The sequence below is a fragment of the Sarcophilus harrisii genome, chromosome 3, assembly GCF_902635505.1.
Source record: "Sarcophilus harrisii chromosome 3, mSarHar1.11, whole genome shotgun sequence".
Lineage (NCBI taxonomy): Eukaryota > Metazoa > Chordata > Mammalia > Dasyuromorphia > Dasyuridae > Sarcophilus > Sarcophilus harrisii.
Window position 1 is genome coordinate 320,368,881 of NC_045428.1, and position 288,358 is coordinate 320,657,238.

The 288,358-nt window shown below is 38.1% G+C and overlaps 1 protein-coding gene across 11 annotated transcripts; it reads left to right on the plus strand.

The window, feature by feature from the left end:
• Nucleotides 1-37,962: 37,962 nt before the first annotated feature.
• On the plus strand, nucleotides 37,963-166,959 carry BIN1 (bridging integrator 1). Of its 11 annotated transcripts, none has more exons than XM_031959875.1 (19): nucleotides 37,963-38,085; nucleotides 106,673-106,753; nucleotides 120,111-120,165; nucleotides 120,656-120,750; nucleotides 124,778-124,873; nucleotides 128,751-128,858; nucleotides 130,082-130,174; nucleotides 138,702-138,787; nucleotides 139,300-139,375; nucleotides 140,760-140,842; nucleotides 146,394-146,541; nucleotides 149,101-149,229; nucleotides 154,018-154,125; nucleotides 154,941-154,964; nucleotides 157,628-157,750; nucleotides 158,631-158,717; nucleotides 159,033-159,143; nucleotides 161,578-161,679; nucleotides 163,823-166,959. In XM_031959875.1, the coding sequence occupies exons 4-19, from the start codon at nucleotides 120,658-120,660 to the stop codon at nucleotides 163,928-163,930; spliced, it is 1,575 nt and encodes a 524-aa protein (XP_031815735.1). In that variant the 5' UTR covers nucleotides 37,963-38,085; nucleotides 106,673-106,753; nucleotides 120,111-120,165; nucleotides 120,656-120,657; the 3' UTR covers nucleotides 163,931-166,959. The 11 variants fall into 11 exon arrangements, with proteins under 11 accessions (XP_031815735.1, XP_031815729.1, XP_031815733.1 ...); XM_031959869.1 differs by lacking the exon at nucleotides 37,963-38,085 and adding an exon at nucleotides 39,308-39,849; XM_031959874.1 differs by lacking the exon at nucleotides 37,963-38,085 and adding an exon at nucleotides 95,493-95,560.
• Nucleotides 166,960-288,358: the final 121,399 nt, after the last annotated feature.

The window sequence follows — 288,358 nt, forward strand, 5'->3', positions numbered from 1 at the left end:
TGTATGGCTTGCCTTCCTTTCCATGCTCCTACACTGCCTCCAGGGAAGAACCCTCATGGTTTGAGACCCAATGAAATCTGGCAAATGGATGTGACCTATTATAAATCTTTTGGTCATCTATCTTTTATCCACATTGTGGTAGACACCTTTTCAGGATTCACTTTTGCAATACCAGCAGCAAAAGAGGCAGCCCGAGTGGTCACTGAATTCCTCACACAAGCATTTGCAATTATGGGTGTGCCACAAGCAATAAAAACAGATAATAGTCCTGCATATACTTAGAGAACAAAATATGGCTGGCCTGGATACCCTTCTTAAATGAAAGTTAGGAGATGAGCCATTTAGTCAGAGAGAGAGAGAGAGGTAGGAAAAGAATGCTTTTCAGATTGTGGATTGTAATCACTTAGTTTCAAACCTAGGAGCTGACTTTTTGTCCTTCACTGCACATATACAGTCAGATGTTAAGTCTTATCAATTCTATTTTAACTATAATTAATTATATCTATCCTCCTTTCTCCCCTCATTCAGCCGCCACCCTAATTCAGATCCTTATTGCAAATATCTCCTACCTGGTTTCTCTGATCCCAATATCTATCCTTTCTAATCCATCCTGCAGACAGCTAACAAAGTGTCATTCCTAAAGTCCAAGTCTGATTATGTCCCTCTCCTATCCAATTATTTTTAGTGGTTTTCTGTTGTCCAGGATCAATCTGTTTAGCATTTAAATTTTTCCCCAAATAAACAGAATGGAGAATAACAATATTCATGAGTGACTAGAAGGAACAGATATAGCAGAAGCTAAATGGTGCAGTGAATAGAGTACTGGTTCTGGAGTCAGGAAGACCAGAGTTCAAATTTGACTTCAGATACTTGACACTTACTAGCTTTGTGACCATGGGCAAGTCACTTAATTCTGATTGCCTCACTAACATACACACACAGAGATATGTACATACATGTAAATCAAAATGAATATTGCCAAATTAAGAAACAAAAAACCCCAATACAACCCTAAGTATGGCTGGAAAGAAGAGATATGAGAAACATTCTAAACTGAGCACTTTATAGAGATAGAAGGTCTACAAGTATTACATATTGCATTTATTTTCAACTTTTTTCAGTGTATTCATCATTTATTCTAATTTTTTTCTTTCTAATTTTTTTTTTTTGTTTTAAAAAATATCATTTGCTACATGGAATAGCTCTCTGGGAGTGGGAGGGAGAATATTATGGAAAATGAAGGGATTTTTTTTTCCCCTAAAGATATCAATAAAAATTTATTTTTTTAAAGTTCCTCACAATCTGTCTTTAACTTCTTCACACACTGTGATCTAGTCAAACTGTTTTTTGGGAATGTGTTTTGCATTGCTTTATATGTATAATGAGCATTATATTTCTTGCCTTCTCAATGGGTAAAAGAAACAGTGCAGAGACAGAAAGAATTTGGAACCAAAAATAAAAATTAAATTAGAAAACAAAACAAAAATCAAAATTGCCTGCTTGCTTTGCCTTATTTTTGGCATTCCACTTTCTATTTCCACGCCTGAAATGTGCTCCCTTTTCCCTTCCATTTCTTCATTCAAAATTTGGCTTTGAGGCTATTTCAAAGGGAGGACTTTTCTGATCTCCCCAGCTGCCAGTGCTTCCTTACAAAAATTACTTTGTGTTTATTTTGTATACATTTTAAAATATATTTTTAGGAATGGAAAAGCACTTGTTATACTATTATTATTATATTATTACTAACAAATACTATTTATTCTGTACCAAGCATTCAGGATAGAAATAGAAAAGCAATGTCATTCTTGCTCTCAAGGACTTTATATTTTAACTAAAGGAAATAGCACACGAATGTTTATGGCAGCCCTCTTTGTAGTGGCCAGAAACTGGAAACTGAGTGGATGCCCATCAATTGGAGAATGGCTGAATAAATTGTGGTATATGAATATTAGGGAATATTATTGTTTGGTAAGAAAGGATCAACAGGATGATTTCAGAAAGGCTTGGAGAGACTTACATGAACTGATGCTGAGTGAAATGAGCAGAGCCAGGAGATCATGATATACTTCAACAACAATACTATATGATGACCAATTCTGATGGACCTGGCCATCCTCAGCAATGAGATCAACCAAATCAGTTCCAATGGAGCAGTAATGAACTGAACCAGCTATGCCCAGTGAAAGAACTCTGGGAGATGACTAAGAACCATTACATTGAATTCCCAATCCCTATATTTTTGCCCACCTGCATCTTTTGATTTCCTTCACAGGCTAATTGTACAATATTTCAGAGTCCAATTCTTTTTGTACAGCAAAATAACGGTTTGGTCATGTATACTTATTGTGTACCTAATTTATATTTTAATATATTTAACATCTACTGGTCATCCTGCCATCTGGGGGAGGGGATGGGGAGAAGGAGGGGAAAAATTGGAACAAGAGGTTTGGCAATTGTCAATGATGTAAAGTTACCCATACATGTAACCTGTAAATAAAAGGCTATTAAAATTAAAAAAAAAAAAAAAAAAAAAAAAAGGAAATAGACCATATAGAAAGGATCATCTTCAGGGCAGAAAGAAATGCCCAGTAGTGATTAGAGTATAGCAATAGAGTGTAGCAATAGTGTTCAGTCATTTTTCAGTCCTGTCCTACTCTTCATCACCCTATTTGAAGTTTTCTTGGTACAGGTATTGGAGTAGTTTGCCATTTCCTTCTTCAGCTCACTTGACAGAAGAGGAAACTGAGGTAAACAGGGTTAAATGACTTGCTTAGTGTCATGCAACTAATGTCTAGGCTATATTTAGACTCAGGAAAACGAGTCTTCCTGAATTCAGGTATGGCATTCTATCTACTATGCCACCTAGAAGTATTACCAAGTCAAATAGCACTGCACAAGGGTCTGGAAGGCAGAGATGTGGGGCAGAGAACATGATTGCAGGGCAGATTAATTAGAAAGATTGCAGCTGATGACTTCCTGATCATCTGAGGGGTATGAATAGTCAAGGTTCTAATGAATGACAATTAGAAAAGATCAGAGAGAGAGAAAAGTCTGGTTAAGTCCTTATAAAATGTATTTGTTTCTCCCTGGCAAAAGGTAAGATCCTTGAGGGCAGAAGAAATTAATTTTTGTTTTTGTATCTCTAGCACTTAGCCAAATGTAACATAATTTTGAATTAATAAATAATTTTTGATTGATTAGTTATCCAAACTCTACTTGAAGATCTCCCTTGAGAGATGAACCTCTCTGCCTTTTGAGGCATCCCATTGGCTTTTGAACAGTTTTGATGCTAGAGCTAGGTAGTGCAGTGGATAGAATGCTGAGTTGAAGGAAGGCCTATCTTCCTGTGTTCAAATCCAGCCTCATATACTTACTAGCTGTGTGACCCTAGGCAAGTCACTTAACCTTGATTGCCTTAGTTTCCTCATCTGTCAAATGAACTGGAGAAGGTAATGGCAAACCACTCCAATATTTCTGCCAAGAATACGCCAAACAAGGGCGCGAGGAGATGGACACAACTGAGCAATACCTACAATGCTATGATAATTGTGAAAATATGTATAGAAGAATTAATTGCACATGTTTAACATATATTGGATTACTTGCAGTCTGGAAGAAGGCATGGCGTGAAGGGAAGGAAAAAAAAATTTGGAACACAAGATTTTGCAAGGGTGAATGTCAAAAACTATCTCTGCATATGTTTTGAAAATAAAAAGCTTTTGCTTTGTACAAACGAAACTAATGCAAACAAGATTAGAAGGGAAGCAACAAATTGGGAAAACATTTTCACAGTTAAAGGTTCTGATAAAGGCCTCATTTCCAAAATATAGAGAGAATTGACTCTCATTTATAAGAAACCAAACTATTCTCCAATTGATAAATGGTCAAAGGATATGAACAGACAATTTTCAGATGATAAAATTCAAACTATTTCTACCCATATGAAAAGGTGTTCCAAATCACTATTGATCAGAGAAATGCAAATTAAGACAACTCTGAGATACCACTACATACCTGTCAGATTGGCTAAGATGACAAGAAAAAATAATGATGAATATTGGAGGGGATGCAGGAAAACTGGGACACTGATACATTGTTGGTGGAGTTGTGAACAAATCCAACCATTCTGGAGAGCAATCTGGAATTATGCCCAAAAAGTTATCAAACTGTGCATACCTTTGACCCAGCAGTGCTACTACTGGGCTTATACCCCAAGGAGATACTAAAGAAGGGAAAGGGACCTGTATGTGCACGAATGTTTGTGGCAGCCCTGTTTGTAGTGGCCAGAAACTGGAAAATGAATGGATGCCCATCAATTGGAGAATGGTTGGGTAAATTGTGGTATATGAATGTTATGGAATATTATTGTTGTGTAAGAAATGACCAGCAGGATGAATACAGAGGGGCTTGGAGAGACTTACATAAACTGATGCTGAGTGAAATGAGCAGAACAAGGAGATCATTATACACTTCAACAATGATATTGTATGACGATGTATTCTGATGGAAATGGATTTCTTTGACAAAGAGAAGATCTAACTCAGTTCCAATTGATCAATGATGGACAGAAGCAGCTATACCCAGAGAAAGAACACTGGGAAATGAATGTGGACTACTTGCATTTTTGTTTTTCTTCCCAGGTTATTTTTACCTTCTAAATCCAATTCTTCTTGTGCAATAAGAGAACTGTTCGGTTCTGCGCACATATATTGTATCTAGGATATACTGTGACATATTTAACATATATAAGACTGCTTGCCATCTGGGGAAGGGGGTGGAGGGAGGGAAGAGAAAAGTCAGAACAGAAGTGAGTGCAAGGGATAATGTAAAAAAAAAATTACCCATGCATATGTTCTGTCAATAAAAAGTTATAATAATAAAGAAAATAAAAAGCTTTTTAAAAAGGAATAATAATATATATAAACATATTTTACATAAAAACCCCACCAATAATGCTAGAGTTAAATTGACCTTTTTATACCTTTGACTCATTACTACTGATTATGCATTCTGGAGTAAAACAGAAAAGTTTTAATTCCTCTCCCTAATAAATCTACTTCAGAAGCTTGAGTCTGATTGTTAGGGATCATCAGTCAGTTAGACTGTCCCTACTAAATCTCTTTTCCTGGCTTAACACTTTCAGTTCCTTTAATAGATCCTCCTTTTACTCTCTAAACATAATGAAAGTAGGTGTTTTTGTGAGAGTTGTTGTCAATATTAGCCTCATGGTGGTGGTGGGGGGAACTTGAGGATAAGTGGGATGTATGCAGCTTTTTGATTTGAGAATAAATGGTTCCAGTCTAACCACTCTAGGGTAAAAACAAGTATCCCCATCTCACTTGCTTCCACGAACCTTATCTTCAGTAAGTTATTGTCTTTATAACTGGTTCAGAAAAATCAGGGTTATCTATAGCTACCTGCTTTGGAAAGTAGCTAGAAGGAGCTTCTGAGTGAGGACTGACAGTTAATAACATTTCTGGTGTCAGTTGGCATATAAGGCAGCAACTCTTCCCAGTTAATTTCTCCAAAAGCCTTATAAAGAAAAGGGCAGCTGTCACCCAAGTCTTGAGATGATTCAGCTGAACAAAGAGGAAATAGATATCACCTCTCCTCCTCCCTGCCCTTCCCCTATCTCCCCCTACTCTCCAGGCCCAGGCATTTCCCAATGACAGCAAATGTGGAGATGGAATTCCGTAGGCGCTATCGGGGTGAACAGTCAGGGTTGGCAATACCAAGAGCCCAGGAGTAATTAGATAGGAAATAAATTGTCACTTGCTACTCAGAGTCTATTTGGGCTGTTTTTCCTGAATTTTTGTACCTCAATTCTTCCAGCCTCTGGCCGATACTCTCCTCCACCTCTTTACTCATCTTCCCACAATGAGAAGAGTGCTTTCCTCTTTCTTTTCTGTCCTTAGTTTCCTGTTTCTCTTTGCTTTACTTTCTCTGGAGACATTTTTTCCCACACTAAAGATGAAAGAGAAACCAGAGGGGAAAAAAAGAGCAAAATAGAAATGTTTTCTCTTTAAACGAGAAGTATTTCTTATCCATTAATATCTTAAATTTTTTTTCCCCTGAGGCAATTGGAGTTAAGTGACTTACCCTGGGTCACACAGCAAGGCCTGTTTGAGACCAGATTTGAACTTGGGTCCTCCTGACTTCAGGGCTGGTGCTCTATCCACTGTGCCACCTAGTTGCCCCCTAAAGTCATATTTCTTAGCTCCAATTGCTTTCTGTATGTTGTATACAACCTTTATTACACTAAGAAACGCTTAATATGTGCAACAGAAACATAAAGAAATCAATTTGAGGACTAGAAAGAGCTTCTTAAACAAGATCCTATTTCTGAGGCAAGGTGTGATTTCCAATGCTTTTTCCAATTTCCAGCACAGTGCCTATTAAGAAGGCATTTAATAAATGTTGATTGGACGATTTCCTATGATTAGCTTGACATGCAGCTTGAAATTGCAGCACTAGGGTTCATTCTTATGCCTTGAAAAGTTTTTCAAGTATTTCAGAATCCTTCCGAAAACCTCTCATGAACTCCTTAAACTAACTTGGCAGCTGGAACTATATAAAAGCTGAATAATGCTTGCTGTCTTGGGAAGGAGAGAGAGGGGGGGAGAAGGGGAAGGGGATGGAGGAGAAAAATTTGGAACACAAGGTTTTGCAAAGGTGAATGTTGAAAATTATCTTTGCATGTACTTGGAAAAATAAAACACTGCTAAAATAAAATTTTAGGTGGTGCAATTGGATAGAGCACCAACCCTGAAGCCAGGAGGACCTGAGTTCAAATTTGATCTCAGACATTTACCACTTCCTAGCTGTGTGACCCTGGACAAGTCACTTAACCCCAATTGCCTCAGCAAAAATAAATCAATAAAATAAAATTTTTTTAAAGTATTGGCATCTCTACTACTATGGGTGTTTCCTTTATATAAATATAATAATTTTAGCAATTAATGTAAATAATAGAATATGTTTTTTACTTGACTAATTTTATTTTCCCTAAAAAAAAAAAAAAGCTGAATAAAACTAAAGCCTTATCTAGAAGCTGAAATGGTTAGAACTACCTTTGATACCCCCTTTCAGTTCTAAAATTGTGGAATGGGGACAAAATTAGCCAATCTATCTCACCTGGTTTTTAATTAGATCAAAGAGACAAAGAATTTGAAAGTCTTGAAAAGTACTTAACATCTGTAAGCAATTGTTATTATTCCTGAAGGTGGAATTCTATCAGGATTTTGAATGGGAGGAATTGGGTAATTACTTTGAGGTAGGAGATTGGAGAGGTTAGAATTAAAGAAAAATAGTTTAATTTGGTAATGAAGTTGTGGTAGGTGGGAGTGAGCTGAGTTAGGAGAGAAGTAGAAAACTGTTGAGAAAGACTGAGAATAGTGCTGAGAGGTAAAGAATCCTGTTTTTGGAGTTACATGCTGGAAATCAACCACAGATCAGGAATAATGTATTATATATACTGGTAGGTGACACGATGGCTAGAAGGCCTTGGGCCTGGAGTTAGGAAGACCTGAATTTAAATCCAGCCTCAAACACTAGCTGTGTGACCCCGGCAAGTCATTTAACCATGTTTGCTTCAGTCTGTCAAGTGAGCTGGAGAAGGCAAACCACTCCACTATCTTTGCCAAGAAAACCCAAAATGGGATCATGAAGAGTAAGACGCGATTGAAACAACTGAACGACAATAAAAACCATATCCCTCTTGAGGTATGAGAGCTGGGAGTACCAAAGTGGTGAAGAAACTATAACACAATAATTTAATTCCTTTGGATTAAGCCTGGACTTCACCAGAGTCCCATTTTGCTTATCTTAGTATACAAATTAGAAGTGAAGCAAGAAGGTCCCAAATATCCTAAGGAGCACAGTTTATTCACAGTTTTCCTTTAAAAGAGGAAAGACAAAGGTTTCTGCTTAGGGATACTCCTACCACTTACATCATTTAGGTTAATTGCTCCTTGGCTGCAGGATGGATATGAAGACCTTCCAGGAAACAATTCCCTTGAAACAAAGACTGAAGGAGTAAGAGAGCTTTGTTTAAGAGGGGAGATGAAAAAACTAAGATGTGCATCTACAAACAGTAAATAATTATCACCTGTGTAGCACTACACAGTACCTTTTGTCTTTAGAACACAGATGATGGCATTAATGATTTTATGAAATGGTTTTCAAAATGCACATTCCTAGAATAGGCCTTCTCTTCAAGCTCTGGAACCCATTTCTATCCTCCTTCCCCCACTCCCCCCTTCTCTCTCTCTCTCTTCTCTCTCTCTTTCTCTCTCTTCCCTCTTTTCTCTTTCTCTCTTTTTTCTCTCTCCCCTTTTTTCTTTCTTTCTTGACTTTCTTTTTTTCTTTTTGTTCTTTTCTTCGTTTTTCTACATTTATTCTCAGTTCAAATTCTTTTACACAGAAGAGCTAAGCAATGACTGAGAAGGTGAAGCTCAAAGGAAACTAATCTGAGAATGTGATAACATTATTAATGAGAAGCTGTAAAGTGGCAGTCATTTGCATGAGTATGATCTAAAGAACAAATAACCAGCTGTGAGCAACCAGTCTTATCCATTGAGGTCAGGATGTTGGTTATCAGACTGGGCTTACATTCCAGGTATTTACATCCAGGAATGGCATTTAGAATTTCCTGATTAAAAGTACTGTGGGGCAATGTCATACAAAGGTGGAAAAGGTAAAGGCAGTTTCCTTTGGGAATTGAAAAAATTATAAATATTATATATGTATTCATGCAGACATGAAAAACAAATTTCTGCATTAGCCATATTATTTTGGAAAAAAAAGAAGAGGAGAAAGAGGAAAAAATATACTCTAGTGTATATACTGAGCCCATCAATTCTCTTTCTGAAAGTAGATAGCATGTTTCAATTGATTCCTTTGGAACTAAGATCTTTCCTCTCCTCTCCCTTTCCCTTCCCTTCCCTTCCCTCCCATCCCCTTCTCTCTCTCTCTCTCTCTCTGTCTCTCTCTCTGTCTCTCTCTCTGTCTCTCTGTCTCTCTAAGTTTCTGTCTCTCTGTTTCTCTCTGTCTCTCGAATTTCAAAAGATAATTTAATCAGATAGGTATTTCTATACTAAGCATCAAGAATACATTTTATTTTTTCCTGTTTACTTTGCAAGATATTTTAATTAAACTTATTTAATTTTAGTTAAACACATTTTATTTGATTTTATGTATTATCTAGTCTGGTCTGACCCAGATTCATTGGATGTTGACTTAAAATAGCATATCCACATAGAATCTTCTAAGTAGTGAGGCATCATAGGATTAGAGCTTGCTAAAGCTCTACTTGTGTTTGTGAAACATCTTCGTATATCCTTTGGGATTTTTCTCCAATAATCATTTTCCCTATCTCTCATTTTCAACCTCACCTTTATTAACTACTTTCTCATTGTTTATTAGTGTGGTCAGGTACCAGGATGGCTCCACAAAAAGCTGTGGTCTTAGCTTCTTAAAAAGAATAATTTATAAGAAGAATTAAAAAGAATAATCTATTTTTGTTTCTTCCAAATCCTTAGGACTGACCACCATCACCTCTCTCTCAATTGCTTCAATCTTTCTCAATTTTGCTTCTTTCTCAAATTTGCTACTATGAAACTGCTTTTTATAAGATCACCCATACTTCCTACTTGCAAAATCAAATTACTTTTTAGCTTTTCTTTCTCTTTTTATAATATGACACTGTTGACCACCACATCTTTTTTGGTACTCTTTCCTCCCTCGACTTTTGTGATACTGATTTTTTTTCTGGTTCTCTTCCTATCTTTCTGTTTGCTCCTTCTTGAACTCCCTGGCTAATTTTTGTCATGTTCATTAAATTTGGGGATCCTTAAAGATCCTTCTCCCTTTGTAGTTTCTCCTTTGGTAAGTCCATCTATTTTCTTTTCTTTTCTTTTGTTCATCCATTGACTTACTCATTTATTTGTTCATATAGATCCTTCCTATCTTTGCTCTTTCCCTTTAATCTTTTTTTTTTTTTAGTTATTTAAAGAACATTTTTGGTCTTAATATATATTTTTATAAGGTTTTAATTTCCATTTTTTTCTCCTTCCAACCCTTCTATCCTTCTTTCTCAAGATGGCAATCTGATATGTTATACATGTATAATCATATTAAACATTTCTGCATTACTTATGTTAAAGAAGGATCAGAACCAAGAGAACATTGGATACAACAAGAAGATTATGGACATGGACTTGGCTCTTTTCAACAATGAGGAGATTCAAGGCAATTCCAATAGACTTGTGATAGAAAGAATCATCTGTATCCAAAGAGAGTACTATGGAGACTGAATGTGGATCACAGCATAGTATTTTTATTGTTGTTCTTTGCTTGGTTTTTTTATTAAAACTTATTTTCAAAAACATATGCATGAACAACAAAATTATACAATGATCAATTCTGATGGATGTGGCTCTCTTCAACAATGAGATGATTCAAACTAGTTCCAGTTGTTTAATAATGAAGAGAGTCAGCTGCACCCAGAGAGAGAACTATGGGAAATGAGTGTGGACTACAACATAGCATTTCCACTCTTTCTGTTATTGTTTGCATTTTTGTTTTCCTTCTTGGGTTTTTTTCTTTCTTTCTAGATCCGATTTTTCTTGTGTAGGAAGACAACTGTATAAATACGTATACATATATTGGATTTAACATATACTTTAACATATTTAACATGTATTGGACTACCTGCCACCTAGGAAAGGAAGTGGGGGAAAGGAGGGGAAAAGTTGGAACAGAAGGTTTTGCAAGGGTCAATGTTGAAAAATTACCCATGCATATGTTTTGTACATAAAAAGCTATAATAAAAATATACATGGATAATTTTCAGCATTGACTCTTGCAAAACCTTGTGTTTCAAAATTTCCCCCTCTCTTTCTCCTCATCCCTATCACCTCCCCTAGATGGCAAGTAATCCAATATATGTTAAACATGTGCAATTCTTCTGTACATATTTCCACAATTGTTGTGCTGCACAAGAAATATTAGACCAAAAAAAAAGGAAAAAACTGAGAAAGAAAACAAAATGCAAGCAAACAACAAAAAAAAGTGAAAATACTATGTTGTGGTTCACAGTTCCCACAGTCTTTTCTCTCTGAGTGCAGATGGCTCTCTTCATTATATCATTGGAATTGGCCTGACTCATCTCATTGTTGAAAAGAGCTCTGTCCATCAGAATTGATCATTGTATAATCTTGTTGTTGCTATGTACAATGATATTCTAGTTCTGCTCACTTCACTTCTGCTTGGTTTTTTTTTTCCTAATTTTTCCCCTTTTGATTTGTTCCCCTCCCCCCACAGGATGATAAATGTGGAAATACAAATTTTTTAAAAAGACAATCAGAACAAAAGAGAAAAAACATGTAAAAGAAAAAAACCAAAAAAGTGAAAATAGTATGCTTCGATTTGCATTAAGACTCCATAATTCTTTTTTTGGGTATGAATAGTATTGTCTATGGTAAGAGTTTTTGGAATTGTGTTGGATCATTACATTACTGAAAAGAACAAAGTCTATCAAAGTTGATCATCAAACAACATTGCAATTACTGTGGACAATATTTTCATAGTTCTGCTCACTTTATTCAGCATTAATTCATGTTAAGTCCAGGGTTTTCTGAAATCTGCCTGTTCTCCATTTCTTATGGAACAATAGTATTCCATTACATTCATATACTACAATTAATTCAACCATTCCCAATTGATAAGTATACTTTTGATTTACAATTCTTTGCCCTACAAAGACAACTGCTAGAAACATTTTGTACATGTGGATCCTTTTCCCTTCTTAATGATCTCTTTGGGTACCAACCAGTACAACTACTTTCCATAGCTAATCCTCAAATCTCTTTTCTAGTCCTAGTCTTTTCTAGTTCTTCTCCAGCTTCTGTAACTGTTTGTTGGACAACTTCACTTGCATAAGACAGTCCCTGTTCTCAAGTCTCCTTTTTCACAGTGGGGAAGAGAGCACATAGAGAAGATTTCATCTCCAAATCAGATGGAAAGATCTCATGGTTCTTAAGATGCAGAAGCAAATTAGACAGTAAATAATTATCTTAAACATTATTTCCACTGATAATATCACATCAGTTTCTAATATTGAATATGTGATAGGGGTAGGGACTTTGGTGGTGAGAACTTTCGTTTCTGGGTCTTCAGCAGCTGTGATTGAAGTCCCTTGCAAGAAGCAGTTGGCAGGCTATTTATAGCAGTTGCTATTACTGAGATGGTAGCTCCAGCAGCTGGTCTAGAAGTAAGGGCCATGATCTGACAGGTGTTGCTATTCCTGTTGCTCTTGGACTCAGGGTTCTGAGCTGTCTTCCTCTGGGTTCAAGAGGAGATGGTGGTGGTATTTTAATTTGTCTAGCAGGTGCTGCCACGCCTGTCTCTCCTTCAGGGTGCCCAGCTGCTTCAGTGAGGCTGGCTTGCCTGAGAATAGTGACTTGGTTCATAGCTGGTGATGGGCTCTCTCCCTACAAGGACTGTTCCGCAAGATGATGGCTTTGAGGCTAACATAAAAGGAGAATTGGTAGTCTGGGAGTGTTGCCACTCCTGGGGCTCTTGGGTTTAATAATTACTTCAATATACCTATAAGAAAAGATGACTAAGATGAATACAATGAAGAATAGGAAGACATATATAAACTCATACAAAAGGAAGTAAGCAAATAGAAAAATAATGTGTACAACTACAACAATGTAAATGGAAACAGTCATCAAACAATAGAAACTAAAAGGGGTAAAATTATAATAACCAAACCCAAAACATTGTATTTATGTTAGTAAGGTTCTCAAGTCCAAAGACTGTTTCATATTGTTTTTATTCCCCAAGGTCTGGATTAATGTTTGACACATGGTGCTTTATAAATCTTTGCTAAAACGAATTGAATACATATCTTTTTTATTTAGATTTTTGCAAAGCTCTTGAAAATGTCTTTCCTGTTTTGGTAACAAGATAGAGAGAAGGGGAAACATTTAAGTATGACATGGAGGATTGGTCAAGATTCCAGTTTTTACAGCATCACCAACTACGAACCAATCACCATTCTCTGGACATATTTGCCCTTCTTGGGGGGTTATACAAAGCACAGTTTGTGCGCTTTCAATCTAACAGTAGAACTTTTGGTAAACAATTCTCTGCCATGAGAATTTCCTGCTCTGAGGAACATGATAATGAAAAGTCTTCTGTTTGGCTGAAGAGCAAGAAAGACTAATAATAACAATTCTAATAGTAACAAAGACAGTTAATGTTTACATAGACCTTACCAAGCAATGTGCACTTTAACAATATTATCTCATTTATCACTTCTTGGGAGGTAAATACTACCATTATTATCTCCATTTCATACATGATGAAACTGAGGCAAACAGGATTTAGCGACTGACACATAGTCACATAGAGTGTCACATAGCTAATAAATGTCTGAAACCAGATTTGAACTCAGGAGGATGAGGCTTTCTAACCTAAAACCTTGTGCTCTATCCCATTGTGCCACCTAACTGCTTACCTGATTTGTAAATAGCCTTTTGTGAAAGCTAATTAAATAAGGCTCAGTGATACAAAATGAAAATAATATTTATAAAGCACTTAGGACAGTGCCCAGCACATAATAGGCATTTAATAAATGCTTATCCCATATTAACTCATTAATGAATTGGATGCTGTTTGACTAGGGTTGACCTCATAGGGTTAGTCCTAATGCCCTGAGAGGAAAAATACTCAGCCCCTTTCAGCAAAGAGGTTAATCGAGTATGCCTAAAGGGAGTACCATAGGTAAATTCAGAGCTAGTTAAATACCTGGACCCCAAAACCAATCAATAATGTTTGGTTTCAAATTGGAATTACTGTAGTTTCCTGGGGAAGATTTTTAGAGATCTCTGTATGCTTCTGTGCTACTTAACATATTTATTGATGACTTTGAAATTAAGATGATCTATTTCATGATCCCCAAGATCTGAATAGGGTAAAATGTTGATCTCAATTAAGTAAAATGAGATTTAAATAAATTTCCTATTCGATTGTAATCTCTTTGAAGGGAGGTACTGTCTTTGCCTCTTTTTGTATCCCCACTTTTTTAGCCAGTTCTGGCACTAAAAAGTGTTTAATACATGTTTATTGATTAATTAATAAATACATTTATTATATGCCAGAAAGTGTGCCAAGTTCCAAGAATTCAAAGAATGGCCAAAAAAAAAAAAATAGCCTTTACACTCATGGAAGGTATATTTTTATGGAAAAGACAACTTGTTGTTTGTTTGCTTGTTGGGTTGTTTGTTTTGCTTTGTCATTTTTTCCCCTTTTGATCTGATTTTTTCTTGTGTAGCATGATAAATGTGGAAGTATGTTTAGAAGAATTGCACATTTAACCTATTTTGGATAACTCGCTGTCTAGGGAAGGGAGGAGGTAGGGAAGGAGGGAGAAAAATTTTCAACACAAGATTGTGCAAGGGTGAGTATTGAAAAGTATCTTTGCATGAATTTTGAAAAATAAAAATGAAAAGAAAAGAAAATTCTCCTTGATAGCTGAGAGAAGAATGTATTGCAGTGGGATGTCCAAGTGTATTAATGAAGATCTGTACTGCAGTTGTCAGTAAATGAGCAGGTAAAAGGAGATGTATAGGAGATATATAGGGAACATAGAAAAGTTCAAGAGTCGGCAATAGTTTGATATATAGAGTGAGTAAAAGTAAAGGGTCAAGCATAGTACTGAGATTGTAAATCTGGGTGAGTGGGAAGATGGTAGTGCCCTTGACAATAATAAGAGGTTTGAAAAAGGGGAAGGTTCAGGGTGAAAAATATTGAGTTCTTTTTTTTTCAAATTATATAAGGATCATATTGAAGGAATCAGAAATATTTAGCTTCAAGAGGGGAAGGATGAGGAGTTTTCAAGTATTTGAAGGATCTTCATAAGAAAGAGAACTTATGTTTTTTCTGCTCACTCTCAGAGGATAAAATTAGGAATAAGTAGATGCTTGAAAAAAATTAAATTTGGGAGTGGAAGAAATGGAAAATTTGCTAACAATTAGATCCACTAAAAGTAGAAAGAAATATTTGGGAATAATGAGTTTTTCTTCACTGGAGATTGATATGCTAGATGACGACTGGAAAAGGGATTCTTGTTTAAGGTCAAATTTGATGAGATGGTCTTTTGATGTTTCAAATATTTGGAAGCTACAATCAGCTTAACACATAATTTAGCAGCCATCAGTATAAAGGAGCAGAAGGCTGAGAATATGATATTCAAGAAGGCAAAGCATTTATAACCCAGAATAATTTACCTAGCAAAACTGGACATAATTCTACAGGAGGAAAATAAAAGGATTTTAATGAAATGGAGAACTTCCAAACATTCCTAATGAAAAAATTAGAGCTCACTAGAAATCTGACAAATACAGGAGTTGAGAGGCATAAAATGTAAACATGAATGAGAAATTGTACGGGATTAAATAAAGTTAAATTATTTATAATCTTATATGGGGAGATGATATATATAACTCCTCCAAACTTTATCATCACCATCCTAGAAGGAATCTAATTAAATAGAAGGTTTGTTATAATTCTACTGCATGTGCATAATCATAGAAGAAAAATAGAGGAGAGAAAAGAATGCACTGTAAGTGGGGGGAAAGAGAGAAAAGAATGGGAAAAAAATCTCTCATAAGTGCAGTGTACAAAAAGAAGTTTATACAACAAGATGTGGGCAGTAGGGAGGAAAGGACAACACTTGAACTTCACTCTCATCTGAACTGATTAAAGAAAGGGACAGACACACACACACACTTATATGCCAGACACAGTGCTAAGTACATTACAGTGGAAAGAGCACTGAATTTGGAATCAGAAAACCTGGATTCAAATCCCAGTTATATATTTTTAAAATATCCTTATGTATGTCCTTAGACAATTCATACAAAGATCTTATTGTCACCTGTAAAATTAACTACAAGAATAATAGACCATAGGATTCAATCTTATTATTAGGTGATTTTAGAGCAAATAAAAAATCAGCAATCTTATCTCAGAATAGGACTCAAACTCATGGAACTCCTCTCTGATTAAACTGCTTCAATTTGTAAATAAATTTAAAAAAAATTCACAGTGAATTTGTTGATTTATCTTATTAAATTGAGATGAATTCATGAAAGGAAGATCATAAAAGATGAGTGAGGAAAGTTAGGGGGTTTTGAGGTTGTTTCTCACCTTTAATGTAAAAGATTCCTGAGGAAGGATTATCAAAGCCCCACCCAAAGTATCCCTCTGTGTCCCTATCTGAGAGAGAATTTTATTGGGAGGAACCATGGAATTTAACCAAGCGGCATTTCTAATGTTCTTCAGTGGAAAACTTTACCTTTTTATCCAGCTTGTCTCTTAGAAATAAAGCCATATTAATCCTCTTAGTGTGTTATCTAATCAGCATATAGAACTAAGGTTTATGTCTGTGGAGTTCAGAAGGAAGAGAACTTTTAATTGACATGCCTGACTAATTCAATCAAAACTTGGTTTAAGCCTAAATTATCTAGGTAAAATACATTTTTCTTCATTTAAAAATGAAATAATAGTAAACGGGTAATTCTTAAACTCATGGAGAAAATTCTTAGAATGATAGAGAAGTCATTTAGGTTGAAAAAACTAGTAAAATAACAGAGGAATGAAATTGAAGAAGTCATTGCCCCACTCTCAGTCTCAGATTTCTCATTTGTCAAATCAGGAATCATATTAAATGATCTCTAAATTATTTTTTTCAGCTCTAACCTTCCATGAGCTGGAAAAAATAGGAGAAAAACAAAGAGAAGCATTCAGAACAAAAATATTTCAAAATCAAAAGGATTTGAAATATTGTATTAAAGCAATCTCCCCCCCCCCCCCCCACTAGTAAACTAGTTGGGGAAGAAGAAAAAGACATAGAATTAATAATAATAATAGTAAAAGTAATAGGCAGCCTGTTTTCCTGGACAGAGAACCAGTTTCTCAGGAATATCTGGGTTTAATCCTGCCCCTGAGATGTGCTAGCTGTGTGACTCTTGGCAAATCATTTCATCTCTCTGTGTCCTCAGATATCCCACTAAAGATAAAAAAAAATTGGAGAATGGTTGACTGTCTGCATTGTTAGGAATTTTCTCAACAGGAGTTCATTATACCAATGAAAGCACAGGTTTGAGACAAGAGCGCAGCAAGATTAATAACATTAGTCATGATAATAATGAGGCAACCAGAATGATATATGTACAAATGATGGATGTATTATAATGGAGAACTGGACTGAATGAGGTCTCCAGCTGTTATCAAGCCTGGGCAAGGGAATGAAATAGGAATAATAGCAACAACTATCTATATTATTGTTATAGGGAGCCATGACTCTAGCTTTGTTGATTTCTCTCTCCTACTTACTCTCCCTTTTTCAGAGAAGCACAAGTTTGCAGGGTGTCCTCAGAACCTATCTGAATCACTTAGAAACAGTAGAAAGCAGAACTGGTTTGTAGATAAAATGACCTGAGTAAAAATTCTGCCTTTTATAATTTATGTAACTTTAGGGTTCCGTTTCTTTCTTTGTAAAAAAAAGGAGGTTGGGTTTCTGAGATCCTTTGCAGCTCTACGCCTATGTTACCATGCCCATGTGTCTACTTAGCTGATGGGAAAGTCAGACATAACAAACAGATTATTTATTTATTTAGAAGTTGTGGAACCTAGAGAGAATATAGTTATTTGAAGTAAATTGTTGATGTCTTTGGTTTTTACATCACATTCATTTCTGTATGTATCCTTCCCTCTTCTATTACCTAGGAAACTATCTTTGTGACAAAGAATAAAAAAATAAAGCAATTTTAAAAAGCAATTCAGAAAAACTAACCAACATTTTAACTGAGTTTGACAGTGTATGAAAATTAAACACTGAGAGTTCCCATCTTGGTAAAGAAGAAAGGGAAGTGAATTTTCCTACTTCTTATGTGGGGACAAACTTGGTTATTAAAAAGATACAATTTTTGGTTTCATTTTCCTAACAAAGGAAAGTGATTTGCCCAGAGCAACAACACCTACCTTCAAGGTCTTCCAGTTGAAATATACTTCAAAGTTCCAGGTTTTGCCAGAAGGGAAATTGTCACCTAATCAGTGAATTCCCTTTCAGAAAGAGGAAGTACAATATTGCCCTTTCTGAACTCTGAATTGTAGAGTCTAAAGTTTGCTGTCACAATGCTTCTAGCCCACACTTATTGGTATCTCAAAAACCAAGTAATCTGAAAATCCATGTATCTTGATTTTTGATCCAGAAAACTCTCTCTAACATAATTCCATGAGCTGGGGGAGGTTACAGGGAAGGATGGGAGGATTATAGGGAAGAGTTTTTTTTTTTAAAGGGATAATATCTTTGCCCTGGAAGAGTTTAAAATCAGGTGTGAGGCCCTTCCCAATGTAGTTCTAATCTACCTTTTCAACTATATCTCTCACTCTTCCCTTGCTCTGCAGAGTGGTCTATTCATTTCTCCCTTCCCTCTCTTTCTCTCTTTTTAAAAAAATGCCATTTCTTTCACCAGGAATGTCCTCATCCATCCAATCTAGCTATTCAAATCTATCCTGCTACCTCATCCATCATTCAAGACTCAGTTAAATTGAATCTCTTTCATGAAGCCTTATTTGATTGCAAAAGACCATTAGTTCTTTCTCTGAACTTCTCTTTCTGCAGAAAATAAAGCTTCTACATGAAGCCTTTCTTCCCTTTTCAAATTCCATTATATTTATTTTGCCTAAGTTTATATATGTACACATTTCCTGATGTAATGTAACTCTTGTACTCTTGTACTCAATGTAAACTCTTCTAGGACAGGGATTGATTCATTTTTGCCTTATAAACTCCAGTCCTGGCAACTAGTGCCTTAAAAAGTCTAGCTGATTGACTTGTTGGGTATATTACATTATGTATAGTCTTCAATGATCAGTTTTATATATATATATATATAGATAGATAGATAGATAGATAGTATAGGTCCTGCTCTAGTTCTTTCAACTAAATACTAAATAAATTTTTTGAAGTCTGGCACTATGCTTTATATTTCTTTTGTATCCCTCTAACACCTCAATCCCCAACTAATGGGCACCTAGTACCAGTGTTTTGCAGATAGGAGATGCTAAATAAGGACCTGTTGAAAATATTACAAACTTCTTGGAAAAAGAATGCCTGTGACCAAAAAAAAAAAAAAAAAAAAAATCAACAGATACAGATTAATATGTATTTTTTATATGTATCACTCTCTCTACAAAGAGATTATCATCAAACCTCTTTAATTAAAAAGGGAATTTTTAGGGAATTATGGAGAACAATTTTAATCAGTGAAAAATATTAATAAAATTTTTTTTAACTTCTCTTTATTACTTTAGGTACAATACAAAATAGAACAAAATGTAAGTTCTGCTTCAGTGAATAGTTCCCTGAGATTTTAACAAGCCTTTCACAGCACCAGCCAAAGAAGTATATTGTTTATTCTATAAATGGTGCTTTGAAATTATTTGAAAACAATTGTTTTTAATGTATCCAAACTTTCAAAATATTAGTCTCAATATTTGCTAAATAAAATATTTTTTCATAGCTAGTCATTTTATCTGCAAATAGCCAATTAATAAAGTCCCAATTAATGAGTTTTATTGAAGTACTATTTAAGCAGAAGAGAAGAGGCACTGCCCAAAAGGCATTCCCGGTTTCTCTCAAGATAAAGGCCTATAAAAACTATTTACTTCTTTGTACTTGTTTGCACCTTTGAAAAATGTCTAATGAGCAGTCCATTCTCACTAACTGTATACCGGATTGGGTGCTGGGAAAAAATAGTGCTATTAGGCACAAGTCTGATTTAAGTAAAAGTCACAATTCTTGCCTATCAGAAACTTTAATTTAGTTAGAAATAACACACAGGTCACTCAGATGTATTGATTTCAAGATATAGAAAAAAGAAAAAAGATTGTCATCTTTAAAAGATGACTTTGATAGCTCTAGGTCTGTTACAAAGTTAAAAATTTCTTTTGGAGAGAATTAGTTTCCTTTAAGTATAATAAATTAACTGGGGATAATTGGTGGCTTCTGTAAGTAAGCTACTCTTTGATATTTTCCTTTTTGCTTCCTGGAAAGAGTTTGCAGTTGAGGTTACTATTAAACTCTGGTCAAATCTGGGGCACCCCAAGTTAAAAATCTGAGTCATTAAATAGGATCAAAGGAATTTTGTAATATATTGGATTACTTGCTGTCTAGGAGAGGGAGGAGATAGGGATGAAGAGAGAAAAATTTGGAACACAAAGTTTTGCAAGGGTGAATGTTGAAAATTATTTTTGCATGTATTTTGAAAAATAAATATGCTAGTATTATATTTTTTAAAAATCAGGTAAGATGCTTGTATGCTGTCCCATTGATGAATGTTATAATCAATTGACAAGCATTTAATATTGTTACTAAATATTACTGGTAATAATAGTAGTAAAATTACTAATAAAAATACTAAACATGTTTTTAACTTAATTTTATTTGCAGGTCTGAAAATTCTCCCTCCCTCTTTTCCCCAGACTGAGAAAGCTAGAAAAACAAGATCCATTTCAAATACATATAATCAAACAAAACAATTTTCTCTGTTGGCAAGAATCAAAAAATATGCTTTAATCTGACCTTTGAGACCATTATATCTCTCTTTGGAGATGGATAGCATGTTTCATCTTAAGTCCTATGGAATTGTGGCTAGTCATTGTGTTGTTAATTTTTACAATATTTTTATTATATAAATTTTTCTCCTAGTTCAATGGTTCTCAAAGTATGCTCTAGAGAATCCTGGGGATCTCTGAAACCCTTTTAGAGGGTCTACAAATTCAAAAATAGCTTTTATTTCCAATATGGTAAATGTCTATAAATATAACCCAGATAAACAAAAAAGGCTTTGGAGAGATCCTCAATAATTTTTAATAGGATAAAGATACTGAAAACAAAAGTTTGAGAACCACTGGCCTAGTTCTTCATTCTGCATTAATTCATACAAGTCTTCCCAGTATATACAAAGTATTGAAGACACAAATATAAAATCAAAATAGCTCCTGTCAAGAGTCATATTAATTTCATTGTTTCAGTTATCACATATTTATTTTCCTTCTTACCCCCACTCCCCATCAAAACCAAAATCTTAATAATAATGAACAATGTCAAGCAAAACGCTACAAAATTGTGACACATTCTACATACTGATCCATCTCTCTTCTTTCAGGAAGTGAGTTTATCAGTGCTTCCTTATCAATCATCTGGAATCAAGATTAATCACTGCATTACAAGATAACTGTATAAAGATATGTATGTGTGTATATATCTATATCTATATCTAGGAGAGAGGGTGGGGGGAAGGAGGGGAAAAGTTGGAACAAAAGTTTTTGCAAGGGTCAATGTTGAAAAATTACCCATGCATATGTTTTGTATATAAAAAGCTATAATAAAAATAAAATAAGTTTTAAAAAAAGATTAATCATTGCATTGATTAGTATGAAGTCTACTGGGTGCATGGGTCATGTTTTCAAATAAGCAAAAATAAGATATATAAAAATGAGAGAAGACTGAAAGATATTTGAGTAGTAGAATTGAAAAAAATGTTCAGTTTTAGATTTGACCCTGGATAAAATTGTGAAGTCTTCTTTATCTTTAGTACCAATTTTATTATTTGGTAGGTACTTAATAAATGTGTTTTGAATCAGAAAAATGAATAGCCACTAAAAGTGGCTAAAACGTTCACACCCTTTGATTTGGTCAAAGACAAAGTTCTCATATATACCAAACATTCAAAGCAACAGTTTTTTGTAGTAGTAATAAATTGGAAACAAAATAAATGTTTAACAATCAGAGATTAAGTAAACAATTTAAATGAATGTAATGGAATATTACTGTCATGTAAGAAAAAATCTGCACAAGTCATTTAGGGTGCATCAGAAGCCTTATGTTGAACTGATGAAAAGTGAAGTAAACACAACCAGGAAAAAATATATAACCAACAAATAAAAAGAGTAACAAGCAAAATTAACTAAATGCTGATTAATTATATAATAAAACTTGGTCTCTGAGGAAGAAATGGGAAAATGTACTTCTCCACACAGCAGGGTACTGTGGGTGTAGAACATTATATATTAAAATAATAGCTAACATTTACATGATACTTTAAGGTATACAAATTGCTTTAGCTATATTGTTCTATTTAAGTTCCCAGGATAATCTTTTGAGGAAGGTGATATTATCTCTCTTTTTTGGATGAGGAAAGTGAGTATCAAAAATATTAAATAATTTTTCTAAGAGTCACCAAAATATTAAGAGTCAAAAGCAGTATTCTAACTGAAATCCTTTTTATTCTAAGTCCAGTATACTCATTATATAGTCTTACTATTATATTGACTTAATCTTTTCCCCCCAATAATGTTTTATTTTTCCAAATACTTGCAAAGATAGTTTTCAGAATTCACCTTTGTAAAACTTTGTATTACAAATTTTTCTCCCTAGCTAGCCCTACTTCCTCCCCTAGATAGCAAGCAATCAACATAGGTTAAATATATGCAATTCTTCTAAAGATATTTCCATATTCATCATGCTGTGCAGGAAAAATCAGATCAAAAGGGAAAACCACAAGAAACAAAAAACACAAACAAACAACAACAAAAGGTAAAAATACTATGCTTTGATCCACATTTAGTCTCCATAACTCCCTGACTCCCAGCCCCTTCCCCCCTCATGTGGATGGCACTTTCCATCACAAGTCAATTGGAATTTTAGCTTACTTTTTTTGAACTGCTTTCCCTACCCTCTTCTTTTAAAAAATTCTTTGTTGCAAGGGATGCTGGGTAACAGTGGTAAGGGAGGGAGAGAGAGGACATATTCAGAAAATGAAGATGATCTTTAAAAAAAACATATTTTATATTACATATACATTACATATTTAAGAAACATATGTAATGCTTATGAATGCAATCATAATTTCAAAAAATCAGTAATGAGGCATTCTACCCTGACAGATGATAGATACAAGGTGCAAAATGAGACATTCTTTAACATGACCAATGCAAGAATTTCTTTTGCTTGATTATGCGTATTTACCACAAGAGTTTTATTTTTTATTTTATTTTTTTTAAAGGGGGAGGTTGGAAGGGAAGAAAATAGAATCTCTTCCTCTTCCCACTTTCACATTCATATCTCTGCTCCCCTGAATTCTTTTTATATAATTCTTCCTTATTGGGATTGTGGAGAGGATTTAGGTTAGAACTAGGGGGCAGTGCACAGAGTACCTAGTCTGATGTCAGAAAAACTTCTTCCTGAGTTCAAATCCAGCCTCAGGCATTTGTTAGCTGTATGACCCTGGGCAAATTGGTTAGCTTCTGCCTGCCTCAGTTTCTTCATCGTATGGATAAATAATAGCACCCACATCTCAGGGATATTGTGAGGGTAAAACGATACAATATTTATAAAGTACTTTGCAAACTTTAAAACAGTATATAAATGCTAACTTTTGAGACATACAACATCAGTTTATTCCCTTGGATTAAGATACCAAGCAGAACTTTCAAAACTGGATACACAGAAACAAAAACAAATTAGCCAGAACAATGCAGGGCTTTACAGAAGACAGTAAAATGAGTGGAGATTGGCAGAATTGCTAAGTAATCAAGATGGAAAGAATGCAAATCCCTCTAGCTGAAAATGGTTAGAATGACATTGTCTATTGATGTGAGAAACAGTAATCAGAGAGATTTGGGGCACATAGCTTCACAAAATTTCAAGATATTTTTGATATTTTTCAGTTTTGCCCAACTCTTCATGAACCCATTTTTGACAAAGATGTATTACTGACAAAGATACTGGAGTGATTTGCCATTTCCTTCCCAGATGAGGAATCTGAGATAAATAGGGTTAAATGACTAGCCCAGGATCATTCAGTTACTAAGAGTCTGAAGTCAGGTTCAGATCCTCACTCCAGGTCCAGAGCTCCAGACACTGAGCCACTAAATGCCTAACCAGTTTAGAGGCAGAGAATGCTGTCCATTCATGTAATAATAAATAATACTGAACAAATCTCATAATCATAGTATACCACAATGAAAAATCTTTCAGTGTCTTTCACATAGTAGGTACTCAGTGCAGGTCTGTTGATTTGATTTGTGTTACTAATAGCCCTAGTGAGTAATATCCTTATTTTTTGGGGAGAAGGGTTTCTTTCAAAAATGTTTTCGTTATAAATTTAATTATACTTAAAGACAAATAATCAAATAAAGATACAAAATAAGAAATAAAATCTTACATATCATATAGCAAAATCAAAGAATTAATAGGCCAGCTATCCAAAGGACCTATGATTTCATTATTCAGTAGCAATTCCCTCTGCCTGCACTTGGCAGATTACAACTGTCCAGGACTTAGTAGGTAAATCTTAGGGACCTGACTTAGTAATTTGTTTGGGATCATACAGTCAGTGTCATTGAAGGGTTTGGAAGCATTGTGATCTTAGTCCTGGGACTTTTTTTTTTTTTTTTTTTGTGGTTATTCAATTGTTTTCAGTTGTGTCTGACACTGTGCCATTATTTGGGATTTTCTTGGCAAAGGATCTACCATTATATTCCTTTGCTTCTATCTACACACAGGCAGCAAGGAAAACAAACAAAAAAATGTGTTTTGTGTCCTGGTCCAGATTCTTCTGAAGTTATTCCACAATGGAAAGAGAAAGAGAGAGAGAGACAGAGAGAGAGAGAGACAGAAACAGAGACAAAGACAGAGAGAGAGAGAGAGAGAGAGAGAGAGAGAGAGAGAGAGAGAGAGAGAGAGAGAGAGAGAGAGAGAGAGTGTGTGTGTGTGTGTGTGTGTGTGTGAGTGGGAGTGTGTTTGTGTGTGGGAGACTTGGGTTCAATTCCTGCCAGTGATAAACTGGCCATGTGACTCTGGCAAATCACTTAACCTTTCAATTCCTCTAAACAGCTCTTTTTATTGTAGAACAACTGCCTATCTGTGGCAGTAAGAAAATTTCCTTATCAAGAATTCCCTACCTTAATGAAATCATAGGCCAATGTTTGCATAGTTCTGATTCTGTTGATTTCACAATACATCACTTATTATAAACCTCTCCAAGTTTCCTTGATTGCTCATATTTATTGCTTTAATGACTCTGTTTTAATATGTTAACATGATAATTGATTCATTCTCCAATCCAATTTTTTCTTTTAAAAATAAAGCAGGACATTAATCAACAACCATTTCTTTTTTTTTTTTTTAAATAGTATCTTATTTTTCCAATTATATGTTAAGACTTTTTTTTTTAAATAAAAATTAGTTTCTGGCCTTTTCTCATCCTCATTTCCCTCCCCATTTCCTAAGACAGTAAGCAATTTGACATAGGTCATATGTGTGCAATCCTGTAAAACGTATTTCCAAATTAGTCATGTTGTGAAAAAAGAAACAGTTCACAAAAGAAAAAAATGCAAAAAGGGTGAAAATATTACTGAATAAGCATTTCTTATTATATGCCAGGGGTTGTGCTAATAGAATTAGGGATACAAGGAAAGGGGAAAATAGTTCCTATCCTCAAGAAATTTATCTTTTAGTGGAGGACATAATATATAAATAAACAGGTATTTATACACCAGATATATACAGAAGAGATGGAAGGTAACTTTGAGAACAGAGATTCATTACCTCTGGGAATCCCAAGGGGAATGGGTACGTTTCAGAGAGTTTATGATTTTGAATTTGAAAAAAATAATAATTTTCACTAACCTCTACCTGAAATTTCAATTATTTAAAAACATTATTTTGAGGAGTCTTGGGTTCACCATTCTTCCAAAGGGATCTATGGAACACAAAAAGGGTAAGAATCCTTGCCTTAGAGGAAAGTTTCTTAAACTGTGGATTGTGATCCCATATGAATAACTGCATGTGGGAATTACAAAAAATTTGGTAATAGCATAAGATGTCTGAATGCTCTATATCTTTTAGTATCAAATATTCTGACAAGATTTAATTCCTTATGTAAAAATAAACAAGCACATCCATCTCATTAGTATGCAAATTTGCTTTTGTTTTTAATAAATGGTAAAATTATATGTATACCAAACAATTGTTTTAAAATAAATTTCTTTACGATTTATAATCACTAAATGTTTGATTTCTATACATATTTTATATACCTATATACCCAGGGTCACATAATAATTTCTTGAGCTAAAAAGGGGTCACAAATAGAAAAAAAGTTTAAAAAGGTTGAGGTTATTGATGTCTATGTACAGATAGATTTTATTTAATTAAAAAAAAAGCTTTTTATTTTCAAATTATGCACAAATATTGTTTTCAACATTCACTCTTGCAAACCTTGTGTTCCAAATTTTTTCTCCTTCCCTTCCCCCCACCTTCTCCCATAGATAGCAAATAATCCAATATATATTAAAGATATTTAATTTTTAAAGGATCAGGTTTTGACAATGGTATCACTGGATCAAAAATTATGCCCAGTTTTGTGACTCATAATGTATATTCCTGAATTACTCTCCAGAACTTTCTTCTCATTCTCAATAATTATTTATTAAGTGCCAATTTCCCTGAAGCCCCTACAAATAATGCATTTTTATTTATTTATTTGGCACCATTTTTTCCATTCTCCTGGTTGAGAGGGAGATGCCTTAAGATTGTCTTTATTTGGGGCAGCTAGGTAACTCAGTGAATAGAGCACCAGCCCTGAATTTAGGAGAACCTGAGTTCAAATTTGGCCTCAGACACTTAACACTGCTTAGCTGTGTGACCCTGGGCAAGTCACTTAACCCCATTTGCCTCAGGGGGGAAAAAGACTGTCTTGATTTGTATTTTGAGGGGGATTTAGGAACATATATGTATATTTATTAAGTTGGTATTATAAAAGTAAGTATTCATGTGTTAATTAAATTGGTGTTTTCTCCTTTGAAAATTCTTCACATAGAGGTGGAATATAGTCTATATTGTTAAATTTAATTGAAAAGCCTGAATGGCTTTCCCTCTTTTTTCCCCTAATTAAAAAAAATTAAAAAATAACTCTTTGGGTAGCAGAGAGATGAGTATTATAGGAAATGAGGGTGACATAAAAACAAAGGACATCAATGGAATTTCTTTGACTATTGATCTGGGGCGGGGAGAGGAGAGAGGAGAGTGGTAGTCTTACAGCCATGTACTAATTTTTTATATATTATTGCTGTCATAATTATTTCATTTTGCTGCCAAAAATTTTTTTTCCCATTTGCTGACTAATTTCAGGTAGTACTTTTTTATTAGTAAATTCTATTAAAACAGAATATAGACTGTTGACTATTCTGAGAAGTTGACTATTCTGGTATTCTACATATGCCCATGCCCATACTTTCTCACAAGATAATGGAAAATAATGTCCAACCCTTTCCAATAGGAAGTTTTTTTTTTTTTTTTTTTTTTTTTTAACAATTTAAAAAAAATGTTACTGACAAAGAGATCTTGAGAGGAAAATGCTATAAACACTCAGGAAAAAGGGCCCCTTTGAAACTAAGACTGCTAATATTGCTTACTATGATTTTGTTTTCATAATTTATGGACTAATGTTAGTTAACAATAATTAAAGTTCTGTCCCATTTGCATAGGACTTTTCGCTTTTTCATACCATATTTATATGTCTGACTTTATTATGGTTACCAGTATCAATCTGTCCTTCCAGATTACTTGGTGTAAGAGCATTAAGTTCTGCCTTCCTGATGATCCAGAGTTCTGGGAATTGTTACTGGACCTCAGAAGGGATTCAGGTGCATTCATGTGGGACAAGTTACACAGGCTGTTTTTCCATGCTTAGAATGCACTTCCTCCTCACTTTGGCCTCTTAGATTTCCAAATTTTTTCAAACCTCAATTTAAAGCCACTTTCTCCTTCCTCTTCTCCCTTTAACCTCCAAAACGGTTACTATCTCTTCCTCTCGTCCCTATATTTATTTTGTATATGATCAATAGTTAAAAGCAAATATTAAATACCTACTATGTGTAAACTATTTTGCTAAATGTAGGAAATACAATAAAAAATAAAAAATAGTCACTGCCCTCAAGGAATTTATATTCTAATGGCCAACTCTTAACACAATAGATAAATAATTAGATATATTTAAGATATATACAGAATAAATAGATGAGGATCTGGGATGGAAGTGATGAGCAATTAGTAGGATCAGGAAAGGCCTTCTGCCGATAAGACTTGAGCTGTCTAGAAGGAAGTCAATTCAACCAAAGAGCAGAGGTGAAAAGGCGTTCCAGTCATAAGGGCATCCATTGTAAAGATGTGGAGTCAAGAGATGAAGTATTATATTGGAGGAACTGCAAATGGTGCCCAGAGCGGTATCCTAAAATTTTTGAGGGGAATAAAATATAAGACTGGAAAGGTAGGAAAAAGCCAGATGGTGAAGAGCTTTAAATGCCCCAAAGAGGATTTTATATTTTATCCTGGAGGTAATAGGGAGCCAGGAGTGTTCCTTGAGCAAGGTGATGATATAGCTAGATTTACTCTTTAGACTAATCATTTTGGCAGCTGAGAGAAGTATGAATCAGTGCAGAGAGACTTGAGGCAGGAAGACCAATTAAAAACCTATTCTAAATTTGTTTTTATAACTTCTCAATGGGGGAGGGAGAGAAAAGGGAAGGGAGAGAATCTGGAACTCAACGTTTTAAAAGCAAACATAAAAAATTGTTTTATGTAACTGGGAAAAAAATAAAATTTAAACTAAACATAAAAAAGACTATTCCAATAGTCCAGACAAGTACGAGGGTTGTGCTTGTGTAAATGGTGAGGGGAGGATATTTTATGAAAGGTGTTTTGACAAAAGACTGGATATATGAGTGAATAGCAGAGGATTCATGGTAAGAGTGACTTGGCAACCTTGGAAGTAATAGGAAAGTTTAGAAGAGAGGAGGGAAAGATAATTGTGATGACTGGCTATTTTAAAATCAGCCAGAGTCAGGAATTCAGGTAAAGGGAAAATTTTCAATCTTTATTCTTTGTGGAAGTGAAGGGGGATCGCAACAGCAATGTGAGCAGCTGCGACAAGAAGCCAGCCAGTAGTCTCTCCCTGCCTCTCTCCACCCCTCTGCCTCCACCCACCAAAATCGTCATTTCCTATACAACACATCAGGACTTGCACAAAGAGTGGGTGGGGGCCATTCTTTCTCCAAGCATATATATTAATAGAGTATGGTCCAATTGCTATTTAGCCTCACGTGCTTGGGACCTCAGTGCATCAACTCGAGCTTCAGCCCATTACAGATAATGAATTCTGTTTTGTATTTTCCTACTGCGCATCCACTTTGGGATATCCAAAACCAGATAATGATTTGTGACTGTAGCCCAAGAGAGTGCTGGATTATGGTTATGCTGATTGTGTAGATCTGGGAATCATCTGTGTAGAGACAGAAATTGAACCTTAAGGAAGTGATATGATCAACAAGTGAGAGGACATAGAGGGAAAAGAGAAAGAGCCCAGGATAGAACCTTGAGGGACTCCTATGATTAGTGGGAGTTACGTGAATGAAGAACGCAACAAAGGAGACTGAGAAGAAGCATATGGTCAGACAGATATGTGGCAGGTGTCAACCAGACTGAACACCTCTAACCTAGGCTAGAGCCGAATAGAACAGGCAAGAGACAGGAAAGTCAGGAATCAAATAGAGATTTAATTTCAAAGTGAGGGCAACAGCTTGAAAGCATGGAGGGAATTTAGACACATGTATTGCAGTCCTGCCCCTAATGAGGAGACTTGCTTTAGGTAGGCAAATCTCAATATTTATACCTATGGACATTTCTCTCTTTTGGTCAAAAGGAGGAAGTCTAAAAGAACCCCAACCTTTCTGGCCAATGAAGGAAAGGCCATGAGAGACCAGTTGATCCAAGCTGAGATTTTGCCTGGGAGTCCTACTGATAGTCCCGTTAAGGAGACCTACAGAGCAAAGTGTATCCCAGGTATCATGGCAAAACTCCCAATAGAGCAAAGAGAGTAATAAGTCTTGCCATCCATTGTTTACTTGCAAGTAGCAAAATGTCAGAGTGGGCAAGGATGTATACAACAGGGAGAAAATGCCAACACAGGCCTGAATTGGGATCTTGACTGACACATAACAAAGAGGAAGAGGGAAAAAAAAATAACTGCAACAGTATACTCAGACCTTGTCCAGAATCTTGGACAGCTTGTCTCATGTGGTTCCCTGCTAGATGAACCTTGAGGTCCCTGAAGGGTTCTGCCATCCTTCTTCAGATGATCCAGGAATACATACCCACAAGCTTGGCAGAAGGACCTGGTAGGAGTCCTTAGAGAAGACTCCTTGCATCAGTCTTTGGCTCTGAGTTTCTAGTCGGCATAACATAGGCCATATAGAGATGGCTAGTTTCAAACAATGAAATAAGGTTTCTGATAAATTCATTATTATAATTACATTAAGCCAGGTCACATTAATGTCATGTTATAATTCAAACTATTTAGAGGGCTCACAATGAACTAGTTTTGAGAATGGAGATTTACATGTCACCAAGGAAACTAAGAAAACTTAAACACAAACATCTTAAAACAAAAGACCAAAGCAATAGTTATCACCAATATTAATTAAGATCAAGTCTTCTTGTATCCTACTAAACCATTCTCACTGTCCATTTAATTAGCAATTTTAGAGTTCCAGATATTCTATGTAGTTATCTGGTCCCCAGATATCTTTTCTTGGACAATAGGCTTTATTGACAGGAGGATCTTACCACAAAATGAACTCTTCTGTCATTTAATATTATTAGACAGAGTAATATAATTTATGTATAAAATCATTAATGTAATTTTGAGAATTTTTTACTAAAATATATTCAAAGCCTGAATCTCCATAATAGATAAATTTGGAAACCAATAATATACATCTATATATAGTGCTTAGAGAGAACAGTCTAATTCTGTTGCTTACTCAAAATATATTATTCCATTTCTTTAGAAAGCTTTTACATTACATGTTTGCCTTATTATTTTGTCTAATCACTTCCTTCTTAGAGGGATATCATCCCTATATTATATTTTGACCACAAATACTGGTTAAAATTGTAAGATGTTCATACTTGTATCCTATTATAGTAGGGATATTCCAGTATCAACCTGTCATTTAATAGAATTAGTATTGTACTTGTAATATTCCTTGAGAATAGAAAATTGCTATAAAAGAAAAGAAAGGGACATAGTTATATCACAACAGGAGGAAAAACTCCCTTAGCTCTGTCTGATTTCAGGTATGGAATCATGCCTCAATATGATAGTAAATTATGCTTCCATAATTTTTTTTTACCTTAAAGAGCAAAATTTCACTAACTGCAAGTTAGGGTTTGAATACTGTTAGGATTCTTACAAGGTGCTAAGTTACTGGAATTGATGGAGACAATAATTATCTAATTCAGCATAGTGCTTAACAGTTCTCTAGTTCACTAATGTACCTCGTACTTATTAGAGTTCCATAAGATTCACACCTTTAAGAGAGCATATATAAGGAGGAGCCTACAAAAGGACAAGCCCATTAAGAGAGAAGCCCACTCTTGGAGGCAGAGTCAGATTCATTCCATTTTCCACCATTTTTGCTGGCTGGTTGCTGAAGCTGGAGAGGCAAAGGACTAGTGGCAAGAGCTCTTGGAACCAAGGAGAGCGATAGGCCTCTAAGAAAGCTAATTAGGCCCAAGGAAGGAGACAATACTTGAAAGAGAAAATAAAGGATTTGGACTTTAACTCCTGGCTGCATTCCGGGTTATTACTTGAAACTGAAACTAAGGCTCTCCCAGAAGCCCCCAAGAAACCTGCTCCCAGAGAATATTACAATTTAGAGAAGAACATTACAGAATACATTTCTTGATGTTTCCTTAATTGTTAAAATTTCTTTCATATTTTATTTGTAAATTAAAATTACTCATATTCTTGGGCTTTATATATCTATAAACTACTTGATAATTGACTCATCAGTGATATGTTGAAAATGACATCTTTAAACCACTATATGCACTTTCATAATAGCCAAAAATTTTGAATGACTGATATTATATATATAATATGCTTTATGAAAAATATACTTTATTAAATGTTTAACTATTTTCAAATATTTATATTTTAATCATATCCTTTCAAAAGCCATGAGTAACCCCATCCAGATTAAAAAGTTGTTTTGTTTAACAGTATTTCTCTCAAAATTCAGAATAAAAGAAAATTTAGAAATACAATAATAACACAAACAACAATACATATTTAAAACATGAAACAAAACTTCAGGACACTGGTTAATTTCATTTCTAAATCATCATCATTAATCTTATTACCTTTGGCATTTTAAAAGCACATTAGAATTATCAGGTATGAAACAATCAAATTCAATTAAAGAAATATTGTAGTGTTTAGCACATGCCAGTCATTGTGTAAGCAATTTATAATCATATTATTTTGATCTCACAACAACCTTGGGAGAAGAGTACCATTATTATTTTCTTTTTACAGATTAGGATATTGGAGAAACAGAGATAAGATAACTTGCTAAAGTTTACACACTTAATAAATTTCTGCAACTGGAACACAATTCAAGTTTCCTTACATTTTTCTAGCAGTTTTTTTTTTTCCCATACACATTTATCTATCACTTGGAGGAGTCACAAATAGTCAAGGAAGGATTAACAAGAGGTTACTATAAAATGGAAACCATTTACCTATTTTTTTCCCCTTCAGTCTGAAATTACTTCCACACTTGTGACCTTCCTCATTGCTCTAGACATCTAGAACAATGAAACTATTAATCTTCAAGTGAAAACGCCATCTTCTTTAAATTTCAATAAAAATTGATTCTTATTTTTTCTTCCAAATTCTACAAAGTGATACCCCAAAACTTACAAAGTTATTTCAGAAGGAGCAGTGGATTCTTGGAATTCAGATCTCAGGAATTCTCCCTCACAATTTTAAAATGATTAATTTCCAAACCTCCAAAATCTTCAAAGATGTTTTTAGCAGTTCTATAAATTTCACCATCTGACTTTATTTCTGTAATTCCAACTTAAAACAAAGCTGAAAGGACAGGAGGGGAAAGGGTGTCCAGCAATTTTTTTTCTTCTTATAAACGAATGTCCTGGGAAAGCCTTAAACTAAGAGTTAGTTACAAATGTGCTGGGCAAAGCCTTAAAATAAGAGTTAATTACTCAGACAATTGCTTCAAGTAGGAAAATTCATTAATCTTTCCCAGTTTTCTAAACTCTTTGACTACACCCTTATAAGTTTTTCTGTCTGGCTGCATTTTAAAATTTTCAAGATAACAGAATCTACAAACAACACAAATATTACACAGACACTAAACATTTTATAAAGATGGAAACATAGACAAAATGACAAGACAGGTCATACAATGGCACACTTATAAAGATGTACAATTTCAACTTTACAGAGGTGTGCTGAAGGGTCAATTAACAGAGGTATGCAGTTTAAGAAAGGATATCTTTACCAGAGTGAGCTGAGATGAACTTGGTCATGAGAGAGGCCCTTGAGTTTTCCTCACAAAAAATGGTGAAGTCCAGCCAAGGCAGGACCTACCTAGAAGCACAGAAGAAGTCACAAGAGCAGAGGATTCACTGTTGTCCTGGCTAAGGGTGGGGGTCTGACTCTGAAGAAATAAATCTCCTATGGCACCTAGCCCATTCCTATTCTAATGGCCCAGTTTTATGTTCAATCCCACTTCTGACACCAATTAATGTCAGCTGAACCAAAACGGCCTCTAATTTGTAGATGGCTGGAGCTGAACAGAGCAGGTTAGAAACAAAAGAGTCAGGAATCAAATAGAAGTCTAATTTCTTTTTTCTTTTTTTTTAAACAGTGTTTAATTTTTCCAAATATCTGCAAAGATAGTTTTCAACATTTCCCTTTGCAAAACACAATTTCATGTTTTTTTCCCTTCTTCCCAAGGGAGCAAACATTCTGATATAGGTTAAATATGTGCAATTCTTCTAAACATATTTCCATATTTATCATAATATGTAAGAAAAATCAGATCAGAAGGGGAAAAAATGAGAAAGAGAAAAAAAGCAAACAACAACAAAGTGAAAATGCTATGCTTTGTTCAACATTCAATCTTCATAGTTCTCTCTCTGGACACCGATGTCACTTCATCACAAATCTATTGGAATTGCCTTGAATCACTTTTTTGTTGAAAAGAGCCAAGTCCATCACAGTCGAGCATCACATAATCTTGTTGTTGACAGTGTATAAAATTTTCTTGGCTGTACTCATTTCACTTAGCATCAATTCATGTAAGTCTTTCCAGGCATTTCTGAAATCAGTCTATTCATCATTTCTTATAAAACAATAATATTTCATTACCTTCATATACGACTTTTTAGCCTTTCCCCAACTGATGGACATTCACTTAATTTCCAGTTCATTGTCATTACAAAAAGGAGTGTTACAAATATTTTTGCACATGTGAGTTCTTTTCCCTCTTTTATGATCTTTTTGGAATACAGACTCAATATAGACACTGCTGGATCAAAGGGTATGCATAGTTTTATAGCCCTTTGGGCATAGTTCCAAACTGCTTTCCAGAATGGTTGGATCATTGTACAATTCCATCAATAATGCATTAGTATCCCAGTTCAGAATTTTAATTTCAAAGTGACCAAAACAACTTCTAAGCAAGGAAGGGTTCTAGACACATGTGCTGGGGCCCTGCCCTTAGTAGGGGGGGAGGACCTGCTTTAGTGTAAGTAGTTCTCAATCTGGATACAGATATATATTTCTCTTAATAAAATGTATATTCTTTGTGGGCAGGAATAATTCCATTTTTTGTTTTCATATTTCTGTAACACAGCTTATAGCATAGTTAAAACTCAATAAATATTTATTGATAGATTTGTTGATTTTTCTAAGAAAGAGCTAGGGAATATGAGGCTAAGGAATCACCTCTAAGATGCTAAAATTGTGGTGTATAAGAGGCTAGACATTACTGAAGATCTGGCTGAAAGATACATTTCACTGACGACATTCAGAGGGGAAGTCTAAGTTACTACTTGATTTCAACAACAGCAACAACAACAAACTGAAAAATGGGGCGAGATATACAAAGAGGCATAACACAAGACCTCTATTCTTATGGAACGTATATTTTAGTTAAAGAAATATGCTCTATACAGTTAGAAACATAATTTTAAAAGAATAGCAGTATGGTAGGTAAACAGACTTGGGTCTAAATTATAATTCAACTGCCAGAATTCTAGCTCTTTGAGATGATCTCTTAGATCCAATCTCTCTTAGGAATACTTTGCAAAGAGCAATGAATTTGGAGTAAGAGGCTCTGGGTTCATAAAAAAGGAGGATTTAGAACAGGAGGGGACCTGAAAGATCGTTTATTCAGTGGGCAGCCTGATTCTCTCTACTTTCCATTAGATTGGAAGGATCTAGAATAATCTTTCTTTATCTGATTCAGAGGAACAGAATAGAACAGGCTGTCAGAAATGACTTATTTTAATTCCATTATTTTATAGAATATTAAACTGAAAATAAAGTAACTTGCTTAAAATTACATAGGAAGTTAAGTAATAGACTTCTAAGATATTAAGTCACTTTACCTCTTTATACCTCAGTTTCCTCATTTGCAAAATGAGAAAGTCAAATTAGATAATTTCCCTTATACCTTTAAGTCCTACAGCTACTCTAAAACATTTTTCTTGGTTTAAATACCCCAGTGACAGGTAACTTACCTCATATAAATAAGGCAACTCATTCCAATTGCTGTTTGATAATATTTTTTAACCTTAAGGGTTCTCAGTCTACTCACTTTTCAAATGAATGGCACTTGATCTAGAGGAAAGAACTTTATTTGGAGTCAGATGATTTGGGGCTTTCCTATTTAAAAGTTTTGTGACTGGGTGATAAATGCAAGGGCAGGGGAAGATTGAATCAATCACTTAGGAATCCCACTTACAGTAATTGGCAATATGCAAAGATAATCAAGCAGAGGTATGAACTACTTAGGGACAAGTACTGGACATCTCTTTTCAATCAACAATATAGTAACTGTAGGAAAAGTACACAGCTCATAAATTTAAAAGTCCACTAAAGCCACTGAATGAATTGAAATGATTACACACAATTTACTTGGGTTGGTTTACTGTAATGTCCAGGCTAGCTCTCTTGTAATGCCGAAGAAACTGAGCAAGACAGAGATTAGAGACCAATTCAATAATTTATTAAATGGAGAGAAACACTGGGACCAATGGATCCATGTTGTTCCCAAGGCTAGATGAGACTGTCATCTTAAAGAATCTAGCCCTGAGTATTGGGGCAGCGAGCTTTTTATGGAATAACAAGAACAATGACATAATGGAGGTACCTAGGTGGGGATAACTTAAAGGACGGAGGTGACTGATATTCTTTTTTTTTTTTTTTAATTAATTTATTTATTTAATAGCCTTTTATTTACAGGATATATACATGGGTAACTTTACAGCATTAACAATTGCCAAACCTCTTGTTCCAATTTTTCTTTTTTTTTTTTTTATACTTTAACCACTTTATTTTTTTTTTATTAATTTTTATTTTTTTATTTTTTTATTTAATAGCCTTTTATTTACAGGATATATGCATGGGTAACTTTACAGCGTTAACAATTGCCAAACCTCTTGTTCCAATTTTTCACCTCTTACCCCCCCACCCCCTCCCCTAAATGGCAGGATGACCAGTAGATGTTAAATATATTAAAATATAAATTAGGTACACAATAAGTATACATGACCAAACCGTTATTTTGCTGTACAACAAGAATCGGACTCTGAAATATTGTACAATTAGCTTGTGAAGGAAATCAAAAATGCAGGTGGGCATAAATATAGGGATTGGGAATTCAATGTAATGGTTTTTAGGTGGCTGATATTCTAATGACATCTGAAATGGATAAACCTTTATCTTGTCAAACATTAAGGAATGTCTATAAAACCTTTATCTCAAACATTAAGAGGGGACGGTTATCACCTAAGGCAGAATTACGAAATAGGACAATTGGAGGAACTGGGTCACCCCATTAAAAGGGAACTTTGGCATAACACTCTGGAGGATTTCTGGATGAGTCTTGACGTGATGAAGGCAGGAAAGCCACCCTGAGGCTTGGTCAAAGATAATGGAATTTCCTCTGTGTCTGTGTCTCAGACTCCCAGTTCACAGTCCTCTCACGCCTTAAATGCCTCAGGATGCTTACATCACTACAGCAACTGAGCATGTGCCAACTGTAGAACCATGACATCACCATGCCCCTTCCTATGGGCCACCTGCCTACAAGGAGTTTTTTTTTTTTTTTTTTGCTGGGGTTTTATTCACCCTGTCAATCATAGTCTATCCTACTTATCTAAGACCTTTGAGTTAGTTTGGAATTAGTAATCTGAATGTCTATCTAGTTAAAAGTCGGAAGCTCCCGGCTTCCAAGGGAGAGGGGAATGCCTCTGACTGGGTGTCCTTTCCCCCTTACCCACTCCCTGAGGAAGAGGACCTGTGAACTTTGGAAGATCAAAGAAGGAAGGCTTTCAGTCAGCCCTGTAGCAGCTTTGATCCTTCTCCTCCCGCCTTCAGGATTCTTACCTTGCCACCTCTCAGGAATAACTCAATGTAATTCATTTTCAGTTGGGTCAGGCAAATGCTGATCGATCTTGTATGCAGCGGGTAGTGCAAGATGCTAGGGCTACAAAGACAAAGCGAGGCAAGATCCCCGCCCTCTTGGGCCTTGGGGGCAGAGGAGGAAAATGCAATTTGTACCTAAATAAATAAAAAATAAAAAAATGACTAGGTATGTTTGACTAGAAGGAATAATGACAGTTGGTTCTGAAGAGGGAGGTCGGGAAAGGCGGCACCTGAGCTGAATCCGGAAGGAAACAAGCGGTTCTGAGAAGCAGGGCTCCGAAGGCAAGGGAATATGGAAGGCGGTTGAGGGGGAACGGAAAGGAAGCCAGTTTCGCTGGGACAGAAGAAGGGGAAGTAACCCAACAACAACACGGGGCTGGGGACGCGGGGCCGGACTGTTGCCTGACGCTCTCCTGCGGTGATCGATTCTTTCCTTTTCCCACTCCCTTACCCTCTATTTAGTGGCCCATCTGCTGTGTCCTCCCCACGGGGTGTAAGCTCTTTGAGGGTAGGGGCTGTCTCTTTTTCAAACCCCAGATCCTAGCCCCGCGTCCTTCGAGGAGCGGGCTGCGAATAACTGTCTCTGCGCGCTGAGTTTACCCACGGACCTTGCGTGCAGGACTGAGCATTTGAAAAAGCCTCTTTGGCCGATGCCTCTGGCTCAGCGGGTTGCCGCGGGAGGACTGTGATTTTAGCGGTGGGAGGACTGTGATTTTAGCGGCGGGAGGACTGTGATTTTAGCGGAGGGAGGACTGTGATTTTAGCCGCGGGAGGACTGTGACTTTAGCGGCGGGAGGACTGTGATTTTAGCGGCGGGAGGACTGTGATTTTAGCGGCGGGAGGACTGTGATTTTAGCGGCGGGAGGACTGTGACTTTAGCGGCGGGAGGACTGTGACTTTAGCGGCGGGAGGACTGTGATTTTAGCGACGGGAGGACTGTGATTTTAGCGGCGGGAGGACTGTGACTTTAGCGGCGGGAGGACTGTGATTTTAGCGGTGGGAGGACTATGATTTTAGCGGTGGGAGGACTGTGATTTTAGCGGCGGGAGGATTGTGATTTTAGCGGCGGGAGGACTGTGATTTTAGCGGTGGGAGGATTGTGATTTTAGCGGTGGGAGGGAGGGCGACGTGAGAAAACGCTCCCCGCCAAGAGCTAACCCTCCGGCCCCAAGAGACAGGCGAGCATCCCTGGGGGGCGGCCCCAGGCCCCTCGCGGGCTCCGGCCGCCAACAAAGCTGCGGGATTCTCTCCGCTTGTCCGGGCAAAGGAGCGAGCGCAGGGCGGAGAGGCGCCCGTCACGCCGGGTCTTGTCTCAGACCCTGAGGGTTCTGGGGGTCTGTAACCACGTTTTCCCCATTACGCTTCGTTTAAAAGTCACCGAATTGTGGTTTTTGGTTTCTTTTCGTGCGTGTGTGTGTGGGGGGGAGGGGGACATGATGACGTGGGGAAAAAGAAGGGAAGGAGCGAGTCGCGTGGGCAGAGACGATGGCTTACAGTAGGCATTTATTTATTCTCAGCCCCCCTTCCCGCCCCCGCCCCCCACCGTCTGACCCGTGCCGCCTGAAGCCTCTAGGGGGAGTCTCTCTCTCTTTCCCCTCTCATCTCCCCGCCCCAGCTCCGCCCCCTTCCCCACCTCCCGCCCTTTCCCTCCCTCCCCAGGGCCGCGGGCAGGCGGCGGTGGCCCGGCGCCTTCCAGGTCGGCCCAGCGGGCGGCCCCCCGGGGGCGCTGTCTCTTTAAAAGGCTGTGTCTTGTCCGGCGGCTGCCGCGGGGGAGGGGGCGCCGATGACCGTAGTTTCTGGCCGCGGCGGCTCTGCCCCCTCCCCTCCTCCTCCCCGTGCGCCCCTCCCCCTCCTCCCTCCTCCCCGCCCCCCCGCTCTGTCCCTCTCCCTGCCGCGCTCTCTCCGTCCCCCTCTCGGGCTCTGAGGCTGCGAGCGAGCGAGCGAGCGAGCGCGCGGCGGCCGAGACGCGGAGCTCGCTCTATGTAGGCTCTGGCCCGCCGCATCGGTGCACCCGCCTCCCGGGCACACGCGCGCCTACCTAGACCTAATTGGCAATTAAACGAGCGGCGGGGGGAGAAAAGCAAGGCAGGAGGACAAGATGGCTGAGCTAGGCAGTAAGGGAGTGACCGCGGGGAAAATAGCCAGCAACGTGCAGAAGAAACTCACCCGTGCTCAGGAGAAGGTAAAGGATGCGCCGGGGTCCCGGAGGCTCCCTCATCCTGCTCGGCCTCTCGCCTCCTTCGCGCTCGCGGCAACCCGGCCAGGGGCTGCAGATGCAGAAGCGCGCGCGTGAGTGCGCGCGGGGGGAGGGGGCGCCCAGGGCTCTGAGGTCTCCCTGGCCGGGGGGCCGCAGCCCGGGCTGTGCCCCGGGTATCCGCCTGCACGCGGACCTGTCATTTAAGGAGACCCCCCCCGCACCCCCGCTTGCCCCTCCGCGTCTCCTCTTCCCCCGGGTCTGCCCTGTCACTGCAGTAAGGGGTCGGGGCACGCCTGCCCCCCGTCCCCCCGGCTCCGGGGGTGCTTTGGAGGGGCTAGGGCGGGACTCGGGCACCGAAGAGCCGGCTGAGCCGCCCCGCCGTCCCCGCGCTCTCCTCGCCGGGTGCTCCCCTCAGTCTTTCCCCCCTTGCCCTTCCCTGGGGATTGCAGCTCTCTCCCCTCCCCAGCTCCGCGCAGCATCCCCGAAACCTCCTCTCTGAGCATTTCCGCTTCGCGTTGTCCGTGGGGGCTCTTCCCTCGGATTGCTTTTGGGGGAATCCCCGAGGCCTCCGCCGGGAGGGGGAGGGGGGAGTGGTCGGACACCCGGGTAGCCCCCGCCGGCCTGGGGGGCTGACCCGCGCTTCCAGCCGCAGGACGGCACCCCCTCACTGTAGCTCGGGGGAGCAAGCCCGTAGCTCCCCCCTGTACCGTCCCCATTAAGGGTTTCCCTAACCCTCCCCATTTCTTCGCAATGATTTTTCTGTGCCCAGAGAGCCTTTCACTCCCTAAACCTTTCCCCCCCTTTTTTCTTCAGACCTCTTTCAAAGCGTCTCTAGCAGCGTCTGGGGCTTCCTGCTCATCCCCTAATTTTCTAAAGAGGGAGGGTCGCGCCGCACTGGGTACGGGGAAACCCGCGTATTGCTCGCCTTCTATTGTATGATGCTTTCGCTAAATAAATATCTCTGATCTAAGAAGGGCTCCTTTCTCCTCCCCACCAGCGGAGCTGCCCAGATCGCGTCGTTGGACGCCCCACACTTGGAAGGGAAAGAGAATTGGAGAGGGGCGGCGGGGGGTTTGGAAATGCCTCCTAGATGGAAGGGTTCTGGGCCGTGGGTATTCGGTGCCAGGAAGCAGCGGGAAGCGAGGGTCCGTGCTTGTGGCAAGGAAAGGGAGAGGCCTCTAAAGACTGCTGCCTCTTGGAAATCCGTGACACGCCCTGACCCCGTCCTCCTCTGAGCCCTTCTGTCCTTGCTGCTTGTGTCTGAGGGCCTTTGAAGAACCAGACACCCCTTTGGAGGGGGTAGGCTAGTTCCAGGAGGGCTGGGAGATAAGGGCTTCCCCAGTGATTTGGCTCGAACCATATTTAAATCCATCCACCATCAGGGGCCGTGCAGGAAATCCAAGGACCGGCGGGTGGGTTTTCGTGTGTCTCTGTGTGTATGTGTACGTGTGCTCCATTCTGGGCTACCTCTTGCTTGGGTTTATAGAATTTGGAGCACGGCTCCTGCTGACGCAACTTCCCATTGCCGGCTTTGACTCTGAAATCCTGGGAGCGCGGTCTGGTCCGATAATCTTTGGGGAGAGAGCAGGGTTGTCCCTCTCTCCTGCCCTCCCTTCTTGAAAGGATATTTTCTCTCCTCCCCTACTCCCATTCTCATCCCTCCCATGGTGGTGATGGTGGGGGATCAGCTAGCTTGCCTGTAAAGACTGAAGGACTAGTCTGAAATCAACTCCCTTCACCATCTGGGGCTCCTTCTCCCAGCCAATTGGGTTGGTTTGTAAACGAATGACTTTTGCAGCTGAGGCCACTGTGGCTCCCTGACTTGCCTTGAAATCTTTACTCCCTAGGGATGTTCTCTAGCCATGTGATTTAGGGGTGGGAATAGCATTATCTCTGTTTATTTTCTTCCCTTCCTCTATGATTTGCTTCTCTCTGAGCATAAGCCCTTTTTAAGAAGGGAGACCTCTGAGTGTGTTTTAGGGTGTGTGTGTGATTTTCTATGTTCTAAAGCTCATCCTGCCATCTAACGACTCCCTCCCCCAACTGATGGGGGGGATTAATGTGTTTATAGAAAGCTATTGTTAGCCTGGAAGGCCTTGACTCATCCATCTCCCTAGTGGGAATGAGAAGAATATAGGACCTGTCTGAAGGGCTGGGACAGGCTGGCTTCTCTTTTTCTCCAGCCCCCTCTCCTTGGATGGTACCTGTTAAATACCACGACAAAGCACATTACTGGGCAGTAAGCAGATGTACTAATAGCAGCTCTCCTCCTGAGCCAGATCCCTCTTCTGAGCTATGGTCAGAATTGTCAAGTTCTGTTCCTTCAGTTTGATCTCCACCTCCATGTCTTAACTCAGATTGGGTTGACTGTTCTTTGCCTTCATTAATAATTCTCTGTAATATGTATAACTTTTTTCATTGGAAATAAATAACTGTGTTATATGCATAAGCATAATACATGTTATCATTCTCTACCTACTTCCAACTCTTCTCATTCTTCTTTCTAACCTTGCTTGACTTTCAGAGACGGGACCCTCTACCAGCTGACCAGTAGTGATTAGATCAAAATATCAGGGGGGCTAGTAAATGGGTATGTACTTCCTTCAAACCTTTACCTCTGCCAAAAAAAAATCTGTTCACAACTGGGAGTTGGAACTAGAAGGTAAACTAAAATAGAATCCTGGACAACTCGCTGTGTTTGATTTGGAGTTGATCTTCATTGAAAGGCTAAGGAGATGATATTTCATCTGACATTGCTTCCTTTCCAATGGTGAAGAAATGGGAGACAAGGAATCGTTCCAAGACATCTTCTCTACTGAGCAAGGTTCCAAGTATATAGTGTTCTTACATCCTTATTTTCCCATCCTTTCTGTTTGTCCAGAATTAATTCTTCTGTGATATCTTCAGTGACTTTTCTCTCTCTTCTAAATTCCTCTAGCTGTCTCTTACTTTTATGAGAGATAGTATGATGTAGACCACATATATATATATACCTACATATACAGAGCACTGGAGCAGGGGATAGAATCTCTGTCTCTGCCTTTCTCTCTCTCTCTCTCTTCTATTTGTCTCTCTGAACACATCTAAATAACATTCTGTGAATGTCAAAGAATCAGAATCAAACCCAAGCCACCATTTATTTCAACCAGTACAAGAACAAGAATCCTACTGTTGACAAATGATCATTCAACTGTTTCTATAAAACCTCTACTTAGGGAAACACAAAACCTCAGGACTATTGTGAGGATCAAATGAAATTGATGTATATGAATCACCTTGCAAATCTTAAAGTTCCATATTAATGTCAGCTACAATTATGGTTATTATGATTCTAATCTGGAAAACAGTCCTTTTTACTTCTAGATACCTCTAATATGCTAGGAAACATGTGAATGCATAAATAGAGGCTGCTAGGTGATACAGTAAGTAGAAGTCTAATCAGGAAGACCGGAGTTCAAAGGTGACCTTTGATGCACATTAAGCCATATGATCTTGGACAAGTCACTTAACTTGTTTGCCTCAGTTATCTCAACTATAAAGTGAGTAGCACAGTGTCTAGCATATAATAAGCATTGTGTAAGTTCATTCCTTCCCCTTCCTTACTGTATATATTAACAAAGGAACCTGAGCTCTTATCCTTACCCCTTTTTAGTCTATATTATCTACAGATGATCCAGGTTGAAGCTACAGGGTTCAATTCCTTATAAGGTTCCTCACAATATCTTCTTAAATGTGGAGGACTCTGAATGCCAGGTTAAAGGACTGAATTAATCCTGAAGACATTGGGAACTATTCATGTTTTTTGAGCCAGGGAATACTTATTATGAAGTAAAAGAAAGAACAAAATATGTAACAATCAAAATATTTTCAGATTTTTCTCAAGGAGCTGAAACATGGGTGCTTGGAAATGGAATGAAAGGAAATGGAAAGACCTCTGGACTTAATGACATTGAAGTTCTGCCATTTACTAGCCAAATGAGTATGGTCAAATCACTTTATTCTTCTAAGCCTCAGTGTTTTCATTTCTAAAATGGGGAAAATCATGCCTAAATTGTTTGCTTCCCAGATTTGTCGCAAGGAAAATGCCTTAGTAATTTGTAAAGTTCAATGTATCATTACAAACCATTCTGGACAAGCAATAGTCTGCCATATATTTAAATGTTTATTGTGTTTCTTTTATATTTACTGTTTGAGACCATTTTGCAGGATAAAAGAATGTATTTTTGTAATTAAATAAAAGTACTATGATAGAAAGCATCTTCTGGACAGCTCTAATAGCAGCCAGAATGATGAGATGATATGTATTTCTTTCATCTTGTTCCTCTCATATTGTTTTGATTTCTGTCCCTAGGTCTCTGTAGTTTGGGAATCTTTCATTCAACATAGTTTAACATCTATTTAAAATGCTATTCTTTATTTTAAAAAATAAAGGAAGAACCATGGTATAGTTAATCAGTAAACTTTTATTAAGTGCCTACTATTGTCCTTCATTTTCAAAGATAGTCATTATATCAGAGAGGTGACGCCATGACAACAACTGAATTGCATTTGAATGATGGAAGCTGTGCAAAGTCACCAGCTTCACTTTCTCCTCCAGAGCCATCTGGGTCCAGTGGCCAGATATAGATGAGGACGATTGGAGATGACCCTGGATGAAATGGGAGATCTGGTGCTAAGGTCTTCAGCAGGTCTCAGTTTGAGCCCATGCAAGAGATGAGGCAGAGAATGGCCTCTTTTATCTAGTCAGAAAAAATAAAGAATTAATCTGGGAGGGGAAGGCCCTCAAGGTTTCTGGTCAAAATAGAAACGATTGCTATTTACATTCCGAGCCAATCGGGTGTTGGGATACAAATCCAATAAATGATACAGTTCCTTCATATAGAATTATGAAGAAAATGTGAATAAATAAAAAGCTGTTAAATACAAGGTTATTTGAAAAAGAGAGCAGCAGCACTTATGGAGATCATAAGAGACTTTACATAGAAGGCATTGTTTTAAACAAAGATAGGGATTCCAAGAGACAGGAATGAGGATGGAGGAGTATATTTTAGGCACAAGAGGATAGCCAATTCCAAGGCAGAAAGAAAAGGGATGAAATATATATGTAGAACAGGCCACTTAGACTAAATCAAAAAGTATTCTATTATAATCATGTATAGCACTTTGCTTAGACATTTCCCAAATGATGGACAGCCATCTTAATTTTCAGGATTTTTCTTTTTTTCTTTTCTTTCTTTCTTTCTTTCTTTCTTTTTTTTTTTTTTGTTATTACAAAAAGTATTTCTGTGAATATTTTGAAACATGTAAAATTTTTCTTTCTGTCTTTGACCTCCTTACAAATAGATGCTCAGCACTAGGTTTGCTAAGTCAAAGAATGTGAATTATTTAGTGACTTTAATTGAATAATTCAAATTATTTTCCAGAATGATTGAATCAACCGACAGTTTGTTAAGTTAGTTTAGAAAATATAATTTTAGAAATCGTCTCATTGTCTCATCTTTATATCACTTTGATTTCTGAATATATTCTTCTCTTCCCTTCTTTTTTACTATCTGGCAAGACTTTTCTTTAAAAAAAAAAAAGATTAAAAAAAAAACCTTGCTCATGGTATTCAATAGCACATGTGACATTCCACATCTTAGGTTAGTTTTTGTTAAATATTTCCAACGGCTCTCCAAATAGTTTCAGTTTGACAGTTTAATTGCACCTCAAACTCAACAAGTACAAAGCAAAATTCATCACCTTCCTCACTAAATTTTTTTTTTTTTGCTCTGAATCTTCCTTATGTCTGTGTAGTGTGCCAGCATTCTTCTATTTATCCAGGATCATAAGCCTGAAGTCACCCTTCTCTCTCATCCCACATATTTCAATTTTTGATTCTACCTTGATATCTCTCCCATTTGTCTTTTCTCCACCTATGTGACTACTCACTACTTTAATTCAGGCCCCCATTGTCTCTTGCTTGGACTATTGTCACACCCTTCTAATTAATCCTCTGTGCTTTCTCTCTCCCCCACTTTGATCCATCCTCCCAATAATTGTCAAAAATAATATTCCTAAAGCATAGTTTGGATCATAGAACTCCCTGCTCAAAAGCCTACAGAGACTTCCTGTTGTCTCCAGGGTAAAATTTGAACATCTCAGCAAAATGCAGCTACTTGGTGTAGTGAATAGAACGTTAATTTTAAAGTCAGGATGATCTGAGTTAAAATGTTAGCTCAGACATTTTCTAGCTGTGTTTCCCCGAACAAGTCCACTTACATCTCAGTTTTCCCATCTGTAAAGTAGGGATAGTAATAGTACACACATCTTAGATTTGTTGTGAGCATTAAATGAAATAATATATGGGAAAAAACCACATTTTGCAAACTTTAAAGGATTATGTGAAAAGCTAGTTATTTCTATGACTCTAAAGGTTCTTTGTAATTTGGCACCCGTTTGCCTTTCTAGTCTTATTTCACGTTTCTTCTCTTGACACATTCTGTATTTCACTCAAACTGCATTAGAGAACCTCAAATTCTTATTCCATCTGCTGAGTTGGGTGAGTAGGCCAGCTGCCATGTCTACAATGCATACCTTCCTCACCTCCTTCTTAAAAAGCTTATCTTGTTCCAGGCTCAGCTCATCTAGGGCCTCCTCTTCATCTTAAAGCTTCCCTGATTTCTCTGTCCTTCCTTCCTTCTTTGTTAGGGTTGTCTCCCTCATGTTACACTTGCTTGTGGACGTGTTTGTATGTCCCAGTGGAATGAGGACTATTTGAAGACAGGGACTGGTATGGTCTTGTATTTATATCCTTAGAACCAAGTATAGAGATTGCAAAGAGTAATGCATTTGATAACTTGAAACCACATATTGTAGAGAAGGGCATTAGAACAGATTGCTCAGTGTTGAAGTATATGGTCTTCTGGTGTGGGTGAGGTATGGGATTGAATTTCATCAAATGAGTTCTTGCAGAAGAGCTGCTGAGTACTGAGTAGAGAGATATTTATACATACTTGGAGGAGAGAGAAGAAAGAAAACAAAATGGCCCATGGGAATTTCAGTTGATTTGATCTGGTCTGATATAACTGTACCAATGGTCTGTGATGGCCTTACTTGGATTTGACTCTTTCCACCAAAATTTGTGTTTCCTTTTTTTTTATATTTATCTATTTAATTAAAAATTCTATTTTATTTTATTTTATTTTCAGTTCCAATTTTTTTCCCTTACCCTAGCATCCCTCTACCCATTGAGAGAGTAGAAAATATAAAACCCATGATAAAGATAAAATTATGCAAAATATATTCTCTTCTGAAACTTCTCCCCCTGCCTATTTGGCTTCACAGAGAAGGTAGATAAGATAAAATTTGTACCTCAGGCAGTTTCTTCTGGAAATTGGTGGTATCAAATCTAGATTTCCCCCTTCTCTAAATTTTATTTTCCTTGCCTTCTCCAATTTGTTAATCATAATCCAAGGCGCAGGATACTTAACTGGGAGTCAGGAGATCTGAATTCTAGTCCTAGCATTGTCATTTATAAAGACATAATGTTTGGTTGATTTACTGGACTATATTTATTTATTAAATGGAAAAGCTGGCCTTGGGGTTAGGAAGATCTCAATTTAAGCTGTGATGGTGATACATGTTAATTTTATTACTCAGAGCAAGTCACTTAACTTTTCAATATTTAAAGCAATTATCCAAGACTGTAAATTTCCAATAAGTTGTAAATTTTGATTGGGAAAGAGAATTTCCATGCCAGGAGTTCCTTTTAAAAACTATGAAACTGGAAGGTAGGATAATATTTGTTATTTGAAGGTAGGGGCTATTTCTTATCTCTTATTTGTCTTGTCTGTTTACTATTTGTCCATTCATACATTTATTTAACTCAGTCCATAGACTGGATTTTATTGCCCATAAAAAGTCTTAATAAATGTTTCTTGGCTGATTGGATTAAAAAAAAATGAATGCCCTGCCAGCATCACAGGATGGTTTTGAAAATCAGATAAATTTCCCAGGCTTTGGGAAGGAAAGAAGTGCCTGATATCTCTGGGATTTCATCAGCCTTAATCATCTCTACCTGATTGACACTCTTATCTTTCTATCTCCTACACTTTCCTTCCACCCAGTTATGGATCTCTGACCAACTTTGGAGCTGTTTTAATCTGGTCTTCAGATGCCATCTCAGATACTTGCTAAGCTCCTCTTGGAGTGTAGGACCTTCTTCCCCAGCCATAGGTAGCTTGGATTTTGTTCTCTTTCTATTACCTGCATGCCTAAGGAGAGAATCCTTTCATTCTTACAATAGTTTCTCTTTTATTATGAACTTAGTCTTCAGTAAGCACATTTCAGTATATGAGAAACAAAACAAAGATTATATCTAAAAGGATTTTGTTGCATTATTTTGCTTTTTTAAAGTCAAAAATTTGGCAGTAATAAACAAAATTGCCCTTTTGTCTTGTGTATACTTTAAAAAAATGTCATATTGATGCCCTTTTTTCTTTTCATTTGTATGTCTCACTACTTAGTAAGTTACTTTCCTCCCTTTTCCCTTAGAAGCTCTTTCTTTGAGCAAAACCAATTCAATACATTTCTCCTGTCAGAAAATGTCTGTCTCATTCTATACCCTCTAGTCCATCAATCACTTCTGTTGAGAAGTAGGAAACATGCTTCATCTTTGGTCTTCCAAAATTATTGCAATGATAAGAGTACCATAGTCTTTGAGATTGATTTCTTTTACATGTTGTTTTTGTTTGTCCTTTTTTTCTTGAAGATAACCATGACATCAGAGAGATGACAGGTAAATGAAATGAATTTAAGTGAGGGAGAACTGGGTAAGGTCACCTGCCTCATTTTCCCCTCCAGAGGCTTCTGGGTTCAGGGGCCAGATATAGATCAGGACGACTGGAGATGGCTCTGGTTGTAATGGGAGACTTTGGCCTTTTTAAGCTAAGGTCTTCAGTAGGTCTCAGTTTAACTGAGACTGCACCCAATCAATGATCAAGGTTAGGTAGCAATTGAGGTAAAGAATCTTCTCTTTTAAGTAGTGTCCCTGCCTCTTCCTCTTCCTCCCTCCTCCCCCCAATTCTAATAAATCAATCAATCTAGGGGTATCTTCTTCCCTCGCTCCCTCCCTCCCTTCCTTCCTCTCTTCCTTTCTTCTTTCCTTTCTTCCCTCTTTCCTTCTTTCCTTCCCTCCCTGCTTCTTTCACTTTCTTTCCTCCCAACCTCTCTTCCCTTCCCTTTCCTCCCTCTATCCATTTAAGGTATTATACCTTTACCTATAGATGCTCTTTTAAAAAATATTTTTTTTTCCCCATTACATTATTATGATCATTGTATAAATTATTCTTCTGGATTGGCTCATTTCATACAAATTTCCCCTGACTTCATCATTTCTCATGATGTAGTCATATTCTATTACATTCTATACCACAGTTTATTTTTCCATTTCTTAATTGATAAGTACCTACTTAAAAAAATAGCTTTTTATTTTCAAAATACATGCAAAGATAGTTTTCAACATTCATCCTTGCAAAACCTTGTCTTCCAAATTTTTCTCCCTCCTTTTTCTCACCTTCTCCCCTAGACAGAAAATAATTCAATATAGCTTAAACATATGTGATTCTTTTATGCATATTTTCACCATTATCATGCTGCACAAGAAAAATCAGATCAAAAAGGAAAAAAATGAGAAAAAAACAAAAAGCAAGCAAATACCCCCCAAAAAGGTGAAAATACTATATTGTGATCCATAGGTAGTCCCCATGGTTCTCTCTCTGGGTGCAGATGGCTCTCTACACCACAAGTCAATTGGAATTGGCTTGAATCGATATGTATGTACCCAGTTCTTTTCTACAACATAAAGTGCTGCTATAAACATTTTTGAACGTGTGGTTACTTTCCCTTATCTTTAAGATAAGGGAATTTGTCTTTTTTCTATATCCTTAGCCCCTCTTTATTTATAAAATGGAGGGATTAGGAGAAATACAAATTGAGCAATTGAGTAAGAATAGAAAAAAGACACAATTAGAAAAGGTCTCAAACATGATTAAAACTGGATTTCTGTCTCAACCACACCTAAGTTGCCTTAGATAGATGAGACCTTTTATTGATTTATGGAATTTTACAGTGTTCCTCAATTTTTGTGTATTGTTGCAGGATCCTTCCAAGTCAAGAGTGGTCTTCTTAGGCTCTGCTCTAAATTCTTCCTGCTTATCTTTGGGCTGCTTTCTTATTTTGGTCCCTGGAGGAGATAGAAAATCATGGATTATCCTGTCTTCTGTTTAAAAGAAGGGATTTTTTCAGTTACCAAGTATTTACTGTATTCAAAATTCATCTAGTGTTGAGATACTATGATTGAATATGCCTTTTTCTGAAAGAAGGTTTAAAAGTTTCTTCACGTATAAAGAAATGACATGAAATCATCTTCACAACACTGGGTAGAGGAGTCTTGGTTAAATTATAGTTCATCTGAAAAAAAGATTCCAAGTGAATTGCACGCTTAATGTGAATCAATGATGTATGATAGCCAAAAAACTTAATTCAATCTTAGGCGACATTAAGAAAGGTATGATGTCTACATGGGAGATAATACTACTTGATAAATTATATTCTCTTCTGGGTGCCAATTTTAGGAAGGGCATTGATAATCAACAAACATTTATTAAGTGCTAGTAATGACAAAAATGAAGTAGTCTTCTCAGAAATCTTATAATCTATCAATAATAAGGTAAAGACCTTTTGGAGGATGATGCAAATAATGGTGACAGTGATGGTGAAGGACCTCAATCATTCCTACAGAGGTTAGGATGAAGGCGTTCTGGATATTTAGCGTGAATGAAGACAAGATTTATGGGAAATGTGACTGTTTTCTTCATTGAATCCAAGAGTTCTTAGACTTCCTTCCCTTTTTTTTTTTTTGGTATCACAGACTCCTTTGGCAATGAAATCTAGGGTCCCTTTTTCAGAATAATGTTTGTTACCTATGAACGAGATGAGGTGAGATCTTTCAAGACAGCTGTGAAAATCGAGTAAGGCTTCATCTACTTCAGAGTTTGCATAGGCCTGAAGATTGAATCAAGGGCATATCTAAGTCCCCTTCCTGCTGTCCTCCCATGACATCAGTGTTTCCCTATTTCAGTCAAATATGGGCAACTATGTACTTATTAGTCAAGTTCAATTTCTTGGGTAGTTCCCTCGTTTTGAATGTAAGACCCTCAGCCAGTGAGGATGAGGGTCAGTGGTGGGACCGGTATTTGTGTTAGGGATAAAAAGTGTTGGCCCTGCCCCCTATGGCGCTTCCTCCCTTCGATTGTTTGCTCCACGGTTGGGATACCGGATTCTCACAATATCGTATAATAAACTTTGCTTTGCTTCTAGATATCTCTCCACCTTTTTTTAAATTAAATGCTATCTGAACCACACACATCCATATTCATAATTGAAGGAGATATTAAATTTCAGCTAAAGGTTAAATGAAGTATATACTTTTGTTTCCATAAAGATTCACAGATTCCTTGGGAATCCATGAACCCCAGATTAAGAAGACCTAATTTAGTTAATGAAATACTGAGTATACAAAGAAAATTAAAAGCATAATCCCAGCCCCAAGGAACTCATTTTCTAATGTGGAGACAACATGGAAATAACTATATATGAAAATTATTTTAGAGGTTAATATGTGAAAGAAAAAGAACCTAGATTTCTCCTACTTGGTCCCAAAGAGAACTACCAGAAGCAGGGGGGAAGATGGGCTGGGGTGGGGAGAGGGGAAATTGCATTAAGGTAGATTTCCGTGGAATGAAGGTGAATCTTCCTAACAAAGTGCTATCTGAAGGTGATTGAAAGCTGGTTATCTGAAAGGTTGCTGACCTGCTGGCTGGAGGTAGGGGTTTCCTCCCCCACAAGAGCCCTTCCAACTATGAGATTCTGTGATTCTCTGAGGGCTTTTTTTTTTTTTGGACCATCAACATTTGTACTTTGTGTTTGTTTTTCAAAAACATATCTCTTGTCAAACTCTTTTAGGATTAACGGTGGAAGGAAAAAGCCATTATAAAACATTAAATTAATAAAGAACCAAGCAGAAAGAGCGTAATTTAGTGAATGGAGCTGAGCTGCTAGAGAAGCAAATTCAGTTTCCTGTTCAGGTTTTACCTTTGACATGATATGTGACCTTGGGGCTGGATAATCTCACTTTTACCTCCTTCCCCCCTCATTTGCAGAGCTTTGGGGCAGTTCAATGAGATGGAAATTAGGAAAGGATCCTGGGACTCAGGTCAGTAGTGTGATGGTATTGGTAGTCATTGCCAAGGCTAAGGCTGTGAACTCCTAAGACTTCTCCAGAAGCGGTCACTGCTAACTCCATCCCTGCTGTGTTTCCAGGCTGGACCTCCCAGGGATTGCAGTGTTTATGCAGCTGGGACTCTGGAGAAACTGGAAAGCAAATTTATGGTTTTCACAGTGTCTGACCTTCTGTCATTTTTCTTTCCTTAACTCATTCCTTCCTTTTTACCCTTCCTCTTTCTCAATTCAGATCTGATTACAGTTTCTTCTTGAATGTGAGAAATGAGGGTGGGAGGCAAATATGCATTATTGTTGGTACAGATTGTGGAAACACAGATCCAGCAGGTTTGGCCACATGCGGAGGCAGGATAGGTAGAATACTTTAGGGTGGAATTAAAAAAGCACAAAAAATATCTCCTTCACTGCTACTATGCCTGAATCCCGCTATTAGTGCTTAACTCTGGGTCTTCTTGTTCTCTTTTAATATGTACATATCTTTGGAAAGGAAAATCAATTCTAATTCATGCGTAACTAACTAGTTGATAGTAGTGCTTAGAGGGAAGAGGGAAGATTATTAAATGATCATTTATTTAGAGCTGAAAGGATTTCCAGAGGTCAATTAATGCAATCCCCTTCATTTCATTGATAAGAAACTGAAGCCAAGAGAGGGTGGCCTGTTTTCCCCCAGTAGACAGGTATTCAGACTTTCTACTGTACCCAAACACGATTTAATTGTTGGTGGAGAAAAAGGAGAGAGAAACAGAGACATAGAGAAAGTATCTGGGGAGGTAGGGTGTCCAGACAATGACTTTGGTCATCTGTATGGGCTGGTCTCTACCTGTGTATTATTTTCATTCCTTACATTTCTGACATGTTAAAAAGTGACTTTGTGTCTACATCAAGGAACCTAAGAGCATTAATACAGTTTCTTTACCTGTAAAAAGAGAAGATGGGACAACATGGTCTTATGGCTTCTTGTCCTGCTTATGTTCTATATTTCTAATGAAATAATTTATAAATGAATGCCTTAAGATTCTGTGGTAAAGGCTTATATCCTTCAGCAGAAGCATAAAGAAATGATGGGCAGATATAGAGAGAGATATGCAAATGATGGACAAATCCAGGAGGGATACCTCTTTGGATACTTGGATGTAGCCCTCTGGAAAACCTCTAGAGTAGGTATTGTGTAAATCTCTAATGGTGGCAATAATTTCTGATTCAGCATCATGCATTGGAAAGTCCGTTGTTTCAAATCCTGATATTGCCATTTAGTAGCTTGTGTGACTTCAGTTTCTTCATTAGAATTGTGAAGGAGTGAACTAAATAGCTTTTGAGTTTCCTTTTAGTTCTAACTCTATGATCCTACAATCAAGGAAAATTTCAAACCAGTTTTGACATGGTCCCTTGGTATTTAGCATTTCTTTTATTACTATTTGAGTTTCTCTGTTCCCACCTTCAAATAGGAATCCCAACTTCTTTCTTAGTGAGTCAGACATTGTACATTTGTTAAGTGCTTATTATATGTGTCAGGCAATGCGCATACTAAGGTAGTGGTGCTACAAGGCAAGGCAGAGGAATAAGTTTTTTTTTTAAAAAAAATTTTTATTATAGCTTTTTATTTACAAGTTATATGCATGGGTAATTTTACAGCATTGACAATTGCTAAACCTTTTGTTCCAGTTTTTCCCCTCATTTCCCCCACCTCTCCCCCAGATGGCAGGTTGACCAATACATGTTAAATATGTTAAAATATAAATTAAATACAATATAAGTATACATGTCTAAACAGTTATTTTGCTGTACAAAAAGAATCGGACTTTGAAATAGTGTACAATTAGCCTGTGAAGGAAATCCAAAATGCAGGTGGACAAAAATAGAGGGATTGGGAATTCTATGTAATGGTTCTTAGTCATCTCCCAGAGTTCTTTTGCTGGGTGTAGCTGGTTCAATTCATTCCTAGAGCAATAAGCTTTTATTAAGATGTTTCTATTTGCCAGAAACTGTGCGAAGTTCTGGGAATATACATACCATAATAAAGAAAAGATAGTCCCTGCCCTCAAGGAACTCATGTTCTAATAGGCAAAAAATGGTAGGACCAGGGAAGATAAAATGTAAATAGCTAAGTTCCTGCATGGTGTATATAGAGAGTAGATGGAACATAATTTGGGAGAGGAAGATACTGGCAAGTTGGGGAATGTATAAAAGGCCTCTTAAAGAAGGTGAGCCATGAAAGAAGTAAGGGAAACCAAGTGAGAGAAGTGGGTGGAAAGGACACTCCAAATATGGGAAAACAGGCAGTGAGAATATATGGAAACAGGAGAGGGCATCATACTCAAGGAATTGTGAGTAAGTCAATTTAGTTGGATCATAGAGTTTTTTTTTTTCTCTCAGTAGTATTCTTTTTTCCCCGAATACATGTAAAGATAGTTTTCAGCATTCATTTTTGTAAGATTTTGTTTCATATTTTTTCTCACTCTCTTTCTTGTCTCTCCATTCTCCAAGACCACAAGCAATCTGAGATGGATTATAGCTGATACTTTTAAACATATTTCCATATTTCTCATATTATGCAAGAAAAATCAGGCCAAAGGGGAAAAACCTTGAGGAAGAAAAAGCAAGCAAACAAGCAAACAAACAAAAAGGTGAAACTATTATGCTTCAATCCATTCAGTCTCCATTAGTTCTCTCTCTGCATAGGGACAGCATTTTCTATCCCAGTTTATCAGAATTGTCTTGGATCACTATATTCCTGAGAAAAAACTAAGTCTAACATAGTTCTCATAATCTTTCTTACTGTGTACAATGTTTTCCTGATTCTGCTCACTTCACTCAGCATCAGTTCATATAAGTCTTTCCAAGCTCTTCTGAAATCAACTCATCATTTCTCATAGAATAATAATATTCCATTACCTTCATATAACATAACTTATTCAGCTATTCCCCAAATGATGGGCATCCTTTTAATTTCTAATTCCTTGCCACTGTACAAAGAGCTGCTACAAACATTTTTATACACGTGGGTCCTTTCCCTTCTTTAAGTTCATAGAGTTCTTAAAAGAAAATAAAGTTTAAGAAGATTGGAAAAGTAGGGAGGGCCAGATTATGAAGAGATTTAAAAACCAAACAGCATTGTGTATTTGATTTTACAGGTAATAGAGAGGAACTAGAGTTTATTGAGGCAGGGGAGAGGGTAACATAGGAAGAAGTATGTTTTAAAAAAGATCACTTTGGCAGCTGAGAGGAGGAGGGATGGGAATAGGAAAATAGTAGAGGCAAGGAGACAAATTAGAAGGCTAATGGAGCATCTTTTTTTTTTTTTAATAGCCTTTTATTTACAGGATATATGCATGGGTAACTTTACAGCATTAACAATTGCCAAACCTCTTGTTCCAATTTTCACCTCTTACCCCCCACCCCTCCCTAGATGGCAGGATGACCAGTAGATGTTAAATATATTAAATATAAATTAGATACACAATAATATACGACCAAACCATTATTTTGCTTAGAAAAAAGAATCAGACTCTAAAAATTTACAATTCTTGGAAAAATCAAAATGCAGGTGGCATAAATATAGGGATTAATTCAATTGGTTTTAGTCATCCCCGAGTTCTTTCCTTGGTAGTGGTTCAGTTCATTTGCTCCATTAGAAATGATTTGGTTGATCTTTCTGAGGGAGGCCCGGTCCATCGAACTGGTCATCATATAGTATTGTTGTTGAAGTATAAATGATCTCCTGGCTCTCACCTCAGCATCGTTTTGAAGTCTCTCCAGGCCTTTCAAATTATCCTGTTGGTCATTTTTACAGAACAGTAATATTTATTCAGCCATTCTCCAACTGTGGACATCCATTCGTTTCGTTTTTACCACAAAAGAGCTGCCACAAAGATTGACAACGGTCCCTTTCCCTTCTTTAGTATCTCTTTGGGATAAATCCCAGAAACCTCTGGATCAAAGGGTATCACAGTTTGATAACTTTTGAGCATCGCCCAAACTACTCTCCAAAATGGTTGGATTGTTCACAACCCACCAACAATGCATCAATTCCCAGGCATCCCCCAACAATCTATTATTTTTCCTGTCATCTTAGCCAATCTGAAGGTGTGTAGTTATCTTAGAGTTGTCTTAATTTCTTTCTCTGATTAATAATGACTTGGAGCATCTTTCATTGACTAGAAATAGTTTCAATTTCTTCATCTGAAATTGTCTTTCATATCCTTTGACCATTTTCAATTGGAGAATTTGATTTTTTATGAATTAAGTTAATTTCTATATTTTTGGAAATGAGGCCTTTATCAGAACCTTTGACTGTAAAAATATTTTCCCAGTTTATTGCTCCCTTCTAATCTTGTCTGCATTAGTTTTTTTTGTACAAAACTTTTCAGTTTTTTAATCGAAATTTTCTATTTTGTGATCAGTAATGATCTCTAGTTCTGCTTTGGTCATAAAGACCTTCCCCTTCCACAGGTCTGAGAGGTAAACTATCCTGTGTTCCTCTAATTTATTAATACTAATGGAGCATCTTAGAAAGGAGGAGAGAATGAGGGCAAGGAATTTTTCTTTTAGAATACCTAACCAGAAATGGATAGGAATGATTTTTGGTGTCATTTTTCATCCATGTTTTCCTTTTCAGTTCTGATTCTTATCTTTTGACACATTTTTTTTTTTTCCCCCAGATTATTGGGAGTGGGTCTGCAAGGGTAGAATAGTAAGGGAGACAGTTTAACTCGCCAACAGAAACAAAATGTTGGGGAGAGGTTGGTTGGCTTGCCAGGGACAGTATGACACTGGCTATGTGAATCAGTGGTGATGTCTGATAATTGTGCGTCATTGCTGAATTGGAACCAAAGACCTGCCTACACTGTCTTTCTGGATTTGACAGACGCTCTATGCAGATGACAGAATGAGAGGACAACAGTAAGCGACAGTAAGCACTAGGGCATTACAGATGGGAATAGCTTTTCCAGCCACTCAGGGGCTTTTGTTTACCCATAAGTCTCTGGAATTCAACTTAGAGAAGTATAGAATGTTGTAGTTAGCAGGGAACCAGAGAGGCACAGCAAGTTAGTTTCAGTCAGGATTAGAATTGAGGATTTTCTGACATCTTTCCTATTGCTCCATTTCTCTCTCTCTCTCTCTCTTTTTAAATTATTATAGCTTTTTATTTACAAGATATATGCATGGTTAATTTTTCAGCATTGACAATTGCAAAACCTTTTGTTCCAATTTTTCCCCTCCTTTCCCCTACACCTTCCCCCAGATGGCAGGTAGACCAATACGTGTTAAATATGTTAAGGTATATGTTAAATACAATATATGTATACATGTCCAAACAGTTATTTTGCTGTATAAAAAGAGTCAGACTTTGAAATAGTGTACAATTAGCCTGTGAAGGAAATAAAAAATGCAGGCCGACAAAAACAGAGGGATTGGGAATTCTATGTAGTGGTTCTTAGTCATCTCCCAGAGTTCTTTTGCTGGGTGTAGCTGGTTCAATTCATTACTGCTCCATTAAAAGTGATTTGGTTCATCTCATTGTTGAAGAGGGCCACATCCATCAGAATTGGTCATCATGTAATATTGTTATTGCTCCATTTTTTAATGGATTGTGTTAGTAATTCAGTTCAATAAATTTACTAAATACCTATATGTAATAATAATAATAGCCAGCATTATGTAACACTTTAAAGTTTACAAAGCAGTTTATAAAAATCATCTCATTTTATCTTCACAGTAACCCTGTGATAGATAAAGAGGTAGGTGACATTATCATTCCCAAGCTGATACAGATTAAGTGACGTGGCTAGGGTCACACGGCTAGTAATTTTCTGATGCAGAATTTAAACTCCCGGTCCTGTGCTTTTTATTCATGCTGCCACCTTAGTGATTCTCTTTGCCATATACCTTTGATTCATGAATGCCATGCTCTTGGCAGAATCACCGTGTTAGGTGGCCTACCAAAGCAGGAGAAAGGTGAGTGAAAATAGGAGATACTATTGCCAAGGATGATATATGAAGAGTAAAACATCATTAAGGACATGGATGTCCATAAAAGGAGGTGGAACAATCAATGGAATAGTATGAATGAAAGGGAACTGTTGCATTGGCATCTAGGAAATATGAACAGAACTAGAGAGAGGTCAACAGCATTTGGGGTGATTGAGGATTTATAGAAAATCATGGGCAAGAATTAGATGGGGTTAGTGGATGTTGTTAAGTTTCCCTTTGTATTGATAGATGGAGTAACCATGATCAGGAGATCAGATTTGAGGTCCCAGGGAAGGTTTTAAGCTATTAATGGTTTTAATAATTTTAAATTATTTTAATAGCTTTAATTAAAAATTTTAAATAGCTATTAATAGCTTTAAACCAGCTCTAAGACTTTTGGGACATTCTGTATATGTGTGTGTACTGTGCTGGGCACTGGGAAATATATAAAGATGAGATAAACACACAGATATTTTAGGAGAGAAATGGCCTTGGTATGTGAATGACCTGGCTTCCCATCTGGCCTCTGACACATATAGGCAGTGTGCTCTTGGGTAAGCAGCTAAACCCTTCCTCCTCATTCTGGACAAATCCCTAAGATTAAAAGTTTCAGAATACTTGCTGATTTATATTGGTAGAGAGTTTTCCTTACTTGGGAATTGCTTATGTTGATGAAATCACAAGTGCAGTCCAAAGGAGATTTAATGGGGGTAGGAATAAAGAGGATTGGGTATATGTGAGGGGTCCCGGACTTCCCCTTTTGGTTCTGTCATACATTCCCATAGTGATAGCAAGTGATCTGCTATATTTCCTTTGAACTTATTTTCTCTCTGTTCAGGGGAAAAAGACCCAGTTAGTCCCCTTGGATCTATGAATTTCTGATCTAGGTTTATATTTAGAGAGTACAGTGTATTTGGGTAGCAGAAAATTTGGGAGCTGGCTTTGAAGGGGCCATACCCAAGAGTGAAATAGAATTACTTATCATGTACAAGGCCAATTTTTTTTTTTAGCCCTTGGATATGTTCATATTTGACCATATTGCTCTTGGGGTCATCCATGTTTGAGGTTTCCCTGGTCTTTTGCTTCTGTCTCCTTTTCCCTGTCCACTCCACTGATCTAGAACCCCTGTGAATGACAGATGACAGAGGGAGAAGGAAGAAATTGAAGAGGATGTAGAGGGAAGGGATGGGGGATGGGAAAATAGAGACTGTCAACCTTTGCTATTCTCTGCCAGGTGCCTTTGCCAGAATGTTGGAAAACTAGACTCAGTAACCCCACTAAGAATTTCACAAGTATTTCCTACCTCAGTCTCTTTTCCCAGCTCCTCCTAGCCCGCCTAGGTGAGCACTTTGGTGCTGGAACCTGGGACTTGTGTTCCCCAGTTAGGTCAGCGCTCAGCTCCTTGGAAGGGAAGACACATTGCAGATATTTTTGCCTCTGCAATCTGCGTGTTAGAAGCAAAGTTTACTTCTGCCAAAAGAGGCCAGAGAGCCCCAGTCAGGCAGGCAGGGGGCCGACTGGCTGCTGCCCCAAGGACTGAAAAAGGACACGCTGACTGATGCTGGGTTTACAGGAAAGGCACACAGGGACAGAATTTATTGGAAACTTAGCTGCAACCTGGGTTTTTGAGTTGTTAAGGTTTTCTAGGTAGGTATCATGGTCTGGGCATTTTGTATACCTCCCACAGCCCAGTCAGATAGAGATGTTTCCTTAACCTTCTCTGGCTGTGCCAGCTTGAAGTAATCTTTCTCTTCTCTGAACTCTTTTAATCTGTATTATTTATATCAGTTAGGTTCCAAACTGTACAGAGTGCTGGATGTGGAGTCAGGAAGACCTAAATTGTCTCAAATCCTGATTACCTATATGGCCATGGAAAGTTACCTAATCTTTCTCAGTCTTGGTTTCCTCATTTGTAAAGAGGGGATGGGAAGTTAGGTTTGCTCAGTGGTAAGAGAGCAGGACCTCAACTCCATGAGTTCAAATCTGGTTTCAGATGCTTATTAGCTGTGGGACCCTGGACAAGTCACTAAACCTATTTACCTCAGTTTTCTCATTTGTAAAATGAGCTAGGGAAGGAAATGGAAAAATACTCCAGTCTCTCTGCCAAGATACTCAAGAGCTAGACACAATTAAAAAATGACTGAGCAAGAAGAGCAAAAAAGGAATAATAACAGCATCTATCTCAGAATTTTGAAGGTCAAATGAGATATTTGTAGAACACTTTGCACACCTTAAAGTACTATATAAATGTTAGCTATTATTGTCATATGAAACTGAATCGTTTTCTCCTTTCAGCTATGCAGTGAGCTAGGATGCATGTTTTATTATCTCTTACAACACTTAGTTTTTTTTCATAAGCCTGGGCCTTCAGGAGAAGCTGTATTTGATGTAATATAATCTGACTTTTAACTTTGACTCTTATTCTTTTCCTTAACCAATCCAATTAGTTATCATGTGCTCTCAATTCTACCTTCCTGGAATCTTAAATGTTTGCTCTTCTTCCTTTTCCAATTCTGCCATCTTAGTTCAGGATTATATTACTGCTTGCTAGAATTATTGAAGTAGCCTTGAGACTGGTTTTTCTACTTCTGCTCTCTAACTATCCTATAATACATCTTTTGTGACATTGCTGCCTTGTCATTTTTACCCTGCATCCAATAAGCTTCAGTGGTTGCTTCCTCCTCAAGGCCAGGATCAAATATAAGATCCTCTTTTTCCCCATTCAAAATCCATCATTATTTGTACCCATGGCCCTTCAAGTCTTCTTACACCTTACTCTTGTATTTTGTGATCCAGTGATACTAACTTCCTCCAGCACCATCCTCAATTGCCTTACATTTTCTCTCCCTGTCCTGAATATATGGAATTGTTTTTTCTCTTATAATCACTTCCTGACTTCCTTCAAGCCCCAACTGAAATTCCATTTTCTACAAGAAGCTTTTTCTGATCCCCTTTAATGCTAGTGCCTTCCTTCTCTTGATTATCCTTACTTTTGTGTAGATTTATTTTCTATATAGTTGTTTGCTTGACTCCCTCATGAGCTTCATGAGAGCAGGCATTATTAATTGTCTTTCTTAGCATCCCCAATGCTTAGCACAGTGTCTTGCACATAGTAGGTGCTTAATAATTGCTTATTAGCCCCACTCTTTTACTGTCTGCTGATACATTTTTCTTGCCACTACTAGACTGTAGTCTTTCTTATTGTAGACATTATCTTTCTGTGTAAAACTCTTCCATAACAATAGGCAACATATGTAGTGTTTACTATGTGCAAGACACTGTGCTAATTTTATACTTCACAATTATTACTCATTTGATCCTCTCAGCATCTTTGGAGGAAGATGCTATTATTATCCCAATTTTACAGATGAGGAAGCTGAGACACAATTTAAGTGATTTGTCCAAGGTCACAATGCTGGTAAGTATATATGAGACTAGAACTCTATCTATTGTGCTGTGTTGTTGTCTGGGTTCTCCTTTTTTACCTGTGGAGTAAAGTTAAAAATATTTAGCTTGCCATTCAATTCAAGATCTTCTACCCTCTGAAAGCAACCTCCCTTTCCAAATTTCTTTCATTCTATATAGCTTTTTGGACTATCTTATCATCCCTTCTATCCCTAATTGAGAAATCAATAAGCAAAACAAAATAAAACAAAGCCCTGTTAGAAATATGTACTGTCAAACAATGAATTCCTGCATCGCACATGTCAAAATCTTACTCTGAATCCATCACCTCTATCACAAGATAAGTAGTGTGTTCAATCTCAAGTCCTTTGAATTTTTTGTTGATTATTGATTTTCACCTATTCTTAAATGACTCTTCCAGAAACTGTCTCTGTTTCTAATGTTTCTCCCCAAGTCACATGGTTCTTTTTCATCTTTTTTTTGGTACTTATGCATTACTTTTTATTGTAAGTATTTGTGTCTATCTCTCTCCTAAATTTATTGGGATGAAGACCCCGTCTTCTCCAATCTTGTGCTTTCTCTTCTCTCCTCCCAATAAAGTACATGGTACTCTGCATACAAGTGTTTAATAAATATTTATTAGATTGAATGTAGCCAGAGGCATGTAATAATATTGCATCGATAACAACTCTTGATCTTCAAGGAAAGAGATTTCTGTTTTTGTTAGTCATTTAGGCAAACCCTTAGCTATTAAGGAGTGTTCCTCCTGTCTTTTCTGCTGCAGCTTCTCCGGCAATGTTCTCTCTTCCTCTGCCTTCTAGTGATCAGAGAACCACAGAAACATTGTATAATCTAAAAGTTGGAAGAGGTCTGATCTAGTCTAGCTCCCTCATCTCAGAGAATGGGTAACTCAAAGTCTCATAGTCAATGAGTAGCATTTCAGTTGTACCACACTAAAGTGGAGAGGGATCATTTTATGACTTTCCTTCTTCCACATTAAATAAGTTGCTTTAAAAAGCTGGTAGCTTTTAATTTTACTTCCTTCTATTTCCAAATATGTTCCTCTCCCTTCCCTTCCTAGAATACCTCTTCATAAAGAAAAAAGAAATGAAGAAGTTTATCTGAACTAATACATCAATCTAGTGTGATAGTGTATGAACTTTTCATAGCCAATCGAATCTCTCCAACTATTGCAAAGGATAGAGGGTTATTTATTCATTCATTCATTCATTTATGTTTCCTCATCTCTTTGAGACTGATTTTGCTCAAAATAATTAATTATATGCCATAAGTTTTGGTTTCTGGTTGTTTTTTCCACAACCTAGGAAGTCTTTTTTTAACCACTCCTAATTCTAGTGCTTTCTGCTCTGCTGATCATTTCTTCTTATTCTTTTTTAGCTTGCTTGTGTGTGTGTGTGTGTGTATACATACACTTACTTGTTTATCTCCTATTAGATTGTGAGCTTCTCTGAGGGTAGGGATTATCTTTTGCTTTTTTTGTGTGTCCCCAGCCCTTTGTACAATGTTGGGTAGTATTTAGTAGGACCTTAATAAGTACTTATTGATTGACTTACATTGTTGTGATTGTGTATATTGTTTTCCTGGTTCTGTTTACTTCCCTTTGTATCAGTTCACATAAGTCTTCCTAGACTTATTTAAATACTTTATATTCAACATTTCTCATGGGGCAGGTCCATCCCATTCATGTAACACAATTTGTTAGCTGTTCCTCCATCATTGGAGATTTACTTGGTTTTGTTCCTATTGCAGAGAATGAGGTAACTTTCTTTGTCAGAAGGACAGGGGGTTAAAGTGAGTTGTACTGATTGATTGTACATGTGCCTACACACATTTATCTGGCCTCATCCAGTGTAACCAGAAGCCTGGATCAGGAGGTTAACCCACAGCCACATATGGAAATAGCTTTGTGCCCAAAAAGCAATCAGAGATTATTTCTATTCTGCCTCCAGCTATGGAAGGAAATAGGATCCTACTTGGCATCTTGTCCTTAAAATAGGCTCCAGGGCAGGAAAGTGAGAGTTGAATATTTTGTCTATTTCTGAGCAAAGGACATCAGATGTACCACTAAGGGAAGGCATTTTCCAATTTGGGGTGAGCTTATTAATTGTGGAGTGGGGGAGATGAAAATGATACTCAGAGTCATAAAGCTAGTAAGGGGCTAGGGCAAAATTTGCATTCAGTGTTTTCTGACTCTAAGCTCATCACTTCACTACCTCACCTACCTGAATCAAAACTGGGAATGATACATACCTGTCTGATAATACTTAAATTTTTTCACTCTTATTAAATGGATGGCTTTTTGGCAAGTAAATGAAAGATGCTTTATCTTGAGCATAAAGTGCGGAGAGTAACATAAGTGAAAACCTTTCATATTCAAGATAATTCTGCTGTAGTTCCTTTGAATTTTAACTTAGTATTGTTAGGAAATCAGGGGAGGTTTGGAAATGTTTCTGGTTTGGAGTGAAATTCTCCTTTCTTTAACATGGCTAAACAGGCTTAGACCCATGCTAGTTTCCAGCCCTTGGACCTTGTTCATGATTGGTGGAGACTCTCCTGGGAGCTCTGGCTTCAAGTAGCAGAGCCCAAGATAAGCCATTCATCCATGGGGAAGGATGAAGGAAGGATGAAAAGAAAAGTGTGCGCGCTCGCTCTCTCTCTCTCTCTCTCTCTCTCTCTCTCTCTCTCTCTCTCCCCCTTGAGAAAGTACAAGGGAATTTGGGAAATGTGCCATGGGAAAAGGTGGTAAGTCAGGTTTTTGTCAGTCACTACTAACTGTGCTGTGTGACTGTTGACAAATTACTCCTCTGAGTTAAAGTGATGGTCACCAATGATCTTAGTGGGGGAGACAAAATTGTTTCTATTAGTTTTCTCCTCTACTAAAGGAATAGGTTGGACTAAATGTCTAAAATTCTTTTTTCTTCTAAGATCCTATCATCCTAAACATTCAAAAAATTCTTTAGTGAATTGAATCATGTCTCCATAATTTATCTGCTGGATAAATTTAATCCATTGGGATTTATTTCAAATCCTCTCTCTCCCACTCTCTCTTGTGATAGATGCCCTCTGAGTGGTGTTGGGCTTGGAATTTTTGTGTGTATTGATGGGGGATGGTAAAGAGTGGTTGCAGGTACATTGAACAACGATTTGGGGTCACAACAAAAAGGGATCTGGGAAGCAGATCCCTAGAAGAGGAAAAACAGAAATAGAATTTAAGTATATTCCCTGAATTTCTTGAATTACAATAACAGTAATAATAATTTTCATTTATTTTCTTCCTGGAGGTCTCCTCTGATTACTGCAGCCCACATCAATGACTCTTATCTTTGATTTCTTGTAACACTTTGTCAGTAATTAGCATTTGTTCTTCATTTTGTCTGAAAGCAAGAAATTTATTTTATAATTTTTTGTCCTCCTGTTTAGTTGGTACAGGGTTGGCCATACAGTTGGGCCTTAAATAAAGATTGTTGCTCTAATGGAACTCACAGTGACATATTTCCCTCCCACCAAAGTCTCCTGAAGGTGGACAAAGATGATCCCCCCCCCTTTTTTTTTTTACAGAAGGGGAAACTGAAGTTATTGAAACTAATTTGGGAATCGATCTTATGACCAGGGAGTAAGAGCCATAGCTTAAGGGAGATCTGGGGAGGTTAGTTGGTGGGGGAATTTGGCCCTGTGATGAGGGTGGGGCAGGTTTGACTATGCCCAGATTTTAGATCAGCATTTTCTTTCTCCCTTTCCACCCCCTGATATCCCTCCCTGCTGCCTGCCCGCCCTCACTCGACAGCTGCTCCTGCTTTCTTTGGGGGTTTGCTTGCTTGGCCCTCTTATCTGGGCTCTGGCCAAGATTCCTGGGCTGGGAGGGGGAGCTGGACCCTGGGGATTGAGGCCCAGGGAATCTGCTTTGGCTTGAAGACATCTATCCTGCTTGCTCCCTATAAGTTTCTCCCTGATTTTCTTGTCTGGGGAAGGACTAGCTTTATTAGAATAATGTTCTTTTCTGTCCTTTAGTAGTCTACTTTAGGGCTTAGGAGTATCTTTAGCTCTCAAGGCCCTTGGAAATGTTGACATTGCTTTGGCCTTGGAAGACCTGGACAGGCTAAAGTCCAGGCAAGAGAGAGAGAAGAGGGATTTTAGTGATATTTGTGTAATGGATTTTTCTCTTAACTTCCATACTATTAATAATGACTATATACAGTCATTTATATAATGCTTTAAAGTTTCCAAAGTACTTAACATACTTAATTAAATGAGATTTGTAATCTTTCTAACAGTTCTATGAGATAAGTACAAGTATTTATTATTCCTATTTTACAGATGAGCAAATTGAGGTTCAAAGTTTAAGTAATTTGCCCATGTTCATGATACAAATGTCAGTGATGGGATTTTAACACAGATAACTTTATGACTTTAAGTATTCTTTCTACTTTATATGCTATCTTTTATCTCAGTTCTTTCTTTCTTGGATTTCCTAAAGCACTTAGATATCACAAAGCTATATCCTTAATTATATTAAAGGAAAGAAGAAAAATACTGGTGGGAAGGGAAGAGAGAAAAAAAGACTCAGTAATTTACTGATTAATTAACTTTTCCTTTTCTGGAGAGGCATCGGCCTTAAGATAATTGTATTCTCAGAAAGTGAAAATTCCTGCTTCAGGCCAATTCCAATGGTTTTGTGATGAAGAAAGCCATTTGCATCCTGAATGAGGACAGTGGGAACTGAATGTGGACCACAGCATAGTGTTTTCACTCTTTTTTTTTTTTTTTTTTTAATAGCCTTTTATTTACAGGATATATACATGGGTAACTTTACAGCATTAACAATTGCCAAACCTCTTGTTCCAATTTTTCACCCTCTTACCCCCCCACCCCCTCCCCCAGATGTCAGGATGACCAGTAGATGTTAAGTACATTAAAATATAAATTAGATACACAATAAGTATACCTGACCAAAACGTTATTTTGCAGAATCAGACTCTGAAATATTGTACAATTAGCTTGTGAAGGAAATCAAAAATGCAGGTGTGCATAAATATAGGGATTGGGAATTCAATGTAATGGTTTTTAGTCATCTCCCAGAGTTCTTTCTCTGGGCATAGCTGGTTCAGTTCATTACTGCTCCATTGGAAATGATTTGGTTGATCTCATTGCTGAGGATGGCCAGGTCCATCAGAACTGGTCATCATCTAGTATTGTTGTTGAAGTATATAATGATCTCCTGGTCCTGCTCATTTCACTCAGCATCAGTTCATGTAAGTCTCTCCAGGCCTTTCTGAAATCATCCTGTTGGTCATTTCTTACAGAACAGTAATATTCCATAATTTTCATATACCACAATTTATTCAGCCATTCTCCAACTGATGGACATCCATTCAGTTTCCAGTTTCTAGCCACTACAAAGAGGGCTGCCACAAACATTCGTGCACATACAGGTCCCTTTCCCTTCTTTATAATCTCTTTGCGATATAATCCCAGTAGTGTGTTTTCACTCTTTATGTTGATGTTGCTTGCATTTTATTTTCTTTCTCATTTTTTTCTTTTTTGACCTAATTTTTCTTGTGTGCCATGACATTTGTGGAAATATAGAAGAATTGCATTTTAACATATATTGGATGACTTGTCCTCTAGGAGAGGTGGAAGGGGGAAGGGAGGAAAAAATACATACATTTAAATGCAAAAAAAAAAAAAAGAAAAAAAGTAATAATCTCTTAGGTGTCCAAAGTCCTAGGGACACTTTCTAAGATAGGAGTGATTGAGCAGGATGCTCTTGGTTACCATGACTTTCCTGGATTCTTAAGGGTTCAGGTGACCACTAAGTAGTGGAAGAGGTAAAAAGATGGTAGATAAGTAGATAAGTAATGGTATAGATAAGAAGAGCTTCTGTGAAATATAAAGTGAGTACCTCCTCTGGAGTGGATATTAGATAAGGTAAAATGCCTTGAGAAATTGAAAATATCAACAATACTAAGTTACTTTTCTTCCTTTGTCTAATCTCTCATTATGGAAGGTGGGGTTGCCTTGGAGCTTTTTAGGAGAGACTGTGTTTGTCTTTATCATAAAAGATAGCACCATATTGTGGGAGAAATCAAGTTTAAAAGCATTTGATAAACTGGAGTTGAGAGTGTGGAGGGACTAATTCCCACTCTGATAATTTTGATATGTATGATTTGGTCAAAAATTTGACATTTTTGAGCCTTATTTGCTACATCTGTGAATCGAAGGGTTTGAACTAGATGATAGGATTCTTGACCTTTTTTTGTATTATGGACTTTTGAATCATGACCAAGGTGTTGGTGGTCTGGCAAAACTTATGGATGCCTTCTCAGAATAATTTTTTTAAATGCATAAAGTAAAATACATAGAATTAGGAAGAAAGCCAGTTACTTTGAAATATAGTTGTCAATATATATTTTGTTTTTTTCCCAATTATACATGATAACTTTTAACATTCAATTAAAAAATTTTTGTTCCAAATTTTCTCCTTCCCTCGTGTACTTATTCCAGTCTTAAGACATTAAGCAATTTGATAAAGGTTACATATGTGCAGTCATGTAAAAGATTTCCTTATTAGTCATGTTGTAAGAGAAGAAACAGACTAAAATGAAAAAAAACTTTACATGAAAAAAATAAAGTGAAAAATAGTATGCTTTGATCTGCATTTACACTGCATTAGTTCTTTCTCTGGATGTGGATAGCATTTTTCATCATGAGTCCCTTAGGATTGTCTTGAATCATTGTATTGCTGGGAAGAGCTATCACAGTTGATCATCACACAATATTGTTGTTACTATGTACTGTGTCTTGATTCTGCTTATTTCACTTTGAATCAGTTTTTTAAGACTTTCCAGGTTTTTCTGAAATCTGCTTGCTCATCATTTGTTTTAGTACAATAGTATTCCCTTACTGTAATATACTACAACATATCAAAATATATTTTTAAAAAATCAGATCATAGACCCTAGGCTAAGAATCTCTGAGTTTCTTATGAACTAAATGAACTCTGATGGAGGTACCTTCTATCTTCCATTCTGTGATCCTATGAACCTCAGTTGATCTATGCTCAAGAAAAAGAAATAGAATAAGATAAAAGGGATCATTTAGTTAAAGTCTCTCATTCTACAAATGAGAAAACTAGGATTAGAGGGGAAAATGGCTTTCCACAGTCATATAAATAGTTATTGGTAGATCTGGGTTTTTAGACCCAGTTCTTTTGGTTTCCAGTCCATTTCCCCTCTCAATTTCATCATGGAAGTATATAGTTTAAATTATTTTGCTCTTTTCATTTGATACTACTCTTGGAATTGGATTTTTTCTTTTCAAAATGAGGATGCTTAAATGGGACGTCGTGGCGATACTTCACTCTTATATTCAAGATGAAAGAGAATTCAATTAATCTCCAGAGTTCCAAGTTCAACTCTTTGTAGGAAAAATAATTCCTTACGACAGCCCAGTAACCCAAAATAGAAACTTGAGAAGCACAATAGTGCTAGGAAATATCCAAGTGAATATTATAGTGGGAGTGGGTTGATTCTCAGATGATATAGGCTTAAGGTATGGGCTATTCTAATTCTGGCTCTGGTACTGATTGCAGTAGAACGTTACAGGGAATTGCTTAATTTCTTTGTATTCATTACAGTTCATTCTAGTAGCCAGAAACGAATGCTAGTGTGCAGACTATAGCAGCCCACACTTTTTAAAAATTACTTTTCACATAATAATATTAAATGCAAGTATACTAAATAGTGATCTTATTGACTATAAACCTCAAATGGGATCATGAAGAGTCAGAACAACTGAAAATGACTGAGTGACAATTGATGATGAAGCTTATTACTTAACTTCTTGATAGAGAAGTGGTAGACATAAGGTATTGAATGAGGTATATGTTTTCACTTGTTTTGCCTGACTATGCTTATTTTGAGAAATAAAGATTTTGTTTTTCTGCTTCTCCTCCTCTCCTAGAATAGATTTTTGTTAATTGAAAAAAAAACAAAACAAAAGGAAGGCAGAAAAGGACAAATGTGATCATCAAGAACTATACACTATGATGTGATTGTGAAGCTGACTTAATGTAAAATGCCCTTTGTGCCAACAATAAACAAAGTGCCAGGGGCTGACTGGAGGGTAAGAGAGATGAGCTGATGTGTATGTCTAATGACCCAAGCTTGAGGGTAAGGAGGCAGAACAGCTAATATTGAAGTGATGGTTTTTCCACATCCTTCATCTCAATTTGGAATCTGAATGACCTTGGGGATGGAGCTGGGAGTTTGCAGCTGAGATTGGGGGTGAATTTGCTGAGCTGATTATTAACTAAAGTGATCCTTATGCTATTAAGAAGTCTATATTCCAAATTAGGCCTAGGCTTGCAACCTTATCTATGATAAGAGAAGTTTCAGGAATGGTTACTCTCGAATTATCAAAAAGACGTAAGTTCAAATCTGGCCTTAGATGCTTATTAGCTTTGTAACTCCTAGCATAACTTGAATCTAAGTTTCTGAATTGTAAAATGGGGAAAAATAGTAGCATTTACTTCCCAGAAGTATTGATCAAATTATATATTTGTAAAGTGTTTAAAATAGTGCCTGGCACATAAATGTTAGTTATTTTCATTATTACTGTAGATGTCCTTAAAAGGAAGCATTTTCTAGTTTTAAGGCCAAGAGAACAAATAGGTATTTTGTTATTGAACCTGAGTCAGTGGGCTGAAAGGATGAATGAGACAAAGAATGGAAATTTTGAGATATACTGAAGTATGTATAATACTTATTTTTAAGATAGCTCGAATAGAATAATTGATTCCTGATTATTGGGGAATATAAAAAATAAATCCATAACCTGATTTGTCTGTAAAAATATCATGCTTGAGATATTTAAAAGTATAAAGCCCCAGGGGGGGAATCTCACAAAGTTTAGTGAGAAAAATTTCAATTTTTGTTATTTTTTTAAACATAGCCTCTCAGATCTGGAATAAAACTCAGATCTTACGTAAAATTAAAACCATGCCTGATGAAATACTCTTAGTAGCATCCTTGAGAAGTTCAGCCTTCAATGAGGAAACTTCACTGCTTCCCAAGCCAATCCATTCTGGTTTGGGACAGCTTCATTGTTAAAAAGATTCTCTTTATATTGAATTGAAACCTGCCTGGGTAGTTTCTGCCTTCTGGGATAAAGCAGAACAAATGCAGTCTTTCACATGATAATTCTTCGATATTTGAAGGCAGTCCTGACAATTATTACCCTCCATACTCACCCTCTTCAAGCCTATTTTAGGAATAATATTCCTTGTTCCTTTTATACTTCCATGGGATGGTTTGGAGGCCTTATCATCCTAGTCACTCTTCTCTGGAACCAGTCCCATATCTTTCTTTTTCTCAAATGTGTTCTGACCACAGAAGTTTAACTTGCTTCATTCTAGATTGTTCTAATAATGGATTTTTTCTCCCCCACACCCCTCCAGCTCCCTCTACCTACCTCCCACCACCCTTTTTTTTTTCAGCTAGTGTCAATGGATGGAAATTGACCCTTATCAGGTTTTAGTTCAGTGCCATGAAGGACTTCTAGATAATTAGAATTTCTAATACTTAGAGCTGTCCTAAAGTGGAATGAGCTGTTACCTTGGAAGGTAAGTAGTGAGTTAATCAAGAAAGCCTGGGAGACTATTTGTTGGGTCTGGCTTAGTTTAGAAAATGACAGAGTTAACCTATAAGGAAGGGGCCCTTTTAAAATCCATCTCTATAATGCCTGCTTTGGGTAGAACTAGACCAGAACCCTTTAATCAACAAGCATTTATTAAGCACTTACTGTGTGCCAGTTATTGTGCTGAATGCTGGGAATACAGAGAATTCCAAACCACCTCTGCCCTCCAGGAATTCACATTCTGTTGGGGGAGACAGAGCTAGCATTTTTCCAGGCTTTAAGGTCTGCAAAATATCTGCAAATATATACTCTCATTCTTTAAAGTTCTTGGCAACTCTGATCCCTTGAACATCTTAGTATTAGAAAAACTTAAATTAAAGATAAGATTTGGTAAGGTCAATAGCTAGGAAGAATAGGGCTGATTCTCTTGAGTTTTTTTTTTTTTTTTTTTAATACCCAGCATCAAAGCATTCTATCCTATCAGTAATGCTAATTGAATTGAATCAGAAGTGAGTCTTAAAAGCATTCTCTCAAACTCCTTCTTCACCCAAGATTAGTGGGAAGTGGAGATTAGTGACCTAGGACAGTTCCTAGGGAGGATATGGCAATATCTAAGGCTACCTGGCCTTCATCCTAAGACCATCTGGCCTTGGACATGCTGTAGTTCCACAAACAATGTTAACTGTCAGATAACTATCTGTTGGTCAGTAATAACAAAGTTTCTGAGACTGTAATGAGATGCATACCAGACTACTTCTCAACTCCACCTCTAAGACCATTCCTCATTTCTACCTCCAAGCTAGGAAATTAGAATATTAGTGACTTGAATAACCTAATCTCTCTCTCTTTTTTTTTTTTGCTATAAATTTATTTTCTTGCTTTTGGTCCTTTGCTAAATTCTTTTGGAACTTAGTTCATTTTAATTGGTGTAACAATTATAATAAACTGCAAATTCTTTTGCGATACCTCACAACACTGATCTGGAACCCCAATCTTTTTGGAGTCTCCCTTGACCCCAATATTAGAAAGAAGTGTATTTGGCAGTATAACCAAGGGGATATAAACAAGAAGGGAATTCAATACACTTTTCTAAATAGCTGTTTCTCATGGGGCTTTGCATGACTGGTCAGTTTCTCAGATCTGAGAGGGAGGCTTCCCCTGGGGAACTAGGTGGAGCAGGATGGGGGATGCCTACATAATACTTTCTTTAGAAGCTTGTTGGTTTATGGCTGTGGCTAAATGTTTTCTGTCGTTTTTTTCATGTTCCCTTCTATCTTGCTCTCAAGAAAAAAGAAATTGTAATGCACTCTCCACTTAAAATGTAAACATGAAATCTTTAAAATATTTAATGGAATGTGTTGGGGATTTCCTTTAAATGGCAATATGTATTGAGAATTCTTAAAAGCGGAAATTGTGTAAGAGAGGATGGGAGTGGGAACAGGAGTCAAAAACCCTTTGTTACCTAGGATGCTGACATCCCCAGAGAATGGAATGGAGAAAAGGCAGGAACTAGTTGGGAAATAGTAGGTTGGAAAGTGCAGGTTTGAGAGGATCTTCCTCTACCCATTTCCCCAGGATCAGCGGATTCTGTTACTAGAGGAAATGCATTTGCATTGACTGTAGCCTGAAGAACAAGGTTAGATTCAAGGACAGAGTTTTGAGCCAAAGCTATAAGCCAAAAACTCCAGTAAGTGACATGAATGTGATGAACAAGCAATAAAACTCAAGTTGGGTAGAAAGCTTTTGGGTTTTAGCGTTCCACCTCTATTACTTGCAATATTACTATGTGACATTTTAACCTCCCCAAGGCTCAGTTTTCCTATTGGTAAAATGAAGGAATTAGATAACTAAGGCCCTTTTCAGGGTTAATATTCTATGACTTTGAACTTTTTTGGGACTCCAAAAATCAAAGTGTTCTGTGTACCAAATCAGTACTTGCTGGTTACGAGACAGTAGAATTTGGTAGTTTGGAGAATCTGTGAGAATGATGTTTAGGAACAGAATTGTTCTTCCTTGGTTTAAGCTGACTGGAGGATGAGGCAACTTTTGGGGAAGATCTCTCTCCTCTCACTCCTGATCCTCTGTGTGGCAAGAACTCCCAAGATATTGCCTGAAGGAGAAGATAGAGGATGACTGAGGGGTTGCTTTGTTTAGCTCCTAGGATTTTGTTATTGCTACATCAGCTGTATTGTATTTTTCTCTTTTGGCAAAACATAGCCCATCATCCTGCCTCAGAAGCTGGTTTTGAAACTGATTCTTCTGTAGCCTGACTTTGCCCTTTCATTCCTTATTGGGCCATTCATTGTGATGCTATGAATTGTTTTGCAGTCTCCTTTAGGAAGGACAGTTGGATAGAGCATTGGGCCTGGAGTCAGGAAGAGTCTTTCTAGAGTTCAAATCTATCCTCAGGCACTTATTATCTGTGTGATCCTGAGCAAGTCTTCTAATCCCATATGCCTCAGTTTCCTCAACTGTAAAATGAGCCAGAGGAGAAAATGGCAAATCACTCCAGCAGCTTTGACGAGAAAACCCCAGATGGAGTCACAAAGAATTGGACAAGATGGAAACAATAACAAAAGGAGTTGAAAGAAAAGAAGTGAAAAGTAAAAAGAGGCATGTGTGGAGAAAAATCTCTCCATGGGACCATAAATCTAGGGTTGGAAGGAACCTCTGGGGTCATCCAATCCAACCATTCTTCCTTTGTGGGTGAGGACCTTAAGGCCTAAGATGGTTAAATGATGTTCAGGGTCACATAAATTGTAATTATCAGAGAAAGGATTTGAATCTAGGTCCTCTGATTCTCTCCACTGTTCTGGTCTCTAGTCAGTTTGGTTTTTCATTCCAAGGATTTTTAGCAGAATAAAATTATTTTTTTGTTTTTAGCATTCTTAAAAAATTTTTTGTACGTATTTTTATTTTATTAAATACAAAATAAGAAAAAAAAATTGCCATATACACAGCAAACCATATAAAGGGGATTCAATATAAAACAGTAAATTTCAAATGTGGGATAAATTAATAGGTTCTCCAACCTTGGACAAAATGATGAAAATTTTCTAAAGATACCTGGCTGTTTGACCATGGACAGATCACTCCTGGGCTTCAGTTTCATCATCTATATGTTGGAAGAAATAATAATGTCCATATCCTGCCTGCTTTACAGGGTTATTGTGAGGTTCAAAGAAGACCCTAGAAATAATTTCATTTAATTTCCTCATTTTAAAAGTGAGAAAACAGACTTAAGAAAGTTGACTGATTTGTCTAAGGATACATATGTAGAAAGTGGGAAAGCTGGTTTGGAACTTCTTGTCTGAGAAGTAGTCAGGTTTTAGTGGAAAGTACTCCAAACCTCAGTTTTACCATCTATAAAATGTGGGAAATTATTATTATTTTTTAATTAATTAGGAGGAGAAGAGAGCAGTATAAAATTTAGATTAGATATAATCTAGTCTAGGAAAGTCACCACTATTAATAATTATTGTACAAAACATGACATGGATAAGTGTATTACAGAGTTAAAAGCAAAATATTCTGGAAGGTCAGAGAAGGAAGGATTTTATTAAGGGAAGGTCAGGGAAGACTTTATGAAGAAGATGGCATTTATATGGGCTTTAAAGATCATAATGTGAAGGATTGGGGAAGGAATAAACATTGGGCACAAAGTAAGAAATAATAAGGGGTTAGGAAAAATGCAGTTCATGTTACAGAAAGGCAGAGAATAGCCCAGGTTTGCCTGAGTAGAGAGTTGTTGTCAGGATCCATGGGAATAATTATAAAGTTCTATATAAATATTATAAATAATAACTGATGAAAATGTATTAGAAACATGCAAATATAAAAGGGTAGTTTTCTTATTGATCCTAGTGGGCTTAGGATAGGGTAGGTGAGATACTAACCATTTTATAGATGGGGAACCTGAACAAAGCCTTCTGAGGTGGGAAAAATTGAAAATTGACTTCAAAGACTCCCCTTTAGGTTAGTGCCTTTTCAAAACTGGACCCACACAGAAGTGGGCTTATTTGGACCACTATGTAAAATCAATACAGTAAACTTTTACTGAGTGGTAGGAATTGTGGAGAATACACATGAAGTAGATACCTGCCTTTGAGGAGTTGTCAAGTTTAATTAGCAGGTTAAGACCAATAAACACAAAACAGCTGGAGAATAAGACTTCAATGTGATCTCATTGGTGGGAACTTCCTTCACTAAAATAGATTTTAATATGCCAGTGCTTTCTGATTCTGTTTTGTGTCTTTTCATAAATGCTCCATATAGGATTCACCTAGTGGATTGGAACTTCCTCAGTTTTCAGTCTCACCATCTGTAAAATAGGAATAATGATAATAGCTACTTTCTAGGGTAGTAATAAAGATAAAATGAGATCATATTTATAAAGCTCTTTGCAAAGCTCAAAGTACTAGATAAATATTTATAAATGATTATTTCGTGGATATCAACTCTTGGACTATCCCATTCTTTGCCCAGCTTTCTCATTTCCTTTAAGTCCTATCTAAAATCCCATCTTTTACCAGAAGCCTTTCCTGTCTGTTCCCTCTCAATTCTAGTACTTTCCCTTTGTTAATTAATTCCTATTTATCTCATTGTAGCTTGCTTGAGTATGTTTGTCTCCATGTTGTCAATGCCTATTAAATTATTGGCTCCTTGAGGTTAATTAAGGTCTTTTTTTGTATCTCTAGTGCTTATCAAGATAACTGGCACAGAGTAGGTGCTTAATATATGCTTATTGATTGATTCTTGCTATGTGACTGGCCTATCCTTTTCCAATCATACAAATCCTTGATAGTGTGATTTTTTTTTCATACTTCTTCCTTGGCAATATACTGGTAGTACCCATCATAAATCTTTTTTATTCCCCTTTGGTTAATAATTTGGTAATAATTGTGTTAAACTGTGATTTAGGCAAAAAGCAGAATGAGACATCAGAAAAAGAGAGATTGTGTGAACTAGAGTAGAAATGGAAGGCATCCTGAAAGCAATGGCCCTTGAAATATGAATAGGATTTGGGAAGTAGAGAATAACTTTTATTAAACACCTACTATATACGAGGCACTAAACACTGGGAAAGTACAGGGAAAGGCAAAAGACAATCCCTGCCCTTAAATAGCTTACAATTTGATGGGGGAAGAGGTGTTTTAAAAAAAAAAAGTTGGAAAGGAGAGAAGAGAAGTTGGTTCCCCTCCAATCATTCTTTCATAGGCTGATTTAGCCATCCTACCTTTTATATGACTGGTAGTCTATTGATAACAAGAGCTCTTTCTCTTTCTGCAAGAGGCTGGTCATCCACAACTCGATCTACTCTCTCATCACTTTAGCCCGACATGCCCCTAGTTTTGACCTTGTGACTTGAGTTCTCAGTGACCCCTTCCCCCTCCTCCCCTGACCATCATCAGTGAAAGGTAAATAAATCTGCCTTGGGGACCTCAGCTGCTCCTTAGTCTATCTGACCTTTTTCTTCCTTTTCCTGCATTTCTTCTACACTTCCAAATTTCACTCTTATTAAAAGAAAAGAAAACTTAAAGAAAAGACTTCTGGTGTTTCTCATTTTTTTTTTCTCCTAAGCACAAGGTGAATGAAATGAAAAGACCCGAGAGGTCATGTACATTTTCTTTTTGACCATAACAGGGGGAATGATGCTACAAGAAGGTCCCTAAGTAGAGCTGGGTTTCAATTTTACATCTAAGACTGATTAAGTTATGTGATTTTGGGCAATCACTTAATCTTTTACAGCCTCGGTTTTCTCATCTGTAAAATGGGGCTAGTAAAACTATCTCAATTCTATTATGAGGATAGGTGAGGAGGTAAAGTATGTGTTATTTCTCAGAGTGATATGTAAATGTCAACCCTTATTGTTGGTCTGAGACCACAGATTATATGTATTAATCCTTGTGATCTTAAAAGTCATATGTCCCATCACTTTAATTCTAAAATTTACCATTTGTTTCATTCTACTTTCTGCCTAAATTTGTCATCAGACCCTTCTTCCTCCTTTTTCAGTGATTGACTCCTCCTTAGTGGAGGATTTCAGCCAGTTCAACACTTTTGCTGTTTTTAGACTTCTATATCATCATGGAATAGAAGTAACGGTGATCTCTTAGAGAGTATTCAAAAAAGCCCTTACAACTTTTAAGAACCTGGATCATCCTTAAGTATGGATCCAATGAGGCTGCTTTGTTGTTATCTGGTGCATTGGCAGAAAGCTGGCCATAGGGTGATATTTCTCAGTGAGACATATCAAGGCAATCTTATGTTGTTGCTGGGCCTAAAATCTACAGTGATAGGAAAAGTAATTGAAATAGTGATATTGAAGTAAATTGAAGTGTATGTTAAGCCCTCAAGGAAAGACAAAGTTAAATAAATGTCTGTGTCCCTGCCCTCCAAAAGCTTATAGTCTGAAGTCCTAAGTATATAGAAAGGGGGTTTTGTTAGATTCTCCAGACAGTATAGTATGATGGAAAAGATACTGGCTTATAGTCACAAGATTGCTAGCTGACTTTGGTCAAGGTACTTCAACTACTTGGATCCCAGTTCCTCATGTAAAACTGAGATGCATTAACTTAGAAAAGCAGGAATTAATATTATTTATGTTTTACACTGTTTTTATTCATTTTGTTATATATTTCTCAATTATATTTTAATATAATTCTGGCCACATTCAGAATTTTGCAGGTGCATGGGTCATGGGTTGATTATCTCTAGATTAGATGATTGCTTGAGGTCCTTCCAGTTCTTACATTGTAAGAGTTTTGATTCTCCTATCAGCTTTCTCCTAGGCTTTAGAGGGGTTAAATGTAACAATGGTAAAAGGCTTTGAGTGAGAAGTGCCAAAGTTGGCCCTCATGCAAAATAAATAACAAAACAATGGAGATAGCTTAGGTTGGGAAAGAGCAGACTGCATTCCTTTGATGGTGACCTGTTTTTTTTTTCCCCCTCAATTTCCCCCCAAAAGAGACCAGGCTTGAGCTATGAAATAGGAGGAATTAGGGTCAGACTGCTTTTCTCTTGCAGAGGGTTAGGTGAGCAATGTCAGTGACTATTTGAGAGAGGCTGAGGAATGTTTTGTCCATCCTTGACCTCTGAGATAATATGGTATATCTAGTGGAAGGAGCAATGGGTTAGTTTGGAATTCCAGACTAACCTTTGCTACCTAATTGTTGAGTGACTCCGAGGAAGTCACTTCATTTACCTTTCTGAAACTTTCCTCTTCTGTAAAGTGGAGATAATAATTATTCTACCTCACCAGCTTGTTGTTCTGAAGTTCTCTATCATCATTCTAATTTGGATGAAGAGAGGGCTTTTCTAGGGAAGACCAGGGGTTGGACAAGATCACTTTCCATTTCCTAAGGCAGGGGAATTCTTAACCTTTTTTTGATGTGTCATAAGGAGCTTTGGCAGTCTGGTGAGGTCTCCTTTTCAGAAGAATGTTTTTAAACACAATAAAATAATACAAAAATACGGAAACCAATTCAGTTACAGAAATACTTAAATCAACCAAATTTATGGATCTCAAAGTAAGACTTGCCTGCATTCTAGGTGTCTCAAGTTCTGAGATTCTGTGGCTGATCATATAGTAATCACCATAATCCTTCCATTTCTGTTGGACTTTCTAGTTCTGTTTCCCAAGGTATTTTAAGGTAGGGGGGGCAAAGGTTATTCTCCCCATTTTATAGCAGAGGAAGTAAGTACAGAGAAATGAAGTGATTTGGCCAGAGCTCCTAGCAAATCAGTGATGGAGTAAGGAATTCCCCCCTTTCCCCCTTATCTCTCTTAAAGCTCATGCTAAACCTTCCCCATCTCCCTTCTTGTACAAGGTTTCTCTCCCCCTACTTTCCCTAGTTCCTCCTTCCCCAAGATGGTCTTTGCAGTGCCAGCCAGTAACTAGAGTATGGTCTCTCCCTCCTCCCTCATGCTTCTTTAATGCAGAGCCACCACTCAATCGGGAGGAGGGCAGTGTTGGATTACCGAGAGGAAATAACACACCAGCTCAGCTCTGCTCCTCTCTAGCCTGAGAGTTTAATTAGAGATTAGGATGGGGGAGGGAGGAGGGCTACAGTCCTGTTTTTTTCCAAAGTGGACAGGATTTCAAAGTAGTGGGAATGGGCTGCTGCGGGCATCTGCCCAAAATCTAGTTGATTGATTCCCTGGGAATGTTACCACTGCCAGAGTGAGGAGGACAGATGGCCCTGTTCCCCTCTCTAGTCACCCACTTTACCCCAGCCCTCCAAGCAGGGTTATCTGGTGGGACTATGCCCAGAAAACCTTTATCATTTCCACTGCCCAGATTAGGGAGGCCCTATAAGTCTGAAGTTTGAAATCAGATTGGTCTGGGAAATGAGCAGGTGCTTCAAATTGACTGAAAGTGACAGGGATAGGGATAGGGGTAAAGAACTTGGAAAAATAACAATCCAGGGGTAGCATAGTGTAGTGGAAAGAGTATCAGATGTTCTCTTGTAGCATTGACATTGGTGACTCAGTTTAAAGAACCTTTTAATTATTAGAGCTGTCTAAAAGTGGAACAGAATACTTTAATAGTTAACAAGTTTCATATCCCAGGAGGCCTTCAAGCAGAGAATGTATGATCACTTGTAAGGGCTGCCATAGCACCTGAGGGTGCTGGGCTTGATGTTTACAGTGGTCACAATTATTCTCCCTCTCTCTTTCTTCAGCCCTTCGAAGTCTAACTTTATTCTACAGCTCTGTTTTCTTCCATATGGTTTCCACAAGATGGTGATTAGGATGGTCCAGAGGCTTGAATTCAAATCCCATTTAACTTTATTGCTTATTTAGAGGCATCATGGGGTAGTGGGTAGAGGGCTGGATTTGATGTCCAGAAGACCCATGAGTGAAGTCCTGCCATTTATTTCCTAATTCTCTGAGCAAGAGCCAGTCACCTTATTTCTCTGATCTTTTAATGTTCCTTCTTTATAAAGTAGAGGTAATTTCTCTGGTTTTCACCTCTCAAGATTACAGTGAAGTTCAAATAATATAATGTATGTCAAGTGGTTTGTAAATCTTAAGGCACCCTAATGAATGCCATTCCTAGTAGAATGTAAGCTTGAGACAGCTTTGTTTTAGTTTTGTTTTCCCCAGTGTTTAATGCTATGAATTTCATGTTGTAGAGGCTTGATTAATGCTTAGTGACTTGATCTGAAGGTAGTAGGTACAATTCAATTCAATAAAAGTTTATCTCTCAGGTTTATTATGAAATTCAAACCCCAGCATATTGATCCTGGGGACCAATAAGAAAAAAGTAAGATGGTCCCAGTGCCCCTCGGGGTGTTTGTAGTCTAATGGGGGAAGTCAGTACATGAAAGGAAGCTGGAAAGGGGTGTGTTTGGGCCACCTCTCTGCATCTGTCCCTTGAGGTTCAAACCAAGCAGAACTGTAAAAGGGAAGTATAGAGAGTGAGCTGGAGAGTCCAGATCCTGCTTTCTCTAAAAGAAAGCTTTGGGGAGAGTTTAGTGCTCCACCGAACAGCCCTTAGGGAGGAAAATTGGGAAGCTGGAAAGGTTTTGAGTATACAAGTCTCAATTAAACAGCTCTCAGGTTATCTGGCTGAACTAGAAGCCTCTGAGTTCTCTTAAATCTCAGAGTTAGGTCCTGCTATGATCTTGGACATGTCACTTCATTACAAAGGGCCTCTTTTCTCTCATCTATAAAATAGAGATAAGAACACCTTTATCTCTCAGGTTTATTATGAAATTCAAATAATTTATTTAAAGTGATATAGAATTGTTAACTGTTATTGGTGGTAACCAAGTGTTACATACACTGGAGTTAGAAAATCTAAATTCGAATCCCGGAATCTGCCCAGAGTTGGCTAAGTGTCACAAAAGCTGGGACACTAGGCTTAAAACGAGGAGTTCAAATCCCGTCTCAGACTTTTTTTTTTCCCTCAATAGTATTTTGTTTTTTCAATTATGTGTAAAGATAGTTTTCAGCATTCATTTTTGTAAGATTTTGAGTTCCAAATTTTTTCTCCCTCCCTCCTTTACCTTTCCCCTTCCCAAGATATCAAGCAATCTGATATAAGTTATACATGTACAATAATTTTAAACATATTTCCATATTTATCATGTTGTGAAAAGAAATCAGAACAAAAGGGAAAAAAACATTAGAAAGAAAAAGCAAAAAACAAAAAAAGACAAAGTGAAAATAGTATGCTTTAATTTACATTTAGTCTCCGTAGTTCTCCTTCTGGATGTGGATGGCATTTTCCATCCCAACTTTATTGGAATTGTCAGGAATTTACCATCTCTCTGATCCTGAGCAAGTTATTTCACCAGTGCCTGCTTCATTTTTCTTTATTTGTAAAATGAATATAATAATGACATCTATCTCCCAGGGATGTTAGGAGGATAAAACAAGATATGATATTTATAAAGTGCTTTGCAAACTTTAAAAAGCTATATAAATGTGAACCATTATTTTTGTTATCATTTTTTGACAGGGTACCGTGGGCAAATAATATGACTTCTTTGTGTGTTCTCGCTCTCTTTTTTCTTTAAAAATGAATAAGTCCTGTTCTCCTTAACTTATAAGATTATTGTGAAGATCAAAGGAGATCAAAAATTTAGAAGTAGTTTGAAAAATGTCAAATTCAGTATAGGCTGGGGAGCTGATGATGTATATGGTTTGTTTGTGACCAGTTATTTGCAATCCCTTGTTTTGCTATACTAGGATTTTCTTAGTATTTCCTTATATTTGATCTTTTTTTTTTTCTGAAGAAATTTATTAATGAGGTAATATTGTGTTCCTGGGTAGCAGGTAGTCAGGGCAATAACTGGTGCTATTTAAAGTTCTGAATACAGGAATTGGCTGCAAGAGATAACTAGCCTTTTGGGTCTTAGAAACTTCCTGACTATCATCACAGAAATGGATAGCTAATAATTAGAGAGGGAAGCAGATGAGCTTTAAAGGGGACTGACTTCTCTTAGTGGGACTTATCCTAGCTGCCCTATCCCCATTTTACAGATGAGGAAATTGAGGCAAACAAGATTTAGGTGACTTGCTCAGGGTCATATTAATAAGTATCTGGAGTTGGATTTGAATTTAGGTCTTTCCAACTCTAGGTCTTGGACTCTAGCCACAGTACCACTTAGCTGCCTTATCTGAAGACAGGCATTATGTGAGCAATTAGGGTATTAAAAGTCATGGTCCTAAGGAGAAAATGACTGAGAAGATAATAAGTTAATAAGCTTGACCCTTTCCAGTACTCATTCTCTGTGGGACAGGAAAGGTGACATTTATGAGAGGCAGGAAGGAAAACTTCCTCAACCCCCCTGAGGACACAGCTGGACCCTAGCACTATCAGTGGCTTCCTCTTCCCCATCCAGCATAGTCATCCCCACATCTGTAGCATTCTGCCTGCACAAAGCATCTCCAATTTGGTGATTGCTCAAAGCTTTCTGACTTCTAGCCTGCAGACAAGTCTTTAGGGTTTCTCCTTACAACCTCCCTCCAGGGATTTCTCCCTTCCAAACTACCATCCCTTACTCCAGCTCTGCATTGTGTGATTCTTGGTACATTCTTCCCCAGTGAGGTTTGTTTAGATCAATCAATAAACATGTATTTATGTATATTGATCTATGTATATACACATACATCTCTTGTACATATACACATACGACATATATATGTATGTATGCATATAAATGTATGTGTTTAATTTCTGAACCTGTTAAGAATGGTGATTAAAAGATTAAATCCCTGTTCTGTACCAGCTGAGTTATAAAATGGGAACGAGTTGGAGTTGCAATCATTGGTCTGCCATTATTTAGATAATTTGAAGAAAGATAGAAGGGTTGGTGATGGATTGGATGGGAAGAATAGTGGGGAGAGTATAGGGTGAAAGAAAGAACAAAATGTGTTCTTTGTACTGTATATAGATCCTAGGAGTCTTGGTGGAAAACAATAAAAATTGGGTTAAATTAGGTGGGCTCTAGCTGTGGGTAAAATGGTGAAGGAAGTATGAAGAGAAGAGCCCTAAGATCTAGCCCTTGATTTGAAAAATTTCATTTTGTGCAAGGTAACATTTCATTTTGAGATGGCAATGTGACTTAAGTGGGTCACTTAAGTGACTTTTACAACCTGAGGGTCTCACCTGGAATCTTAGAATCCTAATTAGCGGAATCTTGTAATTTTAAGCTTAACTTTAATCCTATCCCTGTACCTTTTCCCCTTCTTAATTATCTAGGTTTAAAGTTTTGGAAGTAGAGTTAGTCTTTAGTTAGTGGTTAGTGTTAGATAATGGTTGGTTAGCAGTTAGAGATTAGATAGTGGTTAGTGATTAGATAATGGTTAGTGATTTGGGCTTAACTTAACTTCTCAAGAACTTAGTATCCTTAGATGTAAAAAAGGAAGGATGTTGAATTAGATGGCCTCCCAGATTTATGAGCCTTTGAAGTTACTTATTTATTTTGGATCTTAGTTTTCTCATGTAAAGTGAAAGAATTGGATGATTTCTTAAACCCCTTTTAACTCTGAAACTTAGAACCCTTTGTCTTTCACAATATTCTTTATCAACTTGGAACCTCAGCATCCTCATTGAAAAAATGGAAATAAAGAGAGATGCTTTTTTCTCTCCCAACATGATTCACAAAGCAATGTGTATTAAAAATAAATAAACTTACTACAATAACAAAAAAAGAGTTTATTTATCACTTCTCAGGGTTGGAAGGATCAAATAAAATTATGGAAAGGAAATCTTTTAGATTGTAAAGCAGTATAAAATATAAGATATTGGGTTATATTTCTATTATATGCTTCTAAATTTATAAGAAAGCACCATATACTTTGGAGGAGAGCATTATAAAAATATAAGGTTTTCAAGTGTAGTCAGTCTAGTTTGGAGAGGTGGTCCAGTTTGAATATGTAAAGTGCCAGATGGGCAGCTAGATGGTGAAATGGATTAAAATGCCTAAACCTGGAGTCAGGAAGCTTCATCTTCCTGAGTTCAAATCTGGCCTCAGACACTTACTAGCTGTACCATTCTAGGTAAGTCACTTAAGTTGTTTGTCTCATCCCTTTAGTATCTTTGCTTAGAAAGCTCTAAATGGGACACAAAGAGTCAGACATGACTGAACAACAATAACAGATGCGAGAGACTAGGCTAAACATATGAAACAACATAAGAATAACTGATATTTGTTTTGTGCTTATGGTTTTCATTTTACCAAGAAATTTTCCTTTGAGAGGGAGTAGTCCAAGTTGACGAGAAACAGAAATGGAAGCTTAGGGAAGTGATTTGCTCATGGTTACACAATTTGTATTCTATCTGGGGTTTGCATTCCCAGTTTCTGAATTTGGGCAAATTAGGAGATTGGATCTTTACCTCAAAACAAGTAAATGCTAAGTCCCTTGATATAAACCAGAGCTATGGTTCTCAACCTTTTTGATCTCAGGACCCCATTGCATTCTTAAAACTTATTGAGGATTCCCCCCAAAAGCTTTTATATTGATTATATCTAATCTGGATTTATTATAAGTGGAATTAACATCTTAAAATTATTGTGAAAATAGTTTTGACCTATAGAATCCTTTAAAAGGGTGGGTCTGGTTTCTAGACTTAGGAATGTGTTGAAGCCAGTTTCTCTGAAAATATTACAATTTGGAATTTGATTTATTGTTTCATTGATTGTCCAATTTGAGAAAGTAATGGAGAAAATGTTAATAATAATGCAGATTAAACTGCACTGAGTGTGTTGTGGACATATTTCTCCTTCTTTCTCCCTACCCCCAACAAACAAGTTGGCTATCTATTGTCTGGACCACATTTTAAGAACATCTGGACTAGAGGCACTATGGGAGGTTTAGAGAAGTGGGGGGAGATGTTTCAAAGGGTCCACTCCTCTCCTCCCTGTGAGGGCAGAGGGGCCTGAGGAGACAAGGATTTTGATCTGACAGACTCTCTCCTAGGGATAAGGGATCAATAGTGACTAAAAGCACTTGGAGAATATTGCTTATTATGCTTTTGTGGAGGAGCTTGAGCTAATGGGGTAGGAGGAGAGGGTCAGTCTCTCCACCCCTAATCACTTCTCTTTTCAGCTAGTCTAAGGCTATCCTTGGGAAAAGGCCCCTGTAGCCCATTTTTGTTTCAAAGGCTTTTTGTGGGATTCGTTTTAGTAATTATATTAACGAATTAATATATATGAATCTTTTACATCTTCATGCCTGGAAATCTCTTTTCTAAAACTGACCTCCCTGGGTTTCTTTAAGTCCCAGCTAAAATTCTACTTTCTAGAAGACACCTTTCCTAAACCCTCTTAATTCTAGTGCCTTCCCTTGGTTAATTATTTCCTTTTTATTTTGTATATATCTTTGTACATACTTGTTTTGTTGTCTCTCCCCTTAGATTGTGAGTTCCTTGAAGACAATGAATGTTTTTGATCCCTTTTTGTATCCTTAGCCATTAAAACAAAGCCTGGCACATAATAGGTGTTTAATAGTGTTTATTGATTGATCTGTATGATACTTGATACTATTCATTCATTTGTTTCCTGAACAGCTGCTAAATACAGTGGACTGTGCTATGCATAGAGAAGATACAAAAATAGTTTGAAACCTGTCTTTGCCTTCCTATATCTTACAATATGTTTCTCCTTCACATTCATTATATCCTGTGATTCTCATAACAATGCACGAAGATTGTAGGGATAAGGATGATATTGCTGTCATTTGAGGAATAAGTAAACTGAAGCCCAGAAAACTTAAGTGGCTCCTCTAGAAGCACACAGCCAGTCAGTGGCAGAGGTGAGATTAGAATTTAGGTCCTTTAATCCCTGGTTCAATGGGTTTATAATTTACAAGGACCACTAAACTGACTTTGTCTTAGGTTTAGACGTTCTGCCAATGATGATTCAGTAATCGAACCACATCAGCTGGAAGTTGCAATGAAAGCCAGAGGGCTTTGCCTCTGATCTGTGTGTCTGAAGGGCAAATAGTAGGGGAGAGAGCCAAACAAGTTTAACTGATTTCATTTTCACCTCTTAGTGGTTTTTTTTTTTTTTCCAACTACCTTTATCTATTTATTTATTTACATTTATTTGTTTGTTTTTTGCTGAGGCAATTGGGGTTAAGTGACTTGCCCAGGGTCCCACAGCTAGGAAGTGTTGTGCCTGAGGTCAAATTTGAACTCAGGTCCTCCTGACTTCAGGGCTGGTGCTCTATCCACTGCATCACCTAGCTGCCCCCACCTATATTTATTTCTATGTAGAATTTAACAGTGATCAAAATACTTTAGTTCTTGACCATTCTTTCTTCTTTCCTTTCCTTCCTTCCTTCCTTCCTTCCTTCCTTCCTTCCTTCCTTCCTTCCTTCCTTCCTTCCTTCCTTCCTTCCTTCCTTCCTTCCTTCCTTCCTTCCTTCCTTCCTCCCTCCCTCCCTCCCTCCCTTCCTTCCATCTATCCATCTGGGACTAATTTATTCCTAGCCCTATTGAACTAGGAAGGATTAAATAGATTTTATTTATTTGAATTTATATGGAGTTTGAGGCCATTCAATTAAACAGTTCTTAAACAGTTAATATGCTCAACCTAAGGCTAAGAGTTAAGAAGAATCCTTTTAGTTTGGTTGGGGAGACAGATTCAGTACACATAAAATAATTAGGAAACAATTCAAGATAGTATACAATCAAGGGCTAGGCTGTGTGGTTCATATTGTAAATGTTTCAGGAATTCAGAGAAGAGAAAGAGGAAATTGGAGTAGTTAGGGAAGACTTCTAGTGATAGCCTTTTGGACAATTGAAATCTCTTTGCCCCTTTCAGCTCTTCGGCAAAACATATCATTATTCTTTCACTTTGCCTCTCCTCCTCCCTCTTCCCCTCTTTTCAACAACTCCTCCCTCTCTCCTCAAGCCTGTTTTCTTTTTGTTAAAATGAAGGGGTTTTGACCAAATTATCAAGACGCTTAAGTCCCTTCCGGTTTTGGCAGTCTGTAATTCCTTTCCAATTGTAACCATTAGCTAAATATCTTCTAAAAACAGATTTTCGACTGCTGCAGGTAGTATTGGTTTGCTTTTTTTCTCTATTCACACCCCATAGAAGAATTGTGACTCAAGCTGAGTCTTGAAGGCTGGATTTGATTACTTGGAAAGGGATAAATGGGATTAAGTGGATTTGATTAGGTGGAAGGATTTCAGTAAATTCCATCCAAAAATCATTTCTTAAGTGTTACATGTAAGGCTGGAAACTGAAAACAATTTCCTGTCCCCAGGAAACTTACATTCTCCTAAAGATAATCAATCATTCACCAATCAATAGGAATTTGCTAAGTGCCTGCTATGTGCCACACAGTGCAAGGAAATGTGCTTTGATTTCCTCTGGAAATTATTTCTCATTTCATTTCAGGAGTATGGTAGGAGCTTGGATGCAGCAGACTGCAGTTGTTTACCATGGGACTTTACCTTATTTATCCTATTTCCAGATCTTCCAAAAATTTTAGAGAGCATGAGAGAAATCAGTGGGATGGGGGCTAGTCCCTACCCCTGGGTAAAACCCCATAATATATGATCCTGGATGTGGCTTGGTGCTGTAGCTCCTGTCTCTAATGATCCCTTTATTTGATCTGCATATTGAAAAATAATGTCAGGTAGAACTTACAAAGGGTCAGTCATATAAGGAAGAAATGGAACCCTGTCAAAGTCGAGCTTGAACTGTCATCCTTTTGCCAGGAATGGGAGGTTAGAAGTGTGTTTTGCTCACTTGGGTTAAAGGAAGGTACTTGACGGAGTCTAGAAATTTAAGTCCTGATTCTGAGTGTCCTTCCAAAAGTTACTCTACCTCCGGACCTCAGTTTCTCTATGTATAAAATGCCTTCTTCAGGTTTTATCTGATCTCTCACAGACCACTGCTCCAGCCCAAGCGCTGGTCCCCACGTGTGTGGGCCCCCAGGGCAGTACGTGGGAGGCAGAGATTTTCTGCTGTACTTTCTTGCACAAGCTGTTCTAGAAGCCAGACTTGTCCTCCAGGGGCTGGGGAGAGGGGAAGGGTGGGTGGGTAAGTGGAATCAGACCAAGCTCTAGGCCCTGGGTTAAATTTCAGGCCTTGTGTTTTTATGATTCAGGCCCAGAGTACTGTGTCTGAGAATAGATCTCACACTTGCTCCTGACAGGTGGCTAGCTTCATCATTCCTGGCTTTTCTCAGTCTTTGAGGGACAGTGATACCCGCAGACCCACTGGCCTTTGGGCAGCCTCTCCTGACGTTTCTGGACAGGTGCTTCAGCACAGAGTGGCCCAAGAGTGGGTGTGCCTTTTAAAAACAGACTGTGTAGGAGACATTGCTGTGCATGCAGACACACGCTAAAGCCCACCCTGGGGAGAGTTAGAACTTGGGAAAAGTGGGACAGCCTGATGATCTGGAGCCTGATTCTCAGTGAAGGTCACAGGATTATGGATTTAAAGCTGAACTCATCATCTGAACCCACCCTTGTTCTGAATGGCTCTATTACTGTCAAGGGTACCTCCCCCAGGCTCTGGAACCTTGGGGCTACCCCTGACTCCCTCACTGGCATAAAACCACATATTAGAGCTGTTGTCAAATCTTAGCACTGCCAGCTTTATATTCTCTCTCCTCTGTTTTCTCTATTCTTAGAATTTATGCTCTTCTCATTTTTTTTTCCTGTTCTCTTGTCATTGGAACTTCTTTTTTATTTTTATTTTTACTTTTTTTGGGGGAGGCAATTGGGCCTAAGTGATTTGACTAGGGCCACACAGTGTTAGGTGTCTGAGGCTGGATTTGAGCTCACATTCTCCTGTAATTGTAACTTCTAATTGTTCTTTACCTCAAGTCTCTCTTCAATTCGATCAATCCTCCACGTAAGTTCCAAAGTCATAGTTCTGCCTGTGTCATTCCCTCTACTCAGTAAATTTTAATAACTCCCTATTACTTACAGGATGAAATATAAATTAGAGATATTAAAAATAATACTTGTAAAGAACTTAGTACTTTAGCCAGGACCTGGCACGTAGGAGGTGCTTGATAAATACTCCCCCCCCCTCCTCCCCAGTCCAAAGTTCTTTGCAACATGGTTCTTGCTTACCTTTCTAGCCTTCTTATGCTTTGGTTCCTTCAGTGTTCTGGGATATTTTGGCTGAGCTAGCCTGTTTGCTGTTCTTCACTCATTCTCTCATTTAATCATCTCAAAAATTAAGAAGTTCATCCTGAAATCCAACTTAAAACATTCCATCTATAATACCAGCTTCTTTTCCAGGCAGCTTGGGTGCATGACTCATATAGAACAGTAGATGCCAAGTGCCAGGTGAGCAGTGGAGACAGTAAGTTCTACAGGAGGAAGAGGAAGCTTCATTAAGGCTATGAGAGGCTAAGAGAAGATGAATAGAGCTGCCAGTCATGGGTGAGGGTGATGAGGCAGGGCTGACTTATGGGAGCCAGGAAGCTAAAACATTTTGAAATTTTAAGGGCTGGCCTTAATCCTTGTCTTGTTGTGTCAGTCTCTTAACAAAGTGAGTCAGGTCACTTTTAAAAATTTCCTCCAAGATGTTCTGGGCTGAGATTGGGAAGAGTTATTGATGGGAAGGACCAAGGCATTATTATGGACAATGGAATTGACACATTCGCCTTCCCAGGACTCGGTAATCTTCTCAACCTGAGTCAGGTCACTTTTGAAAATTTCCTCCAAGACTTTCTGGGCTGTGATTGGGAAGAGTTATTGATGGGAAGGACCAAGGCATTATTATGGACAACTACCTTCTAGTTCTAGATTTTTTGTTAATGATCTGTGATTTCTGCAAATCATTTCACCTTTTTGGAGTTCAGTTTCCTGATTTTTTAAATGAAGAGGTTACTTATCTAGAGACTTCTCCAGATATACTAATAATTTCCCTGCATACCCCATTCCCTGATCAATTCCTCCTTTGTTTCATTCAGACACGTCACTTTTCCCTTTAGAATAGAAGATATTTGAGGGCAAGAACTTTTTGCTTCTATTCATATACTTAGCTCTTAGCTCAGTACCTGAGACAGACTAAGTGCATAATAAATGCTTACTGACTCAAGTTTAATTTCTTGGCCCCTCCAATGCAGCCTACAAGCTGTTTGCAAAATTAATGAAGTGTTTTGTGTCTGTTCTCTTCTGGCTTCCATATCTTTTCTCTTATTCTATTAGTTTTTCTACTAGACAGCTGGAAAGGTTAGAAATGATATTATGTTTATAAAGCACCGAGCTAGGAGAGAGAAAGTTTGGATAAGACACTTTCCAGTCAGGGGGTATAACAAATTCACAAATAAATGCATGACTTATTGTAATTGCATTATATAATAAAATGCACTTGTGAGGCTGGAGTAACAGGAAACAACTGAGGTTGTTTCTTAAAGAAGATAGCATTTTAATAAGGTTTTAAAGAATGGTGAGGGAAGCCATTCAGGGCATGGGGAACAATGTAAGCAAAGCCCATGAGGCTAGTCTTCCTTGGCTGGAGTATAGAATAGCTGGAAGATATCCTATGAGTTAAGGCAGGTAAGGTTGGATGGTATCCTATTATAGAGGACTTTGAATGCCAGGCAATTCAGTTGGTAAACACTAGGAACCTTCTGAAGATTTTTGCTCAAAGAAGTGACATCAGATCTTTGCCAAAGGGAATAAATTTAATAAATACAGCCTGTTCAAGATCTTAATCTCTCTTCAACATACTTATGCCTCCGTCTCTTACCTTTCTTCCTACTACTTCAATTCTCCATCTAATCCTATTTCTGTTTCTTTCTTTCTTTCTTTCTTTCTTTCTTTCTTTCTTTCTTTCTTTCTTTCTTTCTTTCTTTCTTTCTTTCTTTCTTTCTTTCTTTCTTTCTTTCTTTCTTTCTTTCTTTCTTTTAAAATTAAAGCTTTTTATTTTCAAAATACATGCATGGATCATTTTCTGCATTCACCCTTACAAAACCCGATGCTCCAAATTTTCCCCTCCCTTTCCTCCCATCCCCTTTCCTTGATGCAAGTAATCCAATATATGTTAAACATTCTGCATCTTTCTTAACATTTTTTTCCTGTCTTGAGATTCTTTCCCCCATCTTTTTTCTCTCTAAGGAAAGTCTCTGTTTGTCTCTTTTATGAAACCTTCTTAGTCTGAAGTAGTCACCCGAGTTCCTTTGGCCCTATAGCCCTTGGTCCAGCCATTTAGACTCTGTTTACTGATTCCTAACTCCTTTATATTAGAAGTCATGTATACCATCTCCCTAATTAGAGTGTAAACTTAAGACAGAGACCTGGTTTCTATTGTATAAGCATATACTTTGTGTAATTCTTTGTATAAGCTTATCTTACATATTTTAGTGCCTCAGCATGTCATATTGCAGTGATGTTGGTGATAAATTATAACCAGATCCCATTTATTCTGATGAAATACCATCCCATTGTCCTTAGGGAACTAACTGATCCTTGGTTATATTATTTTACCCATCTTCCCTTTTCCTCAGAAAATATTTATGGAATTAAGGAAAATTGTTTCAAGAGGGCAATTGCATATTGATGAAGGACTTTTTTTGAAAACTGAAAAGCTGATAAGACACAAGAAGAATTATCTAATGAAGGAATAATGATTGCCTTGAAGAAAGCAAAAAGAGTCTATTTCTGATTGTGGGAAAGGGTTCAGAAAAAAAGGGTTGCAGAGTATTACTTCACAGTTTTGCCAATGGTCCCCTGGACATAAGGGCATTATTCTTCAGACCCAAATATTTTTCTTCTCTTATCTGGGGAGTTTGGGATTCATTTGAAACTTGTGAGGTTTCTTGTCTCTTCCCTTAAGTCATTTGTCCTCCTTCAGACACAAAATCTGAAGAGAGTAGGGGGAATGCTGCCATTTCTTATGTTGAACTTGAGAAGAGGTGAGGGAGATTTCAGAGGGATTCAGGGGAAATGTTTAAGTCAACCCAGCTGGTTTATGGAGAAAAGGATGATCAGACTTTGATTTATTGTTTAAGATATGGGAATGAGATTAGCAGAAACAATTTGGGATGGTGTCTTTGTCCATTGCTTGAAGGAAAAGAGGGGTGCAGTCAGATTTATATGTTCTATGGGGAAGCAGGCAGCCAGAGAGAGGCAGCCCCCCAGAGCTCAGTCCTGTGGCTGACTCAGCCCTTAGAGGCCTCTGAGAACAATAGACTTCTGTGCTCAGCTGGGGGCTGATGACTTTATTCATATCAGCAAATTTGTTCCTCCAACCCCCCCACCCCTACCCAAGGGGACACTCTGGCAGACCTTGATAATAAAATTCTTTGGCTTCCAAGGCTGATCAGACAAGGGAACTAGGGATGGAAACTCAAGTCTCTTGCTTAGATATCTTGCCCTTCCCTCATGATTTGAGAATCTCTCTTCTTTAACTTTCACAAATATCATAAACTTTGAGTGGGAAGTTGAGGTGGTATCTGTAGCTACAATGTGAGAATTGTGAGGGGAAAACTAAGAGAGGCAACCCCTTGACCAGGAATTATACAAATAAGGAAAAGAGTCTCCTTTCATATAATGTCTAGGGAATATAATAATATAATATAATAATATGAATGAAGAAATGAAAAGACACTATCAGAGACAGATAACAAGCAAAAAGCAGAACCTGGAAAAAGATGGGAAAATCAAAGGGAAAAGGAACTGAGAGAGATGGGGGTGTGGAGGGAAAGACACAAATCCAATGCAACCACTTAGGATGATGGGAAGTAGTTTCAGTCTTTCTTTTTCTTTCTGTGTTTGCCTGTGAAAGTATGCATTTGAGTTTATCAGAGAATCTTTAGGACATTAAGAGTTGGAAGGAATCTTTTGGGTTCCTCATAACATTTCTAAGTGCATAAAATCAAATTAGAAAATTTCAAAGGAAACCAGTTATATTACTAAAAAAACAAAATAAAACAAATTTATGCTCTGTAGGATAAGAATCCTAGTTTAATCTAAGCCTTTCTTTTTCAGATGAGGGACCCTAACATTTGCCAGAGATAGAATGGCCAGATATGGGTTTCTGACTGCCCAGTCTGCTATACTTTTTATTACAGTTGTGTTCTTTAATATACATGTAAAGGAAAGCATTGATAGATCTGTGAAATGGCATTGGGATTAGAATTTTTATGTGTGAAGTGTAGGACTTGTTTTGATACAGTATGGGATCTGGATTCCTGGATCAAGGTCAGGGAGATCTGTGATCTAGCATCAGTCCTGCCCCTTGTGGGACCTTCAGCAAGACATTCTGTTTCCTTCAGTTTCCTCATCTGTAAAATGAGGATATAATGCCATCCCTGCTTATCTGCCTCTTGGGGCCTCTGTGAGAAGCCAGTGAAATACAGTGCAAGCAAAAAATGATTTAAAATGTTGTACAAGTCCCCGGCTGTTCATGTGGGAGACTCTGTGTGTTTATGTGCACTATTGTGCCTTTGTGAAGGGAATGTGTGTTTTTTCTCATCCTCTTATGGGTGAAATGTTGTCTTTGGCCCTCTCCTGAGCTTGCTGCTTCAAAATTTATTTTTTTTCAAAGAGTCATCTTGCTGCTTCTGACTCTTTTTAGAAGTTTCAAGGCAAAACATGATGCTCATCAAATTGTGTTACCCCTGAAGAGGGGTGATTTATTGGTTTCCTGGTGGGGAGCTCCTCTGCTGTGTTTTTGTTTTTTTTCTCTCCCATTTAAGTTCACTGGGCCAGATCTTGAGCACTTTCCCAGCAAGAAACTTCATTTTTCCTCTTTCCTTTATCCTACCCTTGAGGTTAAGACTGTTATAGGCTCTGAGAAGCAGGAGGAGACATAGTTTATTAGGGAAGGCTGAATCTATCTCCTCAATTTCCCAGCCTCCAATTCCTTTTCTCCATTTCTCTTCTGAATTTTAGCCATTGACTTTCTTTTTTATTTATTTATTTTTAATTGATTGTGTGTCTTTTTTTTTTTTTTAATTTAATAGCCTTTTATTTACAGGTTATATGTATGGGTAACTTTACAGCATTGACAATTGCCAAACCTCTTGTTCCAATTTTTCCCCTCTTACCCCCCACCCCCTCCCCCAGATGGCAGGATGACCAGTAGATGTTAAATATATTAAAATATAAATTAGATACACAATAAATATTCATGACCAAACCGTTATTTTGCTGTACAAATAGAATCAGACTCTGAAATATTGTACAATTAGCTTGTGAAGGAAATCAAAAATGCAGGTGTAGCCATTGACTTTCAGTGTTACATGCAGGGCTTTGAAAATCCCTAGCCCAAGGATTCCTAATCTATGGTTCATGTATCCCCAAGGATTATGGATAGATTCCAGGGGGTCTATGAACTTGGATGAGAAAAAAATTTCTTATGCTATTTATTTTACTTTATGCATTTACATACATTATTCTGAGATGTGGTTTACAGGATTTACCAGACTGTCAAGGGGGTCCATGACACAAAAAAGTTGGGCTCCTGATTTAGAGGAATAGCCAGCTCCTATAGCTGTAAATTGAGGGATTCAGGAAGGCAGCAGCTTTCTCTTGTATCCCAAAGCATCATTTCTGCCTGATTATATTTGATCACACCGTTAGAGATTATTACTTTGGATTAAAAGGTGTCTCAACTAAAAGACATCAACAGTTGCCTCTGCAAAAGGATAACACGTTAAGTCCTTGATGCTTTAGTGTAAATGTGTTTATCAAATACCTTGGAACTCTTGAGTTTTGACCATAAAAAGAAAACTTGTAAAAAAAGAAAAGCAGATGAAAACCCTTCTCAAATTCTTCAATATGTTAGAATGGATATAGCTAATCTTGATGAGAGGAGGAAGATGGATAGCCAGAGTTAATGAGCATTAGGGCTAACTGGAAACCTTCCTAGAACCATTATCCCAAAGAAGTTCCCCAATCTACTTCAACCTGGGTTGATTTCTCCCTACAATGGGACCTAGGAGGCCATTGAAATTGAGGGCATTTAGGGGATAGACATAGGTCTCCCTTTCTCAAATCTAGATGACCAGGACTAGGTATGGAAGGAGATTAATCCAGCTACCCTTGTGTAGATTTTTTTTCCTCGCCCCATTCCTTATATTAATGCATCACTAAGGCCTTCTCTCTAACTATCTTTCATTTATTTCTTCTTTTCTCTTTCTATTGCCAATCCCAAGGCAAGCCGTTATTACCTCATTGCAAGAATCTCCTAATTGGATTCCCCAACTTTAGTCTCTCCTCCCTTCCATCATACCTTCTGCCAGAATCTTTCTACAATACAGTCCTCCTTCCCCGATCACAAACTTTCCTAGAATATCAGTAAATCTACAAGTATTTGTTAATTAAAATAAAATAAAATAAAATAAAATAAAAAATGTGTGTCTTATTTTGCATACTTAGGCCATCATCTCTGTCAGCAGGAGGAGCAGCATTCACCACCCACCCTCATTTCAATGATCAAAGCTTGTAAGTTTTTTACGAGACCTAAATTAGAATCTGATTCCAGACCTTTCCTTATTAGCTGTGTGATTCTCTTGGCTTCATTTTTTTTTTTTTAAATCAGCAAAGTGGGATAATAAATATGCCCACTTCACAGGAGTGCTGTGAGGATCAAATTCAATAATTCATGTTAAGTGCTTTTTAAAAAATAATAATAGGTTTTTATTTTTCATAATACATACAAAAATAGTTTTCAACACTCAACACTGCAAAACCTTGTGTTCCATATTTTTCTCTCTCCCTTTCCAATTTCTCTAAACAGCAAATAATCCAAATATAGGTTAAACATGTGGAATTCTAGAATATATCTTGTAGATGAAAAAGACAGATACAATGGGGGGATAGCTTTCTGTGAATTTGAGAAAGCTATAAATATTGACCCAACAAATGAAACTCCCTCTCTCCCCTTCCTTATTATCAATTTATCCTTCTCTGACCTATGGGGGATGCAGATTCACTTCATCCACCATGAATAGGTTTTTTGCTCTTGCTTTGGTGAATTTGAGGGGAGGAGAAGAGAAGGGGTAGTCAGATGGGAGTTGGCAAGGAACAGACACTCATTCTGGGCTGGTATAAGGGTGCCAAGGTTTTTAAGCAGGAATTGAGCAACATACTGGCAATTAGACTGCTGAACTGGAGCTTGGGTCTAGGTCAGGGTTGGGGACTGAGGTTCTGGGAAAGGTGAGAACCCTCAGTTGCTTTGATTCTCTTGTGGCTGTGGGGCAGTAACAGCTGCAGGTGTGTAACAGGAAGTGAGTGGTCTTCTGTCTCTGAGTCAAACACTCAAAGTCTTTAGAGTAGAGGAATTGACTAGACAAAGCTCACCAGCCATCTGTCTTGGACTAGCCTGACTATCAATTGGGAGATTTTCTATTTACTTCATAACATTATAGCGAGACTCGTCTCCTCGCTGTTTCACTCTCTCCTACAATGGGTCAGTCTTATTTTGGACTCTTCTCATTTGCTCCCTGTTTTCTCTGCCTCCTCTGACCCCCCTCTGACCCCCCTCAAATCCTTCTACCTTTCAAAAATCAACTTAAGGCTTGCTTCTTTCAGGGGGCCTTCTGTGAGTGATGACATGTATTTTTTATTTTTCCCTCTTAAGAAAGACAGCTTAAACAAGAGAACTGTTTGGTTCTGCACACATATATTGTATCTAGGATATACTGTGGCATATTTAACATGTATAGGACTGCTTGCCATCTGGGGGAGGGGGTGGAGGGAGAGGGGAAAAATCGGAATAGAAGTGAGTGCAAGGCCTAATGTTGTAAAAAATTACCCTGGCATGGGTTCTGTCAATAAAAAGTTATTAAAAAAAAAAAAAAGAAAGACAGCTTATTGATATGTTTTTCTTTTTTAACATCATAGTCACTTCTGGACAAACATCCTTGTGTTATTTTAATTATTAATTAAAAATTAATTCCCAGATAATTTTTTAAAAAAAATTATTAATACTATTTGTTTTTATATCAATTTAGCTTTCTAATATGCACTTTCCCTCTCTCCATCCAAAGCTATCCTTCATATCTTTCTATCATACCAACCCCCCAAAAAACACCCCACCAAAAAACCAAAACAGCTTAGTAAAACCAATACGACAAACAAGTATAACAGCTTATGCAGTACCATTGAAAGAACAAAAGCAAAAGCAAAACCCTTGTAACCAAAACAAATTCCCATCTTGTTGTTCATAAATGAAAATGTACACTTCATTCTGCACCAGGAATCTTTCCTATGTCTGCCAGGAGGTTGGGTAGCATGCATGCTTCCATTACCAGCCCTCTGATATTCTAGTTGGTCATTGAATTGATCAGTCCTTAAAACTTTCAAAGTTGTTTGTCTTTATAATTTGTTGTTATCATATGAATTGTTTACTTGCTTCTAAGTCACTACACTTCATCAGTTCATACAAGTCTTATTTGGTATAATCATATTCAATTATATTCACATACCATTATTTATAGGAAGGTGACATAACCTACCTCTTATTTTCAAGATTAAGTTTGATCATTATAATTACATAGGGTTTACCATTTTTTAAAACATTCTTTCCATTCCCAGGTAATAATTTTGTATATTTAGTCTGTTTTATTTTATATCAGTTTATAAAAGTCTTCCCCTGGCTCTCTGTAATCTTCATATTTATTGTTTCTCATGATAATAAGAATAATATTTTTGTTGTTGTTGTATTTTCCTTGGACCTTTCCTACCTCTGAATTCCTATAGCATTCAATTTCTGAACCATGGTTTCATATTGCTGTGTTTCATACATCTTTGTCTTTTTTCCCTTTGATTAGATTGTAAACCATTTTCTCTTTGGGACACATAGTAGGTGCTCAAGAAAGGGAGTAACCATGACACTTAGATATACCATTCAGCGTTAGGAGAAAAATACGTGAGGGTGGCTTATATACCTAAAAATATTTGTCTGTCTGAGAGGGATGACATCATAGTCTTCAGAGTGGATCCAACCACATTTTAGCTTATAGCTAAATCACAGAATCCTTACATGTACCCTGATAAAATATAAGCTCCTTGAGGGTGAGGACTATTATATTTTTGCCTTTGTATCTCTATTACTCAGCACAGTTCTTGGAATATAGTATGCATTTGCTAAATACTTTAAAATTTTGATTGTCAGAGTTCTTGTGAGGGCATATTTATCTTTCAAGACAGACAACTCCTAGCTCATTCCCATAGCTAAAGCACAGAGGAGCTGATTAAAAAAAAAAATTTTATCTGGGAATCAAGAGAATGCATTCTCTCTTTTCCAAAGTCTGATAGAAATTACTTGTGTGACTAAGTCTCTTCATCTTTCTAGGCCTTGTTTTATCATTTGTCAAAAGATGGGGTTAAATTAGTGTGCTAACTCACATCATACTGCAAATATTTAAATTTTCTACTAGGGGCCACCAACTTCTAGAGTTTATGTGGTTCTCCAGGGCTTAGGGCGGGTAAAACAAGACTTTGGATAAAGAGATTCAGGAGTGGGAGATTCAGGTCTCGGTCAGAAGGGGCAGGAAGGATAATGATTAAGTGAGAAGGACTGTGATTGAAAGAAGCAGAATTTAGACAGAAGAGATAGTTTAAAAGTAATAAAATTAATAGTACATGGCAAAAAGATTTATTTCTGCCCCGATTCCTTCTGCTAATCTCCTTTGAGTTTTTCCATAAAGACCTCTCTCCTATCAATATTCTCTTGGCTAGATTCAAGATTTGTCATAAAGCACCTTCATTGATCAGGTGTGAAGGGTTCAAGGAGAACCTGAATAATTGAAAGACATTCTCTTCCTCTGATTCTCAACCATTCACTATAACTGCCAAGGGATAATAAGTCTTCTTATCATCTCTTTCCTTTTCTTCTGAGTACTAAATAGATTTTTAAAAAAACTCCAAAACTGAGAGGATGGTATGGGGAGGGATCAAGTTTTGGGGCTTAGTTTCTTAGGCCATGTGTTCAGTCTCTGATTCTGTGAGGGCAAACAAGGGCCACCTCAGTGTCTGTAAAATTATGGGAATTGGACTCAATGATTTCTAAAGCCCCTTCCAATTTTGAGAATTCAGTGGTGTTTTTAAAACTATATAACTGTCCACAACCTTAGAAAACCAGACTTTTGTCACAGAGAATTAGAGGTTTTATGAATATCATAGAAATTTCATAGTTGGAATGGACAAGTCATCGAATACAACTCTCATAATTATACAGATGAAAAAACTTAATTCCATTTGTCTGGCACTTTAAAGTGCTTCCATATACATTATTTCACTGGCTCCTCATGACAGTTCCATGAAGTAGGGTTATTGCTATACTCATTTTCTAGCTGGGAGAATAGAGATTTGAAATGTTTCTTGCACAGGGTTGTCTGCATTCCAGTGGCAGATGGAAGACTAGAACTCAGGTTTCCCAACTCCTAGTCTAGACTTTTACATAGTCTCCTGTGTAATATAAGTCCTGCCTTCTGCAAAAATTCAACCTTTGATATGAGTTCAGAGACAAAAGTGAGGGGTTTAGGCTAAATGATCTCCTAAGATTACTTTCATCTAAGTCTGTCTCCCTAATTAGTGACAGAGATAAGACTAGAAGCCAGATCTTGTCTCTTATAATCATAGTGCATAGTAGTATGTCTTTTGAGTGAATTCTGCCAGATCTCCATATATGTTTTGGGTGGATAGAGCGTAGGTAATTTAATTGTTCTCTGGTTATGTACCACTGTTTCTGTGGTCCTCTCAGACCACAAACTATGTTGAGCTGACATCCTTTCTTTGGGGAGGAGGAAGTGATAATTATTTAACAGTAGATGATAGTGAGAGCCCACAATTCAGTTATCTTCATTTTACTTTTTGCCTCATCCAAGATCTCCAGAAACAAGTCTACTTGGAAAGGGGATGAAAAAGATGCTAAAGGTTGGTGGCTCCCTCTGAGGACTTCAGAAATTGTCAGATTTTCTGAGTGTTTAGATTTATAAAATGGGATGGACAGGAGAGGAATCTTTATGAACTTTTTTTAAAAACTGGATATGTTATCATTTGTATATAGTAGATATTTGAGTATCTACTAAGCAATCCACTTGCTGGATTGCCATTCTCTAGAGCTGGGCCCTTGAAGTGTTTTTTTCTCATTAGCAGCTGATGAGTTGTGTCAATGATAGTGGGGGTAGGGATAGTTGGAGAATTGGAGGATTTTTAGTAATTACTTACTTTGAAAGTATGTTTTTTCAAGGAAGGGATTGTTTAATTTTTGTATCTGTATTCCTATCGGTTAGACCAATGCTTTGCCCTTTGGAGGTATTTCATAAATGTTTATGCCATTGAATTGAATTCAATAAAAAGTACAGCAGAAGGAACACTTGCTTTGGAGTCAGAGGATTTCGGTTAGATCTCAATCTCTTGATTCCTGAGCCATGCTGAGCAAGTAACTTAATTGAAATACATAAGGCACTGTTTGAAATTGGGATCAAGTAGATTAGATATCAGTAAGGCATTTATTAAAAAGATTCCTATGTGCCAGGTACTGTATGAAATCCTGGAGATTACACAAACTTTGGGGTCAATTTATATAAATTAGCAAGCCAGTCTCTGCCCTCGTGGAGCTTATATTCAGAGAGGAAAGTTAAAACATCTACAGGTTGGTGGGAGGGAGGAAGGGAGAAAGAGGGATACCTCTAGGGCCACAGTGAGAAAACTTCTGGGAAGTAGAATTGGAAGTCTAGGAGCCTGCATGATAAGGCAAAAACTTATATATCAGAGTTCTGAGCTCTGAGAGGGCTTTCCCAGGTGCAGATGATCAGAGAGTAAGGCTATGGTGAACAGCTATTCAGGAAGTGGCTTAGATTGAATAGAGAATTTAGAATTAAGATCTTGTTAAGATTATGTCTGATTCTTTATGACCCCATTTGGGCTTTTCTTGGTAAACTTTACTGGAGTACTTTGTCATTTCCTTTTGTAGTTCATTTTATAGACGAAGGAGAAACTGAGGCAAATGGGGTTTAATGACTTGTCCAGAATCACACAGCTAGTAAGTATCTGAGGCTAGATTTGAATTCAGGAAGAAGTCTTCCTGACTACAGCCCTAGCATTCTATCCACTGCCCAAGAATTAAGATGTCTTAATTTCAAATTCTATCTTAGACACATAATAGGTGTGTGTGACCTCTGCCAGTATTTGACCTCTCTGGGACTCAGTTTCCTCCTAAGTAAATGAGAGGGTTGAACTCATAGGCCTTTAAGGTCCCTTCAGACTCCAAACCTGTGGTCTTATTATGATCTACCTGTTTCATCACCTGTAAAATGAGGGGTTTTGATTGGTAGTCTGTGACATCCCTTCCAGCCTAGATCTATGATTCTGTGAATTGACTTAGCCAGCATATCCGAGTACTTTCTGAATTCAGAGCATTGTGTTATGGACCACAGGGGGAAACTGGAGGAACAGAAAGTCCCGGCATCCTCTTGTGAGAGAGATAAGGCAATAAAGTCATTTATCAAAATGAAATGTGTGGGTGGGGAGGAGTCTCAGCATTCCAGTCTCTGTCCAAATGCATTGCAATCTGTCCAAATGCATTGCAATCTGTTCCTCCTCTATCAGTAAATCAGCAGGTTTTTACTGTGTCTCCTAGCTAAGGACTGTGTGGAACCAAAAAGAAGTCATGGTCCCTACTTTTAAGGAGTTTACCATATGGTTGGGAAAGTGCACAAACTTATAACTAATGTGTTGGGGGAGCCCCAAGAGATCAGTTAGTCTTTTACAGATGAAGAAACTGAAGACCAGAGAGAGAGCAATCACTTGGGCACCTAATGAGTAGCAGAGGTAATTAGCTACTCATGGGTAGAGCACGGACTGGAACACAAGCCCCAGACTTATAGCTAAAGGCATTTCCAATGCACCTGCAAAGAGAATTAACAACAAAAGGCCTTTTGGTGTTTGGGGCCTGTGTGTGCTTATATGTGGTATGTGATTACATACTTGTACATAGGTGTCCGTTTGGGCCTGTGAGCTTGCTGGGCTGTATTCCTTCAGCTGCTGTAGTATCTGCCATCCTGATCTCTCCTGACAGGCCCATATAGGGGGATGGTAGAGAGGAGCTACAGGCTGGTGAGGAGGAAATGTGGCTTGGGCAGCAACCTAGATAGTTTAGCCTTCCCCAGCTGACTCACTGAGGGAGTGGGTAGGCTCAGAGATATGGCTTAGAAGACTGCTTTTCATTTAGCAGCCAGAAAGAAGAAGGATTAAAGACCACAGGGGCCTAATGAAGGTCATAGACTGTCTTCTGTGTTTGGGACATTGTGTTAGGGGCCTGTGGAACATAAAGTACAAAATGATGTCCTTACCTTCAAGGGACTAACAGTTAAACTGGGGAGTTTGGGTTTGAAAGGATGATTAAGAATACAAAGTAATATGTATTAAGTATGGGCAATGAGTATGGACTAATACAGTCTGGCCTGAGGAAAGAGAGCCTTCATACCTTAGTAAGGCAGCCTCCCACAGATCTGGTGGTCTCCTCTGTCAGTCAGTGAGCATTTATTAAGTGCCTACTATGTCCCAAACACATCCTCTCCGTCTCTTGTCTCCTCTCTCTCCCTCTTGTCTGTCTGTCTGTCTGTCTGTCTCTCTCTCTCTCTCCTCTTCCTAGAGAGAGAGAGAAAAGAGACAGTCAGACAAAGAAACAGAAAGACACACACACACACAGAAGACAGAGGCAGGCAAAGAGACAGAGAAAGACAGAGAGAGGATAAATTCCATTTTGGGAGTTAAGCAGACCCGAGTTCTGGTCCCATGGTGACCTCTGGAATTCAATTCAGCAAGCATTTTACAAATGCTTGCTGAATTCAGAAGCCTAGGTTTAGATCTGTGGTAGATACAGAGTTTAGTTAAGATAAGTTTCACTTTGACTTCCTGGCCTCCAATGTTCATATCTATAACATAAAGGTGATAAATATCTGTTGCTTCTGCAATCCTCCCTCAAGTAACAGAACACCAGAAGAAAGAAGCCCATGTAAAACTCCTCTTCCTTCAAAAAACAATCTGTGCTGATAAAATGAGATAGTACTTAAAACATTTGGATCATATAGATGCATGGTAATATTTGGAAAACTGAAAATCTGAACAGCAGGCTTCTCAAAATGTAGATAGGAAGTCTGAGTTAATATGTTTGGAAAAAAGTAATGAACTAGGAATGCTGGTCATTACTCTATTCCAAAAGGACTTTGATGACCTAAGGCAAACTACTTAATTAATCTTTCTAGTCCTCTATTTCCTTATATCATCAAAAACCTCTATTGATCCCTGATAAGGATTGGGTGCTGGAAATACTAAGAGATAAGAAGGGATGTGAGAGTGTGTATCTATCTATCTATTTATCTATCTGTATATAAATATATACATATATATGTGTATAGATATGTGTGTGTGTGTGTGTGTATGTGTGTGTGTGTACACACACATATATACTCCAATTAGGTAGAGACAGAATATGCACATGGATGAGTATTTAGGCTAAGTGCCAAATAAATGGTTCAGACCCAGAAGACGGAGACATCACTGTGGGTAATATTGTGGGTTGGAATATTGTGGAATCAGGTTTTGCCTGATGTGTTGGAACACTGTAGGTTTGAATAAATAGTCAAAGGAGACTTCATGGAGGAGGTAGAGCTTGAATTGAGCTATTAAGAGTAGGCACACCATAGAGAGAAGAAGGAATGATATTGTGGAGGGGAGGATCGAGGAAAACAAAGGCACAGAGGTGTAATGATATATGATATAGATTCTGCTTATTGCACTCTTAGGTAAATTTCTATAGAGCTTCCAGTGCTTCTCTGAATTGTTTATATTTGTCATTTCTTACAACACAGTACTATTCATTATATTTATCAGATTAAGTTACTTTCAAGATTTAATTTTTTGGGGGGAGCAGGAGCACGTGTGGTAGCAGCCTGGTGGTGAAAGCAAAGAAGCATGTTGCGTTAGTGAAATCAGGGACAAAGAGGGGCTAATGAGAAGGACTTCCTCATTTTGAGGGGAGTTCAAGTGGTTGATTAGGGGTGGCTGATTCCTATGTATGAGAGTCAGAATGAGGCTGTGGGCTGAAGCCCAGCAGGCCCTTTTGGACAGACAGCTTGGCAGGAAATTTATCACCATCTTTCTTTATCTGGAGTTCCACTCAACACATACTCAGTCCTGCTTTGAAAGTTATGTGTGGTTGGAGGGATCCTGAATATGGAGGCAAGAAGGGTCTGAAGAACCCCCCCCCCAAAAAAAAAAAAAAAAGGTTTAAAGGTAAACATTCCTGCAGGTTTGGCAAGAGACACTTCCCCTGCTCCAGACACAAATCTGGCAGTTCTGGAAGTATCATCTGGAGAGACTGGATTCATGTAGAGTAGGGGGATGGAATACTGTTGGAACACTGTGGGTTGGAATAGCTAGTCAAGGGAGACTTCATGGAAGAGGTAGAACTTGAATTGAGTTAAGGGTAGGCATGCCATAGACAGAAAAAGGGATGACATTGTGGAGGGTAGAAGCGAGAAAAACAACAGCACAGAGGTGGAATTGCTAACCTCTGTTCTAACCTCTTTAAAAGAGTTTAATATTAATAATCCTCTGCATTTGTAGAACCATTTTATATGTTTTAAGGTGCTTTCCTGTCTGGCATCTCATTTGAGTCTCATAATCTGAGGTTGTTATTATCTTCCTTTGTCATTGACTTCCTTCTCTAATTAAGCTCAAATTATTCCTCTGCTCAGACTCCTCTGTATTCTGGCCATTGTTCTTCCTCACTTGCCTGGAGATGATGGACCTGAGATGCTAGGACAGTGGGGAGGGTCTCATTATGGTTTTCTAATCTGGAGAGCATGATGGGGGGGAAGAAAACTACAGTATTCAGATGCATTTGTGGTTTTGCCTGATGTATATAGATCCATACCTGCCATTCTGTGGACAAAAGTGTCTATGTTGTTCCCAGAGTTTGCCACACATCAAGAAAATCTTCATGGTCATTTCTAGAAGTATTTTGTAATTTTATACCCCTTCTTTAAAAAAAACAAACACAAAACATCATTTTCATTTCCCAGTTATACCTCTTCCCTTTTCCTTCTCAGAGAGTCATCCCTTATAATAAAAATGGCAAAGAGAGAGAGAGAGAGAAAGAGAGAGAGAACGCACGCGCGCGTGGGGAGTGGGGAAACCCAGTTCAACAAAAGTAGCCAACACTTTAACCATGCCTGACATTACATGCAGTCTTCCACATCCATAGTCATCTACCTCTCAGGGCTATTTTTAATCACTTCCTTTGCTATGCCCTGCTTTGAAAATGTCTTTGTTGCTTTTTCAGTTTCCCCTGAGAGAAGCTTGCTGCATTGCAGAAGCCAATTGTCCATCTGCCTCTACCTCCCCTTGTCTCACACAGAACCTTGTTTCTTCTGTCACTGTCTCTTTGTTTTATTTTTCTTCTGTCTCTTACATCTTTCACTCTTCTTTGGTCAAGAAACAGCTGAGGGCCAGACAGCTGAGACTTAGAAGAGAGAGAGACAGAGAGTATGTGTTTACTCATGCTTGTTGAAGGGTGGGGAGGAGGACTTGAGGAGGTTGCCAGTTGAGCCTTAAAAAATCAAGTTCTGAAGTTTGGGAACTGTCCTCATGGTCACAGAGATGAAGGAATAGACTATATGAGCCAGTTTTATCCTATCCTTATCCTCTTCAGCACTCTCACTATTACCTCAAATATCCAGACTTATTTTCTCCCTAGATCTCCTTTCTTTATTATTATTATTATTATTATTATTATTATTACTATAACTTTTTTATTTACAAAACATATGCATGGGTAATTTTTCAGCATTGACCTTTGCAAAACCTTCTGTTCCAACTTTTCCCCTACTTCTCCCACTCCCTCCCCCAGAAGGCAGGGAGTCCAATATATGTTAAATATGTTAAAGTATATGTTAAATCCAATATATGTACACTGCTACACAAGAAAAATCTCATCTAGAAAGAAAGTAAAAAACCTGAGAAAGGAAACAAAATGCAAGTAAACAATAACAGAAAGAGTGGAAATGCTATGTTGTGGTCCACACTCATTTCCCATAGTTCTGTCTCTGGGTGTAGCTGCTTCTCTCCATTATTGAACAATTGGAACTAATTTGAACCTAGCTCTCTTTTCTTAGGTTCCACACAAGAATGCTGACAGTTTATGAAGAGAGATGGGGCTTCTCACCCAGTTCCTCTCAATCCTTCTTGCCTAGCACTTAACATAGGCTGGATGGAGCTTTGAGAGGGTCATATGGACCTTCCTGAAGTCCTGGTGCAGTCCCATGGATTGGGGTGCCTTTGGGTCTTCTCTCTGCCAGGAGAGCTAGTTAGCCAAGGCGTGAGCCAGCAGGCTTCCATGGAGGGGGGACTGCCTTGGGCCAGTATTGGAATCACAAGGCACACAGGAAGGGCTGCACTTTGGGCTGAGGAGGAGTATGTTTCTTGTGGTTGGATTTAGGAGAGGGGGATGAGGAGAAAATAAATGTAATGGTTTTAAAGGACAGGATCTGGACCTCAGGGTTTTTTTGCTGTTATAACATCTTTCCCTCTTTTCTTTTCTAGGTCCTACAGAAATTAGGGAAGGCAGATGAGACTAAGGATGAGCAGTTCGAGCAGTGCGTCCAGAACTTTAATAAACAGCTGGTAAGTTCATTTAACCACGCTACAGGATATCAGTGAGCACCCACTCTGGGTCCAACCCTATGCTAAGTGCTGTGAGGGATGCAAGAGAAGAAGGTGCCGTCTGTTCATTGCCTTCAAAGGGTTTATGGTAGTAGCAGAGGCAAGCCATATGCACCTGAAAATATAACTAACAATACCAGGCAATGTTGGAAAACAGTGTGGATTCATGGATAGAGTCATTCCCCAAGGTAACATGACCTGGATTCAAGAAAATTCATCTACTGGTTGTGAGACCCTGCCAAGTCACTTAGTACCATTACTAATTCTCTAAGAAGTGCAGTTGCAGAGAAAGTGTGGACTTGAATGGGTAGGAGGAATTTCCTCATTGAGGAATTCCCAATAGTAATGAAATCTCCAGGTCCAGTCCCTCTCAATGAGATGAGACATTAGGTATTATTACGAGTATTGAATAAATTATATAGAGAATAGGTTCTGTGGTAGTTCAGAGTAAGGAGAGATCTCCTTAGGCTGGGGACATCTCTGTGAAAGGACTAGGGACATAAATTTAGATACTTTCTCAAACTCATTACCTTCAAAACAGAATAGGGATAAAAGTTGGGTCTGTGATTTCATTGTGTTGGGAACTCCCAGGTGAAGAAATTCCTCTCCTACCAATCTTAAAGACTTGGCTTAGAGAGTTTTCAGGGAGGGCCCAGACTTTCACTCTCCAGGATTTTCCACCATGTTTCAGCTTCTTCTTCCCTCCACCCCATGACTGCTTTCTCCCATTGGTGATTTCCTCCTGGAGCTTCCATTTCGAGGAAGGGCCCAGAGAGTCACTATGCCCTTACTGTTTTTTTTTTTTTTTTACTGATGATTTACTCTTGAAGCTTCCCTTTTGAGGAAGGGCCCAGAATAGCTCTTCCTCATTTTCTGGATTTCATCACCATGGATGCTTACTTTTTTCTCTCCCCTTTTCCCCCTTAATACTCCAAGCTTTCCTGCTGTTGGATGCAGGTTTCTTGGATGCAGGAGCTGTCCCTTTGCTTATAATTGTACCCTCACCACCATTGTCCAGTCTAGCACATAGTAAGAGCTTAACAAATTCTTGTTAATTCAATTTGACTTGCTTTGCCTAGAGTACTAAGGGATAAAAGGGCTTGCAAATGGTCCCATAACCAAAAATATGTCAGAAGATGGATTTGGATCCATGTCTTCCTGACTCTGAGACCAGTTTTCTATGCTGCCTCTTGGACTTACACTTTCCCCCTAAAAATTGAACTTCCTTTCAGCTTCCCTATTTCTGTCTATCACATCATCATATTCCCAGCCTTCTGGGTTTGAAACCCCAGAGTCATTTCTGACTTCATCACTCCCCTTATCCAACCAGTTGCCAAGTTCCATGGATTCTATCTCTAGATCATCTCTCTCATCTGGCTCCTTTTCTACACTCACATGGCTTTCATATTCATAAGCATTCATACAGGGACCATTGTAATAGATTCTTAACTGGATTCCCTGTCCCTTTTAATTCATCCTTCAGACAGGTGCAATTTTTTTTCCCCTGAAGCATAGGTCTGACTGTCTGATCCTGATTTTAAAAACCTATCTATTAGATTTTATTATAATCTGGTACACCTTTATGTCCAGGCTTATTTTATACTATTCTCTTTCACCCACTCGATATTCCAGCCAAAGTGGACTAATGTTTGTTCCCTGATCTTGTTTTATGTGCTCTCTCACTTTTGTATTTATACACACCTTGCATCTGGAATAAACTCTGTCCATATTTCTGCCTAACGAACTCCTTTTTCTTCCAGCTCATGTGCCACCTCCTCCAGGAAGCTTTCCCTTATTGTATCTCAATACCAGTTGAAAGTGATTTCTCCCTCCTCAGATTGTTTTGTCTTTTGCTCTCTTTGCAGTCCACTTTGTATCATATATCTAAAATAGATCTTTCTCCTCTATTACCTTATAAACTCCTTGAGGAGATGGATTTTGTCTTTGTATTTCCAATGCCAAGTACAGTGACTTACAAGTAGTAAAAAGAAGCAAGAAGAGAAAGAAATAAACATTTATTACTTGCTCACTATTTGCTAGGTACTGTACTAATAAGCACTGAGGAGATGTAGACACACACATCTATATATACATATATGCAAATAAATATACATACTTGTACACACATATACATATATAAAAGTAAAAAGAAACTACCCTCACTTTCAAGGAGCCTACATTCTAATGGTAGAAAACAAGCCATAAAAGGGAACCAAGAAGGTGGGAAGGGAGATGAAGGATTTTATTTTTAATTGGCCTCAAACCAGTTAAGATTTTTTGGAAATATACTGAGAATTCTGGGGGAAGATACTGAGAATAATAAAGGAGGAGAAGGGGCACCCTCCATCGAGGCTCCTACTGAGGAGTCCTGTGTGTTTCTATGAGAGGATGTTGAGAGTCCTAGAGCAGATAGGTGAGAGGAGATGATCTCCCTCTTGATTCTCCCAAGGAAATGATATAGGAGAAGGAGGCTATTTGTTTTACTAGACCAGCAGTTCTGAAATCATGATCAGGGAGCCTGTGAGGATCCTCAAGACCCTTATGGGGCCTGCAAGATCAAAACTATTTCATAATCATACAAAGATTTCCTGCTTAAGGTGATAGAGAATTTTTAGCATAAACCCTTAAATAGGGATGATTGCTGTAGACAATGAAAGTTTGGGAGCAAGAGTGTCATGATGAAAGTGGCTTATTTCAGCATGTAAGGCAGATTGGACAGAGGAGAGATTTGAGATGGGAGGGAGGCCAGTCGGGAGGCCAGTGTGGAGTGGGGAAGGCCTGAAATCCAGTGATAGTAGTGAGATAGGGAAGTGAGAGAACTTAAAATTTGGTTACCAGTTGAATTTGTGAGCTTAGGGACAGAGTGGTGGGAAAGATGAGGTTTTGATGGGGAAATAATGATACTATTAATGGAAACAGGGACATTGACAGTGGAACATGTTTGGAGGATTGCCTAGAGAAAGAAGAGATCTGAAGACCAAATGTTGGAGATCATGCTCAGCTGTGCCCCATTAGACATGAGGATGATGACTCAGAAAAAGAAACATAGAAGGGTCAATCTGAGGTAGAAAGAGAATTTGGAGAGCATAGTGTCATGAAAGCCAAATGAACAATTTCTGTGAGGGGTTGGATAAAAATGTCACATGTGAAATCATGGACTAGATGGAGGTCTTCTAATTTTTAGCCTGAGATCCTTTCCATGGACCTTATAACTATGGAATTTTGGTGAGGTAACCCTGCTTCTAAGACTATTCTTAGAAAAACTGCAAGAATCCATGTTAAATGTAATATATACTTAAAATAAATCAAACTATATATTATAGGGATTACATTGTTATAAACTATTTTTATTTTCTCTTTTTTCTATGAGGAAATATTTGCATTTGTTGTTATTTGCCAGTTTAAGACTAATTTAAAAAACAAAATTCAATAAAAATTTGGAGGAAAAAGAACAGCTATGTAACTAAAAATCCTGTTTTTGAATTGTTCTAAGGAAAAAAAAAAACCCTTTTGTTTTTAGGACACTCTTAAAAATTATGAAGGTTAAACCTCTTCCATAAAGAGCTTTTATGTGGATTATTCCTATAGGTCTTTACAATACTAGAAATTAAAATATCTTTGTATGATTATGAAATAGTTTTGATTTTGCAGGTCCTCATAAGGGTCATGGGGATCCTCACAGGCTCCCTGATCATGATTTCAGAACAGCTGGTCTAGTAAAACAAATAGCTTCCTTCTCCTATATCATTTCCTTGGGAGAACCAAGAGGGAGATCATCTCTTCTCTCACCTATCTACTCCAGAACTCTCGACATTCTCTCACAGAAATACACAGGACTCCTCAGTAGGAGCCTCAATGGAGGGTGCCCCCTCTCCTCCTTTATTCTCAGTATCTTTCCATAAAACTCTGGTGGAGGTTCCCTTCTCCTAATAGCATATAGGCCAGTCTCTCTCTTAAGACATTTACACTTGGTAAGTGATGCTATTATACTTTTAAAAAGGCAACAATATTCAAAATTTAACCAGGAGAAAAATGGAAAGGGATGGGGAAGAGGAGTACCCCTGGGAAAAGGCCAGTTTTCTTTTGTAGTGTTTGGAGGGTTTTCTTGTCACTCTTAAGGAGTTGAGGGGCTGACTGACTGAGATGAGAGATTTGATTAGGGCTCATACATCTAACTAAATCAGAGGTGAAATTCCAATAGACTTGTGATGGACAGAGCCATCTGTATCTAGAGAGAGGACTATGGGAACTGAATGTGAATCACAACATAGTATTTTCACCTTTGTTGTTTGCTTGCTTGTTTTTTTCTTTCCTTCTCTTTTTTTTCTCCCTCTTTTGATCTGGTTTTTCTTGCAGTATGATAAATGTGGAAAGATGTTTAGAAGAATTGCATATGTTGAACCTATTTTGGATTACTTGCTGTCTAAGGGAAGGGGAGAGGGAGGAAGAAAGAAAAATATGGAACACAAGGTTTTGCAAGGGTGAATGTTGAAAACCATTGTATTTTGAAAAATAAAAAGCTATTATTTAAAAAAAGTAAATTGGAGGCGAATGGAAGGGAAGAAGTGAGTACATGGGAGTACTCTATTGCCAAGGTCCTAGGAAGAGAGATTTCCTTAATCTTAGCACCTTTATTTAGGCCGAACTACATATATTGATTTACTTTCTAGTTTTTCCTAGAGTCCATATATATTGCCATATATCTTAAGGTCGTTTAACTGCCCAGACATAATCATTTTATGGTGGATAAAGAAGAAACTGTTAGATTACTGAAAAGTCCTTATTTGAAGGCTTAGAATTGGGATGGTTTAGATTTAAGGTGGGAAAATTTGGGAATGACTTGATATCTTTTTGGGCATAAGCAATCAGGTTTTTATAGTCAGTTATTATTTTTTTTTAAATAGTGGAGTTACAAAGAAAGTAAAAAAAAAAATACAGTGTTCTTGCCTTCAAGGAGACAAGATATAAACATGAATGAGGAGACACGTTAAAAAATTTAGGTACTGTTAAAAAAAATTAGGTACACTAATTTAGGTACCTACAAGATACAAAATAGATGGATGGTCATCACAGAGGAAAGACTTCCTGAAGAACAAAAGAGAAAAGATGGGATGAAATGAGGTACAAAGATCTTTTAGAGCCCAAGGGGTGTTGATATTCTTCAAAGTCACTGCTATTGAGCTGCCTTTCCCAGAGATCTTGTAGCAAAGAATAGATATCCTCCTATTTCTTTTGATGAGCAGGACATGGCCTTAGGCCTCATACATCCTTTTAACTATCTCTGAAAAACATAATTCTGCAAAGAGAAAGTCATTAGTCGTGGGGATCATTTGCAGCCCCTCTCTACCTACCAAGAGAGGCCAGGTCCAGTGATGGAAGGATGGATGGGACCTTGAGTAAATAACAACATCTCTGTAGCTTCAGGATTCTCTGTTGTGCTTAGATTCTGGGAGTATTTGGGGGTCTAAAATTTGGGGTTCAAATATGGATATAAAATTACTTAAGAAATTTATACTTGATAAGTGATGCTATTATACTTTTAAAAAGGCAACAATATTCAAAATTTAAACAGGAGAAAAATGAAAGGGCATGGGGAAGAGGAGTACCCCTGGGAAGAGGCTAGTTTAATTTTGTGGTATTTGGAGGGTTTTCTTGTCACTCTTAAGGAGTGTCGAGCAGCTTCTCAGACTTTTGAACCTGAATCTGTTATTCCTCAACTTGTCAGTCCCCTTGTCTGGCAGTATCTTGGTCTCTTGTACCTTGTTACATGCAAGTCAAATTATCGACTTTAAGTAATGACCACTTATTTAAGTAAATCTCTGTAAAGGTAAAAAAGGGTTTTTTTTTTTTAGCATGAAATCTTAGATATATATATTTCTGAGATGAGTCCTTGAACTTTGCCTTTATTTTCACTAACTTTTGGCTTTTTTTGTTTGCAATCTTGTAATTTTTTTAACCTATTAAAAAACATTTTTCCCCTCAAAGAAGGGATATATTGATTTCTCCAGACTACCAAAGGTTCTGTCACAAAAATGGTTAAGAACCCTTGATTTAGACATTTTAGCTGCACTGGATATTGTATAAAGAGGCAGCAAGTCATGAGGTTTTTGATTCCATTCAATAAATCTTTCTTTAGTACTAAATATATGCAAAGCACTAATAATGTTACTTGTGTAAGGAAGACCCTGTTAAAGGTATTCCATAACTCAGGGTGGGCCATTCAAAGCTCTCAAGTCCTTTCAGAGATTGCTACTCCTCTGCTTTTTGTTGATGTGGTAAAAAATTGGCTATTCAGGAAAAGGGATTCTTGGGACGAAGTGCTGATTTCTTTGCTAGTTAAGTGATTTAAGCACAGGAGGGGAGGAAGCTGGCGAAGTCTTCCTGGAGTTCTTATTTGAGAGTCAGGTATAACCAACCTTGTATATAGGTGGAGCAGGTGGTTGTCCAGATGGTAGGATTTGAAGGTGCCCTCACCACCTGTTACAGGGCCTGAAATGCCACTATTAGCGATTCCTTCCTTCCAATGAAACATTGTCTTATCCAGGCTCCTGTTTAAAATGCCAGGACTCCTAGGGAGTGAGTAATAAGGGACAGCCTTGACATCTCAGGTTGGATAAGTTTCTAAAATTCCTTTCCTTCCAAAAAGAGGACCCTGGCCAAAAAAAAAAAAAAAAATAAAATAAAAACACTGGGTTTTTATAGGGGAGAGGGATGGAGGAATAAAACGGGGCTATCAGGGAGGCAAGGTTCCCCAAAGACAACTTTTTGGGGGATAGAGACTATACTCCCAGACCAGTAATAATAACAATAACAACAACAATAATAATGATTTATATATATATATAGAGAGAGAGAGAGAGTGCTGGACCTGGAGTCAAGACGACCTGAATTAAATCTAAACTCATTGTAAGGACAAATTGAAAAAGTAATTGTAAAGTACTTAGCACAGTTCCTGTGTGAATGTTAGCTTTTAGTTATGATTATTTACTATGTCATTTTATCCTTACAGCAACCCTGGGAGGTAGGTGCTATTGTCCCCATTTTACAGATGAGGATACTGAGGTAATCAGAAATTGTGTAACTTGCTTAGAGTCACAGAGCTAGTAAGTTTCTATTACAGGACTCAAGTGTAGGTTTTCCCCACTAATTCTAGTATTTTACTTTTGTACCCCATACCCTTTCTTCCCCCCAGGACAACAGGGAAACAAAATAATATCTCTTTTTGCTTGGCTGCCGAGCCTGAGTCAGAGTTATACTCGCTTCTGGGGTTTTAGATGAGGTCTTTGGAATTTGCTTTTGATCCCCCCCCAATATGCCCACCCCCTTTCTTTCATAACCTCATGGCTTCCTGTGTACAGCAGTGTTTATTCTCCCTTTGTAGGGAGTCCGAGTATTAGGGCTTTTAATAAAACTAGAGCACATTCCCCTTTCCATTGGGCTGCCTCAGTGCTTTGAATGCTGAGCCATATCATCCATGCCCCTGAAAGGAGACAGAAACATTTGATCCTCAGTGGCAGGGGAGGGGTGAGGTTCATGCAGAGCAGTCCTGGGCTTGGGTGGGGCAGTGAGACAAGGGCTAAAGTTAGCTGAATGACTGCTTCTCATGTGTGCCAGGCTGTAGCTCTCCACCACCTGGTGTCTGTGTGTGTGGGGGGACAGGGGTGTGGGACTGGTTATCTGAGCTGTTCAGCCATTATAGTTATGTATAGGTTCAAGGGGCATAGAACATTTTGGGAATGATGGACTAGATGGAGATAGAACTATGTCCAGCAGGGTCTATGGGCAGATAATCTGGAGGAAGATGTGGGGATTGGACACAGAACTCTGTGACCCTTCCTTTGGCATGAGGACGTACATCATTCACAGTTTTCCCCCTCACTTGTAAGGGATCTTGTGGGTCTGACTCTGTGAGGGACTGGGTGGAGAGAGATGGAATGGGTTCCTCTGGAAGGGAAGAAATGATGGAGAAAAGGAGACATCCTACTTATTTTCTAGGGTTGCTAACAAACTTGTCAGGAGGTAAGGGGAGATTCTTTTTAGGTAGTGTATCCAGCAATGTGAATAGTATCTCATTAGTTCCCCTAGAACTTGGTAGGCTCTTGAAAGGAGAGACACTTCCCTTTTCCTTAACCCAAGAATAAGGCCATTTCAAGGCTTTCTTGTAAAGCTTGACGTGTGTTGGGGAAGTCAGAATTAAATTCTTATTAATGTTACTGTGGTTTGGTGAAAGATCATTAGAGTAGAAAATAGGAGATGTTGATCCTACTGACAAAATTTGATCCTTAGTGACAAATTTGAAAAGTCACTTAATCTGTCTTGGGAACCATTTGTAAAAATCCATTCATTCAGCAAATGTTTATTAAATAAGCACTGCTGTCTGTAGAACACTGTTAAGAATTCAAAAGAAAAAGAGGGTTCTCACACCAAAATATAGTTTATTGATGTTCTTTGTCCTTTTTTAAAATGTTGAAAGTTTTTTTGTGGAAACCTCCTTATATTTGATAATTACATTATCAAAGAGTTATATTTCCTTTTCCCAGTTAGGTTAGAGTCTTTGGGTGCCATAACATTCTTCTTGACTGTGGGCAGATCAGCAGCCTCCAAAAAGTTGGGCTTCTAATCAAATGCCACACTTTGGTTTCCTTAAATGTCAACTTTTTGTGACTATGATGAACTAGAGAAAATATTTACTTAGTAAGATAAAGGGCCTAGCTCTTGAGGGTTACTAAAAGACAATCTGACTTTTTTTTTTTCTTAACTTGTAAAAACAAGATAAAACTTATTCCACATTTACTATCCCCATTCAGATTGAACCCTCCCTTAAGACAAAAAAAGAATTAAGCAAAAAAAAAAATCCTACAGAAACATGGTTTTCAATGATGTGTATAGTATTCTGATTCAGTAGGCTTCTACCTTTCTGTTTATTAGGTCATCTTTTTTTTCTGAATCTTTATTGCTCAGAGTTCTTCCTTTTAGTAATCTTTTCATTTAAATTGTTCAAACATGCTGTATATTGTTCTTAATTTTGCTTATAGCATCACAGATTTTGAGACATCCAATCCAACCTGCTTCTTTTATAGCCAAGGGACCAGAAACTCACAAAAGTTGTCTAAGATCATATAGCTTTTGAGCGGCAGAGCTGGGATTTGAACCCAGGTCCCATGACTCCAAATTCAGCATGCCTTCCATGACACTTGCCTTATTTCACTCTGCATTGGTTCATACAAGCCTTTCCAGAGAATACAAACTTGGCTAAGGCATATTGTCTATCATCATGGAGTTTGTGGCATAGTTGGAAAATAAGATATAACTGTAGACATAAGATGCAAGTACAAAATTGTGAGAGTGTAAAAGAACCTCAGAGTCCATCTTAGTCCAAGCCATCATCCTGACTCCATGCTGATGCTCTATCGACTTCTCTCCTTAGCTGTCCCTTAATGTTCTTTATTCCCTGCCACACACATCAGTGCTTCTTCAACATCCTTGTTGCAGTTTGGAGGACAGTTCAGAAAGCCCCCTTCCTTTATTTGTTAAAACAAGGGTTACTTCCTATATATTCGCAGATACCTTCAGGGATTTTTCCTGAATTCCACTAAGCCATAAAAATTCTTAACATGGGGCCTATAGAGATATTAAAAGTTTTATTTTTTATAACTATATTTCAATCTAATTGAATCCTACGTGACTAGATAAGTCACTTAATTCCTGTTTGCCTCAGTTACCTCATTTGTAAAATGGAGATAATATAATAATACCCGCTATCTCCCAGGATTATTGTGGGGATTAGATAAAATAACCATTATAAAGTCTTAGCACAATGCCTGGCACATAATAAGAACTATATGAATGGTAGAATTAATTTTTAAAAATATATTTCTATTTTTATACATTTTAAACATTATTCTGAGAAAAAATCCAGAGATTTTTCAAGACTGCCAGAAGGGTCCATGACACAAAAACTTTAGCTATGAGCCTGAGAGAACCGCTCATTAGCTCGAGATCAGTGATGCAGCTTATTAAGGGTTCATTCTTCATAGGGCTCTGGTCTATGTAGGAAAATTGCCCATGTTATTAGGGTTAGAAGGTGATGAATCGGGCTTTTCTTTGTGCTTTGGGAAATCTTCCTTCTTGTGTGAAGGAACCATTACTGGGTAGTACATTAGTTGGAGGTGGGTTCATTCAGCAAGAAGGAAAGGGTTTTTTGGATTTTCATGGGGCCTTGGAGACGAACTGGTCGCTATCTTTTGAAGAGCTGATCTGAGATTGCTGGCTAAGTTTGGAGGCTCACCGCCAGGTGTTTGGCCTTGACCCTAGAGATAATTGGGAGCCGGGGGGCTTTGGAATTGCCTCCTTGTCTCTGTACCTCATCCAGATTGTTTCAGAAGCTGATCACAGAATTCTGGCCTTCTTGGTCCTGAGTTTGAACAGCTACTCAATAGAAACTGGTCCATCTAGACTTGACTCCAGGGCAATTTAGGGAGCAGCGGGGTGTGTTGTGAAGGACAGTGTGCTCTATTTAGATACAGTTGGCCGGATTGTTTGCTGCCCTGCTTGAAGTTGGGGGTTGGATGTGATCAACTCATGGTGAGAGCTGGATGGGTTGACTTGGGGGAGAGCGTTGCAGCTGGCCCTGACTTTCAGGGGAATCCTCAGACCGGGTCTCCTTGCACATCTGTTTCCTGCTGACAGAAGATCTTTGTTCATGAGCACAAGGGGAACGTGACGGGCCCTGGTACAGGCCCACAAGGCTCCCCGCTCCTTGTGAGCTCAGTGTGAGGCAGCAGTGTGCCCCTTCAGTGTGTCCGGGAGCGCGCCTGCCACGGGCTTGGAGGCCATTGTGTTGGGGGCTTCTCTTGTGGGGGGCAATCATTACAGTTGGCATTCTGTATGTTTTTGAGTTTACGAAACCTTTACATGCATTATATCTGAGCTTACAACAGCCCAGTCAGATACAACAGGTATTATTGTTTCCATTTTATGGATGAGAAAGAAAGGGACCATCTGGACTCTGTTCAGTAAGGCAGGAGTTGGAGTATCAGGAGGGGAGCCTTGCTCATGGTTTTTTCAACTTGGGCCATCTTTAATCTGACACACAGAAAAGCAAGACTTGAGGATATAGAAGGTTAGAGAAGGAAAAAAGGACAGAGGCTGTGTATGGGATAATGGGGAGAGGATGTGGGGAAATGAGAGAGGAAAAATGATTTGTAAGAATTTCTGTGCATTTGAAATCAGATTATCTACATTTAGGCATTGGACAAAACACAGGCAAATCAATAACTCCTGTTTTTGGATCGGTTTGGCAGCGGGAATCAATCAGTCTCTAAACTCTGGGGAGCCCAGCCAGTGCCCCTCAGAGGTCTGAGCCAGCGTAGTGTATAACTAGGATATTGTAGAAGGTTTAATTCTTCAAGTAGAGGATAGTTCACACTTGTGTAACACTTTGCAAAATACTTGTCTAAAGTAGTAAAGTAGTAGTATTTTATAGTTGCAGGCACTAAAGCCTTAGGAACTGAAGTGAATTTGCCCTTAGCCATACAACTGACAAGCACTGATCTCCTAGCTATGAGTCCAGTATTAATATTTTTTTCCTTTTGAACATTTCTGTTTTTTGTTTTTGCTGCCTTTTATTTTGGGGTCACATTTCATCCCTTCAAACTTCCCTACCAATGATCCATTCCTTCTAATAAAGATTAGAAAATAAAGAGGAGGAAAAACCAGTACAGCAAAACTAATCAACACTTTGACCATGTCTCATAGTTGGTGCGATATTCTATACCCATAGTCCTGTAACTCTGCAAAGGAAGGAGGGAGATAAATTTTTTCAGGCCTTATCTAGGTCCAGGGTTGGGTATTAGAAGCACACAGTGTTCCATTCTCCCCTTGGCCCCTTTTACCCTCTTCTCCATAACAGTTTATAAAGTAAGTAAAACAGTTTGATTATAATAATTTTTGAAATGAGGGACCTGAGACATAAATTAATGGCTTGCTGATGGATCTATAGCTGGGGAATGGCAAAGCCATGCCTTCTAATTTTCAGATCCATTGCTACACCTACTGGCACCCTCACTGGCCTGTGCTTTAATAACAACCAAAAAAATAGTGGGTTTTTTTTTATTTTTTAATCTTGCATTTGTGCTTTATAATTTTTCAAGCCTGTTCCATCTCATTTGAGTCTTACAGCAGCCATGTAATGTAGGCAGACTGGCTATGATTATCCTCATTTTATAGATGAGTTGAACTAATTTTCCCAAGGCCCAATAGCTGGGAATAGTTGGCACAAATTCTGGAATTCCAATCTTGTGAATCTGGAATGTAGGGCCCTTTCTTCCATGACACACTGTCCCTTGGACGTGCCACGGGCAACAGTGTCTCTGTTATTGCTCAGTATAATTCCTGGAGTGACCCCCTGATTCAGATTTGACCTGTCCTTCCATTTCATAATGGAACCATGTGATGGTTGTGACATTTTTTCTGCATTTATTGTTACATATTAAAGGTCTGGACCTGAAGTCAGTAAAACCTGAGTTCAAATTTGACCTCAGACTCTTAATTAGATTTGTGATCCTGATAAATTACTTAACCTGTTTTCCAGTTTCCTCATGTAAAATGGGAATCACAATAGCATTTACTTTGAAGATTGAGTATCAAATGAGATAATATTTATATATTATATATTATTATATAATATATAATATATCTATCACATATTTATATAATAAATATATAAACATTTATTATATATTATATTTAAATATAAATATATAAAGAATAATAATATTTGTAAAAAATACTTAGCACAGTTTCTAAAGCATAGTAGGCACTATGCAAATACTTAATCCCTTCCTCCTCTTCCTAAGGCACTTGGTTCTGCACTTCCTTGTGTAATCCTTTTGCCATTCTCTTTTCATGTACATGTTTTGTGCTCCTTGAGGATGAGGATGCTTATACTTCATTTGTATATCCCATAGCACCTTCTCCTTGGCTGAGCACATATTAGGTATTTTATAAAGACTGAATGAATAAATAAATAGGAAGGACATGAATCAGCTCATCCATGTACAGAGATTTTTTAAAATTAAATTGAATTTTTTTATTTTCAAGACATCTGCATGGATAATTTTTCAACATTAACCCTTGCAAAATCTTGTGTTCCAATTTTCCACCCTTTCCCCCACCACCTCCCTTAGATGACAAGTAATGCAAAATATGTAAAACATGGTAGAAATATGTGTTAAATCCAATATATGCATACATATTTATACAAGTATCTTGCTGATGAGCAGAGATTTTGACCAAGTATTTGTGTTTGTCATTGCAGACGGAAGGGACCAGGCTGCAAAAGGATCTCCGCACTTATTTGGCATCGGTCAAAGGTAAGGGACTTTCCCTGGGGGTCCAGCCATCAGTATGGCCTATGTTTTGGCAATGACTTGGGGCCCAGGTATCTTCTCTGATATTTCCTGATAGATGAATGAGAGAACTTGGATACTTTGGTTTAGGTATATTTGGTTCAGTTCTGGTTTATTTTTGATTCTGATGCTAATCTGGGAGGACAGCCTGAAGGTAAAGGCATACGAAGTTTGCTGCTGACCCTGGTCCCCTAACAAGTATCAGCCAGGGCGGGCAAATGGCCATGGTCCGGCAGGCCCTCGCTGGGCAGCCCCCTTCTCCTTTTGGTAGGAACCACGACTAGGACTGGTCACCGCCAGAAGCTGGGGAAGACCGACCCATCCTTTAGGGGTGGGATCAGAAGGAATCTGAGGGAGTGGGAAAAGGTCTGAGGCTGGTGGGCAGGAAGGGAAGGAGGAGCCCCCCATTCTTCCCCTTGGGGTTCTGCATCCAGCTTTTCTGTGTCCATTTCAGCGATGCACGAAGCCTCTAAGAAGCTGACAGAGTGTCTGCAAGAAGTGTATGAGCCAGACTGGCCCGGGAGAGAGGAGACCAACAAAATAGCAGAAGTAAGACTATGGGCTGGGGCTGGGGAGCGGGAGAGTGGAGGCCTGGGGAGAAAGGAAATGATTTTTTAAAATGGAAGAGCCTGCCCTGGGATAAAGATGGAGTTAAAAGGCTTAGTCATTTTGGTTAGGGAAAGAGAAACAGCTGGCCATGCCTTTATTTCCCTATTAGGGAAAACATATTTATCCCCACATTTTCCCTGCCCTGACTCTCAAGTGTATATCTTCTTTTCTCTGAAAGGATGGGGAAGAAAGAGGGATTTAAAAATAAAAAAATAAAACCTGGTCAGGAGTGAAATGTGGTAAGAAGACTGGACTGGAAGTCCAGAGATCTCAATTTTAGGTCTAGGAAGTACTAAGTGTTTGAGGTCATATTTGAACTTGGGCCCTCCTGACTTCAGGGCTGGTGCTCTATCCACTGTACCACCTAGTTGCCCGAGTCCACTTTTTTAAAAAAACAATTTTTTTTTTTATGGACATCTCCGTTTTTATGTCACCTAATTTCCTTCCTTTGATTTCTTTACCCTCCTCAGAGGAGCCATCCTATATAACAAAGAATTTTTTTTAAAAGGAGAATAAGAAAAAGAGGAGGGGAAATCAGCAAAAGCAATCAGTATGTAGGGGATAAAATATAATATTTGCAATATCCTCTCTACTTGTGGTCCATTTTCTTTTCAATGTTTTATTTTAAATAACTTTATGTTGATGTCTTTTGGTTTTTTTACATCACCAAAAATTTCTCCAGTATTGCTCTCCCCCAATTCCAGAGAGCAAATCTGTATCTCTCTGCCTCAGTTTTCTCATTTGTCAAATGGGAGGTTTAGACTAATTGGTCTCTAAGGTTCTTTTTAATTCTATTGGGTGTATGTGGGTGGAATTTGCTATCATTTAATGTGTGGGGTTTGGAACCTCAGCTTTACCAGCTTCCTCTTTGTAAATGATAGATAGGGTTCCTTTCAGTTCTGATCCTATATATATGAGTATTTAATTTTAAATGGCCTTAGAATATAAAATATAAAAATAAAGTGATTAGATTCAATGGTCTCCAAGACAAATTAAAATTCAGACTTGGTTGAATGCAAATGTTATCTAAAAGCAATGCGGCCTTCCTATTTCATGAGCTTGGAGATGACTCCCATGGTTGATTGTCTTTAGCTACTCATAGGCCCAAACCATCTCTTCCCAGGTGTGGCTGGTAAAAAGAAGGGCAATTGTTTTGAGAGGAATCAGTGCTGTTTTTGTTTTATCTCAACTGCCAACTCAACATTACAGTTTTAAATTGCTGTCAGCCCTGATTCTTGTTGGTACTTGGATGTTACTGCTCCAAAGGCTAGCCTGAGATCCAAGAGTCCTTCCAAGCAGTTAGAATATTTCTTCATTAGGGATTTTTGCACATTGATATGACCAGGCCTAATTTGCTTTTGTTGTTTTTGTCATTGTTAGTTTTAACTAAAACTTTTATTATTTTTTAGTGACTTCAATAAATAATAAACAATAATGTTTTTGCCTCTTTACAATGGTATTTGAGTTGGATGGATCTGACATTTTTGCAGCAGGGCCCAGATATAAGCCCTTAAAAATCAAGGTCCAGGGTTTTACTGAAATCTAAGACATGATAGAATAGAAGTATAAATGAGACCCCATGTCATGAATTTGCTAATTGCTCTTTGCTGTTGCATCTTTAGTTAAAATATAAAATTGTTATAGAAGTAGTGTGATGTCATGGAAAGAGTACCGGATATTGGAACTAGTCGACCTGGGTAAGGCTCCAAGATCTTGAATACCACCCTCACTAGTTATATGACTCTTGTCAGTCCACTTTATATCTCTCTTACTCTCTGTTTCCTCATCTTTACTGGGGAGAATCCATGTGAGAAGATTATAGGACAATTAAACATGTACTACACTTTATAGAGTAGTTGTAAAGAAACTGCTTTATTAAAGCATACATAAATGAGAGTTTGTATTACAGAAACTTGGAGCAAACCTATCTGTGTGTGCATTTGTTTTTCTAGGACAACCATGGGGAATTCTGACTGCCCATCTCCTACCCTCTTTCTAGTCTCATTTATTCGCTTAAGCCCATTTTCAGACTCCTGGAGTCTCTCAGTTAAGAGTTGCAGTATAGAATTGAAAAGATTTCCTAAGTGTCTCTATAGTCCTTGTTAACTCTGGAGCCTCACTCACAATGAAGGTGGGTAGGCTGCCCACTAGAAAGGCCCCTAAAGCTAATGGGAAAGTCAAACATGGAGGCTTCTTGACTGCACAAAACAGATCTGGGAATGGACCAGCTTCTCACTCTAGGTTAGTTTTCCAGAATAGTTTTCCAGAAAAACTGGAATTTCTGGAGTTATCAGTTGAGGAACTAAGATTGAAAATTTTATCCTGCAAAGCTCTTGACATTTAGCAATTTCTGGGCTAGCAAACATCATGAAACATCATCGTGAAATGTGAATATGCATAATGCTTAATGTGGCTAGAAGCTCAGGTTCTAGTCTTCCCTCAGTCACTGACTTATAATGTGACCTTGTCTGACATACTCTAAAAAGGAAAGAAGCTTGGAACACAACTGGGAGAGAATATAAGATCAAAAATATAAAAGCAAAAATCACTTTGAATATTTTAATAATCTCTCAAAATAACCTCTCAGAAGGTCTTGTTTCCTTTCTCCAGATCAGAATTTGTCTCCTCCATCTTTCCAAATAGCATTCATCCTTCAAGTGCCAGCTTCTTTGTGATGTCTTCCCTGACCACTCTAGTCCATACTGATCTCTCCATTCTTTAAACTGAAATTATTCTGTTTTTGGCCTAAACCATACACAGATCAACAATTGATTATAAGTAGAGTCAACAAGCATTTATTAAACATCTCCTGTGTTCTTGGTACTGTGTCTTCATAAAGGAGCTTTGGAGTCCATTTTTAAAAAATTTTTTATTTTTTATTTCATTTATTTTTTGCTGAGACAATTGGTGACTTGCCTAGGGTTATACAGCTAGGAAGTGTTAAGTCTCTGAGGTCACATTTGAACTCAAGTCCTGACTTCAGGGCTGGTGCTCTACCTACTGTGCCACCTAGCTGCCCGAGTCCATTTTTTTAAAAAACAATTTTTTACCGACATCTGTTTTTATATCACCTAATTTCCTTTTATTCCTTTATCCTCCTCACAGGAGCCATCCTATATAACAAAAAAAATTTTTTTGAAGGAGAATAAGAAAAAGGGGGGGGGGAAATCCGCAAAAGCAGTCAGTATGTTGGGGAAAAAATATAATATATTCAATATCCTCTCTACCTGTGGTCCATTTTCTTTCTTTTTAATGTTTTATTTTAAATAACTTTATGTTAATGTCTTTTGGTTTTTTTTTTACATCACAAAGATTTCTTCAGTATTGCTCTCTCTCCCAATTCCAGAGAGCATTCCAATATAGTATTTTTTTTTATTAAAGATTTTTATTTTCTGACCATATGCATGGATAATTTTTCAATATTAACCCTCTCAAAGCCTTGTGTTCCAAATTTCCCTCCCCCTTCCTGCTACTCTTTCCCCTAGATGGCAAGCAATCCAATACCATATAGTATTTTTTAAAAAGAAGAGAAAACCCCAGAAAATATTAATATATAAAAAAGTCTGAAGACATATGCAATGTATTACACACATAGACCTCCTATTTCTACAGAGGAGTAGGATAGAGATTTCTTCTCAAAGCTCTAGGTCCAGCCGTGCTTATTCTTTGTAATTTTGTTAATGTTTACATTGTTGTAGTCTTTTTGTTTTCAGTCTTTTTCCAGCTCACAGGAGACTATTTCTCTTGGACTTTAGTTTCTTAATCTGTATGAGTGATTTTTCCCATACCTATCTACCCAAAGCTCACCAGGATCAGTAAGAATATTAATTGCTTATGTGTGTATATTTTTTCAATTCACTAGATAAAAATAAACATACCATGAATAATCTTGATGACCAAAGTGGTAGTGAGGAGTTGACAGAGTGCATATTCTAACCAATTCTGTGTCTGTTGGCCCATGTTACAGAACAACGATCTATTATGGATGGATTATCATCAGAAACTGGTGGACCAGGCACTTCTGACCATGGATACTTATCTAGGACAGTTTCCTGACATCAAAGTAAGAAGACCACCTTGATCTGAAATTGCTGTTGTTTCTGGAAATGGAGGTGGAGAGAGTGGGAAGAGGGAAAACAAAACGTAGCTTTGTGGGTAATCCCATTGGCTCACCAGTTGTTGCCTTTCCTCCAACTTGAGAACATGAAACCTGAAAGGGCCTGTTTTTTCTTCTTCAACCACTGGACTAGGATTCCAGGTGTTATGTGGAGCTCTTTGTTCCTTCAAGCAGTGCTTAATTTCTTCCAAAATGCTAATGTCCATGGAAGGTCCTGATAAACTTAGCTGAAACTGGAGGGAAGGAACTTGTGGTTTACTGTATTTTAAGGTGGGACAAAGATAGTTCAAACAAGAAAGTTGGGCCTCCTTCTTTAATTAGTATCATGGTCCTGGCAGGGAATGGGATGGTGTGGGGGAAGGTCAGAGTATTACCTGGAAACTAGTGTAGAGCAATTCAGAATCATAAGACCGGGCCTAATGGAGCCAGGAATCCTGTACTGTTACTGCCTTTAGCCTGAGACTGAAAATTAGCACAAGTCTAAAGGAAATAAAGAGGCAGACCAGGAAGAATTCTAATCATATTGTAAATATGTACTTTAGCCTAGTCCTCTGTCCTTTCTATCCTTCTCTAATATCCATATCTAAATTTTCTTCTCCTTTTTCTTTTTTCCTTCTCTTTTTCTTTCTTCCTTCCATCTTTTGTGCTTTCTTGCCTTCTTTTTTCTCTTCTCATTCTTTCAATCTCTTTTTGACTTCTTTTTCAAACAATTAAGCCAATACATTCGCATCAAGTTTCATATTCATTGCAAATTTCTATAAATTTCAGGGCATTCACTGAGTGATACAAGGGACTAGGGAAAGTTAGGAGTTTGCATAAAGAGGAGACATCACCATCATTCATTCAGTTAGACTAGAAAGACTTCTTGGACAAGGGCATTTTTAAGAATTGTTTGGTGTATTTGCTGTGAGCTTTTAATTATATACCATTTTTTCAATGGATTGTGCCTGGATCTTTCAATTGAGAGAAATAGTCAATGTCCTGGTATAATTTGAAAATGAAAACTACTGGAGATTTGAACTCAGCTGGCTTTCTGAGCTTTTGGTTTTCACCTTCATATCTGTGTATGAATTGGAAGTGAAGGTGGGGATATGGGCGTTAAAACAGAAAATGGAGGTACTATCTCAAAGAAAAGCCTATTAGCTAGCTTGAAGAGTGGATTGGATTTTCTGCAGAGTGACTGGGGGGAAGGTGGAGATGAGAGAAAGGTAGTTAGTGTTCATTCTTCTCCCCCTCATATTCTAGTACTGTCTTCTTCAGCCTAATCAATGTAATTGAAGTGATTATGTTAGCATAGACGTTATTTCTTTAAATGTCTGTACCATTGGCCATTCTCTCTCTATATCTTTTTAAGTTAATTTGCATTTTTTAATTAAGAACAACTTATTTTCTTTTCTTCCAATCTTTCCTCATTGGAAAAACCCCAACAAAACCCTTTAACAAATATGCAAGCAAAAAAAAAAAAAAAAAAAAGATCCCAAATTGTCTGTATCCAAAAATAAATATTTCATTTTACAGTTTGATTCCATTATCTCTCTTTTTCTCTCTTTCTTTGTTACTCACTCGCTTTTCCCTGCACTCTCAAATTATTTCTCTCAGTAAGCGTGGGTTCCTCGGACCTGTTAGTGACTATGTCTGAACCCAGCCTTTCACCTTAGGCTCAAACTCTAGTAATGAGATAAATTAGTAGGATGGTATCAGCCTATGTAGGCTAACTATTGGCTGCTCAGGGGATCATGGTAAGCATTGAATTCTCCAGTTACAAAGGCTGAGCCATTCTCAGAGTTTCTAAGCATCTCTGGAGCCTCTGCTTTGTGTTAATTAGTTTTAGTGATTATTGCATGGACTTCATAGGGTCGGATTCATGGAACAGATTTCCCTTCAGTCTTAACACCTCCCTCTTTCCCCACCCAGTCCTGGCTTAAAGTGCTAGTGAAATGGGCTAATATACCTCATGTTTGAATGATCCAGCTGTACCTCCTGCTAAAATGGTCCCATTGATACAGCCTTTTTCTTACCTCAAATCTGGCTGTAGTTCTTAGAATCCCTTGGCACTAGTAAGCACTAGAAGGAGGATTGGAGGAAAAGAGGGACAATTCCCATCACAGAACTCAAGCACCTTGTGCTTTTACATTTACCCCCTTATACACTGAATCAGTCCCTTGGACAAGTCCAGGGGGATTATCCCCAGTGATACTTCTCCAGGACTCACCCAGAGCCCACGGAACTCCCATAGAAATGGAGATGGGATAACTATAAGCAGGGCACCCATGCAATAATGACCTTTTGGCAAACGTGATTTAGATGACCAGCTTGTAAAGCCTTCCCAGAATTCAGCCATTCAAAGTTTGCAAGTTTTTACTGAATACCAGCTAGCTGTCTGTGGTACTGAACACTAGGTGTGATACAAAAGGACAAGGGACACCTGCAGCCCATCCTCAAGGAGTTAATGGGGAAGGCTGGGGAAACAAATCAGACAGATAAATGAAATAAGAATGATAGGCTGTGTTTATGTCTCTTTCTCTCTCCCTCTCCCTCTCTCTCCCTCTCCCTCTCCATATACATAGATGCAAATACGCACACATATATAGACACCCACATATATATGTATACACATATACACACACCAGGTGTTAAGTTGGGTGTTAAGCACTCAGTGAAACAGGAATTAGTTCAAAGATGTGAGATGTGTGAATTAGTCATCAGAGGAGTCTTCACGAGGCAGTGGGAGTTGTTTGAGTCAGTCAACAAGCATTTGTTCAATGTCTACCATGTATGTGCCAGGACTGTACTAAGTGCTGCTGATATAAAGAAAGGCAAAAATAATTTATGTCTTTAAGGAGCTCACATTCTGAGTGGGAAGGAGACATGTAAATAACTATGGACATTGAAACTATATGTAGTGTAAGAAGATGATGTTGGAGAGATCTCTTGAGCTCCTGATATCTCAGACCTAGAGACATTGGCTGCAAAGTCTCTTGGTACTAGTAAGCACTGGAGCCCAGGGAGGAAAATGGGGAGGACTCAGAAGTTTATCACAGAACTCGATGACCCTGTACTTTTACACAAACCTGTGGTGCTCTGTTATCAGTCCCTTGGACAAATCCAGGGTTATCCCTAGTGACACTTTGCCAAGACTCACCCAGGTCCCAGGAGACTCCCATAGAAATGGAGGTGGGATAACCCAAAGAGTAGATGCAGGACTTCTTAGAGAAGGTAAAATCTGAGCTGGATCTGGAAGGAAGTCAGTGGTCCGGAGGGAGGAGGGAGAACCTTCCATTTAGCAGGGGTGCTCAAACTACAGCCCACGGGCCAGATGCGACAGCTGAGGACGTTTATCCCCTTCACCCAGGGCTATGAAGTTTCTTTATTTAAAGGCCCACAAAACAAAGTTTTTGTTTTGACTATAGTCCGGCCCTCCAACAGTCTGAGGGACAGTGAACTGATCCCCTATTTAAATAGTTTGAGGACCCCTGATTTATGGGATATGACCAGTGAAAAAACAGGGATTCAGTGCTAGAGCCTGAGAGACGGGTAGGTTTAAGTAGGCAGAAAAGAAGCATATTCCAGCAGCGAAGTGAATCCTGTTTCTGAGAGAACATGATTGCTCTTTCCCTGCTCTATCCTGGTAATGATAATACCTTGGTCAGCCTTATAGAGTATGAACCTGAAGGAGAAAGGTCGAGGGGCTTTTGGTAATGATCTGAGGACTTCTTGTCCACAGAATAACCCTTGTGGAACTGGCTGGGATTACGGAGGCTGCAAAGTTCTTCTGTGACTCCCTGTTAAGTTTTTCTTCTCTCTCACTTTGTGCTCCCTCCAGTCTCGAATTGCTAAGCGTGGGAGGAAGCTGGTGGACTATGATAGTGCTCGCCACCATTATGAGTCTCTTCAGACCGCCAAAAAGAAGGATGAAGCCAAAATAGCCAAGGTAAAGGCTGGGGCTGGGGGGTGGGGAGGGTGGGGGCTGGGCGGGTGACCAGTGTGTATCGAATCGGCAAGCCCAGGACCTCTTCCCCTTCTGTCATCTAGAGAGAGAGGTATATTCTTTTGGGGAACAAGCGGAAGAGAATTATAGCCTGGCCTCGAGTTTTGCTGGGCCCTGTGATGTGAGGGGAGGTGCTGATTTGACCCCCTCAGAAGATGCCTTCCCTTCTGTATGAAATCCAAATCCATTTAATTTTTCCAAAATGTTTTCCCATCCGCTCTTGAAGACGCCTATTCAGTAGATGCAGCAGGTGTTTTATTTCCCATTTTAAAGGTGAGAGGATAGGACCTGCCCAAGCTCTTCCAGCTTCTGAGTGACAGCTGGGGGAGAATCTGAGTGCCCCAGCCCCTGAGGAGTTTGGACATTGTAAACTTGGGCTGGGCTCTGTCCCTCCCCTCCTCCCCCATGCGGCTTGCCCTTCTCTGTGGCAGCATCTTCTCCCATTCCCTTTTTGGGAAAATGCCCAGCTTGAGTCCTGGTTCCCCGTCCCCTTGATCCCTCCTGAAGTGACTTTCCTGAATAAGAACAGTGACCCAAGGCTCCAGTTTCATTGAGCCAGATGTCACTCCCCCCTCCCCCCCCTCACTCTCATTTGGGAACTGGCCCATGTGTCCTGCCCTCTGTCCTGAGAGAAATTCTGTCTTAGTGACTTGATACTGCCCTTTATGGAACTCGAACTGAGCCCTCCTGTGGCCTGGGCAGGCCTGTGGAGGTCCACAGTAGTAGCTTTCTTGTGTGGGGGGTGCTGCAGGTGAAGATTCAGGACTGAGCCCCCCTCACTGCCAATGACCCCCCCCCCCCAGTTCTCCTCCACCATTAACCACACTTGTATTGGCTTTCTCTAGCTGGAGTTCTTCATAACCCCCTCCCCCCAAGCCAAAGTCTTAATTAATCATCCCCTAAGCTGGGCAGCTGGAGGACTCCCCTAACTGCGGGGTTCCTGCCGGTTTGGCTGGAGGTTTGGGGTGGCCCGGTGGAGATCACTGTCTGTAACTGCATTGTGTTTGGATCTGTGTGTCTAAAATCTGTGTTTCTGTCTCTTCTCTCTCCCTCACCCTCGCCTTTTTTCCCTCTCCTGTTTTTTTGCCTTGACCTTGCTTCCCCCATGTCCCACTCCCCCCATCCCCGTGCCTTCCATTCCCCTTGATTCTACCCTCACCCCTCAGCCTGTCTCGCTGCTTGAGAAAGCTGCTCCCCAGTGGTGCCAAGGGAAACTACAGGCTCATCTCGTAGCTCAAACTAACCTGCTCCGAAATCAGGTGATGGCTTCCTAACCTTGCTTGAGTTGCCTTCTGGCTGCCCTCCCCCTGTCCTTTTCTCTGAGGTCCCACGTCACTAGTTCTTGCCCTCTCTGCCTCTCCCTGCGCCCTCCGAGGTTGTGATTTCATCTGTCTCCTTCTTCTAAGAAGCTCCCAAAGTTAAGTTAGATAAACTTGCTCAATATCACACAGTCAGTCAGGAGCCAAACTTCTTGACTCTCAGCCCAGTTCTCCCCTGCTAACCTTGGCTTATTTTAAAAAAATTACTCTGAATACTAAACTGAGATATTTAGCCTGCTTATTTCTCTCCACTCAGCCTGGCAAATCCTGATTCTATGAGTGGTTTCTTGCTCTGCTTTCTTTTCCCTGAAATCTCATTCTTCCTTGCCCCAGAGGTCCTTTCCAATGTTAAGAGTCAGTGTTTCAAGGACCCTGAGTCAGTTTGGGGAATCTACTCAGACAGGTGGACAATAAATAAGCATTTATTGAATACTACCTTTGTGTGCAGTCCTGTGCTAAGTGTTGAGGGGTTAGAGTGGGGGAGAAGGGGCTGGATAGAGAAAGAGAAGTTAAAGTTTTTGCCCCAGTGAGCTTTTTTTTTTATTTTATTTTTTTTTTTTTCCAGATATAAGGCTAATCAAAACTAAACAAGTAGAGAATAGTGCAAGATCTTGCACCAATCCTTGTGAAGTTGTGTGTGTGGTTTAGAGGGGAAGTGTATAGGAATTCAGAGAAATTAAGATCAGTTTGGTCTGAAATAGTGTTGGAAGGCTGTCCAGAGAAGGAGGATCTGAGCAAGGCCATACTTTGAATAAGCTGCCTAACCAAAAGCTTGCAAAAATGAGCAGAGTACAAAAATCCTTTGAATTCCAGAATATTGGCAAAAGTTTATCTAGTCAAGTCCCTGTCCCCCTTCCATAACCGCATCCTCCCACCCCCAACTGTCTCTTGGTAATTACCCCTCAACATTAAAAAAAAAAATCCTTGAAACAAAGAGACATCATTAACAAGTTGCCTCAACCATCACTTTAAAGATTTCTTTCCAGATTACTACATCCCCGGTTTTATGATAGATCTGATGTTGTTGCTATGTTTTGTTATAAACATTCAGGGAAAACTCAGCCTGGGGATGGGTTGGGTGGGAGTAGAATAGAAAAATAAAAGAAGAGAGGAGAAAAGAAAGTAGAAGGAGAGGTCAGATTTTTCATTTAATCCACTGTTTAGTTTTCCCATTCAGTCTGCTACTGCCTGATTTCCTAATTCTTCTCTTAAAAAAATTATTGAATACTTATTGGAAATACTGATTGGGTCTCAATGCCTGAGCTCTTATATATTTGGGGGCTCAAGAGTCAGGGCTGATTTTCACAGATCTGCTCTAAATACAAGTGGGAGACAACTCTAATAGAATTGGATAGTTAAGCCTTGGGAAGAGAGGTTGAAGAATGTAACCAGTCCATCATCTCTTTTCTCCGCTGATGTCACCAGCTTCATCTGGAGGCAGGGGGATGACAGAGTGACAGGAACGGGCAGTAACTTGCTTAGGTGGTCCCTTTTAGAACATTCTTTGTCTATGACTCCATCAATACATGTCATTTGGGAATATGAGGGAGGGGAAGTGGTGAGAGGACAGTCTCATTGCCTGAATCAAATCAAGAAACTCCTAGAGTATTCTTCGGGGCTGGAGAAACAATTACTGCTGACACAGGGCCAGATTTTTTTTTTTTTTTTTTTTTAACTTTTCCTGAAACGCATCTGGCTAATGGCCAGACCTTCCCAGCGTAACCTGTGGCGAGGGATTCTTGGGGAGAGCTCGCCAAGAGGCGGGTCTTACTCTGTCCCTAGGGTAGAGAGGCTGGGGAGGAGTGTCTCTGACCTGTTTTCACTGCTGCTATCATAATGAGTATGGTTGGACTGGGGTCCTTGAGCTGGTTTTACCCTACTGCTCACTTCTGGCATAAAGTGTTGGTCAGAGCTGAGGGTAGGAACGAGTGACCCCAGTAAAAATTCCCCCAAACTGCCTATACACATAGACACACATACCTACTCATGTCTTGTTACAGATGTTATGCTTCCCTGCCAAACTGGCTGCCCTATTTGGATCTGTTTTTTATTTAACCAGAGCAGATTTCCCACCCCCAATCTGTGCAGTCTAGATGGCCTTTGTAATTAACCCTTTTGTGTCTGGTTGCCTGAAATTAGACATTCTAGCAACTCAGAGCCATGGAGCAATTCCAGCCTGACCCCTGGGTTGATCCAGAGGAAATCTAACTTCCTGTGAGGAAACTCTTAAGGTTGTTGAATTCAGATTCCCTCCCCATCCAGCTGGCATCCACCGGGTATTAGTGCAGGTTACAGATGTAGAGACTCTGACCTCATGCTTACTTTGGTGGCCCTTTTCTTCAAAGGTGACAGGCAGCTTCCTTTTTAGCAACCTACTTTCTATGTCTCTGATCTCACAATCATTAGGAATTGCCTGTTAAGTTTGTGGCAGCCCAACGCTAGGGCATCTTCTTCCCTTGGTTAGAAAGGGCCTCCAGACAGAAGGGGTTCCAGCTTAGAGAAATATTTCTCAAAAGGGATCACCAGACAGGGCCGAGAAGCTTGTTGTTTCGCGTTGCTGGGAATGCCCATGATTCATTCATTCAACAGATATTTACTGAGCAATGAAATGCAAGGCCCTCTGGTCGGTATTCTGGGAGGGAGACTCAGGAGTGGTTAGGGGATGATCTGTTGCCCAAATGAATGGTATTGATAACTAGTATGCTGAGAGTTCAGAAAAAAGTAGAAGGTTAAGGGAAAAAAGGAGGAGAAAAGATAATAATAATAATAATTCTCATTTATAGGATTAGGGGCTAAACCTATGATTCCACTGATGTGCAGTTTGGTACCTCCTCTATAATTGAGAGTCTCAGAGATTAGCCTAAAGCTCTCAAAGGTTAAGTGACTTGTTTCGAGTCCCATAGCCGGTCTGTTTTGAGGGATAGAACTAAAATCCAGGTCTTTGGGGCTTTCTCTGCATTTATATACTACTTCACACTTTCCTCACAAGGACCCTGGCCGGTCCATAACTGCTGGACCATGAGGGATAGATGAATCTTAGGGGTGGGAAGGAGCGTCTCTTCCCTGGTCTAGAAGGTGCTGAAATTCTAAGGCTGACCCGGCCCTCACAGTCAAGGTCTGACCTTCTCTTTGGTGGGGGCAGCAGGGACCCCAGAAGACACGCGCAGACTTTTGGGGTACTGGAAGCAGGAGCCAGTGTGGGCTGGGTTCCCAGGAATCACGAGTTGAGAGGCATATTTACCTCCCAGCTAGCGCTTGAGCATGTGTGCCAGATAGAGGAAAGTGGGAAGGCTGGCTTTTCTTCTTGGGTGGGGCACAGCAGAGTACTGTGTAATGACTCAGAGAAGCCAGATCCCTGAGTCACCCCCAGCCTGTGAGCTCATAGCCTTTCCCTCCTGTCCCCAGGAAGTGAGTGACTCATTCTCTCACCTGGTTTGTTTACAGGAGGAAGGGCTGAGTTGCTACACTTGGGGACTGGGGAGAAAGGGAGAAAAATGGTGCTGGGGGTGGGGGCGTTGCCTGTTTCCTTTTGGAGCAACCAGTATCCTAGAATGAGATTGCATTATTTGGATAGTTGGCTAAAGGTCACTGGGTGGGGGGGAGAGGGGGAAGGGGAGAACAATAACCCAAAAATGCCATTTTTGAATTTGAGAAATTCTTCAGCCTTTATGTGAGTCACTGTGATAGTACAGAACAATGTCTTTGAAGTGGAGTCAGGGGTAGCCTGGGGATCAGCTCGGGCAGGCAATAACTCACAGTGACATCTTGGAATGATGGGTTGAGGTACTCAGGAATAGACTCCCTTCTTTAGGGATGCTGAAGAACAGATTTCTATTCCTGGGAGTGGGACCGAATCCTTTGTTATAGTCATTTGCAAGTCTGAGATTGAATAATTCTGATATTCTTTGTTATAGTCATTTGCAAGTCTGAGATTGAATAATTCTGATATCTGAGTGGCCGATTTAGCTGCCTTCCCCATCCACCTTCATAATATTTCACTATCTAGGATCTGTTAGCCACCCTTACCTGCTGGTTCTGTCCTCCTCACAAGGATGGAATGAATGTAATTTTTGTAGCTCCCCTCTGTGTTTGAAACTTTTGCAGCTGTTGCATCAATTTTGAATACTTGGCTGACATCAGGTTTGATTGACTCAGAGTCAAAAAGTATTTTTTTACTTATTTACTTTTAATAGCATTTTATATTTTTCCAATTCATGTAAAGACAATTTTTAATACAGACTTTTATTTATTTATTTATTTGCTTATCTATCTTTTTTTTTATTTTTGTTGGGGCAATTGGAGTAAGTGACTTGCTTAGGGTAACATAGCTAGAAAGTATTAAGTGCCTGGGGCCATTAACATAGACTTTTAAAATTATTATTAAAGTCTTTTATTTATAAATCATATGCATAGATAGTTTTTTCAATATTGACGCTTGCCAAACTTTCTGTTCCAGATTAATCTCTTCCTTCTCTCCATCCCTTCCCCAAGAAGGCAGGTAGTCCAATACATGTTAAATATGTTAAAATATATTAGCATAGATTTTTAATAAAAATTTGAGTTCCAATTATTTTCCTTCCTCCCTGAAGTGGTAAGCACTTTGATATAGATTATACACATACAATCATGTAAAATCTATTTCCATATTGGTCATATTGTGAAAGAAATAACAATTTGCAAAAAGGAAAAAAACATAAAATATAAAGAAAGTGAAAATAGTGTACTTCAATGTGTGTTGAGATACCATCAGTTCTTTCTCTGGATATGGATAGCATCATGAGTCTTTTGGAATTGTCGTAGATCACTCATTAAATACTTGCAATGTACCAGATACTATACTAAGAGTGGGGGGATATACAGAAAGGCAAAAACAAAGATAAAAACCCAACAAAAATCTTCAAACTAAAAACAACAACAACAACAAAAAAACCAATCCTTGAAAGCCAGTGAACCTACTTGGAGTCAGGAGGTGGAACATCCTATGAGAAAAACAGCTAGGAGTCCACTGATATTGGATCATAGAATACATGGAGCAGTATAAGGTATAAGAAGACTGGAATAATAGGAAATAGCTAGATTATGGAGGGCTTTAATAATTAAACAGAGGAATGAGGAAAGAGAAATGGAGGGTTCCAAAGATGGGGTAACAGGAAGGAAGCTTAGACTAAAGTTTAGACTAGAAATCTCAAGTCATGGAGTCTTGGAGTCATGGAGATAGAATATCAGATGTACTTCGTAGAGAAAGGGAATCAGATGAGTCCTTACATAGAGGCTTGCCTCTGACAAATCACAGCCCTTCTGACTCTACTCTGGGCACTTCCCTTTGCCAAATAAAGTGCCTTTTTTTTTTTTTTTTTTTAATGGTAGGAGAATATTTTAAAAATTAAAAAAATTCATTTTCATAGCACTTAATGTCTTTACAAAAAGCTTTCCTCACAACAAACTTTGAGGTAAATAATTACAGTGTTATATTCATTTTACAGGTGAGGAAACTGAGGCTTAGAAGTCTTAAGTAACTTCGTTTAGGGTAACATAGTTAAGTAATGGAAACCACTACTCTAAACAAGGTCTCCCTTAACCAACAATCCACTGTCTCTCATTATAATAAACTCTTGAATTTCAGGCTCTCTGTTTTGAAAGCAGCTTCTTGAAGGCTGACCAGTTTTTATTTCTTAAAAATTTAAACATTTTATTATTTTTAGTAGTATTTTATTTTAAAAAATTTAAAAATAATTTATTTTTTAAATTAATGTTTTAAAAATACATTTAAATAATTTTTAAAAATTAAAGTATTATTTTTTTAAAATTTTTGTAGCATTTTTTAAAAAGATAGTTTTCAACATTCATCTTTGCAAAACCTCGTGTTCCAATTTTTTCTCTCTCCTTCCCGCCCTCTAAGACAGCAAGAAATCCAATATAAGCTAAACATGTGCAATTCTACTAAACATATTTCCACATTTGTCATGCTGCACAAGAAAAATCAGATCAAAAGGGGAAAACAAAGATTTAAAAAAAAAAACCAAGCAAACAAACAACAACAACAACAAAGTGAAAACACTGTTTTGATCCACATTCAGTCTCCATAGTTTTCCTCTCTGGATACAGATGGCACTTTCCATCCCAAATCTATTGGAATTCAGGCATAGTTTTGTAGCCATAGTTTTTCTTTGGGGTCTCTAAACTTGGCTGTGGGGAACATGATAATAACTAGAGATAATATGAAAAGGCAGGGTAGTGTGGTAGAAATCACACTGAATCTTGAAGCAAAAGATGGAAATTCTGGTATCTTTTGCCTCCCTGTCCCTGCCATTTCTCTGTGACCTTGGACAAAATTCTTAACCTTTCTGGGTCTCAGCCACCTCTTGGGTAGATTGTATTTAATGTCTGAAGTCGGGGACTGAATCAGAAGATCTTTTGATGGCCCTTCCAGGTCCTTTCATAGATCTTAAGCATGATCCTATAGGGTTCTCTTCCCAAGGCCCTTCCCTGTGCCTTCATTTCATTTTCACTGTTATTTCTGAGGCCTCATTGGCCAACAATATTCAAGGACCTTGCATGGGGTGGGGCTGAGAATGGGGCTTTCCAGAGTCCTGGTATGGCCAGTATTTCTCCCCTATTAACTAATATACCTAGATGGAAGAAAAAGTATGGCTAGGGTCAGAATCTTTCATTCGACACTCAGACAAGGTTGAAACTGCTAATACCCCTGGAAGCATTAACAGTGATTGAAAAGGATGCTTGGACCACAGGATTATAGGATTCAGAATTGGAGGAGGTCCTAGAGATTTGTCCAGCCTTCTCATTTTACAGATAAAGAAACTGAGTCTTTAGTTAAATAACTTTTTGCAGATCATCTAGTATCAGAGCTGGGATGGAAATAATAGCTAAGAACTAGCATCTATATGTCACTTTGAGGTTTTATAAATATTACAAATTATAATTTGTACAGTTGAGGAAACTGAGGCAGGTTGAGGTGATTTATCTTGCCTAAGGCCATATAGCTGATAATCTGAGGCCAGAACTTCAGGTATTCCTGATACCATCCTAGCACTATCCATTGTACCACCTGGTTACTTCTGTAAACTGAGGTACATAGCGTTATAGTGGTGGATGAATGTAAATATTGAAAAGCACCCTGGTTCTTGCTCTCAGATCTTATAATCTAATATAGATAGTATAATCTAATATCTAATATAACTTGAAAATCAGCACAAATATATATATATATATATATATATATATATATATATGTATGTAAATAATCAGTCCATTAAGCATCAGTGATCTTGTCACTTTGGAAATGTCCTTCCCCAATGCAGATCTCAATCTGTAACTTAGGGAGTTGTACTAGATTTAGAGAAGTTAATTGTCTTCAGGTGATCATCCAAATAAGAGGCAAGACTTATACCCAAGGCTTCCTGAGTCTAGATCCAATGATTTTTGGGCCCTTTCCCCACTCTCTCTGGTATGTATGAAATGTTCTTTGTAAGATTTATGTTTGCTTAGATGAAGGGAAGAAGAGAGTAAAAGACTAGATGAAGGCTTCCTTCTCTCCAATTAACTTGGCAGATTTGCCAAGGGATCAGGGGATGGTTTTATGTGTGAATACTATAGACTCCTTTTCTTTAGTGTAATCTAAACTAATTTGTTTACCTCTGTAACCTCAGGCTTCTGACCCTGTGGATATTTAGGATCATGGAAACTTCTACAGTAGAATTCAATATAAGATGTAGTGAATACCTGACTATCATAGTGCCTTTCCTCCAACCAAACTAGATCTTACAGTCATGACACTAGTATTTATATAGATTTTTCAAAGTGTTTTAGTTTGTTATCTCATTTGATCCTCACAACAACACTCTGAGGTGGGATTCTGACTCGTTTTCCTTTCATCTACTGTGCTAATAGCATTCATAGTTCTTATTTATCATTTACATCTTTGTAGGAATTGGTTTTTGGGTTTCTTCTCCCTGGGGGATTGACATTCTAAGTCTTAACTCTGAATTGGAATGAAAGTTTTCATCCCCTAAGAAAGGAACTTCCAAAAAGTGGTGAAAATATATTGATTTGTGATATTGGTATGGGATTAATTTTTGAGGTCTCTTCCAACTTTCCAGATTTTATGATTCTTGAAAGCCTAGAATGAATAATGTTAACTCTGAGCTCCCATTTTGTCTATGCCCAGAGGGTGGATGTAGTTTGGGGGACCACATCAAGGTCGTCTAGGGAAGAGGGGAGAGGGGAGGAAGAAGGCAGGGAGAGTAAATTTGATGAACTATTAGACCAAAAATGGTGAATATTGAGTGAGGGTCATTGGATCAGATTTAGGCCTCAGACCAATTACCAATTCTGGTTTTGAATGGAAAGATTAAAGTGGTTGGGGGAGAGCCCTAGGATCTGGGATATTGGGAATTGTGAGGGGATCATCAGTCAGATTAAGAAATTAACATGTCCTCTCTGTGTCCAGGCTGAGGAGGAGCTCATCAAAGCTCAGAAGGTATTTGAGGAGATGAATGTTGACTTGCAGGAAGAATTACCATCTCTGTGGAATAGGTGAGTGGGTCCGAAGTTGGAAATTCCTATTATGATGGAAAGAATATGGACTCCCCACTATTGGGAAGTGTCTGTTGGGGAAATTTAGTCCCCACCCTTGTTCTGTGAAAAGGGACAAATAGGCATTTGGCTTTATGACAGGAAAATAAATTTATCTAGAAATCTTACAGTTCCAAACACAATTGGAGTATTCTTCCCAAGGTCAATGTCTAGTCAATAATCCTTTACTTTCTTTCTCCCAACATACCCAGAGATAGATATATACAAGAAGTAGTGATAGGTAAAAGAAATTTTTTCTTTGTTTTTATTCCTCAAAAAGGGAAACAGAGGTCCAGAGAAGTTGAAGCCATACATTGTACTAAAAGAAGCAGCTTCTTTAATCATTTGTCCTTTAGTTGGGTTATTAGGCAGAGAGTAGAAATTGTGTTGAGGGGTTTGTACTATGGACCTACCCTGAGCCATTTCTAGGGGATTTCCTTCATCTGACTATCTCTCCTTTCCTTTCATTTCAGCCGTGTTGGTTTCTATGTCAACACATTCCAGAGCATTGCTGGCCTGGAGGAGAACTTCCACAAGGAGATGAGCAAGGTAAGTAAGCCCCTTTCTTTTTGTATCCTTGTCACCCTACCCTACTCCAGGAACCTCTGAGGTACGACGCATTATGGGACATTATCCAGTAGCTTGATGATGTAGTGAATAGAATTCCAGGACTAAGGTCAGGAAAATTCATCTTCCTTACTTTAAATCTGACCTCAGGCACTTATTAGCAAGTCACTTGACCCTGCTTGCCTCAGTTTCCTTATCTGTAAAATAAGCTGGAGAAGAAAATGGAAAACTGCTCCAATATCTCAGTCGAGAAAACCCCAAATGGGGTCATGAACAATCAGGCAGGACTGGAGATAACTAAACAACAGCACAGAACAGGGAAAACTAAATTCTGAAGTGAGATGTCTTAAATTCTGGGGCTTACTACCTCTGTAACCTTAGGTGAGTCAGTAAATCTGGACCTCAGCATCTCATTTGTGAAGTGAGGGGGTTGGACTAGAAGCCCATGATCCTCTGTTCCCATTCCCCGCTTCGATCCTTGTGAATACTGGGGATGGTTCAGTTTTGTTTACTCCTTGTGCTCCATTGGAGAATCTCTTCTGTTTCCACCCCCTTCTGTCTACAAATTGGTAAAAAAGAGACTTTATAACTTTTATAACAATCCTGGAAAGTAGACAGAGGGAAAATCTCTTGCCCAGCACTTTATTCTGCCCCTAGTTGTGGTATAGGATTGGCTGCCAGTCAGGAGGTCAGAGAGGGAGAGGAAGTAGGGAAAAATTGCCCTCTTGCCTGTGTCCTTGCCTTGACCACATATGACATGTACCTGTCCTAAATGAACATGTTTGGACTGGTAACAGCTAGAGCTGGGTTAATTCATACCAGATCAGGCTCTACAGGACAGGTGGGAGAACTCCGTTCCATTCTGTCCCCTTCAGTCTTTACAAAGTATCATGGATTGAGGGCTTTCTGTGTTCATGGAAGGAGCTCTGTACCCTGAATAAAATCATCCCTCCTTTTCATATTTATGTTATTGCAATGTTTTTAGTGTTACTACATTTCATGTTATGTTGGGTTATGCTGTGTTATGCTGTGTGTGGGGAGATGTTGAAGACCATTATTCTGAATTCTGGGAGTGTAAAGTTGGAGAGCTCAGGGGACTCACTAGTCTGGGTGAGTTAGTATGAAAACACAGGTCCTATATAGGATGGCATTGCAGGTGGCTGACCTTGGCTTTAGCTGTGGGTTCCTAAGAAATCTCAAAACCTGGATTGTATCTTTTTTATTATTATTAAACCTTTTTATTTACAAAACATATGCATGGGTAATTTTTCAGCATTGATCCCTGCAAAGCCTTCTATCTAGATTGTCTCTTTCCTCCTGGATACTCCCAAACCCATCCCATTCACCATCCCCTTTCTCTCCACAGCTGAACCAAAACCTGAATGATGTGTTGGTGAGCCTGGAGAAGCAGCATGGCAGCAACACATTCACTGTCAAGGCCCAGCCAAGGTCAGTACTCTGGGAGAGTGGGGGGCTTGTTTTCCTTGCTGAGAGAAGACTTGGTTAGCTGTGGATATTTATTGAAGAAAGAGCAGGCTTGCTGGTGCTGAGGCAGCAGGGGTATGGAGGTATGTGCATTTGTGTATAGGGAGATTAGACTTAGCTATATCCTTATTATCAGGCCAGTGGGAAATTGGGGGCTGGAAGTGAGAATTTTAGTATAAATCCCCTCCTTTTTTCCTGCAAATGAGTAGACAGTAGAAAGGTTTGGAGAAATGCAAAGAACAATGAGCTGGAAATCATGAGACCTGAGTTCTTACTAGTATTGGCCTTGGCACAAAATAGTTATATCAATTTTGTGCAAATTATTTTTCTCATCTGCAAATTAAACAGCTCTTAATTTGGAGTGCATGAATTAAAAAAAAAATTTTTTTTCTGATAGCTGTAGTTCACATAATTGATTTTCTTTATAATCCTATATATTTTATTTTATGCATTTAAAGATATTTTTCTGAGAAGGGTAAGCCAAATTCCCAGAGGGGGATACAAAAAAGATATAGAACCCCTATTCCTTAAGTCCTATAAAGCTGATTCTAGGCTTAGCACATCCAAGGAATCAAGTCTAAAGCTAGATGACTCTTACCCCCCTACGCTTCTTCCTACTCCTTGCATCTTGATACAGTAAACTGAGAGTCAGTGCAAGTCCCATCACATCTGTGAGTGAGAATTCTTCAGTCAGAGTCAGGAGACCTGGCTTCATCACTTCCTAGCTGACAATTCAGCCAAGTGACCATTCCTTTGATTTTTTTTCCCCCTCTCTGTTAAATCTTTTACTCCCTGCCTCACAGGTTGCAGTGGGACCCAGATGAGAAAATGGAAGTCAAAGTGCTTTGGGAAATAAAAGGCACCCTACAGTTGTGAGGTTATTGCTATTATTGGTACAATTCCAAGCCAGCTGAGCAGGAATGTTTGCCAAGTCTGTTCCCTCGCTGTTGTGCCAGTGAATTCTAGCTGCATTAGTCTTGCTTTCAGCCCAATCATGGAGCTGATGCTCCCCCCCCCCCCCCATGCTTTAATCCTGTTCTTATAAATCATGTACAACCCAATGGGAATTGGAGAATCTAGATTTTTTTTCCTAAATGTTTCTTGTGACAGGATTAGGGGGAAAAGAGGAAACTTGGCGAATTTCCCTTTGTCTGGGGATCTGTAGGAACAAGAACTTTGCTTGGAGTTTCATTTTTAGGAATCATAAAAGCATGTATAAATTCATGTGTGTGTGTGTGTGTGTGTGTGTGTGAGAGAGAGAGAGAGAGAGAGAGACATACACACACACACTCACAGAGACAGAGTCAGAGAAACACAGACAGAGAGAGATGGAGAGAGAAATTGAGAGAAAGAGAGACACACACACATACACAGAGAGAGAGAGAGAGAGAGAGAAAGAGAGAGAGAGACAGAGAGAGAGAGAGAGACAGAGACACACACATACACACACCACACACAGAAAGACAGAGAGGGAGACAGAGAGAGACACACCACAAGAGAGAAAGAGAGAGACAGAGAGAGACACACAGCGAGAGAGAGAGAGAGAGAGACAGAGACAGAGAGACAGAGACAGACAGCAAGAGAGAAAGAGAGAGATACACACATACACACACACAGAGAAAGATAGAGAGACACAGAGAGAGGGAGAAAGAGAGAGACAGAGAGAGAGAAAGCATATGTATGCACCGATGATAGGATAAAGCCCATAGGTCTTATGGCTCTGGTTTTGAGCTGAAATTGTGACAAAGGGAGACAACTATAGCATCCATCTCTGCCATACAACCCCCTCCCATCCCCTTGTAGTCATGTGAGTAGCATGGAAGGAACAAGCGGGGTAAGCTGGGGAATGGTTTGTGTTAAACAGCTCTCATTTCTTAGAGGAGAAGTTCTTTTTTTTTTTTTTTTTCTGAAGAGAGAAGAAATGAGGTTTAACAGCCTCCAGGGAAATAATTTCCTGAATCGGAAAAGCTAGACTGGAGACAATTTCAGGAAAGAAGGAGGCAACCTTGCTGTGCTCCAGATTGAATCAGTGCCCTGTGGCTCTTAGCTCTAGTGTGAATCCTATGTTTTCTGAAAGACAATATACTGTGATAGGAAAGGCACTGGTCCCAGGTGTCAAAAATTCTGAGTTTCAGTCCCACCTTTTTTATGTGCTAGTTTTGTGAACTTTGGCATATCATTTAGAATCTTTCTGCCTCCATTTCTTCATCTTTAAAATGGGAGGTAGCAGGAGTATGAACTACCTATCTCCCAGGGTAATTAGTTCAAAATTATGTAAGTATGAGATTTTAGCATTATTCTTACATTGCTTATCTGCTTCCCACTCCCCCTTTCCTCACTTCATTTTTACAAATATTTATTACTAAGTATTAAGATATTTCATCCCAGTGGGGATGAGGTATAGTATGTCTTTTTGGGTATGAGAAAGATGCACATGCAGCCCAACTTTGATGAGAGTACATTGGAAAATGAAGTTGGTGAGATTAAAAAACATTTGCCTGACAGCTTTTCTAGTCCGGCAGATTTAAGGAACAGATTCATCCTTCAACCACATCATACAAATGTACTCTAACCATCCTTCCTCCTCTTTATCCCTCAAAGTTACTACCATCTTTACTTTACAAGAGAGAAAAACCCCAAACATTTTGGTTATGTATTAAATTATCCTTTTTTCCTTGTTAGAAAATTGTGGCTTGGAAGTTAGGAGGCCATCTGTGATGTAGGCTTCCTGTATGACTTTGATTATGTCACTTCCCCACACTGGGTCCCAGTTCCCATTAGGTGGACACAGTCACCTGTCCCTTTACAGCCTGAGGAATAGCGACAAAAATTGCATTGCTGAACCCAGGCTCATCCTGGTGGGGCTGTAAAGAGAATCTGGTGAAGGCAGAGGATTCTTGCTAGGCCCTGTGTTCCTGCTCATTGAAGGGGAGAGCTTTGCCTGGTTTGGTGTAGAAGTATATAACGCTCTATCTTGGAGTTACACTAGGTGTGGGGGAAAAGGGAGACAGATGACTTTTATTTTTCCCTTCTATAATAAAAGCCATTTGCATCCGGTCCCCCACAGAAAGAAAACTAAACTGTTCTCCAGGCTTCGGAGAAAGAAGAGCAGGTACCAGTATATCAAGAATTGCATTGTGTGAAGGCCTTCCGGGCTCATAAAAACAAATGTGTGGCCTCCCATGATAACCTGGGTGTGCGAGGGGAGTCGTGTGTTCAGTGTGGGGTCTAGCGCAGGCCCCGTGCATGGCCTGGTGTCCCCTGCCTGGGAAGGGGTGGGAGAAGGACGGAACTAACCCAATAACCTGCCTTGGTGTGTGTAATGCTGTTTATCCTCCAGACTGGGGAAATTAGAGGCAGGAGGTGGTCACTTGAGTACTCAAGGGTAGGAAGCTAAGGCATGAGACAGTCCAGGCAGGAGTGAGAACCAAGACTGATGAGTCCATAGAAAGAACTTGGTGGTCAAGTGGGGACTGGAGGCTTCAAATCAAGAGAAGGCTTCAGAGGCAAGGATCATCCATAGAGGTCAGAGCAAGATGGGGGGCAGAGCCAGGCAGGCAGGCCCTAGGCCCTGGAAAGCGGGACAGTGAGGTTGGCTACTCCCCAGCTGAGTAATCTGGGCAGTAAAGACTCAGTGCCAGCAGCTAGGAGACCTTGATGCTAAATGTAACCATCAGACTTGCCCAGGAAGCTTCTTGTACACTTCCTGTTAGGGGCCAGAACCAGTTCCAGACAGAGCCAGTTGCAAGTCTCCTCAAGTTGACTCCATTGGAGAAACCCCAAAAGTAGAATATTCAGTTGGCCTGGGAGGCTTAGAACTCTGTGGCCTGAAGCTATTGACCCACCTAATTGGTTTCTCCTTCCTGGAAAATCCTTACTTCTTTTCAGTTACTTTTTTACTATGCTTAATAGTAGTAATTATTACTCAATTCCTTCTCAGTCTTTTTTTTTTTTTTTTTTTTTTTTTTTTGAGGGGGAGGTAATTTGTATTTTTTTATTCAAATTTGTCTTAAATTTTCTTTTTTCTTTCTTTTTCCCCATTAGTCTTAAAACAGCAACAAAACAACTACTCAACTCCTAGTTTTGTTTTCAATTTTATCTTCAGTGACTTTTTACGGTCTCCATTTCTACCCTTTAATATAAGGAAACTAGATTAGATGATCTCTAACTTCCTTTTAAGCTTTACCTTCTTAGGAGCATCAGAGCTGGGAGAATCCAGATGGAATCTGGGTCCAGATGGAACACAGTATTTGGAGAGACAACACAAAGAGAGAGAGAACACAGTGCTGTCCATGATGGTGTCCTCACCAGGAATTTCTTTGGGACTAATTTCTATTTGACCCTAAAGGAATGCACCAAGGAGGTGTTAGGGAAGCTCCAAGTCAAACACCACATTCTGTCTTCAGACCTTTGAGTTCTATTAGCCGGGTTAATAGAATATCATCCTCTTTTTTGTGTGTAGAATCAGAAGCCAGAAAGATGAGATAACTAGGATTGGGTTGGGTGTTAGCAAGGGAAGGGCCTGTAGGTAGCTTTGTAGGAGGAGAGCTGGGGATGGCCTTCACTGCTCTCAGTTTTCAATTATTCAGGGGTTGGTTAGATTATCTTTGCCCTTTGACACCCCTCTTCCTTTCCCTTGCATTGTAGCCTTCTGGAAGAAAGGCAGAAGGAAAGGAAAAGACAGTCAGCAGACATTTATTGCTAACTATGTGCCAACAACTGTTTTTGGAAATACAGAGGTCACTTTCTAATGGGGTAGACAAAACAAAAATAGCATATATACACATACACACACACTCTCATAGGTCTTGAAGGAAGCAAGAAGCCCCATTCAGTTTTAGAATATAAATTATAAGTAGCTTTTTGGACTTACGTCTGCTTCCTGTCTGTACATATACTTGAGAATAAGCTTTGACACCATGCTGCTCACCCACAAGAGCATTAGAGGGACAGTGGCTTTGTCTGAGAATTGGGGTCAGGGCCTGGCCTTTGGAGGCAGGTCCCAGGCTATCCAGGCCATGTGGTTTGAGACTGGATGCCTCTGGCCCCAGAGCTATCACAGAGACCCAGAGAGGGCTTAGGAGTGAGTTAATGAAGGAATTGGGTTGCTCTGACTGTCTGCTTCCTATTGCTCATAGTGGTCTTGGGGGTAAGGAGTATTCTGAGAACATCTTAGAATCTTTTCTGTTTTTTATTTCTGTTATTGCCCCTAAAGCATTCAAACATGGTCACACAGACTCATCCATGCTCCCTTTCACAGTCATGCAGAAGGCACATTCATACTTGAATGCCCACCCCTACTCTCATTTGTGCACATCCACATTTTTCCATACTCATAGATGTTCTCACTCCCTTTGTAATAAGCCTCAGAGTGGAGTTCCAGGCAAAGTCTACTGTGGAGTTTTTTCCCAGGATTTTCTCTCTTGTGGGGCTGGGGTCCTGTGCCTTGATCTAGAGAACATGGCTAACAGCTCCTGCTCACTATCTCCCATCGTCTCTGTCTCCTTTTCTGCAGTGACAATGCCCCCACGAAAGGGAACAAGAGCCCCTCACCACCACCCGATGGTTCCCCAGCTGGCACCCCTGAGATCAAGGTCAACCATGAGCCTGAACCAGCCAGCCTGGACACTCCTGGGGCTGCTATCCCCAAGTCACCGTCTCAGGTATCCTCTTGACTACATAATCCTTTCCTTACCCTTTTTTACCTGCCTTTCCTTCCTTCATCCTTTCCCCCCCTCTTCTGCTTTTTCTTTTTCTCTTTCCTTTTCATTTTTTCTCTTTCCTTCTTTTTCCTCCTTCTCTAAGTGAGGGAATGCCCTCCTTTTCCCATTGACATAAAAGATTAAGTACTAGAGGTTATAGGGGAGGTCTGTAAAGGAGTCTTGGAGGCCTATTTTATTCCTGGAGGGATGGCTCTTATCAGAGTCTCCATAGAATCCCGGGACCTAACTTCTTATAGCAGCCTCCCAGTCCCTGAGGACCCATCCTCAAAGTCTGAGTCTGGGCACCTTTAAAATGTTCTTGAGCCTCGGACTGCTCACCCATTGCTGTTACTACTCTGATGTTCTACATTGCCTCCAGTGACCAACCCCACATGCTCAACTCCTTCCAGTCCTTCCTTTAGTGGAGTGCTTTTTGGTTTTATTGGAGAGCCTTACCCCTCCACTCCCTGAAGGCCCCAGCAGCTCCTATAGTGTATATTCTCTGTCTGCTCTTGTATTCTGCAGCTCCTTCCTCTCCCCTATCTATCCCTGCCTTTGACTGTGGTTCTCCCACCCTTTTCTGTTGCATGCTACTACCCTCGGTCTGGCCCAGGGCATGGGGCTTTTCCTGGGTCTTCCAGTTTCCAGGGCATCCTGGAAGTATGTGTTGCTGCCTTTCTCCTGTCTCCTTTCTCTCCTGCCAGGTCAAGTGCTACCTCCAAGAAATAAAATTGTTCTGAGTTTTCTCTGAGATTTCCCCCAGGATCTCCTCTATATTCCTATACTCAATGTTGGCAATCACTGGAGATGGAGAATTATAGGGAAGGGAGTGGAAAGAAATGGAGAACATTCATGTCTTAAGGAAAAATCATTTAGCTTAGCTCAAGGATCAAGGAGAAAAGCGACAGAAGATGATTGAAAAGGAAACCAGAAAAAAAAAAGAGGAAAAGATAGTGAAAGGGGATAGGGAGTGATGGGGAGAAAGGCAGGTGGAATGTCCTGGTAAGTAGGTGGTAGGGTAGGAAACAGACAGTTCCCAGTTCCAGCTTCCTTCATCACCCCCTTTTTAAGGAAACCAGTAGAAGGGCCTGCTCCCATTCCCCCAACTCTTTTTTTTTTTTTTTTTTAAGTTAATTGGATTTGGACCCCAGGGAAAGGAGGTGGAGGCTGTCTGTGATGGAACCCCAGCACCATCTGGTGGTTTTAATGCTTCACTGCATGCCAGTCTCCCCCAACCTAGAGGTACTGGATCAGGTTTTGGAAGGCTGAGCTTCTTAAACTAAGACTCACTGTGGGATCGTGTAACTGAATGTGGGGGCTGCAAAATTATGATTTATCATCAGTAAATATTCAGTTTATATACCTATTTTATATGCTTGTATACCTGGGGTCTTGTTAAAAAAAAATTTCTGCAAAAAGCAATTGCAATTGAAAAAACTTAGAGAAAACCTTTTATAAGGGAACAAGGGCATTTGTTACTGAAAGAAAGCCTTCCTCTTTCTGAACAAGGGGGGGGAATACACCAGATTAAGGCAGATATTTCATTCACTTATTCATTTCAGTTAAATTCAGTATAATTTGACCAAATCAGGGTAATTAAAATGAATTCAGCTAAACTTTATTAAGCACCTATGTGAATATAGCAAGAGCTTATTAAGGATATATTCTTTCTTCCCCTCCCTTCCTTTTCATTTTCTCCCTACTTCTCTCCTTAAGCTTCACTGTGTCTTTCTCAGTGTCAAGTGTAAGTCTTTCTGCTATCTCTTTCCCCCCCATTTTACTTGTTGTGTCCCAGCACAAGGAGTTCCCTTTCCTGAAGGGGCTCATGGCCTGTTGGGTACATCAGCCCTGGATGTAGTTTCTGACTAAGAAAAGATAGAGATATGATAGAGTATTATTCACACTTGAATAATACACAATAATACACACTGGTGCTGGGGGTGAGTGTTGGGAAACATACCAGTGTGCATTGTAGTCATCTAGAAAGTTTCCATGGTAAAGATGGGGTAGGATTAGGTTAGGTAGAAGACATATTTCTCACCTTCAAAGGGTAGAGAGGGAGGAGCTGAACAGAAAGACGAAAGCCTGAGTTGAGTTGTCCTAGGTTTTCTCAAGCTGCTGATTTTTTGTGTCCCTTCCTTAGGGAGGGAGCATGGTTGGTATTAGACGGGCTGGCTTTTTCTTTCTCTCTCCAGGACAATATTTTGAGGCTTGACTATTCTGACTTTCCATCCTTGAGACTGAACTGCATTTCTGGAGTCTATGGAACATTCATTTTTGCACCTTGCTTCCCCTTCTCCGCATAGGAGCTACTAGGCTGGGAGGAGGACCCACTTGCTCCCATTTTCCTGACTGGGGCCAGCGTCTCCTGCTCTGTACTCCTTGTCCATGGTCTGCGATTTGACTAACCAGAGCTTTGTCTTTGTCTCTGTCCACATCTCTCTGCCCCAACATGTTTTGCCGTGTGGTCCCCTGTCCCCCCGTTGTTGCTGGTCGCACCCTACCCTTATCTGCCTGCAGCTTCGAAAAGGCCCACCAGTCCCACCGCCTCCCAAACACACTCCGTCCAAGGAAATCAAGCAGGAGCACATTATCAGCTTGTTTGATGACAATTTTGTCCCCGAGATCAGCGTGACCACCCCCTCACAGGTCAGCCACGGCCATCCTCATTCATCTCCTCTGACTTCCTTTCTTACTTTATCATATGCCATCCTTTCCCCCTATTCCTTTCCAGGGGAAATAAGGAAGGAACAGGAGGGGTTCCGAGCATATGCTGGCAGCTTGGGGGGAGAAAGGCATGGAAATGAATTTGAGCTGGGAATCATAAGCACTTACTATCCATAGCATATGCATTGATAAACCCCTTATTACAAAACGAGGTCCTAAGAGACCAAGTACTTATGCTCGCTTATGTTTTATTTTTTAAGTTTTCTATCACTTCTCCCACCAAAGTTTGCATGCATTCCTTTGTTTATTGGTACTTTTTATATATTGCTCAGTGGGGGAAAGGAATAAATGTTTATATACCGTCTACAATGTACCGGGCTCTGTGCTAAGCACTTAAACATTATTTCATTTGATCAATGAAACTACAGACTGTGAGCTGAAAGAGACTTTTACAGATTACTTAGTGCAATCCTTTCCATTTATAAATGAAGAAACTGATACCAACTGATACCTTAAAGAAAATCACAGATTTATCCACTGGGCCCCATGAGGTAACTTGCCCACATTCATCCAACTAGTGACAAAGCTGAGATCAGAACTCAAGTCTCTTATCATTCTCAGCCTTATCCTTCTCTCTTGTCCGCCTGTCTTGTTGCTGGGGACAAATGGGTGCCGTGCAGATGGGAATTCTGCAGCTTGAAGAATAGTTAGGAAACACTTTCTCTTGATTGAGGAGAGCTTGATGTTACAAATAATTCACTGAGATTGGGGTCCAAAGAGACCTGGATTTGAATGCTGACTGACAATTAATTGCTATGTGACCCTCGGTATGATTGATTTAACTTTCATTTCCTTATCTGCAAATGCATTCTGTATTGCCTATCTGACCTTTATAAACCTTAAAACATGATGGAAATGTGAGTTGTTATTAAGCACCTAGTGAATGCAAGGCAAAGAGACATTGTAGTATAGTGGCTAGAATTCTGGATTGGAGTTAGGGATAGTAATAATACTAGTATGATATAGTGCCTGCTGTGTACCAAGCACTGTGCTAAGGATTTTATAAGTATTTTATGTTATCCTCAGAACAACCCTGAGAGGTAGATGCTGTTATTATCTTCATTTTATAGGTGAGGAAAGGGTGGCAGACAGGTTAAGTGACTTGCTCAAGGTCACACACCTGTTAAATACCTAAGGCCAAATTTGAACTCAGGTCCGGCCCACCTCTCTTACTCTATGACCCTGGGAGACCCGTCTGTCACTTGAATAGCCTTGGGACCATGAGCTCCCACTCTGAGCCTCGGCAAACTCTCCTGGACTGTAAATTAGAGATGGATTGCTTCTGCATTGGGGAAGGGAGGTTCCCATGGTAATGAAATCATAAGTCCTTGGCATATTGACATATGAAGGGCTAAGTTTTAGAAATAGAAGGATGAAAACTTGCTCAACCCTTAAGCTTACATTCTATAAGGAATAGGTTGCTACGGTGAATTCCCCAAGTGGAGTTGTTTAAGCAGAGGCTCAATGGTCCCAGTTGTTGGAGATTTTACAAATGGAATCCTTGACTTGGCTATTGACCGGATTGTGATTCCTAAAGTTCATTCCAGCTCTAAGAATGTGTTATTTTATTAACTCCCCTCCTTTTTGGTAATGAGTCTGTCACATTTGGGTTGGAAATCCTGATCTCACTGCATCATGGTAGCTTTGACCTGTTCTATTTCCGACCTGAGTTTTTACCCTTCTCTAGGTAGTCTGGTTGTCCATCTTCCCTCCCATTGGCCCCAATATTGAGAAGTCACCATACTGATAGCATACTACAGCTTAGAGCTTCAGAACCTTTCAGTCCATCAGCCTCATTCATTAAGTGCAGGGATTGTAAGTGGCATTCTGTATCCCTTTATGGTTTATTCTGAGCATCTCAGAATTGGAAAAAGCTTCCTGGCTGGTCCAGGGTCACACAGCTAGTAAGTGTCTGAGGCTGAATTTGAACTCTGGTCCTCCCGACTCCAGGGCCAGTGCTCTATCCACTGAGCCACTTGGACTTAATAGGGAGACGCATCCTCTTCAAGGGACTGCTGCACCTGCCTTCCTGCTTCACTAGGAGAAAGGAAAGCTCCCAAAGCTCCAGGCTCACAAATGGCCTTCATCTTCCTCCACCTTTATTTTCTCTACCCTATCCAAGCCTGCTACTTCCCTCATAACTCATTGCATGTTTTTTCTCTTTCCGTCTTCCTTCTGCATGTCCTTCCTGTGTGAGTGTATACTTGGGGGAATATGCCTGTTCATGGAGCCTGAGGACCAAGCATGGTCTCCATCCAGAGCATTCTCCCCTTTGGTGCACAGAGGGGACAGGGGCATCTTTGTGGTTTGTGGGATCAGAGGTTTGGGAAGATCTAGCCTCCCTGACCTGAAATGGTCATCATTGTCACTCAACGCCCAAGGGAGACTTACAGCGTCACAAGGGATTCGGGGGCAAGCCAGGACGCCTTTACTCATAGAGTAGAAATTTTCCTGCTTCGAGGTAAGGGAAGGAGTAACTTCTCAGAGGTTCTCTCTTTGATGTGCTTGTCAGGTTTTATGTTTTTTAAATGCCTTTTTGTATTAGGTTTACTGACATTCTGAATCAATGGTTATCCTATTTCATTTATTTTAGACATCCTTCTGATTCTTACTGACCTTTTTTCTAGGCTCATATGCTATCCTGAGCACAGTGGATAGATTTCAGGGCCTAGAGTCAGAAAGACTGATCATTCTGAGTTAAAATATGGCCTCAGACACTTACAAGCGGTGTGATTCTGGGCAAGTCACTTAACCCTGTTTGCCTTGCTTTCCTCAGCTATTAAAAGAGCTGGAGAAAGAAATGGCAAACCACTCCAAAAACTTTGTCAAGAAAATGATGTCACGAAGAGTCAGACATGACTGAAATGACTGAATAGCAACAATAAATGTCTTACCCTGATTCCCTTAGTGTATGTAGCATTCTCCTGCCCCTTTCCAAGCACGCCCAAAGTCTTAAAGTGTTCCATATTGCAAAATGTCATCCTTCTTTCTCCCTCCTACCCTCATTCCCTCAGTGCAAATATCTCGGCTAAGTGTTGGGAAGAACAGCATTGGGTGTGTGTGGACTTACTCACACTAATATATAGAGACACTTGTGATTTGAAAAATGTAGGATTATACTAGCCTAAGTAAATCTCTTAACCTCTTATGTGAAATTTTATGCTTTGTGAAAAAATGAAATGAATCAGGTTTAATTATTGATATTTTCTGAGCAGCACATTCTTTGTCATGTCATATCTTTTCTTCATCCACAAATAGCAAACCTATTTTAGGGGGTATTTGGCTCGTATTTCTGGCTTTTGGAGCTCACCACATCCATTCCTGCAATGTTATTCTGTCGTTTTTCAGCTGTGTCTGACTATTCATTTTTTCCTCACATTGGGGTTTTTTTGGGCAAAGATACTGGAGCAAGCAGTTTGCCAGTTTCTTTTCCAGCTTTTTTATAAACGAGGAAACTGAGGCAAACAGGTTAAGTGACTTGTCCAAATTCACACAGTTAAAAGGTTTCTGATGCCAGATTTGAACTCAAGAACAATGAGTCTTCCTAATTCCAAGTCCAGTGCTTTATCCACTAGGCCATCTAGGTCTTATGTTAACCATAGGTTAATAATCAAGATAAATTTCTTGGGAGAAAAAAGTTCTTATTTTAATTTATACAGTTAAACCTTGATAACTGAAATTACATCAGTGAACATACTATAATTTGTCTAAAATTATGTGATTTAATTATTATTTTTAAAAAAGTCAGATTTGAACTCAGGAAGATGAGACTTCCTTGTTCCAAGCCTAATGCTTTCTTCATGTGCCACTTAGCTGCTTATGTTAACCATAGGTTAATAATAAAGATAAGTTTCATGAGAGAAAAAAATTCCTATTTGAATTTATACAATTAAACCTTGATAACTGAAATTACATCAATGGACGTACTATAATTTGGCTAAAATTTTTAAAAAGGTCATATTTGAATTCAGGAAGATGAGCCTTCCTGGTCCCAAGCCCAACCATAGGTTAATAATAAAAATAAATTTCATGAGAGAAAAAAATTCCTATTTTAATTTATACAAATTAAACCTTGATAACTGATATTACATCAGTGGACATGCTAAAATTTTGTGGTTTAATTATTATTTTATAAAAGGTTAGATTTGAACTCAGGAAGATGAGCCTTCCTGGTCCCAAGCGCAGTCATCTATCTACAAAAGTAATTATGATCCTTTCTATTCCTGACAAAGCATCCCTTATTCCCTCCATCAGGGACAGACTCCCCGAATGGATAATGTGGCAGTCCTGTGGACAATGGCTATGAGATGGGGAGAGGATAGTTTGGGAGACACTGAGCCTTTGTCAGATAGTGGGAGAATAGGAAGAAACTTTGTGGTAAAGAGAGGGAGAACCCGGGAAAAAAGCCAAAGTGTGGCGGTCACCTTAATTCTGAGGACACAGGGGGAATGATGGCCGAACTTAAAGTGCTACATAAAGTTAGCCCTTATAATCTTGGAAGCGTTGGCTGTCAGGCGTTGGCTGTCAGGCCTTTGCAGCCTATGTCAGGATTCCCTGTGGAGGAGGGGATCCCAGTGGTGAGTTTTGTCTGCACCTGTCCAGGCGCCTTCATATGTATAGATGATGGGGAGTGTTCATGTGTCCCCACGTGCTCCCACCTTCTCGTGGATGTCTAACATGCAAACTGCTTCCTCCTTTCCTGCTGCCAAGTTTGATGCCCCTGGACCTTTCCAGGAAAATGCCAGCCTCTTGGATCTGGACTTTGATCCCATCCCACCAATTGCAAGCCCTGTGAAGGCACCTACGCCCTCTGGTCAGGTTGGTTTGTCTGCTGTGGCTCCCAGAATCCCGCCCTAAGACCATGAAAGACCTTCCAGCAGAGCTCTCCAGGCTTACTTAGCTCTACCTTTGTCAGCCATCTGGGCGAGGGTTCTGGAGTAATGAGAATCAAGACAAGCAAGTTTTGACTTTGAGATTTACTGTTGTCATGATCCAGATTACTCATGAGGAAATGTGCCGCTGCCTGACATAGAGGTGATGGTCTTAGGGTCCATATTGAGACAGATTTTTTAGACTTAGAAAATTTGGCAAATTATTTTTTTTGTTTGAGTATATATATATTTCTTTTTAAGAGTGAGGATGTGAGATAGAGAGATGTATTTTTTGATCATTAAAAAATTATTTAAAAAAAGATTTTTATCAGAAATTGAAAAAAAATTGTTAGCAATTTATCTAATTATCTACCATTGGGCACTCCAGCTCATGTGGCTGAATGCAAATCATTTGTGAATAAATTTTATGCAACTATTATTGATTAGATAGAAAGGTTTTTAGGGATGTCCTAGGGGACACTCTGCATTGGGTGGTCAGAGTCAGTGAGAGGCCATCTCCTCAAGTATGGAGCCAGGTCCCAGATCCTACTGAAGATCCATATGGGTCCCCATGCTTCAAGCCCTTTGATGATTCTGACTTCAGACTCAGCCTGGCTCAGTTGCAGACATAGTACCATTGAAGTTGGGATGTTGGGGGTGCAGGGGAGGCGGAGGAAGGAGCTCATGTGGATGTAATTAATTGTCTGTGTTTGCTAACCTCCTAAATCTAACTCTCTCTTTATCACACTTTAACATGCTTAGTCACTTCCATGGGATCTCTGGGAGGTAAGCTTTGTGACACACCCTTTTTTGGGTGTGTCATTATTCCCTTCTTGCATGAACTCAGTCCTCCTCTTGCTTTGTCCATGTTGGTGCTATTTTTGTGGTTTTCATTCCAAAACAAAATTTATTTGTCTTTCTGTCATTTCTTCTGCCTGCTTGCCTAGTGTAATTATCCCCCAGATCCGGTCCTCGTGAGGGCTGCCACCCTTTCTGGTGTTATTGAAAGTCTACCAGAACATCCTTTGGGTTTATGTTACTCTATACAACTACTAATATCCTGATTTAGTAGAATGTACATATCATTCTAAGGCAGGGATTCTAAACCTTAGGTTCCTTTTGGGGTCCATTAGATTTCAGGGAGTCTGGGAACTTGGATGGGAAAAATAAATTGCATCTTTATTTTTTTTACTAACCTTTGTAATCTATATATCTCATTTCATGAATTTAAAAACATTCTGAGAAGGGTTCCATCAGGTTTCACCAGAGTGATTAAGGGGTCTATACAAAAAAAGGTTAAAAATTCCTGATCTAAAGATTACTGAATTATAGAATGTTAGATATGTAAATGATCATTGAGTCCAAACACTTCATTTTACATATAAGATCCAGAAAGAGAAGTGATTACCTAAGCTAATTAAAAGACAGGGCTGGAACTCAGGTCCTCTATTAAATCTGGCTTAATTTTCTTTCCATTATACTGTGTTGTCCCCAGTCACTTTAGCTTCCCAAGTGACTGGTCCCATGAATTACTGTCCATCTCTTTCCTCCTGGATACATACATATTCACACTCACACTCTAGCCATTTTTCACACTCATACTCTAGCCATTTTCCTCCATGTCCTTTTGTGAAGGCAAAGGACAGATCAAAGACATAGCAAGTTGAAGAGTAACATTCTCTGCATTCATTTCTGGACTCCTATCTTAAAAGTATCAATAGCGTCAGACCTGTTTGAACAATTATTCAACTCTACTACAGGTGTCCAGGGACAGCAGGGCTGTCAGTAAGGTATTCATCAATAAAACTCTTTCCTGTGAAATTCCCAGCTGCATACTAGATGCTATGACGAACACAGGAGAATATTTGATCCTATGTAAGCTGGTTGATACTGGTTCAAGAAAACATTTGTTAAACCCTTATTTTTCATAAGACCAGAGATACAAAGAGGAAAAACAACACAGTACCTGTCCTTAAAGAGTTTATAATCTTTGAAGGTAGAGCAATCAGGAAACTATGAGGTAGGCACTGATGGGAGTAAAGGAGAAATTGAAGGTGAAGAGCTCTAGGGAAATCTGAGAAGCAGCAAAGGGAGATAATTTTATCCAGGGGGAAATCAGGAAAGAGTAAATGGAGAAGATGGTAGTGTCTAAGTCTTGAAGTATTCTGAAAAGTGTATGCTGAGATAGGGGTACATTGCAGATATGAAGAATGACCTGTAGGAAAGTAGAGTCTCTGCAAGCAGAGAATGGTTTAAACGAATCATGCAATTGAAATTTGAAGACCAGAAAGATCATGGGAATTGTAGTAGTTAAGGAAGTCCTCACAGAGAAAGGAGAAGAGCTGGGCCTTGCAGTATGATTACTCTTTCAGTAGAGGGAAAGGTATTCCAGAAAAGCCTGTGAGAAGGCATGTACATGGCAGCATGGCCTGGGAGGACCAGGGCAGTAAAAGTGATTTGTCTGGAATGGTTAGAGTAGGTGGTGGTTTGCATGGGAAATATTTGGTGTTCCTTAGACCACAGTGGGGAGGGAGTGATACTGATTCTTAGTTGGCACTCAGCTATGAGTTCTTCCTCCCCATCAGGGTAAGACCTTATTAATAAATGCTCCAGGTCTTTGCAAGGTCATTGATAACACTTTATTATTATTATTATTATTATTATTGTTATTTTTGCTAAGGCAATTGGGGTTAAGTTATTGTTATTATTTTTTAAAAAAGAGAAACCACAGAGCAGAAAAATGGTACTTCTTGATATGATGCTTTAACTGGATCCTTTTAAGAAGGGCATTTGGGGATCTGTGCAGGACTCTGAGGAAAAAAAGGAAGTAGGATTATTTAACTGTCACTTAAATGGAAGAAATAAGGAAATTGGATGGTGTCATTTTTGTTAAAGAGAGATGAGGAAGAGGGATAACGTGTCTATAAGATTTTGCTGAAGCAAAATCCTTCACAAGGTGGTAGGAGGATTCCACACATTCAAAAGTCAGCAGAATGATGTTCTACCTCTAATTTGATCACTTGCTCTCTGGAATTAGCTTATTGGGAGAAAGTTGGATCTCTAACCTAGAGGCAGCTTTGCTGAGATTAGAAATGACTGGGCGCAAATCATGGCCGGTGAGGAGCCATCAGTGAATTGTCATTATTTACCTCTGACTCGGGGAGAATATGTGGGATAGTTAATCAATAAATATTTATTAAGCTTTTGTTATGTGCCAGGATCTGGGGATGAAAAGGCAAAAAGCACAGTCCTTGACTCTCCCCTTCTGCCAGTCCAGATGCTGCCTCCTGGATTCCATCTGCCTCTGTGTCCCCCTCCCACCTTCCCTCTCTTGGCCATTGCTGATGTCTCTTTTCTCTTCTTCTTATGCCCTGACCATTACTTCCTTCCCTCGCCTCTCCTTTCCCCTATTCTCTTCTTCCTCCCCTTCTGCCCACGCCTCTCCCTAGGCTGCAGAGAGTCCAGCTGGCAGCCTGCAGTCTGTGGAGCAGGGCGCTGCTGATAGCGCCATCGGAGAGGGCGCATTTCCCGTGGTCTGGCCCAGTCAGACCTCAGAGCCTGGGCCAGCCCAAGTAAGTGCCCACCCCACTCCCCAACTTGTCCTTGTGCCCTCCTCATGGAGGGGAAAAGGAGGAGGAGAAGCCGGAACACCTGAATTAAGGAGAGCTAAGGACTTCAGAGGGAGCACTCATTGCCCTTTCTTTGGGGGAGCTCCGTGGTTCTCAAGTTCAGACTTAGGCAAAGGTCATTTGCCTCCTGAGCTTTTGATGCCTTTAACCTAACAGTACTCACCTATTTCTGGTGGGAATGAATTATGTCCTAACAGTCCTTCTAGGACTGCATCCAAAGGACCAGGGGAGGGGGGCAGCAGGAGTGCTCTGCAGACCGAGGGCAAAGGAGCAGCTCTTCAGGTCTGTTTATGACCTTGACTTCTTATTCATCCTTCTGAGGACTCTATAGTAACATAATTTTCACCTGCATGGTTTTCAAAGCACCTTGACATCCATTATTTCATTTGATTCCACAATGACTTTCTGATAGGCGAATCCAAAGCTAGAATCACCCTTTGATGAATGAAGAAACTATGATCCTTTGAGTTTAGGTGCCTTTGCCTGGGATCAAGTGGAAAAAGTGATTGAGTCAATCCTTGGCTCTTAGTCTATGTTCTTTACGCCGTAGCCTATGGTTTTTAAGTGTGAATTCTGGAGGAACTAAGGTTATCAAGGAAGAAGGGAGAGTAAAAGAGAGAAAAGTTCTAAGAGGCAGGAGCCTACATACTATGGTAAAGAAGGGGGGAAGATGATGGCCGTTTTGGGGGGTATTGATGGTGATGGGGAAGTATCAGCTGATTCTGGCCTGATGTATTCTTCTTTGGGAGGGAAGCGGGACCGCCTGTTCCTATATGTTGGGGCCAGGCCAGGATCTGACCTGGCTCTGGGATTTATGTTGCAGCCAGGAGATGTGACAGAGGCTGGAGGGACGAAACCAGTGGCAGTAGCTGAAGGAGCCAATGAGACGGCGGCAAGTGACGGGGCCTCTGTAAGACCACAGGGAAGACAGACCTTTTTCTGTCTGTTTCTCTTTTTCTCTTTGCTTTTGTCTCTGTCTTTCTTTTCCCAACTCCACCCTGGCGTGTGAATATATAAGGCTTAACCCCAATCCAGTGCTTGGAGCCCTTTGCCCCATAAGCTAGACCCACACACCGGTGCCAGTGAGGATCCTGGATGGGCCGGCCTGTGACCCTCACTGACCGCCAAGGTGAATTCTGGGCTGTCTTCTGTTACCCCTGCCTCAACTGTCCAGTCAGCCTTCCACAACAACTCCCTGACCCTCTCATCTCTTTTCCTCTCTTAGAGCTCCCTGCCTGCTGTGGTGGTCGAGACCTTCCCAGCCACTGTGAACGGAACTGTGGAGGGCAGTACTCCCTCTAAGAGGTCTGACTTGCCTCCAGGATTCATGTTCAAGGTGAGAGAGAGAGAGGGAGGAAGAAGCCCTTTTGTCTCCTAAGTACCCAGCTTAAAAAATTGTAAGAAGGGACTAGTTTTTTCTGAAGAAAGTGCTTACAGGATATCTGACATGATCAACAGCTCTCTACATTCTCCACTAACTCCCCAGCAAGGGATTCCTTCCCAGTGGAAAAACTCTTGGAATCTCTTAGTAAAAAGCCAATGGAGCCTTATACTGGGTGGAACCTCACTTAACAAAACAATCAATCAATCAGTAAACATTTCTTAAGCTTCTCTTTTGTGCCTGACATTATGTTTAGAAAAGGCTTTCTGTAAAAGATAGGATTTTAATTATTGATTAGAGAAATGCAAATTAAAACAACTCTGTGGTATCACTTCATACCTCTCAAAATGGCTAAGATGACAGGAAAAGATAACAAATATTGGAGGGGATGTGGGAAAACTGGGACAATGATACATTATTGGTGGAGTTGTGAATAGATTCAACAATTCTGGAGAGTAATTTGGAACTATGCCCAAAAAGTTATCAAACTGTGCATATCCTTTGATCCAGCAGTGTTACTACTGGGCTTATAAACCAAAGAGATTTTAAAGAAGGGAAGGGGACCTGTATGTGCCAAAATGTGGCAGGCCTTTTTGTAGTGGCTAGAAACTGGAAAATGAATGGATGCCCATTAATTGGAGAATGAATAATTTATGGTATATGAATGTTATGGAATATTATTGTTCTGTAAGAAGTGATTAGCAGGCCGATTTTAGAAAGGTCTTTAGAAAGCCTTTTCTAAGCCCTATTAAATCTAGTACCTTCCTTTTGTTATTTCTTGTTTGTTATATATGTTTGTTTGCAAGTTGTCTCATCCACTAGATTGTAAGCTCCTTGAGGACAGGGGACTGCCTTTTGCTTCTTTTTGTATCCTCAGTACTTAACATAATGTCAGACACGGCAATAACAAGATTATGTGATCAGCTGTGATAGACCTGGCTTTTTTCAACAACGAGGTGATTCAGATCAATTCTAATAGACCTATGATGGAGAGAGCCATCTGCACTTAAAGAGAGGAAACAATGTAGTTTACAATATATATTCACTTTTGTTGTTGTTGTTAGCTTGCTTGTTTTTTTCTCTCTCATTCTTTCCCCTCCCTTTTGATCTGACTTCTCGTGTAGCATGATAAATGAGGAAATGTGATCAGGGGAAAAAAAAGAAAAGATAAAATTTTAGTCTGGCATTTAAAGCCAGAAAAGTCAGTAGGCAGAGATGATTACCTTGCAGGTTCTGGTAACAAGAAAGGGTTGATGCTCATATAGATTGCTTGCTGTTTTGGGGAAGGAAATGGAGGAGAGAGAGGGAGAAAAAATTGGAATACAAGGTTTTATAAAGGTGAATATTGAAAACTATCTTTGCATATATTTAGAAAAATAAAATACTATTAAATTCTGAAAAGGAAAGGGCTAATGTGTTTGGTGAGGACTTTTAAGGAAATTTCTCAATATAAACATGCAAATAAATCTGTTTTAAAAAATAATTTCAATAAATTGAGATCATTTTGAGCAAATCAAGACTGAGGGATACAAGTATTCCTGTGTAAAGATTGAATTAGATTATTAACTCAAAGATTGGGCAGCCTGAAAGGTTCCTTCCAGTTCAGCTCAGAAGTCTGTAATTTGTGAGGTCTCTCCTGGGACCTCCGTGAGTTTCCCACTTAGGTGTATATGTGGCAAGGGAAAAAGCGATGCAGTTTCTGCTACACAGCCATTAAAAAGGGCAGTTTTTAAAGAGTACGTCATCTACTAAGGGGGACTCTGAGGGCTGGAGGCGAAAACATTCACATAAGCACGCGCACACACGCACAGTGCACATGTATGTATACATATGTACACGTGTAAGCACATACATGTATGTACATGTATGTACACACATGTTCTCTAGTTTCCAGACATCTTAGACAGGCCTGCCTTTGAAAAGGGATGGGGCGGTTTTGAATTGAGAAAGTCCTGCTCTATTATCCTAAAAAAGCCACTTCTTCAAGCCCATGCACAAGAGCCCCTCCTGCCCCGCTTTTCTCTCCAAAAAAGCCGATGGGGGCCAGGAAAAGGGCCGCCAGGCCAGCTCCGAGGGAGGCCGAGGGACGGGACGGGCTCCCGCAGGGAGAGACCCTCAGCAAGGGCTTGGGGGAGAAGCGCTCCCCAGCCCCACTCCAGGGGCCCAGACTGCCCGGATTTGACCTCAGTTGGGGGCTGTGCCAAGAAGAGGTGGGAGGGGCGCTCCCCACGTCCTCCCAGGGTCACTGAGCTTGCAAGTGCGGATGGAATGTGCCTTCACAAAGTCCACTGGCCATGGGGGGGGGGGGGGAAAAAACCCCCCCCCCCCCCCCCCCCCCCCAAACTGCTCCGCAGTCCCGAAAGCTCACTGACGGTCTCTCCCGCGGCAGGTCCAGGCGCAGCACGACTACACCGCCACCGACAGCGACGAGCTGCAGCTCAAGGCCGGTGACGTGGTGCTGGTGATTCCCTTCGAGAACCCGGAGGAGCAGGTGAGTCTCAGCAGCGGGGCTGTGAGCGGCGCTGTCCGCAAGGGGGCAGCGCAGGCCCGGAAAGCGAGCCTGAGAGCCTGAGGGAGAAGGGCCAGGGGTGAAGTGGGGGTGGGGTGAGGTGGGGGTGGGGGGGTGGCGCCTCCTGTTCCCGCATTTTCTCCTCTCGTCTTTCACTTCTCTCTCCTTCCTGATTTACTTTCTCCCCCCCTTTCCTTTCTTTCCCGTCTCTCCTTTTTTCTCTTGACTTTATATCTCCAGCATTTCCACAGTGCCTGGAGCTTAAAAAGTTCTTGCTGTCATTCATTTCCCCCCTTTTATAGGTTTCCCACAACCACTCTTTTCTCACTTCCAATCTCGTTCTTGCTCCCTTCTTTGTTTCAAAAGACAAAAAGATAGTTTGTCCATCTCTCTGTTTCTCTGTCTCTTTCTCTATTTCTGTCTGTTTCTCTCATCTGTCTGTTTCTCTCATTGTCTCTCTCTGTCTCTGCCTGTTTCTCTGTCTCTTTCTCTATTTCTCTCATTATCTGTCTGTTTCTCTCATTGTCTCTGTCTTTCTCTATTTCTGTCTGTTTCTCTCATTATCTGTCTGTTTCTCTCATTGTCTCTGTCTTTCTCTATTTCTGTCTGTTTCTCTCATTATCTGTTTCTCTCATTGTCTCTCTCTGTCTTTGCCTCTGTTTCTCTGTCTCTCTATTTCTGTCTGTTTCTCTCATTATCTTTCTGTTTCTCTCATTGTCTCTCTCTGTCTCTTTTCTCTGTCTCTTTCTCTATTTCTGTCTGTTTCTCTCATTATCTGTCTGTTTCTCTCATTGTCTCTCTCTCTTTCTCTATTTCTGTCTGTTTCTCTCATTGTCTGTCTGTTTCTCTCATTGTCTCTCTCTGTCTCTTTCTCTATTTCTGTCTGTTTCTCTCATTATCTGTCTGTTTTTCTCATTGTCTCTCTCTGTCTCTCTATTTCTGTCTGTTTCTCTCATTATCTGTCTCTCTCATTGTCTCTCTCTGTCTCTTTCTCTATTTCTGTCTGTTTCTCTCATTATCTGTCTGTTTCTCTCATTGTCTCTCTCTGTCTCTGCCTGTTTCTCTGTCTCTTTCTCTGTTTCTCTCATTATCTGTCTGTTTCTCTCATTGTCTCTCTCTGTCTCTGCCTCTGTTTCTCTGTCTCTTTCTCTATTTCTGTGTTTCTCTCATTATCTGTCTGTTTCTCTCATTGTCTCTCTCTGTCTCTGCCTCTGTTTCTCTGTCTCTCTATTTCTGTCTGTTTCTCTCATTATCTGTCTGTTTCTCTCATTGTCTCTGTCTCTTTCTCTGTTTCTGTCTGTTTCTCTCATTATCTGTCTCTCTCATTGTCTCTCTCTGTCTCTTTCTCTATTTCTGTCCGTTTCTCTCATTATCTGTCTGTTTCTCTCATTGTCTCTCTCTGTCTCTTTCTCTATTTCTGTCTGTTTCTCTCATTATCTGTCTGTTTCTCTCATTATCTGTCTCTATTTCTCTCATTGTCTCTCTCTGTCTCTTTCTGTCTGTTTTTTTTTCTCTCTGTCTCTCATTGTCTTTTTCTGTCTCTGTTTCTCTCATTGTCTCTCTCTGTCTCTGTCTCTCATTGTCTCTCTCTGTCTCTTTCTCTGTTTCTGTCTCTGTTTCTGTTTCCCTCATTGTCTCTCTCTGTCTCTTTCTCTGTTTCTCTCTGTCTCTGCCTCTGTTTCTCTGTCTCTTTCTCTATTTCTGTCTGTTTCTCTCATTATCTGTCTCTGTCTCTGTTTCATTATCTGTCTGTCTCTTTTCTATTTTTCTATCTCTCTCTATTTCTCTCTGTGTCTCTGTTTCTCTGCTTGTCTGTCTCTCTCTCAATGTAGATTCTATCTAGGTTCTCAATTCTCAATCTAGGTAAATGTATTGTTACCCACTTTAATACAAAGACAGAAACACAATTGGTCAGAAGACATCATCTGGGGAGAAAACAATCAGGAAAGTTTCCTAGAATGGTGGGATTTGATTCAGACCTTGAAAAATAGGTAAGACTGGCCTAAGTAGTGTTGGTAGAGGGAAAGAAGTTTTCTCAAAAGCCAGAAAAAGAGTTAGAGCTGGGGAGAATCTCTGGATTGCCTGCCTTAGGACCCAAAGCACTGAACCTTGCTTTTTTTCCTAGGATGAAGGCTGGCTGATGGGTGTGAAGGAGAGTGACTGGCACCAGCATAAGGAGCTGGAGAAATGCCGAGGTGTTTTCCCTGAGAACTTCACGGAGAAAGTCCAGTGAGAGCTGGAGTCATCACTCTTCTTTCAAGGGGAGTGAAGCCCCCTTTCCCCGCCTCCAAAAAAATTATGTCTTTCTGGGCTTTTTCTTTTTTTCTTTTCTTTTCTTTTTCTTTCTTTCTTTCTTTTCTTTTTTTTTTTTTTTTTTCCCTTTTTGCTGTTGGTGAAAACATAGGGGGAAAAAAAAACAAGGAGAAAGAAGAGGAAGAACAGAAGCCGCAAAACAAAATGGATGACAACCAGAATTTTAATTTGTCAGAATGATGTTTTAAAAGTGTTATTTTGCAGCTGATGTATCTCTATAGTTGAGTTCCAGGGCTGAGCTACCCCTGTTCAGTTCTCAGTAGCATGTGAGCCCTGATTAGGGAACACCCACTTGGAGGGAAGAGTAACCTTGTTGGAGACACTCCACAGGGCATACCCAGACCATTATGCTTGCCAGCCACTGTGGGTGAACACCATGCACCCATTTTCTCAGCAGCTGCTGTTGGCGTGGGTGTTTACAGGCAGCCCCTCCTAATCTTGGCTCCAAAGATCCTTCTCCAACCCCACTGACCAGGACATTTGTTGTGCTGTTTGATTATAAACTTAGTGTACAGTGTTAAATGAAAACAAACAAACAAACAAAAATGCCACCATAAAACTACAAGAAAAAAAGCAAACCAACTAAACCCAAAACAAATTGTACGTTTCTTTTTTCTCCTCTCCCTCTTTCCTCCCCAAATAAGTATAAGTTGACTGTGATTTGGGATTTTAAACTGTGATGAAGGAAAAGCTAAAGAAAGTTGACTTAAGGCCTACATTTAATCAGAGGGAAACCTTCCTCCTCCCAATTGAAGCTTGACACTTGGAGGTTTTGCCCTCTGAGTGGGGACAAATTAATGTGAAAATGACCACTGATTGAAGAAAAGGAGCAGAAAACATGCTGAGGAAAAGGAGGCAAAGCTGGAGATGGAGGCAGCCTGTTTTCTTAAAATTAAATAACCTTTCAAAATTGTACCTTTTTATTAGTAGCAGAGTGCAGCCCTCGGGAATACTGATCTGCCCTTTATTTGTTGGTGTTGAATGGTTGATTTTTTTCCCCATGGAGAATTCTGCAGACTGGCTAGTGTTAGAGCTCCCTTCCTTTCCCTGTTGTTGGCTAGGGTCAGAGCCGTGTGAGCTTTTTAAAACTCTATTTAATATCGCTGCATGGTGTTCTTATCCCGTTGGGGGAGAGGAGCTTTCAGAGAAGAAGGGGATTTTTGGAAGAGGCGAAAGGTGTGAGAATTCAGGCATTCCCATTCCTCCATGTTTGTTCTGGCTTCTACAGGAGGGAAGGGGTTTGTGTTGGTCATAACTAAGGATACTTGAACACAGATGCAAACCAACCAATAACGCTTCTCCCTCCTGGTCTCTCTCCTGGTTTTTCCTCTTCCCCTCTCCCCTCATTCTTTCTCCTTTTGATGTAAACTCTTCTCTTGGGAAAACTTCATTTAGAACACATGGGGCTTCCATGCTCAGGCTTCAGCCAGTCTGAACAAAATAGCAAATTTTGCCTACACGGGCAGAAACAGCTTCCAGGGACTGCAGGTGTAGCTATTGTTATTGCTCCGATGATGAGTAGGAGTATTGAGGTGGGAGGGGGAGATCCAGGAGCCGGTCTTGTGTTCTAGGGTGGATGGATTTCATTTGAAAGAGTCATCTTCTGCATTTTGCTCAGTGTTTTATTTTTAAAATGAAAAACACAACAAAATGAAACAAAAAACCTGTACTCCATTGTTGTGTGTGTGTATGTATGTGTGTGTATGTGTGTGTATGATTTTTCTTCTCTATTTTCATGGATGGCCGTCATAGCTTGCCTCTGGCTGGAACAGCTTGTGATGACTTGAGTATCCAGCAGTAAGGCAGTCTTGCAAATAGCCACCTCTCCCTCCCCCCAACTTGCCCAGGGACAAAGGCCAGCAAACTGTCAGGCTTGTGGAAGCAGCTTCTTTGGGTGGTATGCCCCAGGGTTCTCAGGGAGGGTGGGCTGGGAAAACGCTATGGGCGGCTGGTTTGGGTACTTTATCTGCAAGGCTGACTTAGTTATGTGATGGTCATTCCCTAAGAATGTTACAGTGTGTTTGCCTTGTTAGTTGAAAAAAAAAAGTAGTGATGTTGGTTTCTCTTTTGGAAAATCTGAACAATGTAATGATCGATCCATGTGAAACTCTATTTTTATGCATTTGTAAACCTGGTTGAATCTTCTCAGAGCAATGTTTTAAAATATATATCTACATAAATATATAACAGAGTAAAGCAAGTGAATTGGGTTAATGCCAGAATTTTAGCTTAAATTTGTTTATTTTTATGCAAAATTTATGACTTTTTTTTTTTTTTAAGACAGCAGGATTATAGTTTTATCCTCTGAGTATTCTCCTGGGGTTATTTGTTTGGTTGGCACTTCAGCAAATCTTTGTGCAGTACATATCGCTGTAGACAGTCAAACAGAGAGACCCTTGTTGGGGGGGGGAGGGGGAAATGTTTTTGTTTTTGTTTTTTTTAAATTTTAAGTTATTTCCAGAATGGAAACCAAATAATCAAATTTCTTTCATTCAATAAACATTGAGTTCCTCTTCTGCGCCTGTCCCTGTGGTGGATATAAAAAAAAAAATAAAAGAAAAAGCTTAAGGTATATAGTTGGGATACTATGATGAGCACACAATTAGCTCTATCTACAACAAAGAACCGTCAGTGCATGAGGAATTGAGATAAGAAGGAGCTGACACTTTCCAGTAGCTTTCACTCCAGTGCTATGGGTCACTGGGTCTCTAAAAGGAACAGTTTTTCCCCCCGTATGCCATTTTTTTCTGGGTCATATGTTCCGAAGAGTTGCCGGTGAGATGAAGCCCATCTCTGTGTGACTTTGGGCAAATGATTTGCCCTCCTTGAAGCACAATTTCTTCATCTGTAAGGATGAGAAGTTGAAAGATTTAGCCTCTGAGGTCCTTTCCACTCTAATCAATCTAACAACAGCTTGAAAGAAATCTATATGGAAAGTAAATGCGAATAATAGAAAGCTGGGTCAAGCTTTCCTGGTCAAGACGGTTGCTTGAGGGTGGTGGTGGTGAACTTGGTATAAGAAGGATTGGGTGAAATGATTTATTTTCAGGTTATCCTGATAATTGAATAAATATTTAGCACCTATGATGTGTTAGTCATAGGAAAGAGATGGTCCCTGCCCTCAAAGCCCCAGTAGCAAGCAGCCCTACTTAACCAAGGATTGATTTCCTTAAGTTAAAGGGGGAATCACAATTGTTGTCTTCTTATGGATACCCTACTGCTTTCTTGTATTCAACACTCTTCCCTGTGTTAGGGAATTCATTATAAAATTAAGTCTGTTTTAGACTTAATTAATAGGGGTTTCATAGTTCTCATCCTCAAAAGGGAATCTTGTCCAGAGGCAGAAGCCCCAAGGGCAGCATTAGACTGAAGGAGCACAAGAGACATCTTAACTATTTTTTAACATAAATGCAAGTATTTTTGGTGTCAGAACATGTTTTTTTGGCATGTAACTTTTTTGTTAAGATAGGTGTCTTGGAAGTGGGAAGCAATATGTAGGGGAGACTAACAAGCAGCAGTTTTTCTGGAGTCCACATGGTAGTTGTGTGATGAGGAACAGGACAAAGATTCCCGTGGATGATTGCCAGAGCATACCTTATATTTCTCCTGCCACCCCTTATTTGTTCAACTGTGTTACCCTTCCCTTAAGGCCATTCCTGTTATGCTCATTCACACTGCCTGTACTTCAAAGCTTAACTCAAGTACTTCTTCCTCTATGAGTCTTTTGAACTCTGACACATTGGGGAAATCACTTCGCCTCTCAAAACTTCTGTGAAATAGGAGTTATTTTGACTGCCCCCGGCACAGATTGTCCTAAGGAAAATGCTTTGTTACTGCATATCAATGCTAGAGAAATATGACCAGAGATCATTCCCTTCTCCCAGATTCCTCAAGTTTCTTGTGTGACTTACTTGGTGTGTTTGATCATCCTGCTAAATAGTATCTGCATTAAACTAAATGATAAATCCTATCAGAGCAGAGCTCTTATTGTTTTTGGCATCTCACATAATAAATGATATTTGATTAAAAAAAAAACTCCAAATGTTGGAGTAATTATATATGTAGCTCTTTCAATGAATGAAGGAAAGGAATAAGCATATATTAAACGCCTGCTATGTGTTAGGAGCTGTGCTAAGCTTTTTATAAATCTTATTTCATTTAATCCTCACAACAACCTTGTCTAGGATGTGTCATCGTTATCCTTCTTTTACAATTCAGGACAGAGATTAAGTGATATAGCTAGGAAGAGTATGAGGCTGGATTTGAATTCAGAGCTTCCTGACTCCAGGCTCTGTATCCACTGAGCCATCTTCCTAGAATGAATGAATACATGAATCAGGAAGCATGTATTAAGCACTTGCTGTGTGCTAGGCACACATTAAACACTGGAAATACGAAAAAAAAAAAAACCCAAAAGAAAACAAGATTCTACCTCCCCTCAAGGAACTTGCATTCTACTAAGGAAAATCATTATGAAGGAAGTGGTGAGTAGGAAAAGGAAGTTGGTTTTGGTAAGCCACAGGAATGTTGAAGATTTCCTAAGGGACTTTCCAGAAGCAATAGTACAGCTTTGATTATTGTATTCAAAACAGGAGGATAAAAGGAATGAGTTTAATGGGTGGAAACAGGGCCAGTTTGCATGAAGACCAAGACTTTTGGAGAGGATGGAAAGCATGGACTAGTCTGGGCCCAGCTAGATTTAGCAGGTCAGGTGACTTGCCCCTAACTTCTGGACACCCCCTCCCTGTTCATCACTACCATTTTCTCTCTGTCTTTATCTCTCCTCCTTTTCTACCTCTTTTGTCCCCTTCCCACACAAAAAGAATGCAATAATAGGGGCTTTATATAGATAATAGGACTCGGGTCAAAAGGCTTCAGGTCCTAGTCCTGGCCCTGTCAAGAATTATACAAGCTGGAGCAAAACATAAAACCTCTGTTTTCCTTAGAGGTCTGAGTCCTACCTGGTCAAGTAGGACAATATTTCTGCCCCTATGCTTATCTAGCCTTTCTAGTGATGGGTCACTTAGGACCTCTCCAACTGTAGTCTTATATTAACTTGAAACTTATCTAAAACTTCCATTTATTGTTCTGTCAGCAACATAGAAATCTAAACTCTTTCCCACATAGGAACACTTTCGATATTATTCCCTTCCAAGTTTGCTCTTTTCCAAGCCAAATATCCTTTATTCTTTAAGTATCCCATAGTATCCTCATGGACCTCTGGACAAACGCATTCAAATTTGTCACTTCCCTAATGTGAATACTATAGTATTATTTTTGCCTCATTCTTTAATTCTGCAATACCTTGTCATTCATTTGAAGTTTTCAGACTTTTTTAGCCTTATCTTCTCATTAGGGTTCTTAGAGGATGATGTGTTCCATTGTAACATTCATCATCTTTTCCTGTCCTTAGCTCAAAGTCCTACGTTTACTCACATAACTGGAGATCATAGATCTAGATCTGGACTTTAGAGGCCATCTATTACAATCCCTTTACCTCTATCCCTTTACCCTCCATTTTACAGAAGAGGAAACTGAGGTCCAAGAAAATTAGCCAGCTTTCCAAAATTCACATAAAACAGTTAGGATCAGAAACATGATTTGAATTTATGCACTCTATCTCTCCAAGTAGCACTCTTTCTTAGTTTGAATGCAGAGAACTATGATTTCTTGGAGTTTACACCTTAAAAGTAACAGCTAAACTTAACAGGGCATGGAGATATTTCTTCTCCAACTATTGGGCTATGAAAGCCATTATTCACTGCTCTGAACCTGATCTTGACAGCACCAGAAAAACTAGGAATAAGCAATGGATGTAGACTATATCCATGAATGAATGACAATAGATTGACAGGTTACTCAGTTATCATGATCCCATTTGGGATTTTCTTGGCAGAGATACTGGAGTGGTTTGACATTTCCTTTTCCAACTCATTTTATAGATGAGGAAACTGAGGCAAAAGGGATTAGGTGACTTGTTTAGGGTCACAGAACTAGTAAGTGTTTAAGGCCAGATTTGGATGTATGAAAGATGAGTCTTCCTGATTCCAAGCCCAGTGCTCTAGCCATTTTACCACCTAGCTATCCCCAAATAAAGAGATCAGGATGTAATATGATTAATCTTTCTCCTAAGGGAAAGATCAGAGAATCTTAGTGAGAACTGATCCTTAATGTACACAGTTATTTCTCCCATAGGTACATTCCTACCTGTGTTTCCCTGATTATTTTCTCTATTTTACTCAAGAATATATATTTCCTTCCCCCTCTTTTTTTTTAAATAGCTGTTTATTTTTCAAAATACATACAAAAATAGTTTTCAACATTTACTTTTGCAAAACCTTGTATTCTAAATTTTTCTCCCTCCCCACCTCTCCCCTTCTCTAGACAGCAAGTAATCCAATATAAGTTAAACACATGCAAAAGAACATATTTTTCAAAGACCTAGTTCACCTCTCCTATCCATTTTCATCAATGGACAAGAAACACTCAGGCAGACTACACATGTTTACACAAAGCTTTACATACAAGTATATGCACAAGTATATGTATACAAATATACACATTCATACTTACGATATACATTTAAGTCTCTGTTCTTTTTCCTTGATTTCATCCCACTCCATATTGGAAAAGAGAAAGGCAGATAACTTCCATAATGATCTACAAAGGAACTATTAATCCCATAATTGAGCCACTCCTATTGGATAGGAGTTTTAGTTCTGTGGATCTAGCTCTTGGACTCCATGGATTCTGGCTTCCAGTCTCTAAGCAGGTAGAGTAAGTGGTGGGGGAAGGGGGAGAGATTGGGAAGTTTTATGGGGCGGCACATGAATCAAGGATCGGGGCAGAGAAGGATCAGTGTATGTCTCTGAAATCATAGCATGATTGTGACTGTCTATATTTGGCAAACATATGTGTATTTCTGTGTATTTGTATCTGAGTAAATGTCCCAAAGTGATTTTGAATTGATCCACCCTTTACAGTATCATTTTGATCTTCATTCTGTAATGAAAACTGATCTCTTTAGGGGATTTTCCAGGAAGAAAGAATGGTGAGTGGAGTATTCTTTTGAAGAAAATAATAAAACTTGATGTTTCTATAGCTATATGCCTTATGTCGTTTGATTCTTACAACTCTGAGATTTGTATCACCATTTTTTTTTTTTACCCATTTTACAGATGAGAAAACTGTCTCTGAATGGTGGTGACTTGCTAGTTATAGTAGGACAAAGGTGGGAATTCTTATCCAAAGTCCAAAGTCCCATCTACTCTTCCTGTGAGAATCTAGGAAGGATGACTCAGGGGCTGATGAAACTCAGATGCCCCTTGTCTTACACATTTTATATCACATGCAGGATCCTTGTTGAACACATTCTAGTAAATAGTCATAAGGTCATATAAAGAGCTATAAGGGACCTGAAAGGTCGTTAAACTCAGCTTAACCAATTTTATGATGAAAACTGAGAACTAGGGAAATTAAATAATTTGCTTAAGTCACATAGATAGTATAAGAAAAGAGATTTGAACTTGGGTCCTCTGTATGAGACGTGTTTTTTGCATTATACATTGCAATTATATTTCATAATCAGGTAGTCTCGCTTTATACATTTTGTCATTTCAGACACATCATCATTTGCATTCTACATTTTCTCTCCAAGTTCCCTGATGAGAAGTGGTAATAAACTGAGGACAAATCTGGCTTTGCCCCCGATCCCATTCATGTGAACAGGGCTGCTCAGTCAATCAATAAATATTAATCAAATGATTACTATGTGCCAGATATTCAAGATACAAAAAGAGATGATATCCCTGCCCTCAAGGAGTTTACAATCCACTAGAGGAGACACACATGCAAACAAAAGAAAAAGGAAAAATTAACAGAGAGAAAGCAGTAGAATTAAGACAGTTTGGGAAAGGCATTCTGTAGAAGGTTGGATTTTAAGTGGGACTTACTTAGAGGAAACCTAAAGAGCTTTAAGTAGCTCACTGGATAGAGCTACTGAACAACAAGGAAAGCAGAGAAGGTCATTAACTGGAGTAGAGGAAGGGCAGAGTATTCAAAGGATGAGGGACAGCCAGAGAAGGTGTTCAGAGCCCAGAAATTGAATGTCAAGAGATCAGTATCCATGTATCCAAGAGTATATGTCTAGGAGTAAAGTGTAGGAAATATAGAAAGTAGGAAGGGGCTAGATTAAGAAGAGCTTTGAATTCCAAAAAGAGCATTTTGTATTTGGTCCTGGAGACAATAGGAAGACAATATAACACTGGAGTTATATTGAGAATGTATCATGATCAGACCTTTTCTTTCTTTCTTTCTTTCTTTTTTTTTTTTTTAAAGCTTTTAATTTTCAAAACATGCATAGATAATTTTCAGCATTTATTCTTGCAAAACCTTGTGTTCCAATTTTTTTTTCTCCTTTTCCCCTACTCCTTCCTTACATGGTAAGAAATTCAATATATGTTAAATATGTGTAATTCTTCTATACATATTTCCACAATTATCATGCTGCATAAGAAAAATAAGATCAAAAAGAAAAAATGAGGAAACAAAATGCAAGAAACAACAAAAGTATTTTTTGAAAATACTGTGTTGTGATATATATACTTAGCCCCACAGTTCTGTCGCTGGGTGCAGATGGCTCTCTCCATCACAAGGCCATTGGAACTGGCCTGAATCACTTTGCTTTTGAAAAGAGCCACATCCATCAGATTTGATCATCTTATAATCTTGTTGCTGTGTACAATGTTCTCTTGGTCTACTCACTTCTCTTAGCATCATTAGTGGTAGCAGTGTCAATGGAGAGAAGGGGCCCTTCATAAGAGATGTTGCAAAGGTAAAATTGACAGGCTTTGGGGGATGAGAATCAGGATGATTCCTATGTTGCTTGCCCAAGGAATGGGGAAGGTGGTATTATCCTTTGTCTACAAATAGGAGGCAGGAAAGGTTTAAGGGAAAAGATGAATTCTGTTTTTTAAATTTAAGATATCTTCTAGACATCCAGTTCTAGATGTCTAAAAAGCAGTTGGAGATGCAAGATTTGGAGGTCAGCAGAGAGACTGGGGTAGGAAAGATACACCTGAAAATCATCAGTGTAGTGATGGTAATTAAATTCATGGGAGCGATAAGTAGTAATATAGAAGAGAAGGTTCAGAAAGATCCCTAATGAGATCTGGTGTAATAAGCAAAGGAGATGAAGGAGGAGAAAGTGAGCAATAGCGCCAAAAGCTGCAGAAAAGTCAAGGAAAAAGAAGACTGAAAAAAAGCCACTGGGTTTGATAAGTAAGAGATTGTTAGTAAGTGTGGAGAGAAGGATCAGTGGAATGATAAAAGTGGTACATTTGTGAATGATGACAAGATCAAGAATGTGAACGCTTCTGTGAGGTTGAGCTGAGGTGAGATGGTCCTGTGAATAAACAGAGAAAGTGGACACTGGCACATTTCTAAGTCCCTCAGCTGAAAAAGAACTCCTCTGCTCACTTATCATAGTGCTACTAGGTTAAGATGCTGTATATCCACACCTTAAAAGACAAATATCCTTTAGAGGTTTGATATTAACTCATTATTGACCATTAGTCCAAGAAAATCCTAAGAAAATAGCCAATAGACATATATTTTGAAATAGAAAAAAAGGAAAGTCTTGAAGTACATAGTTTTTAGGTAGGGTAGGCCCAGGTAAGGTACAGGAATAAAAAACCCTTTTTATCCATATTGAATTTAGAGCAACATTGACAAAATTAGAGGTCACTTTAGCAGAATTCTTTATCTGGAACATTGCTGAGAGCCCCAAAGAAAGAAAATTCCTTTAATTAGGCAAATGAAGTACCAAAGTACCTTTAATTAGGCAAAAATCTGAATGTACATTGTACTGTCTCTTGTATAAAAGAACTGAGTGTAGTTTATAATCAGTATTATTTTTCTATATTGATACATTATATATACATTTATATATCTAGACATATATATAATCCCACATATATCTATAATACATATACATATATGTGTGTATATATATGTATATATATATATACATATATATATACACACATATATGTATATTTACAGACATTTCTCATTTTTGTCCTATATTCTCTGCATTCACGATTTAGTTATTAAGCTCAAATGCCCAGCAGAGGGCATCCTCAAATAATTTATGTTGTAGATTCTCACCTTCCCTTTCTGCTCCCTCTCTATTTTCTTACTCAATGTAGAACATTCATTATATAATTAATATTGAAATTGAATAAATTTAGAATCAGAAGAATGGTTTCCATGGTTGGATTAGATAATCTTTCAATCCTAAAACTATATGATCCTGTGAAAAAGCTATGTATTTATATTTCAAAAACATATTTATGCTTCTATACATCAGTGAACACAATTATAGGGCAATTTAATAATTGGATTACAAATTCTAAAAAAATAATAAAGTCCATTCTAGGTCTTTAGGCTATATCTGTGACTTCCCTTGGCTCAGTTAGCATATAAAAGACTATAGAAACATAAATTTTAAAGCTTCCATGTCCTAGGGTCTAGAGACCCTCAGCATGGAATTCCATACTTTCTGGGATACACTTTGTCCTTTTTCAAAGTCAAAGCTATTATTTTTTCCTTTTTTTTTTCTAGTTAAGAACTGGAGAGAAATTATTATAACAACTTGAAGGTATGAATAAGGAATAGGGCACATCCAATCATATCACAGGGGTAAACTAGCCAATTTATATAGAGGATAATAATAATAATAATAATAAATAGTAATTATTGATAATAATAGCTAGCATTTATATAGGGCCTATTATCTTGCAGTCATAATTTTATTTTATTCTAACACAACCTCATTATTATCTCCATTTTACAATGGAAGAAACTGAGGCAAACAGTTTAAATGAATTGCTCAAGGCTGCACAGCCAGTAAGGGTCTGAGATAGGATTTATATTCCTTTCTTTCAGAGTGCAGACCCAGTGCTTCATCCACTCACTGTGCCACCTAGATGTCTCTAAGGAGAAGATTGTATGTGTAGCCCTCAGGTTACAGAGGCCACTGTGGCTAATGAGATGCTCTTTATTTGCTGGTTCTCTGGCTAAAATTCAACCTGAGGCTTTCATGGTAGTTCAGTCTTTGGTACATATTTTAAAGTAGAAAGCAAGGAAAGAAGCATTTGTTAAAAAGCTATTATGTGCCAGGCATTGTACTGAGAACTCCACAAATATTATCTTACTTTTACTCTCCACAACCTTGGAAAGTAGGTGCTATTATTATTATTCCCTTTTACAAATTGAGGAAACAAGATAGAGGTTAAGTTTTTGCTCTGGGTCGCACAGCTACTGGGTATCTGAGGCTAGATTTATGTTTAGGCCTTTCTGACCCCAGGCCCATGGCTCTACCCACTGTACTACCTGACTGGCTCAGGGAACTTAAGAGATCATTGGATTTGAAGTCAGCAAGGTCTGAATTCAAAATCTTGTTTCAGATGCATGCTAGTGAACTGCTGTGCCCCTGGCTAAGTAATTTAATTTCTATCTTGACCTAGTCTGTAAAATGGAATTAATAATATCTCCTACCTTCTAGGCTTCTTGTGAAGATCTAATGAAATAGCAGCAAGAAATGCTTCATAAACATCAAAGGCTGCATAAAGGCTGGCTATAGTAATCATGACAATATAATGTAACCAGCTCATTTTGCACATGACAATTAAAAATCCACAGAAACCTGGTAATTTATCCAAGACCATATAGCTAGCAAGCAGCAGAGCAAGGCAAAGCACCTTAGATCTTCCCAAGGAGATATAAGTCCTCCTAATGGGCGCCATTACTTGTCATCCTGAACCATGACTTGCCATTGAACTCTGATTTCTGAGGGAGGCTGATGACTTTGAATGGTTCTGCTTCAATTAAGTCCAGCTTACTTGAAAGTCAAGACATCATCCCTGTCTTGAGACAGAGAGAGAAAGAGAAAGAGAAAGAGAAAGAGAGAGAGAGAGAGAGAGAGAGAGAGAGAGAGAGAGAGAGAAGGGAGAGGGAAAAGGAGAAGAGGAGCGAGAAAGAGAGAGAAAGAGGTCATCCTTGTGATGTCATTAATCCTCTTTAAGAAAGAAGGAGAAGCAGAAGAAAGAAGCAGCAGCAGAAGAAGAGGAAGAAGAAGAAGAAGCAGAAGCAGAAGAAGGAAAAAGAAGGAAGAAGAGAAGAAGAAGAAAAGAAGAGAAGAAAAAAGAAGAAAGAAGGAAAAGAGGAGAAGGAGGAGGAAGAGGAAGAGAAGAAGGAGAAGGAGGAAGAGCAACAATAACTACAACCACAATAACAGTCTATCATACTATGCTACTTGACTTCAGCAAACGTTCATGATGGACCTAATAGTAAGCACCCTTATCTGATTTTATAATTTCTAACAGGGTTAGAAGGACAAGTAGGTGATAGAGAAGATAGAGCACTGGACCTGGAATCAGGAATACTCCTCTTCCTGAGTTAAAATGTAGCCTCAGACATTTACTAGTGATGTGACCTTGGGCAAGTCACTTAACGCTGTTTGCTTCAGTTTCCTCAGCTGTAAAATGAGCTGGAGAAAGAAATGGCAAACTGCTCCAGTGTCTCTGCCAAGAAAACCCTAAGTGTGGCCATGACTAAAGAATTGGACATGACTAAAATGAACAATCACAGGATTGGGGGTTTTCTGGCTTCTGGGACACATCCAGCCCTTAGTTTTATCACATCCAGGTTGTAGGAAAGGTATCACCAAGAGGTGATGTCCACATTGATGCTTGCATTTGTGGGGGGAGGGAAGGAGGGAAGGGGAGAGAGAGAGAGAGAGAGAGAGAGAGAGAGAGAGAGAGAGAGAGAGACAGAAAAGAGAGAGACAGAGAGAGAAGGAGAGAGAGGAAGAGAGAGACAGAGAGAGAGAGGGAGAGAGAGACAGAGAAAGAGAGAGAGAGAGACAGAGAGAGGGGGAGAGAGAGATAGATAGAGAGAGAGAGAGAGAGAGAGAGAGAGACAGAAGAAAGAGAAAAAGAAGAGAGACAGAGAGGAGAGAGACAGAGACAGAGATGGAGAGAGACAGAGAGAGAGAAAGAGCGACAAAGAGAGACAGGAGAATGAAAGAGACACACGGAGACAGAGAGACAGACACAGAGAGAGACAGAGAGAAGAGTAAGAAAGACACAGAGAGAAAGACAGAGAGAGAGACAGAGACAGACAGAGAGAGAGACACAAAAGGACAAAGAGAGACAGACAGATAGAGAAACAGAGAGATAGAGAGAGACACACAAAAGGACAAAGAGAGACAGACAGAGAGAGAAACAGAGAGACAAAGAGAGACCCACACACACAGAGAGACAGAGAGAAAAAAGAGAGAGACAGAGAGATACACACAGACAAAGAGAGGGAGAGAGACAGAGACAGAGACAGAGAATGAGGCTGAGAGAGAGACAGAGAGAGAGACACACAGAGAGACAGAGAGACTAAGAGAAAGAGAGAGAGAGACAGAGACAGAGAAAGGCACAGAGACACACACACATAGAGGCAGAGGAAGAGAATGAGAGAGAGAGAGAAACAGAGAGATAGAAAGATACAGAGACAGAGACACATGCACACACAGAAAGAGACACAGAGCAAGAGAGACAGAAAAAGAGAAAGAGACAGAGACACAGAGAGAATTTCATTTAGCTCAGATCAAATATGCAGAAGCATATTTCTTTGAATTTATTACTTGCTATGTCTCTTCTTCTGTGTGTTTTTCTCTGTACATCTCTTTGTCTCTTATTGTCTTTATGGAGAGCTCCAAAAGGATGGGAAGAAATAATTTATTTCCTTATTCAAGCCCTTACTCAACCCTCTGAGATATGTCCCTTTTACTGGTTTCTGAAAGAATCTATTCATTTCCTAAGTTCTAATCTTGTTTTCCCACCCCCAAACCATTAAAACTCCTTCTGTTTCTTACTTTCATTTTTCTTAAGGCTCTCACACCTGGATACTCAATCAATAAGCAGCTCACTATTTAAAAATAAAGTTTTATTCATGCCTTTTATTTTTTACACCACAGTCATTTTCTAATAATTCCTCTTCCCAAATCAAACCCTTCCTTATTACAAAGAAAACCAATTAACTAAAACCACGTGGGCACATTCATAACATTCTGCACTTATAGTCTCTTCTTTGTTCACTTAGTGAAGAAACGTGTTTTGTCACTAATTCTCTGGAGCCAACGTTGTTAACTGCATTTAATTTGAATTATGACATCTTTTAAGGTTATTTTCAATTTCATTATTATAGTTGTAACACCCATAAAGTCCTGGATTTACTTGCCTATGGCCACTCTCACTAGCAGATTAGGTCTCTAGAACTCAGGGGCTATTTGTTCCTTTGGGGTCCAGGGGTAGCCTTAAGGAATTGGGTGGCATCCTTCTGATACTACAGCTCATCTCAGTCCTTCCTTCATGATTATCAGTTGATATCAATTAGTCAGCTTTAATCAGCTTTTAGAAATGCATATTTGCTACCATAGTATAGTCTCCCCAAATTGGAAGTATACGCTCCCAAAGTATGTAGAATCCTAAGGAAAGTGGATTCTAGCTTAGGGAACTCATGTGTGGCAAAGGGATAAATCATAGTTTTTGGATGTCCTTTTTGCTCCCTTTCATGAGGTACTCAAGACCTCTTATTTACACCTTAAGAAATGGTGTAATTTCTTTGCTGAGTTCCTTGTGGAATCTTGAAGCTACTTTTCTTCATCATGTCTAGTCTTCTCTGGGCTCCAAAGGCAGAGGTTTTATTAGTTCTATTGAGGATATTGGTGGAACTGGAATACTGATGAAAAAGTCAAAATTCTCCGGTATTGTGAAGTTCATAAGGCCCTTCTCTTGTGGAGAGGGGAGGAGACCAAAGCTATTGAAGAGGCTCACTCTTTTTCCCCTTCTCTAAACTACTCCTTCTTAGGTTCTTGGCCAAAACTATTCTCTTCTAGCTGATAAATCTGTTTAAAAAGCCTTGGGTTCTTGTGGGGAGCCGGCACTAATCTATGGCCACATAAGGCCACATTCCTAACCTTGAATAGGAATCTCCTAAGCACATCATACCAAAGACTTCCTGAATAGGAATCTCCTAATCACATCCAAGCACTGCCCTAACTTTGAATAGGCAGATATCTAGGCATCCCCTAATCACATCATAGAGCTTCCTACCACCAGAAACACCTGAGCAGCTCATCCTTGGGCGGGATACCAACCCTTTGTCTAGGACCCCCACCCTGTACTGTGTTTATACAACCCTGACTTCTTTCCTACTGCTATATATATATATATCTGTACTATTGCACCCATTAAAAGGAGGCTTGATCAGATGGATTTGTCTTGCCTCCATTTTGTGCGTCCCCTCTCTCTTGCCCTTATCTCTTTTCTTCCCGGGTCCACACACTCTGCCTCGAGGGCTGAGGCAGGTTCTGAACTAATTCTTGGTTTATTCAAGCCTCCCAGGTTGTGAACAACTCCTTCACCAATTTGGAACAGACTTCTTGTCATCATTTATTCTAGTTCATTCAATAATTTCTGAACTTAGTCTAATGTCTGATTGAGATATGTTCTCACCTGCTAGAGTAGGGGGATGGTAGTGGAAAAGAGTCAAGGTTAATATCAATGGCCCCCCTCCATAGTCATGAACACTGTTTTCCAGTTTGGGGTTTTTTATTTATTTTTTTAATTAAAGCTTTTTATTTGTAAAACATATGCATGGATAATTTTTCAACATTGACCCTTGCAAAACTTTCTGTTCCAAATTTTTCCCTCCTTCCCCCTCCCCCCTCACCTAGATGGCAGGTAGTCCAATACATGTTAAATATGTTAAAATACATGTTAATCCTATATATATATATATGTATACACACACACATTTATACAGTTATCTTGCTGCACAAGAAAAATAGGACCTAGAAAAAAAGAAACCTGAGAAGGAAAAAAAAATGCAAGCAAATGTCAACAGAAAGTGTGAAAATGTGATGCTGTGGTACACATTCAGTTCCCACAGTCCTCTCTCTGGGTATAGGTGGCTCTCTTCATCACTGAACAATTAGAACTGGTTTGAATCACCTCATTGTTGAAGAGAGCCAAGTCCATCAGAATTGATCATCATATAGTCTTGTTGTTGTGTATAATGATCTCCTGGTTCTGCTCATTTCACTCAGCATCAGTTCATGTAAGTCTCTCCAGACCTCTCTGAAATCATGCTGCTGGTCATTTCTTACAGAACAATAATATTCCATAACATTCAAATATCATAACTTATTTAGCCATTCTCCAACTGATGGGCATGCACTCAGTGTAATGTTCTCTTTTGATTTGGTTTTCTGGACTTCTCTGGGAGCAGCCTTCGTTTAGTTCAGTAATCACCACAAGTACAGCCAGGTGTTAAAGTCCAGATCCTTTATTGTCTCCTTTCCTGGGGTCCTGTTAGCTTTCTTAGAGGCCTATTTCTCTCCTTGGTTATGAGAGCTTGAGCTCCTGCCTCCTTCTCTGTCCTCTAAATGACTCCAAATGAATCCTGTCTGAGGCTCCCAGTTTATATGTTCTACACTGAGTATAAACCAATCATTATATCTGTAGGAAACCATTATTTGTTGTAGGATTAAATCAATCATACTGAACCATGCTAAATTAGTTAACCATTGTCTCATCAATTCCACTTAGTACCTTGTTTCAAATTCTGGTCCATAACAACTCAGTTTCCAGTTTCTGGCCACTACAAAGAGACCTGCCACAAACATTTTTGCACATGTGGGTCCCTTTCCTTCCTTTAAGATCTCTTTGGGGTATAAGCCCAGTAGTAGCACTGCTGGATCAAAGGGTATGCACAGTTTCAAACTTTTTGAGCAAAGTTCCAGATTGCTCTCCACAATCTTTGGATCCATTCACAATTCCACCAACAATGCACCAGTGTCCCAGTTTTCCCATATCCGCTCCAACATTAGTCATTATTTTTTCCTGTCATCCTAGCCAATCTGACAGGTGTGTAGTGGTATCTCAGAGTTGTCTTAATTTGCATTTCTCTGATCAATAGTGATTTGGAGCACCTTTTCATATGACTAGAAATAGTTTCAATTTCTTCATTTGAAAATCATCTGTTCATATCCTTTGACCATTTGTCAATTGGAGAATGGCTTGAATTCTTATAAATTTGAGTTAATTCTCTATATATTTTAGAAATGAGGCCTTTATCAGAACCTTTGAATGTTTTCCCAGTTTATTGCTTCCCTTCTAATCTTGTCTGCATTAGTTTTGTTTGTACAAAACTTTTAAATATAATATAATCAAAATTTTCTATTTTGTGATCAGTAATGATCTCTAGCTCTTCTTTGGTCATAAATTCCTTCCTTCTCCACAGGCCTGAGAGGTAAACTATCCTTTGTTTTTCTAATTTATTTATAACACCATTCTTTATGTCTAGGTCATGAACCCATTTCCACCTTATCCAGTATACAGTGTTAAGTGTGGGTCAATGCATAGTTTCTGCCATACTAGTTTCCAATTTTCCCAGCAGTTTTTGTCAAATAGTGAATTCTTATCCCAAAAGCTGGGGTCTTTGGGATTGTCAAATACTAGATGCTATAGTCATTGACTATTTTGTCCTATGAACCTAACCTATTACACTAATCAACTGCTCTTTTTCTTAGCCAATACCAAACAGTTTTGATGACCACTGCTTTATAATATAGTTTTAGATCTGGTACAGCTAGGCCACCTTCATTTGCTTCCAGTTCTGATTTTTTTTTTTTTTGCTTTTATTTTTGCTTTGCATCAGTTCATACAGGCTTTTCCTTGTTTCTCTAAATTCTTTTTATTTATTTTTTTTCTTATTGCATAATTGAGAGGCAATTTGTTATAACAGATAGGGAACCATCTAGAAACACTTTTTAAAAAAGTCTTTCCTTTGATATATGCTAGCTGTGTGATCTTGGGCATGTCATTTAACCTATTAGCAATTCTCTAGGACTCCAAGTTGCAGAGAAGGTGCCTGATATTCATTGGTGAAGGTTGTCCTCTCACTTCAAAATTCATATTATTAATGAGATCATAGGTCCAGTCTTTATCCCTTTGGCACAATAGGATTGTTCTATTTTAATACCCCATTTGGTTGAGCCATTTATTTCCTTTTCAGTGGGCACCCACCTGGTTTCTAGTTTTTGACTGTCACAAAAATACTTCTAAGAATATTGTGGTATATATGGGATCTTCTTTGTGTCACTGAAACCTATACTTGGTAGTGGGATCCATGGTTCTCAGGGTATGCATGGTTTTTTTTGCCTAATTACCAATTGTTTTCTGTAAAGGTTCTACCAACCATATATGAGGATACTTTTCTCCCCATAGCTCCTTTAACATTGACTATTACCAGCTTTCATAATCTTTGGCATTTTGAGGGTAAGGCAAAAACTTTATGGAGGTAATAATTTGCATTTGTCCATTTATTAGTGATTTGAAGCATTTAAAATTTTTTCTTACAGTTGTTAATTATCTCCAGCAGGTCTTATTTGAATGCCTGCTGTGTGCTCTTGGCTGTCTTGGTTGCCCTTTCCTATGTGAGGCCTTTTCTTTTTCTCCACAGTTCTTAACACTTTGTCTCAAAACTACTTTGTATTAATGCATACCTATTTTGCATTTACTCCCTTTCTTTTATGTTGTATCCTCCTAGGAGAAAAAAAAGCCCCCTGAGAACTGGGATTGAGTTATGTTTATCTTTGTATCCTAGGGCCTAGTAAATGGACCAACTAGTGAAAGGCCAAAGAAAATAAATGACAAATTTGACAAATTTGCATATGATTATCCTTTTCCCCTCAAATAATAACTGCATTTATGGCATCTCTTTTTCTTCAGGTTTCCTGGAAATGTAGTCTCAGGCCATAAAATCTAATCCCTAAAGCTGAAAGGGCTTTTATTATTATTATTATTTATTTTTATTATATTATTATATATTATAATATAATATTATTATAATATTATTAATTATTATTATTATCTTATTAAATTGTAGGTTGCAACCCCACAAGAAGTTTTGTAACTAAATGTGGGAGTCATGAAATTAAAATATTATCAGTACTATAAGTCAATTATTATCTGTAAATGTTTTATTTGTATATCTCTTTTATAAACCTGGAGTCATGTAAAAATTTCTTGGGTGAAAAAATGCCACAAATGGAAAAAGTTTAAGAAGATTTAGTACAACCCCCCTCATGTTGCTGATGAAACAAAATGAGGTTTAGATTACAAATAATAATAGTAAGCTTTGATTGCAGATCCTCAGATTTAAGCCCCATTTCCTCTTTCCTATTTCTATTCCTATTCTTAAGGACTAGGACCCTATCTGTTGAGTTGTGATTATCAAGTCTCATAACTTTTACAAAATAAATTCACCATAACTTAAAAATACAAATGGATGTCTTATCTTTTCAAAGTAGTCACCTTAGGAGACTGAACACTGGTTCTAACTGAACTTTTCTTTTGTAATTATCTTCAGGGCCACGGACATAGGATTTTGGTTTAATACTGCCAATGATAGAAAAGTCTTCATTTCTGGAAACATGCAAAATCATCTAATGAATTAGGTAGGTGATCAAGTTAAAAAATAGGTCCCACCTAAGATAATAATTAAAGTTACTTTCTATTAGTAATAAACTGACTTTGATAAATAGAATCCTACCTAGAGAGAAAAGAGAATTGAACCAGACACTTGAGGCAGCAGTGGGGCTAATCTTCTCAAAGATCCAATTACTAAGAAATGGTTGATTTACCCAAGTATGGGTATGTCTAGAATGTCTATTACTGCGCCTGACTTCCTGAAATGAAATATAGCTATCTTTCATTTTCTTCAATGTTCCTGAAAGGCTATTTGCAAATCAAGTTTTGACAGATCAAATTATATTTTGAATATACTTGGGACCTTTTCAATTTCATAGAGGCCTCTAGTTATATTAAGTGGAGAATCCTTTTGTGAGAGGCAGTGGTGGTTAGAGAGCTAGCCTCAGTCAGGAAGAGATGGGTTCTAGTCTCTCTTTTGACACATCCTGGCTGTTTGACTCTTGCCAAATCACTTCAGCTCAGTGCCTCTGGCAAGTCTTTAAAACTATAAATTTCAGAACAAGTGCCAATTTATATTGGTAGAGGAAGCTCCTCTCTGAGCGTTCAGTAAGTCATTAAAAATAATTTAATAATATTTTGAAAATTAAATAATCCCAAATTTATTTTCCCTTCATAAATTTTGCTATCTCCAAATCAGTTTTACTTAAAGTGAGGCATCTGCATGAAACTAGTGACATGCAAATGCATTTTCCTGAGCTAATCAGTGCAGAGCTCATATAACCCATTAATCAGGAGAAAAGGAATCTAAATGAAAGTTGCATAGTGTAGGTATTTGCAAATTACTCTTCTCTCTCCACGGATCATTTCTAAAAGCCCATTAGATAAGTTCCATTTGCAAATACCTGTGCTAGTCAGGTTCATTCTGTCAAGGAACATACACAAAGCCTCACATCAAGTCGATCTAACTACAAGGTTTACTGGACAATGGACAGACCACATAGACTTCTCCTTCATACAACAGGGATATGAGAAGACACGTACACAACTTTGGTCTGTTTGATTCTCACCCACTGAGTATCCACTTGTCCTAACACATACTTAGGAAGGTTGAACATATCAAAGGCCCAGTATAAGGGAATGTGGAGCTCACCACAAGACAATAAAACAGACCAACTTTATTAGGGGAAGAACAGTCAGGGAGAATGATAGATTCAGGTGTGCTGGGCACCTGCTGGGAGTGGGCATTCACTTAGTGCCCTCCCTTCCCTCATGCAAAAAAGAACCATCTCCCAAACCACTGATTTGTCTAGTGGGTTTTTATAGGGCTTTTATCTGAGTCTGAAGAAGGACCAAGCATTGGGGAAAGGGAGGAGAGAGTCTGAACCTGGGAACTGGTGCTAGTTTATGATGGTGGAAGGTAGGCTTCTGGGGTAGTGGAGATTACTGTCTGGAGTCAGGATGATCTGAGTTCAAATCCGGTCACAGACATTAGCTGGGCAAATTGCTCAACCCTGTTTATCTCAGTTTCCTCATTTGTAAAATGAGTCATTCTACTATCTTTGCCAAGAAAGCTCCAAATAGGATCATGAAGAGATGGACATGACTGAACACTGACAGCACTATTTCAGCTTCCAGCAGAGGAAAAAGGGGCTTTGGGCTTTTTACTTTTGGTCTTATTCTGACAGGATGATTCCTTTTCCCTTGTAGGGATTTCTGGGCTTCCCAGAGTTGGTGAGGCTGCTGTAGTCCTCATACCATATTTGTTTGGCTACACTGTATATGTAACAGTTCCTGGGAGGCTGGCAAGTGTTATCCAGGCAGAGATAGTTTGACTACACTTGGCTTGTGGATTTCAGGGATTGTGCAGTTTTATGGTTGGTGAGATGCTGGGATGGCTTTTCTCACCAGTGCACCCATCACGAGTGAATCAGATGAGTTTAAATCAAAAAGTGGGTAGGAATCTTTTGAAATTAGGGTTTGCACTTCTGGATATTCATTGGTCAATCTAGTTGCCTCTATGTACACGGACCCTACCCCTTCTGGATACAAGGAGGGTCTGTTCTAGCCCTTTGTAATGAGAAAAACCCAACAGGAATCTTGTTACCTCGGGATACTGACTAATAACTTCTGCTTAACTTGTTGGGATTCTCTGGACACAGTCTCTCTGGAGGAAGGGGGTGGGATGAGCTGAAGAGCTTTCCTGTGGTCACAGAGTCTGGCTTGAATGGGAAATGCCTGGAATTTCTCTGCTGGTCCTTTGCGTGTAGTTTAGGTAGGAGGATAGAACAGGAGGGAGTTCAGAGTAGAGATACAGAAGGGCTTAAGGAGCCAAGGGGACAGATGGAGAGGAAATATTAATTTGGCTGAGCAAATACAAAGGAATGGTGTATTTGAAGAATCTAACACCGAAGGAAAGGGATTGTTTCAGTGGGTAAATATTTAGCTAATATGCTTAGAGCATTCTTTTTCCTCTGAGCTTTGGGAGTGCCTTAGGGTAACCAAATAGTTTTCAATTAGGGTAGAGGAGAGCCTTTGATGGGGTTTATATGGCTGTGTTCCTCTTCAACAGATTCAATTCAATCAGAATGATAATTAAGGGTCTGCTCTGTGCATAGCACAGAATCAGGTGAGAAGGACAATACTAACTACACATAAGTGTATATGCAATACAGTGCCTGCCCTCAGCGAGCTTCTAGTCTAGTAGAAAGATAGACATATAGACAATTGGTCAATCAATGGGCATGTATCAAGTCCCCACTATGTATCAGATATTGTACTAAATTTCATAAATACAAAGATGAAAGACAGATTTAGGAACTCATCATTTATGGGAGAACCCCATAATCATTGGGGTACAAAGAAGCTATGTTCAGGAAAAATAGGAAATAATTAAGGAAAGGAAGGCAATAGAATCAGGAAAGGCTTCATATAGAAGGTGGGATTTTAGTTGGAATGTGAAGGAACAGGGAAGCCAGGAAGTGGAGATGAGTGGGAGAGCATTCCAGGTGGAGGGGGAGACAACCCAAGGAAACACTTTGAGTAAAGATTGAGTGTTTTGCTCATGAAATGGCAAAAATGTCAATATCAACAAGATAATAGTATAGCACCTTGCCCACAGTAGATGTTCCATAGGTATTTGGCAAATAAGGGAATAAATGTGTTTATGAACTACTCCCTTTCTCTGATTTTGCTCTCCTTGGTTTATAGATATCAAAACTGTCTCTGTAGAGAGGTTTTCTAGTGTACTGTCCGTGTGAGACGAATGAATACTGATCTGGGTCACTCTATGACTTTAATTTGGGGCAGTCATCACTAGATGGCAATGTTGTCATATTAGTTAACATAACCAGGTGGTCCCAGCATCTCTCTAGGGGGTGGGGAGATTAGGGACATGTCTACTCAGTGCAACTACTTTTGTTCTAAGTAAAATGAATTCTTCAAATAACCAGCATGCATACTAATCAAACTTTTGATTCTATAAGCAAATGAAAGAAAAATATTTTCCAAGCATCTTTATAGAGGCCACTAAACTTCCATAGCTTCTCCTTTTTTTATTCCTTTTAAATTTACCTTAATAGAGAGCTGCCAACTTGCTCTTAACCACTGGAAGCTGCTTGAACTCAGGCATGGGGCCTGGTAGTTAAACCTGCTGCTCCTGTCACTCCTGTTGCTTTTATAGTCAAAAGTTTCAGAGGTAAATGGAAAGCAATTCACTCATTGTCTTCTGTCTTTTTTAGTTGGCCTCTACAATCCTTGTCCCCCATTTTGCTTCCCTTTCAATGAATGCTCCCTATGGAAGGACATTTCTTTGTGTACAGAGGGGCTGAGGAATAGGTGAAAGACAGGCACATCACAGGGCTTTCAGTGGCATCCTGGATTTTCAGTGATATAAAAAAAAAAATTAAGTGCTTGACATAAATTTTCTCATTTGGGCCATTTCCACCCTTCTTTCTCCTATACTACCTTTTCTTATTTATGAATCTCCAATTCACACTCTCTATTTCCTTGGTGACTTTAGCAACCTTAGTGAGGAACATAAGGTTGGTGCCTTTCTATAAGGCAAGAGAGGAGAATTTTTCAGTAGAGGAGTAAGAGAACTAAAAAGGATTTCAAATGGTCTCAATCCTCTCATGGATGCTGGGAACATCTAAGGGACTTGGAAACAAAGGATAAGACTTGCAATATTTCTCTTTGGAAAATGAGATAAGGAATAAATAGAGGTTGTAGAGAAGCAGCAGGGATATAACTGGAGTTTCTCACAATAAGTTTATAGTAGCCAGAGTTCATAATTTTCTCAGTAAATGGAGGGTAGGAAAGGAAGGGTCAGATGGTAGTGGTTTTCCAAGAAGCCTATTGACAGGTAGTGAATTTCAGATCAGCAGGGCAACAGCAAAGAATCATGAGGTTCAGCCTTGCTATGAAACCAAGTGATGTCAGAGTTTCAGGGATAAACTAGAATCTTCTCAAATAGAGAGCATGATGAAAGTAAAGAGAAGATTTAGTGTGAGTAAAGGAATGGGAGAAGTGTAGCAATGGAGTCAGTTATTATCTAGAGAAATTTTAAAGTTTAAAGTGAATCAAATGGATATTTAAGTGCCCCCAACATTTCAATGAAACTTCTCTTTCAAGAGATAACAGTGTTTTCTTATACATAAAAACTAATGGCTTTTTTTTTTTCATGCTTCTTTCCACAGAACCCTTCTGTAGATAGGTAGACCATTTATTAAGCAACAATCATGTGCTAACTCAATTACCCATTAGATCCAATGTTGCTTATCAATCAGCATACTGGTGGTAAGGAGATCTTGTCTGCAGCTTTCTTGGTTGCCTGCTTTTTGTCATGTATTCTACCTACAAATTGTCCACATTCTTGCTACCTGGGGAAGAAACTGAGATGCCTTGTCCCAATCTCTTTTGTGGAGGTAGACCTATCTGGATTATCTTAAAGTTATCACTTTGAAGCCATGGCTGATCTTCAGTAATCAGCCTATCAGTATGTTGCTACCTTAATGTACTTATGATAAAATCCTTTAAATTCTCTTTGTCCTGAGTTTTGCCTCATTAATCAAGGTTAAACTCCAAAGAAGAATTTCCTTTCACTGTGCTAAGTGCTGGGGATACAAATAGTCCCTCAGAAAACTTAAGTTCTAACAGGGACATAAAGGGAAACTGCAAAGGAGAGGAGTAGTGTAAACAAGAAGGGAAAGAAAGAGAAGGAGAAGGAAGAAGGTAGAAGAATAATTCTGGAGAGTTCAGGTATAAGTATGGTTAAGCATGGTTGGGATCCTTTCTAAACTGTTGGTCACAAGGAGAAAGTAACAGGTGAGAAAAGAAAGGCTCTAGGGCAGAGATTTCTCAAGGGATCAATGTGGCAGGGTGAAGAAAAGGAGAGATTCTTCAGAACTATTGACTACAGTATTGCTTTCTTTAGCTTCCTAGATACTATGTTTGCTTGATTCTTCTCCTAGCATTCTAGCCACTTTTTATGTTTCTTTTTCTAGCTTTTCATTTTCTTTCCAGTCACTTAATGTTGGCTTTTACTCTCAGGATTCTGCTTTTGGCCTTTTTCTCTTTTCATACTATACTAATTTCTTTGGCATTTTAAACCTATTTTTGTGATTCAGCTATCACCACTATGTTGCAGACTTTCAAATTTCAATATCTACATCTGAATTTTTCCCCAAGCTTCACACTTGTGCTATTGTTCCAAGGATCTCTCTGTCTGGATGTCGCACCACTATCTCAGACTGGATGTGTCTTTTCATCTCCTGGAGTGCCTTGTTAACAAACTTCCCTTAATTCTTGAGCTCTTTTCTTTCAAAACTTTTCATCTCCTTACACTGGTTTCACCCTGAACATTCTACTATCCCTTGACATCTCCAAATGCCTATTAGACACCTGGAATTGGATGTCAGCATGTCCAAAACTGAACTCATGATTCTTCCATATGTCTCCCCCTCCAACTCTCCTTTCTTTCTAATTTCCCTATCCCAGGCTCAAAATCCACTTGTCATTCTCACCTGGTATATACTATTGCCAAGGCCTATTGATTTTACCTTTGGAACATCTTTGGCTACAAAGCTTTCTCTCTTTTGCCTAATGTAGGCAGTCATCACCTCACATCTGTAATATTGCAATAGCCTGCTAGTTGGCCTCCTTACCTCAAGTCTGTCCCCGTTCCAATCTGTTCCCCATTCAGCAGTCAAAATGATTTTACTAAAATGCAGATTTATGTCATTCTCTTTTCAATAAGCGCTAGCAGCTTCATATTACCTTCAGGATCAAATATAAAATCTTTAGTTTTATTCGATGTCCTTCATAATCTTTTCCAGCTCCAACCTTGCCAATCTTCTTATGCTTTATACCCCAAAGCATACTTTTGGGTTCAGAGACATTGACTGATTTCCTTGCTGTTTTTCCCATAAGATACTCTTTCCTAATCTGGGCAATTCTGGCTGTCTTTTCTGCTTGAAATTTTCTCCCTCATCATCTCTTGCTTTTTGTTTCCTGTAAGTCCTAGCTAAAATCCTATCTTCTTTTAATCATATCAAATGTTTAATTGATCTAATGTTTTATAGTATGCAGAAAAATAAATGACTCACAGATATTTTCTTTGTAATTCACTAAAAGATTGAAAGTCTATAGTTTTTAATAGTATTTTATTTTTCCAAATATATGCAAAGATAATTTTCAATATTCACCTTTGCAAAACCTTGTTCCAAATTTTTCTCCCTCTCTCTCCCCTTCCTTCCCAAGACAGCAAGCAATCCAATATAGGTTATATATGGGCAATTCTTCTAAATGCATTTTCATATTTGTCATGCTGTGAAAGAAGAATCAAATCAAAAGAGAAAAAAATTATGAGAAAGATAAAAAAAAAAGTGAACTAATAACAGCAACAACAACAAAAGATGAAAATACTATGCTTTGATCCCACATACAGTCTCCAAATTTCTCTCTTTGGATGCAGATGGCACTTTCCATTCCAAGTCTATTGGAATTGGCCTGAATCACCTCATTGCTGAAAAGAGCCAAGTTCATCACAGTTGATCATCATATAATTTTGTAGTTACTGTGCACAATGTTTTCTTGGTTCTCCTCACTTCATTTAGCATCAGTTCACGATAATCCTACCTTCTACAGGAAGTCTTTTCTGGTCCCCTTAATAAAGGTGCCCTCCCTCTGTTGATTATTTCCAATTTTTTCTATATATAGTTTATTTGTGTATAGTTATTTGCATATTTTATCTCCCATCAGACTGTGAACCCTTTGAGAGCATGGTTTTTTGCTTTTCTTTTGATCCCCAGCTCTTAGCACAGTACCAGGATCATAATAGGTGCTCAATAAATGTTTATTGACTTTTATTCCTTCTTTCCTGTTTCCTGAGTCCCAGGGACGGGAGGTAACCAACTTCTTCCACATTTACTTTGCCATCATAACTCAGAAATTCTCCTTTGAAATTGCAGATCTCAAAGTCTATCAATCTTTTCAGTTTTTTGTAGTCATGATCTAATGACATCTAAATCACTCACCTACCTTATTGAGTGACTTTAGCACTGTGTTTGAAGTCTCCCCTTGACTCCAACATTTGGTAAAATTTTTGGTGATTTCAGTACACATATTGATGATATTTCCTGTCACTCTGGGTTTTCAGTTCATCAATCTTCTCAACTCTGATCACCACTAATTGCAACCTGCCTTTATAAGGGTGCTCCCATCTTAGACTTCACTATTACTTCCAAATGCATTCCCAGTTGATCCTGAACTCTGTAATTCCATCAGAATTTCTTGCTCTTTCCCCTTTTCCACTGTCCCACTTTTCATGTGCATGCTCTTTGTCTTCATCATTTGCTTTATCTTCCGTTCTCCCCTTCTGTTTTCTTATCCATAATCCCTATCCAGGGCGTATCTTCTTTCCAAATATTGACCCATGGTTATCTTGACATTTGGTGTTTCTGACTTCTTCACTTCTATTTCAAAATAACCAAATGCTTCTGGCAGAAGTCAGGAAGCTTTTGGATCCCCAGAAACTGTAATCTGATCCAGGCACAATTCTTATCAAACTTAATTGGCTCTTTGCCACTTCATAGAAATTTTTTTCTGAATTTCTGATTGAATTGATATCATATTCTCTACAACAGCTCAAACTTCCTTCTCTTTCCTTAAACCCACAATCCAATCCCCCAATCAAATAATCCTGTCTCCTTCATTACTGAGAAAGATAAGATAATTCATTATGAGATCTCTCACTTCCTCAGTAAAGGTGGAGAAATTTAAGGTGTTAGAGAGGTGATGATGCGTGAAATAAGCTCTCACTTCCTCATAGGTTCACAGATTTAGAACTGGGACCTCAGAGTCCATTTGACTTCATTTTATAGATGAGAAAATTGAGGTGAAGTGACATGTCCAAAGTCATGCAGAGCTGGTTTGAGTCTGATTCCAACACTTGTTTTACTATTTTATGCAGGCCCTTTTCATTTTCCCTCATACTTCCTCCTTTGCACTAGTCTCTGAGGATGAGGCAAGTCCTTTTTTTTTTTTTTTTTTTTTTGCCATGGCTAGCCCCTCCATAGCTGCTCTCCATCTTCTACCTGTCTTCTTCTAGAGCTTATTTCACGCATCATCACCTCTCTAACACCTTAAATTTCTCCACCTTTACTGGCTCTCTTCCTGTTGCTTACCATCAAGTTCAAATGCCTCATTAAAAACAAAAATAAAACCCCCAAATAAAACCTTGACATTACCTTAAATTTTTGTCCTGAACCCTCTCCTCACTCTGCTAAACTTTTAGAAAGAGTCATATATAATCTATGCTGCTACTTTTTTTTTTAAAACACTTACAAAATTGGTGTTTTTTGTTTTTATACCTCTTAAATTTTCCATTGTCCCCAACTGCTTTCTAGAGAGCCGTTCTTTATGATAAAGAATTTTTAAAAGGGAAGAAAAAATTTCAGCAAAACAAATAAAAAAAAAAATCCCTCATAAAATGTAAAGGACTAGCAGAATAAAACTTCTTTGGAATCAACTTTGGTTATTATCATTTTGTAGCATTCAGTTTTGATTGTTTTGCTGTTGCTGTTCCTTCCATTTCACATTGTGGTAGTCATTGTGTATATTATTTTCCTGGTTCCATTTACTTCATTTTGAATCAGTTCATGTAAGTAGTTTGGGTCTTTCACTGTTGTCATTATATTCATCATTTCTTACAGCACAGTAAAATTCCATTACATTCATGTACCACAGTTTGTTTGGCCAAATAGGAAATCAGATTATAAAGAGCTGAGGAGAAAGTGGGTGGTGAGAAAGTAGACACATGTTCCTTTTAACACTGAGATTCTACTGATGTAGGCATATACACTAAGCCAGCCTATGACAAAATGTTTAGAACAGTTCTTTTTGGGGTAGCAAAGAACTGGAAACAATATAAGCATCTTTCTATTGACTGGGAACCACAAAGAATGAGAACTGAGAAAAGGACATGAGATTTGGCAATTAAGTACTACTTTTCCACAAACATTTTTAAATTCCACAGACATCTCTTGGCCTGGAGCCTTGCTTTCTGAACCGGAATCCATGCTCTGGAGATTTTACTCTTTTATCTCCAAAAGTTCTGGCCTAGAGCCTGGCTGACCAGATTGGTAAGGTCATTGGTTACTTTGGTGAGAGCAATTTTAGTTGAGGGATTATTTGGGAAACCAAAAGGTAAAGGCTGAAGAGCAGAAGCGTTGTGGTAGAATTGGACTAAGAAATGCTTCTTACTAATCTCTTTATTTTTTCTTGAGATTTCTTACTTAGGAGAAAATGATAGTATACAGCTGTAATCCCAGCTCTCATCTTTGGCTGGCAGATCTCTTCAGTGAGGGAATTCTGAGTTACAGTAAGGTGGATGCTGATTAAGTGTCTGCACAAATCCAGCACTAATATGATAGCCACATCCTCTTCCCTATCCTCACCCCGGAGGTCCATCAGGCTGCTGAAGGGAGGATAAAGCAGTTCAAGTAGGAAAAATGGAACCGATTAAAGCTTCAATACCAGTCAGTGATGGGATCCTGCCTGAGAGTGAGAGAAAATAGTTATCAGATGACAATAAAAGATTCAATTATGGAACCTCAGAGATGGAGGGAAGCTGAGAAATTAATTTCTTCTATAACTCTTAACAATTAGTCAGACAATCTCACATCAGGGAGATCTAGTTAGGGCCACTTGGAAGCTTCCATCTTCTTCTTCAACCACTTTTAAACAAACATACCCGAAGTCTAGTTTCACCATGGCCCAGCTTATCATAATTTTTACAACAGTTGAGTGAACATGCTCATGAAGGGTTTGAGATGTTTGAATCTCTGAGCATCAAAACTCACTTCTCTTCATAGTGTATGGACCCCAAGTGTGTGTTTTTTTTTTTTTAACAACTCAGTCATAGTTTTCATTTCTCCCACTTGTCTCTGGTGACATAAAAAATCAAGAGATGCAGTCTTTTAAAAAAATTTAAAAGTTTTTTATTTTCAAAACATATGCATGGATAATTTTTCAACATTGAACCTTGCATAGCCTTGTGTTTCAGATTTTCCCCTCCTTCTTGCCATCCCCTTCGATAGCTGGCAAGCAATCCAATATATATTAAATGTGTTAAAATATGTTAAATCCAATATGTGTAAACATATTTATACAATTATCTTGCTGCACAAGAAAAATCAGGTCAAAAAGGAAAGAAAATGAGTAAGAAACAAAATGCAAGTGAATAACAACAAAAAGAGTGAGAATGCTATGTTGTGATCCACATTCATTTCCCACATCCTCTCTCTGGGTGCAGATGGCTCTCTTCATCACAAGATCATTGGAACTGGCATCAATCAAGGAAATAAAATATTGCTGGGAAATAAAGGAGCATTGTTTCCCCCCCAAAAAAAAATTCTGTTATTGTTTTATTGACACTCAGGGTGGAAAAGTACAGTTTTATGATATAGTGCAAAGAACTCTGCCCCGAGCTTCAGGTCACCTGAATTTAATTCTAATTTTGTAACTAAACTATTTGGGAAAGCTATATGATAAAAATGATTATTGAAAGAGTTCCCTCTTATCTCTATCCTCTTTTCAAGACAGCAGTCTCTGAAGATTTGGCTGGCCTTCTCTATTTCAGAGCTTCTTAAACTTGTGATCCCTTTTCACTTATGAACCTTTTATACGAGCCCAGGTATTTAAGTATATAAATCAAACATTAACTGATACTGAATCATAAAGAAATTTATTTTAAAACAATTCTTTGGTATACATATAATTTTACCATTTATTAAAGAGGAAAGCAAATTTGCATGCTAATGAGACAGATTGCTTATTTATTGTTACATAAAGAATTGAATCTTGGTAGAATATTTGATACCTTTTGCTGTTGACAAATTATTGAGATCCCCACATTCAGTTACTTGATTCATAGTTTAAGGAGCTTTGCTCTATTCTTGATGTGGTGCAGCCCTTAGGAAGGGTGTGGCAATAACCCTAAACCCTTAGCACCTTGGCAGTGATGTAGTTAGAAATGATATATTTCTTTCCATAGGCTAATTTGCCCCAGTTTGCTCTAAATGACTAGGACGCTGAGCCTTTAAATATTGCTGGCTGTCACATAACAGCCTGTTGGTCAGTGATAAAAGGGTTTCTGAGACTAATGAGCAACTGTAATGAGGTGCTTGAAGTTGATGCAAGCATAGAACAAAACTGGGTGTCTGCCACTTGACAGTGATATTTAAGGCCTAAAAACACACCTCCAGAAGGTTCCAGGTTCCAACCACTCCCCTTTCCCTCCCCAGCCATAAAATTAACATATCAGTGACATGAAGCATTTAGTTTCTCTGACTTTTCCTTATAAATTTAGCTTCTTGCTCCTGGTTCTTTGCTAATTTCTTTTGGAATTTATCCCACTTTAATTGGAGTTACAATTATAATAAACTTTGCCCTTTGATTAGAAGATAAGATCTGAGCCTGCAAATTTTTTGTGACATCTCATGATGCTAGTATGGAATCCCAATATTCTGGGGTCCCCTGTGAATCCTTACATCCTGACCCCACCAAACCTTAGAAGGAATGTTTAGTCCAGGGTGACTTCTATTTAATCAAACTTGGTGGAGACAGAGCTTTTTCTCTAAACTGCTCAAGGCTGGGGATGATCTGAATAAAGAGATTGCCTTTCTGTCCTAGGGTGATATGAAATCACTTTCAGTCCTTCTTGGAGTAGGCTAACCTCTCTTTACAAAGTCCACCTCTCATTAATTGTAAGCCAATCACAGTTGCCATCCTTTTGAACACTCTCCTTCCAAAGGGATATAAAAACTGAGCCCACCTACCATTATTGTCTTTGGTCTAAGAGAGACAGCCAAGTGACCATCCTTTTATTATTTGGCATTATTAATAAAATGTTTAAATTTCCTGGAAATTATGTCTCTTGAACCTTTTTAAGGTTCCTTGCTGGGTCCTAGTGTATTATCAGTAGGATAAGATGCAATGACATAAAGGCATTCTGATACAGTGAATAGAATAAGTAAATTATTGAATAAGCATTAATTAAATGCCATGGATACAAATACAAAAGTGAACAGAGACTTTGTCCTTGAGAAATTTAAATTCAAATAGGGAAGATAACATAAACAGGGGAGTGGTGGTTAAGGAAACATACTCTGGTTTGGAAAACTACAGGGATGAATGGAGTTTTAGGGGAGTAATCTGACATACCCTTTATAATAGTGATAACAGCATAGATTTGCGTTTGATTCCAGAAATGGAAAGGGGAGGAGGTCACCATGAGTATATATACAAATGGGCAAAGCCACTGGTAAGAAGGTAGTCAGGAAATAAAATGAGGGTGTGACTGAGTGGGCTTGATCTGAAATTGTAGCCTCTCTAGGATCGTTGATCTGAATAACATGGCTTTGGCACAGAAGATCTGGACATGAACTTGTCATCTAGGACATGGACGCTGGACCTGAAGGCAAGGTTATTGACTAAGAGATGTCTGGGGAGTCAAATAAATTAAGAAATAATTATGGAAAAGACAATTAATTGAATATAGAAATCTATTTTACTGAACAGGCAAGTAGGAAAGGAAGAAATTAAGAAAAGGCAGCAGGAGTAAGGGGTGGTGGTTGAAAATGACAGAAGAGAGGGCAGAATTCTACATTATGTTGTTTACAAGAAATATAGTTGAAGCAGAGAGATATACAGAATAAAAGGTAAAGGGCTGGAACAAAATATATTAGGCTCCAGCTGAAATAAAAAAAAAGCAGGGGTAGCAAAAACTAGTCTGACTTCAAACAAAATAAAAACAAAAATAGACCTAAATAAAGGAGATAAAGAAGAAAACTACATCTTGCTAAAAGGTACCATAGACAATGAAATAATATCAATACTAAACATATATGCACCCAGTGGTGTAGTATCCAAATTTTTGAAAGAGAAGTGAATTACAGATTCATGACGAAACAAGCTATAGAAAACATGAAATGTAAAATATAATTTTGATTATACTAAATTAAAAAACTTTTGCATAAACAAAACCAAAGCAACAAGGTGGGAAATAATCTTTATGTCAAGTATTTCTGATGAGGGACTTATTTCTCAAATATATGGAGAATAGAGTCAAATTTATAGGAATACAAGTCATTCCCCAGTTGACAAATGGTCAAAGGATTTGAACAGGCAGTTTTCAGAGAAAGAAATCAAAGCTATCTATAAGCATATGAAGAATTATTCTAAATCACTTCTGATTAAGAGAAATGCAAATAAAAACAACTCTGAGGTACCACTTCATATTTATCAGATTGACCAATATGACAAAAAAAAAAAAAAAAAGGAAAGTGATAAATAAATATTGGAGAGGATGTAGGAAAATTGGAACATTAATGCATTGTTGGTGAAGTTGTAAAATGATCCAACCATTCTGGAGTGCATACTTTTTGCACCAAACTGTGCATACTTTTGGATCCAGCAACACCACTACTAGGTCTGTATCCCAAAGAGATCATGAAAAAGGGAAAAGGACTACATGGGTAAAAATATTTTTAGGTTGTCCAGTTATAGCCCTAAGTCCATAAAAGCGGTGAAAGATTCTCTAAGACCTTTAGGACCTTGTCACCAAGGGGTAGGATATTGTAGGAATACCACATAGACTAGACTAGTTTTTCCTTTCAAAAGTAGTAAAAGTATATTATAGACTTAATTGGGCTAGGAATCTAAGGCTTAAGCCCATAAAGTTACTTCCAGGTAGCCTAAAGACACAAGGAAGTTTAGAAGGGGTCACAGCCCTCAGACCTCTGAGCATTGAGCAACATGCATTGTTGCATGTCTTTTCCATGCTGTTATTAAGTAACGCTTTCTTAAATTCAGATGGTCTGAGTGAATCCTTTCATTCTAATCCCATACTTGAACCCCTGCATGGGCCTGAATCAGACCAGGCCCACTACAATATCATAGGGGATTGTGAGGGAAGTATTTGTATAACAATAATAATAAATATATATTAATAAATTCATATAAAATAAAATTAAAAACTAAAATATAACATATAAAAGAATCCTCAAGAATCCATATGTAAACATAAAACACTGGCAAATCCTTCAGTCTTTGTTTCACAAGTGCTGGGATGGTGGAAAGAATATAGGATTTGACATTAGAAAACAACTTTGCTACAATCTGAATGATCTTGGATAAGTCAATCCTCTCCCTATGGGACTCAGTTTTTTCATATATAAAAGGAGGGGACCAGATGATTTCTAAGTTTCCTTCCAGATTTAGATCTGTTAGTATAACTGGATGGTTTTGTTTATTCATTTAGCTCTAGTCAGAAATAACTTGATTATCTGCATTAATCTCTTTTTTAACTCAATTGGCCTTAACTTGTTCTTAGAACTTGGACACATCCTATCCCTCATATCTCTGTAAATAAGACAATTTTCTGCATAGTCACGGTGCCATACCTGTCCTCTGCCTAATCTCCTTCAAGAACTGGAGTCTTCTCTTTGTGTCCCCCCGGACAGCCTCCTTCTTCTTGCTGATCACAAATTTTGCTTCAGCTTTCTTTATTTGAGTTCTCCAGTGCTGTGAACATTAGCCACTGTAACATCCACCTTTGATTGCACAAATAATTGCAGAGATAAAAGGTAACGCCCTTGGTTTGTGTGTAGAATCTGCAATGAATTTGTAAACGGGTATGTGGCTATTCATTCCTTTCCCCTACAGTGGGATTATTTCAGCTCCTTGGATAACAGCAGACAAAGAGAGGATGTGTTTTTGGAAGCTGTTAAATTACATACTTTAATGTGATCACAGTGTCTGCCGATTACAAATATTAGCTCTTTGAAGCTAATACCTTCAAGACTGGTGATCAAGACCCAAATCAGCAATTGGCCACTCATTTGCATTGGGTGTTATTTCCTTCACAATCATGTGTTCTTAAGGAAGCTATTTCTCCTCTCTCTTTCCTTTTTCCCCAAGGCTTCCTCAATTACTTTTTGTTCAGGGTTGACTTACCATTTTATTACGCCTAATGAAACTCAGATGCGAAATGGGTCAGCTTGGGTCAAGCTCTTCAGCTTCAGAAGACAAAACTCTGAATACCAAATACTCCTGGGGTTTGTATGCTCAAGTCATGTCAACCTGTATTTATTGAGTCTTTGTAGAGTCACATTGCACTGAATTGTGGTCTGCCCTGTGCTATATGATATGAAGTGGGAAGGATATAGGGATGATACAAGAGAATGAGAAAAATTCAATTCAATTCCAGAAAATTATGAATTTGCTAACATTAGATGCCCACTATATGCAATATGCTATACTAGGTGATTGGGATATAAGGATTAAAAAAATGACAGCACTTGCTCTCAAGGACCTAATAATCTACTAAGGAAAATAGGGAGCATATGCAAAGAAGAATACTAAAGGGAATTTGATAATAGTAAGTCAGGTAAATTAAGCATTTATTGAGCACTTACTATGTCCCAGGCTAAAACATTATGCTAAACATTGGGGATCAAAAATAAGGCCAAAAAAGAAAAAAAATCAGGGGAGAGCTCCCGATTCATTTTTGTAGAAAGCATCATTTTTATCTGAAATCATGAGGAAAGGTTTTCTGGAGGAGTTAGGAGCTGAGAGGATATGAAGAGAGGAAAAGAATTTGAAAAGAGAGAGATAAGGAGGAAGATAGTTCAGGTTTAGGGGATGTGTGAAGATAGGATAGTCAGAATAAAGAAGAGCTAGAGTTCCAGTTTGGCTGATGCATAGAAAATAAGTAGAAGAGTGGTGTGAAATGAGGCTGCTAAGGCAGAGAGGAGTTAAACTGTGGAAGGATTGAAATACTGAGTTAGAATTTGTATTTTATCTCATCTTCTTAGCATTGGACCAAATAGAATTAGACTGAATGGGGATAAATTTAAAGTCTTATCCTTGGGCACAAGAAATTGACTTCATTAGTTCAACTTATTTGCTAAGACTAGAACAAAGGATAAAAAGATGAATGAATATGGTGAAGAAGTTTTAAGGTACAGAAGGGTGATGAAGAAACTTCAGAATACCTTCTCAGGAAAGTAAGAGCTGAGAGCATTTGCTGTGAAAGGACCTTGAGAACAAATCAGGGTTTAATGAGACAGAAGGTTCATAAGTCTATTAGAACAATTCAGAATTCAGGCTTAAAAAGTTTATGGAGTCAATCAGAGATAAATGAAAAGACAACCATGAGGAGCAAAGAGCAGCTAATGCACAAAGTTTGGAATCAGGAAGACTCATTTTCTGAATTCAAATTTGACCTCAGATACCTACTAGCTGTGTGACCCTAGGCAAGTAACTTAACCCAGTTTGCCTCAGTTTCCTCATTTGTAAAATGATTTTTTTATTCATAATCATTCAAAAGAGTTTGATCTAGGTATCTACATAAGCAAAACTAGATTGATGAAGGATGATAATCAAACATACAATTTTATGTAGTTTAATAGACAACTCAAAGGGCCAGACTATCAGTGACAAGTCTTTGGTAGAAATTGCAGTTGGGTTTAGAATTGAATAGGAGAGAAGAACAGCCTGGGCTGCCATCAGGAAATGGTGCCATTATTAAAAATTAAAAATTGCATTTCATTCTGAACTTAAATATGTAAAACAGAATATTTCTATATACTAACAGAACACAAAAAGAGGATTCTGTATGAAACCTCCTTGCAGAGCTTTTAATGATCCCAAGCTTTTCCCTGAAATTAAAGCCTTTTTAAAAATAAGCAATGATATTCTTTTGGTGATGTTTTGTGATGATGAGTCACAGATCACCACATTCTCTGAAGAATTTAAATTGTATGTCACCCTTACCTAATGGGCAATGGGATGACATGGGATGAGTGTAATGGGGATGCAATATATTACAAGTGAAAAAATAATATAGAAGTTTTCAATGGAGAGATGCACAAATGGAAAAAAATTAGGAAGGATAGCCAGTGGACAGCCTCCAAGCTTCCCTGGTGTTTATACAATGTCAAGAGATCTAGGCAATCTTTTGCTTTATTATTTCCATTTCATAGGTGAGAAAACCAAGGCAAATAGAAAATAAATAACTTGAGTGGGAGTGGGATTATCACACTGTATGTGTCTGAGATTATATTTGAATTCGGGTCTTTCTGAGTCCATGACCCAATCTCTATCCATTGCACCAACTGCCTCAAGAAAGACAGGATTCACAGAGTAGCAGAAGCAGATTCATTCCCACGAGTGCCAGGTTATTCCTGATTGCAGAAGAGACAATCTGGCTGCTGGAATGTGACCAAATCTCTACCTCCTGGGTTTTGTTTTCCATTTGAAATTTGGAGAGGAGCCAAAAATAAAATGCTTCCTAAGTGTGAACAGTAACACTTGGAGAGAGCTTAAGTACAGTTCTTAAAGTAATGGATTAGCAACTTTTCTCTTCACTGTGGGCAGCCCAAAGCTGTGGTGGAGATAAGGTATGAAAAAAATCTTAGTATCCAGAAGTGGAAAGGTGGGAGAAAAGTGACACTTTAAACTGGGGGAACAGCCAGGGTGATCAGTAACTAGTGTGATTCACTTCCATCATCAGGATCCAGTCCCTGCCTCTTTCTCTGACTGTGTAGCTGGTTTCCCATTGAGGTGGCCAGCAAGCCCCATTTGGTCATCTTTGAGTCCCGATTGACGCAAATTGAATGTAAATAGCAGTCATTTCTGCTTTGGCCAGAAACCCTGAAGATCTTCCTCTCCCAGATTAATTTATTTATTTAATTTTTGGGGGGACTAAGCCAAAAAGGCCATTCTTTGTCTCAATTGCCACTTAGCCTTAATCACTGACTGATCTCAATCAAACTGAGATCTGTTAAAAACTTTAGCTTAAAAAGATCTCCCATTGTGTCCAGGACGACTGGAAATTGTCCTGATCTATATCTAGTTACTGGACCCAGGTGGCTTTGAAAGGTAAAGTGAGGCAAGTGATCTTGCACAGCTCTTCCTCACTTATGGCATGAACTCCCTGATGTCACGGTCCTTTTCAAGAATCAAGGACAAACAACTAAGATTATTCAGACTTCATCTCCCTTCTCCAAGGAGAATCTTCCTCTTCCAGGGGTTCTTAATTCCTTGAAATTGTTTTTTAAAATATTTTGATGATTATATTTCCAATGCAATAGGTCTTCTTTTTAATTCTATGTGTTTTATATTATTAATTTAAAAACATTTTGAGAAGAGGTTCACAGGCTTTGCCAGAATAGCAGAGGGATCCATGACACTCAAAGATTTAACAATCCCTGATCTAAATAAACACAATAGCAGTTTGACTATTTAAAAGAAACTAGGAGAGTGATAGAAGAAGATGGGTGGCTCAGTGGATATAGCCCTTCTCAACAAAGGTTTTCTATAATTTTCTTTTAGAATGTGAATTTCACGATAGTAGGATCTTTCACTTTTGTCTTTGAGTCCTCAGTGCCTAGGACATATCTAGAACATCATAAGAATTTAATGAATGTTCTTTGCTTACTTCACAGAATTGTTGGAGTACAATACTATGTTAACTTGAGAGGACTATATAATAAAACAAAACAAAAAGAGAGAGAATTTTGCAGAATTGTCTAAAATGCAAATCTGGAATGTTTCTTTACTTTTTGTGAAAAGCATCTATGGATGTTCCTCTTGACCCTAGGAATATCAATTTCCACTTTAGGTCTTTGATTATCCAGGTGTATCCCTGCAGTTCAAAGTCTCTATTTTTCATATTAATATAAAGCCTCTTGTTTCTCTTTGCTGTCTCCCGGTTTCCCAGGCTTTCTTCAAGACAACTCAGATCCCACCTTCTGCAGGACCCTTTCTTGATCCTTCCCACCACTAATGCCTTCCTTGCTGAGATTACTTTCTATCTATTCTAAATAGAGATCATATGTACGTAGTTGCTTATATATTGTGAGTGTGGGGGAGGATTCTGGGAAAATGATGGAGTAAGTCAGAAAATTTCAAGCTCTCCAGATTTCTCCCACAACAGAACACATTTGCCCCTCAGGGAGAACATAGACTGGTGAAAAATCAAGAAGACTTGGGGTAGGGGTCTCTGCTATATACCAGCTGGTGGCCAGAAGTAAGTCATTTTATCATTTATGTGCCCAGACAGAACTCTTAAAAGTCAGTCACGAATGAGTGGGGATCCTTATTGGCAGAATGCAGTTTCAACCCTTTGAGTTGTTTTCATTTATTGAAATCATAATCTGGACATTCTACTCACCTCAAAAAAATCCCCAAACCAAGAGAGAAACAGACATGCTTAGACCAGGACTAGGCACATTAAATAAATTCTTGTTGACGGATGAAAACAAGCAAACAAAATAATCTGTTTTAATATTTAATAACTAATTAGAAGTGTGACAAGGTAAAATGGGCAGAGAGCTGGGCTCTGAGCCAGGATGACCCAAGTTCAATTTCAGAGGACCCCTCAAATTGAGAAACACAATCAGCAGGGTTCAAACTATAGCAAGGAAACTAGACACTGTCTCTCTCACCCTGCTTTGCACCAATCCTCTTAAGGGTAGTGGAGAACCCATGGGCAATAATGCCCAATGTACCTGACTTCTAGGCATTGGGGACCAAGGTGGGCACGGTTTTGTTTTTACTATAGTCCAGCCCTCCAACAGTCTGAAGGACAGTGAACTGCCCTCCTGTTTAAAAAGTCTGAGGACCCCTGCCATGATCTTGGAACAGAGTTGAAGCATTACCCCTATAGATATGGGTTTGACAACTCTTAGATTACTTTTCTGCATTCATTAGGAATTAATTTTCTATTGAAGAAGGTAACAGACCGTGTCTCTCCCTTTCCTACAGCCATACAGGTCTGAGACCTGTGTCTGAATTGTCAGCCATTCTACAGAATTATTTGCTATTATCTGGGGCCCTCAGACTGGTTTTCTTAAGAGACTGTCAAATCATCAAAGGTTACTCCACATTTAGGAATTCAACTTTGTCTTTTTCTCTTCTGTCTAGTACAGTACCTGGAACATTATTGTTGCTTTTTTCAGGTGTATCTGACTCTGTGATCCTTCTTTGGAATTTTCTTGGTAAAGATACTGGAGTGCTTTTCCCTTTCCTTCTCTAGCTCCTTGAGGGAACTGAAGCAAACAGGGTTAAGTGACTTGCTCAGGGTCATCCAGCTAATAAGCGTCTGAGGTAAATTTTGAACTCAGGTCTTGGATTTCAGATCCAACATTCTATCCATTGTGCCACCTAACAGCTGTCATGGAATATAGGAGGTGCTTTATAAAATGTTTTTGCTATGAGGCAATTCTCTTTAGTCTATCTTTTTCTTTTCTTTTATCTTTGAGGATCTATGAGATAAAATATGGCAAAGAAAGAGAGAAAGAAGTTAAGAGGAAATTTCTTTTTTTTTCTCCAACCACCATATTTCTATTTTATTGGCATTCATTTCATAACATATTCCTCTCTTCTATAACATATCTTCCCCATTCAACCATTTATCTCTTTAATTAAAGATTGGGAAAAAGAAAAAAAAATTAGTAAATTTACCCATGGTGTAGTATCATAATTTAGTCTCTAGTTGGGACCTCTACAATCCCATTATACAAGACTCACTATCATTTTACACTTTCCACTTAAAATTTTGTGATTATTGTGTACATTGTTTTCTTATTTTGTTTTATTTCATTCTTCAACAGTTCATGTTTTCCTACCTTTCTCTGAATTTTTCAAAGTCAGTACTTTTTAATGGATCAGCAATATTTATATTTATGTACTACACTTCTTTTCAGTTTTTCTGCTGGTATAAATATGTTGGTATCTATTTAACTTTTTTTTTTTTGGTCAGAAATCTTCAGGGATTCTATGAATCAGAGGATAGGATATTATAGTTATTTACTTATTTATTTTTAAAAGTATAATTCTAAATTACTTTCTTGAATATTAGACAAGTTTATATTTAACCAGAAGTATATCAGTATAACTGTCATTCTGTAGGCCCTCAAAGATGAACTATTTTTTGTCTTTGCTAATTTGTTGCGTGATATAAAACTTCAGAATAATTATCATTTTCATTTCTAAGAGGAAACTTCTTAAGAGAATTGTTTTTAACTCTTATATTTCATAACAAGCATGCTCTAATCCCAATTTTTCAGAGCCGGACAAGTTGTATCTTTTCCCTAGGAGTTCTATGCAGAGCTCAAACTCTTTCCACTTATGACTTTTTTTTGCCTGAGAAATTTTATGTGACCCTAGTTATATAGATATATAAAATAGGTATACAAATCAAATAATTACTGATAACAAATTATAATTTCACAATCCCCAAATTCAGTTATAAGACCCCCATATGGGATGACAATGCACAATTGAAAAAACTGGGTTTTATGGTGTTAACCTGAGGGATTATGACAGCTTTTACAAAGGATGCCTACTTCACAGATAAAGCAAGAATAAACATACGAGCATTTTCTTAATTCCACTTTGATAACATAATTTCACCCCATCCCTCTATGCCAGATAAGTCTCTATAGGCATGGATATTAAATTCATAACTTAGCTCAATTCCTATATATCATTGATACAACTAAATTCATGTCAAAAAATAGCATTGATGCCTAATGAGTCCTGTTAAGCTGGTGTCTCAAAGGTAACCTCTGAAGATTGATAATTGTCAATTATAAGTATTTATATTTATTTTTATTATTAAGATTTTTTAAAATTATAAGGTTTAAAGTGACATTAAGATTTGACCTAGGAAAAATGTTTTATAAATCCTAAAGGTATACAAATATTTGCAACTATTATTATAATTAATTATATATATATATATCTATTTTTAATATTAAGATTAATTTAAAATTATTTATTTAATAATTCCAAAATTTAATCATAAAAGACAAAGAGATTTAGTATATATGTTGAGATATGGATAGTTACTATTATGAAAGGAGGTTTATTCAGGTCATTTAGTAAGTAATATTTGATAGCCAGGGGTGAATGAGGGTGTTGAGTCAACAATATTGAGAAAGAATCTGCAATTGTATTGAGATAATTAATGCAATTCATTAATAAGAATATAATCAAACTAATCATTGGATTATCATAGTGTTTGGAATAAGAAGATTAAATGTGGGAATAAATCAAGTAGTGAGATGATCCATAAGTGAGGTTGAACAACCAATGCCAACTTTGTGATGTTAGAATTTAGCGTCTTTGGCCAGGCTATGGCCAAAGTCCTTGATCTGGACTTGGCAGGATGAGTAGGATTTAGCAAGGTAGAGGGAAAATTGGGCAACATTTCAGGTGGAAGGGAATGGCACAAAGTGATACAGTGGCGTAGACAGGAAGGAGATCAGTCTGACTGTAGTGAAAGATGCATATTGGGGAGAATTACAAGATGAAGATAAGGCTGGATGGGTAAGATAGCTGAATATGGGCGGTACTTACAATTAAGCAGAAGAGTTTTAGACATCAGGGGGCTAGAAATAGGGAGTCATTTAAAATTTTGAACAAGGGCAGAACATGATGAAATCTATAAATTAAGAAGATTAATCCACTGATGGTGATATTCAAGACAGATTAGAAGAGTCTTGAACACCATATAGAAAACAAGTAGCTTGAATATTGCTATGATTCAGATGTGAAATGAGAATGGAATTAGCCATGGGAATAAAGAAAAGACCCAAATAAGACTCATTTCAGATGAAGAATTTTCAGGATTTGTTGACTGACTGGATATAGGTAATGAAAGAGAGTAATGTGTCAAAGCTAATTGAAGAAAAGGAAGCTAGCCAAAATATTTTTGGGGGCTTTAGCTCGGAAATGTATGCATGTGTGTATATACATGCACTAACATATAACTTCATTTATTAAAGTGTTGGCCCTGTTTCAGAAGGGCTGCAGGAATTACTCTAATTGCCGAAACTTTCTAGCTTGCAGGTGTTAGATTTGTTTTCAGTTTACTGCATTAATTAGTATGAATTTTAATGACTATGAGTTGTTTAGATGGGAAGAAATTAGAATGAATTCTGTATAGGATTTGAGTATGTGTGAAGAAATGCATCATAGAGTATTTAAAAATACAGATTACAGAATCAGTTGGTTGGAAGCAGGATGTACAGGTAAATATTTAACAAGAGCACTCCTTAAAGGAAAAACTTTATGCTTAACACACTTTAAAGTTTAGATTGCATTACTAACACTTTCTATACCACCATTTTCTTAGGTCTAGACAATCAACAAAACAATAAATCATTTATTATAATAATGTGAAATAAAAAAATAAATCCTTATTTGTAGCATTTGCCAATTTACAAGATGTACATGCACATACTGAAAATTTAACAATTAGCCTTTGTCATCCTCTACACAGGTTCTTGCCAGCCCCTATAGCCCCAACTACTAATTGCAAGGGAACTCAGAAGTCATCTGGTCCAACTTCTCCTTGAAACAGAGATCTCTTCTAAAACCTTTCTAACTGAAGGTCATCTATCACTATATAGACTTAAGAGTATTTGGAAGCACTCCCTTCCTGAGTACTTGGAGACACACCTACTGATCAAGAAGTTTTCCCTTTATATTCAGCCAATTCTGTATATCTCATTTCTTTCTCCCCATTGCCCCTTGTTCTGCCTATTGGGACCAAACTAATAAATAAAACCCTTCTTCTATAAGAGTTCCCTTAAATACTTAAAGACATTCTTTTATGTCCCCTTGGGGTCTTTGCTGGTATGCTCTGTTATCAGTTTAAATCCTCATTGATTCCTATGTCAAGACTCTATTGAAGCAGCCTTTTTTCCTGCCTTCGATGGTATCTCCTTGGCAAGGTATAAAGTCTTTGATTTCTCGCATCCCCTCCCAAGGAAGCTTCTGTTCTGGTTTTGATAAGGTGGTAATTCTTTGCCCCATCCTTGGTTCTTATTTTCCCATTATATCCTATTGACAGTGGAGATTAATAATTTAAAAAGCACAGCTAGTTCTTATAGCTGAGCATTTTTTAGGCTTGACCTTTGAAAGGGGCTGACATATGGATTCCTGGAAACTGGAGACAAATAGGAATGGGGAAAGGAATGAAATAAAAACTCTGACAGGGTTCCTTGGAAGGATGTCTGCAATCCATATGGCCCTTCAGGAATGAGAGCAAAGGGAATAAATAGAGTTCTTGGACTATGCCTTCTGGATCTCACAGAAGAGTTCCTGGACGGAGAATAGAAATTTCTGAATTTCTTGGAGCTAGAACTGAGGATCAGTGACTCACAAAATCCCAAGGAAGGTATGAACTTGAATCTGGTCCTTCAATAGTACTTGGTTCATAGACTGGACAGGTTGGAAAGAAGGAATTCAATTTTCTTTTGATTCAAGTTCTTTGCCTTAGATTCATATAGGTACTCGGGTGGTAGGAGTCCATTTGAGAGGTAAAGAAAATTGTTTTGACTGTTTATTATTATAGGTGTATGAATGTTTTATAGATGAAATAAAAAGCCTATCCTGTATTTCAATTATAGAGCAGATAGATAGCATATACTATCAAATGACGGGCCTGGAGTCAGATAAACTCATCTTCCTGAATTCAAATCTGAGTTTAGATTCTTACTTGCTATGTGACCCTGGGCAAGTCACTTAACCTTGTTTACCTCAGTTTTCTCACCTTTAAAATGATAGAAGAAAATGACAAATGGTTCCAGTATCTTTGCCAAGAAAACCCCAAATGGGATCACAAAGAGTTGGATATGCCTAATTTAAAAAAAAAATCACTTGTCAACCTGAATGAATGCATGGAATCCAAGGACCTTTTTGTTGTTATTTTTGAGACCATTAACATAAACAAGATCCTGATAACCTCAGAGGATGCCCTTGATAGGGGTACAAGCCAAAGAGCATGATTGTTGCAAAGTCTCCAAGATTGAATCTGATCTGTTTAAATCCAGACTTGTAGTTCTAAATAAGGCATTACACTTCAAATGATCCTTGTATGTCATGCTTTCCAGTTTCCTCATCAACCTGGCTATTCTACCCTTAACATGCTTTAATTAAGTAAATGCCCTCCCTAAAATGGGGGATGTAGAATACTCTAAATGTGATCTTTGAATAGAGGATCATTATCATTTTCTCAAGAAGCTCAGTGAAGCACAGGAGGGGCTTGAGTTCTTTGGTAATTTTTAGAGGAAGTGAAACAGTGAGATGTATCTTTGGAGAACTGAAATAGTACATGCTAATTTTTCTATATCCTTATTTGTTTCAGACTTTGCATTCTCCAACCTGAAATTCCCTTTCCTAGACTGTTAAATCTTATTTCTGATGTTTTAATTGCTTAGTTTATCAGCCCTCAATTAACATCAGCATTATAGTGTAATGGAAAGAACATTGCAGATTTGAATTTTATTCTTGGACTCCATATTTATTAGCTATGAGAGTGGGTAAGTGATAATTTCTATGTGCAACATTTTCTCACTTGCAAAGTGAGGAGAATAATACTCCTCTTGCCTTTCTCATTGATTCACACATTTAGACATGGAAATGAAACTTCTAGTTTATATTTGGTCCAACCCTTTTGTGTTACAGATGAGTAAACTGAGGCCCAGGGAGATTAAGTTGCCTAAGGACACACAGGGAACTCTGTGTGACAAAGGCATTATTTGAACCCAGGTTATCTTACTCTAGAGTAAGGAAGGGAAATATCTAACCGACAGGCTGTATAAAGTGTGCAAAATCATTTGCTAACATCACTGCAGGTGATGAGCTGAAAGCTAGTACAACAATCCCCCTTTGCTTGAGTTGAATAAGTTGATATTTTGTGTGGTTTGCAAATGGCCCTTGGCAAGAAAAAAGGCTCCCACCTTTGCTCCAGAGCCAGGACTTTTTCCAAGACACTCTAAAACTTGACAGCTAGGTGGTTCACTGGTTATGGCATTAGGGACACCTGAGTTCAAATCTGGCCTGTGTGTGACCCTGAATTAACTCTGATTGCTTAAAAAAAGATATCATGACAACTCTCAACCTGATACTACTGTGAGAAAAGCACTTTGTGAAACCTTAAGGTGCTATCAAAATGTGAATTATTATTATGGCCCAGTGAAAGAGAACTAGCATGGCAAAGGAGGTTATAAGAGTAAGGAGTCCATGAGCATTCTATGGATGAGTAGAGGTGAAGAGAGAATTAACCAAAAAGTAGTAGAGGCCCAGGAAGAGAACTGGGAGGACACTGAAGAAAAATCTTACCTAATTTGGAATTTTGCTAAAGGTTAGATCTTTTGGATTATTTGTTGTGATTTGTTGAATAGTCTCTGTTCAGGGTTAAGTTCAGCCTAGATTCATAATAATCAAGTAATCATATGATAGTTATTAAATACCTATTACATGAAAGAACCTTTCTTGTGCCCTACTGTGTGAAGGGCATAAAGAAGAATAAATCCTCATAGGATTTTATTTATTTGTTTGTTTCTTTATTTTATTTATTAGAAGGGCTAAGAGAAAAGACACACTTCTCAGGAAACATTACTGAGGGGCATTCTCTCAAACAGCCCTAGGAAAACAAGGCAGAATTAGCTCATCCAGCATCATTGCAGAGTCATCCTTTCCATGAAGGGTCAATCCCTCCCTCCTGCCCCCCTTCTTCTCCATACAAGCAGAGGAAGGCACAAAGTCCAAAATGATTTCAGAATGAAAAAGAAACTTCTTGCTTTTCAAGAGGACTGCCCTAAGGTACTAGGCTCTTGCAAAACACAAGGAAGATAGTGGATAAAGAATGACCAATATGATACTCATTCACTTAATTCATTCATTTACTTTTCAATTATTCACACACTTATTGACTATCTGTCCTATCAGCATTAATGAAGCAACTATATGCAATCCTGTGCCAGGAGCTGTGGCAAATGCAAGATAATAATAATAATAACAGGGATAATAAAGCAAGATAATAATAGCAATGATAATAATAGCTAGCATTTATAAAGTATTTTATGGTTTGCAAAGTACTTATTGTCTTTTCAGTTGCGTCTGACTCTTTGTGATCCCATGTGGGGCTCTGAGTTAGATGCTGTTATTATTCCCATATTATAGATTAGGAAACTGAGACTAGATAGGTTAGCCTGAGACATTGCCTAATACCATATAGTCAGTAGGTGCTTGAGGCAGACTGTGAACTCAGATCTTTCTGGTACCAAGTCCAGCATTCTTCCACTTCACCACCAATTGTCACTTATATTTTACAATCTATGAGGGACTTAAAACTAGAAAATGTGGTGGAATTCAAGATCTAAAGTATCAAGGCAGTAAAAATGTAGTCCTTCCCAATTGTACAAAGAACTGAAGGGATGCCAGTGCAAAATGGAATGAGAGATGTAAGAATTTATCAAGAAAGACTTCTCAGGGGCAGACTTTTGAAGGAAGTCTTAGTATCTGTGACTAAAGCTGATAAGACAGACAACCTTTGATTTAATGGAATCTTAAAATCTGAGTCGGGAAGGAGCTCAAAGGCAATCTAGTTCAGTTATCATTCAGCATCCCCTCGAAGAGCACTAGTGGGAGGCTGGGGGTTGGGGTGAGGCTGTTACCTCCCCAGGGAGTACAGTGCTAATTGTTTGGAAGTTTTCTGTTAAAGTAAACCCAATTTGCTTCTCATAATTTACACCTGTTCTAGGTTTTACCCTCCAGGCTCTGCAGAATGAGCCCAATTCTTCAAATACTTGAAGAAAATAATTATTTTCTCCCTAAAATCTTCCTTTCTCCAGGCTAAACATCTTCAGTTCCTTCCCTTGATCCTTGAATAGCATGGCTTCCTGTTATCCATTCTGCTCACTTTCCTATGGTCTCAGCCCAGCTTCTTTATCAGTTCTCGTGCATGTAGTGCTGCAAGGGAGGTTGGCTTCCAATTCCAGAGTTGGAAAAAAAATTTAGGACAAAAGGGCTTATGTATCCCTCTGATTCAGGGTCAAGGTTAAGGATTAGAAACTGACTCTCTAAATCCCTTGGCTTTTTCTGATGGCTGTATTTTCATTTTATCTTCTGTAGTTTGCTCTCAAGTTTTTTCAGGCTTCAAAAGGGCAGAAATCCCCAGTGTTCTCCATGATGAGAAGGGATAGACACATGGAGTCCCAGCTACTCTCAGCGTGCCTCTGAAAAGTTTCTGGAAGCAATATATTGAAGTGATTTTAGCAGCCAATAATTTTATTTTTCATCTTATCCAGGTGAATTGTAGTCAGCAGTACCTCCTTCAGATACAATTGATTATAGCCTGGGAAGTAGTGTAATACTTAACAGCACTAATGGAAATGTAAACACACACACATATGCACAAATATTTTAGTTTTTCATTTCTTATTTTGCTGCTTATAATATTTTCAGCTCCTATTCTGAACTTAATCTGGGTATTATATAATAGTGAAAATGACTTGGTCACTCAAAGTTGTTCTTAAAACAATATTATTATTACTCTGTGCAACATTCTTTTGGTTAAATAAGTGTGTTAAACATCATTTGGTTAATTCTTAGTTTTTTAGGAATACATCAATTGCATAGATCATATTACTAGTCATCTTTATATACTAGCCTTAAATCTGTTTGGCAGAAAAGCTAGATGGAGCAGTGGATAGAGCACCAGCCCTGAAGTTAGGAGGACCTGAGTTCAAATTTGATCTCAGACACTTAACACTTCTTGGCTGTGTGACCCTGGGCAAATCACTTAACCCCAATTGCCTCAGCAAAAAAAAAAAAATCTGTATGGCAACTTATATTGAATAAAAGATGTTCACTTTCATGATGTCATTTGATCCTTAAAAATGACTGTTTTGTGAAGCAAGCAAGGAAGAACAGATGAGCCAGCTGAGGAGCAGAGAATGCAAATAATTTTCTTAAAAATACACAGCAACATCACTCTCATCTCTCAGATTGACTAATATGACAGAAAATGAAAATGATAAATGTTGGAGAAAATATGGGAAAATGGGAACACTAATGCATTGTTGGAGTTGTGAAGTGACTCATTCATTTTGGAGAGAAACTTAGTACTTTATATTCAAAAAAATTTACTCTTTGATACAATAAAACCATCACTAAATCTATATCCCAAAGAGATCATAAAAAGGAAAAAGGAACCACGTTTATAAAAATATTTATAGCAGCTCTTTTTGTGTTGGCAAAGAATTGGAAATTGAAGGGGATGCCCATCAATTGGGGAATGGCTGAACAAGCTATGGTATATGAACGTGATGGAATACTATTGTGTTTATAAGAAACAATGAACAGATGAATTTCAGAAAAAGTTGGAAGGCTTACATAAACTGATGCTGAGTGAAGTGAGCAGAACTAGGAGAATGTTGTATACAGTAGTAGCAACATTGTGTGATAATCAACTATTTGATTGATCTAGCTCTTCTCAGTAATACAATGATCCAAGAGAATTTCAAAAGACTCCTGATGGAAAATGCTATCCACATTCAGAGAAAGAGCTATGGAGTCTGAAGGCAGATAAAAGTCTATTGTTTTCACTTTTTTTTCTTTCTCAAGGTTTCTCACTTTTTTTCTGATTCTTCTTTCACAACATGACTAATGCAGAAATATATTTAACCTGATTGTATATATATAACCTATATCACATTGCTTGCTATCTTGGGAAAGATAGAGAAGGGAGGGAGGGATAAAAACGTGGAATCAAAATCTTACAAAAATGAACATTGAAAGCTATCTTTAAATGTACTTAGAAAAAATAAGTGGGGGAAAATGAACAATAAGTATTGGAAGATTTAGGACTAGAGCTAGAAATGTATTTAACAATTGACTCTTCAAAAACCAATATACATAACCACACAAAATTATGCAATTTAACTTGTGTCATTAATATTTTTCTCCATCGCTTTCTTAAGCTTGGATAATCAACAAAACGATAAATCAAGTCCTGATCTGTAGTATTTGCTAATTTCCATGTAATATCTACACTGAAAATTTAACACTTGACTCTAGTTCATACAAACTTGTTTCAGACAACTCCTGACTAGGGCCCAGTTTCCTAACTCTAGAGAATTTTCTACTACACTATTATACTTCAGTTGGGCTACAATTCATTTTTCTTTGTCCACAAAGAATAACCTCACTGAGCAAATGGATAATGTGCTTGAATGACATTACATGGGTGAATTTGAACTTACCTAGAAAAGAAAGGGAAGCTTTTAGCATCTAGTTAGAATGCCATTAGAGGTGATCAAATATTTAGTAGTCTTTTTCTCTTCATTAAAATAGACTGAGGTACTGATTTAACCCAGTTATGAGTTATGAATACAGCCTGTCCTTGAAAAAAGAAGTACTGTATTTCTCTAAAAATGTTCCCAATTTAGATTTGTCATTCATTTAGACTGACTTTGTAACAATTAGGTATGGCTCATTATTATATCTATGTCCATCATTTACCTTTTGAGTTCCTTAGGGTTTCTGTCCCTTTCTCTTTGGGATTGCTTTCTCTCATTCTGAAGAACTCCAAGGCTGGGTTCACTTCAGGACAAGGTCACTGTGAGTTTCTCTCTTTTTCTCCCTCATAGTGCCTTCCTTTTAATGGCGCCATTTTCCTTACTCTAGCTAATTCTAGTCAGTCTAATCTGCTAGGCAATGGCTTTCTCCCACCTCATGGAATATTTCTCTTCTCCTTGTTAATTGTGAAAAAGTTCCCTTGGAGAACTTTTTAACTTTTTTCCCCCTCTTCTAATTATATTCTCTCTCAACTCTTATTTCATATTTACCATTCATGGTGTCTATTATATTCCTTCATTTTGTCTAAGCCCTTTCTCCTAATAAATCCATCTTTTGTTATGGAGAATGGCCATTGGTAATTCTTCACATGAACAAACCTCAACATTTGTGCTCTCCTAAACCTCATCACCACGAGGCAGAATGCTGCCCAGGACTGACCCAAAGGAGGGCATTTTATTATGTATGTGTATATACATGTTTGACTTCAGCACTTGGAACTGTTTGCTCTTGGAACATAAGATAAGGATACTACTTTTTGAAAGAGTTTTTTAAATAAATGAAGAAGTTGTGGAAGCTCCCTTTAACCATCCTATCAATAGCATCCACTCTGGACCTCCACTATCTCCCTTCCTAGAGACCATGCTCCTTCCTGATTTGGTGAAGTTAATCCCAACAGGTTGCACAAGGAAGAACAAACTGAGCCAGCTGAAGAAATGATCTTGCAAAGAGGCAACTGACTCTCAGTCTCACACAAGCTAGCATGTTACATGAGATAATACATGAACTGCCATGTTCCTGACACTGGCTAATAGTCCATTCTCTTCCTTTCTAATCAAATACCTGAGCACACTAACTGGCATCCTCTCTTGAGGCAGGTCAGACCTCTATGAGTACAATAAAACCTTTGCACTTTGTTCAGAAACATGACTTTTTCACATGAAAAAATGATTGAAAAAACTATTGTTTAGAGAAATAAAAATTAAAACAACTCTGAGGTACCACCTCACACCTGGCAGATTGACTGACATGGTACAAAAGAAAAATGATGGCTGTTGGAAAAGTGGAATGCTAATGTATTGTTTTAGGCAACTGGTAAAGTGACTTGTTCAAGGTCACACACCTAGCAAGTGTCTGAGAACTCAGGTCTTTCTGACTTCAGGATTGGTGCTCTATCCACTGTGCCACCTAACTGACCCACTAATATACTGCTAGAGGAAGTGTGAACTAATCCAATCATTCTGGAGAACAATTTGAAACTATGTTCAAAGGGCTACAAAACTGTGCATACTCTTTGATTCAGCAATAGCATGCTAGGTCTATTTCCCAAAGATGTAAAAAAAAAAGGAAGGAAGAAAGGAAGAAAGAAAGAAGTGAAGGAAGAAAGGAAGAGAGGGAGGAAGGAAGGAAGAGAAGGAGGAAGGAAGAAAAGAGGAAAAGAAAGAAAGAAGGAAATAAAGAAGTGGGGTAGAGAAAGGATTTACAAAAATATAACAGTTCTTTTTGTGGTGGCTAAGAATGGCAAATCAAAGATATCTATCAATCAGGGAATTGCTAAACACGCTGCAATATATGATTGTAATGGAACATTATTGTGCTATAAGAAATGACAAGTGGGATGATTTCAGAAAAACCTGAAAAGCTGTATATGAACTGGTGCAAAGTGAACAGAACCGGAATAATGTTATAAGCAATGACAATATTGTTTGATGAATTGTGAATGACTTAGCTATTCACTGCAATACAATGATCCAAGACAATCCCAAAGGACTAATAATGAATCATATCTATCTCCTAGAGAAAGAACTGATATTGTTTGACTATAGACTGAAGCATGCTACTTTCACTTTCTTTTATTCTTTTTTTATTTGTTTTTCTTAATGACTAATATAGAAATGTTTTACATGTCTCTTGTAAATAAATAATCATGAACATAAAAAAAGAATTCCATGTCCCATTTCTTTCCCCAAAATTAAATTATGTGTGACTTGGAAAAAGCCATTTATTCTTTAGGCTTCATTTTTCTTAACTGTAAAGTGAATAGGAGTGTTGGACTGAACTTAGGTCTCTCAGCTCTAGATTTTATGATTACTAAACACCTACTGTGTGTTGATCCAGCTAGTACTAACCCCTCTGGGGGTGATACAGAAAGCATGGTTCCTGTATTTCAATGATTTAGAATTCATCTGGAGCATTAATTCACACTCATCTCCCAAATATAAAGCAGAAAAACACAAAGCAACATGTGCTAAATGCCAAGCGAGGATACTAGAGGAGGTATGATAGGAAATCAGAGAAAAGAGACATTGCTATGGATTGGGGAAGGTCAAGAAAGCCTTCATGGAAAAAAATGCCTGTTAAATTTAGTTTTAAAGGTCAATAGAATATAACCAGAATTTTTTTTTTTTTTTTTTTTTTTTTTTTTTTTTGTGGGAGGACTGGAGGGAGGAGAGAGGATTTTTCATTTAAGGAACACCAGATACATGAAGGAGCGGAAGAGATAAAAAGTATGATTATGGGTCTATCAGTCATTTATTATGTATCAGGGACAGCAAAGAGAGATTCTTGTCTGAAGTGGAAAGTTAGAGTTGGGGAACAGTGAGCAGAAGAAAAGGTTGGGCAGGCAAAATTATGCATCAGAGATGTTAACTGAAGCCTTTTTTGCCTCTCTTTTTAATAGCTGGAGCCATCACTTTCTCCTTTCCAATTTTCTCTGGTTTTCAAATTAGATTTCTTCCTTTTTTCTTCAGTTTCTGAAAAATCTGAAATTACTTTCTATGTATTTTAGGACAGGCTCATGGTTTGGTTATCAAGTTGGTCTCAGAGCCAGAAAGACAATATAGGTTTAAGCCTAGCCTCTCACACAAGCAAACTTTTTAACCTTGGATAACTTCTCAGCTCTCCAGGTGTTGCTGAACTTCTTTGGTAAACGGAGTTTTCTCATCTGGGAGTTCTCTGTATCAAGTAAAATCATAGGTACATTCTCTATGTAATTTATATACTTTGTGTCACTTAGAATATATTTTATATTTACTTTTATGCAAATATTTTCCCTAATAGAAGGTGAGCTTTCTGAGAGGAGAAACTATCTTCTTGTCGTTTTCTCCCCAGATCTGGCACTCAGTTCTTGGGATATAGTAGGCACTCAATGGATATTTATTAATTGATTAATTAGTAATAGATGCATGATATCAATAGATAGATGTTTCTTTTGTTCCTTTTGTTTCCTTGCCTGGGTAAATATTCCATATAGCTTTTGTATTTGGATAAGATTTTTTGGGTAATTCCTATGAACATTTGGAGTTTTATTTCCCCACCATCAGAAAGAGTGGATTTCACATTCTAATTCTACATTATGAAGTGTTTTAATACCAAGGATCTCTAAGCAAGATAGAAATGACTTGGCTATTGAGCAGACATTGTTTAGCTCCATCTCTGCTGTGCTCCCCTTCCTGCTGCTCTCCTTAGAGTGCTGGTGAGTTTATCTGAACATTGCAAGGGCAAGAAAGACAACATTTCATTACTAGTGGCTTCAAAGAAGCAGAGGACAAATGATGGACTCTCATTCACCTTCCTAGGATAGTGTATGATGACTCTCAGCTGAACTCAGTTCAAGAGGAAAGGAAAAAGGAGATATGCACTGACAAATGGAAGAGATTCATCTGAGGCTTATGGAGTCAAAGCGGCTTTTAAAGAGAATAAAGGAATGACTTCTGGTTCCTGGCTTCTGATTTTGTATCTGATTCATAGCTTCTGGTTTTATATCTCTGTCACTAACACCAGCCTTACCACCAATATTATTACCTGTTACAACACTCAATAATTACCATAGTCATGGTTATTATCACCATTAGTGCTGTCATTATTATTGTCACTTGCCATTTCCACAAAATAATTATTAAGTAGAGAAAGAGCAGATCAGTAATTTGGGCATGCAACAACAACAAAAAAGACCTAGAAAAATAAATAAACCCCCCCTCAATTTAACATCATATAGAAATCCTGAAAAATTGAGAGAGATTAATAAGATTGGAGAAAAAACAAAAAATCATTGAATTAATAAATAAAACTGGGAGCTGCTTTTACAAAAAGCAACAACCTAATAAAATAGATAAGCCATTAGCTAATTTGATTAAAGGAAGAAAACTAAATTATCAGCACTATATAACCATTACTAACATCACCATCTCATCCACGTGGCCAATTCAGAAAGTGTTTATTGAGCCCCTGTTAGATAGCACTATAGGTGGATTTATTTTTTTTACCATGTTCTAATTTCTATGAGGAAAGAAATTGTGGCACCTAACTTTGCACATCTCCAGTGCCTTTAATAGAGTGCTTTGTACATAGTAGATGCTTAACAAATGTGGATTCAGCAAATGAATAAATGAATGAATGCAAAGAATAATAGCAGATATAGATGAATTTACATTGTTACTTCTCAAATGGATTATGGTAAAAAATTTCTAATCTGGGTCTAGAGCCACAAAGTCTTGAGTTCAAATCCAGCTTCAGACATTCACTAGCTCTGTGAATGCCATTTAACCTTGGGCAAGGCAACTCTGTCTCAATTTTCTTATGTATAAAATGAGAATAATATTAGCAACTGCCTCCCAAGTGGATGGGACCAGGTGAAGATTTCTCAAAAAATCTATGAGATGGATTAGGGCAGGCCCTAGGCCTAAGGTCCAGGAAGTTACGTAACCCACAGGAAGTAGACAGCACTGCTGACCATTGGTCAATGGTTTTTCAGTCCATCCCATGAAAAGACTTGGGTCTTATGCTATTGAACCAAATTCACTATTTCCTGCTCACTAGGCCAGGTCCAATGCTGGGAGATGGGAACTGAGAGGCTCTGGGTCTGCTCGGCAGGAGTGCTTGGGCCTGCCCTGCAAGGACCAATAAATGTTTCCTTTTGTACCTGAAGGTCCTTCTGAGTAGTCACTTTGGGTAAGGGTCTAGCACCCATCCCACCCATAAGGTTCTTGTGAGGATCAAAGGAACTATTTGTAAAATACTTAGCACAGTTTGTATGACCTATTTGTGTGGCCTGAATGAGACCTTCTGGTAATGAGGTGGGATCACTCTCTCCTCTCATCATTTGACTGAAATTTAATTAGAGTATAAGTGACATCCCTGATGTTAGGGTTCTCTTTGAGAACAAAGGACAGCCACAACTTCTGGCCACAGTGAGGATCAAACATACCTTCTTTTCCTCCCTCCCTTCCTTCCTCCCTTCCTTCCTTCCTTCCTTCCTTCCTTCCTTCCTTCCTTCCTTCCTTCCTTCCTTCCTTCCTTCCTTCTTTCCCTTTTCCTTTCCCCTCATCTTTCTTCCCTTCATTTCCTTAATATCTTGGGGCTCTTTATTAAGGACCATGCCTTAAACCCAAATCACTTTGGCTTTCATTGATTGGCTAACAAAAGATCACACAAGCCCAACTTGATCCTTGTTTAGGCCCTGATTAGTTCAGAGTAAATATAAATAGCAATTATTGCTGTTTTGGCCAAAAACCCAAGGATCTTCCTTTTTTAAATTAATTTTTTTTTTTGCTTTTTTATTAGGTTAAAAAGGTCATTCTTTGCTTGCTTTCTTTCTTACTATGACTATGTACAATAGAGGTTTCTAGATCAACAAGTCCTCTCAGCAAGATATCAGATGGAAAGAATGGAATTCTTTTTAATAAATGCTGCAATTTGTAATCTGCCTGAATTGTGCTTGAAAGCTGGTCTTAGGACCTAATATATCCTGAAACTGCCCCACCTTAGTCTTATGGAAGGACTACCACTAAATATTAATTGTTCTTTCAGCTCCTTCTCCCTGAGTGGGTGAGATGTTTGCAGAGTACAGGCTCTGGAATGGGGAGGGGGCACACTTAATATTCTAAAACTAGCCTGGTATTCAGCTATTTTTAAAGCTCCTTTAATAGCATCATGGCTGTGAGCTTTGATTGAGTTGGAAGTGTAATTTTCAATTAAGAGTCTTCACTCATTCTTGCTTACATTACACTCTAATTAAATTTCAGTCAAATGAGGCACTGTGGAGAGGAGGGGAGAGGAGGGAGTGTTCCCTCCTCATTACTCCAAGGTCTAAGTCTCATTCAGGTCATACAAATCGGTTTCACTGATTCCCTTGTTCACTTTACCAGACTCTGTCCCCATTCCCCTGTTTTTTGGTGGTCAGTGACTGGGAAAGAATGAGGGTAACTTAGCACATAATACTGGAAACAGACTTTCCTGGAATGATATTCTGTAAGTTATTGTTGAGGTGACCCCATCCCCACCCTCCCCCAGCTCTCTCCAGCTATGGTTGCTACTTCTCTCAGTGCTCTTGAGGAGCACTAAATAAATTTAATGAGAGAAATGTAGACATTTTTCTGCTGTCATACAGATGTAACCCAAGGTCTCTCCAGGGTCTTTAGGACCTAGCCTGACCTTTAGAAGACTGACCTAAAAAGGGTTAGTTTCTCTCTTTGACCTATCCCACACCTATCAGAGTTTTATTTTGGATAAATCGCCAAAACAAAGCTTATCTATGGCTTTTGGTTAAGTTCCCCATAATGGATAGAGAACTGGAACCTGAGTTCAAATTCCACCTCAGACACTTATTAGCTATGTGATCCAATATAAATTAGTTTTCTTATTGACAAAATGAGGGTTCGGACTAAATGATTCCCTGATGTCCCTTCACTCTCTAAATCTATGATCTCAGCATCCTGTAAGGCACTCAGTGTTTAATATGGGTATTCAGGCTGGGATAACCTTGAAGTTTTCCCTTCTCAAAATTCATAAGCTGCAAGGGATTCACAGGATCCCATGAACAGATACAAAAATACAAAGCACACAAACAGACTACGAGACTTCCCCTACAGGATAAGGACATTTTTGAGGTTGCTGAATAAGGATTCCTCTTCACCTTGGACCTATACTGTCTAAGCAACTCATGGCAACAGCAGGGAGAACTGGGCTGCTTTCCCAATAAGGTAGCAAGGGAATCATTATTAGGATTTGGTTGGTTTAGGGTTTGAAGTATTTATTGGTGTGGCTTCATTGTCACCTGAGGCATATAAAATCCTGGAGACCTGAAAGTTTATTGGAATTCCCACTGCCCACCGGATGTCAGACCTTGCCATGCTTGAACTCTTGAAATTAAGAGTTCTCAAATTTGGATCCCTAACTTTGAAAAGTGGTGCTCCTTAGGGAATCTTCCTTTTCTAGAAGGCTAAATTTTGGATCACTCTGCTTAGGTAATTCAAAATAATCCCATTCTGCTGCCTTCACACAATAGGCTGAGGTTCAAGAATGTCCTTCAACTTCCCTCACAGACTGTAGAGAAGTATACCCATCACTATTCTGTACTTCTCTTGCTAGTTATTATAGTTTTTGGTTTGGGTGAGGAGGGAAAGGAAGAATTTTATCCTCACTACCTCAACTAAAATTCTGCTCAACTATACGCCATTCTCAAACATATGAGAAGGGTGGCTATTTCCATAGAAGTCCCATCCCTCTAAGCTCTTAGTCACAAAGCATCTTGGAGTCACAAAGCACCCCACAGTCACTGGGAACCAACGGGAGAAATTGCCTTTATTTTCTTGGCAAGGTATCAAAGTGTATCTCTACTTCTGAAGGATGGCCTTCAGACAATCTCACCAAGCTGATTGTAGAACTCATCAAATTGATTAAAGGCTCCCCTGATCAAATCTCCTTCTACTAATTATTATATTCATGTCATGTAAGTGTGGGTACAGTATTTAGGAGCTAGCTCTATCACTTATTAGAAATGTTGAAAGGTAATTTTAGTCTCTGAGTCTTCACCTTCTCATTTGTAAAATGGAGAAAATTATATTTGTATTTGGCGATTCTGCAACAACCATTCATTTAATGGACTGAAAGTGCTTTGGAAACCTTAATGTGCTATTTTAACGTCAGGTATTCCTTTCTTTTTCTTTTCCCTTCTTGTTCTTTGTCTCCTCCTCCTCTTCCCCCTTCTTTTTTCCTTCCTCCTCTTCTTCCTCTTCCTTCTTCTTGTTCACCTTGGTTAATGAGAAGCCACCTTACCAGAATTCAAATCAAGTATTTCTTAAGTCTAGAACTTTATGTTACTGAGAACTATTTCCCTCATGATTCTAGTAACTATTTGGATGGGAAAGGAATCATTTCCCTTAGTTGCTGGTGTAATCTTCCTCCTCAAATTACTTTGTATTTAATTATTTATGTACACATTTGCATTTTACAATAGATTTAAGCTCTTTGAGGGTAGGGATTATTTCATTTTTGTCTTGATATTCCCAGTACTAAACACAATGCATGGTAGAAATGTGCTTTTTATTAAAGTGCTTAATGAATATTTACTGATTTGCATTTGACAATAGAAACATTCTTTTTATTCTCTTAGCAACAGACTTTAAGGCAAATAAGAAAAATGACAAAAATATGACACTATCAAAAAAGAAAAAGAAAAAGCAGCTTCTATGCTATATATAGAATTCAGGCTATATTCAGTCTTGTCTATGCCTTCTTCATCTTTACTAAGTGTTTTGGAAGAAAATGACCACAGAATGATTACAGAAGTTCTTCAAGATTTTCTATCAGCAAAGAGTGAGTAAGCTATGTTCATTAGAATAGATGTGTCCTAAGCAGATAAAAAGATGCCATCCTGTATGTGACTGTTATTTTCTGTTCCTAAAACATTGGTGTATGTGATTTCTTGCCTCAAAAAAATGTTTGGTTGCTTTCCACTACCAATAGAATAAAAGGTCTTTCCTTGCCGAGCATTCATTACTCTGTAAAATAATGGTCCCATCTGCTTTTTCTAGTCTTACCTCCTATTCCCTTTCTGCTTGTGTCGCCTCATTACTGTCCTTCTACTTTAATGTACCCTTAACCTTTCCTTGTCTTTATTGTATTATTGCTTCTCTTCTTTAGCTCACATCATTACTATTCTAATCATTTGGAATATATTCATTTTATTTCTTGGCTATTTAAGAGGTTTCTTACAGTGCAGTACAACAGAGAGAGGGCTGACATTGGAATGAGGAAGACTAAGGTTAGGTCCTTCCTATATTTGTCATGTACCCATGAATAAATCACTTAATTCAGTACTTCTAGAAGACTCTCTAAGACAACGAGTTACAGATGAGTTGCTGATCTACATTGCTGTAGGGAATTTCCACTTAAGAAATTCCCAACACCTTGAAAGTATAAGTCTGGTCTAAAATATAAAATCCTATCCTTTTAAGGCCAAACTCATATTTCTCCATTGTGAAGTACTTCCAGCCATGAGAATGTTTCTTAAGAATGAGGCTAAGGGATGCCTCAGACAGACCATCAGTCATATGCTCACCTAGTAGTTTTGCAGATTAGATCTCATCAAGGGTTTGTCCTGATTAGTCCAGACTGTTTCACTGGTTCCTGTAATCTATGTACAAATGAACACTGACCAATGGACTTTACTCAGAGCTCTGCACTAGAAACAGAAAACATCTCCTTTCACCCATGGGTGAAAACCTCAGGGAAATCTATAAATTCATACATGGGGGAGCAGAGACAAAAATTCCTGACCACCAGAGGTACAGTATTTTCTGGAGTATTGTAGAAAAATATATAAAATAGCTTTACCCTTGCTCATGCTGGCACAAGTGACCAGATCACAAGCAACAGAAGAACTTCTTGTTTTTTTGGGTGTAATATCAGAGAAACTGAGGGAAGATAGAGATTAGAGAGTTTTTAATATTTTATTTGAGTTTCTGAGAGTGAGAGGTTGTCTGGGGACAGATCAGAATCCATTTTCCCTAGGGCTGAATTGGACTTTCAAGAATTCAGCATCAAATGTGAGATTTCAAGGATTTTTAATAGGACTCTAGTACTCGGGGGAGACAAAGGCAAGGATGGTGTCCGAAATAGTGAGTGGGAATTTCCAGGCAGGGACCATCATTTCAGTTCTGACAGGTTGGGGGTAGGACCATAAATTCTGATAAATTGGGAGTGAAAGTGGTAGTCAGCTAGAGACAGAAATCTGGAGAGATAGAAGTAGAGGATGCCAATTAGGTATATGAGATAGGACATCTAGAGTTTTATCTTTTGGAATGCTAGATCTCTACAACCCTAATTATCTCAGTTCTAATGAACAGGAAAGGAGGGGTTGCAACCAGGGGAATTGAGGCAGAACAATTGAAGGAAACTGAGGCAGAACAATTAAAGGAACTGAGGCAGAACATTTGCATTCCTTAGATGCTTTTTTTAGAGTAGAGGCCTCAGCTGTTCTGAGTGTTATTGCTATTTGCATATTCATTCTTTGTCTTGATATGATATTTCTATGATTATACAAGGATTGTGGCTTTTTACTAATTCCTCTGTGACTTTATTTATCCTAGATACTGACATCCTGGAAGATTTCTCTTATCTTCCCAGCTCACAACAGTTTCTCCCTCTTCTAAACTCCAAAAGTATTTATTATGTGTATTTTGTTTTGTATTGCTAGTTATTTTTTCATATTTTTTCTGATTCTTCAACTACACTGAATGCTATTTAGTAATTATCTCAGTGCTACGGATTATGAGAGATTTTTAGCAATTGAAGGAGAAGCAAAAAATAAGAATAAAAAGGAAGGAGAGGCTTCAATTCACCATAATCTTAGATATCCTGAATATTGTTAGTGGAAGTTTTATTTTAATAGAAATAGACCAACAAAATCTGGATATATTAGGTAAGTCTCCTTTGGTTGTTGTTCAGTTGTTACATTTGTGTTCTACTCTTCATTCTGGAATAGTTTACCATTTCCTTCTCCAGCTAATTTTACAGATGAGGAAACTTAGGCAAAGTTAAATGATTTGCCCAGGATTACACAGCTAGTAAGTGTTTGAGGCTGGATTTGAACTCAGGAAGATTTTTTTTTTTTAATCTCTATCCACTGGAACACCTAGTTGCCTTTATTAGGTTTCCTACTCTGATGAAGAGGACAGATGAATGATGCTGTCTCTGTCTCAGGGAACACCCTATGTGTGAAGGAAAAAGCTATTGTAGGGAAACATGGTATCATGGTGGCAAAAACACTGACTCTTGACTTAGAAGACCAGCATTCAAATCACTTGGCAGCTGAAAAAAAGAAGCTTTATTATGTATTATTTTTGGCTCTATTATGTATTGTTTTATTGCTTTTATTGATTTGGTGTAAAGAGTAAAACACTGGAAGTATATTCAATCATGCCTGTCTATTCCTAGGAGAGTTAACTCAATTATGGCTACATCATGTGACTAGAGCAAGTTCAAGGAAGAGGGGAAATTTGCCAGAGCAGGGGGCTTGGGAGCTGCTTCTGATTGGATAAATCCACGCTAACCCATAATTCCTAGTAAGAGAGCAAATTAATATGGATGCCACGAAAGATTTGACTTGAGGATCTGGTCTTGGAGTATCACAGAGGGCTTAGTGCTTTCCTAGCATTTCTGTTAGAACTATGAGGTGAATGTGGAATTCACCCAGCCCCTGATCCTTCCGGATGAATCAGGTTATTGGCTACTAGTGCCATTTGATGGTTATAACTGGTACTTTGAGTTAATCTTTCTAGTTAAAACCTCTTAATGGGTCCCTTCCTTCCAACTCAAGGAGACTTAGACTTCCCTTACTTCCTGGGAAGTGTAAGGTTCTTTCTGCCTCTGAGAAGAAATTTCCTTCTTTAATAAGCCACACTCCCAGTGCTAGTTATTCATCCATTCTTGAAAGTTGGGTTAGGTTATTAGTGAGAACAGTATATTTGGATAGGGTTCTGAGTTCTATACTTGTGATAGGGACAGCATTTTCCTGATGTGTCTCCTTCCCCTCCCTTCCCCCAGTCTCCTCCTTTTTTTCCTAATGCTCTTCCTCCCCTCCCTGCCCCAATGAGGAATTAGCTTTCCCTAAAAAACAAAACTGTAGCTGGGAACCTGATTGACCACAGGGTTTCCAGATTCTGATTCCTGGTCACCTAAAAGCCTAAAAAGTCTGGTTGCAGGAGTGGTTGATGTCTAAAGGCTACATTAGTCATTGTGTGCCTCACTATATCCTTCTAAATATATTTTCATTTGGGGACAAGAGACTATTGCCAGTCTCCTTGCTGTGGAAGTCTCCTTTACTGAATTTTAAATACCTTATTTTGTCCCGACATGCTTTCATTAGGCTGCCTCCAATGCCTGTGCTTTCTTGCTTTCTTCATTCTGTTCTCTGGTAAAAGACTAGTTTTTCAGCTCCAATCATATGGGTGACTTTCTCTTTCCTGTCTATATTTCTGAGTACACAATCAACCACCATCTTAGCATCATCTTAGCTCAATCAGCCACTCATCTTTGTCCCTTAGCTAGTACTCCCTTTTGGAGCTGATTCAGATTCTCATGCCTTTAATTGTCAGCCATGCTTTATGGTCTATTCCATATACTTTACTCTTGAATCTCTATTTCATGTTGTGTTCATGTCATAGTGTTTTATCTACTCCTATTTTATTGTTAGCATTGATATTTTTTGGAAGTTGGACAGAACCCTGGACCTTAACTAGAAGAGATATTGCTTTATGATCATGTCAGTGAAAAGAGACCTCAGACCTGAACTGAACAGGGACCCTCTGTAATATCCTTGACCCCTGTTGAACTTCTGGATAAAAACCTTTGGAGACATGGAACTGCCTTCCTCTCAAGGTAGCCCAATCCTTTGTTGGATAACTCACTTCTTAGGAATCTTTTTTATACCGAGTAGCAATCTAAATGTAGCTTTCATTCAGTGCTCACGGGACCAAGGAGAACAAATTTAATTCCTGTGCAATATGACAACTTTTCAAATATTCAAATATAGTTTTTTGTACTTTTTAAAACCTTTAATTTTGTTCAGAAACATAACAACTTGCATGAATACATTATTTTTTCATGCATATTTACAATTTAGATGAAATATATAGTTTGCTTTGTATATGTTTATAGGCTCACAGGCTTAGAGCTAGAAGAACCTTTAAGGTCATTTAGTCTAAACTTCTCATTGAACAGATGAGGAAATTTAAGGACCAGAGAAATCTTGTTTATACAAATGAGAAAACCTGATCCCAGGTTCCTTAATTTTAAATTCATTCCATTGCATCATATTGTTTCCTATGTCATTTCTCCCTAAGTTTCCTCTTCTTTTGGCTAACCATATCATAACTCTCCTATTTCATGGCATGATCACTGTGTCATCATATTTGAAGTCTTCTAAACATATTTAACGATAGAATGGCAGGACAGCTAGAGGATAGAGTGGCAGCCCTGAAGTCAGGAGAACCTGAGTTCGAACCTGACTTCAGACACTTAATGTTTCCCAGCTGTGTGATCCCAGGCAAGTCACTTAACCCCAATTGCCTCAACCCCCACCAAAAAATTGGAAAAATAGAGAAATAACATTATGTCCTGATTTCCACAGAGGAGCTCAAAGTCCTCTCCCTCCCAAAAAAAGATAGAATGGCACCGAATATAACAAAATAAGTTTTCTTACCTCACAAGGAGGTTTTTTAGAATAGCAGGGAAAGATATAGAAAGGAGTAGGATGCTTTCTTATTTGAAATGAACCTGCACCTAGGCACGAACAAATGTGTATTGGAATCCTAAGATTTTAGAGTTGGAATAAAGCATAGAGGTCATTAATATAATTTAAAGAAAGAGTCTCAGATAGAGGCAAAGTAATTTGCCAAAGATCAAATGGCTACTAAGTGGTAGAGCTAGAAATAAAAACCAAATCTCTTAACTTCCAGGGCTCTTTTAACACATCAGGGATTAGGCTGCCTCGTGATTATGTTTCCTGAATGCATGTGGCTATCTGAGGTACTTAAAATGGAATTAGTAGATGTTAGCACTGGTGACACTGTAGCTTTTAGACATTTCTTATTGTAATCCAGACCTTAAAATTCATTTGCATAGGACTCTTCTCATTGGTGGGAACTGATTAGTCAATGCTCCAAGCCTATTTGAGAGAGAGTGTCTTAAGAGCTTGTGAAAAGAAAATCCTGGTCATTAGGCTTTAATTTTTTTTTTTGAGAAAAGACAGGGTTCCAGATTCCTCTAGGATCCCTTCTTAGGTCCTCTCTTTAGGGAGAAAAAGACTCTTGGAAGAAGGTGACTTGTAGAAAAGTTGGCACCTCAATTATGACCTTTGCCCATTTCGGAAAAATATGGTTGAGCTGAGATATCTCCCTCCCAATGGGAGAGCTCATTTTTACCCCTGATTTATTGTTTGTTATATATTCTCATCTCTATGCTTTCTCTTATTTTCACTTGATATCTTCTTGGATAAATGGATTTATTTGCTATTCAATATATGCGTTATTTGTGTAACTGGCATTTGGTGAGAAGGGAGTCAAATCTTCGATGTATGTTGCATTTCTTCTACATTAAGGGATTGTAATGGGCTGAGGCTCGAGTTGATGCACTGAGGTAAGCACGTGAGGCTAAATAGTAATTGGACCATACTCTATTAATATATATATGCTTGGAGAAAGAATGGCCCCCGTCCACTCTCTGTGCAAGTCCTGATGTGTTGTATAGGAAATGAAAATTTTGGTGGGTGGAGGCAGAGGGTCAGGAAGAGAGGCAGAGAGAGACTGCTGGCTGGCATCTTGTCGCAGCTGCTCACATTGCAATCGCGATGATCTTCACCTCCACAAAGAATAAAGATTGAAGATTTTCCCCTAACCTGAATTCCTGACTCCGGCTGATTTTAAATACGTGGTCATCACAAGGGATAGTGATCAGGAACTCAATTTGAAGCTAAAAATTATTTCTCCTAAACAAACAATATTTTAGGGGGAAATAGATATAATTCTATCCTTGTACAACTTTTCTCTGGGGAAAGCAGAGTAACTAGTGTCTGGCCCAACTTCCTACTCCCCCCTTGCTGGAATCAAAGTTTCCTTTGGAAAAAACTGAGCTGAGAGGATTCTTGAAATATTATTTATTCATTCTCCCCAAGGAGCCACATCTAGGCAATGAACCACAAGGCATCACCTCTCACACTTTCAATTAACAGGATCTGATTACTTTTGGACTTTGCCTGTAATATTTCATGTGAATTAGTCCTATTTCCCCAGCTAGAATAAATAAGTTTTTTGAGGGCAGGAATTACATTTCTTTTTCTTGAACTCCTTACTCTGCTTTGCACTGGTTAGGCACATAATAGATATTTAATAGAGACTTGCTGAATGAAATAATGAAACTCATAGTCAACATATTGTCCCTTATAACTTTCTTAGATTTCTCTCGTCTGTCCCTCCCTTCCCCATGTCCTTTGTGGATATGGAAAAAAGCTGATCACAATTCTCTATTTAATGGCCCATTTTCTTGACACTCAGCTTACAATCTCTATTTTTCAATTTCTCCTTTTCATTCTTAATGGGGCCGTTTCAATCAGGAAAAATAATTTCTTTCCTTCTTTGTTGCAGTCCCATTTTGAATTACTGGCCTGTCAATTGTTCACATGTCTCCTTAGACATCATTCAAGTCAGCTCTTCAGCCTCTTTAATGCTCAAGATACATAAGTCTTAAAGGTATAGGCACTTCTCTTTCAGAAGAGTCATGCATGATGTAAAGGGAATAACTCTGGATTTAGAGTAAGAAGAACTGGCCCTATCATTAACTTCCTATTTGATCCTGGATAGGTCATTGCTGTTCTTTTAGCCTCAGGATTTTTTTTTTTTTTTTGGTTTCAACTAAATAACAGTAAAATGAGGATACTTTGTTAGATGATCTCTAAAGTCCCTTCTAGCTCTAGTAGTTGAGCTGTCTAGTCTATAGACCTTATCCTTCATTACTCTAGAGATATTGACCTCCCCAAGGGAGGAGGGGAGAACTTTATGAGTACCACATTCTTTGATCTTGGAATTTCTGGTCCAGAAATTTTACTAGATCTTGTTTACTGTTAGAGATTTTTGAAGAGGCAGCCAGGTACTACAGTGAATACTGCAATGGACCCAGAGTTAGGGAAGACCTCAGTTCAAATCTGGCTTCAGATAATTACTAGCTGTGTGACCTTGAGCAAGACTTTTTTTGGGTCACAATTCCTTCTTATGTAAAATTGGAAAAATAATAGCACCTAGTGCATCTAGGTGAGCCTGGATGAAAAAGATGAGTTTTTCTGAGTTCAGTGACATCAGACTCTAACTAGTTAAGTGATTCTAAGTAAGTCATGTAACCCTATTTGCCTCAGTTTCTTCATCTGTTAAATGAGCTAGAGAAAGAAATGGCAAACCATTCCAGTATTTCTAAGAAAACCCCAGAGTCACAAAGAATCAGCTTAATTGAAAATGATTGAACAACAACAAAACCATCACAGTTGTTGTGAGGGTCAAATGAAATAATATTTGTAAAGCATTTGGCACAGTGCCTGACACATAGTGATAACATAATAAATTCTTTTTACCTCCCCCTTGAGTATGCCTTGGTTTCCCAGGTTTTGTTACTCTATGCCTAAGTCAGTCAATTCTCCCTACCAAGACACTTTCTCTTGATATGTACTCTGATTTATAATATTCTTTGGCCTATTGTTATTGTTTAGGAAAGGACCAGAAGTTTGCGTGGAAGACAGCTTGATGGCAGTTTCTGAATCACTCACAGACATAGTTGACTCCATAAAGTTAATTTCTAGATGGCTCCCTTAGCCTCCCTAGATTCCTACTTTAAAGAGCCATCACACAGTGTGTCCACTTTAGCAGGATCCTCTTGTTGTTTGTCCTTCGATCCAGAAGAGGACTATGACATTAGGAAGGTGATACCATGACATGCAAGTATACTGGATTTAAATGAGGGAGGGCTATACAAGCTCACTTGCCTTGCTTCTCTCCCTCCCCTTGAGATATCTGGGTCCAGTGGCAAGATATAGACTGGGATAATTGGAGATGATCCTAGATGTACAAGACCCTGTAGACTTGCAGAAAATGCCCACTAGTTTGGATTGTTAGAGAGTTATTTCCTCACAGAGCTCTAGTATGCCTGAGGTAAGAGGCAAAAGCTTTGAAGAGAAAGCAAGGGCAGGACTCAAGGAGATCAGTGTTTGCTCATGACTAAAATCCCTTTTTCTCTTTCAGTTTCTCTTCAGTTTCTCTTCTCTTCAGTTTCTCTTTCTGTTTGCCAAGCTTCCTCCTTTGTTGTTTTCAATTAAAGCAGACTTAAGGATTGAGCTCTTTCCCTCCCCGTCTTCTCAAAGTCATCTTTCACATTGATGTGTCCTTCTCCAATCATTTCTGGGCTTGTTTCCTCTCCTCTAGCCCCTGATTTATTAAGAAAAGTTCCCCCAGCTATTCTCTGGAATCCCTTTGGCAACCATTAACTTGCTCCAGTCTTTGGCTGCCCTTACCTTTTCTCAGCATTAGCTGATGCAGCAATAAACACTTGCTGTCTCTTGCTTCCATGCCTAATGTGAATTTCTTTCCCCTTTTTGCCATTCAGTTTTTCAGTGGCATCTACATCTTTCTGCTCCTTGTAGTAAGAAAGGCTAGGCTAGAGAGCAGGAGGATTAATTTCTCTTTGCTGCCTTTTCTCTTCTTCACTAAATTGAATCTTACCCATTTTAGGTTCTTCCTCTTACATGAAGCCTTCCCAGATCAACTAGAGCCCATGGTGCTTTTGCCTTCTTCGTGCCAAGAGCACTACCAGTCACTTGGAATCAGCATTTATGTTTCTGAAAGGGATTATATATAACTAATAGTTATTATTTTGCATGTGCATCTTATGTTTCCGTGCAGATTGCCAACTCCTTGAGGATGAGAACTGCAAGTTGTATTTCTTTGTATCCTCCCTCTGTGTCTAACACAGAACAGGGCAGGTTGTTGTTATTATTGTTTAATTGTTTCATTTGTGTCTGACTTTTTATGAGCCCCTATGGATTTTTTTTGGGGGGGCGGGTAAAGATGCTGGAGTAGTTTGCCATTTCCTTCTCCAGTTCATTATGCAGAAGAGAAAACTTGAGATAAACAGGGTTAAGTGGCTCGCTCAGGGTCACACAGCTAGTAAGTGTCCGAGGTCCAATATGAACTCAGGAAGATGCATCTTTCTCTAGGCTCAGCCATTGTATTGCTCAGCTGCCCAGATGGGCAGGTAGGAAGATTTAAAAATTCATTCATTAATTCAAAAACTATTTACAGGTCTCCTAATATGTGTAAAGAACAATGATAGAAACTTTAAGGGGAATATAAAGTGGCCCATGAAATTCTGAGATAGTGTGACCAAGAGTGGGTTTTAGGGAGTTATAACTTCTGATTTGTCCCATGTAGTCCCATGAACCACCCCTTTAGATGCCCTTGCTAAAGGCTTTCTAATTTTAATAATAATGATCACTTATAGAGTGCTCCGCAGCTTAGATAGTGTTTCTAAATACATCCCTTCATTTAATTCTCTCAACAACTTTGTGTGATATGCAGAGTTGGCATTATTATCACCCACATTTTATAGGTCAACAGACAGTATCATTGAATAATAATATATTTGTATAGCGTCTTCTAAGGTTTTCAAAATGTTTTACTTATATCACCTCTTGAATCTTATGAGAAGTTTGTGACATTGGGCTATCTCCACTTTATAGATGAGGAAATATGTCTTGCACATAGTAGGTGCTTAATATCTATATTTTTGAATGTTACCAATAAGGAAATTAGGGCTCAGAGGGAAGATAGGATCATAAATTAGGAGCTGAAAGGGACTTTAAAGATTATTGAATTCAACTTATTTTATAAAAAAAAGGAAACAGATCCAGAATTAAAATGACATCCTTAGGTTCAGAGGAATTTAGCGGTAGGGGTAGGATTAGAACTCAGGTCTCCAAGAGTATCACAGTTAGGATATGAACATATAGCATTAGGATATGTAACATCTGGTGCTTTTGCCATTGAGATTATGTAGAATTAGGGAATTTGGAGAAAAGAAGGGGATGAGGTTAGTGAGGTATATAGCAGTGAGAAGCCCAAAGTTAATTGGGATGACCCAATTTGCTCTCATCTGGGACTGAGGAGGAATGGAAGATAACAAATTAGCATTTATATAATGCCATAAAGGTTGGAAAACACTTTGCATATCTTACCTCATTTGATGAATTGTCAAGACCAAGGCCAGGGGATATGGGGTGAGGGAATTATTGGAAGAAAAAACTGTGGACTTTGCTGTGGTCTCAGTTTTTCCTTCTTCAACTTTCAGCCCTCACTCTAATCCTACCTTTGGCTCCCTTGATCCTTTGTTTTGCCCATTGTTCCATTTCTCAGAAGGCTTTTCCTGAACTTTTATCTTTGAATCTAGAAGAACAGGGATAGACTCTTACCTTGTTTCTGTGGTTCCTACAGTCTGTCTTTGTCCCTCCCTCTTTCTACTCCTCCCTCCCTCTGTCTCTGTCTTTGTTTCTCTGTCTGTCTCTTTCTTTTGTTCTTTGACTTTTCCTCAAATAATTTTATTCTTTATCATGATGGTGTTGATGATATCTGGTGATGTCTGGTCCAAGCTGGCAACATGCAATGATGTATGGATTTTCAGTTTCTTTTGCCTTCACTATTCTATTAACTGCCAGATTCTAGAACAATCTGTTTACAAGTAGCACAAACCCAGAGAGCTCCTTTCTTTCATGTTGGCAGGTGTTGATAAACTTGACATAAACTCACTTCTCTGTGCAGTCATTGCTTCACTAAACTAAATCCCCTTTTAGTTAGGAGTTGAATTGGAACATACCTCCATGGAGTGTTGTATCTGCACTGTGGTCATTTCCAGGGAAATAGCTCAGCATTGAAGGCATCCATCAACTTGGAATGATGAAACAGTCCCTTTATTGGCCAGTGAGCAGCAGAAAGAGCCTGTGACAAAGACCTTCAGTCCAAAAGACTGACTTCAAGACTGGAAATAGCCATTTTCAGGATCATCATTCCATCCTCTATGTTCAAGAAAGAAACACAAAGCAAAAAAAACATCTAGAAACCCAAAGCTGAGAGTCAGTAGGTATCATCAAAGCTTCTTGAGGAAGAGAGCAACACAATCAGATATGGGTTTTAGAATGATCAGATTTGCAGCTGAGAGGGGAGAAATTTGTGATGGTGAGACCAGTTAGGAGGCTATGGCAACAGATGAGGAAAGAGGTGAACAAGGCCTGAACCAGTGTGTTGGTCAAGATAGGCAAAATGCTCTCTTCCTGTTGGGATCTCAGAGCATCAGACTACCAATCACTCCTTGGTGCTGTCCCTCAGTAGGTGGGCTAAATTCTTTAATTTCATTCTTGCAGGTATGTCGCCATGTGGATGCATTCAAAAATCAAATCATTTCACTCATCTGCTCCAATCCAAAAGCAATTTCCATTCAATTCCAGTAATATTTTGCCTTTGATTTGCTGATTCTTTCAGTGTCATTACTTTTGAAGAGCTTCTGTGGATTTAATGTGACTGTGGGTAAGTCCTATGACCTCTGTTTGCCTCAATTTTCATCTATAAAATGGGATAATAATAGGACCTACCTCCACCAGATTGTGAGGATCAAATAACTGTAAAGCACTTATCACAGTGCCTAGCACATAGTAGGTTCTATAGAAATATTATTATTTAGTTAAAACTATTGTTATTTAATTTTAAAAAGACTATTATTGTCATTTACTTACTGGTCTGGTCCTCCCCAAAGGCAGAAACCCTTTTTGGGCTGATGTCCATTTCTTCCAACCTCAAACTAAGAAGAAGTTTACTCTTGCTGGCATGAGGATGGTTTTTCCAATGTTATTGTCACTCCTCATTTCTTTCATCTTTAAAGACTTGAGCCATATAGTGTCTGAATTCACTGTTCTCTCTTTATCATTGCCCCTGATGCTGTGACTCTGGGGAGACAAGCCAGGCAAATGAGCCTACATCAGAATATTAATGTATTGGCAAGCTCTCCTACATCTGGTACCTCAAAAATGTTAAAAGAACAAGGCTGTTGGGATGGCTCTCTAGGGAAGGTTTATGTGAAATCATAGACAAGAATCACTCAGAGTGAGAAATAACAGAAGGGTTGTGATCTGCCTGGGTAGAAAGAGTAGCCATATGGATGAACTCATGGATAGACTCAAACAATGCAAGAAAGTACCATTAGAAAGGTGGTGGGTGGGTGGGCGTGTGGGAGAGGTGGAGGAGGTGATAACTTAGTAGGGATGTGATAAAGGGTGAGTGCCTAGGAGATAAGCCAAAGACTAATTTAGGAACATCCTCTGATTTTGTTGAGGTCCTGCTCTTTCTCCCATCTTTTCTCCATTCTTTTTCTCCCAGATGCTGCAGAGATACAAGGCTGTGTAAGGGGAATCTTGACAGTTCTCTTATTCTGTTTATTTTTGTGGCTGTTTCTGGTCTGACAAACTGTTGCTTAGGTGAGAATGAGAGGAAACTGAGCTCATTAATCCCCCAGGAGGCATGAGAGGAAAGAAGAGTTGAATAGATGGAGTAATTGAAATATATTACTGGGCCTTTAATGGGTTATAACAAATACAACTGTAATAATTTCTTACTTTTGTACAAAATTTTTAAAAGTGTTTCCCTTGTCCAGGGAAAGAACTAGGATAAAACTTAGTTCTTCAGGCTCTAAATCTCCTTTTCTTTTTGTTGTATAATTCCACCTCACCAAAAGTGTAATTTTTGTCAGGTTGGAGATTTTTGACTAATTGTGAATTAGTGAAAAGTTAATATAGTGAGGGGAAGGGGTAGCAGGAAAGGAGGGGCAGTTAAGTAGCACAACAGCGTGCTGGGCCAGAAGACTCATTTTTTTTTTTTTTTTTAATTCAAATCCAGTCTCAGATAATTATTGTGTAATCCTGAGCAAGTCACTTCACTTGTTTGCCTCAGTTTCATCAAAGCTGGAGAAGGAAATGGAAAACTATTACAGTACCTTTGTGAAGAAAAATCCAAATGGTGTCAATCCCAAAAGAGTCAGACCCAACTGAAAAAAAAAAACTGTTGCTGAAAAATAGCAAAAGGTGACATAAGAATTTATTTTGTTTGACTCCTTATTTTTATGAGAGTTTTGCCCCCAAGGGATAGGGGTGGAGTGGAGTAGGAAAGAGAGAAAATAGATTTCAGTAAATTACAAATAATAAAAAAACCTGATTTATTAAAAAGAGCCCTGGTCAAATCTTGGACTTGAGTCTCAGTCCTGCTTCCTACTAGTTATTTGACCTCAGTCAAATTCATTTCAGAAGAACTCAATCAACATTTTTTAGGAGCCACAATTTGACAAGAACTATGCTATTTACTGGAGATACAAAGAAAAATATGAAATCATCCTAAGGATGATGAACATATGCACTGAAAACTAAATAAAAATATATACAATGTAGCTTCTTGGAGAAAGATGTCTTTCTAATATGAAAGACAGTTTGTTGGCAACAGAAGTGGGATTCCAGAGGGTCCAAATCTCATGTCTGGATTATATCTACTGTCTGCCTCTTCAGCTGTAACTTAAGATCTGCTGGACCAACCGATAAACTTTATTTATTTATTTTTAAATAAATATTATTATTTGTTTATTTTTAACATTCTTATCTTTTTAAAAAGTGAGTACCAAGTATTCTCCTTCCCCTGCTTCCTTCACTAAGAATTCAAGCAAAATGATATCAAATATGCATGTGAAATTATGCAAAATGTTTTCATATTAGCTAGACTGCCAAAAAAAATTATAGTTACATATAAAATACAAAAAAAAAAAGTTCATCAGTTCTCTCTCTTGAGGTGAATAACATTTTTTTTTCCCATCATGATGAGTCCTTTAAAATTATCTAGGATCATTGTTCTGATCAGATTAGCCAAGTTTTTCACAGTTGATCATCATTACAAAATTATTGCTACTATGTATAACGATCTCCTGGTTCTTCTCACTCCACTTTGCATCAGTTCATATAGGTCTCTCTCTTTTTTTTTCTCTGAAATCACCCTCCTTGTTATTTCTTATTTTACATCACATGCCACAACTTGTTCAGCCATTCCTTAACTGATGATCATTCCCTCAATTTTCAATTCTTTACTACAACAAAAAGAATTGTCATAATTTTTGTACATATAGCTTCTTTTCCTTTTCCATTGTTATTTTTGAGATATATACCTACTAGTCATATTGATGAACCAAAGGATATGTGAAGTTTTATAGCCCTTTGAGCATAGTTCCAAATTTCTCTCCAGAATGATTGGACTAATTCATAACTCTGCCGAGTTTATTAGTGTGCCTATTTTCCCTCAATCCCTCCAGCATTTGTCATTTCTGCTTGATGTGAAGTAGTATCCCAGAGTTATATTAAATTTTCATTTCTTTAATAATAGTGCTTTAGAGCACTTTTTCTATTACCATAGAGAGGTTTGATTTCTTCTTCTGAAAGCTGCCTATTTATATCATTTGACCATTTATTAATTGAGGAAAGGCTCTTACTTTTACAAATCTGACAAATTTATATATTTGAGAATGGATGCCTTAATTAAGGAAATATGCTGTAAAACATTTTGATATTACTTCATTGTTTATAGTATCTTTTAGCAAATGTAGTTTCTTTGATTATCTTTTTAATCAAGTCTGTTTTTGTTTTTTTATTTGTTTGAGATCATGATTACTATCTCTATCTTTTTTTTACTTGAACTGAAACATTAGATTCTGCTTAGCCCTTTATTTTAACTCTTTTTATTTCAAGTGTGTCTGTTATATAAAATGTATAATTGGATTCTTGTTTCTAATCCAGTCTGTTATCTGCTTCTGATTTTTTTTTTTTTTTTTTGGTGTGCTTATTCACATTCATAGTTATGATTACTGCTGCATATTTCCCCCCATTCTATTTTCTTTTGTTGATCTTTCTCTTTTTTACTTTGCCTCTCCTCAAAAATCTGTTTTGATTCTGACCCTTGTCACCCTTAATCTGTCTCTGCCTTTTTTAAAAAATCATCCCTCTATATTTCTTAGGTTTCTTCTATTTTCCTATTGAATCAGATAGATTTTTACACTAACTGAATGTGTAGGTAGAAGCCATGGTCTCCTATTTTCCCTTGCACTATAATAGTTCCTCTTTACGTGCCTCTTTTGTGTGAGAGATTTTTGATTTTTTGAGTTTTTTTCCCAAACCTTTTCCAAAGTAATTTTTCCAAATTACTTTTGAGCTTTTTCCAAAATAATTGAGTCACAATTATTCCCTCTATGTATATACTCTTTTTAATTGCCCTAATAATGATAAATTCATCTTTCTATATATATATATAAGGGGATTCTCTCCCTTAGTTTTATCAAGTCCTTTATGATTACTTTTTCATATTTACCTTTTTATGCTTCTTTTGAGTCTTGAAAATCAAACTTTCTATTCAGCTTTGTTCTTTTCATCAAGAATGCTTGAAAGCCCTCTATATCATTGAATATTCTTTTTTCCACTGAAGGACTATACTCAGTTTTGATGCAATGGGAATTGTGTCTCCCTGATCTTTGGGAGTGGTGGTGGACCTTCACCTTTGGGAGCCCCACCCTCTTACTTGATTCCCTGGGGAAACTTCTACAATAATCTCCACCTACAATTTATTTGGAGATCTTGGCCTGGGGCATAATTACCACCCATTATTGATTAGTCCCTCAATTCATCTAGAGATCACTCCCTAGCCCTGGGTTATAGAAACCTAAAAAGAATCAAGGCTGTGCACCCAAACCTCTTTGCATAATTCCTATGAGGAACTGGCCTACTAGGTAGCTTCTCAGTGTAATAAATCCATTTTTTTTTTTTTTTTTTGCCAAAAATCTCTCCTGGAAATCTGGACTCTTGCAAAAACCTGTGACTCAGTCCTGGGAATCCCATTGCTGTTAGGTTTCTCTCCCCCCTCATCTCTCCCCCCTCAACAGTTTTACTGGATAGGTTATTTTTGGTTGTAATTCTAGCTTCTTTATCTTCCAGAATTCATATGTCAAACCTTTCTTTAATGTGGAAGCCACTAAATCTTGTGTGAGACTGACTGTGGCTCCTTGATATTTGAAATGTTTCTTTCTGGTTGTTTATAATATTTTCTCCTTGACCTGAGAGCTCTGGAATTTGGCTATACTATTCCTGGGAGTTTTCATTTTGGGATCTCTTTCTGGAGGTGACTAATTTTTTCTATTTCTATTTTAATTTTATTTCAATTTTACTATCTGGATTGAATATATTGGGGCAGTTTTCTTCAGAGAGAGAGAGGAGAGGCAGTTTTCCTTTAAACATTCTCTAAATGTGGTCAGAAAAAAAGTAATACAAGAACATTCTCAAGGTCTCTCTTAAAATTTTAGAATTGATTGATTGCAGACTCTGGCACAGGACTGCCCAGCATTGTATGCCCTCTTCAGAGAAGGTGCTGTGCTCTATGAGCAAAGCAGAATTGAAATTAGCTCAGAAAAAATGCAAGGTGCACAATCTCAAATTTTCATATGGATTATTTGTGTCCTACCTGTGGTAGAGTATTTTGAGCTTGTATTGGTCTGATCAGCCACAGTCAGACACACTGTAACTCAACTCTAACATAATGATGTCATTTTGGTCCTCTTTGAGAATGAAGGAGAACAATCAACCAATCAACCAACTTCTACTTACTCAACTCTAATTTTTAAGGAATTATTTTCTTCACTGAATTTTTGTATCTCTTTTTCCATTTGGTCTATTCTGCTTTTTAAGGACTCCTTTTCTTCAGTGAATTTTTGTGCCACCTTTACCAGTAGGCCATTTTTTTCCTCTAATTAATTATGCTTCCCCAGTTACATTTAAAACAATTATTATTTTTTTACATTCTTTTTTAAACTTTTGAGTTCCAGATTCTCTCCCTTATCCCTACCTCTAGTCTCCATTAAGCAAATTTTGTTTTTAAAATGTTATTTTCTTCAGAGCTTGGAGATCCTCCACAATTTGGCCCTAGCCTTTACTACTTTTCAAAGTCAATGTTCTACTACTCACCAATACCAATTTTCTATTACAGTCAGGGCAGTCTCCTTACTGCACAATCCTTATCAGATACACATAGAAGAGAAATCTTATAAATGTAATCAATGTAAAATAAAAAAGAATTCAAATATCATCTTTTTAAACATAAGAGGATCCATAGAGAAGAGAAACCCTATGATTAGTATTGGGGTAAATTCAGTTATCAACCAAAGTTTTATACACATAAAAAAAAGAAAAAAAAACAAAAGAGAAGCCCTATTAATATAATTAGTGTGCCATTCAGAGAATATCCACGAATATCCATGACTCTATTTGAGAGAAAATCTGATATATTATAGTGAGGATATGTGTATGTATAGTGAGGATATGGGTGCGTCTATATGTGTGCACTTCAAGAAGTATTGAAATTTTTCTAGACTTTCAAAAATATTTGAGCATTGATTTTTCTAAACTAACAATTGGCAGTCATGTGATTTTTGTTTATAATAATATCGCCATTATTTTCAACCAATCTTACCCATCCTTTAAAAGTCAGATTAAGTCCTACTTCCTCTTTGAATCCTTCCTTGATAATTCTATTGATTTGAATTTAAGTGACTTGCCCAGGGTCACACAGCTAGGAAGTATTATGTGTCTGAGACCAGATTTGGATTCAGGTCCTCCTGACTTCAGGGCTAGTGCTCTATCCACTGCACCATCTAGCTGCCCCTGCCTTGACTTTTAAGGAAAGTTGACTCTTAATTCTCTGGATCTTCTTTCCTAACACTATAGTTTATGATCTCTTGGTATGATTTCCATCATAAACTCAATGAGCACTTAGCATAATATTTATTCAGATGCCATAGTAAGAACAATTATTATAAAATATTCCTCCTTAAATAAGTCTGGAGCATATTTTCCCACAAATGTGTGTAACATTCATAGAAAGAAGTATTTCAGAGTTAAAGTCCAGTGATAATGAAACACATATATAGGCTATCCATACCTAAGGCAAGTCATAATTTCTAGTACTGAGGGGCTGGGAAGTCCTTTCTCTCCTCATAGCATCCTCCCATTGGCTTTCCAAGAAATCTCCTCTCTCCAACCCACCTAACAACTGCCAAGACCCACAGTCTTTGAAGATGCTTTCTCCATTGGATGACTATATTTTTATGTCTCTATCTTTGTGGAATATGTTGCTTTTCCCTTGCTGAATGCAATATCTCCTACTGGGTTCAATAGCTCTGATGGCATAGCCAATGGGAAGAGGATAGTAGAGAAAATCCCTATATTATGATATTCATTCCAAGAGTGATTATATTCTATGCACCAAGAAGTTGGAAAAAAAGAAGAAAAAAGATCCTGCTCTCCCTAAAGATAGTAGATCAATGTAGGACTTGTGTGTTTGTTATGGTTGCCCATTTGTTTCAGTTGTGTTTAACCTTACATGATCCCATTTGGGAGTTTTCTTAGCAAAGATGCTGGAGTGGTTTGCCATTTCCTTCTTCAACTCATTTTTACAAATGAGGAACTGAGGCAAGCAGGGGAAGTCACTTGCCCAGTGTCACACAGCTAATGAGTGTCTGAGACCAGATTTGAACTCAGTAAAAAAAGACTTGATTCCAGACCCAGCACTTTATCTACCACACCACTTAGTTATGTAGGTAAGGATTTAATTAGAGTAGTTCTCATTTTTTGAGAGTAAGGTTTATATGGAGCTATATAACAAATTGCAATTCATTAAAGGTTCTGCACTTATCGTTTTTCAATAAAATTTTATCTAGTTAATATTGTAAACTTGCAAGTCGAGAGTAGGTCTCAGTTCATTAAGGGTATTATTAGTACTTTTTTTGTATCTAGGGTGGAAACTGCAATGAATGATAGCATGAATGAATGAACAATCATTTATTAAAAATTTACTATGTACAAAATCATTGTGCTAGGTACTGGGGACACAGACAGAAAATTAGATAATCCTTATTCTTAAGAAACTCATTTTCTAATAGGGGATGACAGATATAGGAAATTTTAGCTTCAGGTCAAACGAAAAGGCCCAATGATCCTCAGAATTCAGTTGCAAAAAAGATTGTACTGTATTCTTTTTAAATGTATTAACTGTAAGGTATTAACTATATCTTTCTGATGCTGAACTATATGACAGGGCCAAAAATTTTGGTTGTTGAGAACTTTCAAATGGTTCTTCAGTCGCTATGCCTTGGATAAATGGGTTGTGAAAGGCTTTTAAATCCTTTAAAGAGAGGATTTTATCCTAAGGGACCATGGAGTTTTTTTGAGTAGGGAAGTAGCATAGTCACATGTGTACTTAAAAGAAAAAAAAATTTTCCATTTAAAAAGATCTGATTTTTTTCTCCCTCTCACTCCTCCTTCCTTTAAAAAAAAAAAAAAGAAATTCAAAACCCTTGTAACAAATATGCATAGATAAACATAGAAATTCCTGTATTGATCATATCCAACTAATGAATATCTCATTCTGCCTGACTCTACCAATTATCTGTCAGGAGGGGAATAGGATGCTTCATCATTAGTCTTATGAAATAATGCTTGATAATTGCGTTGATCAGAATTCCTGAATCTTTGAAAGTTGTTTGCCTTTATAATGAGGTCTTTGTTTAAGGAAAATCCCTTTGACAGTTGTATGGAGAATAGATTGGAATAGAGAGAGACTTGAGGCTATTAAGAGCCTGCTTTAATAGTCTAAGAGGTGATAAGGGCCTGAACTAGAATGGTGCCTGTGAGAGATGAGAGATGGTTGAATATGAGAGGTGTTGTGGTCTTTAACTGGAAAGATTTTGTTTCTGATAAATAGATGGGGTGAAGGAGAGTGAGGACTGATCCATGGAGAAGAAGCTAGAAAATGCATGCTTAAGAGTAATCTCATAACTTAATCATGTGATTGTAGGGTTAAGAACAGTTATCTTTATGAAGTGAATACAGAGGACAGGAATTAAAAAAAATTTGTTATAAGAACTGGGAGAGGAGAGAGTGACTATATAGAAGTTGGGAATCAGTACTAGTGATGTGTGGATAAATCTGAGTGTGCATCCTTGGAAGGATGAGCCTGTTTCTAGGGTAAACCTGTTTTTAGGGAGCATGGAGAGAGTGAGAATTAGAAGAGACAAATTGGAGACAGGTGCCTCTCCCACTACTTTGTGTAATTAGTTGGTGAGATTTAATGCATGTTAGTTCCTAGGGCCCTCCCCACGAAGTGATTCTGATACTCTGGAGTTAAAATGAAAGCAACTTCTTCGAATAAATTTCAGAATGGTAGGGATAGTAAATTATAATACAAGTGAGTGAGTGGGTATGTGACAGCAATGATGATGAACTCATTACCTCTAAACCCATTTTATTTTGAGATGGTCTTTTAAGTATTTAAAGATTTCTGTTTCTTCTTACCATTCTCCTTTCCTCTTCCTCTTCCTTTTTTCCTCTATTTTATTTTTTCAAAAAGGGTGGGACAATTCATTTTTAAGTTCTTGAAATATAGCTCTGAAAATCAGGCCTTAAAAATCCACAAACATTCGTGCACATACAGGTCCCTTTCCCTTCTTTATAATCTCTTTGGGATATAAGCCATAGTTCCAAACTACTCTCCAAAATGGTTGGATTCGTTCACAACTCCACCAACAATTCATCAATGTCCCAGTTTTCCTGCATCCCCTCCAACAATCATCATTATTTTTTCCTGTCATCTTAGCCAATCTGACAGGTGTGTAGTGGTATCTTAGAGTTGCAAGAGGAATATTCTCATTTGTCTTGTTTCTTCCTCCCATTATTTACATGAGGCAAATCTCCCCAAATGGTTTATCCATAACTAATGTTGAGGTTTTTGTAAACGTGAGTAACAAGGTTTCCCAGATTTTGCAAAGCACTTTTGGAAATAGATGTATATTGGGTAGAAGATAGTCCTTATTTTACCCAACAGAATATGTATAAGGTGCTATAATGCCAGAGAAACTGAGACAAAATAGAGATTAGAGAATTTTTAATATTTTATTTGAAAGGGAGAAATGCTGCCCCCAGGGCTGATGTCCAAAAGCATCCAGCAAACAATGTGAGTTCTCAATGACATATATACACACATGACTCAGCTACAGGGGTAGACCGAGGCAGGGACAGAGTCAGAGCATTGAGAATGGGAACAGACTACCAATCCGGTTCTGACAGGGTGGGAGGAGGCACTGGATATTCTGGTAAATTGGATTAAAGAAGAATAATGACAGGATAGGGGGGAGAACCATAATTTTTTGATGACAGAAAGAGTTAAAAGCCAGGAAGTCTGAATTCCCTCTTATCTTGAGTCTTACATTGACAATTTTTAATCTTAGAACAAGTGACCCTTAGTCTTAATGAACAGGGGGGCGGGGAGGGGAGGAGAGGGGAGGTTGCAATTAAGGGGATTGAGGAAGAACAATTAAAGAAACTGAGGCAGAACAATTTAGGAAAACAGAGGCAGAACAATTTGGGAAACTGAGTCAGGACAAAAGGGAACTATGACACAACATGCAAAGGGTTTATAGATGCTCATGCACATGTACAGAAAACACAATAAATACTTATGATGGTTCATAAATCATTCTTTGAAGGGAATTGAACCCTAACCCTAATCCTCAATTCAATTCAATAAACATTTATTAAGTGCCTACTATCTGCCAGGCACTATGCTAAGCATTGTGGATATAAAAAGAGGCAAAAGACAATCCTTGTCCTCAAGGAACTTACAATCTAATAGAGGAGATAATGGAAATCCCCCTTTCCCCAAAGGGATTTTCCTCTATCCTTTCCAGATTCATAGCAGCAATCCATGGCTTGGGAGAAAACCAAGTTGGGACTGCTGTACAAGGAAGCCCTTATGTGCTCTTTTCCCATCTGCTCTGCACTATCCAAATAACTCACAGTACAGTGGCTCATAGTGATGGTGGCAAGTAAAATACAGATCTTTCCCAATTGTAGCTTTCATTGCTCTGAGGGTGTAGGTGCAATGAACGTTATCTTCTTTCTTCCAAGAGCTACACTGCTTTGGAGTTATGAATTTATCTGCAAATGCTTTATTTAGCTAACTGCTTACTTGTGTACACAGTAAATGCTATTAACAAATGCTATTAATTTTTTAGTCAATAATTATTCTTGAGAAATAAAAAAAAAACCCATAAATAAAATACAACAGGTTAAACATATATTATTTAATATTATAATAGTCTCTAATGAAGACAGCAGTGATAAGTTAAAAATTGGGAAAAAAATAACCAAAAAAGTCAGTCTAGTAATTTTCTGTTCACATTAACCATAATGACAACATGGACATAGTGGGTAGAGAGACAGGTCTACTGACCTAAGTTCAGGTCCCATCTTTTACATATACTGTTCACAGGGTGCCTGGGTAAAGAGACTTCACTTTTCAATCCTTTATGTAACTCTTTAAGATTATAAGTTGCCAAAAAACTGCCAACATGTATTGATAGAGAAAAATTTTTTTTTTTCCTGGGCATTCCTTAGATCCATAAAATCACAGGGTCAGTTCTTATTCCTATATGTTTCACTGTAATAGCTTCCCCAAATCAGGTAAAATTTTATTTGGGTCATGCTTTTACTTCCTAATGAATGGGATAAATTGTGGCTTCCATCTATGCCCTAATTGTGACTTGAGACTTTACAATAACAAGTTGAACTACAGTTAAAAAGCTGTAGGTGTTTGATAGTCTTGGATGAACATTTCCCCTCCTGTTCCTCCTCACCTCTTAATTAGCATTTAAGTACTTGGGTAAAGAGTTTGTTATTTATTAGTGTTCTTTTGTTTCTGGGATAGATTTGCACATTTAAAGTATAAGCCTGGACTTCCCCAGACAATTGGAGAAAAGGTCAGGGGGATGAGTGGAGGCTTCTGTGTTAGGGTCTATATAATCTTGTGTTTTGCAATTTGTACTTTGCACTCTTCTACTGACATCTTGTCTGTTGGAAGTTGCCTTTTCTTGCTAGATTGCAATAAATCCTTTTAAACTTTTTTTTTTAGCCTTGAGAGTCTCTGATTTTAATTTTGGCAAAAGTCCCTGTCCCCCACACTAATATTCTCTATTCCCCAGTCTTCCTCTTTCTCATATCTACAATTTCTGTATACTAAACCAACCAAACAGAAGCATCTACATAAGACACCCAGTCTAAGGTTTCAAGGTATGGAAATTCTGCAGAAGTCACTGGAGACATCTCATTGCCACTAGGCAGGACAATTCCTAATCCAGCCAAATTCTCCAAAGGAAGATTTCCATGGCTCTTCTGCTACTGCCATCCAGCACTCTGCCAAATTCTGTTGTAAGGTCAGTTTTCTGAGGCTCAGCAACAAGATGAATTAGAGGATTTGTGACAACATCCAAATGTGGCTTACTCTGGGTAAAGTACTTCTTAGTTTGTTCAAGTGCTTTTTTGCCATCACATGTGCCCTGGGGCACTGGGGTATGAAAAGAATGAGGCTGAATCTGTCAGACTTGACATGAACAACATGCAAATTCTATGCAAAGCATTGTGCAAGCTGGCACCAGTATTTTTTGATTCAACAGCTGGGGCAATGAGCATATGGCAGGGTCTATAATGGCTTCTTTTTTCCCCTCCTTCCTCCCTTCCCCCCTTCTCTATCCTCTTTCCCAGCCTCTTTTCAACCATTAAAATTATCACTGCATGAGCCAAAGGTTAAAAATACTAAAGTATCTGATATTATCTATCTTGGTATTCTTTTCTACCTAACACAGGGCTTTGTAAATACTAAGCATTATACAAATGTTTATCTGGGAAAGATATCTGGAACCTGGAGGGAATGACTGAATTTCCATTTTTTCTCTTTTATTCTTATTCCCATTGCTTATAGCAGGACTTCTTAAACTTTTTCCCACTCATGACCCCTTTTCATCGAAGATATTTTTTACATGACTTGGGGTATATAGAGATATAAAATAAGTATACAAATCAAACATTTGCTGATAAAAAATCATAATTTCATGACCCCCACATTCAATTACCAGATCCCATATGGGATTGTGACACATAGGTTTAAGAATTAGCTGGATTTTATGAAGTCTTCCTTTTCCTCTTTGCCTATCCAACACACCCTTCTAGTTTCCTATCAGAAATCACCTTGAGCAACCCTACAATAATCGCTTCCTTCTCTGGATTCCTGCTATCAATAACCTGTTCCCACACAATTCAACATTTCACAGAGATTTTGAACTGGAAGAAATCTTAAAAATCATCTAGAACAATTCCATTTTTCAGATGAAGATGAGAATCACATAGGTTAAATAACTTACCATGAGGTAAGTAGGTAGCTAAAAAATAGAGCTTGATCTGGAATCTGAGGAAATTTGAACTCAAATTTGTTATGTTACCCTGATGAGCAAGGCACTTAATCTATATTTGCCTCAATTTTCCCATCTATAAAAATAGCTGTCAATCCCTGGGAATCTCTGGTCCCTACTTTGTTCTGATTAGTAGTTTCTAGCCATATTGCTCTGTCACCCCCTAAAGTCAAATTCTGGGAATTTCTGTTCTGTCCAACAGTTTCCAAGAAAACCTTCCCATCCCAATACCTTAACAGTTTGTAACTGTCCCTATTCCTAGACAGAGATGGTTCCAAGGACATTTTTGTGACCTTGTTTTGTAATCTCTTAAGTCCTTCCATCTCTCTTGTAGTTTGGCTGTTCTGTTAACTCTACAAGTGACCTCAGTTCGGCATCTGGCCAAGTCTGTCTCTGCTGTTTAAAGGCAGCTTAAACTAAGCATTGAAGGTGCCAATCCTCTGATCCTGGTACAATGTTCCTGTCTAGTGGCTATGATGAGGTGCAAATGATGAGGTGGGAGAATTGGGGTGGGAGATCCCCTCTGGTCAGAGGCACAGGTCCTATGCGAAAGAATTTGGAAGAAGTTGCAAACACAAAATCTGCATGGCAAAAGGGATTTACTGGCACTAAGAAGCCAGTTTTCTAGGAAGACAGACTTCTTAGTGGGCAAGGAATATAGCAAAGGTGGGTTACACTGAGAAGGTCCTGTTTAGGACATCTGCAAATATTTGGGGTTCAGAATTGTCTTTTATTAGGTTTCTGAGGCTTGGGGCTTCAGTTCAAAATTGAATGAAATTCACTTAATGTTGATAATGCCTCAGGCCTAGACCTCCAATTGAAAAGAGATTACTTATCTGGGGAGTTTGAGCTACTGGGAGTGGTTCTGGACTGATCTTCAACTCAACAGAGGGTATGACCACCCCTGGCCATGGTCTCCAACTGAATGAGACCATTCAACTGGGTTTCCCCAAGGATGGACCTCCCCCAGAAGAGAGTCTGAGACCAAGGAACCTCCCCCAGAAGGGGGAAAGCCCCAGGGCTCACCTCAAAGATCATTTCCCCCCAAAAGATCTACATGCCCCAAAGTCTTGTATCTGCTTCAAAGACCAAATGGCTAAAAGAATAAACAACTGATTTCTTGTTCCATCTATCTACCTGCTCCCCAGCTGAGTCAATAGAATCCCCGTTGTAATTTTCCTCTTTAGGCATCCCAGGCTGAAAAAATAGTGCCGTTGTCCTGAATTGCATTTTCTTGATTCTAAATAAAATGCCTCACTTTAGCTGGTTGATCCAAGTTTTTTTCTCTAGGTTGACACAGGAATAATATTAGTACCTACCTCCTTAGGCTGTTGTTGGTATCTAATTAAGCATGTTGCAACCCTTAACATGCTATACAAATGCTAGTTATTGTTGTTATTATTATAATGTAAGTAGGTTGTTAGAAGAAGAGGATTTGGCCTCAGGCCCTTTACCTTTCAAAGCCAGTGCTCTTTCTGCTATATTCTAATTCCTCTTTGACATGTACATTTTCATAAATTGTCCTCCAGTTGCTTCATCTCATCTCTACCCCTACTTTTTAAATTCTTGAAGGTTAGGAACTAAGTCTGAAGCAAGTAAAACTTCTTATTTGTTGCTCCTTATTTATCTCCTACAAAAACATCATCTTAACTTTTGTCTTTCTATAAAAGCTCTTGTCTCCTTCCCTAAATTATGATCTTCCTTATCTCTCTTTTATAATTTACAAACTTTTAGACTGTTAGTATGCAGATGAAAGCCCCAAATTTCAGTGGAGAGCTCTTCTATGTTGAAATTTGAGGCTTTCATCTGCATACTAACTAAAAGAACTCTCCCCAAACTTTCTAATTACTTGATTCCCTTTAGAGGGTAATCTGTTAGCTATGGCATAACTCTTTTGTGATTTTAAGAGAATCTCTTTGAATTCGTTCAAACTATGAACCATATTTCTCACATACTTCACTTTAAATCTACCTGATCAATATTTTTATTAGTGACTTAAATGAAGACATGAAAAGCCTGCTGTTGTGGTTTGCATATTTGGAAGGTGACTTGGCACAATGACCAGAATGATGGATCTGGAATTAAGGAAAACTTGAGTTCATATTCTACTTCAGATATTTATTTACTAGCATATGACCCTCATTTAAGCTTTTCCAGTATCATCATTTTTAAACTGGGAATAATAATAGCACGTATGATATGTGCTTCTCCCTAACTTTTCCTCTTACTATGCAGACCCTGACCTTGCTCCTCCTTTCCCCTAAGACTTTAAAATTTCCTGAACTTGAAACCATGTTGTTTAATCTTATGTAATTTTTCCTTGCGTTGTCATATTTGGTTGAGCCCATGAAATATTTCCTGTAATAAATGGCAAATCTTTGTGATCTGTGATAAATGTCTCACGTGATTATTTCATGAATCCAACCCTTATGCTTTCCCACAAAAATAACTTAATTTTATAGTGATATCAAATGTGATAAAAATATACGTATAGTGCTTTGCAAATTTAAAAGTATTATATAAATGTTAGCTTAGTTGAAAGTATACTGGATTTTGATTCAAAAGAACTGGATTCATATTCTGGCCCTACTACTTACTAGATAGCAATCCTGGGCAAATACTTTGGAAATTAAAGACCAATTTTCATCTGTAAAATGGGGATAATAATAGTTGCACTACTCTTTCCACACAAAGTTGTTATGAGGAAAGGATTCTGTAAATTTGAATGCTATAGAATTGCAAATTATAAATTCTATGATTTTTCAGTACTTAACTATCTCTGTGAAGGCTCAGCTGGGTGCTGAAAAAAATTTTCCTAGATAGAAATTTTTAAAAAAAGCTTCCCTGAAGTAGAAAGTAGTTTAGAATTTTTTAAAAAGCACATTCTGAAGATTTTTTTTTGGTTACCTCTTTTTGAAATGCTAATGAAAGCTATATGTCTTTTGTAGCTATAAGTTTTTTATAGCTATATGTTTTTTAACTATGGAATTTACAGCTATTCAATTCCTCCAACAGGTGATAAAAACATCTTGCCTGGAGCAAAGATCTTGAGAAAAGAAATGAGGCAATGTGTGAAAACATTTTCTTAGGGCTATTTGACAGCTTTTTGAAATACTAATGACAGTTACTTATAGCTTATTTCTTAGAATTCACACCTATTCAGTTTCTACTTCCAGGTAAATAAAGCATACTTCCAGTGAGTACAGGAGTGTGAAACCAAATTTAGGCAAACTGTGAAAACTCCCAGCTTCAACTGCATCTTAAGGGAACAAAAAAATTGTGGACGCCTCTTTCCCAAGTTTTATTTATTTTCATATAAATAGTTCATTTATCATGTGAAATCACAACCTGTCTGTGGTTACTGAATCCCACACTTCCCTAATTCAACAAAATTTACCAAACATTATATTGTTCCTTCCCATAAGGAGCTTACATTCTATTAGAATGTCCATCACTTGGGAGCAAAACTCTATAAATTCCTACTATCTTCTCTCCCAAGTCTTTCACTACTCAACAGAAAGCCACAGCTGAAAGAAGCTATCCTTAGAGATCATCTGGTCTACATCCTCTATTTTATGGGAGAAAAAGCTGAAGCCCTGAGTGGCAAGGGACTTGCTCAGGGGATCAAATTAGTAATCATTTGAAAAAGAGTTTGAATTCTGGTCAATTCAATTCAACAAACATTTATTCCACACGGGGAATTAGGTGGTGTAGTTGAAAGCCCAAGTTCAAATACAGCCTCAGGCACTTACGAACTATATTACTCTGGGCAAGGTATTTAACCTGTATTTGCCTAAGTTTCATCATCTACAAAATAGAAATAATCATAGTATTGAGGTCAGGATAGCAATGTCTAGTTCAAAATAAACATGTGATAAATTTACAATGGCCATTCTCTTTGCCAAAGATTAGGTTTATTTAGGGGAAGAGTTTATAGACAAAGATAAGAGGTAAAATAGGTACCCGGCATAGCAAATATGAAACAAGAGTTGGGAGAGCAAATAGTCCAGTGGTCCTCAAACTTTTGTTCTCAATATCTTTATCCTATTAAAAATGATTGAGGATCTGTCCAAAGAGTTTTTGTTTATGTGGTTTATAGTTATAGATATTGATCACATTAAAAATAAAAACTAATTATGAATTTTTAGACTCTCTGAAAGGATTTCAGAGATTCCCAGGATGCTCTGGACCAGACTTTGAGAACCACTGAGTTAGACTAGCCAGAGTTAACTAGAGCAAGAAGAAAAACACTATTAAAGGAAAGACATTATGAAAGAGAGAAAAAGAGTACCTCATAGTGGGCTTAGTCCTGAAAAGAACTCAGCAAAGAAATTCATTATAAGCAAATCCTTTATAGGGGAAATTGTGTAATTAGTTGGTGAGAAAACCAGGGAAGTAAAGGGAGAAACTCAGAGGGATATCAAAGAACCAGATAGAATATACCTGATAGGCCAGGTCCCAGAGCTGTCTAAAGATATGCTTATCAATACCTCAAAGGTTGTTTAAAGATGCACAGAGGTTAGGGGATAGAAAATGGAAATTGATAAAGAGGTCTATCCTCACAATCACTCTAAACAAATAGGATAATTTAGGGATTGGGTATATCTGATAATTTTCAGATGGGCTTCTTCCTGACAGGGAAATTTAGTTCATATCAATAGCACCTATATCCCAGGGTTACTGTGATGATCAAATAAGATAATAATTGTAAAAATTGCACAGCACAATGTCTGCTACACTGCAAGTTAGCTATTATTATTACTTACTTTCTCTAGCCTTGTATTGCTTTAGGTGCTAGAGATGGGAGGACAAAAGTGAAATATTCCCTGCCCTCCTGTCTACATTCTGTTGCTTGGGGAAACAACACGTTCTCAGGTGCTTTTTCTAGTTCACCCTCCTAGCTGTCAAGTAGATAAACCAGTGGACTCAGCATCAGAAAAATCTGAGTTCAAATTGACCTTTGGCAAGTTATATAACCCCTCTCTGCATCATTTAATAATAGAATCTCTGTTGTGAGGATAAATTGATATTTACAAAAAGAGGTGCCAAGCTTAAAGCACTGTATAAATGCTCTTATTATATTTATAATAATTATAATACCTAGTATAGGATCTTAAATGCAACAAAAAGGTTGCTGAATGATCATTACTAAATGACAGCAGCAGATAATGAATCATGAATAGAGTCTGAGGACAGCAGCCACACCTCCTTAATTGAACCAATATTGCTTTATTAAAACTAGCATAGAATTCAGAGTTACTATTCTTCCTCAGGCATCTCCTTTCTCTTAAATGAAAACATCAAACAAAACAAAACAAAACAAAACAAGCAAAAAAACAAAAACCAAACTCAATCCGGTTAATTCAAATCCTGTTCCCTCTCCTGTCTCTCTTTCATTAAAGTAATGAGACTTTACTGTATATTGTGGCTCTTTTCTCAGGGGACAGCCCTTCAGACCCAGGGGCTATCTTTAAGATGCATCAACTTCTAATTACTCATCTATAGCTTATTAATACATTAAATCAAGAGGAAGCTCCAGCCATTTAATTGGCATTTAGAAAATTTGCAAGGATGGTGGTAATTAGATACCAATTGGCATACTTATTAATGTCACTGTTTAGGGCTATTAATTGATAGCCAATTAACTTACAACAGGCCTGTCCTATTAATTGCTAAACAATCCTATTCAGGTTTATTGGGAAGGCTATTACATTTGTTTCCTTTAACAGAGTTGTCCTCTTTGGTCTTGTGTCCAATCTCATTTTGAAGTTGGAATCTGGAGGTCTTTTACTTATCTCTTGGAAAATCTTCATGGGATAGTCATAGATTTTAGAGTTGGAAGAGACCTTAGAAATGGCTCAATATGAGCACGTCATGAGACTGAGGAAATGGAAGTCTGGAGTAATTAAAGGACTGGCCCATGTTCACTCACTTAATCCTTGACAAAGTCAGGATTTGAACCCAAGTCAATGCAATATTCAACAGATATTTATTAAGTGCCTAATATATGTTAGGTGTTATGTAGAGTGCAAAAACAAAACAGTTTCAACCTTCAAAGAGCTTACATTGGGCAGGAAACAACATGCATATAGAAAGTTTGATACAAAATATATTCAAAGTAATATGAGTGGTGGGTTGGGGTGGGGTGGAGGGAAGTCTACAAGTTTGACACAAGTAGCAATTTGTTTCAAGTCCCAGCTAAATCCTTATGAGAAGCCTTTCCAGACACTAATGACAAGATCTTCCAGTCCGTTGATTGTCTCTAATTTATTTTGCATATATCTTGTTTGTATATACTTGGCATATTGTCTTCCCATTAGACTGTGATCTCCTTGAGAACACTCCAGGAAGAAGAGCATGATTCTAGATTTGATCCCAGACTTTGATGTGCAAAAGAAAACCAAAGCAGGAATCCCACACCAAAGGGGAGCCTGAATTTCTGTCACTGAACTAGTAGAGCTTCCTAGATGGCCGACAATAGCCAAGTCCACCAGAGGTGTACTGTTGCTCAGACCTAAACCCAGGTTAGAAACTTGCAGAGTTTAGTCTGGAGGTGGGAAGAGAATGAACAGAATTTTCTCTGCATCAAATTAATTTGGGAGCACTACAAGCTTTCAGGTCTTGAGCTTGGGCAGTCCTTGAGATCCTGGAACAAAAAACACTTAATATCCCAAGAAAGCAATAACTAGCTCAGATCCTCTTTTCAGAAGTGCAGAGACTAGACCTAACAATAAATCCAATGACAGGAAGCAAAATAGAACAATGAACAATCAAACCAAAAAAAAGAATCCCACCATAAAATGATGACAAGAATTTTCAAGACACAAACACAGAAGAGAAGGACTTCAAAACATCTATAAGCAAAAGCTCAAAGGAAAACATAGTTTGGGTACAGACTCAGTTGGAATTTCTGAAAGAAGTAAAACAAGACTTAAAAAAATTAAAAAAAATTTTATCAATAAATGAGAGTGCTAAAGAAAAAACTTGGAAAAAAATTGAGAGCTATGGATATTTGTGTTCTTTCTGAAATCAGTCATTATCAGGAATCAGAAGGAATCCAATTAGAAAAGACTTGGAAGTGGTTCTGTTATGTCTTAATGATTTTTTAAAAACAAAATTTATTTTAGTTTTTTAAGATAATACTTTATTTCCCCTCAATTACATGTAAAAATAATATTTGACATCCATTTAAAAATTTTCAAATTTTTTTCCTTCCCTCCTTCCTCTCCCCTTCCTTGAGATGGTAAACAATCTGATACAGATTATACATGTTCAGTCATGTAAAACATATTTCTAAATTAGTCAATTTTGTGAAAGAAAACTTGAACTAAAAAAAAATGAAAGAAAATGAAAGATAGTGACATATATGTCACCTATATAAAGAATGAGGAGGTGGTTGGGGTGGAGAGAGATACTGACACTTTAACTTCATTCTTACCTTAATTGGTGAAAAGAGGAAAGAACACACATACATGCTTGTATGCATACATAGATACATACATTTATGCATATAGATTGGGCATAGAATTACATTTTACTCAGTGGGAAAATGAATAATAATTAAAGGAAGGATCAGTCCTAAGCAAAACAAACTCCTAAGGTTGTACAAAAATATCTATAGTTCTTTTTGAGGTGGCAAAGAATTGGAATCTGAGAGAGAAGAATCTGCCCATCAACTGAGAAATAGATAAACAAATTATGATTTATAAGTGTGAAGGAATATTGATGTGCTATAAGAAAGAAAGGACGAAGGGGGTAGTTTCAGAGAAACTAGGAAAGATTTGTATGAATTGATGAGAGTGGAGTAAGTAGAACCAGAACAATTTATACAATGATAACAATATGGTAAAGACAACTTTGAAAGAAGAAACTTTGATCTCTATAATGATTAATTGTAATTTCAAAGAACTAATAATTAAACATGCTACCCATATCTTTGATTAAGAAGTGAAAGACCCAGAATGAAGAATTAAAGTTTTTTGTACATGGTCAATGTGGAAATTTGTTTTGCTTGACTATATATGTTTATAATAGGAACTTTTTTCTTTCATTCTCAATAGATAGTGGGAGGTAGTATAGGAGAGAGAATGGATATTTATTTTCTAATTGAAAAATTAAAATATGATAATAAAAAAAACTTATCTATGCTTCAGTTTAGCAGTTTAGTAAAAAAATGACCTGTTTCCTGTAACCCTAGAAATTCTATCCAACCTTTGAAATGAAAAAAAAAAATCACAGGATTATAAATTTAGAGATAGAAAGAACTTTATGGACTATTTAATCCAACTACCTCATTTTACAATATGAAAAAACTAAGGCTCAGAGAGATGGTGATTGTTTAAGGTTTTTAAGGTAGAAAAGGATAGAGGCAGGGTTTAAACTCACGCTCCCTCATGTGCCTTTACCTTCCCTCTCTTCATATCTTTTCTACCATTTATTTCTCTAGTTGGTTCTCTATTCCTCAAATATGCTGAAAAGTCCAGCAAAATGCAATTGGAAGGGAATAGGATGGGAAGGGTGGTTTGTGCAGGGAGGTGTGAAGAGTGTCAAGCATATCTTTAAGGAATGCCCCCCCTCCATATTATTATGCATATGAAATAGTAAAAATAAATGCCAAGAGTTTACTTTGTCTGTGTTCCCATCCCAGGGAGGGATGTATACATCCAAGATGTACAAGAAAATTGCCAAGGTAATTGGTAAATATCAATACTATCCTATTAAAATATTCCAAAAGCAACAATAGCAAAAGGAAAAAGAAAGGATGGATTAGAGAGAATCACCTTATGATATCAAAATATGTTATAAGCAGAGTAGTTTTCATTATGAAAACTAAGAATACCTGTTTTAAGTGAAAAGTAAATTTTTTAAAATGACAATTTGGAGCATGGGATAGGACTAGGAGGGGTACTAGTGGCCATCTTGTCTCTCTGCCTTGGTGACAGTGGGAGATTAATGTGATGATTTCATGCTTATTAGCCTCCAGTCTTTTCCTGGACCAGCTGTCAGAGTCACCTCCTTCTCCCCACCCACTGGTCTCCTTGAGTCACAGACCAGCTGTTACTGGAATGCCTTATTTGGTCCCATCTCTCCCAAACACTGGGACCAGGGTAATTTCCCCAATTACAGGACCCTAAGGATAGTTCCAGGCACAATACACTGAGATTGCTTACTGGATCAGCTACAAAATTCATATTCAACTGCATTCTATTTCTAAAAGAGATGATTTCCATCTTTGACCCAGGGCTGTACTGGAATTCAGGAAGCATGATGTGCCATTTTTACTCAAGCAATCATCATTTTTTCCTGTTCTTTCCTCTCTTTACAAGCCAACTGTTCTCACATGGATGGATGTACATGTAATGACATGTAGAAATGAAATTAGGCCATGTCTGAAAAATATTTTAGAATCTGAGCTACAAGAGATCTCATAGACTAACCACTACTCCTTTGGTTTTTATAGATGGGAAAGCTTATTCCAGGTAGATTCAAGATATTGCCAAGGTTGCACAGGTTGTGTCAGAGGTAGGAATTGTACCTAGGTCTTTTGAAATTTAGGAATACACACACATGCACACAGAGGCATATAGTGTAAATATATATATGTGTATATACATATATATGTAAATTCTGGGAATTTGTACTGTTTATATGCTGCACTTGGATTATAAACAGCCTAAGTATGGGGAAAAGTTGAGCCCCTCTTAAAGTTAGACCAGTATTGTACTTAAGGTTCCCACCCCATCTCAGGTTTATAAAGCAAGTTAAGTTTTCTAAAATACTTTTCTCATAATAACATCATGAGGTTTTGATAATATATTATTTCCATTTCATAGATGAGGTAGGTGAAGTGAAATGGAGCTATGAAGTAAAATAAAATGACTGTAGTTAGAATATCACTAATATTTATATAAGCCTTTGCTATTTATAAAATGAATTCTTTATAATAATCCTGTAACAATAACTGACATGTATGTATAAAATATATGTATACTTATCCAATGTATACATATGTATACATACAAATGTATAAATGTATGTGTGTGTTGTTTCACACGCAGGGTAAATGCTCACAAGGTGGTCAAAAAAAGCAATACAAAGATACTCTTAAAGTATTTCTTAAGAACTTTAGAATTGATTATATGACATGGGAGTAGACAATGCACTGTCCAGCATGTTGTGCCCTCATCAGAGAAGGTGCTGTGCTCTCTAAGCAAAGCAGGAATGAACTGATCCAAAGGAAACGTAAAATATGCAAAATTAGAAAAGCTCCCCCAAATGCTGTTTGTATCCTACCTGTTCATATTGATCTGATTAGCCTGAGACTTCCCAGAAAGATCTGCTGTATATGACCTATTCTGATGAAGTCCCTTGTCTCCCTCAATAATACCAGTGGAGAAAGGGATGTCAGAAACTGTCCAGTTCCTCTAGGAAGGTTCATCATAATAAGGATAATGATGACAATGATGAGGATGATAACAGTTAACATTTATGTAACACTTTAAGCTTTGCAAATCATTCTACATTTATGATCTCATTTGGTTCTTATAAATTCCCTGTTAGGCAGGTAGTAGATAGAATATTTGACTTTAGATTCTGACACAACTAAGTTTGAATTCTGCCTAAAATGCTCACTAGCTCTCTAGTCTTACATAGACAATTCATTTAATCTCTCTGAATTTGAGTCCTCATCTGCAAAGTGGGGATAAAAATGTCATCTATTTTATTGTAAAGTTACTAAATTATTGTAAAGATCAAATATGATATACATTTGTCCCTTCCACTTCTCAACTTTCCTTATTATGGAAATTAAATGGGAATTTTTTGGGGGTTTTGCAGAAGCTGCAAATGACAGGTGGCCAACAGACAATACAGAAAAAAGTTAAGAAAATCAGAAATGCATAATTATATATATATATATATATGTATATAATGACCAACCCCAATTTTATACTAAGTTACTGTAAATACCCCATTAAAAAAATTCAGATTTCTTCTCTGATACAAAAGGAGGGCCAAAAAAATTTACATGGATTTTCGAGATCATGAGGTCACTGTGCCCCTAACTTCTAAGATGTGAAAGGAATAACTATTTTTGTTATTATTATTGTTATCATAGGATGTTATCCTATGATACTTTCCCCCTCATTTTACAGATGTATTCATTTTATGTATTCACTTTATTAAGTGAGGCTGAAAAAAAGTTAAGTGAATTATCCAGGGTCACACAGTGTTAGAGGTTGGATTCAAATTTAAGTCTTCTTTATTCAAAGTTAATTACTATCCATGGCCCTACTTAATTGCCTTCTACAGAACTACTCTATGGCTCTAATGTTTTTTATATATCTCTACAGGGTAGAACTAAAGATCTCAGGTGGAAATTTCAGGAAGGTAGATTTCAGTTCAACATGAAGAGAAATTCACTAATAGAGCAGCCAAATAATAGAATGAGCTACCTCATGAAGTTGTGATTTCACTGAAATATGTATTAATTGCTTTATTTAAATTTCTTTAAAAATTTTTTTAGTTTTAATTTATGGAGTAAAGCAAGCCTTTCCATAACATAGTACAATAAAAAAGATATTTGCATATGAAATAATCTACTATGTACAACTTGTTATTAATTTCAAATGTACAATAAAATTATCATTTAAACTTCTTTTTTCTTCTTCCTTGCCCAACATAGCTACCATTATTTACAAATGTGTGTATATATATATATATATATATAAATATATACAAATACATATATATGTAAAATCATTATAGACATACTTCTCTTTATCACTTCTTCCTCTGGATATAGACATCATACCTTTCTTCATATGTCCTCTAAGTTAATTTAGGTATTTATAATTTAGGTAAGTCAAATAACTTTTTGTTCTAGTTGTTCTTAAAACAATATTGCAATTACTGTATACAATGTTCTCTTGGCTCTATTCATTTAGTTCTTCATTATTTTGTGCAAGTCTTTCGATGTTTTTCTAAAATTATTGAATTTATCATATTTTAAAGCACAGCAGTATTCCCTCAAATCATATATTACAACTTGTTCAACCATTCCCCAATGGACGGGCATCCTTGAAATTTTCAGTTGCTTGCCATCGCAAAGAGAGCTGCTATAAACATTATAGAACACATGGGTTCTTTTTCTTTTTCCTTAATTACCTTCAGAAGTAGACCAACTAGTGGGATTGGTGGATCAAAGAGTATAGGTAGTCTAATTAAGTTTTGGGCATTATTACTAATTTCTACAAAAGATTTTTTCCTTCTTCTCTTTCCCTCTAGCTTTCTCCTTTATCCTCCCTTTTCTTCTCTTCCTTTCCTATTAGCTGCATTCTTATTCACTGGAAATGTCTATGCTGAGTTGAGTGTTGTAGAGGAGATTTCTACCCTGGTTGAGGTGCTAAATTAGATACATGAGTGAATAAAGCATTTATTAAGTGCTTACTATGAGCTAACCACTTTTCTGCTTATAGAAAAGCAGGACAGTCTGCTTTCAAGGAGTTCCCATATTAATGGGGGAGACAATACATATGGAAAGTTTTAGCTGCAAGTCAGATGGAAAAGCCTCATGGTCTTTTCCATCTGAAGCAGCAAAGCAAATATGATAATATCTCTGTTTTAATATTACTTCCACTGATAAAATAATTGATTCTTAATGTTGAACCATTTCATAGTACTATGGACATTGGTAGCAAGAACTTTCTTCTCTGAATCTTCAGCAACTGTAACATCTACAAGGGTAGTTTCCAAGCTGCATCTTTTCAGCAGATACTTTGCAGGAAAATAATTGTGAGCACTGGGCTGGAGGCATTACTATTTTTAGGTTCTTGGGTTCCCAGAATTTGATGGAGGGGGTGGTCCACATATTGGTGGTAGTTTGCCTTACTTGGCATATGTTGTGCCTTGCTGCTTCAGGTAGGCTGGCTTGCTCTATATCAGTTAAACATAATAATCTTTCCAACTATGTGATATTATGGGTTTGAGGAAATTGTGGCACAAAAATAATAAAAAAATTTAGCTTATTTCATAGTTTTCCCACAAGCTGGCCCTATGAGTCCATTCTGTCTTTTGGGGACTTAATAAAGCCACTTTCAGAAGGGTGACTCATTAAGTCATTGCTGCTGAATTTGTACTCAAAGGATGAGCATAACTTTGTTCCCATAGCTATATCGAGGTTTTTGAAAAAAAAAAATTAGCCAGTGTTTTATTAGCAACCAAACTTTAAAAAGCAATACAAATAACTATGCTTATATAGTAACTTGTTACACCAAAATGAAGTAATCTTAATATCTTAAAATATCCTAAAATTTTCTTAGTATCCCCTTCTTCATTAGGAACTTGTTTAATCTGTATATGTTGGTATTAAGAGATGTCTATTGGGAAAACCCTCTCAAATATATGTATATATGAAAGGCCTTATATATATATATATACGAATATTCATTTACATGTGTTTAAATGTATCATTCTTATATTTATTAATATATTTGTTCATTTTGTATTATAAGGGTGTTTCCAGATTTCTTTGTATTCTTAATATTTTTTCAACTTAGCTGCATTTGACTTCAAGAAAGGCTCTTGAATGATAGCAACACAGACAGAAAAGAACCTGAGATATCTTTGGTCCATCTCTCAGTTTACACATCAGTTCTCCATTATGGTATTCTAGAGAAATTGAAGTCATATATTATCTTAAAGTCTTAGAGGAAAGAGAATTGAACAAAACTTTTAGTGACCTCTTCTGAGTCTGCTAGGAGTGAAGTTATTCTTAAAGTCTTAGCTGTTTCTCAATGCTGTAATTTTCTACCTCTACCTGATCTCAGTATGAATAAATTTTTACCTTCAGTGTGTATAGAAAATAATTGGTCATCTCCATTTAATAATTCTCTCTCTCCTTAAAGTCATAAATTAAGTGCTTCTTCTCTAATGCCATGTCCCCTCAAGGTTGCTACTATTTTAACCAAAAGTTGGTGAATGGAGTTATTTTTTTCCTCATGGGAACACTTCTTTCATTTCATAATGGAAGCCAATGTGAACATAGGAAAGTTTTCTTTAGGGCCAACTTTGTGGGAGTATGATTGTTAGAACAATGAATAGCCGGTCCTATCAAAACACATTTGGAAAACCATGATTAAATGATTTCTAGCTGCTTTCTCTGAAGACTGCAATTCAATTCGTTTCATATTCTATAATGTCCCTTTGAGGTGGAACAGGGGCAGATTGGAAGTGATTCAAAAAAGGGGAAAGAAAGGGTTAAGGCAAAAGTTTGTCATAGAGCTGAGGTAAAAAAACAAGTTAATGAAAGAACTTGGGATGTGAACTCAGGTCCTCTGACTCCTTGGTCCATGCATGAAACATTCTGTACTCTGGAAAGATCAATAGATTTAGAATTGGACCTGGGTTGGATTGTTGGCTCTGCCATTTTACTGTGTGATTGTGGGCAACTCTCTTGTCCTGGATTTATTCAACTATAAAATTAAAATACCAAATTAGATGATCTCTGAAGTCTTTTCTGGCTATAAATTTATGATTTTTTTTTTTTTTTTTATCAGCAGATTCCAGATCCTGTTCTTTGGTCCTTTTCTGTTCTTCCTTTAAGAGGAACTGAGTATCTGTCACACACACACACACACACACACACACACGAATATAAATTTATAACATAATATATATACACACATAAGTATATGGGGAAAGGCCTTTTATATATGAATACAACATATATATATATATATATATATATATATATATACATATATATGTATGCTTTCCACTATATGTAGCATGAAGATGCCTTGTGTGGTTGTAAGGGAGATAGAATAGACATCTCTAGCTTCTTTTTTCCCTACTGTTTTACAAAGTTTAATTCCAACCAGGGTGTGGGTGTGGGGAGGAAGAAGGAAGTTGAAGCTGGAAGTCACTGCTTTCTTCAGAGAAAGGTATATAAGGTTAAAATTATATCTATTTGTTTCCTAGTCAAGGGAATATGATCAGGTTCAAGCTAACTTCTTGCTATTGCATTACTGGGGGGAAGCAGGACCCTGAACTTTATATCTCAGACTTGACACTTTTCCTACTATGTACCAGCTTTACAATGAACATAGAGCAGTTAGCCAATATATTGATTGATATTGATTTCAATATCAATTGATTTCAATTGATTTCAAATTAATAGCATATTAACACATTAAACACAGACAATACAGAATGAAAGAGCTCTCCTGTGAAGACGGCGTATTTTAAAATCAGCCAGAGTCAGGAATTCAGGTTAGGGGAAAATCGTCAATCTTTATGCTCAGTGAAGAAAGATTGGAGGTGGAAGAGAATGGGCAATAGCAATGTGTGCAGCTGACTCAAAAAGCTAGCTAGACCAGCAGCCACATGACCAGCAGCTACAAGCATAGAACCCAGGCTCAATCCCTCCCAGCCTCTCTTCCTGTCTCTCTGCCTCCACCCACCAAAATCATCATTTCCTATACAACACATCAGGACTTGCACAGAGAGTGGGCGGAGGCCATTCTTTATCCAAGGATGTATATTAATAGAGTATAATCCAATTACTATTTAGCCTCACATGCTTGGGACCTCAGTGCATCAACTCAAGCCTCAGCCCATTACACTCTCCCATTGAGAATACAATAACTCAGCTCAATCAAGAGAGAGTATATGATCTAATCCAAGCAGAAATTCCCCCAAATCCCTACTATAATAAATTGGGGACAGGGACTTAATGGAGACTTCCAGCTTCTCGTGTGTCAGTTTCTTCCCAAAATCTTTTCCTTCAGCATCCTCAAGTGGGCTTGGTCAAGTCTATATTCCCTCTCAAAACTGGATACCAGAAACACCTGGAACAATTATGGGGCTCAAAGTTACTCCAAGCTTGAAGAGAACTTGGAGATTGAAGAAATCTCCTCCACCTTTGCTAAATCTGCCTTCTCCTTCATGAAGGGCAGTACATTGATCTCCACCAGTAAGGAGAGAGTTCCACACTAATGGGGCTTAAGGACTGGGATTATATGCATTTACATCTATTTATATATGTACATTCATACTCAGCATCAGAAAGCATTTACTGTGTAACACTAGGGGTACGAAGACAAAGACTCTATTCTTTAGGGATTTATTTGGAGAGGTAAAACTCATGAAAATATAAAGAGCAGTAAATGAAGGCTATGGAGGGTGCTAAGTGAGTGAGAGACAGGAAACTCCATAGGAGTTCAGAAGAGAGAAAGAGAGGGCCTGGAGATGGTCAGGAAGACTTCATGGAGGAGGTGTAATCGGCAAGGCTGAATCCAGAAGAGAGGAAGGAGAAATCACTTTTAGATAGCAAGGATGGTCATATGATATAAAGCTGGTAGGCATCTTAGAGGTCATCTAGTTCAGAGAAACTCATTTAAAAGGTGAGGAAATTGGTACCCCAAAGAGGCTGAGTCAGAAAGGTAGCAAATAGCAAAGGTGGAATTTAAATCAATGTAAATAGCACATAAATAGAACTTCCAAGTCCATCTTCATTTCCACTAAATCCCTTTGCCTCCGTGATATGTGCCAGGGCCTTTGAAGCCCTCTACAGCTGGAGAAAGAAGCTGCCAAGTTGGTTTGTAATTCAGAAGATAGGAAGATAAGGCACTTTCATCTCCCTAGATGTGACCAAAATTCTCCAAAGCTCAGCAAGAGACCCAGAGAGATCTTTGTATGTGTTTGAGATGCTTACATTATTGAGCATGGAGATCTTTGAAGATAAATGAGGGAGATGAACAGTCAAGCCTTGATGATTGTGATTTTCTGGGGGAGACTCTTCTTGGTCCAATAATCTGGCCTCAGAAGAGAAACTTCTCCAGCAGGGCAATGAGGTGCTAGGGACTACAAAGTCCATGCAAATGAGAGACAAAGGGGAAGAGTATAACAGGGGGGTTGGCTGCTTCAAAAAATCCTTGTCATAGTGGGCCCTTAAGGAATAGTTAAATCAGATGCAAAGGCTTGCCTTTGAATTCTGAGCTCTTCAAGGCTGAGTTCTGATGGGCCAGTTTAGAGGTCATAAAATTTTTAAAAAATTTCTTTTTTCTACTTTTCCCTAGAATTCCTTTCTCTTTTAATTTCTGGAGGAGAGACATATATATATATATATATATATATATATATATATATATATATCTGTCTATCTGTCTGTCTGTCTATCTATTTATCTATCTAAAGAAGGAGGGAGATGAGACAGAGAGATAGAGAAAGAGATTCAGAGAGACAGATAAACAGAGACAGAGAAGGAAGAAGAGAGTGAGAGGAGAGAGAGAAAAACAGAAACAGAGACAGAGAGACAGAGATGAGGCAGACAGAGAGAGACAGACAGAGAAAAACAGAGAGAGAAAGGATTTCAGTGCATGAATTACTCTAAGGCTAAAATAACCTCATTGACCAAAGCTCACCCAGAATGACCATATGCATATGTGGAGCATAGGACCACCATCTCTCAAATATTACTCTGAATTGACTGCTAATGAGACTGAAATTCCACCATTTGAACTTTGTCCCTTTGGTACAGAGGTCAGCCAACTGTGACCAAATGAAAGCTGAGAAGGCAGCGGAGACAAAGCTCCCCATTGTGGGTATGCTCTGGTGGTCAATGTGGGTGGATAGAGACATGATTTATGTGGTGTGGTGGAAAAAGCACTGGATTTGGGATTAGGAGATTTAGGTTGGAGTTCCAGCTCTGTCATTTGTATGACACGGGGGCAAGTCGCAAATTATTCAAACCTCAGTTTCCTCATCTTTAAAATGGAGTTTTTAGACTTGATGTCTTAGACATTCCCATAATAATTGGTTAGTATCCTGTAAGGGTTACTTTTTTTGCCTTTTTTTTTTTTTTAAATTTCACCACTAAAATCAGCTGAGGTCTCCTCTTTTGGGTCCAATTATAACTTCATAGATAAGTATCCACTTGGGCTTGAATAATTCCATAACAACTTGGGAAACATTTCAGTCTTCTACTTCCATTCCCCTAAATCCCCTTAAAGATCTCAAAAAAATATCTAGAAGCAGTGATTGAAGGTAACACTGGGCTCTCCCTCCTGGAACTCCCATGTGCTAAAACACATCACTTAGAGGTCATCTAGTTCAGAAGAACTCATTTAAAAAGTGAGGAAATTGTAATCCAAAGAGGCTAAATCACTCTGGGTAGCAAATAGAAAAGGCAGGATTTAAATCAATGTACATAGAACATAAATAGAACATCCCTTTTCTTATATAAAAAGAGAAAGCTGGTAAACCATCTTTGGAGTTGTCAAATCACTAGCCCAATCTGGTGATCTGCTCTACCAGCATTGAATTTAGGTGCAGAGATGGAAGGCCACAGTGTTATACTATCATTTCAGGTCAGCTGTAAATAATATCCTTTAAAATCCTCTTTCAATTTTAAGTCTTGTCCACGAGTGTCTTTTTTCTTTTCACTAGTGTGAGTACTGCATAATTTCTCATTTGGAAAGACGTTTGCCATTAAATGAAAGAATTAAAATAGAAAGGAGAAACTGATCAAATTTCCTCCTTTTTAAACACATTGAATCTTGAAATTCCCCATTTGTGAGAGTGATGGCTCTAGTTTAATGATGCTTGTTTTTGGAGACTGAATGTAAATCAATACATGCTATGTTTATTTTCCCCCCTTTTCTTTCTGTTTTTTTCGCTCCCAACATGATTAATAAAGAAATGTATATTAAAATTAATGTACCTATATAACCACAAAAAATTTTAAAAATGATGCTTGTTTTTTTTGCCAGTATCAAGGAGTAGATACGTGTATTCACAAAGTACACTAGGTCTTTCTCTTTAGAGAAGAAGGTAAAAGGGCTGGAGGAATTAAGATAACATTAGATTATTAGAGAGGACAATGTTCCTTGAAAGAATGGAAGAAATGTTTCAAAAGGAAAATAAGTGAAGAAAATGTGGAGAGCCTCAAAAAAGAATACAGTTATATAATAATAACAATAATGTGAAGATAAATAATTTGGAAATATAAGGATTCTGATCAATACAGTGACCAACTACAATTCCAGAGGACCAGTGATGAAGCATTCCCATTTTCTGAGAGAGGGAGGACAGATCCAGGGTGCATTTTAGGACATAGCAAACGCAGGAATTTATTTTGCTTGACTATGCATATTTGCCACAAAGAAGGAGGTATAAGGGAGATAAAAAATGCTTGTTAATTGAAAAAAAATAAAAAAAGATAAGATGAAATAAAGAATATTGTGGAGAAGAGTTTAGCATAAAAGCAATAGGAGTATTACATGAATATTGTGCATGGAGGAACCACTCATGTTATTCTAAGAAGAGCCATAATTGATTGGCGAGTCCAGTGGAAGCCATATAGTAACTGGCAGAGACTGAAAGATGGGGGAGTGTTTGGATTGAATTGATCTAGATATGGGGGTTCTCTCGAGAGTACAATGAGTGCAATGAAGGCAAGTGTGTGTGTGTACAGGGGCTCAGCAGTTACAATGTTTAATCCTCATTCTTCTTCCTTTGTTTTGTCATTATGTATATGAAAGTATTTGTATCTGTTTTGCTTGGTGGGTTATGGTTTATTCTATGGTAGAACTCACACACCACATACTAGAGCTTCGATGATGGAAGATATGATTAGATTCAGCTCATGAATGCCAGTCTTCACGGCATCAGCTGAATGTACTCAGCATGGTATGGTAGAAATAATAATAATAATATTTATATCGTGCTTTGTTGTCATTTTTTAGTCGTGTTTGACTCTTTGTGACCTCATTTTTTTTTTTTTTTTTTTTTTTTGGCAGACACATACTGGTGGGATTTGCCATTTCCTTCTCCAGCTCATTTTACAGATGAGAATATTGAGGCAAAATGTGACTTGCCCAGAGTCACATGGCTAGTAAGCATCTGAAGCCAGATTTAAATGAAAAAAGATGAGTCTTCCTGAATCTACGCTTGATACTCTATTCACTATGCCATGTAGCTGTAAGATTTGCAAAATTCTCTATAAATATCTTCTTTGATTTTATCCTCATACCAATCCTGGGAGATAGGTATTACTATTTTTGTTTTTTGTTTTCCATTGGACAGATGAGGCGATTTAAATGACTTGTGCAAGATCATATGACTAATAAATGTCTGCAATTTGAACTCAGGTCTTCCTGAGGCCAGGTTTAGTGCTCTATCCATTGTACCACCCAGTTTTTCTGGACTCCACTGATTTCCATTGGTTTGGAAACGCTATATTCCCCCAAATCCTACCATGTTTTGTGTGTTCTGATAAATATATTTTTCAATGCACCTTGTTCCTAAAATTCTGACTTGCTCAGGACATGACTAAGTAGTGCTAGCAATATACTATTTAGTCAGCAAGTATTTATCTTTAAAATTTTTTAATAATAGCTTATTATTTTCAAAATATGTGCAAAGACAGTTTTCAGCACTCACCCTTGCAAAATCTTGTGTTCCAAAATTTTCTCCCTCCCTTCTCCCTAACCCTCTCTTCTAGATAGAAAGTAATCCAATATAAGTTAAACATGTACAGTTCTTCTAAGCATATTTCCACATTTATCATGCTCAGGGAAAATCAGATCAAAAAGGAAAAAAAAAACTATGAGAAAGAAAAAAGCTAGCAAACAACAACAAAAAGGTAAAAATACTTTGTTGTGATCCACATTCAGTCCCTCTCTTTGGATGCAGATGGCTCTCTCCATCACAAGTCTATCAGAATTGGCCTGAATCACCGCATTGTTGAAAACAGCCAAGTTCATCATAGTTGATTATCACATAATCTTGTTGTTGTTGTGTACAATGTTCTTTTGGTCCTACTCATTTTACTCAGCATCAATTCATGTAAGTCTCTCCAGGCCTTTCTGAAATCATCCTGCTGATCATTTCTTACAGAACAATAATATTCTATAACATTCATATACCACAATTTATTCAGCCATTCCCCAACTGTTGGGCATCCACTCAGTTTCCAGTTCCTATCACAAGCATTTATCAAGAGCTTACTATGTTCAAAGAACAGCAATCATATGGTCGTTGCTCATAAGTCAACACGTGCTTTTCAACCAATAGTCCTGAGAGTTGGCTAGAGAGTGAGAGACTTGCTCAGCGTCATAGAGCAACTAAATGTGAGAGGTGGGGATGTAGGAGTATTCAGGGAGGACTAACATGTCTAGTGTGAGGGCTTGCCACACCCTTTTCTGGACTGTCCATCCACTGTTGGTGTTTTCTTCTCACCCAACTCTTACCTGTGACTCCCAGAAACTGTATCATGTACAGCAGCCACACCCTGGTAAAACTCCCTGGGCAGATGGGCTAAATCAGGTTGAGAGTAACCCCTGTAAAACCATATTGGCAAACTGATCAAACCAGTTTGAGAATAACTGACAGGCCCCAAACTTATCAATGAGTTAAAGGGATGTCATCCCCAAGCATGGTGAAGATTTTCCCCAGGGGAATGGGCTGATGAGAACAATTTGTTCCAATGGCCATGAAGGCCACTGGTGATGGCCTAGGATGCAGTAAGTGACCTTGACATCTTGATATCTGAATTAGATCCAAGCACTTCATGTGGTCAAGATTGTCTCTTGAGCCATCACCAGTCTGCTGTCTGGATTTCTGTACTGCCACTGGAAGAGAGAGTGAGGCTGATGACTTTGTGCACCTCACCTCATTTATATCCAATTCACATGTAAGTCATCACTCCATAATGCCATTGGTCCTGTTGTTAAACAAAGAATAAACAACAACGATGAGAGCTAAGTCTTGAATCCCTGTCTTTTTGGTTTTAATTTCAGCCCTCTGACCACCATGCCATAATGCCTTTTTATTTGTTTTTTCTCTATTTTGTTGTTCTCTGTGCATATAATGTTTTTTTCCCCTGGAGTCTGTAAGCTTTTGGTGGGTAAGAATTGTTCCTTTATGTTACGTGTGTGTGTGTGTGTGTGTGTGTGTGTGTATCTCCATAGTTAGCAAAATACCTGACTTAATATATGCTTGTTAAATGGATGGATGGATGGATGAATAGATGATGGATTGATGAAAATGGAGATGTAGACAGAATCCATTTCTAGGAAATTTAGCTGCATTGAGGATGAGGATCAGAAGGAAGAGATCCAGGGGTTCACAGCTGCCAGACCTGCTGCTCCGGTTGGCTCTTTCACTCGACAGCAGGGTCAGTGTGTGTGGGGTGTGTGGGCAGGGCACAGGCAAATGATCATTTCTTCTCTGTTTGGTGCTCTATCCCTGGCTCATCCCCGCTCTGACAGCTGGCCTCATAAAGAAGCAGCCACCAATGATTTATGGGGGGATATTTTATTGTTCCTAAAATTCATTCCTTTGCATCCTGAAAGTTTCTTAGCTCCCAAGTTCTATTAGAATGCAAAAACAAAAAACACCAAGCCCAGTTTATTTTCAGTTAACACTTTAACAGGAATGACCTGGTAGCCCTGGACCACAAAGTCCTGTGGAAATATTCTACCAGTGGCAGCCGGAGAGGTGGGGTCTTAGTTAGGAATCAGGGACATGGAAAAGGGCAGAGAGCAGGTGGCTGACTTTGCAGTTTTACTGAGGGTCAACTCTGGGGAAAGAGAAGAATGAGATAAAGGAGATAAAGGAGAAGGGAAATGAGAGAGGGGTTGGAGAAGAGACAGAAAAAAGGAAGAAAAGAGAAAAAAGTTATGTTCCTGGGCTACCACTTTTCTTCTTTTGCTGTGATAGGGATGCTGGGGGAGGGGGAGGGGAGTAGGGACAACATCAGCTTGAAAAAAATAGGCTGTTTCTGACTCCCTTTCTCCTTCACAGGGACTGATGCCATGGGGAAAGTGGGAGGCACTGGGGGAGATGAGGACACTGTTAGACTCTCAGGCAGGCAGAGAAGAGCTACGCTGTTCCTTTTCTGGATGATTTTGGCCCATTCTACATCTTTGATCAGGGACAAAGCAACGCCGCTTGGCTCCCCACGCAGGCTGCTGCTGGCATAGCCATGGAGCCGAGATTAATTGAAAGAGGAAATGAAGGGAAAGGTAATTAATATAGAACCAAAAAATGCCCTTGGTGGGCCCAGGAGCTGTCTGGGGCTCTATTATATGCCTGGCTCTATTTCTCTGAAACCAGGACATATTGACAAGCTGTAAAATGAGTGTTAACTCTGGATCTGGTGCTAGAACACCTTAATTTCCTCCTCATTGTCTCTCTTCATCCTACCCTCCCATTGTATCCCTCCAGTGCCTGCAGCTTCACCTGTTCTAACATCTGGCTAAAGCAGCAGTGGGAGGATGGAACTATGACTCACACTGTGTCTGGGATAACCATCCTTAGCCACTCATGAACACTGGGCAATCCCCAAAAGCTGTCCTGATACGTAGGAGTGAAGGTGGTACCCTGTTAGTATGATTTGAATGATCTTTTTCCTCATTCAGAAATGTGTCTTTCACTGTGCTTTTCACAGCAATTACTGATGTCTGAATTCTACTGTTAGAGCTTCATTTTTTTGAATTAAAACCTTGGTGTTTTATGGATTCCTCTTTTGAAATACAAATATTTTCAGAAAGAGTCATAGGATCAGACTCTTAGAGAAAAAGAAACCTTAGAGACAATCTATTTGGTCCCTATCTTTTCAAGGATAAATGAATTTATTCAGTATTATTTCTCTGATAGGTGTGACCAGGGCAGCACTAAAGTTTTGAACACTCAGAAGTCAATGGTGAAGGAGCTACTGAACATAGAAAAAAAGGACACAGAGAGGAGGGAGAGAAATACCAAGGACAAACTTTTCCAACTTCATAATTTTGCTCAAATCTGATCCTAGGTTCCAATGTTAAGAAGATCCCCATAATAAGATTCATCTGAGTTTACTTTTCTTTTTTTAATATTTTTAATTAAAGTTTTTTATTTTCAAAACATAAGCATGGATAATTCTTCAACATTAATCCTTGCAAAATCTTGTATTCCAATTGTCCCCTTTCCCCACCCCTCTACTAGATGGTAAGTAATCCAATACATGTTAAACATGGAAGAAATATATGTTAAATCCAATATATGCATACATATTTATACAATTATCTTGCTGCACAAGAAAAATCAAAACAAACCAGAAAAAAATGAAAATAAAAGTAAAATGCAGGCAAACAACAATAAAAAAAGTGAAAATGCTATGTTGTGAACCAAATTCTGTTTCCACAGTCCTCTCTCTGGATGTAGATAGCTCTCTTCATCACAAGATCATTAGAACTGATCTGAATCATCTGAGTTTACTTTTCATAGGAACACATAGTTGGGGTTAGGGGGACAGATGAAAACCATAGAGGCAAAGAGTGAAAAACGGGGAGGTGAGTGAGGCAGAACAAGGACAGACTCGCGCACACACACAAAGAGACAGACACACAGAGACAGAGAGAGAGAGGGAAAGACAGGGAGAGAGGGAGAATGAGTCACAATGAGAGAGATAGAATGAAAGACAATGAGAGAGAGAGAGAGAAAGAGAGAGAGAGAGAGAGAGAAAGAGAGAGAGAGAGAAAGAGAGGAAAAATGAGGAAAAGTAGAAAGAGAACTACAAAGAATATGGAAGGGGGAGAGACAGAAAAGGGAGGGAGCTCCAGGTGAAGAGTTTGTCACAAAATGAATTGAAGGTGGATAATAAATAATTACTCCCTGAAACCTGGAGTCCCCAGATTTGGGGTATGATGCCTCTCAAGGGATACATTTCTGGACCATATAAAATAGATTAATTTCAAGGAAGATGCTCTTTGGTTATGCTAGTGATCTCTGAGACTGAAAAGTAGAATCCAGATTAGCAAACAGTTAAATTAACAATTCCAGACATTGGGAGAATTTTCATTGAAGTTAATTATTTTTCTTGAGGCCATCTTATATTTGATGATACTTTACTTTTCCTCTCTCAGCACCTCCCAGTACTTTTATTTGTTATCATGAGTTATAGCTGATCCCTGGTCTGACTAGGTCCCTTCTCTAAGGAACTGAGGGTGGAGGGGTATGTGTGTTGGGCGGGGGTGGGTGGGAGAGGATGGGAAAGGAAGGCTAGAAGGTGATAGTCTAAAGAAGAGGAGCCAACACCTCAAATGCCTTCACTGCTCCAAATATTTCAGTCTAGCCAGACTCCTTCCCCTTTTTCAAGCTGTTTCATATTGACTCTGGATTTCTCTAGCTTCATTGGTCAGATACTCGCTGGATCTACTTTATGGAGAGTGGGAGCTATGTGGATTAAATGAAATAATGGATTTGGCCATCCTCTATAAAGCTCTATACAGATGTGCTCTTCATTCCAAATATTCATATGGACTTTTTGTGCCTGACTTGTGGCAAAGCCTTCTGTATTGGTCTGATTAGCCATAGTAGGACATACTGTACCTTGACTCGGGTAAAGTGATGGATATCATTTTGGTTTTCTTTGAGAACAAAGGAGATCTATCAATATCTCAGTTCACAGGCCATCTGTTACAGAGGGATTTGAAGGATGATTTAGTCTTACCTCACACTTGACCCGTGAGGAAGTTGAAATTTTAAAAGGTAAGGTTTTGGCCAAGTTCGTATAATTAGTGAGTGGAAGTGCTGATCCTCAACTTAGGCCTCCTGATGCTCAGGCCAGGGCTTTTTTTCACCAAAGAAAGAAGTATTCTGTTGAATCTCACTGCACAAATGGAAAGGAAAATATCAATTCAAATTTTTACTCTGCCTTAAAATCATAGAGAAAGACAACATAGCACAATGAGTAGAGAGATTTTAGCCTTTGTGACAGGAAGACCTGGATTTAAGCTCCGCCTCTGACACATATTAACTCTGTGATTCTGGGCAAGTCATTCCGCTTCTAAGATAATTCAGTCTGAGATGCCTACAACAATGCAAGCACAATCTGGTCAAGCATGAAAACATTCTAGAATTTCAGGTTTGGAAAGCATAGCAGAGGTTACCCTGGTCCAATCGCCCATTCAGTGCAGTAATCCTTCCCACAGCAGCTTGGCAACTGGTTATCTCATCCTTGCACAAAGGCCTCTAGGAATGGGAATTGTGACTTTCAAGACAGTTCATTCCATCATCCGATAGTTTCCCTTAGCTAGCTTTTATAAAATACCCATTGCTTGCAGGCACTGTGCTGAGCATTTTACAAATGTTATCTTATTTGAGCCTCACAGTTACCCTGGGAAGCCAGAATTATTACCTCCATTTTACAGTTGAGGAAACTGAGGCAGACAGAGGTTAAGTGACTTGCCTTTGCTCACAAAGCTAGTATCTGAGGTCATTTCAATTCAGGTCTTAATGCTAGACCCAATATCCTAATCAGCTATCATTAGGGATGGCAGAGCTCCTTGAAGAGTTCTGGAAGAGGCTCCTGATAAAGAAATTGTTTTCAGTCAAACATGTTCTGGGAAAACTGCTGGGACACCCAAGGGAAGTCCGAAATATTCCAAGCTCTCCAAATTCATGAGGTTCTGGTCAAAGCAGGGGAAGAGACAAAGGCTTTTTCCCTCCTTCTCCAGCAATTCGTTCTCAGGGGCTTAGCTGGAGTGCTCTCTCAATTAGACTTAGTCTGCCATTTAAATGTCTAGATCCACAAGGTAAGGACTGCCTCCCCTCAGCCAATCTTAATATACTACTGTGTAGCATCTTTTCATTTGGTCCGGTGTCTTTTGTTCCTTCTAAACTGCTTAAGGACTTAGTGCTTTTGATTGGTAATTCATAAGAGATTCAAAAGAGGTAATTCAAAGGCATCAGCATCTTGTTAGTTACTTTAAAGGTGGTAGGGTCTTTGATTTATTGTTCAATTGACCTTGCCCTTGCATTTGAATATATCTCATATATAGCTACTGATGTACATGCTACGTCTTCTTTGTTATTGTATCTTCCAGCACTTAGCACAGTGCTTAGCAAAAAGTAGGTGATTAATAATAGTAGTTGGTTGATTAAAATATTTGGTTTTTGCGGATAGTTAGGTTATATAGACAGTTGGGCTAGACTCTTGAATAATTATGGAAATCACTTAGGAGGCTTCACAGTGTTCTGGGGCCTACTTAAATAAACATCATCTATAAACAGGAAGATCTGGAGGAACTCATCACATATAGGAAATCTCTCTTCCAACTGAAATCTGTATTAGGCATCCTCATGATGGCAGCAAATCCTTTTGGTGAACATAGATCTCCCAAGTTTTTGCCTTATTTGATACTGTTAATCAGAGGGTTGTCACACAAAGTCATTTCTGTTGTTATATTTTCAAGGAATTGTTCATTATTTTGACATATGCATAGGAGTTTTCTTGTTGGAAAAGAACTTAAGGTGGTATTTTGCCCTACTGAATCAAGTGTTTTTGTGTATTTGCCAAACAATAAACACAGTGTTGTCTTTATACCTTTCAGTTAGTCATAAGACTACCCAGATGTAGTCTTTTATTAGAGAATAATTTAAGAAAATCTGCTCTTTTCCTTCTTAGACCTTCATCAAGGATGTCTTCTCTGCATATGTGGATTACACTTCTAAAATTTTTGTAGTGATTAGAAAATAGATATAAAATGTTGGTAGTTGTTAATATGCTTTTTTATTACTTTTTGATAATAATAAAGTCTGAGATTTATGCAAACCTTTGTCATCTTGCTTTCTTTAAGATACCCTGATCCAAAACTGTATCATCTCCACACGGCTCCCTCTGTGTATATTTGATCTATTTTAACTGCCCTTCTCATCTGTTTCTTTGTTTATTATTTCTAAATTTTAACTTATTTATATAGCACGTCTGGATGCTAGATTACAAATGTGGATTTTGTGATACATGTTGAGTAGTGTCCATTAAAAAAAACCTATTCACACATATTTTGTATTTATTGTTGTGATGAATATGCTCTGGTGGATTCTCTCAGTCAAGTTCTCTATACAAATCCCTTAGGGCTCTTGTGTATTCACAGGGTTAATAGGAGTGTTTTTTCCTTTTCTCAAGACCCCAATCACTATATTCTCTCAGATGTTAGATGCAAATCTATTTAACTTTAATTAGCTTATTTGGGTAAATAATATTTTATTTTTTTCTAATTATATATAAAGATAGTTTTCAACATTCCTTTTTTCTAAAATAAGATTTTGATTTCCAAATTTTTCTCCCCCTCTCTCTCCTCTCTCCTTTCCTCAAGACAGCAAGCAATTTGGTATAGTTTATACATGTGTAATCATGTTAAACATATTTCTATATTAATTATGTTATGAAAGAAGAAACAGAACAAAAGGAGGAGCCATAAAAACAACAAACAAAAAAAAGTGAAAATAGTGTGCTTTGATCTGTATTCAGACTCTAAAGTTCTTTCTTTGGATTCAATTAGTTTTTAGAAAAGGATATTTACTTGAAAGATCTAGTAAGAATAATTTGCCCATGTTGTCCTCTTAGAACTTTGAGGGCATAATCTTCCTTACACCATTTTTGTCTTTGGAGGACTAAGTTTAAAACTTAGCTTAGTTCCTATATAGCATGAGTCCTAGGAAGTTCATCTATAGATGTTATATGAGTGCCATATGAGTCCTCATCTCAGCTTCTCTTGACTTGGGTCTAGAGCAGGGGTCCTCAAACTTTTTAAATAGGGGGCCAGTTCACTGTCCCTCAGACTGTAAGAGGGCCCAACTATAGTATAAACAAAAACTTTGTTTTGTGGGCCTTTAAATAAAGAAACTTCATAGCCCTGGGTGAGGGGGATAATCATCCTCAGCTGCCACATCTGGCCCATGGCTGTAGTTTGAGGACCCCTGGAGATTCTAGAGGGTCACTCTTGTTCTTGATAACATTGATGGTAGGTTGCTGGACGAACCCAGCCTGGACTCTGACTTCCAGATTTCTGTGGTTCCTTTTCCTGACCTTTTGAAACTCTTCCCTTGATCTGGAACAGAAAAGTATAATTGTAGAGACCAAAGACCAAAGACTGAGACTCATTTCTCATGGCTTTTATGGGGAGGAGTCCTCAAGCCCTCTTTACTTAAAGTACTTTCTCATCAAATGCCATTTCTGGAGGATTCCAAGTATAAACAGGGAAATTGGAAGAAAAGAGTCAAGAAAAACCTTTGGAATACCTTTGCAGCTCAGAGACTACCATTCATCAGGAGCAGACTGGAATCCTAGCCTGTCTATGTTTATGCATACTGCATAATATTTTGAAGACACTGTCCTTACATGTAATCATGATCCAATGGGAAGCAAACTTCTCAGGGTCTCCATGTGAAGAGACTCCAAATCTGAGGTTCTCTATGCAAAGTCCAGACTCTTATCATGTTGTCCTTTTGGTTTCATTCTTAAATGTCCGTGGGATGTTAAGTCTGTCCTCAAGCTTTTTAAACAATTTTATTTTTCTACATTGCTTCTCAGTGTTTTATTATTTCTTATAGAATTCCATCATATCCTCTACAAGATTTTATATTAATGGAACTACTATTGCCTTAGGGCTGCCCTTTCCTGGATATATAATAGAACCAACTTTGCCATCTTTTTATTTTATTTTATTTTGGCTCTCTATTGAGAACCTATGGACCATTCTTCCTTTCATTTTGCTACAACTTCCTTTTGCCTTCTGATGTCATTTACAGGAAGAATGTCACTATTGATATGATTCATTTCCTCTGGGATCATGTTCAAAAGACAAAATAGTTTTCACTTAGAACATTAAACAGCTAAGTTAAGATTTTGTAGATGGTCTAAATACAGTGATTTTTTAGCACACTTTATGCTTTATTCTGTTGCTTTGCTATCATCACTGAAGAGGCAGAACGAGGTCAAACAGAACTGAAAGCCCTCTTATATTTTTCTTTTCTTTGCTTTATATATTGCCAAAGAATTCATTAACAAGTAGACAACCTCGTGGGTCCAGGCTAGTGCTTGGAAAGTAAAAATAGTCTTGTCAGGACCATACTTGAAACATTTCTAAGATAGTAAAAACTTTCAAAACATATTTCGGTGACATGGACTTTGAGAACCTGGGCTTATATTTTTGTTATGAAGAGACATCTGTGTAGGGTTTTGTGCAGGTGAATTAATTGAATTATTCCTATTATATTTCACCAAATTTCATTCTAGCTTGTAGGAAGCAATTGGATCCTGGTTTCATCATCCATCATATTCACTATTCTATAGTAGTTTCCTGTCATCTGCAAATTGGTAAGAGTACCACCAATATTTTCATCTAAGTAGATCCTTTTGTCAAGTACATTGGTATGAAGTTGAGTCAAGCTGATAAACATTTATTAAGTAGTAAAAAAAAATGCTGGGGATACATTAAAAGGCAAACAATACTTGTTTTCAAGGAGCTCACAAAGGGGAGAGACAATATGTAAACAACTATGTACAAACAAAATATAGGCAGAATAAATTGGAGATAACCTGCAAAGGAACGATACTAACAGTAAGGGGAATTGGGAAAGGCTCTCTGGGAAAGGTAGATTTTTGGTGGGGTCTGAAGAAAGCCAGGAAGTGGAAATGAGAAAGGAGAGTATTCTAGCAGCCAGTAAATATGCTTGGAATTGAGAGATGGGGGTGTTTTGTGCAAGGAATAACAAGGGGACCTGTGTCACTGGAATGCAAAACATATGGAAGGTGGTAAGATGTAAGAAGAATGGAAAAGTAGGATATAAATAGGTTATAAAACAGGGTTTTATATTTGATCCTGGAGATAATAGAGAGCCCCTGGAGTTTACTGAATGGGGGGGAGGGAAGATGACAGAATCAGACCCAGATTTCAGGAAGATCACAATGACAGCTGAATGAACAGGGAGAACAATCACAAGCCTACTGCAGTAATCCAGGCATGAGGTGATGAGGGTCTGGACTGGAGTTCTGGTAGTTCAGGCTAGTGATTGAAAAATAAAAATAGTCTTGTCAGGACCACACCTGAAACCTTATCTTAGATAGTAGAAACTTTCAGAATTTACATTTCAGTCCATGGACTTTGAGAATTTGGGCTTATATTTTTGGTATGAAGAGACATCTGTGTAGGGTTTTATGCAAGTGAATTAATTGAATTATTTCTATTAAATTTAACCAAATTCAAGAGATGTTATGAGGGTAGAATAAACATGACTTGGCAAGTGATTGGATATTGGAGGAATTGAGAGAGAGAGTAAAGAATTGAATATGCTACCTAGAAGAATTTTCTTATTCTGTTAAGAGTACAGTCATTTTTTCAGTAATTTCTCAGTAATCTGGGTTACTGAGAAAATGACTGTACTCTTGACAGAATAAGACAATTAGTAAGAAAAGAAGGTTTTAGAGAAAAAAAATGAGGTCAGTTTGGAAATATTGAGGTTGAAATGTCTATGAATGTCTTTAGGACATCCAATTCAAGATGTTCAACAAGCAGTTGGATATGGAAGACTCAAGCTTAGGAGAAAGGTGAAACAAAACAAAACAAAAATGAGAATCATCTGCATAGTGATGATAATTGAATCTATGGGAGATTCATAGAAGATGGTCTATGACAGGGGACAGAGTTTGGATAAAAATCAAGCAAAGGAGACTGAGAAAGAGAAGTCAGAGAGGTAAGTGGAGAACCATTCATATTTCTCTTGACTGAATACCACCCTCCTATTCCCATCCTCATTCATCTTCCTAGAAACCCAAGGACATCTTTTGCCTTGGTCAGTCCAGGACACATACCAATTCCCAACTTTAAGCATATTGGTCATATTGTAAGAAAGTTTTATGGCAATCTACATTTTTATAAGTATTCATTCATTAGATAGAAAGCTTTACGGAAAGCATTATTCTGCATACTCCAGAGTCTTATCAGTTCTTTATTGAATGTTAAAGTCTATCTTATTCCCCTCTGCTTTCATCCGTTTTATGCTTTTGTCTCCTAACCACTAGATAGTTGGGCACCATTGGTATTGATTGGGGGAACCTGAGGGTTCCATGTTTAATCTGAGAATTCCAGGCTCCCTGAGGAGCTCAGAAGTCTAGAAAATGATTTGAATAAAGACATAGAAGGTATGAAGCTGAAAGGCACGGGCAACTCACTGGATGGGAGATCCTTGATTCCAAGAGATTTCAAAGGACTGAAACAATGGCATTAGATGAAGTTTAACAGGGTCAAAAATAAATCTGAGTTCCAAAACCAAGTTATATAAATAAAAGATGGCTGGGGTGCGACGAGACCATACTTTTTGTGTGTATATAAATTAGATCTAGAGGTTTTAATGAACTTCAAATTCGAGTCAGTGGTGTGACAACTGACAGAAGACAGTTACTTAGGCTATATTATGAGAGGCAGAATGTTAAGAATGAAAGTATAATGTTGAGAATTAGACCATTCCATGTAAGAATTATTTGAAGGTGTTGGAGATGTCCATATTGGAGAAGAGAAGCCTTAGGAGGTATGTAATAGTTGCTTTCAAGTATTGAAAGGACTGCTCTCTCTCTCTTTTTTTTGTTTTATTTTTAAAATTATTATTATAGCTTTTTATTTATAAAACATATGCATGGGTAATTTTTCAACACTGACCCTTGCAAAAACTTCTGTTCCAACTTTTCCCCTCCTTCCCTCCATTCCCTCCCCCAGATGGCAGGTAGTCCAATACATGTTAAATATGTTAAAATATATGTTAAATCCAATATATGTTTACTTATTTATAGTTATCTTGCTGCACAAGAAAAATCGGATCTAGAAGGAAAGAAAAAAAATCCTGAGAAGAAAAACAAAAAATGCAAGCAAACAATAACAGAAAGAGTGAAAATGCTGTTGTGGTCCATGCTCATTTCCCACAAGAAGGACTGCTCTCTTAAAGGATTGCGCTGCTTAAATGTGTTATATTTGACCCCAAAGAGCACAGTTTAGAGCAATGATGGAAGCTGTGGAGCAGCAGATTTCTATTTTATATGATAACTAATCAATAGTAAAATGGGTTACCTTGTAAAGTTATGAGTTCCCCATTACTGGAAATACTCAACCAGTAGCTGAAGAACCTCTTGTAAGGGTCATTGTAGAGAAGCTTTGCTCAGATGGTGATGATGACCTTGAGGTCTCTTTCAATTAAAATATTCTATGATGCTGTAATTACCATCCATTCCCTGAAATTTGAGAGGGGAAAAGATGCTAGTTTTAATTTATTTTAGCTTGTGCTTTCAGTAATTCTATTCCTCCTACTTCATGTTGAAAATCATAAACCTGTAGAGCAGGAATCTAGAATCCCATTTCTTAGCCAAATAAATCCTATTGAGTTGCAGTGACTGATTTAACAACTAATTAAGAATTTATTATGGCCTGCATCCCTCCCACATGGTTTTCTTTACTTCTATCCTTTAGTGACAGGACCAGCTGTAAGAGAAGGAAAGAGAGAATTTCTAAAAATAAAGAAACTCAGCAACTCCATCCTTAATAAATCTAAAGCCTTTCTCCTTGAGCTGTAACTGAAACATAATGTATAAGGAGCAATAGTTGTCCATATGGCATTGAATCTGGTGTGATAATATTGGGAAGGTCCTATAGATTGGTTCTCTTCACAGCTAGCAGACTCCTCAGGAGGACCTGGAGCCATCTTCAAGGTTGCTTTTTGAAAGTTAAGACCAATTACAGGGCAACTATTCACTGGCCAACCCATTGTTGAGAAGCAGAGATGACCCTTTGCTGAGTATCTACATTTTCCAGAGTATGACTGAATCAGGCCAGGGAATGCTTAGTTCTTCTATGTCATCATCCATATTACTTCTCCTAACTATGGGTGTCCTTCAAAGCTTTGTGTTAATCCCCTTTTTTCTTTTTGTGTTTTTTTTTTTTTCTTGATGACATTAGCCCCTTTGGACTGAATCTCTCTGCAGATTATTCACAGATCTATAAATTCAATCAAAGTCTTTCCCCTGAACTTTAATCCTGAACCATCAGCTACTTAATGGACATTATAAACTGGATGTCTTAGTGGAATCCAGAATGCAACACTTTAACTAAACCTACATTCCTTTCAACTTCCCTATTTCTGTGGAAGGCACTATCATCCTTTTAATATCTTCATTTTATAATGTTGGCATTATCTTAACTCCTTATTCTCACTTACCCAACATGTCAATCAGTTGTCATATTTAGCTATTTCTATCTTCACAACAGTTCTTGACCCCCTAGCTTTACTCATAAAGTCATAGTCCTTATCACTTCTACTGATAGGCAATAGCCTTCTAATTGGTGTCCCTCAAATCCCTGGCCCTGCCACCTTGTTTCCACACAGCTGCCAAAATGATTTTTATTTAAACACAGGTCTTACCATGTCATTCCCTACTCAATAAACTCCAATGACTTCCTATTGCTTCTAAGATCAGATATAAATTCTTCTGTTTAGCTATTAAAGCTCTTTACAATCTGGTCCCAATTTATCTTTTTCAGCCTCATTGTACATTATATACTCTCAAATATTCTGCAATTCAGTCAAATTTCTCCCTAAATAACTCCCTCCCCTTCCAATTCAGATTTACATTTGCAGTCTGGGTCTCTCAGGGGAATGATTATCCCAATTACAAGATACTCTGTGGGACTATACTCCTAAAATTATAATTCACAAGCCTACTCAGGTGCATTCACTTTTAAGAGTTAGCCATTTCACACAATTAGTTAAAGACAAAGGCATTTGCTGAAGGAATAGCATGAAAGTCTTCACATAAACCTGGGAGCACACTCTTGAATAAATGCCTGAAGCATCAGTGGGAAAAGTGGATAAAGTTATAAGGTACATTATTAGAGAAGGACACATATAAAGCAAGTATCATAAAGCAAGTATCCAAGATTACTTACACCTCTGTTATTGTATGGTTCCAATGCCCCACTTAAGTAGAATGTCTTTGATGGGCAAATTGCTTATTTGAGTTATGTGAATTTACGCTTTTCTCTAGTCTAATGCCCAATTGTTAGCAATGGTTCTCTCTAAATTTCTGTCTGATGGTATCTTCTGGTTGAATTGCTGTGGGTAGCAGGCGAAGATGTAGGTCCTGAACGCAGAACAACGAGAATCCAAGGATATCTCCCTCTTTATGTCTCTACTTTTGGCCACCAGGCTTGTGCCTTGACCACTGTTTTGCAGTTTTTCTTTCCTTTGTTCTAGCATTTGACTCTTCCACTGATAAATATTTGCTTTTAACTGTCAGATGTTACACCTTGTCCAGCTAACTGTAGTTGATTGACTAAAATAGAGAAGGTCAAAGATAGAGAGTCAGAGGTCAGGGAGAATGAAGAAGACAAGACTTGGAGATGACAGAATCATAAAATGGTAGAATATACATGAGAGATTATGTAACCCAGGCTTCTCATTTTCTTTTTCAGATGAAACATAGTGAGGTCTAGTTTACTAAGCCAAAATTCTTCCAAAATATATGGCATAACCATTCAATGATCATGGGTTAGAAATGTCAAGATGGGAGATTAAGATTTGGAAATCATCTTGTAGAGAGGAGAGATGAAGTTTTGGGAATATTATGAGGTTGTCAAGGGAGATAGGGTACACTGAGAGAAAAGGGAAGTGGATTAAGGACAGAATTTTGGGAAATATTTACATTAAGGTTGGGTTCTTTTAGGGGTGGGGATGAGGATAAGGAAACGTGAATGAAGTAGAGAAAAAGGGAGAGAGGTAGGATAAAACCTAGAAAATTCTTAGAAACTGAGTGAGTAGAGAATATCCAGGAGAGGAATTGTCAACAGTAATCAGCAGTTTAGAGAGAATGAGAATTAAGGTTGAAAAGAAATGACAATTTGGTGACGATTCTGTGTTATGCTCAGGAAGGATTACATCTAATATATGAACAAATATAAGACAGTCGACCCTTAGGGAGCTTACAGACCTGTTAGAGAAAAAGTATATATTCCTGTGAGAAGATGACTAAGAAGATAAATGTATTTGGGTCTGGCCAGTGATCCCAGTCTTTGTGAGCATCCTTAGCATGCTCTGCTGGATTTTTCTTGTCTCTACCATGTGAAGAAGAGTCATGTGATTGGCTACTGAACCAGAATTAAGAACACATTCAAAAAGCTTGAACTGGATGCAACGATTTCTTTCCTACCTGTGACAAGAAGAGAGGAATGCACTGCAAGAATCTAGATTGAGAAAAGTCTCAGACTTGTCCCACCTGAAGCAGACACATGAACTGTGATGAGCTCTCTCTCTCTCTCTTTTAAAACTTCTTTATAATTATGCTTTTTTTGACTTTAAGTGAAGTAATATCAGATAAGAAAACTATCTTGTGACCCTTGGGAAGTCATGGGAGTAATCTCTAATAGGTCTGGGAGCCAGAGCCCAGCCCAGAATTTTTGGTCTGCCAGTAACAGTCCCAGGGAACGGCTGGGCTCCTCCTCAGCAGCCTTTGTGATGCCATTTTTTGGGGGTGACTTTGCAATCAGCTTTTTTCAGTCAGAAGTGAACTTGGTGGGGGTGAATGCTTTGTAGCATCTGTATGAAGTTTGAGATCACTCTGGATGCTTCTGATACCATATTATGTGCCTTACAAGCTCCTGGGCATTTTTATTCCAATTCCCATTAGCAGTAATGAGTTAGTTCTCCTAGAACAAGGTTATGCTTCTCCCTTGCCATTCTGGGATACTCTCTGAGGGGTTCAAGATGCCTTTCTACTACTATCAGCTCGGCCTCCCCTTCTGGTGTATTTTCTTCAATATTAACTATCAGTGATAAGCACTCCGGTATCATTTAACCAAATAACATCGATTAGCTTTTGTGAAGGAATATTTTCTAAGAAGATAAAGTAAAAACAGAAGTATACACATTTTCCTAAGTACCTAGGGGTATGCTATTCCTTGTACTGCTTAGATCCCTGTTTCACATGACTCAAATTGATTTCTGATTTCATAAATTTGAATATTCACTTGATGTTTGAAACTGTTCTTGTAGGTGAACCCTGCAGGATTCTTGTCTATTGTTCTTGTTTGTCTTTTAACCTGATATGCAAAAATATTAGTGGACCCCTCAAGCTTTCCACCTGGTTGCCCATTGCTATCATCACATGACTAGTTCTTTCCTTTTCACTCATAATTTCTCAGATGACATTATTCAATTTCTCATATAAAATTCTTTATTTGTTATATGTTGCAGCATGTTCACACCCACCATCTGGTTCTTCATTGGCTTGTATGTGATAATCATTTTTAATTAACCTGAAATTGTAATGTTATATGATTCACAACTTTACAGAAACTCTGGGAGAACATGGATATTAAAAAGATAGGTCTTTGTTCCCAGTAGAACTTTGTGGTACTTAAAAGCTTTGTAGTTCCCTGAAGACAATCTAACTCTCACTCCTCCTCCTTTTAAATTTTCGGCCCAATTCATTGTCCATTTGTATTCTCTGTTTCAAATGCACAACACACATATGTACATATACATACACAGAACTGTGTATATATATATATATATATACACACACATAAACATACACATTTGTATATATCTATATAGATAGATCTATTTATCTATCTATATAGATCTATTATCTATATGTGTATGTGTGGATATACGTATATGTACATATATACTAATGGACCAAGTCTATAGGTTATCCATTAAACTGCATCTCACAATTCTGGGCAATAAAATCCTTCATTTAATTGGCTTTTTTATGTTTATAATTGTTTATTTATTGGATGATTGATTGGTTAAACCGTCAGATCAACCCTCAGTTTTCTTATCTGTAAAATAGGAATAATAAGAGTACTTGCTTCACAAAGTTGTGTAAAGATTAAATGACATAATAGGTATAAACATGCTTAATTTTTTTTCAAATTCAGAAGAATTATTATCACCCTCATCCTCATCATTATCATTAGTTTCTATCTCGTCCGGTCTTTCTTAAAATATGGATTAAATAGTCCTCTCATTTTATAGAGGAGAAAGACAAGAAGTAGAAACATTAAGTGACTGGCCTAGGCAATGAATACTTGGTGAGTGTTGACAATGGGCTCAGCCCTAGGTGTTTGGGGGGTGGGCAGAGATGGGAGGGGGGAAGACAGTGAGAATTACAAGGAAATGTTCAAATCCAGCTGCAGCCCTAGGTCATTTATGAAGCACAGCTTTACCTAGGAAGGGTATGCTTAAATGTAGAAAAAGAACAGCTGATCAGTGAACAAATAAATGGTGTCACAACTGTTACCAATTCCACAGAGAAACCATCTGGGCTCTTGTCAGCTCCCTGGTGTTTGCTGACTCCCTGTGGGTGCTGAGCCCCAGTTTGATTCCCTGGTGAATAATTTGTGGCAACTTTCCCAGCAATTCCTAACCCTGACTTCCTGAAATTAACTTTCTTTGGAAAAAAAACAAAAAACAAACAAATAACCTCCCCCTCTCTCTCCAAAGTAAATTTGAAGCTTTTAATAGGACTATCTCCTCCCTCTTCTCAAAGCATGTCTGTTTGCTGTGACTAAATGATTTGACCCCTGTCCAACTCTTTTTTTCTTTCCCTTTTAATTTTTAAAAATTATTCATTTCTTTTTAATTTTGCTGTCAGTTTCTAATAACTCTCTCCTATAAAACCCTCACTCATTATAGTCAGGCAAAAAAAAAATCATAGCCATATGTGAAAATATACATCTCTTGCTATATACCAAGCACCTCTGTCCTAAGACTGAGAGAGTTATGTGTTCAAGGTAATGCCATTATTCTCTTGAGGATTTATGTTCAATGTGGTATGAAATAAGGCACCCACATGTCATTGGACATTTACAAAAAGCAGTTTACTTTGTCCTTACAGAGCAAGTACATGCAACAAGGATGGAGGTACTTCAGCTCCCCTCATCTCCATCTGGAAAGGTGGCTGGTCAGGAGGTGACCAGGGTTTAGTGACTCACATCGTCTTAAGGATCCATCAAATCTGAGACAGAGAGACTGGGACTTTTTGCATCCCTAGAAGTCAGGACCAATAAGGTGCTGGGGGCAGCTTTGCTCTGAGCCTATCCCATGTTCACTGGGTAGTTGGGGAGCACCAAAGGAAGTTCTGTCAGGGAAGCTAGAGCCAATAGATTCCCAGGTCAAGCTTGTCTTTCCATATTGTGGGTGGGAAGAAAGTAGTCCTATTAGGGAAGTACTTGACTTATTATAGTAGGACTCACCATTGGTTCTCTGAAATCACATTGTGATCAGAGTTCTGAAATCAAATTTTTTTCATTATTGTGGTCATCATGTTGCTTATTCTCCTGATTCTGTTTATTTATTTGTGTAGCATTTTATGCAGATCTTTCCATTTTTTCTCTAAATTCTTTATGTTTATTATTCCTTTGAAACAACAATGTCATATTAAAGTAATATATAATAATTTGTTTATCACTTCCCCAATCAATGAGCAACTACTTTCCTTCCAGATCTTTGCTAAGACAAATATGATGCTGTAAATATTTTTGCATATATATATATATATGATCATTGTCTTTGACATTCTTGGGGAATATGTTTAACGGATGCTGTTGGGTCAAAATGTGATCATAGATTAGTGATTTTAAAAAAATCTAATTCTAAATTGTTAGCCAGGTTTGTTATATGAATTCCCAGTTCTACCAACAATGCACTAGTATCCCCCACAACTTTTCCAATACGTATCACTTTTTTCTATGGTCATTGCCAATTTGATATGTGTGAGGTAAAATTTCAGAACTGCTTTAATTTGCATTTCTCTTATTATTAGTGATATGAAGTATTTTTTCGTATGATTATTGATAGTTTATATTTCTTCCTTTGAAATCTGACTCTTCACATTTTTTTGGTCATTTATATTTTGGGGAATAATTCTTTTTTTTTTTTTTTAAAGGGAGAGTTCCTCTGATCAATTGGCTCTCTTCATCAATTGATGAAATAATAGTATTTAAGACACAGATGAAAGATACAATGAGATGTAAGAAAGTGCCTATTTCAGACTCTAAGTAGTTCAATTTGCAAATTGTAAGTGTGTGGCGTATGTATATATATATATGTAGGTTGTGAAATGGTACTGAGTTTTGGCAAAGACAATGAATCAATCAGCTATGGAGGAAGAACCTAGTTCTTGAGTTTTATTTTTCATCTCCCATGTTCATCTTGAAGACCATAGGATGGATAAGAAGGGTATCTTTCTATCCTACCATTCTCTCCCCCCAGAGTACAAATGTCTCTTCCAGAATAACATTCTAAAACATATAATGGAGGGGCTTCAATGCAGAGTTGAGTGCAATTGAAGCTGGTGTCTAAAGCAAAGATCCTACTTGGCAGAGGGCAGACCTCAGATTACTAATGGTCCTTGGGTATAGGTTTTTGTTCTTTCTGAATGTATAAAGCAGTAATATCCCAGACTTGGAGCTTCTAATCAAGCTAGGCTAATTATCAACTAGTGGAAAACATCCATAGAGACTTTGAGACCAAGATTAGTAGGAGACCAAGCAGTATGAGGACATCAGTGTCTTTGATGCTTTACACTCGCAGGGGTCCTCAAACTTTTAAAATAGGGGGCCAGTTCACTGTCCCTCAGACTGTTGGAGGGCCGTACTATAGTAAAAACAAAAACTTTGTTTTGTGGGCCTTTAAATATAAAAAAAACTTCATAGCCCTGGGTGAGGGGGATAAATGTCTTCAGCTGTCGCATCTGGCCCATGGGCCGTAGTTTGAGGACTCCTGCTACAGCATCAAAGGTGCTTGGTTATATGTGGTATATA

Bases quoted from the DNA above. Each gene is read 5' to 3' on its own strand.
- BIN1 (XM_031959869.1), top strand. From the start codon at position 39,766: ATGGCTGAGCTAGGCAGTAAGGGAGTGACCGCGGGGAAAATAGCCAGC. The intron at 106,754-120,110 runs GTAAGTTCATTT...TTGTCATTGCAG, and splicing joins AGAACTTTAATAAACAGCTG to ACGGAAGGGACCAGGCTGCA. The intron at 158,718-159,032 runs GTAAGACCACAG...TTCCTCTCTTAG, and splicing joins CGGCAAGTGACGGGGCCTCT to AGCTCCCTGCCTGCTGTGGT.